Raw genomic sequence first — 288,358 nt, 5'->3', positions numbered from 1 at the left:
CAACTATCTCCGCTTCGGTTTGACGTAATGAAATCGTACAGTTGTAATTTTGATTCATTGATACAAAACTGTGGACTCAGGGTGTAGAAAATAGAGATATCATGCATACACAGCATGAAACTTGGATCCGGTCCATCTTCACAGTCTCCGTTTTGAGATCAATGACATACGCATTGTGTGGGCGACTGATTTCTCTGCATCTTGCGTTTGTGACCCCATAACAGTTTGTACCTCTGCATCTCTCATGAAGAGTCAATTGGAATTTTCCGAGGATCGGCAGCTGCAGCATAAACAAAGTTAATCTCTTAGAACTGATGCAAACACTAGTATGTAAGGATGCAGTGGTGTAAGCCTATGTATGGAATGTGAGCATGACTGACTAGCATATATTGCAGTTTCTGTAGTAAATTAATGGGCATCTCTGTAGCTTCCGACATGTAAATCAAAGCTGATTGTGACGACGGCCTCGATAGCGATAATAATGACGATTACTATAATGACGACGTAATTATTGATAATGATGATGATGATGATGATTACTGTGACCAAGACTACGACGACGACGTCGATGACGACAACGATGATGATGAAGAGGACGGTAATAATGAGGAAGGCGATGGTATTGATTACGTAGATGATGATGATCATGATGATGAGAATGATACCTGCTGTTGCTACATCCTATATTTTCCACAGTATTTGGTTTCGAAATGTACTGTATTTCAGTGATTTTTATTGTCTTGAATAGTTTCAACTGACACAACAATAAGCCTAGAGATATACCCAGGGGTGATGTTTATAGATATTTTACAATGTGAAGGGAAATTTGAGTGCTTGTAGTACGAACTTCCGCTTAACTAGACACCGACACAATACACTATTATGATATTCTATTTATTATGTTGTAAACGTATTCGTTTACGTACGTCCTTGGGTAGAATAGTTGCAAACGGCAATACATTTCGTCAATAACTGGCCTGATTATCGGAATAGCGGCTATGCAAGGGAGTTTAAAAAGTGTTTGTACCTGTATCATAGGGACTATTTCTCCGTCCATGTTAATGGCGATGTTTATGGGATTGAAGGATCGTTCAGCATCGCAAACTCTCACATAGTCGTCTTGTGACCCTTGACCTTCTCTCTTGTAACGTGCAGGCACTGATGGCATTTCATCAACGTTGGTGAACATGTCGCCATGTCGTGCGTTGATTCTTCGCTCTTGTTGACGTGTTAGTGTTACAATCGGCGACATTCTTGCTAAGTCACTCGGCGAACGGTTTTCAAGTTGACTGATGTATGTCAGATTACACTTTATTGAGTATATTTGGTCGTTGGTCAGTTTTATTGGACCTCGCTTACACTTACGGTGTCTTGCCGCCTCTGCCGTGCTGATCATAGTTAGGTACAACACCAACACAAAAGGAAGAACAAGTAATCTCGTAGTATGCCCCATCTCTGACTTCTGTGAGAATAAATCAGAAAAAAATATCGATTTCATGATCGCTGTGTTGATAGTTTCCGGTAGTTCTTCATCGTGGGACATCTCAAATTGAACCAAACAACAAACAACTAAGGAGATGTCACACAAGCATTCAAAAAAGAAGTGGGCGAAATATGTCATCGGAAAAAATCAGGGAGATGATCGTAATAAACTTTATTAAAAAATCGTTACAATGTTGTAAGTGCAAACAAGTGACCCTAGCGGCCGATAGAGCTTCCCTGTGTTATGTAGAGACTCGCTGTGTTATGTAGAGACGAAGCGTATAAATTTGTGAGACATATGCTTAATGAAAAAGGTGGAAATCTTTGATAGCTCATTTTAGCATTACCTGACATCGGTGTTCAAAATTTGTCCAGATTATGTACCAGACAGCAAGTCTGGTAACTTTCAAAAGTTACCTGCCCTGCCCTTCCAGAAAATTGCCAGCCCGGATTTTTCACATTTTCTATTATTTTGCAAATTACACGGTGAAGTTATACATTGCAAATCAATCACTGGAATTACTTCAGAAACTACATGTGATCTAGTCATATTTTATTTTCTGAATAAATGACATGTTGAAATGTACACCGGACACAAAGAACTTCAAAAGTCACTGCTATCAGCAGCATTCAAATCAGAAAAATTGGAATCGTAGTCCAAGTCAGCGCCTATAGCAGCTGCATGGATAGTAGCAGAACTGTTTGTTTGTGGGGAAGGAAAATCTACAGACTTCCCTTCCACTACATCTAGCAGCTCTGCAACAGTCCATTCCTCCATCGCCTGCGTCATGTCTCAGGCCTAAGTCTTTCTCCGGTACCTCTCCATGAAACTGGGCTTTCTAAATAATGATGGTAGGCGTAATTCCAGTGACAGATATTCGATTGCAGGAGCTGGGTCAAACACAGAAATTGAGCGAGAATGCATCTAAATCATCATTAACATAGACATAGTTGAGCTGTTGAGTCTAGACTGGTACTGGGTCTTGGTAATTTTCATCTGTTAAAATCCCCTCTCACACGCCAAACGAGCAATCGACCACATGTACATTTGTGTATCACGTAGTGGCTAGGGTCAGATTAGCTGTGGGTCCATGCACAGTCCCTCGTGAGCTATTCAGCTCTGGGACTATTCGCCCCATAGACGTGTGTACATAAGCGAGAAAAACCGCTTATGTACACACGTCTATGGGGCGAATAGTCCCAGAGCTGAATAGCTCACGAGGGACTGTGGTCCATGGCTGTGGTGTTTTCAGACAGGATTCCTGCCTTTTACGGGCTGGTTTTGACTTTTTACTATGTGGCGGGGTTAAAAATCGCAAAAGCCAAAACCAGCCCGTAAAAGGCAGGAATCCCGTCTGAAAACACCACAGCTATGGACCCACAGCTAGGGTCAGATCGACCGGAATTCTCATTCAGTGAGTAATTTGGATGGACGAGAGTTCAAGCTTTAAAAAGATAAGCATACGGTGAAAAATCAAACCAAAGCAATATATTCTGACAAAAATGTTGAATGTTGTATTTTTAATATCAATTTATTCCATTGATTGATTTTTCTGACAAGACCCTGAAGTGCTCAGTTGCGAGTGGAGTGATACGTACCGGCCGCCGCGTACTATGCATATAATAATTGCATATAACAATATTATTATATGCATAGTACGCGGCGGCCGGTACGTATCACTCCACTCGCAACTGTGCCCTGAAGTGCTTAGGTTGGCTCGCGGGGTCGCCGCGATGGTAGTCCATGTAACGTATAGGTAGCCTTGTCCTATTTTCAACCTCATGACACCCTCAAACGTAGACCATGGTACATGTTACTTTACCCGTGTACCGCTTGTGGTCTCCGATGCTCGTCGCAGATTTCAAGTCGTAACGTACGAAAAACTTGTCTAACCACCGGGCTGGTAAGATAAAATTTTTACCAGCCCGACGTCATTTTTACATGCCGCGGGCAGGCAGTATTTTCGAACACTGATTTAATACATTCCTTGGAACCTGTCTAGCAAACATGAAAGCTATCAGGCGAGTAATTTTTGACAAACAAATTTTTTGACTAAAAATGGCAAAAATTGCCGTCAAATACAATTGCAGATTTCATCATAACTTCAATATATCACATTAAGAGAATCCGTAGGAACCTCTACACCAAATTTCAAAGCTACCAGACAAGTTATTTCTGAGAAAAAATTGACCAAAAATGGCAAAATTTGCCCCACAAATACAAAATCGTAGATTTCATCATAATTCGAATATATCACATTTCAATCATCCCTATGAACCTGTATACCAAATATCAAAGCTATTTTTATCAAAGCTAATTGTTGTGAAAAAAATTGATAAAAATGACAAAAATTGCCTTAAATTAGCAAATATGCGAATACACATTTGCATATTTCTGCACAATTTGAATAAATCTGAAATGGGTTATCCCTAGCGACTTAAATCTTAAATATCAAAGCTGTCTGACCAGAAGTTTTGAAGAAGAACACTTTTTAAAGGTTTTGTGACTGAAAATGACAAACCTTTTCTTAAAAATAAAAATTTGCACATTTCATCACATTTTGATCAAATCTGAATAAGGTCATCCCTAGGGACCTGTATACCAAACATTAAAGCTGTCGGACCAGCCGTTGATCAGAAGAAAATGTTTGCCCAAAAATAGCAAAATTAGCCTCAAAAATACAAATTTGCATAATTCATCATAATTTGAGATAATGTGATCAATGTAGCTAAAAAAGAAAGAGGAGAAATCACTGAACAAAGCATTTAGATGAAACAGCAGCAATTCAACTGATCGGTGGCATCGCAGTCCTACCACTGTCAGTCATTATGAGTGGGTAGAAGGAAGTCATCCATCATGTAAAATGCGACTCTCCGAACTACGAAAGCCGCAGAGGGCCTTCCTACCAAAATTTCAACTCGACTGCTCACTTCAAAATTTTGCAAGTCGAGTTGAAATTGTAGGAAGTACGATTGCCCTCTGCGGCTTTCGTACCCACCCATTACCATTTAGCTTTGGAATTCCTGTGACTCTGCCCCTTTTCCTCTCGTACAATATTACCCTCGTCAAACTCCAAATTTTTAAGTTTCAATACTTATATGAAGCTTTGTGGCCGGTAGACTCTGTGAATGTGTCTGTCTGTATGTGTGTGTGTGTTTTCTATTAAATGATGACGTCAAGGTAAAACATGGTGCATGCGTAGAAGGTGTTTTAGCGAACATCCTTTGAGCAACGAACTCATTATGCATTAACTCATGTAAATATGGAAATCCGGTCACGACATGCGACATGCGACCTGCGACTTCAAAACTGCGACCTACGTCCTGCGAGTTTGAAACATGCGACCTGCGACTTCGGCATTTAGGGACTGGTCAGTTTCTTCGGCCTGGGGGGGGGCGGTGGATTATTTTTTGCTGACGTCAAAAAGTGACTGACCCCCCATATTCCAAATTTCGAAAACAGGGTGACCCCCCTCTGCGCGACAACGGTAAAACAAAAGGTGGATATATATTGTATATATATATAATATATATATATATATATATATATATATATATATATTATATTTTATATATATTTATTTTCAACAGTCATTATGTGTTTTAATGAAATTGTTGACATGTCAGTTGTAAGATAGGAATTTCGAAGAGTCAATTTTAAAGTTTGAATACAGTACATTTTGAATGAGCTGTGAATGTATTTCACACTTTCTATGCTTAACCAGATGTCCTGAACTGTTGTACAGACATGGATGTCAATCATTGATATCATAGAGGAAAAAGCAGTAAATCCAAAACTTTGATGGGTGACCCCCCCCCCATCACCAAAATCAAAAACAGGGTGACCCCCCATGAATCCAGCCATCCTATTAAATCTCCTGAGAAGCCATTACCGTACACACTAATCCAAACTTCCCTACAAATATCCGAGGCGAAACAAACATTTTCATTAACACAAAAAATCGGATAGAAATGTAGGAACACATTTTTGAAACGAATCAAACACAAACTCGACACAAAAACATTTTGGATAGTTAGGTGGGGAGCCTCTTTCACACTTTTTACAATTGCCATAAGCTTTCCCCACACAAACAAAACATTACCGTACACACTAATCCAAACTTCCCTACAAATATCCGAGGTGAAACAAACATTTTCATTAACACAAAAAATCGGATAACAATATAGGAACACATTTTTGAAACGAATTGAACACAAACTCGACACAAAAACATTTTGGATAGTTAGGTGGGGAGCCTCTCACACTTTTTACATTTTTTCTTGAACGTGATCGCATTTCTCACATGTTACGGAAAACACGCTTGCACAAGCAGTCGCTATTGTTGTTTAATAACGTCATGAAATCACGCGTGATTTAAAACTTTTCCCAGCCAATCTCGCGGGATTTTTTTTCAAGGTCTGTACTGCGGCATTTTGTGATACTGACGCATTTTGTAATAACTTACGCAAAATGTAATAAGGGGTATCAGCATTTTGTAATAACTGACGCATTTTGTAATAACGTTTGCAGTATTTTGTAATGAACCAGTCTACGCGTTTTGTAACTAGGGTATCAGCATTTTGTAATAAAAAATTGTCTACGCAAAATGTAACAAGGGTATCAGCATTTTGTAATAATTCGCACTTTTTATTAACAGTTAACGCATTTTGTAATAATTTAAAAAAACTTTTCCCAGTTTTAAAGCATTAACAGCTTTTTTTTGACTTTGGAATGGTATTACAAAGTGTGTGTTTACTCGTTAAGTAAGTACAAAAATTGATCACTCCCTGACTTCCATTTCAAATTAGAATGACTTAATTTTAGATAGCTGTCATCAGTATTTTTACCAACTGATCATCTGAGGCAGGTAACTACTAGATTTTGACTAGTTTATTATCACATATTTGAGAGAATCATTGGTATACATTGTCAGTTGATTTATTAAATAGAGGATAACAACATTCTTTCTGATGTACATGTATTGCAGACAACCAGCAATCAACAGGTAGATACTCAGATAAAATAAAATATAATAACATAAAATAAATTACTATACATCTGCCTTCGCAAACAATAGAATCGAGCTTCCGTAAAAACGGGCACGTAACGGGCATGCAGTAACCCCTTTACTTTCATATTTGATGATAAACATTGCATCATTGAATGGCTCCATACTGAAACTCCATACTGTACTTTGAAAATAACTTCTGATAAAAGAAACAGAAGTAAATGTATTACGACTGTTTACAGGTGAAAAATATTATGAGGTAATAACGACAGTTCACCAAGACGGCACTGTACAAATCTGACAGGACATCGCTGCTCGGCTCGTACATCCGGTGTTGGATGAGCGCGCGATGTAAATAAAGATGGCGCTTACCCTTAACCCGCTCGCAGAATATGCCTTTAAAGTGTATGGAATAATGCATCGGAAACGATGGGTACATATATTTTTGATAAAAAAGGAGATGTATGATATAGAAATACCGTGCGACGCGCTGACCATTAACGTTTGTTTGTGGGCATGTATTTTTGGTCAGTCACGTGGTTTAGCTCGACCAATCAAAATGCGACGGGCAGGGCATGGTAATATAATAATAACTTACGAAAATACCGCAAAGTAAGCATTCATACATTAGTGCAACGCATCGCCGGACGCGCTAAACGCGCGCTAGTGACTAAATCTATGTGTCGTTATACATTCTTTGCGTTATTTTCATAATAACCTTAACTATATTGAAGTAATCTAAAGTAAACAAAATTAAAACTAAACTAAACTAAACTAAACTAAGCTAAACTAAATAGTCAGAATAATCTGATGTGTTAGTGATTTGACTTGTTAGTCCCCGCGGACGAAGTCCTGCGGGGACTTACAGATTGGGTCCCGTCCGTCTGTGCGTCCGTCCGTCCGTCCGTCCGTCCGTTCGTCCGCAGCCGTTTCTCAGACACTGCAGAACCAATTTTGTTCAAACTTGGCACAAAGGCATAGCACTATGACCTACAGATGCACATCGATTTATTTTTCGATACGATTCAATATGGCCGCAAGGTGGCCATATTTTTGCGATTTTTCATGTCTTTGAGCCATAACTCAAACATCCTTGAACCGATTCTATTCAAACTTGGCACAAAGGCATAACACTATGGCCTACATATGCATGTAGAATTATATTGCGATACGATCCAATATGGGCGTGAGACGGCCATTTTGTTTGCGACTTTTCGTGTCTTTGAACAATTAACACAAACATCCTTGAACCGATTCTGTTCAAACTTGGCACAAAGGCATAACACTATAGCCTACATATGCATGTAGAATTATATTGCGATACGATCCAATATGGGCGTGAGGCGGCTATTTTGTTGCGATTTTTTCATGTCTTTGAACCATAACTCAAACATCCTTGAACCGAATTTGTTCAAATATTGCACAAAGGCAAAGCACTATGGCATACATATGCATGTATCAATTAACCTTGCGATAGGAGCCAATATGGCTGCAGAACTGCCATTTTGTTGGAATTTTGCATGTCTTTGAAGCTTAATTCAAAGGTCATTACACCGATTTTGTCCAAACTTGGCACAAAGATCATGCACTATGGCATACATGTACATGTCAATGTACTTCGTGACATGTTCCAATATGGTTGCCAGATTGTCATTTTTCCCCAATATCGCTGCTAGATGGTCATTTTTGGATTTCTTCTTGTCTTTGAGGCTTAATCATATGCAATTATTCCTTATCCAATGTTGTTGAGACTTGGTACAAAGATAAAGTACTATGGCATACATATGCATGTCTACTAATTTTGTGCTATGATCCATATGGTCAATAGACAGCCATTTGATTTCAATTTTGGTGTGATTTTTTATGTCTTTAAAACATAAACATAGGTCACTGTCCTTCGATGGACTGATTTTGTTTAAGCGTGATATGGCTGCATTCTTGTGCACATTAATTTGTTTCATTATATGATCCGAAATGGCTAATTACAACAGCATACCCGATCCCATACCATTTCTAAAATTCCACCAAAACATGTGTATAGTATGTGCCATCATGACACTAGAGGCAGTGAGGGCATCGTTATGTGTGATATAATCAAAAGTTCCTTCAATGGTCATTACCGGCAGAGATGGGTCAATTTTATTGAACGTTCCTCAGATTACTTTATTATGCAAGTCACAGGCCTGATGCACCCCGCATCAATATCATTCCACAGCTACGTAGACCACAGCTACCTAGACACCAAAGATTATAACAAAATGGACAAGCGGGGACTGTGTCATCAACGATGACTTGTTTAGCTACTAAAGCGGAAGTATATCTGACCTGTTGAGTATGTATGTATGTATGTATGTATGTATGTATGTATGTATGTATGTATGTATGTATGTATGTATGTATGTATGTATGTATGTATGTATGTATGTATGTATGTATCTATGTATCTATGTATCTATGTATCTATCTATGTATGTATCTATGTATGTATGTATGTATGTATGTATGTATGTATGTATGTATGTATGTATGCATGCATCTACGTGGGTAGGGAGGGAGGAAGGGAGGGAGAGAGGAAAGAGTGCCTGAGTATGCCTGTCTATCTATGTATCTATGTATCTATGTATCTATCTATCTATCTATCTATCTATCTATCTATCTATCTATCTATCTATCTATCTATCTATCTATCTGTCTGTCTGTCTGTCTATCTATCTTTCTATGGCTGTTATCATTTAATGATAATGGCAGATGGCAGGTATAACCAGTAGGATAGCGAATCAAATTTACCTTAATCTTAGTATCACAGGGCAGCTTATCCTGGCTCGTTGGCTAGACAAATTTTACCATTGGGCGATAGCGTAGATTCAAAGGAGGAAGACAACGTGAAAGAAATAGATCTATGAAAACAACCAATGGCTCAGTAGATATGAATTGTCACCTTTTAGGCCTACATACAAGGAAAAGTGGCTGGTCTGTCGATAGAGCTTTATTTTGTACTTGTCTATGGGATGATTAAAATAAATGATCATTCAGTATTTTAATTGACTGCTTCACGTCAGTGTTTATTTCAGTATATTTTGAAAAATATCAGCTGTCAGCATTGACATATTAACGTGCCCCTCCCATCTTATTACCGTAAATTATCGACAATCAACTTTAGAGAATCACATATCATACGTATAGAAGTTGCTTAGAATACTGCAATCTTTCGTACGTTATTTTCCACTTTAACCCTTTGCACACCAAGGCCCTGTGGTGGAGTTGACATTTGGAAGTACCATCTAGCATGACGTCTGACTTCTTAAATTAACAAAGACTGTCCACCATACCATTATAATTTTTGAATCACCATAAAATACTTGTCCCAAAAATATCCAAATTATGGTCACATGACATCATTAAGTATTCAATGGCCGCCAATATATAAAATATTGTATTTTTTTAAATATATTTCTTTATTTTCATAGGAATTCCTCATTAATTCATCATTTTTCATCACGAAACCTGTTTTCTATCACGTCAGCATGGACTGAAATGAAATTGTGACAAAAATTTTGAAAAAACACTGATATTTTGTATCATTTTGACCTGCTAAGTGTAATGTAAACAAAGGCTCTGTATATTGAGTGTTAGGTCGGTCAAAGCATAACGTAACATAACATCCAGCAACTAATATTATGAAATATTTCCCACAGTAAGTATGTATATTTTGAATGACAATGACACACCTGTTCCAAAATATGCTAATATTGGTCATGTGACCTGATTATGTATTCAAAATGGCCGCCAACAATATAAATTTATCATTATTTTTACACGTTTTCCAATTTTCCAGTAAAAGATAATCGATATTGTATCATATCCCAATGCTAAATCACTATTTATAGTGCCATGACCATGGACTTTGATGTAAACTTTATATATTATGAAAAACTTTACACAGATTTGATAAAACTTACACAATTTTTTTGTCTTCACTCATAAGTGAAGAATTACACACAGCGCCCTTGAATATGGGAACAGACAGGTCAAGGTATCCTATTTTATAACATCTGACAATTGAATTTATCAAACTTTGTCCACAATTACAAGATATTTTTGGAATTATGCAAATCTAGTCACATGACCTCATTAAATATTCAAAATATCCACCAGTATTCTAAATTTACAATGATTTTCACATATTGCTTCTCTTTCTGACGACATTCTAAAGAATTTATCCCTTCCTATTTCTCAATTATGTCTAAATGTATATTAGATTCCGTTGTCTACAACTGATGGTTCCAGGAAAATGTTTGTACACCGTCCCTCCATCCTACAGCGATTTTGCTGAATAAACTTGTCGATATTGTAACACAAACGTTTCGATATTGAGGTGGGAGCCTCAAGGTTCTTTCACTTTTTTATACATAAAAATTCATTTCTTTTCAAAGCTTTTGCGTACTTTTTTGGCTTCTAAAACAGATTAAGCTTGCACGGAATCGCCGCTAGACAACTGTACGCGACTGTACCTCTAAGTCTTAAAACGGATAAACAAAGACACAAACAAAATCACTATCCAAAAAATCATCGTTTCGGACGAAAAAACATCAAAATAAGTGTCTCACCATTCGTAAAATATCGTGTATTTAATGTTCAAAGACTGAAATATGCAGAGTTGGATTAGATTCAAACATGGAAGGGAGGAAAAAACTTCGTGACCGATGAACCAACGTGCGCGATCAAAGTTTCAAAATGGCGTCGCGACAAACTCAACAGCATTCCGAAACATCGAAAGCATAAATTTCGAGTAATGTTAGAATGAAAATCGATTCTAGAAAATAAACTTTTAGGAAGGTATACACCTCGCAAGTTAAAATCCACGGGGAATTTAACGGGTTGATTGGCAATTTTCGTTGTTCAAAAAACGCGTGGCCGACGTATGGTGGCCGCCATCTTGATTTTTAACAACAAATGCATCGTCGAAAACTCGGGCGTTTTCTGCAAGAGAACAGAGTAAACGACAAAAAAACGCATACTACCAATTTTAAAATCCCCATCGCTGGTTGACCAAATTCGTTTCGATTTATTCTTATTTCTACAAGTGAAAGGGGGAAAACTTCCGTACTATAAGGTGCCTCTTCCTACCTAGCGAGGTCAAATTTGGTGGGCGAAAATTCGACGGGAAAACACGGAAAATCATAGACGAAAATCTAAAAAGAAATTACTCTCAATAAACACAGTTTCTCAGTTGTAGCAGAAATCCTGGCTATGGTAACAAAGTTACCTGAGGAGCAAAGACATGACAATAAATAAAAATTCTCCGCACCGCAAGATGTTGCTAAACGCTACTGATGGCGTCCCCAAGCAACCATTTACATGCGTAACGCGCTTCGTACCAACGGTAGAGCAATTATCACCTTTAAACAATAGCGCACGTGTCGCGTTTCCAGACCGGTGGGTGGAGGGACGGTGGTTTGTAACATCATTTTTATGAACCCAATAAAAGCTTCGTTCAAATCACTGTGTACACTAATATTACAATCATTTGCAAACTCAGAATTTGATTATTCGAGTTTTGCAAACTTCATTCCAATATACATGCAAAACATAAGATACACAATTTTATTGTAACCAAAAACAATATTTATTGTTTTTCTTTTGTAAAAAAAATAAAAATAATGTAGCAACGCCCTAAACATCAGACCGAAACCCTCAAAATGTCACAAGGGAACCATTTCTGGATAAGGTTGGTTTTGTTGCATGTACATCATTAGTATAATAAAATTAGGTCGTAGTATACAACACTGTCAATGTTGATGATGTCGCTGTCTTTTATCATATTCTGAGCTCTGCATGTCATCTCCAAGCCTTCCTCTTTCCATCCACCAACAGTAATATTGAATAAAAAATGCAGAAAGGTCTGCAGTATGTTGTCTTTTCAAAGTACAGTACTGTATGTAAAACCTATTAAAACTTTCTCAGTTTGTTTTCTCAATTGTAAATCGCATAATCTCATTCTGTCTTCAATTGCATTTTGAATGTCAACTCAGACCCCCTTATATGGCGTTAATATGATAACCTAGCACCGGTAGTGAGATATAATCTCGATATCATTATATGCTATCACATTTTTACGTATTCAGAAACCACAAAGCATTTTAAAATACATACAATATCAGCGGATGTTTATAATTATTACAAAATGCGTTAACTAATGTTACAAAACGCGTTTTATTACAAAACGCTGATACCCTTATTACAAATCGCGTAAACAATATTTTATTACAAAACGCTGATACCCTTATTACAAAATGCGTAGACCATTTTATTACAAAATGCTGATACCCTTATTACATTTTGCGTAAGTTGTTACAAAATGCGTCGTATTACAAAATGCCGCAGTACAAGGTTTAAAAAAAAGTTTAGGGTCGGGGGGTTTGAACTAGGGTAGGTCGGGTTACCGGAAACACACAATTTTTTTTTTAGGCCTAATAATGACAAAACTGCCTTTTTTTAACTATTATTTCAGTCATTAAAAAGCATCTTTTTTAGAGAAAACCTGAGACAAAAAGGAAAATATTTGCATCAATGAGAACGAAAGATATCTTGTCATTTTTAGCTCACATTTGGTTTTACCAATGTGAGTTTATCGTATAGGCTGAAGTCGATGGCGTCTGTATGTATGTGTGTATGTATGTATGTATGTATGTATGTACAGTATGTCCGTCAACATCAAAAACACGCAAACCGCTGCACGTTTCAGCTTGGTATTTGGTGTATAGATGCATCCTGGGCTATAGATTGGATTTTGTTCAAATGAAGTCTGCACTGCCAAAATTATGCAAATGAGCTTACAAAATGTGAAAATGGTTAAGAATTAATAACTCAAGAACCGCTTTTTTTGATTGCTTTGAAAATTTGTGTGCAAGCACCTTAGTCAACCTTATACAGTTTTATGAATATTGTGAAGATATCCTTAATTTTGTAATTTTGCCGAATTTTTTTGTGATTTTTCTCATTTTCAGTAAAAATTCTTCTTCTCTGAAACCGCCGGCCCAATCGCTCTCAAATTTGGGTTGTCTCTTTGCAAGGGTGTTACTCTTCTAATTTGTTGAAATTATGACAAAATTGGGAAAATTACTATTTTTGTGCAATTTTGTCATTTTTGGTCAAAAAATCTTAGACAATGTTTCCTTTTAAAACCCCTGGACAGACAGCTTTCATATTTCGTACACAGACGTACAGAGATGACAATAGTTAGATATGTGGAAATTGTCCTGAAATATAAAAAATTGTATTTTTAAGACAATATTGTCATTTTTGGTCAAGAAAACTTTATCTCAACATTACTTGTTGATAGCTTTGTAATTTGGTATAAAGTCCCTTGTTTGATAGCTTTGAAATTTGGTATAAAGTCCCGAAAGATGTTATTAGATAAATTTTCTGCTCAAAGTGTTGGGAAATCCCAAAATTTGTATATTTTAGGTACTTTTCTCAGTTTGTGACCTTAAATGACCTATACTAACCCAGGATATGTTGTGAGACAATTTTGAAGGCTGTGAACATAATTTTGTCATATTTGATACCACTATGTTGGAAAATTTGATCCAGAAAACAAAGCTGAGGTGATTTTTTTCATTTTGGACCAATTTTTGCAACTTTTCTATGTAAGACATACAAAAACCGATGAGAAATTTGGATCCAGGATAATTCCAGATGTTGTGATCACCACCCACAGTGGAAGGCATTTCACTATCTGTAGCTAACTAAAGTGCTGTTTACATTAGAATGATATCACTCATGGCATTAATTAAAAATCTCCAAGGTTGTAAATGTACTTCCTGTCATTTGGTCTTATGTAATACCAAGGGGTGGAACATTTGATATGCAGGAGGGGGTAGGAATTAGAAGATCAATGATGTAGCATTACTTTTTTACCAGATCCCTTGTGCATTTTTTGCCCACTCCCACCTTTTCTTTTTATCAAGCTTAGCCTTCTCTGTTTTTTGTTGTTGACATTTGCTTATGTATTTAGGATCTGCTTCTCCCATTGCTATAGAAGTTGATATGCATGTTCCTAAAGATGACCTCCAGTACCTAAGTTGGAGACCTTATTTGCTTTTGTCATTCTTGTTTTTCCTGGTTTAAATATTTCTCGAATGGACCAATTCAAACCGAATGTGAGCACATAGTGTCCTTGACGGTATTTTTCTATCTCTAAAATAAGTCGCTGTATCAAATATATATATTGTGAAATATTTGTGCATGTTGCTTTCTCATACTGAATTCTCATAGAGACTACAGAAAAGTATCAGGAATTTGTCATGCTTTCCATATGAACTGTAGATTTCATAATGGTACACTTTCACTTAGCAAACATCAAGATATCTCTGACATATATCTCTGGTTTATTAAAGTATGGCACCCGAAGGGCGCACCGAAAAATATGAAACATCCTGATATCTCTGATATATATGTCTTGCATATGAGTAATGCACCGGAAGGACGTGCTGAAAAATGTCTGATATATTAAAGTAATGCGCTTGAAGAGCAAACTGAAAAATATTGAACATACAGATATCTCTGATATATGTGTGTCTGATATGTCAAAGACGGGCGTGCTGAAAAATATCTCTGATTCTTAAAGTTACGCGCCCGGAGGGCGCGCCGAAAAATGCAACTGAATGATGACATTTGTGGCTGACGCGATGCATTTTAGGCAATGATGAGCCTGTGTCAAAATTCAAAAACACACTGACCCCCCCTATTGGGCATTTCAAAAACATGGTGACCCCCCATCACCAAAGTCAAAAACAGGGTGACCCCCAATGAATCCACCAACCCCAGGCCGAAGAAACTGACCAGTCCCTTAGACCTATAGGTGTAACCTGCGACTTCACAACAGCGACCTGCGACTTCACAACTGCGACATGCGTATATAAGAAAATGAGAGCAACTTTACACATCGTTTTCTACCTTTGATAGTGATGCCGTATATTGAATCGATCAATGTGGTTTAATGATATGGAGAAACATAGCGAGACACCGTACGGTGAATCGATAGTGCTTTGACCCTGTTCATGTGATCTGGGTCCCCGGGAAAAGAACCGGTTATGTGTTAGAGTGATTCGTCTTAACGGTGTTTCGGAACCAGACTGCGGTTCCTTCATCAGTCGCTCGAATTGTTTTGTTTTCCCACATGTTAATTTGATAGTAGCGATTGTTCATCAAATAGAGATGCTAGTATGGTTATAACGAATCTGGCTTCTCGTCTTCGAGGACGAAGATGACTTCATCACACAACCAAGCGGAGGGGATACAAAACAAGAGAGCGACTGATGAAGGAACCCCATTTTTGGTTCCGAAACACCGTTATAATTAAGACGAATCACTCAATCAACAAAGCGGTTTACCGGGGACCCAGATCACATGACTATGGAAACTAGGGATGTATTCCGCACAAATAAATGCAATGATCCTTTTATTCACCATATCGTAATATTAAACAAACTTGATAGAGCCGATGTGTGGAGTTGCCCTCATTTTCCTTTATATTGAGTCGCAGGTACGTCATAGTCACAGTCACATCTCGCAGACAGGCCCACAGTCGATCTGCGACTTACAAACTGCGAGATAAATAATGTCTAGGGCTGGGTGGGGTGCATGGTCACCGAATCGAAGTACAACAACCAAAGAATACTTCTTTAGGCCTAAACTAGGTCATTTCGATCTGTGAAATAGCCACCACTTTAGGAAACAACATAATATATATTATATAACAACATGCTTGTTGAAGTAGGCCTATCAAAACAAATTTTATTCTTGAAAATCGGTGATCAGTTGAGCATTGTCCCTTTTTAAACCGGACTTTGAAAGCAACCTTATTGAATATTAAATTTGTATAGGCCAGAAGGAATAAAAGCCATGTACCCAATGATATAGTTGGCACGATGATAGCCCAGAACAGCTGAAAGATGACACATCACCTGGACGTGATTGGTCCCACTAAAACGACATTTTGACTTATTTGATTTAAAGTCTGGTGCCTATGGAAGACCGGTCACGACATGCGACATGCGAGTTTTTTTAAACTGCGACCTGGGAGTTCTTAAACTGCGACATGCGAGTTCTTAAACTGCGACATGCGAGTTGCAAAACTAATATGGCGTTTGCATACATGTCATTTCGTTCTCCTCCTAACGATGGATTACAGAGGTAGAGACTAGCTTATTTCTGCATACTTCTACAATGGATACACCGTGGGAGAAATAGCGGCCACGTTAGGACTCAGACATGTATGGAAGACCGGTCGTGCCTCACGAGGCACACAGTCCATGTAGCCGACAATGAGATGCAAATGATATGCGGTCAAGGTCTCCTCAACTAACTTTCAGCTGGTTCTTCACTTTCAACTATTCTTATAGTATTTTTTACAAAGGCACAGACTTATTCTACCTGCAACTTAAAACTGATAGTGATTTTGTAGCTCATTCTTTACTATTTTTCATAGTTTTTGGTAGCCGGTAACAGACACTTCGTGTTTCGTGTCGGCTACATGGACGATTTGCCGGTCACGACCTGCGACATACGACCTGCGTCTTTAAACTGTGATCTGCGACCTAACCCTAACCCTAACCCCTAACGCTAACTAACCCTTAATAAGTTATGCCGTTACAATTTTTCCCTCCCTTGGCCTAATCTCCAGGGTTGAGAGCGAAGTAAGGCTTTTTACAAGAGAAAACCTAACCCCTAACCCTAACCCTAACCCTAACCCTAACCCTAACCCTAACCCTAACCCTACCCCTAACCCTAACCCTAACCCTAACCCTAGCCGCAGATCGCAGTTTTAAAAACTCGCATGTCGCATGTCGTGACCGGTCTTCCATAGGAACAAGGCAAACAAAATAGTTTTTTTTTCTCTAGTCATCGCCCGCATCACTTTAAGACATGTAATCATGTCCTGTTTTTTATTCCCCGCGGACGAACTCCGGCGGGAACTTATAGATTGGGTCCCGTCTGTGCGTGCGTGCGTGCGTGCGTCCGTCATCAACAGTTTCTCAGAAACTGCTGAACCAATTTTGTTCAAACTTGGCACAAAGGCATAGCACTATGACCTACAGATGCACATCGATTTATTTTGCGATACGATTCAATATGGCCGCAAGGTGGCCATTTTGTTGCGATTTTTCTTGTCTTTGCACCATAACTCAGACATCCTTGAGCAGATTCTATTCAAACTTGGCACAAAGGCATAACACTATGGCCTACATATCCATGTCAAATTATTTTGCGATACGATCCAATATGGGCGCGAGGCGGCCATTTTGTTGCGATATTTCATGTCTTTGAACCATAACTCAAACATCCTTAAACCGATTCTGTTCAAACTTGGCACAGAGGCATAACACTATGGCCTACATATGCATGTCGAATTATATTGTGATATGATCCAATATAGGCGTGAGGGGGCCATTTTGTTGCGATTTTTTCATGTCTTTGAACCATAACTCAAACATCCTTGAACAGATTCTGTTCAAATTTGTTACAGAAGCAAAACATTATGCCGTCATATGAACACCAATTTATTTCGTGATATCATCCAATATGGCCGACAGGCGGCCATTTTTTTGCGATTATTTCATGTCTTTGAACCATAACTCAAACATCCTTGAACAGATTCTGTTCAAATTTGTTACAGAAGCAAAACATTATGCCGTTCATATGAACACCAATGTATTTCGTGATATCATCCAATATGGCCGACAGGCGGCCATTTTTTTGCGATTTTTTCATGTCTTTGAACCATAACTCAAACATCCTTGAACAAATTTTGTTCAAACTTGGCACAAAGGCAAAGCATTATGGCATACATACGCATGTATCAATTAACCTTGCGATAGGATCCAATATGGCTGCAGAACTGCCATTTGTTGGAATTTTGCATGTCTTTGAAGCTTAATTCAAAGGTCATTACACCCATTTTGTCCAAACTTTGCACAAAGATCAAGCACTATGGCATACATGTACATGTCAATTTACTCCGTGACATGTACCAATATGGCTGCCAGATTGTCATTTTTTTCCAATATTGCTGCCAGATGGTCATTTTTGGATTTTTTCATGTCTTTGAGGCTTAATCATATGCAAATATTCCTTAACCAATGTTGTTGAGACTTGGTGCAAAGATTAAGTACTATGGCATACTGTACATATGCATGTCTACTAATTTTGTGCTATGATCCATATGGTCAATAGACAGCCATTTTATTTCAATTTTGGTGTTATTTTTTTATGTCTTTGAAACATAAACATAGGTCAATGTCCCTCGATGGACTGATTTTGTTCAAACGTGATACGAAGATAGAATACTACATATGCACTCTAACGTTAGTGGTTGTATTGAACACTTTTGAATGCAGTTTAAGTGTTCAGTTAGAAAAACTAGAATGCATGTGTTCAGTTTAGAACATATAGTGTCTTTATTTTTGAACGCATTTTATGTGTTCAAAATTACATGAAATAGAACACTGTTTACGCATCAGCATAACACTTTTTGAACACAAATTAAGTGTGCAGAGTAAGTAAATAGAATGCTGTGTTCTGGAAAGCAGACCACCATGTACACACAGAAATGTTGTGACTGACAAATATTGTAATGTGGCAAATGGCATGTTAACTGGCCAGACTATAACGTTTGAGTTACAGTTATATTAGAAAATTGTTGCATGTTTAATGCTGAGCATTAGGAGTTACCGAACACTAGTATTTAGCATTCAGAACACTAGCATTCTAATTGTGATTTATAAAATTTGTGTTTGGACTCACGAAAATGGCCCGAAAATTTGTAACTGTCTAGTGTAAACACAAAAAGAGATAATTATTAAAATTAGACATTAAGTGACTCACAATATTGCGAGAGAGGGTACTCTACGGCAAAAATACACTTCTGAGGAGTGTCATGTGCTTATCGCCGGGCCACAGTTCACACTTGGTGCCTATTCAATGCCATTTTGCCACGATATACAATACTTACCGTAGCAGTCAAACTTTCTGTGTAAACAGCTATCACAAAATACTGGCAGAACTCAATCGCTAAAATCATAGAATGTGAAAATACCGCCAGCAACAAAATGCGTCGTCTGCAGCAGCGGCGCGGCTTGCATCTAATGTGCGCATGTTCAGAGGGGCTCTCGTGTGACCCGAGGAAGCCCGATTATCCGGACGTCATACTCGGGACACCCAGGAACACAAGTGTTCATTTAGTTGGTAACACTAGTGTTCTCTGTTGGCGTTCTATTAGAATACGAATATTCACAAATTGAACACCAGTGTTCTGGAAGATTTTTGTCTTCACGATTTTATCGAAATAAATAGTTTTTAAGACATTTACGTCCTTTTATTATAAGCAATATACTTGAAAACATTTTCAGAACTACCACATGTGCCTTTGATTTCAAAAAGTGTTCACTGACTCGAATTCACATATATACGAGTCAAACAAAATATTTGTTCGTTTTTTGTTTTTTCAGAGGAGTTACTGGAGCAGAAAACAGACTAAAGACATCGTGATGTGTGTTTCTGACTAAAATAATGTTGTCTGGATAAAAACACGCGACAAAAACTGTTATCAGTTGGTGTTAGAACGGCAGCGATCTATGGCTGACCACATCCATTCTATTTCTGAACACAAAAGTTCAATACTTGAACACACATGACACTTCCCATGTGATCAAACTGAACGCATCCGACGCGTCATAAGCGTCCAAACGTTTAGAGTGTGGCTGCATTCTTGTGCACATTAATTTGTTTCATTATATGATCCGAAATGGCTGATTACAACAACATAACCGATCCCATACCATTTCGAAAATTCCACCAAACCATGTGTATGTGCCGTCATGACACTAGAGGCAGTGAGGGCATCGTTATGTGTGATGTAATCAAAAGTTCCTTCAGTGGTCATTACCGGCAGAGATGAGTCATTTATTGAACGTTCCTCAGATTTCTTTATTATGCAAGTCACAGGCCTGATGCACCCGTTGCATCAATGTCATTCCACAGCTACCTAGACCACAGCTACCTAGACACCAAAGGTTATAACAAAATGGACAAGCGGGGACTGTGTCATCAACGATGACTTGTTCTTAGTGTGTTTCCACCAAAATACTTACTATAATTTTAGCAAACGAATGACCAATGGTGACACACAGATTTAGTGAAAACGAGTCAAGATGTAACTGAATTTGTGGCAATCTGATGATGAAATGGTTGATACTAAAAAACTTCGAGCAATCACATCATGTTTTGAACCACAAGTCAGAATTTTAAGGCGATATTGCGTGCAACTTACGGAAAATTTTCCCAATCAGCATGATAATACACTGTGAAGCGTCGTGAAAAGACGGACACAACTATGAATAAAACTGAAGAGAGTGCGTTTCTTGACCGCTTTGCATAGAGCCCTTAGTTGAACGAATTTCGTTCGAGTTGTATAGAGTAGCCATGGAAATTGAATAGTACAGGCAAGCGAATGTTGATCCGGGTGATCACGGATATCCTACTGAGAGTTGAACGTCTCGTTGAGTTTGTTTCGCAGTGGCAGATTAAACAGACATTACTTCATCATCCAATTATCCCAAATTATTTCCAATCGTGTTTTACATTTAAAACTTGAATTGCAAGATTTAAAAAGGGGGAGGATGAGAGGAGAATAATAAGCCAAGTCATCTTTCTCAGCCAACAACCTTGCTATCTGCTTTTTAACAGAAATTGCCTACTTGTGCGTGATCCAGTGTAACATTAGAGTTCTATTCATCAGCTTATGCGTATATATCTTCTATTTGTCGCCGCTGGCTCCTTGCTGGACCGAGTTATTCAGTGTGATATATGACAGAGATTTAAGACACAGACACAGCACCTAATTTAAAAAGTACTAGAAAACCGCAAGACAAACTTTGCTGACAGCTTGCTTGGAACTGCGTCTTCATGATTTTGTCATCCCACAGGGTCAAGCGAGCACCAAACTGATTAATTGAATATTACATTTTGGTCAACTCAGGTCTGCGCTGTGTCTATCTAGGTGTCTATCAGTGTATAGGATTTCAATGCAAGGGGTCCATATAGTTGTTTGCACAAACTGAAACAATTCAAGCTTGTGTTCTAAAATTATTCAATACATAATAGTATTCAATCAATGAATCAGTGAGGTGTTCGCTTGCCATTCGTAAACTTACAACTGCGGCTGTATATGAAAATAAATCCCGTCTTCAAACAGTGTTCAAAGCACAGTACTGACATACCAACATGCTTCAAGCGTCAAAAACGGGAAATCTCACCTTAAATCAGTCTTTTGATTTCAGAATGTTGATTCCTCTTGACAAAGATGATTTCTACCGATATTGGCTTACCTTTGTCGGTAAAGACAAACTCACATTGGAAAGATAGTCCACTTTGACGACTTAAATCTGTTACAGCGAACTATAGAACTTTTTATTTATGTGGGTGCTTGGGACTTTACCATTTTATCCAGAGGGGAAGTTTTAGAAGTTTGCAGAAAGAAATAAGTTCTTCCACAAAACTGTGATTAATCTCTCAAGTGGTTCAACCTACACAAATCTCGAGAATATTTTGGCATCATCTACTTTTATGATTTCTAAATATCTCTATTTCCCCTTTTCTATGAAATCCACAAGTGATACGAAAGCAATTTTGATGACATCCTGTCACATTATTTTTTTGTGTTTCTCTTCAGTTTGTACAACATGCAGTATTTCGTTCTTCGTCACAAATTATAGAATTACCAGTACCAGGGATTAACTTGTGTCAACAGAGTTTATATGTGTATAGTGTCCCGTGTTTTGTTGACAGGCGGATTTTAGTCCGGACGAGAATGTCCTTGTGAATAATAACATCATTTATTGTACACTTAGTCTACTCGTTTCATACTTGTATTCCAGCATATCGGTACTATAGGGAGTAGAATGTGAAAATACACTTGTTTTCTTTGTTTTCTGAAACAAATATATAAATGTCATCAAAATTTAGATCGCTTGTTTATTTATGTCTGGTGGGTACCTTGCATGCACTACGTCCTTGGTTTGGCTAAAATGGGGAGGCAAAAGAGATGAGTTATTCCGCTTATTTAATTTTGTGCATTGTTGAACCTGGTCCTAAACCATAACGAGAATTTTATATATTGAAAAAGTGCCAAAAAGCAATTGCCAAGTATGACCTTTTCCTGTACAGAAAGCAATCTGTGATAATGTGTAGGACATGTAACGGAAATCATATATTGGTTGAAGTGGGTCTTTAAGGTTAATTTTATATAGGGCTCAGCCCTTGGTGTCGCGCCTGGGGTTAATATTGGCAATGTTATTGTATTGATTCATGATAAAATAAATTAATTGTTACTCCATATACGTTTGTATGACAACTATATATCCAGTTTCCTTCTGATGAAAGCAGTTCACGTACTACACGACGTCAAACCCTGCAGCATCATGCAGGTATAGATATTCTGTAATTTGTAAAAATGTTGGACAAAAATTGGCAATTTTTGCCATGATAACAGCCTATCGTGTCAAACAAGGGACGTATTATGCCATCATTATCATAGCAATGGTAACAGCACTGCCCACCTTCCACTTGCAAGCTGAAAACTATAGCGTTCCGTCTAAAAACTGGCAATTTTTGAATCTAGTTATTGACACAGGGGGCGCTTTTCTAAAATTCAATCCCAGCATTCTTTGTGTATGCTCTGTTCATATGCACGAGTTTTCTCCCTTTTTCCACAGGCGCTTGGCACATTGCTGGGATAATAATCGTATTTATATGTAGAATGTCGATATACGACTTGGTTATTCAATAAAAGAATCACCGTACGCGATATTAGTGTAGGCCTACAGGCCTACATGTTGACTGGGGCGAATGGCTAGGGCTCCTGGCTCTGGCCCGGCAACGCACTGCATAATCATCAATGTATGTCTACTGCCTTGATTACTTTAAAGCGCAGTGGTCGTCGCGCTACGGCATCCTCCTGAGGGGGTCCCCTCTGTTGTAAACAAATCCAAGAACGCCGCACATGTTACGGGTTGATTGTAATGTTTGCGATATTGCCGCTTGTTAAAATGGCGGCTGATCTGTCACAAGCATACCAACTAACCAAATGTAACACGCAATAAAAGGTCAATTAATCTAAGTAAATATCTGCTGAATATTGAACAATAATTGCACGCTGGATTGAGATCACATTTGCTCATGATTTTCTTGAATCAGTTGAATGGGGCTCGGCTACTGTTATCGCTCGAGCTATAGAGCTAGACGTACGCATGTACGCATGTATACGCCAACAGACTATCAACGACCGGGCTCTAGTTTTCGACATCGCCAGCAAGGACGAGAGCTTTCATTTCAAGAGGCCCGACAGGAGTACAAAGACAACAACCCAAACTACAGAAATCTACAGCTCGCAGGGCAATGCCCGCTGCAGCAAGAAGCATCTCTGCATCTGTTCCGTTCCGTGGTCTGTATGAACATCCGTGTCAAACCGGGTATATGACGCGCTACACTCGGCTGTGGAGAATCCAACTCAACTACAAAGTTTACCCCGTTTGGGGTGCAAACGAGAATTCCGAGTACAGGTATCAAGTCAAGCGAAGTACCTTTCATAGGTCTTCTTGTTATGTTGGGGTTATCTCACTTGAAAGAGGATTCAGACCTACCCGGCAATCAGGAGGTACAACAACGAAGTTTGCCCAGCACCGGTAGGCCTACACCAGCTAGCGGTTGGATCACTGCCATGACCGTGCACAGGACCGGGGCACAGGATCTCTCGATACGTCTATGCACGGTGTAGCCGTGCAATTTTCCTGCCAAATGCCGCGAAAACCCGCTCGTTTTGTCTATTGTTTCCTGTCATTTTACTATTTCTTACCACGTAATAGTAGGAGAAGTAAGACATGGTGATCAACAGTTGGTTGTGGGCCAAGTCGTAGCGGGCCGGTACGTTGTGGGACCGGATTCTCTATATCCGTGTACGTCAACGCGGTGACGGTCTCCCAACAACATCTCCCGTGTCCTGCTCTGGCTTGCCGATCATGGTCTTGAGTGTAATTTTTGTGTTAGGCTATGGCGCGTAATGCATGCCAAAATTAACATCCGTTTTCTTACACCACTGACCGAATTTTTCCACTAGTCATCCACATTCGGCTTGCCGATTTCTGAACCCACTCAATGAATTATTCAAGTGGTTAGCGATTTCTGAACCCACTTACTGCATCCTTCACGTGGTCAGCGATTTCTGAACCCACTCACTTACATTCATGTGGTTAGCGATTTCTGAACCCACTCACTGAATTCTTCATGTGGTCAGCGATTTCTGAACCCACTCACTGAATTCTTCATGTGGTCAGCGTTTTCTGAACCCACTCACTTACATTCAAGTGGTTAGCGATTTCTGAACCCACTCGCTGAATTCTTCATGTGGTCAGCGATTTCTGAACCCACTCACTGAATTCTTCATGTGGTCAGCGTTTTTCTGAACCCACTCACTGAATTCTTCATGTGGTCAGCGTTTTCTGAACCCACTCACTGAATCCTTCAACTGGTTAGCGATTTCTGAACCCACTCACTGACATTCAAGTGGTTAGCGATTTCTGAACCCACTCGCTGAATCCTTTAACAAGTTAGCGATTTCTGAACCCACTGACCGAATCCTTCAAGTGGTCAGCGATTGCTGAACCAACTCACCGAATCCTTTGACTACTTGCCTACATTCCGCTAGGCACCTCAGCAGACTTGATATTTTTTTCTATCATAATCCGGTCACTCAAAAAGAGACCCGTCAAATTCACTCACGGATTCTTAAGGTGGCTGACCATTACGCTAGGGGGTCTTTATCAAAGCTTGTAAGATGTGACCCGGAAATGAATCTAATAGATACTGAATCGCATGGTTCGCATGCCCAGTCCGCCTCACAAAACGTGTACAATGAACAGTAAAAGGAGTGAAAAATGACTTCTTGTCCGGACCAGAAGTCAGGCTTTCTTGACACACAAGACGAAACGTAATGACACCACCGTCAATCTACCCAAGCACAGTCCCTCTATAGATAGAGGGACTGTGACGCAAGTTTTGTTTTACTGTGGCGTCCATAGAAACCTATGCTCTTCGAAAAGGTCTGGTCAATCGAAACTGGAGACTCAGCCAAAGACGCGCAAAAGTTCGGCGAAATACTGGAAAGATATAAATATGTAGGTGTTTACAGATTTTCCGACTATAATGAGCCGTGCAAACAAACGTCTTGAACAGCTAAAGTAACGATGGATGGAGGCAGTCGATTGTAAGCTTCATGCAAGGCATTGCACGTTGTGACCGACGGTACGGAGATCAAGTTTGCTGAATGAATTGAGAGAGAAAAACATATATAAATAAAAATTCAATATTTCACCATCGTAATCATTGAACTAGTCGTTTCTTCCATTATGCAGTATTATGAAAATGTCGTTGAAAATAAATGACGGGACTGCTTCTGCTCTGTCTACTCAAACGAAGTTTGGTGTACGGCCGGCGGGCTACGCTGTATGTACAGGATAGGCAATACATGTACAGCCCATCAACTTCGCATATCGTTGCCGTAATTGAAAATGCATAGAAAGGAACAAATTATATCTTGAATACAGTATAAAAGTCTTACTTAGTAAATTTAAAAGTATTTCCAAATAATATCAAACGTAACGGGTATCTAATCCTCATAAGGACTACCGTAGTACAATAACCGGCTAGATGCGAGCACAACATTAATGGCGCCCCAGGCATGTTAGAAGTTCGAACACAAGAGAGATCCCGGCCGGCCTCACTGCAAAGTCGTCCCCGTGCACACCCGGCCCAACAGCAAACTAACCTCTTGGTTTGATTCTGTTGTTTACTTATTTTTTAAAGAATTCATGACACATATATCTGCACAATTTGCTTAGGCTGTAGTCTAGAGACGTTCGGAGTGAGCTATGGCGTACCGCTAAGCATGGACGTAGCCTAATATTCGGTCCATGCGTAAGGCAGGCCCCAAATAACGTTCTGGCTATCGACACGATGATCGTGTTGGTAAGCAAGAAAAAGCACCTTATCGACACAATCATGATAACTTGCCATTAAATGCAAATTGTACACTTATGTCACCATTTTGCTGTATCAGATGGTCTCAAATGTATGGCTTTCGTGTTGAAAGAGTTTCCTCGTGTGACAAAAAGTATGTTCTCAATAATTAGCCTTAGACCCACGTGTTCAATTGACAATTGAATTGCTGACATCGCTTGCTAAATCCTATCGCTGTTTCATAATAAACACCGATAAAATCGTGTTGGCGATCTCAATTTTCACGTTTTCGAGACTCAAACTGCCCCCCCCTAAAATGAATTCGAGAACATATACAAACAAAATTGCAGCTTCAAACATACAACAACATGAGGTGTGTGGATTAATGCTTCCCCCCCCCCCCCCCAGCAAGTGTGTTCGAATCCCACTCAGGATGAACAATTTTTTCTTTTTTCTCTTTCATTCTTTCCGTTATTTTGTAATTTTTCTCTTCTCTCACCCTCTTTTTTCCGATTTGTTCTCTTTTCTCGTTACAATCATTGCATATTGACAATGTCCGCTGATCTTTGATGGAGATTCAGAACTTTAAATTTACAAAGTATCATGCCTTTAGCTATAAGGAAGACAAGTGCGCGGATACACATTAAAGTAAATTTACTTGCCCAAAGTTCTGTATCCTCTGAAACACAGTAACAGTACGTTTTTAAACAGAGGAGAACAAAATAAAATCATTCGCAGGTCATTCAGCCAGCGACCGTGGACATTTGCCCGGGCAGGGCGCGGCATGGCCCCAGGAATTTTTGGGACTGTTGGCTGATGAGAGCCTCTTATTATACGACACTTAACTATTCTAAGATCTTAAAATACGTTAAGAACATTTCCTTTTATCGTTTCCTAGGAATGTTCCTTGTTTTAACTTAGTTATACCACTCTCCGCCTCGTGCCCATTGTTCTAACCATGCTCTCTTATTTCCATAACCGAATATTTTACTGTATACCACCTGGCTTTCTTTTGTTTAAAAAGTGTCCGATTTACAAGTTCTTTTGTTTTAAAGTGTCCGATTTACTAGTAAATCGGACAGTTCTTTTGTTAAAAACTGTCCGGTTTACTAGTAAATCGGACACTTTTAAACAAAAAACTTGTGAAATGGACACTTTTTCAACAAAAGAAAGTCACGTGGCGACGAGTTAAAAAAAACAAATGCGAGACATTATACCAGAAGAAATTTATTTCACCATCAAGTACAGAGTAAAGACACTTTAAAAGAATCACCGGACTGAATTAATTTTGCACGACTGTACGTCTCAAAATCAATTACAGGTCACCGTGAAATAACGCTATTGATTGCAAATATCACTTCTGTGTTAAGGTTATTGTCATCACGATCATTCGAAGCTGAAATTTAAGATTTCAAAGTCAGTTATCAACACTGAATGTAGAGGTTTCAATCGCCTTTGGTAAAGTTAAATCTAGCTACAGGCAGTTAAATTACGATATTCAATTACCATATTGTCGTTTTCTGAAACCGTACGATGACGAGAGCTGTACTTCCATGCGAGCGATCACTTGTGCAAGGCATGCTGCAAGACGTATACATGTGCGTTGTCAACAAACCCGCGCGGCAATCTAACTCGATCGGGCAGTATTTAGCGTTTGTATGTCACTATATACAGAAGCACAAATTTGGCTTATTTCTTCACTGAACAACATTTCAAGATGGATGAAAGGGAATAACATGTAATTTCGAACAAAAAAGGTTAAAAGTTAAAAAATAATGGGGCTTTAAGGCCTGGAAGAAAAAATAAAATAAAAATAATCCACTGACAGAGTGTGTTAGTTGACGTAAACGCACTTGTTGTCGACGTAAAACTCAGAGGTCAAAGTAAATTTCGACCCCTTAGCATTCTAATAAAAATTGACACCACAATTTTTGTGACGACATTTGACGTAGGCATGACGCTGTGTGACGTAGGGGTCTTGTTTCGTGTCATAAGTAGAAACTAATGAAGTTGAGCTTAGGGAGTTCAGTACTTGAAGAATTCAGTGACTTGGTTCAGAAATCGCTAACCAGTTGAAGGATTCAGTGAGTGGGTTCAGAAAACGCTGACCACATGAAGAATTCAGTGAGTGGGTTCAGAAAACGCTGACCACACGAAGAATTCAGTGAGTGGGTTCAGAAATCGCTGACCACATGAAGAATTCAGCGAGTGGGTTCAGAAATCGCTAACCACTTGAATGTAAGTGAGTGGGTTCAGAAAACGCTGACCACATGAAGAATTCAGTGAGTGGGTTCAGAAATCGCTGACCACATGAAGAATTCAGCGAGTGGGTTCAGAAAACGCTGACCACATGAAGAATTCAGTGAGTGGGTTCAGAAATCGCTGACCACATGAAGAATTCAGCGAGTGGGTTCAGAAATCGCTAACCACTTGAATGTAAGTGAGTGGGTTCAGAAATCGCTGACCACGTGAAGGATGCAGTAAGTGGGTTCAGAAATCGCTAACCACTTGAATAATTCAGTGAGTGGGTTCAGAAATCGGCAAGCCGAATGTGGATGACTAGTGGAAAAATTCGGTCAGTGGTGTAAGAAAACGGATGTTAATTTTGGCATGCATTACGCGCCATAGTTAGGCATTGTGCTTGTTGCTGGTCTACATATATCGGCAATGTTGATCATTTTAGTTATGTATTTTCACTGTACTGTACATAGCATTGTGTACAACCAGCGTGATCGCGCGCGATCAAACCTTTTGTCCACTGTGTCTGCGTGCAGTAAACTCAGCGACATAATGTGCTGAGTGTAGTGTCCCAATGTTCGTAGCTCTACATGAGTTAATAGATAGAAATACACCACTGAAGTTCGTTTCCGATCTTATTATTTTACTATTGCATGATGTTGAGTCTTACAAAGGCCTTAACAAAGTGGGGACTGCTCCCATCTCACTCCTATTGAAGTTGAGAAGACTTATGTTTACAAAAATGTATGTTTTTCAACAAAAAAATCACGCACGCGCAGCGCGACGACCACTACGCTTTAATAAAGAATAACGGTACGTGATATTACTGTACATGTGGGCTAGCTTAACCGAGCGATTGTAGAGCTCTGCAGGGCTTGGGCCTAGCTGTGGGTCCATAGCTGTGGTGTTTTCGGACGGGATTCTTGCCTTTTACGGGCTGGTTTGACTTTTTACGATTTTAACCCCGCCACCACAGCTATGGGAAAATGCGTAGAAAAGCGTCCATGTTACGCCCGACAGCACCCTTGTCGCAACTTTGTTCGGCGATATTTCGAAAAGTTTCCATCCAAATTACAAATTGCCAACACTCATCGACAACTTGGTTATTAGGGACTCACCACGACCAGAAATCCGCTTAAAATTCACTGAAATATCGCCGTTTTTCTAGCTTCAACCGACATGACTACCCGGAGATCGCCATTTTGCTGGCGTAAAACTGTTGTTCGAGGCTCTCTGCAGAATGTCACTACAGTGACGTAGCGGTGACCTCTCAACTTATAAAAACAAACGGAGTAATTCATCGTGTGATATCGATGACCATCGTTCGTTCTATGGACATTGCCAGTCTCACATAACTGAAATCAAACTTAAACTCGGGGAAAAATAGTTCAGTCCTGGGATCTGTGATTGTTTATGCGGCGCGGATGCCGGCTGTAATCTCTCAGTTTGTTTTTATAAGTTGAGAGGTCACCGCTACGTCACTGTAGTGACATTCTGCAGAGAGCCTCGAACAACAGTTTTACGCCAGCAAAATGGCGATCTCCGGGTAGTCATGTCGGTTGAAGCTAGAAAAACGGCGATATTTCAGTGAATTTTAAGCGGATTTCTGGTCGTGGTGAGTCCCTAATAACCAAGTTGTCGATGAGTGTTGGCAATTTGTAATTTGGATGGAAACTTTTCGAAATATCGCCGAACAAAGTTGCGACAAGGGTGCTGTCGGGCGTAACATGGACGCTTTTCTACGCATTTTCCCATAGCTGTGGTGGCGGGGTTAAAATCGTAAAAAGTCAAAACCAGCCCGTAAAAGGCAGGAATCCCGTCCGAAAAACACCACAGCTATGGACCCACAGCTAGGCTTGGGCCCGGCTTGGGCCCGTTGTCCACCGCTGTCCACTGTGCAGCAGTGGACAACGGGCCCATTCCCAAGCCGGGCCCAAGCCCTGCAGAGCTGTACAGCCGCTCGGTTAAAGCTAGCCGACATGTACAGTAATATCACGTACCTTTATTCTTTATTAAATAATCAAGTCATGTAGACATTCTACATTCATTCATCTGTTTGATGATGTAAGAAAAAATGGAAATGGTAACAAATTACGTACATATAGAATTTTCAAAACTCAGTTTGTCTTCGAAAATTACTTAGAATCACAGTCCCTCCGTGTTAGAATGCTTGTCTGACTTTACACTTCGTAAACATTTGTCCAAATTCAGATTGAGTGACCATAACTTGGGTATTGAAATGGGAAGAAAAAGTAAACCTAGATTACCTTTGAGTGAAAGAATCTGTCAGAGATGTGATTATAATGAAATTGATGATGAGTTTCATTTAGGCCCTATTATTTTCAATGGATGTAAAAATCATACTTCAGAAAGAATTTTATTGGGACAAAGTAGTGGTACAGATTTTTGTAAAATGTTATAGTCTCTTAGAAAAAGAAGAAGTTGTTAAAAAGTTAAAGGAACAAAATGTTCTTGATCTAGCTGTATTTCTAAAGAATACAAATGTATGCTGAACCCTCCAGCAGCTCCGGGCTGAAAAATGTCCTGGTAACTTTTGTTCATTTGTTGTTCAGACTTTTACTGTTTTCTTAAAGAGCACATGTTTATGCTGAGCCCAAGCAGCTCCAATGAATGTAATTATTGCATGTTTTCGTATTACAGAGTTGAATGGTTGTTTTTCTTTCTCTGTATTGTTCACTTTCATTTGTAACACATCTTGATGTACCATACCATACTCTCTGTTAGTATGTGTCGAGTAGGCCTAAATAAAGATTGATTGATTGATTCTACACATTGATGATAATGCAGTGCGTTCGCCGGGCCCGAGCCAGGCAGCCATAGCCATTCGCCCCAGTCAACATGTAGGCCTGTAGGCCTACACTAATATCACGTATGGGGATTCTTTTATTGAATAATCAAGTCGTATATAGACATTCTGAATATTAAATACGATTATTATCCTAGCGATGTGCCAAGCGCCTGTGCCTTTTTCTACTTTTTATGCGTGATAGTAACGATATTTTGTATCAGCGACAAGGTGGATAATAATACTTACTGGCTAATAAGAGAGATATATTTCATAAATGGCATGTTATAAAATAATAATTTGCACGTTTCGTACTTATTGTTTATTTACAAGATGCTTCGCAAAACCCTACTGAATGAATGTTTGTGAAAGAGATAACTGGAAATGCATGATATGATGCTTGTACTGTCGGGAATAGTCAGATCTGACCGTCGTCAGTCTAGTGAAGAAATGACACCGCAGCATCTCACACTCAAAATCCATACCTGCCCTGTGAAGCTGAAGTGAGTATGAGGATGACGCCAATTTTACACTCGCAAGTGTTTATCTCGCCTGAAATACACACAGCAAGTTGATTACAAAGTTGCACATTCCCAAAAAGGCAATTAGGGTAAACTATTTTACAGAATCGGTTTGGAGACCATGACGTGATTAAGCCTCTCCTTGTTTTTTTCAGTTATTAGTTATTTTGTAATATACAGAAAGAGTTGGGGATTGATATCTCTCAATCCCTTCCATGTTATACTATCATTTGTCCGAAAATGAAAATAAGGAAGGTCGGGAAGAAATAAACAAAATTATGATTCTCCAGCATCTTGTGTTCATTGTGTCTCTTCGGTCATTGGTGGAGCTCAGACAACTTGTGTTTAGAAGGGTACCGTTAGATTTAGGTGGGCGAGATTCTTGAATCTCCAGGTGAATACATGATATTGTAGCTGAGGGACAGTTTCAAATAGGGTCAATAATAGATCTACGGCTTGCTGATTTTCACCTTGGTTATCTTATTTCAAACTGTAGCCTACAACATGGTATTCACAGCTACACGTAATCATACTAAAATGTCACCTTGACTTTCGTTCATTCATTCTGCATCAGTTTTGTGAAAAGCATACCAAGCAATAAATAATGTTTATTTAATATTTATTTCTGGGCACCCCTAAAAATTCAAGTAGATGCCAAATTTATTTCACACTATATTTGTACACTTGGTATTTCTGGATACACTTGTATATTTCCTATATCAATGATATACATGTATAGCAATGAACAAAATTTCATTTACTGATGTTTGCCTGCATATTCAACCCTATGTGCTACACTGTTTTCATGAATCGATATTGAAGATGTCATAATTTCTTTCGAGAGAGAGTGGAGATACCATAGCCAAAGAAAAGTGACTTGTGTGTTGAAGAATAAATTATGCAGATGTTAAAGTATGAGTCATAATTGCTAAAGGAACGAGTAAAGTGTTGTATTTATGACCTGAAAAGATACAGACGTGTTGAAAATTATAACTATCAACAAACAACAGTACAAATAGTTATCCTGGATTTCATGGAAATGTGTCAGGACTTTCCCTCATTCAATCTTTGTCTCATCATCATGTTATTTTTTGTGAGTTAAAGTTGTCATTTATAGGACTTTTAATGTTGAAAAATGATCAATTCATTAAATGTTCGTTATCTGCTCGCAAAGTGATTCTTTTTCACCCTGGAGTGCGGAGACAAAACGTTGTGGGACGCCACACTGTTTGATTGACAATTTTGTGAGATGAAAGTTGCAATTTGTGAACCACTCACAGACCTTGTTGTTGATGAACTTCCCCCCCACGTGGTATAAAATTGAGACAATATTCGGAAAGGACCAATCATTGCGCAAGTTTTAGAGAAGACAATCAACCCGAGGGATATGGGAGGGCTTTATTTTTTTTTTTTTTTTTTTTTTTTTTTTTTTTTTTTTTTTGCCTTACCACACTTCTTAAGTGTGTTGTTGCGCAATAAACATTATTATTATTATTTAAAATATCATCCAATGATAGTTTGGATTTATTTTATAGACATCCTAAAGGAAAGTCATTCATCGACGCCAAGTCGCAACTGAGAGCCCGGGGATGTTTGAGTACGATCACCCGGCCTCGACAATATTTAGGCCTACCCAGGGACCGGCGTTGGCGTTGATAGATCATACCATGTAAAGTTTTCTTACTACTATACTCGCATTACTTTTTGCCGATATTTTGTAAATCACACATTTCCAATCGCGTAAATAATAAGCTTAGGCTCCATGCACTGAGAATAAACCAAGGGACGGACTACGTCGCATCAGAACATTTCCACGTCCTTTCGTGTGATGATCGACCTCCGCCACTCCATCCCGGTGTCAGCCCCGGCCGGACTGGATGTGTTTAATCACGGCAATTTGACAGCAATACTTGAAAAGAAATACACTACATCCCTACTCATTGTAAAACTTTATCTTTCTGACATTATTATCCAAACATCCTTTCACAAACTCCTCACTTTGCGCGATATGCACATATATACGTTTTCCCAGGCCAGGAGATACGGCGCGCCTTTCATCGGCTTGTAACATACACAGGAGTTCGTTGACCTCATCGTACGTCTGGGCGACCGACTGGGCGACGACGCGCGCGAAATCGAAATATCTTTTAAAATTCTGAAAATTGGAAGTTTTGAATAGTATGAAGACCGGTCACGACATGCGGCATGCGACCTGCGACTTCAAAACTGCGACCTGCGTCCCGCGAGTTTGAAACATGCGACCTGCGACTTCGGCATTTAGACCTACGTGTAACCTGCGACTTCACAACAGCGACCTGCGTGTTTGTCAAACTGCGACCTGCGACTTCACAACTGCGACATGTGACAAACAACACGTAACGTTTCATGGTGTTTTCCTCAGTATTAGATTGGAGGCGTCTTGCGTGAACTTTAATCCTTCGAGCGCCAAAGTCTATTTTTGTCCCCTTTATATAATAAACCCCTGTCAATTTTTCTCCAATTTTTGCAAAAAAAATTGGGAAAAACCTGTAGCCAATGAAATGTGATGTCGATTTGGTCCAAAATTATCAAAAAATTACAGAAAAATCATACAATTGGTAAAATTTTGCACTAAAATTTTGGTGGGAGAAAATTACAGCGCTCAAAGGGTAAAACGTGGAAAGGAGATTTAACGTTCAACATCGATCAATTAATAAGCCATTGCTTTCGCTTTGGTGAATCGTTCACCAAGTCTGGCAAAACTCAATTCATGTACACACCAGTTCACTCATTTTCATCTGGAGAGATAATTTTATGACGGAAATGTTGACAGTCCGTGTTAATGCATGGAAAATAATATGCTACGTGATAGGCATTTATATGTTTATATTATAATTTCAAATTATTTTAGATATTCTTCGTCTGCCTTACCTCGCTTCTTTCCTTATGTTATCGACAAACTTTTTGATTTTTAGAAATCTCTGGTATTTATCCTCATTTCACTGTGGTATAACCATCTAGCTGTCTGTTTAATTCATCAGTTGTCCCCCCTGTATCATAACTGCGTCAGTGTCATTGCAAACATTCGAATTTTCAGTTATTGTCGTTCATTTTCTAACATTTCCAATTTTGTTCCAATTCTCTAGTGATTGATCATCGGATGTTGCCATCTTTTCGTCTAATTTCATTTTTACTTTTCGTCAAAAATTCGAATTGATCCAACTTTTGTTCAGTAAATTGTTGGAAAAATAAAGATATTCTTACTGGTTAACTTCGGACTACATTTGTGTACACAAATAACATATGCAAAGTAAAGCAGTTAAAATAATACTGATATTGACAGAAGTGCAAACATATTTGCTAACCATGAATAGCCAGAGACCGACTCAAGTTCTTTATAGATAACGCGAGTTAAAACTGTAAAACAGGACATAATTAAACCCTCCTACAATCCTATTTTCAGTCTTTAAGCCTAATATGTACATACTATAATATGTACATATTATTTTTTGTGTGTATATAATATTTTAGATCATGTAGGCAGAAAAGTTCCAGAAACTATTAAACACTGATGTAGACGTTTAAAACCCTATTGCTATTGCATTATTTCAGATCGGTTTGCCTTTCGTAAGAAGGACAATTAATTTGTGCTCTTCGTTTGTGGAATTCTCTACCGTCACAGCTTCATGCACTTCTATCGCTGGTTGAATTCTTTCGCTGGCCGATTTTTGCGTAGGCCAGCGGTGCGAAAATAATGCTCTGGTCGCGAGAATGCGGTAAACCGGCTGTTTTAATATAGTGCAATGGTGTCCCTCGTGTTTTTCAGGCTCGTGTTCAGAGCAATGGTGCGAACAAATCAAGACTGATATCGCAGTTTGACAAACACGCAGGACGCAGGTCGCTGTTGTGAAGTCGCAGGTTAGGCCTACACCTTGGTCTAAATGCTGAAGTCGCAGGTCGTATGTTTCAAACTCGCAGGACGCAGGTCGCAGTTTTGAACACTGTTTTGAAGTCGCAGGTCGCATGTCGCATGTCGTGACCGGTCTTCCATAGAATAGTTCATGTTGTTTGAATGTTATAATTTTTAAAAGCTCATGGCTCCTATCATATTCCTATCTATTGGTCTAAATCTACGCCTCTTTTACGAGCGTATACCGTTTCGGTCACAGGTTCATGTTTGTTTGCACAGGCAAAACATGGTCGGGGGGTGCGACTCCGCGGCTTGTCCGGAGTGTTCGTTTGATGTCGCTAATTCACATTAAATCAAACCCATTCACAATTTTAAAGACGGGACGAGTAAATAAAGGTATGGCTGGAGTAAATTAACATGTTTCGGGACATTATACGCGTAGAGATACTTGAAATTAGCGGTTTTCGTTTGTGCTGAATTTGTTCCGTTAGAACATAGGGTAAGCGACGGGGCGAGCCCCCCCCCCCCCGAACGGAGACGGGATATTATAATTATTAATAGCAAACACGGAGATAATTTAAGCAAACAAATTAAATCAGGTGAATGTCAGAATAATCCGCAAGAAACTTACCAAAATGTACCTCATTAAATGCGATTGTGTTTGTTTATATTTGCCTTTATTATAATTTCTCGCGCGGGGGCACCGTCGATTGTTAGGGTAAGCAAGAATACACGGGATTTTGCGAGAGATTTTGAAAAATCGCATTTTTTATCAAAATTATGAATTTTTATCAACATATTACTGTACACCGTGTTCCTAAATGAGAAGAGAACGTGTGGCCACAAAACAGGGTCTCTTTACGATCTGTGCTTGGAGAACGGGGTGAAAAAATGATCCGGGCGTAAATCATAATTTTATTTATTTTATTACATGCTGCGGTGTCATTTCTTCACTAGACTGACGACGGTACAAGCATCATATCATGCATTTCAAGTTATCTCTTTGATAAACATTCACAAACATTCATTCAGTAGATTCATCTGCATAATTTCTTCTTCAACACACAAGTCACTTTTCTTTGGCTATGGTATCTCCACTCTCTCTCGAAAGAAATTATGACACCTTCAATATCCAGAAAACAGTGTAGCACATAGGATTGTTTATTTCAAATACTACATGAATATGCAGGCAAACATCAGTAGATGAAATTTTGTTCAATGCTATACATGTATATCATTGATATAGGAAATATACCAGTGTATCCAGAAATACCAAGTGTACAAATATAGTGTGAAATAAATTTGGCATCTACTTGAATTTTTAGGGGTGCCCAGAAAAAAATATTAAATAAACATTATTTATTGCTTGTATGCTTTTCACACACAGAATCTCACCGGGCCCAACTAAATCTAACGGTACCCTTCTAACCACAAGTTGTCTGAGCTCCACCAATGACCGAAGAGACACAATGAACACAAGATGCCGGAGAATCATAATTTTATTTATTTGATCATTTCTTCCCGACCTTCCTTATTTTCATTTTCGGACAAATGATAGTATAATATGGAAGGGATTGAGAGATATCAATTCCCAACTCTTTCTGTATATTACAAAATAACTAATAACTGAAAAAACATGGAGAGGCTTAATCACATCATGGTCTCCAAACCGATTCTGTAAAATAGTTTACCCTAATTGCCTTTTCGGAACTGTGCAACTTTGTAATCAACTTGCTGTGTGTATTTCAGGCGAGATAAACACTTGCGAGTGTAAAATTGGCGTCATCCTCATACTCACTTCAGCTTCACAGGGCAGGTATGGATTTTGAGTGTGAGATGCTGCGGTGTCATTTCTTCACTAGACTGACGACGGTCAGATCTGACTATTCCCGACAGTACAAGCATCATATCATGCATTTCCAGTTATCTCTTTCACAAACATTCATTCAGTAGGGTTTTGCGAAGCATCTTGATTTAAATGTGGAAAATGGAAGTCCGGTAGAGTCGATGTATGGGTGCACAACGCAATGCGATTTTGATCACAGGGAACCCAGAAATCTGGTTGTTGTTGTTTGTATTGTTGTGTATATTTATGTAAGTTGTATTGTTGTTGTTGTTGTTGTTGACCAACAAAATTAAAAAAACATAACTATTGTGTTGTTGATTTTTTCAAATGTAAGTTTTATTTTATATGTCACAGGAAATACTAAAAGGACACTATCATTATTTGACCCTCTGCAACTCTCTCCCAACGAAAACTCTTCCTGTCATTATTTTTTCCCCAAAATTTCAGATGAAAGTTGTGAATGTTTCATCATGTTTTACAAAAAAAATATATTTTAGTTAAATAAGTTCAATAACCATTTTGACATTTATCCATACTGTATTAATAATCAGGCTTTTCATTAGAAGATGGCAGCTGGAGAAATTGCACAACTGGCGAGATCATTTCCCTGGCTGTTAAAGCTCAAAGTTGCAAACAAACAATGAATGGATTAAGAAAAATACTGACTCTGACTGTTGGTCCATTAAGGTTGCATTCACAAACACCTCTGCAGGGGAGGGGGGACTCAAATGGAGACTTGAAAATATCAAGGGTGTGTTTTTTGGGGTGCACTTGAAAGGATTTCGGTACTTAAAGGGGGACTCAAAACAAAACTGTCTCTGATTGATATGAAATATATGTTTGATTGTCAATTTAGGCTATAGCTGTAATGTTTGGCTAATATTTGGTAGTGTTGTTTTGTGTAACCACTGGAGTTTTTGTTCTACTCCCTGAAGCATGATGACAAATCCAGCACAGCCATACATGTACAGTCAGCATTGTTATTGTTTAAAAAGATTTAAATTCAAGTCTTGACTAGAATTCCTTTGTCGTCAGAGTTTTCAAAATGAATTAATAACGTGTCTGGAGGCGGACTCAATTAGCTGCTTGACAACTATTTTTCCGCCTCCTTTCCCTTTTCATGTACTCAAATTAATGTACGATTTCTCATTTCTCTAAAAAATGTTTGGGATAATCAATAACAACAATTACAGTCTTTACACTTGCATATACAGAGTATTTGTTATTAACCCCCACCCTTGGGGCATAGTGGGGGATTTGGAAATTAGGCCGCGTTCAAAAAAAGTGGTGAGGGGGGGGGCTGGAGGAATTCAGGGGGGGATTTGAAACTTTTTGGGGTAGTTGAGGGGGGGACTTGAAAGTTTTGCTCTGCCTATAGGGGGGGACCTGAAAATATTTTGACTCCCAACATTTTGATGTCGTCCAATGGTTCTAATGTTAGTAATAATTAAACAAAATCTAGAACCGTTTTGTCAAATTTTATGTCTTTAATCTCGAAAAAGTCTACAAATGTATTAATGCCATTAAATTTTCGTTAGAACAAGTTGGCCTTGTAATGGGGCAGGAGCTACAACTGTTGATAATTTTTCAATATTTCTATGCAATGTATCAAACACAGTTTCTTGGTGTCTCTCTACAGCATGCTGCGAAAAAACACAATATTCAGTTTGTCAACAAAGCCCGTTTGTTTAAATATTGGTGATAATTAAATGATGCAAATGCACGGTACACGTAGGCTGTGTTGGCAAGCTGAGTACTGGATAGCTCAACATTCTGTAGGGAGTAGAACAAGAACACAATTGTATAAACTGAACAAAATTATTGTCAAAATAAAAAGTTAATACAACTACTGCCCTGCTACTACATACTGGCAGTGACAGTGATACATGTAGCTCTGACTCTGATGTAGTTTAAGAAGAGTTTTGGTCATAGGACACTCAATTGACAGTGACACACACATCTACTTGTACACATAGAAGACTAGGGGACTAACAGTTACCATGGATTTTTGAATTCTGGCATATGAGAACAATCAAATATAGAGAAAAAGATGGGGTCACCATATTTGATCTTATACAAATGTACAATGAAAAGTCAGTTTTTCTAAAATCACTTCAAAATCAATATATAATACCATTCATTTCAAGTTCATGCAGTGAATGATATTTTCACATCTCATTGTACCAATAACACAAAAGTAAAACTTTAAACAGTAAAGACTCTAATTTAAATGGAAAAATGTGTGACTAAATGGAATCTTTTATTTTTTATCAAATTTGCCATTATTACACCCAAAATTTCTGAGATTAAAACATTAATTTCATGGAATATTTTAACCTTCCAGTATTGTCAATTTTGTAAAACTTTTTATAAGTGGCATCTAAGTTGTATATGTCTTGTACTTTTGAAAAAAAAAATTTGGTAGGCCACTGTGCTCATTTTTTCACAATTTGGTTAAACGTAGCTAGGAATACACAATTTTCATACTCTCTCATGATTGTCATTTTGTGTGCTTTTCAGCTGGTGCCATTGAACTGGCCAGAGTTGGATAAACTCAAGTCGGCTTAGACTGAGAAATCCAAAAAGTTCACTGATGCATTTAAAAATAAATCAATTTAAGAACTTGCCCTAGGTATATGGCTCTACAACCTGCTGATAAGAGGTAGTGTTGAACATTTGCGTGCAGAACGACACATTACATGTTTTTTTTACTCTGTGTGCATTCCAAATAAAGATGTGGCTATATGGTAATTTTTTTGGGGGGGGACTTGAAAATTTTTGAGGGTATCGAGGGGGGACTTGAAAATTTTTGAGGGTATCGAGGGGGGGGACTTGAAAATTTTTGAGGGTATTGAGGGGGGGATCTGAAAAAAAATAAGATTTCAATCGCGATTCCTCCAGCCCCCCCTAACCATTTTTTTTGAACGCGGCCTTAGTCTTATGAAATTTGTCAAATACCCCACCCCCTGGGGCAAGACAATCTGAAAACTCCCCACCTAAAACAAGTAAATCCCCACATGGGTGTGTCTTTTACCTTATTAGCTGCTAACGAGTTATTCGGTCAGGGCGATAAGACCCCTCTTCCCGGCCCCGCATTGTTGATCGACAGAACAAATTAATGAAGGGGATTACGGATGGTTATTAAGAGACGTAAACTGTTTTCTTTGAAATGCTATGCAGAGATAGAGAGGGTAAAATAATACTCAAACACTCGACACAGGTAAGGCTTGTATAATGAAAAAAAAGTTCAATACATGACATTTATTGATCATACTCATAACTTTTAGACGAATAACGCCAGCAGTACCCTGTGGTCTAATCCCCCCATGGGATCCCTCGGGGATTACATTGAACACTGCATTATTTCCTTAGATGTGGAGGCTTTTCATCTAAAAAGTAGCCTACTAGTCGTCCATCTGATGAAAAAGTCAATTATATGCTTAGGCCAAAAAAAAAGAAAATTTAATGTTTCTGGTCAGTGCGCGCGTCACTTGAACAACAGCGCGTCACCCTTTTTTTTCTGTTTGTGGCCGGCGGCCGCGGCTGACACCAAACAAAAATGGCTGAAGAGAAAGAGAAAATTCTTTTGGGGGCATGATCAGTGACTGCATGAACAGTATATATGTGACTATATTGATAAAACTATAAAACTGACCCTCCTCCCTCCCTTGAGGGAAAAAAAATATACAATTCGCGTCGCCGCACCATTTTTTAAAGAAAGACCTGACCAGAAACATTTCCTTTTTTTTTTTGGCCATATGCATTCTTTTGGCTGCTGTTGTCATTTCAATGAAGAAAGGGCTTGCTGTGACGCGAAATGTATTCATGACTCACGTTTACATCATCAGGTGCCACCAACTGGTAGATTTCATCAGTTTCGCAAAATCATCACAAAACATGTTTTGAAGGCTGATATACCGATTTTACTTTTTTTTGACCTTGACCTAAAACTTTGAGGGGAAATTAGAGCTGTTCGTAACTGCCCTCCCACTTGCATACACGTGAAAAATGCCCTCCCACTGAATTTTGACACCCACTGCCCTCCAGTATCTATTGTCTGCCCGCTCCCCACTTCCCCAACAATTCAAGCTCCCCACTGCCCTCTCCCCACTACTGACATTCCCCATTGCCCACTTAAATGTCCTGTAGGCAATCAAAGACAGCGCAAAACCTTGAAAGCAGCTAGTACTATACCTTAGAACATTGCGCCCCTCTAAGTTAGACGCTTATATCTCCCCACAAGTTCTATCAAGCACGACTTTCCCCTCCCTCTCCGTATTTTCCGTTACCCACTGTCAAAAATTTTCTCCCCGCCCACTGAAAAAGTGAAATTTCTTCCCCGCCAACACTAAATACTGACTTTTTCTCCCCGCCCGCTGATTAGTTTTGAAATTTGCCGGCCCGCTGAAAAATTGCGCACGAACACCTTTTTGCATGAACAGCTTAGTTGGCGGCACCTGCATCATATTCAATAAAAGTTTACTGAAGTTAATGATTTGTAAAATGAGGTTTGGACGGCCGCAAGAAAGGTTCTTTACTAAAAGTAAATATTATTTTCATAAATATTGTTCGTATTTTAATATAGATACACCACGGGAAAGGATATGAAACTGTGATATCAGATGCGTACGAAATATCTTATTGAAAAGGGATTTCTTTTGTACGTCAGTGCTCAGGATTTCAAGCAACGAGAGGTTTGCATAAGAGGCGAAAAGCTACCCCCACGTAAACCATTCGTGAATCTCCCTTAAAAGTGACCTGCTAACACTTTCTCTCCAAAACCCCTTTCAATGGTCAAATCGATGTCAATTTTGACCGTTACAGCAAAAGTGGGTTACAGCTTTTCTTCTTCCTCCGCCGGATTTTAAGAGAGGCAGAAACGCTACTGATGCCTTTTGTTCTGTTTAATGTACAACCCTGGTGACTTTTGAACGGACTCTGGTAAGATCCAAAGGAGAAAATGCTGAAAATTGGTGATAATTTTCAAATATTTGAGGTGTAATTCTTGACATTGAGGGCGCCCTTTTTGCCGCCCCGAGATGAGGCACTGACTGCCAAATCAATACGGGAGGGTAGTGAAAGTAAACTGAAAACTGTGTGATAAGTGAAGGATTCTTGATGTGAATTTCATTCTAAGGTTGTATTTCTGATACATTAACCCACATAAAACGCTGGCAAGGTTGATAAACAGGGACAAGTCCGGCAAATTTCATTCTGATACATTAACCCACATAAAACGCTGGCAAGGTTGATAAACAGGGACAAGTCCGGCAAATTTCATAACTATATGTTGTGAGTTGTATATGCCGCTTCAAAGGTTCCAATGTCGGCACTTTCGCTATCTAATCATGCTGCCAAAGGATACATAGCACGCTACACAAACATTCACGATTGATAAATTATAAAGATCAGAGCGTCATTACTTTTTCTACTTTACTTCAAATCGGCTATTACGTCTCTAAAACCATTGGCAGGAATAAAGCATAACTTGAGAAAGTATGTCGAAAGATGTTTTCCAACTGACAATCCACTCGACTTTTCCCCTTTTAAAACACAGCAAACTCAGCCTCTGTGCATTACAAATGCTCCAAACTGCCCTGTGATCACTACATTGGGTTATCTCAAAAAGAGGGAGCAAATCTACTCTATGGCTGTCGGCCGGACTTCTTGCAAATTGTCTCTCGGGAATATGGTGAAAATTTGGCCATATGATTTTTTCCCTACTAACTGCTGCTGTATTTGATTGCCTACAGGACATTAAGTGGGCAATGGGGAATGTCAGTAGTGGGGATAGGGCAGTGGGGGGCATGAATTGTTGTGGGAAGTGGGGAGCGGGCAGACAATAGATACTGGAGGGCAGTGGGCGTCTAAATTCAGTGGGAGGACATTTTTCCCGTGTATGCAAGTGGGAGGGCAGTTACGAACAGCTATAATTTCCCCTCAAAAATTTAAGTCAAGGTCAAAAAAAAGTAAAATCGGTATATCAGTCTTCAAAACATGTTTTGTGATGATTTTGCGAAACTGATGAAATCTACCAGTTGGCGGCACCTGTTTAAGGTAGTATTCGCCTCAATGAAAGACTTCAAGTTCAACTTTTGCTGAAGCTTTCCTCGAAGAATATTTCAATCATACTCTGTCAAAATCAAAAATTTAAAATTCGGGGTTACCGACCAAATATTTGTACTAAAGAAATTACAAATTACCCAAGATTTACCGATATTTAGAATTCAAACTGCAGCTCTAGAGGCAGGTCAACTTAGTAGTACGTGCCTCAGTGAAAGACTTCACCTTTTGCTAGCTTTCCTCAAGGAATATTTAAATCATACTATGTCAAAATCAAAACTAAAAATCAGCAAATTTTGATAAAATCAGAAGCCTGCATAAATTATAGCCAGGGTCATCTACACTTTCTTTGGCATATCGTCTGTAGTATGCTTATAACTATCTTCTCGGGTAAACAAAGCACTCCGCGTGACGGTGGACTAATCTCCATTAAGGATTCAGGGATAGTGGGAAAAATTTAGACAGGCTACGAAAACAAGACAACGAAAGAAAAATATGTCTGCAATTTTGATTGACCTCGGGTCATCCAGGGTAATCAACCTCTCAAGTTCAACGTAGTGAAACAGTTAAATGCATGCCAAAAATTTGTTATTGGATTAAAGTTTGCTTTGGTGTGGACGCTTTTCATCTAAAAAGTGACCTACTCGTCATCTGTGTGATGAAAAAGGTCAATTATACACTTGAATATAACCTTAAACTGCAATGCAAGTTTATATGCATTTTAATTTCAAGGGTAAAGCCGGCAAAATGCGGCCAACTTAGGAAATTTATGCGCTCCCTATAAGGGGTACCAAAGCACGCCCTCACACGACCAAGTACTCGACTCTGCTTCTTTGAGAGAGACCATATTTACTGGCGCTAGTTTCTCAACGATACATTGAGGAAAACTATGAGGCGAGGCTGTCTCTCTCCTTACACTCAATAAAGATAGAAGCAGGGCATGACTTTTCCAACTCGAACATGTTTGACCTTTGAGTTTGATGACCGTAACCCCGGGTCATCAAGGCTTACGACTACGCCAAACGTATACTATGTGAAAGAAGCCTTTTTTAGCTAGCATCCTTTAGTAGCAAGTAGAGGGGGAGACTCTACTGTCTATGAGCTAATTAAGCAAAGTATTTACATTCGCTCATTTAAGATGCTGCTGATTTAAACTTTTCCCAATATTGACTATGGTCAAAGATGTCTTTTCAGCTAAATTAAAAACCCAGTGATTGCAATGAAAATTCAAAATTGCTAAAAAAACTTGCAGCTAAGTGTTTTCCAGTATATTGTCCCGCATAGCAAAAGGCCAACCCGACATAATTCCAATTATTTCAAAGGTTTGGAGACAGGTTAATTATCTTTTTATTTACGAAAAATCCGATACAGACCAGAAGCCTGCAAAAATTATGGCAAGGGTGATCTACACTTTTTTGGCATATCGTCTATAGTATGCTTATAGAGTTTTTTCTTGTGTAAACGGTGGACTTATATAGTATAGTGGAAAATGTATAGATAGGCTTCGAAAAACAAAAGAACGACAGAAACAATTGTCTGCAAATTCGAATTGACCTCAGGTCACTCAGGGTTATCAACCTCTTATGCTCACCGAATGAAAAGAGTTTTATTCATGCCACACTTTGCTGCTTTTTGGTTGCGATTAATGTTGGGACAAAATTTGGCCGGTGCCCGATTGTTGCATAGCTAAAAGTAAAGTTGGCCTGGGTGTGGAGGTTTTCATCCAAAAAATAACTACCAGACGATTGTCTGATGGAAAAGCCGAATAATAATCCTAAATCTGCAATGTATGTTTATTAATTTGAATTTTCAAGGGAAAAATGGGGGAAATTCGGCCAATTTAGGAACTTTGTGCGCTCCGGCGGACCTTTTTTGTTTTTTGAAAAAGATAACTTTATTCCAACAAAGTGGCGAATGCGTCAAAATTACAATGCAACTTGTCTGAAAGACAAAAAAAATCAGTCATTGAACTGAAAGATCATCATGTAAATGCATTCAGGATGCATTCTTCTCCATCAAGTCTTACAAGGCTTGAAAACCTTGTGATAAAATCCTCAGCTTTGTTCATCATCTTATAAAGTGAAATATAATGTATTCATCCATGAGGAAAGATGACATTTTAATTGCATAACATAGGATTGAAGGGAAACTTTAATCCCATCAAGAGTAACCGAATTTCGAATATTTCAAACTGTGCATTTTACTTCCTTCCATTTTGCAATCTAATTGTTTTATTTTATCGAAAAGAAAAAAGCAATTATGCAGTACATACCAATCAAAATGCTAATGGAAATTACGAATCTCTTGACTATTTTTTCTGCCTTCATTCCCATCGACAAACACGCTGTATTTAAACTTCCATGGTTGCTGTGTTACTCATCAGCATATTACACGTCGTCCTCTCATTCCAGCAACGAAGGTCGACAAGTTTCTTCCTTCAGTCGTTTTTAGCGAATTGTTCGAATGAAAAACTTTTCAAATTATTAATCTATTTAGTAGATAAAACAAAACGATGGCCATGCACTGATGGTATCATTTTGCGCTACAATGCAAATGGAGAGGTGACTGTACGTGGTCTTGTTATAGAAGATTTAGTTACACATTTGAAAGTGTCTATTCAAGGTGTTAATTATTCGGCGTTAATTATGCAGTGTGTAAGTGTCTTAGCTAAATTTGGGACTAATTAGACATGCAAATTTATGCAAAGGTCCAATGTTAATGTTGAACGCTGCAAAAGAAAATGTAGACCAAAACTTCCTGATTCTACATGACCACGAATATTTTCTAAGCGTTCTGCGTTCTTTCTGTCTACTATCAATGCGTAGACAGAAGATACATATCGCGAGAGACAATTTCTTCAGCGTACTATCGTCGGTTTAGGCCCTGATGCTAAAGAAACTGAAGATAGAGTTTAGCTGTTCACATGGTGATTTTAATACAGATGAGTTACTTATTAGAAGTTGTGCGATAGTCAGGCGTATCCCAGGCGCGTCCTGACAGGTCTCGTGCTGGGGCTACCAGGTTTTGACCTGGAGATGGGGTTTGGCATTAGACTAGGAGCAGCCTTTCCCCTCCCTGCCGGCGGTAACACCCTCATGGGGTGCGAGATCTTCGGAGAACATCAATTCCGTTACCGCCATTTTCTTTTTCTTTAGATATGTATATTTTTAAACGTCTATAACGAAGTTAATCAATATATTTTTCTGGGCGTAGCCTAAAGGATCTAAAATAATTTACATATTTTTTTTCTTTTAAAAGTCTATAACGTAATTTGTAGACTTCTTGTAGGGCCTGATGAAAAACGTGGTCCCGTCCTAGACGATTTTGTTAATTGGTGTGACAATTCATACCTTAATCTGAACGTAGTCAAAACCAAGGAAATCGTTTTTGACTTCAGGAGACAAAAACACAAACCTGTGGAGAGCATTATTCATGATCAGGAAGTTGAAATTGTTCATATTTACACATATCTTGGCTCGATTTTTGACGATAAATTGAGGTGGGATAAGAATTCTGAAGCGATTTTAAAGAAGGAGAAACAACGAATGTATTTTTTACGGAAATTGGAATCCTTTTAAGTGAACAAGACAATTTTATCTCTCTTTTATAAGTCTTTTATCGGAAGTATCATAACTTTCTCATTTATCTGCTGGTTCCAGAATTTAAGTTTAAAACACAAGAATTCCATAGAAAATATTGTCACTTTAAGTTCAAAGATTATTGGCGCACCAGAAAGGAGCATTTTGTCATTTTAGAAGCAACAGTGTCTGAGGAAAGCACGTTCCATTTTAAATTCATCAGAGCATATTTTAAATTCAGAATTCCAACTGCTTCCTTCGGGAAGACGTTTTAAGTGTCCAGTTTGCAAGACAAACCGGCTCAAGAATTCCTTTATTCCTACCGCTGTGCGGTTTTTAAATTATGTATCTTAACGGTCGTTGTGTGTTGTCACTATTTTTTAGTTTAAGTCTTGTTTTGTTGTTTTATTGTGATATTTTGTGTGTTGTCCGCCAATCTGAATTGCCCTTAAGGGATGAATAAAGTTGAATTGATTGATTGATTGATTGATTCTATGGCCACAAAAGATCTAAAATAATTACTTATATACACACGGAAGAGTATATACATATCTAAAATAACTCAGTTTGTAATAAAGGTTATAGATGCCTATCACTTTACATATTGTTACGTGCAGAGAAAACGAACAAAAGGGTGAACTCAGCAGTTAACGTTTAAACAAAATTTATTACGAAAATAAAACTAATTGCTAAGTTAGGGATAGAATACAAGCTTTAAAGTGTACAGACTACTTATCTCAGCTGGGACGGCAAAGCTCCAGTCTCAGAGTAGTAACAGTCAGTCAGATGAATGATCAGTCCTTCGGCTTGCAGGCTTGTAGTTGCACAAAGTCCACAGAGTAAATCCAGCGTTGGCAGTGAAGGTCTTGAAAAGTCTTGAGAATGACTACTGCTGGAGTTTAGTAACACACAAGAGACACGATCCCAAAAGTCTGACTGCAAGCCTGCTGTCCCAGTATTTATACTCATGTGCTTACATAAGCATATAAGAACAATCTAGAACTTTTTATTGACATGCTAATTACTGTTCTAAAATTATCTCTCTTACACAACTAACTAAATTTCTAGAACATTCCAAACATGACTAATTGAATTCAAGGTTGTGAGGTCATTAAGGGCAGTGACCTTGAGAATGTTCTAGACTAATTGAACTCAGGTCATGATGAGTGTGGGGGGAAATGACCTACATAACACACCCCCTCTTCAAAAAAAGAAAATTTTTCAAAGAAAAATCTTTCTTTCAATTGTAGAGTAGTTTCTCTGGGATTTGTTAAATTTGCGTGAAAAATAGCAAACAGGATGATCTACACCATGACTATCCTCTTGCAATAAAACAGCACCAGCAGCCGTATCACTAGCATCCACAGCTAATTTGAATGGCAAAGTGAAATCTGGTGCAGACAACACTGGAGCACATTGCAGTATGGCTTTAAGTGTATCAAATGCCTGTTGGCATTGCTCTGACCAAACAAACTTTACTTTCTTTTTAAGTAAGTTAGTCAAAGGCTCAGTAATTGTGGAGAAATTTGGACAGAATTTTCTGTAGTAACCAGCCATACCGAGAAAGCGCATCAGTTGTCGTTTGCAGTTTGGTATGGGAAAACTTGAAATGGCACTGATTTTGGCATCAACAGGTTTTACCTCACCCTGTCCTACAGTATGTCGGAGGTAAGTCACCCTCGCCCAACCAAACTCAGATTTGGCAAGGTTGACAGTCAACATTGCTTTACTCAGTCTCTCAAAGAACTTCAGCATGAGCTTAATGTGTTCCTCCCAGGTGTCACTATACAGGACGACGTCGTCAACATAAGCTGCACATCCGTCTAGCCCGGATATGACGTCGTTGATCATCCGTTGGAACATTGCCGGAGAGTTCTTCATTCCGAATGGCATCACCTTGTACTGGAACAATCCGTCTGGTGTAACAAAGGCGGATATTTCACGAGCACGATCCGTCAGAGGGACTTGCCAAAATCCCTTCAGTAGGTCAAATTTCGTCACATACTTGGCTTTTCCCACTCGGTCGATGCAGTCATCAATCCTCGGGATTGGGAAAGTGTCTGTCTTTGTTAAAGTGTTGACCTTCCTAAAGTCCGTGCACATACGATAACTGTGATCTGATTTGGGAACAAGTATGCACGGCGAACTCCAGTTACTTTTACAGGGTTCAATAAAGTCATTGTCTAGCAGGTATTTGACTTCTTCCTGGAGATATTTCGCTTTTGTTGGATTCAGTCTGTATGGATGTTGTTTTACAGGCTTACTGTCCCCAACATCAACGTCGTGATAGATGATGTTCGTTCTCGTTGGAACATCTTGAAACAGGTGTTTATATTCATGGGGCAGTTCTTTCACCTGTTGTTGTTGTTCTGGCTGGAAGTGTGCCAACTTTGTAGACTCCAGCTTCTCCAGGATTTCTGAGTTCTGAAGCTTGACCGAGCCCAGCTTTGAGTTTAGAGTATTTTCACTCAAGTCAGTTTCAGTATCACTATCTTCATAATGGCCAGAACTGACGGTACTGACAGGCTGAGTTATAGTAGGATTATCCCTATCCAAATATGGCTTAAGCATATTTATGTGACATAGCTGTTTTTGTTTTCGCCTGTCAGGTGTTATTATGATGTAATTTAAATCACTTAATTTCTTATCAATTAGGTATGGCCTAAAGTAACGAGCATGGAGTGGTTTGCCAGGAACCGGAAGTAGAACAAGAACTTTTTGACCTGGTTCAAACTTCCGTTTTGAGGTGTTTTTATCGTATTTGGTTTTCATTGACTGCTGGGATGACCCAAGATTTTCTCTGGCTAATTCACATGCTTTAGAGAGTTTTGTACGAAAATCTGACACATATTGCAAAATATTCAGACAATCATCATTGTCTGATATGAATTTCTCTTTAACGAGCTTAAGTGGGCCACGGACTGTATGTCCGAATACAAGCTCAAATGGGCTAAAACCAAGAGACTCTTGAATTGACTCTCTAACAGCAAAGAGCAGAAAATGAATTCCTTCATCCACTGCTTCTCTGTGTCAAAACAGTAGGTCCTAATCATGTTTTTCAAAGTTTGATGAAATCGCTCAAGAGCACCCTGACTTTCTGGATGATAGGCGGATGACCTATACTGTTTAATGCCTAGCTGATCCATTACTTGTTGAAAAATACCAGACATAAAGTTGGAGCCTTGATCGGACTGGAACATTTGGGGAGGCCAAATAAAGTGAAAAATTTGACTAAAGCTCTCACTATAGTCTTTGTCTTTATGTTCTCAGTGGTATGGTTCTGGGAACCGAGTTGATGTACACATTATTGTCAGCATGTACTCATTTCCTGATCTTGTTTTGGTAGGGGCCCAACACAGTCTATTAGTATCCTACTAAATGGTTCTTGAAATGCAGGAATTGGCTGTAAAGGGGCCTTTGGAATGGTCTGATTTGGCTTTCCTACCATTTGACATGTGTGACAAGTTTTACAGAAATGTGCTACATCCTGCCTGAGATTAAGCCAATAAAGTGACTGAGAATTTTATGATAAGTTTTCCTGACTCCTAAGTGACCAGCCCAGGGGGTTTCATGGGCCAGGCACAATATTTCAGCACGGTAGGGCTTTGGAACCACAATTTGATGTTTTATAGCCCAATCGTCATCAACCAAAACGTCTGGAGGTCTCCATTTACGCATGAGAATACCAGATTTGTATAATAGGAAACAGAGCTATCTGAAGTTTTACCTTCATCATCTACCCTGTCAAACAAAGACAAAATATCTGGGTCTTTGTTTTGTTCTGCAATGAGATTTGATCTAGAAAATGTCTGACTTTGGTCAGCAGAAGTTTTACTGGAAGTTTCAAATCCACGAGGGATAACGGAATGATCCGTGTCAAACACCTGACTGAGAAAGGTGTCATTTAAGTCAACATCTGTGACATTATTTTTGAGAGTATTTTGATTCTCAGAAGTTTTCTTTGACATGGCTCGAGTAATAGCACATGATGGAAATAAATCAGGTATCTCTTGTTCAATTGGCTCTGGATCCTGATCTAAACTAGGATTATCAGTCACAAGTGGATTAGTAATGACCTTGTCCCCAGCAAGGTCGTTTCCAAGAAGAAGGTGAATCCCTTCAAAAGGCAAAAAAAGGCCTAATACCTAAAGTCACAGGTCCAGAAACAAAGTCCGAAGACAAATAGACATTATGGAGAGGAACAGGAATGTAGTCATTGCAATCTACCCCCTTAATAAGAACTTTAGAACCTGAAAATGACTTTTCAGAAAACGGCAGGGTATCTGCCAACAAAAGAGACTGGGACGCCCCGGTATCTCTTAAAATTTTGACAGGGGTAGCGGAAGAGAAATCACTAGAAAGTGATATAAAACCATCATGAATAAATGGTTCGAAAATACCCATAATGCTATCTTGAGAAGAATTGACCTTGACCTCATTAATTGGGGATAAGAGGGGTTTAACCTCAGAAAATGTGTTGCACACATTATTAGACTCTGAGTTGATGAAGAAATAAAGCCGGTGGGCTTAGATCCACTTTGACGTTCACGTTTTCTTTTCAATTTGAAACAATCTGACATTAAATGGCCGTCTTTCTTACAATAATTACAAGAAAGTGTACCGAACCGTTTGTCAGAAGGAGATTGAGACTTGGGATCTGATGATGTGGGAGTGTTACTAGAACTCTGTGAACTGTTGTCATTTGATTTCCTGCTGTCCTTTGAAAAATTCTTGGATGAAAAGGAGGAGCTAAATTTACCTGCATTGTTTCTGTATGAAAAGGACTGGGATGGTTTGCTGAGAAATGAAGATTTGTGGGTCAATGAATAATCATCGGCCAAACGTGCAGCAACCTCCAATGTATCTGCCTTTTGTTCATTGATAAACGTCTTGATGTCACTCCGGATGCATCTTTTAAATTCCTCAATCAAAACAAGCTGTCGTAATTTTTCATAATTCTGACTGACCTTTTCAGAAGAACACCAACGATCAAACAGTTGTTCTTTTGTTCGAGCAAATTCAACATAAGTTTGATCTTTCGCCTTCTCAGGGACTGGACACAAATTACAGGGGGGGGTGGGCCGGTGTTTTTGGGGGTGGGTCGCCATTTTTCGCGCAAGCATTTTGAAGGGTCATAAAATTTTGTGCAAGCCTATGGGGGAGGGTCACCTTTTTTCATGCATCAAAGCTGAAATTACATGTGCACGTTATGGAATACTGAAAAAAAAAATACCTCCTGGCACTTTCATTTTCTGCCATTACCATTTTCGGCGCGCCCTTCGGGCGCAAATTTCAGGTATAATAAACAATGTATTGATGATCCAAGCAGCCACATTGATTTAAGTTGTCATGATTTCTACTTATTCAACACTATTGTGCATAACTGTCCCCTATAATAACTCTTTCAATAACAATTTGGGAGATTACTTATTTGACATCATTCTCCCATTGACAATACATTGGGTATAGGTCGGTGTCAAACGTTCATGTCGCTGTATGTACATTTTTTATTTTTTGAGGACATTGACAGAATACAAACTGTTCAGAATAGTGCATAGTGTCATCAATAACAACTGGAAGCTTCAGGTCGAACAACTTTTGAATAACAATTTAGGATCAGATAACCTATGAGTTATTTGTAGTTTCCTCATAGCCTACAATGTATAGTGAATCAACATTTTGGTGAAATTCCAAAATCAAATTTCTTGCACAACCATTGACTTGAAAACCACTCTAGTCTAATCATGAATATTAATACTAATAATTAGGTGTACATAAATGCACAGGTTACCCAAGTTTTGTATTGGAAAAAAATTATTCATAGTTTCATCATAGACTGCCATGTATAGTGAATGGACATTTCGGTGAAATTCCAAATCAAATTTCTTGCACACCCATTGACTTGAAACTACTCTAGTCTAATCATGAACATTAATACCAATAATCAAGTGTACATAAATGCACAGATTTTCCTATTTTTTATTGGAAAAAAATTATTCATAGTTTCATCATAGACTGCCATGTATAGTGAATGGACATTTCGGTGAAATTCCAAAATCAAATTTCTTGCACACCCATTGACTTGAAACTACTCTAGTCTAATCATGAACATTAATACCAATAATCAAGTGTACATAAATGCACAGATTTTTCTATTTTTTTTATTGGAAAAAAATTATTCATAGTTTCATCATAGACTGCCATGTATAGTGAATGGACATTTCAGTGAAATTCCAAAATCAAATTTCTTGCACACCCATTGACTTGAAACTACTCTAGTCTAATCATGAACATTAATACCAATAATCAAGTGTACATAAATGCACAGATTTTCCTATTTTTTTATTGGAAAAAAATTATTCATAGTTTCATCATAGACTGCCATGTATAGTGAATCGACATTTAAGTGATATGCCAAAATCAAATTTCTTGCACAACCATTGACTTGAAACCACTCTAGTCTATCATGAACATTAGTACCAATAATTCAGTGTACATAAATGCACAGATTTACCTATTTTTGTATTGGAAAAAATTATTCATAGGGTTTCACCATAGACTGCCATGTATAGTGAATCAACATTTCGGTGAAATTCCAAAATCAAATTTCTTACACACATATGGATTTGTAACCACTCTAGTCTAATCAAGAACATAAATATCAATAATCAAGCATACATAAATACACAGATTTGCCAAGTTTTGTATTTAAAAAAAATTATTTATAGTTTCTTCATAAACTACAATGTATAATGAATCCACATTTCATGCGAAATTCCAAAAACAAAGTTATTGTACACAGATGCACGTGTTACCACCCTCTTCTAATCAAGCACAATTATGTCAATTATTCAGGGTCATATATACACAAATAGTGCATATTTTTAATTCTGAAAATTTTTTTGTACAGTTTTGTCATAGACTCCCATGTATAGTGGATCAACAGTTCATGCGAAATTCCAAAAACAAAGTTATTGTACACAGATGCACATTTTACCACCCTCTTCTAATCAAGCACAATTATGTCAATTATTGAGGGTCCATATATGCACAAATAGTGCAAATTTTTAATTCTGAAAATTTTTGACAGTGTTGTCATAGACTCCCATGTATAGTTTTGTCATAGACTCCCATGTATAGTGGATCAACATTTTGAGAGAAATTCCAAAATCAAATATCTTGTTCACATGTGCACTTGTAAACAACCCATGCTAATCAAGATATCTATATCAGTTATTAAACATCTGTATATGAACAGATATAGCTAGTTTTATACTGGAAAATACACGTTCGTAGTTTTCTTATAGTCGACTACATGTATAGTGAATCAACATTATCGATAAAATCTAAAAATTACATTTTTGTACAGGCATGCACTTTTTACCTGCCACTTCAAGCAAAGTACATTTACATGAATTATCACACACATATGATTTGATATTTCTTGGACAACGCGTTATATCGGCCACATTTTGCCTTCCTTTCGGGAGGGCGACTTAAAAAGTATAGCAAGTCAGAAGGGGGTCTTTAACACATTGCGGGTTTTTTGGGGGGGTATTGAGTAACAGGGGAAGATCACTTATTTTCATGCACGGATAAGGGGGAGGGTCACTAATTTTTGTGCATGAACTTTTGAAGGGTCACTATTTTTTACGCAGCGGTTTTTCGAAAAACACCGGCCCACCCCCCCTGTAATTTATGTCAGTCCTCACAATCCCTAAATTTCTGACGGTAAGCTTCAGGCACCAACTCATAGCCCTTGAGAAATAATTCCTTCACAGAATCATAATCTGAAGCCTGCTCTACTGACAACTGAATGTAAATTTCTCTGGCTTTACCCACCAAAGCACTCTGCAAAAGCATAGACCAGGACTCCCTAGGCCAATTCAGACTCTGAGCAATTTTCTCAAAATGAAGGAAATATTTATCAACATCCTTTTCTTTGAAAGGGGGAACTAACCTGAAATGCTTAGTGATGTCAAACTTGTCTGAAGGGAAGAATTTTCCTGACTGTCCAAGCTCTAAACGTTTTATTTCTACCTGTAATCGCTGTTCTTCTAATCGCAATTCTTTTTCTCTCTGTCTTTCTTCCATTTGCAATCTTCCCTTTTCTAATGCCTGTCTCTCTTTTTCCATTTGTAATTTTTCCTTTTCTAATTCCAATTTCTTAAGCTCCAAATCTGCCTGTATTTCTAATTCTAACTTTTTGAGTTCGAAGGAAGACTCAGGCTCATAATCTTTTAAGGCAGACTCCTCAAAATGGCCAGAATTAACTAAATGTTTTGCAATCTTGAACTGTATTTCTCGCTTGCGCATAGATCTTTTAACTTCTACTTTAATTAAATTTGCCAGTGCTATGAGGTTGTCTTTTCTGAGGGAATTAAATGTGTCCTGATCAAGGTCATCCATAAATTCGTCTGGCTTGAATTCCGCCATGATTAAATTTCGCTGAGTTCACAGTATACAGTAGTTTTGAAAAGGCTGTCAAAATGTTGTCAAACGGCTCAAATATTCGTATCCCGGACAAGTCCCCAATTTGTTACGTGCAGAGAAAATGAACAAAAGGGTGAACTCAGCAGTTAACGTTTAAACAAAATTTATTACGAAAATAAAACTAATTGCTAAGTTAGGGATAGAATACAAGCTTTAAAGTGTACAGACTACTTATCTCAGCTGGGACGGCAAAGCTCCAGTCTCAGAGTTGTAACAGTCAGTCAGATGAATGAACAGTCCTTCGGCTTGCAGGCTTGTAGTTGCACAAAGTCCACAGAGTAAATCCAGCGTTGGCAGTGAAGGTCTTGAAAAGTCTTGAGAATGACTACTGCTGGAGTTTAGTAACACACAAGAGACACGATCCCAAAAGTCTGACTGCAAGCCTGCTGTCCCAGTATTTATACTCATGTGCTTACATAAGCATATAAGAACAATCTAGAACTTTTATTAACATGCTAATTACTGTTCTAAAATTATCTCTCTTACACAACTAACTAAATTTCTAGAACATTCCAAACATGACTAATTGAATTCAAGGTTGTGAGGTCATTAAGGGCAGTGACCTTGAGAATGTTCTAGACTAATTGAACACAGGTCATGATGAGTGTGGGGGAAATGACCTACATAACAATATTATTGCTGATGCGTTGTCACTAATGTCCAAACTTCCGGCATTACATTATCTGTTGAGATGACAATGAATGAAGTAAACTGATGAATTGACATTGCTAGACTTTTAGTAGTTATACCACTCTCCGCCTCGTGCCCATTGTTCTAACCATGCTTTCTAATTTCCATAACCGAATATTTTATTATTACCACCTGGCTTTCTTTTGTTTAAAAAGTGTCCGATTTACAAGTTCTTTTGTTTAAAAGTATCCGATTTACTAGTAAATCGGACAGTTCTTTTGTTAAAAACTGTCCGGTTTACTAGTAAATCGGACACTTTTAAACAAAAGAAATTGTAAAATGGACACTTTTTAAACAAAAGAAAATCACGTGGCGACGAGTAAATAAAACAAATGCCAGACATTAACCAGAAGAAATTTATTTCACCATCAAGTACAGAGTAAAGACACTTTAAAAGAATCACCGGACTAAATTAATTTTGCATGACTGTACATCTCAAAATCAATTACAGGTCACCGTGAAATAACGGATTTGATTGCAAATATCACTTCTGTGTTAGGGTTATTGTTATCATGATCATTCGAAGCTGAAATTTAAGACTTCAAAGTCAGTTGTCAAACACTGAATGTGGAGATCTCAGTCGCCTTTGGTAAATTTAAATCTAGCTATAGGAAACACACGCAGTACCACAGTCATTGTGGATCTAGACATATTGTTTTTATGTACTTGCAGTTTCTGTTGCGCCTTTCTCTGACGTGGCTGTGTAGCTTGGTTTTCCGATTGTGGCCGTTAGCACTGGCGTGACAGGGGGACTTTTCTCTTCCATCTTTGGCTTTGGTAGTTGAGTTCACCGGATACAGCTTTCATTTGTACTTCATCCGCCATATCGAACTACGTAGAGCGACTCGGCAATTGCATGTATGCTGCTCAAAGTTTTCGACCCAAATGAGCAGAGCGTGACTATAACGTCGATCTGCAAACACCTTTTCACTTCATTCAACCAACCAATCAAGCAAACATAATTCATACAATTCAAATAAAACCAGGTGCTCAACACGTCATCGCACTACAATAGCAACACATGTTAACTTTGTTTTGTCCAATCATGGGTTATTTTTTATACTTTCATTCAACAAGTAGTCAAAACACTGAATGTGGAGATCTCAGTCTGACTTAATAATGTTCATAAAATAATAAAATAAAATAAAACGCGTCAATGTTTTCCTGCCAAAGTTTCAACGTGCACTGCACTAAAATTACAAATAAAAACTTTCGGCGTGCAAACAAGGCTCTAAAACTCGGCAAATTCGTGGTATAACACGGTAAGCGAACTCGTAGTCGGCGGTTTATGGAATTTAACGGTACAGTTTGCCATAAAACTCCTCGGCCCTGCGGGCCTCGGAGTTTTACTGGCAAACTGTACCGTTAAATTCCGTAAACCGCCTCCTACTCGTCCGCTTACCTATAGTTATCTTAGCGTAAGCCATGGCATATTGATTAATCGATGTAATAACCCTACAGGGTAATGCCATCAGTTTATCTATTGAAAATAAAGAGGAGAAGAGAAGGTATATGTTATTTTACTTCCGCTATTTATTATATATCTTTAGTTTCTTCTTCTTTTACTGTTTTAAATCAAATTGTCTTTCCTTTGAAGAAAAAAGCGTTTGACCACGGGCGATAACGGAGTTGATGTGACGTCGAAGATGTCGCACTCTATGAGGATGATACAACCGTCAGAGAAGGGTCAAATCCTATCTTTAGGGCAAAGTCTTGTAGCCCCGGTACAAGACTGTCAGGGCGCGCCTGTAATACGCCTGACCATCGCAAAGTTCATGCAAAAGCTCCTCTGTATTTAACCTCAGCAAAAACAGCAAAACTCTACCTGCAATGTCGTTCAAGTTAAATCACCTACGACAAAGCTCCAAAACAGAAGGCATCTCGCGATGTAAGGGACTGGTCAGTTTCTTCGGCCTGGGGGGGCGGTGGATTATTTTTTGCCGAGGTCATAAAGTGGCTGACCCCCCCTATTCCAAATTTTGAAAACAGGGTGACCCCCCTATTCCAAATTTCGAAAACAGGGTGACCCCCCGGGGCGCGACATAGGTAAAACAAAAGGTGGACATAAATTTTATATATATATATAAACCGTACTCTCTGTGCCCAAGTTCAGAGGTTGCCATAAAGCCATTATGGTGATAACCGGGAGGGCACATTGTATACATTTTGTATATATATATATATATAATATATATATATATATATATATATATATATATATATATATATATATATATATATATATATATATATATATTATATATATACGTATATATATTATATATTTTACATTTTACATATATTTATATTTTAAATAGTCATTCTATATTTTAATGACATTGTTGACATGTCAGTTGTAAGATAGGAATTTCAAAGTGTCAATCTTAAAGTTTGAATACAGTACATTTTGAACGAGCTGTATTTTGAATGAGCTGCGAATGTATTTCACACTTTCTATGCTTAACCAGATGTCCTGAACTGTTGTACAGGAATGGATGTCAATCATTAATATCAAAGAGGAAAAAAGCAGTGAATCAAAAACTTTGATGGGTGTTAAGACTTGCCAACCATCCAATTAAATCTCCTGTGGAGCCATAGAGAGCTTTTTTAGCCAAGTCTGATGTGTACAGTGTCTGAGAGGACCTTTTCTTGTAACATTGAAACCATAAAAGCACAGCTAATAATGACAAAAACTGCCCTTTTAACTGTTATTTTGTTCATAAAAAAAGCATCTTTCTCCAGAAAACCTGTGAAACAAAGGAAAATAATTGCATCAATGAGAAGGAAAGACATCTTGTCATTTTTCTATCTCTAAAATAAGTCACTGTATCAAATGTATATCATATTTGTACATGTTGCTTTCTCATACTGAATTCTCATAGAGAGAACAGAAAAGTATCAGGAATTTGTCATCCTTTTTATATGAAATGCAGATTTCATAATGGTACACTTTTACTTAGCAAACAAGATATCTCTGATTTATTAAAGTATGGCGCCCGAAGGGCACGCTGAAAAATATGAAACATCCTGATATCTCTGATATATATGCCTTGTATACTTAAGTCATGCACCTGAAGGGCATGCTGAAAAATGTCTGATATATTAAAGTAATGAGCTTGAAGAGCATGCTGAAAAATATTGAACATACAGATATCTCTGATGTATGTATGCTTGATATGTTAAAGTTGGGGGTGCTGAAAAATATGACTGATTATTACAGTTACGCGCCCGAAGGGCGCGCCGAAAAATACAACTGAATGATGAAATTTGTGGCTGACACTAGCATTTTAGGCAATGATAAGCCTGTGTCAAAATTCAAAAACACACTGACCCCCCTATCGGGCATTTCAAAAACATGGTGACCCCCCTATCACCAAAGTCAAAAACAGGGTGACCCCCCCCCCCATGAATCCACCGCCCCCCCCCCAGGCTGAAGAAACTGACCAGTCCCTAAATGGGTCAGCTCCGGTCATTAAACTAAGAACGCACCAAACGTATATATTGTTTCGTACGGGGAAGGGCGGGCCTGACGTAATTCCAATTATTTCAAAGGTACGGAGATAAGTCAATTATTATTTGATAAACGAAAGTTTTGATACAAATCAGAACCGTGCATAACCTGTAGCAAAGGTCATCTACACTTTTTTGCATTCTATTGTATGGTTATAGAGATTTTTTCGGTACATTGCTCCGCCTTCTGCGATCCTAGCGTGAGCTATTTAATAGCAAACTAAAAGTGAGTGATTCGGCCAATAGACCCCTGAGAAAACATTTTATCGAGGGTCTATCAGGTCTATGTTCCGCCCAAGATTTGGTTAATAGAATGTTAATCGGAGCGATTAGGATGGCCAATATACGTTGAGAAAATCAGATTAAAAGTGCGCCCTCAAGTTGTAGAAATCCAGTTGACCTAGTTTCTTTACTGTCTATGCTTGAACATAAGGGTGGTTCTTGTATATTAGACGACTATCATTTGCAGAAATTTTTGAGGTGAGGCGGTTTCTCTCCTCAGACTCACTGTCGATGGAAGCTAGTCATGATTTTTCTTACTTTAACATGTTGTTTTTTGACATTAAACTAGGCAAACAGGGCAGCTATTGTGGTAGCACCACTTTTATTTCGCGCTATCTTCGTCGATGCCAAGTCTTTTGAAGGTTAGAAAGGTTACTATTTGTGATATAAATGTGGATAAAGCCTCTACCTTAAATTGCGAATATCAAGGTCATATTTCCTGGCGGCGTTGGCAGTTTGTTGTTTTTTTGTTCTGAATAATATACAGAAAATTTAGCTGATGTCCTATTATGTCATAGCTTAATGTCTTCTGGAAGGAATAATCAAATTTTTATTGAATTAAAATTTGCTTAGGTGATGAGGCTTTTCATCTAACACGTGAATCACTGGTCGTCTGAAAAGGTAAACTATATGCTTGAATATAACCTTAAACTGCAATGCAAGTTTATTCATTTTAATTTCAAGGGAAAAATCGGCAAAATGTGACCAACTTATGGAAATATATACGCTCCGGCCCGGGATTTTTTTATAAGGATTTCAAAGAACGCCCTCACACGACCGAGTACTCGACTTAGCTTCTTTGAGAGGGACCATATTATCTGGCGCTAGCTCCTCAACGATACATGGAAGAAAACTGAAGCGAGGCGGTCTCTCTCCTTAGATTCAATATCGATGGAAGCAGGCCATGATTTTTCCAACTTGGACATGTTTGACCTTTCAGTTTCATGACTAAAGTCATCCGGCCCGGATCATCACTGTTTACGACTGCGCCAAACGTATGCTGTGAAAAACAAGTCTTTTTAGCTAGCGTTCTTTTAGCCAATTTGGCAGTCTTTAAATTCGCTAATTTAATATGCCAACAATTTGAACTTTTTCCCATATTTGCTATAGTCAAAGATGTCTTCTCAGCGAAATTAAAAACCCGACATGCAGCTAATTCGTAGTGTTTTCCAGTATATTGTTTCGCATAGCAAAAGGCCAAGCTGAAGAAAAATACAGGTTTGTTATCCTGTGGAATGGGGGGGGGGGGAGGGAGGTGCACGTAGACGCTCCCTCTAGCTTTCTAGCTTACGGCCTAATGGATTGATAGTGATGCTTGCTTTATCAGTAAGACAAAGTGGAATAGAAAATTTTCCCAAATATGTCTTATCAAAATTATTTTACAGAAAAATATTTAAAAAGTAAATTTATAGAAATAGACAGTCATCAACAGTCTATTTACTTTAAGGAGAAAATGGCAATATGACTATGTGGGCGCGTTTTAAAGTCTTCTTTTTAAGGCTGTGCATTAGTTCATTGCATACAATTAAAATGCTCATTCACGATATACCAGAATAGCAAAACTTGCAAGTTTAGTGACTAGAGACAATACTGCATGGTAAATACCCAGTCTTGACATTTATTTTCTTCTTCAGCACATTGCCATTGGTAAATAACATCCATAAATGTGTTTGATTTGCGTCATTGGAAGGAAACCACAGTTATAATATTTTCTTCCGGTTAAAAATACTGAATTACCAGAAAAAATCGATTTAAAGTTATCCAAAACTATTACGTCATACTTGTTTAACTAAAACCTTATGCATTTTAGAAAGACCAGTATATCTAAGCTTTCTAAAACTTTAAGGTATATGGCATTTCAAGCCAGTTTACTTCATCAAGGAAAGATTGTTGTATCCCCACCCCTATAGCTTTTGCACACCCCATACAGATACACGCAATTCAAAAATTGACTCAAGAGAAGTACTGTATTATTAAATATCTAATGTTAACATTTTTTTCTTGTTTAATATGTTGGAATAAATAATTTAAACACAAAAAGCTGTCAAAATTTTGCTTATTAAAAAGTAAATCACAATTGTTACATGGTATTTTGGTAAAAAATTTCAAAATTGTCAAAAAATTCATTTTAAAGTCGTCCCATTCTATGTACACAAATTTATTTTGCTAAAGTTGGTGTTCCTCAGAAAGAGCAGTATCTGAGCTTTCCAAAAATGTAAGGTATGTGCTATTTCATACTAGTTTACTTAATGTAGGGGAGGATATAGTACCCCATACCCCTACCCATTTTTCGCCATTTTTCGCGGTACATGCAAATCAAAAACCACCCCAGAGAAGAAGTGCATCCCAAAATATCCAATGTTAACATCTTTTTTCAGCTGATCCTAAAGAGCAAAAAAAAATACCCATGTAGTAGGTTTATGGGGTGTGCACGTTGGGCCCCTCCAGCCCACAGACTAATATTTTGCTGTTGTTTGGTTGCGATAAATTTTGGGACAAAGTTTAGCCAAGGCCCTATTGTTTCATAGCTAAATGTCTTCTAGAAAGAATGTAATACTCAATTGGAGTAAGTTTTCCTAGGCGTGGAGGCTTTCCATCCAAAAAATGAACTACTAGACTGCCTGTCTGATGAAAAAGCTACATTAAAAGCTTAAATATAGATTAAATGTGGAATACAAATTTCTTCATTTGAATTTCAAGGGTAAAATGGGGGATATTAGGCCAATTTAGGAACTTTGTGCTCTCCTTCGGACTTTTTTTTTGAAAAAGATAAATTTATTTCCACATAGTCACAAATAAAACAAATCTACATAACTGTGAATGCATTAAAATTACAATGCGTCTTGTCTGAAGACAAAAAAAACCCCAAATAATTAGCTGTTTAATTGCAAAGATCATCATATGAATGCATTCAGGATGCATTCTTCTCCTTCAAGTCTTACAAGGCTTGAAAACTTTGTGATAAAATCCTCAGTTTTGTTCATCATCTTATAAGTGAATTACAATGTATTCATCCTTGAGGAGAGATTGCATTTCAATTGCATGACATAGGATTGAAGGGAAACTTTAATCCCATCAAGAGTAACCGAATTTCGAATATTCCTCACACGGTCGAGTACTCGACTCAGTTTCATTGAGAGGGACGACATTTTCTGGCGGTAACTTCTCAACTATCCATTGCGGAAAACTGTGAGGCGAGGCGGTCTCTCTCCTCAGACTCAATATCGACGAAAGCAAGCCACGAATTTAACAACTTAAAAATGTTTGACCTCAGAGATTAAACTCCGCAAACAGGGTGGCCGTCGGCAGTTAGCTTAGGTCTTTGGCAGCACTACTTTAAGGGATCCGTCATTATTACGGCCTGGGGGGGGGGGCGTCGGAGGAATTTCAACGGAAACTCCGAAATTTCGAGTGACCCCCCTTGCCAACCATGATGACTTTGAGTAACCCGCCTCTCTAATTCTGAAATTTTGACTGACCCCCAACTTAGAAAGGTTAAATACCAATACATGTAATTTTAAAATTTACACAATACGGCAACAGTAAAGACCTTTCAAATCCTGATGTACCGTGCTAGATTATCATCAGTTATCTCATGATGGTTGAAAAAGGTGAAACCATCAAAATAAATTCAAAGTCACAACAAAATAAAGATATAAAAGCTCACGCTATAACTAGCATCTAACCATATAATATATTGTTTAATTCGGATGGGTATCATGACAGGGTTTTCACTAGGACATCTAACTGGGCAGAATTTGAAAGTACAGGGGGACACGCGAGAGGCTGAGGGGGGAAGTGTTAGAGAGGGCTTTCCCCTATCTTGCATAAAAATTAAGACATTGATGTGTGCAATGGTGCTGTCAGGTGCAATCTGAGAGGTATTTTTATTTTGTTTATTTTTACTAAGTGAAACTGTTAACATACCCCAAGGGGGAGAACACGAGCGGGAGTTCCCCCTCTCGTATTGAAAATTTTGAGAAATTGATATGTGTAATAATGCAATCTTAGAGGTGTTTCAATTTATTTTGCACTCGGTAAAACTGTTTGAAAATGACTTTGAACACTGATATTTTTTTACTTTTTTGCATGATCAGTGTTTGAGTCACAATATTCAACAACCAAACAATGACAATACGTTTTGTGAAAAACAGTTCTCAGTTTGTCAGAGATTGAAGACAAATGGATATGCAGGAATGGAAAATCTGTGACCTTCTTGTGTCATTTCTCCAGCTGCCAGCTTCTAATGAAAAGCCATGAATATGGTAATGTTTAACTGTCAAAATGGTCATTGAACTGAGGTCAATTAAAACATATGTTTCTGTGATAATAAAGGATGAATTCACGTCAATTCAGTTTTTTCGTTAGATCCTTTGAAAATTTTGAGAAATTGATGTGTGCAATGGTGCTTTCTAGTGCAATCTGAGAGGTATTTTCAATTTGTCTTTTACAAGTAAAACTGATAGAAGACCCAAGGGGGAGCACGAGAACGGGGTGTCCCCTCTCGGATAGAGAATTTTGAGAAATTGATGTGTGCAATGGTGCAATCTGAGAGGTGTTTCAATTTATTTCGCGCAAACAATTGAGTAACCCCCTTCTTACTCTGCACACTTTGATTGACCCCCTTGAAGTTTTCAATTTTTTGAGTGAACCCCTCACATTCCTCCGACCCCCAGGCCGTAAATAATGACGGCTCCCTAAATTTCCTTTCGCACTATTGAGAAAAGTTGCTAGTTGTGACAAAATAGTGAATAAAGCCTCTACCTTAAATTGCGAAAATCGAGGTCATATTGCTTTCGTCGATGGGAGGGAGGTTTGAGGAGCATGGTGGGGAATCTCGAAGGTTTTGGCAGGGTTGGGTAATACACGAAAGACATTTACCATTTATATTACCAATTATTATGGATTTCTGATCAAAATATCAATAGTAGTCTTACGAAACCAAATGAGCCCAAAAAGGTTGATGACCTTGAGTCACCCCTGGTCATGAAACTTACGACTGTTTCAAACCTGTTTTATTTATTTTTTATTTATTTATTTAAATCAGGCTCATGGCTCATAGACGTTACATAAAAAAGAAGAAAAAATGACAGTAGGAAGTACAATTGTTCACACTCAAAAACCGACAAGAATACTAGCTAGTATAAATATATGCCTGCACTGATATGAATCTATATATGTACAATTATAAATATTCTTGGCGTAAAAATTTGTGCATTGTTGTATTCTACTGATAAAATTATGAACACACTTACGCATTAACTCGCCAAATGATAACACAGAGAACGTAACAAACATAGTACAACACTACATCGCCTAGAGAGATTAAAAAGCCGTCTAAAACAGTTGTTATATGCAACACGAATTTTGCTGTATGAACTTAATTTAAAATTTGACCAAAGATGACAACAATATAAATTTGTACAGAAAGACTTGAATAACTTAACTTTAATTTGACTAGAGCAATATGCAAATTTTCTGAAAAGAAAGTTGCCACGGATATAAAGTAAACGAACTTGTCTGCTTATGCCATCGTCATCCATAAAACTACTTAGAATAAAAACACCAAGATACTTGTATGAATTTACAAAAGTGAGATTCAACCCATTTAGATGAACAACGGGCACATTCAGAAGTTTAAACCCACTCGGAATAATCATCATACAGACAGTTTTTTTTTTCTGATTATACAAGATATCGTGCTCACTAGCATATATCCCACAGACATAGATTAGTTTCTGCAAGCCTTTGCTTGAAGGACTAAAAATGATTAAATCATCAGCATAGCAAATGTGATTTAAAATTCTACCACCAAATAAACAACCAACTATACAAGTTTAAGAACGAGAGCTCAGCTCATCAATATATACATTAAACAAAAGTGGAGAGAGAATGCCTCCTTGCCGAACACCGTTTAAAACATTAAAAACAGGGGATACAACGGATCCTCATTTAATGCAAATTTGCTGATATCTGTACCAAAAGGCAATTAATCCACAGCTTAAAAGCTCTTCTTGCTTCATCATGGGTTGCTTTTACAAAATCATTCCAACCTGGAACATTAAAATTCCTCTTCTTATTTATGGTATCTTATGTATGGTATCGCATAGCAAAAGGTCGACCTAACATCGTTCCAATTATTTCAAAGGTTGGGAAACACTTCAATTATCTTTTCATTTACAAGAATTTGATACAGATCAGAAGCCTGAATAAATTATAGCAAGGGGCATCTACAGTTTGTTTTACATATCGTCTATAGTATGCTTATAGAGACTTTTCAGTACAATTCTCCGACTTCCGTGATCGTAGCGTTCAGCTTTTTACTAGAAAATTAAAGTGAGTAATTAAGCCTAAAATTTCATTAATGAAATGTAAATCAGAGCGATAAGCATGGCCAAAACGTCAACTGAGAAAATAAGATTAAATGTGCGCCCTCAAGTTGTAGAAATTCAGTTGACTTGGTTTCTTTAATGTCTATGCTTTAACATGAGGCTGGTTCTTGTATATTAGACCACTGTTATTTTCAGAAATCTCTTCGGCGAAGCGGCCTCTCTCCTTAGACTCACTGTCGAGGAAAGCGAGCCATAAAATTTCCAACTTGAACATGTTTGATCTTTGACATTAAACTAGACAAACAGGTTACCTGTCGGTCTTTAGCGGCACCACTATTTTCACTCTCTTATCGTTGCCAATGGCAAGTAATTTTCAGCTCAGAAAAGGTCCTGTTTGTGTTAAAAATGACAATCACGCTGCCACCTGAAATTGCGAATATTGTTATTATTTTATTATTTTATTACCCTTATTTAACGTGGATAGCCTGGTAAGCTTCAGTAAAGATGTTTATCTTCTCCAGGGCCCTCAGATGAACATACAAACTGATACAAAGCAGAACAACATGAAACATGATAAACAGAGCTAGCACAATACAATGCACAGAAAAAAGTGGCCAGGAGTGAACCAACACACAAGAGAAAAATGGATGCATAGTCACACTAAATGACGAAAACAATTTGACAAGAAAACTATAACTCAAAGGTCGAAAAGCGTCTTCCTTCAATTGCTTTCAGCGAATTTTACGAAAGAAATAAAACTCTTTTATGGAGAGGTGACTGCACGTTGTCTTGTTTTAGAATATTACTTTCGTGATCTGTGAAAAGAAAAACGTACAGAATTAGTTCACTGTGCACTACACTGACACATTTGAAAGTGTCCGTTCAAGGTGTTAATTAATTCGGTGTCAGCTATGCAGTGTGGAAGTGTCTTCACTTAGCTAAATTTGGAACTAATTGGCTATGTAAATTTATGCAAAGGTCCAATGTTAATGTTGAATGCTGCAAAAGAAAATTTAGACCAAAACTTCTTGATTCTACATAACCACGAATATTTTCTATGCGTTCTGCGTTCTTCCTGTCTACTTTCAATTCGTAGACACAAGTTACATATCGCGAGAGACAATTTCTTCAGCGTACTATCGTCGGTTTAGGCCCTGATGCTAAAGAAACTGAAGATAGAGTTTAGCTATTCAAATGATGATTTCTATACAGATGAGTTACTTAATTGAAGCCGTACGATAGTCAGGCGTATCCCAGGCGCGTCCTGACAGGTCACGTGCAGGGGCCACTAGGTTTCGACCTGGAGAAAGAGTATAGCATTAGACTTTTCAGTACATTTCTCCGACTTCCGTGTTCGGTGCATTTAGCTTTTTACTCGTAAACTAAAGTGAGTAATTAAGCCTAAGATTTCATTAATGAAATGTAAATCAGAGCGATAAGCAGGTAACCTGTTTGTCAAGTTTAATGTCCCCTCCCTGCCGGCGGTAACACCCTCATGGGGTGCGAGATCATTGGTATCACATCAATTCCATTATCGCCATTTTCTTTTTCTTTATAGGAAAAGGCAAACTATAGTCTATACTCAGAAGATATATTGATTTTTAAACGTCTATAACGCATTGATTTATAGATTTTTCTGGACATATAGGATCTAAAATAATTTATACATCTTTTCTTTTAAGGTTCCAAACATTTTGGTAACCACAGTGTCACCATTGTTTACATAACTATCACGTGACAGGTAATTTGCATAACCTTTCAAAAATCGGTTTTCGCTATGTTTTGTCACAGTACTTCAAAATATCTGACTCAATCTTGCTGGAATGCAAGCTGTCACAACGCTCTTTCAAAGTGTGTCTCAGATTTTTTATATCTTGCTCAGTTTTCTATTAGCACAATTTTAAAGAAATTAACTAGGGTTAAATTCACCGCTCTGGAAGTTTTTCTGGCATAAACATTGTCTAAGAGGATTAAAAGAAATTCTGAGACACTCTTTGGAAGATCCTTAGGACAGCTTGCACTCACACAAATTTCAGCCACATATCTCAAAGCATTGAAACAAAACATAGGGAAAACCGATTTTTGAAAGGTTATGCAAATTTCCTGTCACGTGATAGTTATGCAAACAATGGTAACCCTATGGTAACAAAAATGTTACCCTATATCTAGGCTTTCCAAAAATATATAATTTCGGGGGTTCTGAGCTTATTAACCACTAGAGAATTGTTAGCGTTAAAGGCTAGTTTTGCACCAATTCTTCTCTCAGAGTTAATGTCAAGTTTCAAGTGTTAGAATCAAGATATTTCGTTCAAATTTTCAGGATAACTCCCTTAGTTAATACTTTCTCCAAAAAATATAAAAATTGTATATTTGTAGCCATGATTTTGAAATATGACACCAGTCAATATTAAAATTTAATTTTTCATATTTTTTTACATATTTGAATTTAATAATAATTGGATAGTATTAATTTTACCAATATGACATCAAATCGATTCCAGCAATCATTATCATTCAAGGCAAATAAATTACCAGGTCCAATAAACAGTAAAAACAAACACACAAAGAAACATAAGATCACTGACAAAATCGGTAGTACAATCTTGAACCACTATATAAGTGGTGGTACCAGGTGTCCGGAATGGGTAAGCGTACCCTGCTAGCATGCTACACCCGTCAAGATTGAACTAGTGTGACAAAGTTATTGTACGGTAATTCAGCTATCTGCTAAATTACTGTTCTGAGTCAAAGTCGGGAATACTGTCTTTCATCATCTGAGTGACAGATTTGCCATATTTAGATATAAGATCTCCATATCTACCATAGAACTTCTTAAAAGATCTAACCAACCTACTTTGTGAAAATCCTTGTCTCCCCAGCTTTAAGACTAATAAGCTGTGTCTCTCTTGAAAATCTCCATATGAATCACAAGCTCTACAGTATCTCAGTAGTTGTGAAATGTACACACCATAAGCTGGACTCGACGGAATATTACTGGTCAAGTAGGGAAAGTTAATGATGCCATCAGTTTATCTATTGAAAATAAAGAAGAGAAGACTGAGAAGATTTGATATATTATTATTATTATTATTATTATTTTATTTCTTAAAAGCGCACTACACTGCGTCTCAGTGCTCTTTACAAGACTAAAAATGTATTTCTGAAAAAATAAGCATAAAAAATAAAATTTCTGTCTGGCAATAAAAAACAAAGTTACACTTTGTAATATTCCTTAAAAAGGTATGTCTTAACACTACGCTTAAAAGAATCAATAGTACAATTTATGTCAGCATTAAAAGGGAGACCATTCCATAAAATAGGTGCTGCGACTGAAAAGGCACGGTAGCCGTAGTTTTTAGTTGTCTTGTTTGTGTCGCGCCTCAGTAAAACTACTTTGTCCGATGAACGAAGGGTGCGATTGGAAACACGGGCGTCTATTAGTGGACGGAGATAGTCTGGGCATTTTCCGGAAATAATTTTGAAAGTCATGAGAATGAGCTTAAACTTAATTCTTTGCTCTATTGGTAACCAATGAAGCTTGTATAGGACAGGTGTTATATGATCGGATTTCCTAGTACCGGTAATAAGCCTAGCTGCAGCATTCTGAACGGATTGTAATTTTTGTAGTTGGTAGTGACTGATTCCATATAGCAAGCTGTTGCAGTAGTCTAAACGCGATGTTACAAACGCGTGAACTAATTTCTCAGTTGTCGGAGTATCTATCAGGGAGCGAATTTTCCCTATTCTATGTAAGGCAAAATACGCCGATTTACATATGTTGTTTATTTGACTTGTCATGAAACCGTCCGAGTCAAACGCGACACCAAGATTTTGTATCGTACAAGATGGAAGTATTAATTTTCTAACTCTCCAATTTTGAAACTATCGAGGCAATCTGTATCTTTCTTGAAACGTGATGAAAAGTGAATTACTTCTGTTTTATCATCATTCCATACCAGCGTGTTTGATTTCATCCATCCACGTAAATCCTCAACACATTGTTCTATATCTACTATAGCATCATCAGGCGTGATACAGACTGCGTATATTCCGGAATCATCCGCATATAAGGTGTAATCTAAATCATGAGATGAAATGATATCGTCGAGCGGTGCTGTATATAGCGTAAATAGTATTGGTCCTAATACAGAACCCTGTGGAACACCGAAACGCAGAATTGCCTCGCATGATGTAGTGCTTTCAATGGCAACGCGTTGCAAACGATTTGACAAATATGAATGGAACCATTTCAGAGCCGTACCTGTGACATCAAATCGCCGTTCTAGTCTGAGAAGCAAAATACGATGATCTAGAGTGTCAAATGCTGCTGACAGGTCGAGCATTACCAGAATTACATCTTTGCGTGAATCTAAAGCTAACATGATATCGTTGTGTACACGAAGCAAAGCAGTCTCCGTGCTATGCCAAGTACGATAGGCTGATTGACATCTTGCATATAAGTGATGCTCGGATAAGTAGGATTTCAGTTGCTCAGCTATTATTCTTTCTAGACACTTGGATAAAAACGGTAGATTTGATACAGGTCTGTAGTTCTTGAGTACATTGTGATCAAGAGTTGGTTTTTTGAGTAAAGGTCTAATTACAGCAGACTTAAAACTCTGTGGAAATACGCCTGTTGACAGTGAAATGTTAAACATGTGAGTGATAAAAGGTACAATATCGTGGATGCACTCTTTAAAAAGATTGGTAGGTAAAATGTCTAATCTGCAAGATTTAGTGGGAGCTCTCTTAATCACTTTCAACACTTCATCATCTGTGACAGGAGTGAAAGACGAAAATGAACAGTGTGGTGATGTTGTGACTGAATCATCGAAGACTGGCGTAAGACCCGCTTTCAGCTTTTCAACTTTACTTTGAAAAAAGTTCAAAAACGTATTACTCAATTCTCTTGGAGAGACATCCGTCGGTATGATGTTAGCAGTCGCCTTCTTTGATCCGGTGAGCTCATCGACTATGGTGAAAAGTCCTTTCATGTCTGCCGCATCGATACGGGTACGATGATACTCGGCTTTCACTTCGTCGGCACGACGACTGTATTCCAACCGCTTTGCCAAGAACATTTCGCGATGAACAGTCAAATTACTACTTTGCCATTTCCGTTCGTATTGTCTGACCGTTCTTCTCATCGACAGCAACTCTTCGTTGTACCAGGGAGCTCTGGGTTTATCGATGAACGACTTTGAACTTATCGGTGCTATGCTATCAAGAATCTTCGTCAAAGTCTGATTATATAAGTCGCTGATTTCGTTGACATCGTCATGTTGTGCGAAGCTTGAAAATGATGTACGTATCATTGACTTCAGTGCCTTTTGATCAATGGTTTTGAAATTGCGGCTTGAACGAATTACCTTGACATTGGCCGACCTGATTACCTTTACATTAAAGCGAACGCAGCTGTGATCAGACGAGAGCATTTCGGTGGTGTCAACTTGACCAATTATTGGATCAGACGATCGTGTGATGAGAAGATCAAGCATGTGTCCGAGGTTGTGGGTGGGTGAAGTTACATGTTGCTGAAGGTCATTTGCACTGAGTAAATCGGTAAATTTAGCAGCATCGTGAGAATTCGGGTAATTCAAATGGAAATTAAAATCACCCGCAATCAACAGATGTCCAGGTGACGTAATGACAGTCTCCAGTAAGGTGGCAAATTCCTCCAGGAAATCGTATGTTGTTGACAAATTTTTCTTCGATTTTGGCGGACGGTAAATTACGATGACTCTCAAATTTTCAGTGGAACATCGGAAACAAATGTCCAATGATTCAAATGACTTGAAGGAGTGTGTAACCTTGGCAGCAACAGTCATATTAGATCTCGCTAAGACTGCTACACCACCGCCTCTGCGGTTTCTCCGTGGTTGTTGATAAACAGAATAACCAGAGACAGCTGATAAAAACTCCGAAATGACAGGATCGTTGTTGTCCTTCATCCATGTTTCAGTTACAATAAAAAAGTCAAGTTTGTTCTCTACCAGCATCATAACAATACTGCCAACCTTACCATTCAATGATCGCGCGTTCCATAGTGCTCCATTTAATTGCAGTTTGTGACTATTCGTTGAGATTCTGGAAATTTTCATCAAGTTATGTCTTGGTCTTCGAATCAGTGTGTACGTAGGTCGATGGTTCGAAACGAGTGGCTGAATATGATGATTTTTCTGATGACGTGGTCCGGCTTTCCTTCCACGAGGACGAATAGCGAATCTGATTTTCTGTGCCGCTGCAATTGCATTCTCAGTTGCGTACTTGTTGGAATTCCATCTCAAAGACAGCAGGGCACTACGTGACATCGTCATGAAACGTGACGTAGGAACAGCCATATTGAAACAAAGAGAAATCACTGCTACCTGCTACACGATGAACTGAAATGTCCTTGGTGAAGTCGAAAAGCGCGGATTCGATCAGTATCGCCCAATTCCAAATATGCTGACTATAACGAAAGGCTATCCACTTCAAACTATATGGTAAAACCTTGTAAAAATAGGTCAAAACAGATAAAATCAAGGAGCAAGACGCTCGTGTAGGCAGCCGGGATCAGCGCCCTCGATAGTGTTATATTAATGCCGCTATAAGCAGAAAAATTCTTCAAACTGCTATGTAGATGTTTAAAAATATTATGTATCTTTAGTTTCTTCTTCTTTTACTCTTTGAAATTAGTTTGCCTTTCCTTTCAAGGAAAATGTGTTCGACCATGGGGGATAACGGCATTGACGTAACATCGAAGATATCGCACCGTATGAGGGTGTTACCACCGGAAGAAAAGTGTATGACGGCTCCTAGTCTGTGATGTCATACCCTATATCTTCAGGGGAAAGCTGGGAAAGTCTGGTTACCCTGGTACAAGACATTCAGGACGCGCCTGTGATACGCCTGACTATCGCCAAGAACATTCGAGAGCTCCTCTGTATTTAATTATAGCGAACACAGCAAATCTCTACCTGTAGTTTCGTTCAACTTAAATCACCTGCGACAAAACAACGAAACAGACTTATTCTCGCGATGTAAATTGGTCATCCTGATTATCAAATTTACGACTGCGCCAAACGTATACACATTGCTTTGCATAGGTGGGCCTGACGTACTTCCAATTATGTCAAAGGCTGGGAGACAAATCAATTACTAGTATCTTTTCATTGACGAAAATTTTGAAACAAATCGCAACCTTGCATAAGATAAAGTAAGGGTCACCTACGGTTTTTTGCATATCGTCTATTGTATGCTTATAGAGACTTTTCTTAGCTATTAACTCGGTGTCTAAAAGTGAGTAATTGGGACTAAGATTTGATTAATAAAATGTCAATCACAGCGGATAGGATCGCCAATATATGTCAAAGAAAATCAGATTAAAAAGTGCGCCCTCAAGTTGTAGAAATCCAGTTGACTTAGTTTCTCCACTGTCTATGCTTTAACATGAAGGTACTTCTTGTATATTAGACGACTATTATTTGCAGAAATCTCTGAGGCGAGGCGGTCTTTCCTCAGACTCAATATCGATGGAAGCAAGTCATGATTTTTCCAACTTGAACATGTTTGACCTTCAAGCTTAAACTAGGTAAACAGGTTGGTTGTCGGTCTCTGGCGGCACTACTTTTTTCGCACTCTGACATGTAATTTTCAACTCAGAAAAGGTCATATTTGTGATAAAAATGACAATGAAGCTGCCATATACCGTAAATTTCAAATATCGAGGTCATATTACCTTTCGTCGGCGGAAGGCGGGGGGTTCGGGGAGGGTCGGAAACCCCGAAGGTTTTTTACAGGGTTGAGTACCACTTTTACAAATTTCTATTACCAAACATTAAGATTTATGATCAAAATAGTACTGGTACTCTTACGAAACCAAATGAGTCCAAAAAGGTTTAAGTTTCAAAATTGTGTTTTGCCTTGAATTTCAAATGACCTGAATCGCAGATTTAGCTCTGACATATTCATGCACGTATTTGACCTTTTTCCATGAGAAAGTCGTTTTGTAGGTCATTTTTTGGATCAAAAACCTTCACATCTGGGAAAACTTTAAGCCAACAAAATCAGCAAAGTACATCATGCATAAAACTGTTTTACTCCGGCGAACTTGAGAGGCTGATGACCCTGAGTGCGCCAGGTGTATTCAAAGTATATACGTAGACAATTGTTTTTTGTCCATACAGTGGGGTTGTGCACTGTGACAGAGTGCAATGAAACAGATGTTGCTAATACTTTAGATCTTTTCATTGGTGGTGAGTTTTCAAAAGTAAAAAATAAACAAAACCAAAACAAATTGCTCCGTTTGTTTTTGTCAATTTGGATTTTTTTGTATTAATTGCACAATTACCGTAATTATCGATCAGTAAAATATGTTCTTATTGTTTGATTACATACAGCAGTGAATGAATTTATTGCAAACAATATTTGATATTGTTCCATTAAATATTTTTCAAGTACACCTGCAGTGACTGCATGGGCATTCAATATTGCATAATCTAGGTGTTTTGTAAAAATGATTTGAAAATTACAAAAACCAAGGTTGTCATCATCTTATATCCATCAACGCTCGATTACAGCGCTTAGTTTTGAAGTCTGACACGCTTTGGATACACTTTCCATCGATTTTGTTTGAAAAGCTTGACTGTAAAACAGTCGCATTGAAAATGGCTGTCATTTAAAGGGGTGGGTTTTTATCAGGTTTATCTCTGAGAAAATTGACAAACTGTGCACAACTTTCAAAGAAGAATACAATACTCAAATCACATAAACTGCCAATGTCAATAACCACTAATCCTACAACCAGGGATCGAGGATTGCCCCTTTAAATCGCCCTGCAAACCACAGCGTGAATCTCCAGGTATGTATGTAATCCTATTCCGTGTTGCTTCTGTGAAAAAATGCAAACAATGCGGGGCTTCTTTCCGAATCAACATAGAGAAGAGACCAGTAAAACAATAGATGCGGTCCATATATCTTTTTGATGATATCTGTGATATTTCAAATAAAGAAGCGCATTTCATAATCAATATCCTCCTCTTTCCTCTATGGTAATCCCTGATTAGTTAACCATGCATTGTTCTTTAGTTTGTTGACCTTATCAATTCGTCAACATCTTGCCATGTACCATATGGGTAGTTTACATGTCCGGTCCCAGGGGTGGGGGCAGGTTAGGGGTGTCTTGGTCTCAGCACAGGTTTCTTATTGGTTATTTATTTTACTAAGTTTGACTACGATATATATTGCTATAATAAAGATTATACTACCAACCTTTTGATGTCTTGGTCTCATGTTAGCACTGATTTTGCAAAGATTTCTTTTTCTCCTTCACTGTGTCATGTGTTTGTCCTCTGACAATTTTACGCGAAGATTTATCACTGTGTTGAGTCTACTATCTGATTCGTTTGATTAAAGTGAACGTCAAAAGCAAGTAAGAGTAGTTACTAGGGAGACGGTGTTACCAGATTATCACCGGGTTAACTTTGACAAAGTCAACAAACGAACGCACCAGCAAGGGTATAATAGTTACGTGGGGTCTTAATTACTTGTAAAAGTGTAGAAACATACCGGTCTTTGGAATATGAAAGGTAAACGAATTCCGCTGTTTGATACTGTTAACACTATTACATTAACTCGGCTTATGACAACAAAAATACCGCAGAGAAAATGTGTAGTATTTCGTCCTCAGAATTCGTTTGTGTTGTATGATCAAAATGTTTGATGTTATACAACTCCGATGTCCGACTTTCTGCTCAAGAAACCTATCGCTATCGATTGTCTGGAACGACGCGCCTTTTTTCTGATAGTAGTTTTCATAATCCTTGCACGGCCTTTAGGGGTCGGAGACAGACCTGAGACCTATTTAGTCAGTTTTATATAACTTTTGGAGTCAAGACGAATGGTCATAATTCTTGTTTTAATAACGCTGTTTAGGGATCGAATCATGACACATGACAAAAATTTTTATTCCGCCGAAATTTTGTAAACTATGCATGTATCCGGGCCATGTTTACAGACTTACCCCAAGTCTGTGGGCACATAAATATCAAAACAGAGTAATTGAACGAAACTGCAGATTGTCGCGTTAGTGGTAGGCTGTTGCGTAGATCGTAGGATTGACACGATAGCCCGGCCTGTAAAATGTACTCGATTCGATATTAAACTCTGACACAGTATTTTGTAAAAGTATTTATTGCTCTAATAACGTGAATTATAGAAAACGAGAGTTGAAGTTGATCATGTTCCTTAATATCAAAAGTGCAAAAAAGACGCAACTATCTCCGCTTCGGCTTGATGTTCAACAACGAAGCTCTGTAATGTAATTGCACAGTTGTAATTTTGATTCATTGATACAAACCTGTGGACACAGGGTGTAGAAAATTCTATTAATATGAAAATTTCAATTTTGTGATGACACAAAGGATGCTTATATGCTTATTTATCTATCTATTCATTTATTATTATTTGTTTACTTGTTTACTTGTTTGCTACCATACATTTGGTTTCAGTATATACGTCACGTTTTTTTCAATACTTTCCCCGAGCACGTCCATCTGAAGCAAAACTAGCTGTGAAATTAATGACTTGAGGTCATGGTATTAAGTCGTTTGTGAGAGATACCATGCATACACAGCATGAAACTTGGATCCGGTCCATCTTTATAGTCTGCGTTCTGAAATCAATGACGAATGCATTGTGTGCGCGACTGATTTCTCTGCATCTTGCGTTTGTGACCCCATAACAGTTTGTACCTCTGCATCTCTCTTGAAGAGTCATTTGGTATTTTCCAAGGATCGGCAGCTGCAGTATAAACAAAGTTAATCTCTTAGAACTGATGCAAACACTAGTCTGCATGATTCAATGGTGTATGTATGGAATGTGAGCATGACTGACCGGCATATATTGCAGTTTCTGTAGCTCTCTGTAGCTTCCGATCTGTAAAACGTTTTAAAATCAAAGCTGATTGATACGACAGCCTCGATGACCATAATGATGACGATTACTATAATGATGATATAATGATGATTACGATGACCATGACTACGACCACCACCACCATGATGATGATATAATGATGACGATGATGATGAGGACGGTGATAATGATTACGACGATGATATTGATTACATAGACGATGATGATGCTGAGAGTGATGCCTGCTGCTACATCCTATATTTCCCACATTATTTTGTTTGGAAATGTACTGTATTTCAATGATTTTTATTGCCTTCAATAGTTTCCGCTGACACAATAAATGCCTGTAGATGTAAGCTTACTCAGGGGCGATATTTTACGATTAGAAAAGAAATGTGAGTGTTTGTTTGTAGTACGAATTTCTGCTCCATGCTATAACCATACTCGCTTACGTCCTTGGATACGATATTTGCAAACGGCAATACATTTTGTCAATAACTGGCCTGATCACAGTCACCTGTGATCTATTCTGCTCTGGGCCTATGCGCCCCATAGACGTGTGTACATATGCCTGAGAGGAAGAGGGCATAGTACACACGTTTATGGGGCGCATAGGCCCAGAGCTGAATAGATCACAGGTGACTGTGGGCCTGATTAGCGGGCATGCCAGGGAGGTGTTTGTACCTGTATCATTTGCACTATTTCTCCGTCCATGTTAATGGCGAGGTTTATAGGATCGTAAGATCGTTCAGCATCGCAAACTCTGATGTAGTCCTCTTGTGACCCTTGACCTTGTCTCTTGTAACGCGTAGGCTTCGATGGCATTTCATCAACGTTGGTAAACATGTTGCCATGTTGTGCGTCGATGCTTAGCTCTTGTTGACGTGTCAGTGTTACAATCGGCGACATTCTTGATAAGTCACTCGGCGGACGGTTTTCAAGTTGACTTATGGATGTCAAGCTACACTTTATTGAGTATATTTGGTCCTTGGTCAGTTGTGTTGGACCTCGCTTGCACTTAGGATGTCTTGCCGCCTCTGCCGTGCTGACTGTAGTTAGGTACAATATCAACACAAAAGGAAGAGCAAGTAATCTCGTAGTATGCCCCATCTCTGACTTCTGTGAGAATAAATCAGAAAAGAATTCGATTTCATGATCGCTGTGTAGATAGTTTCAGGTAGTTCTTCATCGAGGGACGTCTAAAATTGAACCAAACAACTAAGGAGATATCATGTCACAAATAACGATGACAAGCATTCCAAGCGCATGAAAAGTGGGCAAAATATGTCATCGGAAAAAATACCATAAGTTTTTTTCAAGGGAGATAAAGTCTTTTAAAGGGAGATGATCGTTGCATATTTAAAATCGTTACAATGCTGTAAGTGCAATAATGTAACGAAAACAAGTGACCCTAGCGGCCGATAGAGCTTCCCTGTGTGATGTAGAGACTCGCTGTGTTATGTCATGCGGAGACTATTTGTGAGACGTACGCTGAATGAATGAATAAATGAATGAATGAAGGTAGGTGGAAATCTTTGATAAGGTAATTAGTAGGCAACTGTACACAAAATTTCAAAGCTATCAGACAAGTTATTTCTGTGAAAAAAATCGATCAAAAAAGACAAATTTGTCCCAAAAATACAAAATCGCAGATTTCATCATAATTCGAAATCACGTTTTAATCATCCCTATGAACCTGTGCCAAATATCAAAGCCATCAGACAAACGCTTGGGTGAAAAAAATTGATAAAAAAAGACAAAAATTGCCTTACATTACCAAATGTGCGTATACAAATTTGCACGTTTCTGAATATTTTTGAATAAATTTAAATATATCTGAAATGGGTCATTCCTAGGGGCTTAAATCTCATACATCAAAGCTGTCTGACCAGCAGTTTTAAAGAAGAACACTTTTAAAGGTTTTGTGACTGAAAATGACAAAACCTTTTCTAAAAAATACAAATTTGTACATTTCATCACAATTTGAACAATCTGAATATGGTCATCCCTTGGGACCTGTAAACCAAACATTAAAACTGTAGGACCAGCCGATGATCAGAAGAAATTTTGCACGAAAAATAGCAAATCTAGCCTCAAAAATACAAATCGGCATATTTCATCAGAGTTTGAGGAAATCTGATTAATGTAGCTCCGTGTCGGTGACAGCAGAGCTAAAAAAGGCAAGAGAAATCACTGAACAAATCATTTAGATTAAACAGCAGAAATTCAACTGATCGGTGGCATCGCAGTCCTACCACGTTCAGTCATTATGAGTGGGTGGGAGGAAGTAATCCATCATGTAAAATGTGACCCATTACCATTTAGCTTTGGAATTCCTGTGACTCTGCCCCTTTTCCAACTGTACAATATTACCCTCGTCAGGGGGCGCTGTACCCAACACAGCGTGTTTTGCTCAAAAATCACTTTTTCGCAAATATTCATTCTGTTAATTCATACAACTTTATGTATGCAACTCGTCCGATTTCCTGGCTTCTTTTTCCTCCCAATTTCAAAATTTGCAAAAAATTTAACTCCACTCTTGCTGGGTCAAATTTTCTGAATTTTTCACATTGTTTTTTAAATGCTGTATAACAAAACGACTATTTTGTTTGGCAATAAAAATCTTACATTTTAAAGAAGAGGCATTTTAATTTTCCTAATCATAATTTTAATTACTTTTTTGAGTGTCAGTCTTTCAACCCTTGCCATTTTAGAATGAGGATAGATAATGCAAAATAAAATAGTCGTTTTTGCTACATATACTCTTCTTTCAAGTGAAATATTACATTTCAGAAAATAGCGTCAAGTTTTTTACTTAAATTATCATTAATACCAAAATTGAGGTTTTTTACCCTAAATATACACCCACTTCATCCTTCGAGTAAACTTCTGCTACCATACTGAACTTTAAAGTCTCTGCTTTTTGAAAATATATAGTGTTAAGGGGTTTCCTTGCCATCTTTGATGAGAAATATTGCTTTGAAAAAACTATGTTGGCAACATGCAGCGCCACCTTAAATTTCAATACTTATACAAATACTTATGTTATATGAAGCTTTGTGGCCGGTAGACTCTGTGAATGTGTCTGTCTGTATGTGTGTGTGTGTGGGGGGAGGGAATTCTGTTATATGATGACGTCAAGGTACAAACTAACTTTGAGTTTCCATGGTAAATGCGTAGAAGGTGTTTTAGCAAACATCCTTTGAGCAACGAACTTATTATGCATTACGTCATGTAAATACGGGAACAAGGCAAACAAAATAATTTTTTTCTCTAGTCATCGCCCGCATCACTTGAAGACATACGGTCATGTCCTGTTATTTCTGAATGTGTTTTCATCAAAATATTACATCATTTTAACAAACAAATGACCGATATTGACACAAAGATTTGCGGTAGTAAAGTATCTAGATGTAACTGTAGACATTTATGGCAATCTGATGATGAAATGGTTGCGACAAAAACAACTTGAGCAAATCACAGCATGTGTTTACACTAGTAACCACATCTAAGAATGTGTTTGTGATATTGCGTTTAACTTACGTCGTGCGGAAAATACCGGATATTATCCCCATAGCAGGATAATATACCGCTGAGATATCATGAAAAGACAGACACGACTTTGCTGCACTTTCGTAGCCCCGCAACTCCTCTTGAAGATTGTTTTGTTTTGGGGAGGTCCTAAAACAAAAAATATCTTCAAGGGGATTTGCGGGGCCACGAAACTGCATCAAGAAACGACTATGAATAAGCTAAAGAGGGTGCGTTTCTTGACTGATTGCATAGAGACCTTAGTTGAATGAAATTCGTTCGAGTAGTAGGGTAGCCATGGAAATTGAAAAGTACAGGCAAGCGAATGTTGATCCGGGTGATCACGGATGTCCTACTGGGACTTGAACGTCTCAATGAGTTTGTTTTCTTCGCAGTAGCCATCATAACCATTAAAGCCCCCAATAGCTGCGAATTTTATGCATTATTTTCATGATTTTATTTTCAAACCAAAGTTGGTTCGTGTAAATGTGCTAAATGAAGGACATGTATTGAAGTATTACTGCTCGCTTATTTGGACCATGCCTACACATTTTAATAAGGCTGCGTTCACAAATAACAATTAGGGGGGGCTGGAGGAATCTCGATTAAAATCTTTTTTTTTTTCAGATCGCCCCCCTAAGTACACTAAAAAATTTTCAAATGACCCCCTCCGTATGGTCAAAATTTTTCAAGTCCTCCCCCCCCCCAAGTATCGCAGGCCCGCATATTTGTAAAGGATGTGAGTGCAGAAAAAATAAACATGTATTGCGCCGTTCCGCTCACAGGTGCTCAACATTACCTGTATTAGCACTTTGTATAGTCATATTCCAAAGGCAAGTTCTTTAAATGCTTCAGTGAATTGTTTGAGATTTATTGGTCTAAAAGCCAACTTGAGTTAATCCATCTCTGGCCAGGTCAATTGCTGCTGCTGAAGAGCACACAATGACAATCATGAGAGAGTATGCAAATTGTGAATTCTGTCTGGACTGGAATGAGGTGAGAGAAAAGTGAGTCCCACAATCATCTATTTTGAAATGGTTTGGTTTGATGACGGCCATTCCAGCTAAATGGAAAGACATAGAGTATATTAGAAATTTCTCTGTTCCAGAACTGCAAACAAAAATTAGTTTCGACAATCTCTCCATAGAAGTTAACTGCTGTACAACAAAAATTGTTACAAAGCATATTGTAAATCAGTACTTTATTAGCCCAAAATCAGAATTTTATTTCAATTTTATATTTAACAAACACATTAATTGTTGGTCTACACTCTATGCTCTTCCTTTTAGGGTAACAATTGACACAAAACTTAGAGAATTTCAATTTAAGATTCTGCACAACATTCTGCCTACAAATTATTCACTATGTAAAATGAAACCACCCCGAGTTGTATCTAGCAAATGTACATTCTGTAAAGAAGAAGATGAAACACTGTTACACCTTTTCTACAACTGTAGATATGTAGCTGAGTTTTGGGATGGTTTTCTAAGACTCTGGGTAGTAAAGCAGGACTAACATGTTACCAGAAGCTAGTCAAATTATAATTGGTGATGTGAAATACTCTATATTGATCAACTTTTTGATATTGGTTGCCAAAAGACACATCTATCTGGCCAAATTTGACAATAAAAAACCTGACCTTTTGGTTTTCAAAAAATATTTACAAACTATTCAGAAGGTAGAATACTATTTGGCAATAAAAAAGAACAAATTAAGCTCTCACAACAAAAAATGGGGAGGTGTTCTGAAAACACTTATTCCTACTTCACATCGTAATGAATAATCCATTCTAGAATTTAATGATATTGTATCTCTGAGACTCTCATATAAAAGGACTTATTGGTATGTTTGATTTTACTGTATAAGATTTGATCATGGAGGTGATTTTCTCCTACCTTCATGATTTGATAGAACTGTACTCACATTTCTACAAGTGTTGTAAGCATTATTGAAGACCTCAATAAAAAAATTCATAAAATACAAAAAAAAATTGTGAATTCTGGCTAATTGCCATATTGCACAGTGACCTATCAAAAATTTGTTTCAAAACTACAAGATATATATGGATTAGATGCTACTCAAAATTGACAATACTGGAAGGTTAAAATATTCCATCAAATAAATGTTTTAATATCTGAAATGTTGAGTGTAATAATTGCAAATTTGGTTAAAAAATAAATAATGGCCATTTGGTCACATATTTTTTCTTTTAGTCTTTACTGTTCAAAGTTTTACTTCTGTACTTCTGTATCATTTTATAACAAGAATGTGAAAATTTAGAAAATCAAGCATGGTGACCGCATCTTTTTTCTTTAATATTTGATTTCTCATATGCCAGAATTCAAAAATTTCTATGTGTTCTTCCATGTGTTGCTATCTGGCCTGATCTTGTGTACAAGTATGTTTCACTGTCATGAGCTTCATTTGACCCAAACTCTTCTTCAACTACCATGTACATCAGAGTCAGAGCTGTCTCTGTCACTGTTCAGGTATGCAGTGACAGTGACACTGCAGTAGCAGAGCATTAATGATAGTGACACTACCCATAGGCAGTAGCTGTATTAACTTTGATAATTTTGGCAAAATTTTTGTTCAGTTTTATAACTGCGTTCTTGTTCTACTCCCTACAGCATGTTGAATTGTCCAGTATTCAGCTTGCTATCACAGCCTATGTATGTGTACCATGCATTTGTATCACGGACAACTGACTGTCAGTCTGGACTCCAATTAAATTATCACCAAAAACATATTTATATTTATATATACAGGCTTTGTCGACAAACTAAATATTGTGTGTTTGAGCATGCTGTAGGGAGATAGCAAGAAACTGTAGTAATTGTTATATTGCATAGAAATATTGCAGAAATCATTAACACTTGCAGCTTCTGCCCTTTTCCTAGGCTCAAGTTTGTTTTTTACGACAAATCACACGTTTAGATTTTTTCGAGATGAAAGTCATGAAATGTGACAAAATGGTTCTAGATTTTGTTAAATTATTACTAACATTACAACATTTTGATGACATAAAAATGGTATTCATTTTTCATTGAATTACCTACAAAAACTTGGAATTGGAAAATGTAAAACACAAAAGGGAACCAAAAATTTTCAAGTCCCCCCTCTACTACCCCCAACATTTTCGAATCCCCCCTGAATTCCTCCAGCCCCCCCCCCAACCGTTTTTTGTGAACGCAGCTTAAGTTAAATAATAAATGGGTGTCGCGCTCATTAAATTGCGCCCCACTGAAAAGTACAAAAATGCAGTATTCCTGCACGTACACATTGATATCATAAATGAAAAAAGCTGGTGCCATTTACTTGAATGCACAACATACGATGGCCACATTTTGTTGTTGTAATCTTTATTTTCTGTCACATGATTAGCTTTTGAAAATGGCGGAATATCTAAAATGATGTTAAAATGTTTGAATTCACATGTCACTTTCGACACTTATGACAGTGTTATACAGCTCTTCAGTCTTTAATGGGTCTTATTCAAAGACAACTCTTTGAAAACGGGGGATATTTTGAGATCAGTTTATTACACATTCGCAGCTATCGGGGCTTGATTAACCAATAAAATAAGTCAAGCTAAGGTGATGAAATTATCTTCAATATTTCAATAATAGAGATGAGCAGCGGTAGCGAGTTGTTGTTCTTAGCGAGTATATCCGATAATTCACGCAACAGCTTACGATAATAATACTCGAATCCATACTAATGAATTTTATGCATGGCTGTTACAGTGTACCAATCATTATTAATAAATTAAACCTTGAATGGCAAGATTTAAAAACGAGGGAGGATGAGAGAAGGATTGATAAACCATCAGTCAGCTTACTTATCCAACAACTGGCTATCTGGTTCCAACATAAGTTGCCTATACTTATGCGTGATTCCATATACTATCACTGTAGAGGTTTCTTGATCAGCTTACGCGTATATTCTATTTGTCGCCGCTGGCTCCTTGCTGGACTGAGTTATTCAGTGTGATATATGACAGAGATTTAAGACACAGACACAGCACCTAATTTAAAAAGTACTAGGAAACCGCAAGACAAACTTTGCTGACAGCTTGGATGGAACGGCGTCTTCATGATTTTGTCATCCCACAGGGTCAAGTGAGACTGATTATATATTTTGGTCAACTCAGGTCTGAGCTGTGTCTATCTAGTTGTCTATCAGTGTATATGATTTCAATGCAAAGGGTCCACATAGTTGTAGGTACAAACTGAAACAATTCAAGCTTGTGTTATAAAATTATTCAATAGGCCTACATTATTGTTTTCTATCATTTTCAATGAATCAGTGAGGTGTTCGTTTGCTATTCGTAAACTTACAATCGGGAATATATTAACTCTGGCTGAATAGAGTAAATAACAATATAAAAATAAATCCTGTCCCCAAAATACAGTACTGATATACCAAGATGCTTAAAGTGTCAAAAACGGGAAATCTCACCTTAAATCAGTCTTTTGATTTCAGAATGTTGACTCCTCTTGCCCAAGATGATTTCTGCCGATATTGGTTTACCTTTGTTGGTAACGACAAACTCACATGGAAAGATAGTTTGATCTGTTACAGCGAACTATAGAACTTTTTATTCGGGTGTTTGAGACTTTACCATTTTATCAATAGGGGATTTTTAGAAGTCTAGTTTGTAGGAAGAAAAAAGTTCTTCCACAAAACTGTAATCAGTCTCTCAAGTGGTTTAACCCACACAAATCGTAAGAACATTTACACATTTACCCTTATGATTTCTAAATATCTTATTTCCCCTTTTCTATGAAATCCACATTCGTGATACGGAAGCAATTTTGACGACATCCTGTCACATTTATTTTTTGTGTGTGCATTTCTCTTCAGATTGTACAGCATGCGGGTATTTTGTTTTTCGTCACAAATTATAGAATTACCAGTACCAGGGATTAACAGAGTTTATATGTGTATAGTGTCCCGTGTTTTGTTGACAGGCGGAATTTAGTCCGGACGAGAATGTATAACATCGTTTATTGTACATTTAGTCTACTCGTTTCATTGGCGAAGTTAATACTTGTATTCCAACATATCGGTACTGTTGGGAGTAGAATGTGAATATACATTTTTTTCTGAAACAAATAAATAAAGATCATCAAAATTTAGATCGATTGTTTATTTAACGTCTGGTGGGTATCTTGCATGCACTACTAAAATGTGGCGGCCACAGAGATGCGTTATTCCGCGTATTCTATTTTGTATACTAGTGTACCTCGTCCTAAACCATAACGCCAGTTTTATATATTGAAAAAGCAAGTGCCAAGTATGACCTTTCCCCGTACAGAAGGCGATCTGTTACAATGTGTAAGACATGTAACATTAACAATATATATATATTAGTTGAAGTGGGCATGTGACGTTAATATTAAATCGACATTGCGCACTTTGACCTCGAAGTCATTTACAAAAATGTTTCAAATTGGCCAAAACTTCAACGGAATATACGCTTTGCTTTTACCGGCCCGAGGAAGTTGGCTGCTTTGATGTCGAGGTACAACAATATGTCCGGAGAAAACATAAATTTTGAATGACTGGATTATTTCCAGCAACATCTGTGTAATTAATTTCAATGGAATAAATCATGTCGAATGCATGTGAAACATCGAACCTGAAAATCAACGGGCCTGCTGAAAGTCACACAAACGAAGTCTAATTGTCCGCCGAGTTACCTACATCTTCAAGTTCAAGTCAACGGATTCTTCAAAGGGTTGAAAATGCAGGGAAAGGAAAAGTTTGATCCGATCGTCTGTATCTCATGAGGACTTCAAAATAAACGTCTGTCAAAGAGAGATAATTCTAAACCATCTACACACGTTTCACTGGTTTATTTCACCTGAAGGTGAACAAAGAGTGGGGAAAGGACGGAGAACGATTCACGTTCCATGAACAACACATGCTGAACTGAATAAAATGTGCGTGATTTGTTTATGCCTGCAATAATCAATGAATTAGATTTCCTTTTGCATGAATTCATTGGGTTTTCTGAATACATCTGACAATGGCCAGAATGTCTATTTTTCATACAATAGAATATGCATAACATATTAAATACTGCAGTGGATTCTGATATGCCCTAGATGCTAACACAACGATGAATAGTACACTTTGATATTTCCAGTGTGTGTGTATCCCGGGTGTGAACGGCCCGTGGCCACATTAGCAGTGACCATCGCAAGAACTATTCCATTTTATCGATTCATATATCTATATCCCGTAAATTTTATTCTCAGGATAAGTTGTTATATTTGTAAATATAATTTACAACGATAGGTATTGTCGGGAACTCATCCTTAAGTATTTACACCCACCCAAAGTCCCCGATCTTGCTGGCTGCGCCAATTGATAGCACAACAGCGCCCTCTATCATTTGCTAGACATGATACAGGAGCGATTTGTGGACAGGTTCGCCATCAAAATGTATTAAGAAATTAAGAAGAAAAGAACAAGACAAGTAATATTCAACTGTGAAAAAAATAGGTCCTAAACACTTCAAATGACAAAGTCACTCCTTTTTTTTACCTTTTTTACCTTTTTGTGATATCAAGAAAACATGGAATACTTACATAAAGTCAGTGTGGGTTACGATGCATAACTGTGAAAGTCTACAAAAATGTATACCCCTTTGCTGAATATACACAGATGATTTAATTTGTATCTTCTAGACAAAATGGATTGTTTCTATTCCACCTAGCCTTCATGTGACAAATAAATAAATGAATGGACATAAATTTACATATGCAAGTTTTACGGTAATTTTTAATTTATTAAATAAGGACATCTCTAAGAAAGATGTACATCGAATTTAAGAGTGGTATCAGTGAAGATGGTCGACGAAAAACGAAAAAATAAGCCAGAAATTTACATATGCAAATTTCCTTAAAATTTTGTACTCATCCAATTTCGGTAATCCTGAGTGATTTATATACCACACATGAAGACATGAAGTATTTCTGAGCACCGATTTAACAACAAATGAAAATTCACAGAAAACGGACGACAACAGACAACCAACCTAACTGCATAGCTCATCGAGGCTGATAGCGAAGCTAAACTTAAAAGTAAACACACAGAAACTGTTAATGTAAGATCAGGTGAAGAGATCATTGTCTTCAGATGGTTGAATGAAGGAAGTTACGAAACGTGTCAGGTCGGCTGCAAGTAGACACACATAAGGATAGCGATTTCTACTCCTGCACTTTATATTCAAATATAATACAAATGTTTAGGTGCTCATAATTGTGTTGAATGTCTGAGTAATAAAAATTATAAGAACATTTATATTGCATTGTATTAGCCATGGACGTGCAAATTTCATTTACCTCTGCTGGACAAGATTTTCTACGCATACAGATCATTCTCGACTGATTAACTTTTGAACACTGGAGTGTGTAAACTTTTTTTATATGCGCATCAAGGCAAATGCTAGTTAACTCGTTTTATGGCTGATGGTTCAAGCACCAGGGCCTCGCATCTTTCGAGAATTGCTAGCCCAATATCTTCGAGCCTCACACGGAAGGGCACGAATGTTTAATGACGAAAATCGAAATCACTGGGTCGTGAAAATTTCCATTTAGGCATAGCTAAGCTTACAATCAACTGTGATGTAAGATAACTAGGATCTGAATCTTAAATGTTTGCATAAAACAAGAAACCAGTGAACGATTAGCGTTCATTTGCCAAGTTTAGTTCCATCACAGTCCCTCCACCACCTGGTGATGGAGTTCGAGGGATTCAATGTGGTTCCATGCCCAAAATTAGCAATGTCCATGGAAGACTATCGTTTATCAAACGATTGGGACATATTTTTGTACTAAAGTTAAGAAAATGCGAGGCAGAAGCAACTGTTACATTTTTTGCAGCCTAACCTTTAAAATTTTCGAAAATTTCGCGCATTTGACTTGGTCTATATATCAAATCGCGATAGGGAAATGTTTACACCAGGTTAGGTCTTGCTTAGGATTCTGTTGTACCATGGAACTTTGATAAATGAGGTAAAAAAATACAATTTTCTTTAATTTTACAAAAATAACATTCTATTGAAATGGGTGTTACGAATAAATCCTATCCGGTATTCATAACCAATGGGCGTCAAAAGGTAATACCAAGGACACTGTAGATGACTAATTACATACATGTAGCATTTATAGCTGCCGTTAATATGTCAGGAGTGAATGCCACTCTGATGAACCAGTTCCCTGCGGCGTCTTTATCTCTTTTCACATGACTGGGTGTTACCATGGAGATATACGTAAACGACTATCAGGATGGGTCTTGAGATCGATTTCGTGTGTTGTTAACATTTTCTGTGCAAAGATAACAATCATAACTCTGTAATGGTGATTTCAGTTGTGTAACACACATACGTCACAATGTCCTGTTCCGATGTAAAAAAAAATGTAATATCCAAGGATTACAAGGAAGTGATTTTTTAAATATTTTCCTCTTTCTGAGTGTCACCGTTGCTTTGATGTCTGATGCACGTATAATATTACACAATATTCTTGGGGTTCGGGCCTTACATAAACGCAGTCATGAAATTCAACACTCTTTAATTCCCCGTTTCTTGCACTTTTAAGGTCAACAACTGAAAGTCGAAATGGAGCTTGTCCTTCATAGATTTATTTTGGAGTTGCAGTCATGAATTCGTATTTCAATAGCTTGGCTTTTGCACTGTAAAGTAGTCTATGATTGAATGAAGGCACCAATTGGGAGGCCACTCTTGACAAATCGATGCCATACGACAAATTAATGCCACAGGAATAGCAGTTGATATCAATCGATTTATGGTGACATGGGGTCACCCAAGCACGATTTTGGGGACTGCAAGCACACGGCAACGCGTGTCATACAATAGACCCAGCTGCTTGCTTGATCATATCTCCTGGCGCTGGAGTCAGTTTTCTCACCCAAATGACGGATGTACGGGTGCAACAGCTGTCTGAATTTGCTGAGCTAATCTGCTTATCAAAACGAAAGATCAATCAGTTTCATAGAGATCATGCAAAGGTCACAGTTTTCTCATGAGAAGTGATTAATTTGCAGGGCAAGCGAACACACAACACGTCGAATCGAATCCCTGATGTATGGGCGGCTGATCTGTACGGGTGATATCGTCACGCAAGTCGTTGCCATGTTGAAGCACCATAAATACGATGTCAGAGTAACATTTTTATGCAGGCAGTTTTCAATAATTCGATATTTTTCACAAAAATTTTGACTAAGAGTTTACTTCTTTTTTACAGGGGATGTATTTGTTTGTGTCCATCACATTAATTCTCCGTTCGTTATACGCTATCTTACACGAAAGAACAAAAGTTTACGATAAAGGCCCCGGATATAGGCCACAGAAATCGGTATGTGACATAATTAGTGCAAATATAAAGCGCGTTTTATAAGCATCTTGTGTTTACATGCGAAATATTTGATATCGACATGACGTCTATAATTTTTAAATCCGTTTTGTCCATGGATGCTGTGATTATGACGTCCCTGTAACAAATGAAAATGTGCATGTACCCAGACACTCCTGAACAAATACTGCCCTCAGTGTCAAAAGTTAAAGTTATCGACAGAGAGACAGACATGTTTGAACTCTGCGGTGACGTTGAACCTGACGTCCTAAATGAGTGGTATTACATTCTGCCAGAAGTGCCACAGAGCAAATCATCGTAATAAGCGAGCAATTTTCACCTGGGCGGGAAAAATGGCCCGTTTCCTCGTTAACCATACATTATACCCTCACTGTCAAGAGTAATTTTTTCATGGAGTTTCCGTCGCATCCCTATGTAATTTTAATGATTTTTCCTGTTCTAGTGAAATTGTATTATGACTTCAACGCAGATGGATGACGTGTATTACTCATTTGAAGGCAGCTGTCATCACTGAACCATCATTGGTACCTTGTAAACACTACAGAGCAGATGAACTGTTTCACTATCAAAGAAGACCTACAAGCTAAGTATATGCATCCAACATTGTATTATTCCTTTGAAAGGATAGTTTTTGAAGGCAGGATACATTTTAAAGAATTCACAGGGGTTGTTGCTAAAAATAATCCTGACTCAAAAGTAATGAGAAATAGTCGCTAAACTGGAAGGACTTGTGTGAACAGTGCTACACCTAAATGCACAACTGAAATATCAAAGTTCTTCTCATGGTTTTTTTTTATTTTTCATGTTTGTTTCTATGGTGGGCAACACCTTGTGAATGACCTACAGGATCTGGTCTGATTGAAATCACATATAAGAATCATGTACACCACTAGGGGTTTGCAATAGCTCCTGTTATATCAACATTACCTGAGAATCATGCAGAGATTGTAAATCTGATGGCAGCCACTGTGCATTTTGGAATCACTGTTAATTTTTATCAGGGTGTTTACCCCCTGATCACTTCCAACCACAACAAGGGCAAGGGTTTTGGATATGGCTTGGAGGAGTGTCTGACCAGAATTGATTTCAGTTGTAACAAGATCAAAGTCAGTTTTTTGACGTTATTGTAATATCATTTCATGCTGCAAAAGCTATGTTCCTCAGCTGACCTAACAGACAAGATATCTCTTGATCATAGCAAATGATTTACCTATTTCACCATCACAGTAGTACGGCCTGATTGTTTAAAATTGTGAGTTTGTTTCCATGAACTGGGACATGGGGGTGGAAGACTTATAGGTAAAAGTGGCATTATTTGGGGTGTAAACCAGAAACTGTACAGAATTTTTGTTAAATTGGTCTACGGAGCTCAGAGCAGAGTTGTGAGGTTGAGGTCACTAACAAGTCATGTTCAAGTTCATCGGATGTTATACATCACTTTCTAATGAAACAACAGAATCCTTGTGTCCAAAGGAAAAGACTCTCTATCTGACAAATGTATATAGGGCCTAATATCCAAATTTAAACAATGCTCAGTGGTGCCTCGAGCCATAATTAAAATGCTCTATGTATGTTTTTAAGCATCTTTTTAAATATTTCCATCGGAAGATGTTTTTACGAACATACACCAGAAATTGTTATTTTTGAACATAGAAAAACTTTAATAATAGTTTCTTCTCTCTGATAAAAGATAACCCTATAAAGTTTTACATCATCTGTCTTGTCCTGATTTTAAAGCTTAAATAATAATACAAAGAAACCACTATCCTAAAACATGACAGTCTCTGAACAAATAAAGTCACAATAAATTAGACAATAATATAAGAGAAAAATATTTCCACGCTTAAAGACAGAAAACACGTCTGACCGACTAAAACATCTATGAACTTTTTTGAAAAATTGAAATATCTAAAGCCTTCTAGGAAAAGTTCAATACCACATCATTTTTCTGATTTTTTTCTCTCCTAAATATTTCACATGATTGAGTACAAGTTCTGATTGGCTAGGAAAATCTTATTCATATACAAGCAGGGTTTTTTTTATACTTTTTTTTGTCAAAAAGTGTGATATTGCTCCTAAATAAGCACAGCTCTAAAATTAACCAAAGTCTTCTCATCTCAGGATTCAAAATATTTTTTCAAAAATTTTTTACAATCCAGTAAACTTGCTATCAGAATTTAACATCCAATGAATAGATTCTTAAATATTTGCATTACAACTTTTTATTTTGTCTTTTGTCAAAATGTGAGTGTTTGGAGTGGTCCCAAGTGATTTTGTGACTTACATATACAGTAGCTTGACCGTCTGTACTTTTTACTGCATAATTTACACAAGTCAGCCATTTCAAATACAAACAGGTCCAAGCATTCAGCCAAATTGATTGAGCCGCAGCATTTGCACAGATTAAAGCTTTCTTATCGTGTATCTTTGATGTGTAAAATGACTGCGAATGTTGACAAAACGTGAAAATTTACACCAGGTAAGCCATATTTTATTCATTGTCCATGCCTCTAGATGGTGCACGTCACTATCATTGTCACACACTTTGCCTTTCCCTTGTCTCAGTGTCAATGTGTGCCTGTAGAGGGCGCACTCCATTTCCGATGCTTGTCTCCAGGGGGCAGACTTCATTTACAAGGAGATAACTTCTTTCACATTTCCTCCAAAATACAACGCGTCGATTGCTGTTCCTTGAAAAGTATCTTCAGCAGCTTTGCAGCTATTTCCTTCTAACAAATGACATGCCTCGCATGTCACACAAGTTGCTTGACACATTTTGTTAACGTGTTAAGAGCGTTCTTACATTTCATATGTTCCTCTTCCAACTTGTGCTTGGAATTGTTCAGATCCTGGAGAGAGAGAGAAAACACAAAAAACTTGAGCTTGACACATTAACAACGAAGGATACACACTGTGCAGCATTTGTTTCATTACTCAGCTGAACAGCCCTTCTATCACTATTAACACTTTGGTATAACCCTATTCTCTGCTGTTGTATGGTTGGACCTACATATAAAGAAAGGGGGAGAAAGCATTAACCAACCCTACACAAACACTCTTTTGGTACATCCTGTTGTTTCCTTTGGTCAATTAGACCTATACAAATGAAAATAGGAATAAACGATCCAGTGCTTTCTTTTTCCTTTTAATTTGTCCCCAAGAAACTTCTGACATATGTGAAATTTATCAGCACTTAATTTTTTCAGTTCAATCTTAAGAATCGCCTTTTAAGTCAGTCTTGCTACGGCAGCAAATATGGACAAGGACTTTATTTGTCAAATGATTAAAGATTATGTGGCCAGAAATCATGGTTTTCAAATGCAACACTAAAAATGATCCTGCACACTTAAAAGTTTTGTGGACAAATTTCTGCCATCCATGCTGCAAGGCCCCTTCTTTATTCAGGGCATACACTTCAAAACTAATTCATCATCAAGCTACTTTGCTTACGATCTGATACTTTAGCCGTCTATGATGATGTACACTATATCAACATGCTTGGCTATCACTTAAGTTATGTCTAATTTGCTACGGCATTGAAACATCCTAAAACTAGGACACAAAGTGGCTTCTGTTAAAATGAAATTGAGTTCATTCGATTAGGAAAATACAGAAAACATCCAGATGGAAATGATATACAAAGATGGCCGCTTTGTCCCTTTGAAACCTTCATGCATGCGAATAGATCCAACTCTTCCCCAGAGAGGGTTGTACCAAAGTTCAAAGGTGATAGGGTAAAAGGTCACTGGGCATGGACAGAAGAGTGGAAAAACAGAAGAACAACATCACCAGTGGCAAATCGTATCCAGAAAAGTCATCTATTGGTGGCATTATTGAAGTACAAACATGATAAAATCCACACACATCACGAAAGGAAAACGTCAAAGATTAAGCAGTGTCTAAAAGTTATCATCGGTGTCAACTCCATACAATATGCATGTCACTCTACCAGGCTGGGGATGGGATGACTTGGTGGAAAGCAAGGATGCGGTGGGAAAGGGAGAAAGAGAGCTTTAAAATAAAAATAACATGTTCACAATGTACCAATGACAAAATGAAATGACCATGATACGTAGTGTGTGATGACTCAGAAGCAGAGAAAGCAAGAAAATGACAAAAACACACTTGAAGAAAAACCACAAAATATAAAGAAATTAACTTTTTAACCCCTGTGGTCTTTGAGTGTAGGAACATCAACCCATGTCAGATACCAGGTCAGTCTGTTCCTAACACGCAAAGTGAGCGTCAAAATATAAAAGTAAAATCCTTTTTACTTGTTTTCACCTTCTAGAGATGGAATTTATATAGGTTTCCATGACAAATGAATGAGCAAAAATTCTAGATATATATTCTGAGGATAGTTGGATACTGACTGAGAAACTTCAGCTGCGAATGTTCATACCTTCTCTGCTTGAGAGTCACCTTGCCTAGCTTGTGGTCAGTAGTAGAAATACTGCAAAAGTAAATGGTAGCAAAGAATACACAGAAGATGACATGAGAGTGTGCACACAGCAGATGTTTCAACACTTTCATCCCCCCTGTAATGTCCTGATCATGGAACAGCCGCCATGGCAATATCAATTGAGTTGGATTATTCCGTTCACAGGAATGGGGGAGAAAGGTTTGTAACAACACAAATGTTACTGTGATGGAAAATGCAAAGCCGTGAGAGAATTTAAAAAAAAAGTTTGCAAAAGTAATAATGGTGTAATGCGTTGGCCAGCATGTAAAATGTCGTGGAAGCATTTAGTATTATTTGATAGTGATCAAAGTGGACATCTGTTGTCACATCTGTTACATAGATTGAATATAAATGCAAAAAAATAGTGGTTTCATGATGATGGAGAGTATGAATTGATTTGGAGGACGACTTTACTGCACAATGCCTCTGATATTTGAAAAGTTTCCACCAGGTTTGTCAAAGGTAAATCTCATAAAATGTCCATATGCATAAATTATGTCTTTAGAAAAAAAAAATGTAACTGATGAAGTAAAACCATAGAGGTATATATTTGAACTCACATCTTGAAAATTAGACAGTCAGAGGCAATTTGTTTTTATTCTGTTTTTCAAAAAAATCATGTTTTAAAATATTCAATATTGCCAGTGAACAGTATCTACAGAGATAATTTTAGCATTGGAGCAGAATTCATGGAGCAGAGATTATTTGTTTGTGCTGAATATTATATGTATAACATTTTTATTGTAATTGGTGCTGCGCCATATAAAATACATACAGACAAGGTTCAATAGATACTTTCATAATGGTTCACTGGCACCATCCAAACACATTAGCAATTTCCCTAATTAAATAATCAGTTTAATAACTAAAGACAGACAGGTTGAATTTCTAACGGTGGGCATTTCGACGGAACAGAAATTATCCTTGAACCTGAATGTTAAGCAGAGATGCACAGAAGCAGTGTTCTCCAAGCCCCGTCTGCCATGTGTGGCATATTACTAATCAAAGGTCAAATCCTATCAGAGGAGTTGTGTCAGCATAGACACGGAATCAAATAACAATTCCCTAACAGTTCAACAAAATTAATTTCCATCAAAAGAGAGAAAATGGACATCATGGAAGACAGAACGCATCCCCGAAGCGTGACCAGAGTCTTAATTTCTAATTAGCCATATTGGACACCCATTGGTGGAATATTATATATTGATCAGGACTGGGAGCTCTGGGAGCCTGACCCTCCCGAGAACCATGGCGGATGATTTTCAACACTTCATTGTTCAAAAGCAGTGATGTGTCACCATGCGTGCGCTTGTCTAGTCTGTCTACTTAAACTACATTATACATGATTGGAAGCATTAATAATTCATGGTTTTGCATGCTGCTTGGAAAATCCTCATTACCTCTTTACAGTGATCAATCAATAGAAAGCTGACACTCCGCATCGATGCACCCAACATGGGAATTGTAGTTTTCTATTTTATATTACATTAAATAAATTGGTTTGTTCACAAAGCAGAAACATGGTATCATCGTTCATTGTGTGGCCCCCCAAGTCCCTTGTTCAACGGCCGGTTCTTTTAAAAAATATTTTGGGTTTTTGTCTGTCACCACATTTGATTAAAAATTCACCGCAAAATTTGCTAAACCACAAGCAGGGGATTGCTGACTAGTAAAACCCACTTATCAGCAGGGAAGCTTTTGTTCCTGTCAAATAGAGATGATTTTGACTAAATGTTAACAACGAGGGACACCAAAAAAAATCAGACTTCAACTCTCTCCAGTATCTGATCTCCAAGTATTCATGTATTCATATTCATGTAAAAAATTTAAACAAATTTTCCGGTAAAAATCACTCACAATCCTCATACTACCCACATTATTAACAAATACTGACAGTGCGGTGACGCCAGCTGCCTTGATAAACTTCTTATCTGCTTCAATCATGGTAGATTAGTGTTGAAAAGACCCATGAGAGTGGCCAATTAATTTGCCTGCATCTCAGCGACCATCCAGAATATCAATACAGAACACAGCGGCACCAACAAGAAAACAGGGGTAACCATATGGTGCCAACAACAGATATTTATAACCACCAGTTAAAAAAATACAACAAAAACACTGCATAGTGAACTTTGATGTGAAATATTCATATATTATTATCTGTTCTAGGAAAACAGAGGTATCAAAAGGTTATGATTCTTTTCATGAGGTCAATTGCCATCACTTCTTTTTTAATTTTATGGCAGTCTTATAAAAAACACTGACCTTTCTGAGATACAATTATACAACTGAGACAAGGAGATAGACACCTATGGTTGTAACAAAAGAGAGACATGGCGGCTTGTGTCCCTGAACATTTTCAATTCTATCGTGGGGTGCAATTGTCACGTCTGATTAACACGGAAAGCTGATGCATGCAGCATGTCACAAATAGTCGTTTGAAGGATTGCAGTGTAGGAAGCCTTTGTCAGACCTCTGCTGAAGGGGTTATACGTAGGTGTCAAAATGGCGTGTAGAGCTGAGAGACGTACCATGACCTTGGCCAGAGGACAAATTCACACTCAACATACAAGTCAAGTCAAGCCTTGTACAGCTTTGTTAAAAAAAGACAAATACTTCATTTGTACAACACGCCACAAAATATCTTTTTTACCTGCACATCAGTTTAACATAAGCTCTTTTCACGTGACTAGACATTCAAGTAAAATAACAGACAGTTGTTGTGTGCAAGACTCATTTTCAATTTTTTCTTCAGGCAAGACCATGTTTATAAAACACTAGCCAGCTAAATAATACAATGAAGATTTACCAGCATAAACACTGCAGGGTATGGTTCTTTGCACAGGCAGTCTTAAAATAGTCTGAGACTAAAGAAGAAAGCAATATGTCGACCTATTTCTCAATGATATGGGGCAAAAAAATATGAAAAGACTGAAATAACAATGTGATGTATAGGTAGTAAAAATGAAAAAGTGTGTGAGATGATGTGAGATTGTACTTACAGCCATTCTCATTCTCAGATGCTCTGCAACTCTGTTCAAATCCTGATTCTGTGCACGGAATCTCAGCATTTGATCCCTTAATATCTCCCTCTCCATATTTTGCTCTGAAGGTTTACAACAAAGGTCAAGGGAAAAAGAAAGTCAAATAATTATGAAAAAAACCCAAAATTTTCTCTTCATTTAAAAAGTAGGAGTTGACGAGACAAGATAAGCAGGCAAATTTGAGAGGAAGAGACCGCATCATCGAAGTACTGACACAAAATTACATATCTGTCCTATTTCTGATTGGATTTCTACATGTCATTTGTGTTATTGTGTGTAACAGATCACATTGCTTTCAATAATTAATATGATTCCTTTCCTTTTGTTCCTCTGGTGATTTTTAACGACCCTGAAATCCAAAACCCAATCATCACAGACAGGTGGTACTACCATTAGAATTAAGATAATTAGATCTGGTTGACAGGAAAAGACATTAGTGCAAAAAAAGGAGGCATTAAATTTAATAAAAAATATTTTGCACATGGGAAGTGTATTTTTACACAACAGCTCCATACCATTAAATAGCTGATGTTAAAGTGGTGACAAATGCAACGTCATCTGGTACAAATATATTCTGATATTTCAATCAGATTTCGTTTTTTTCAATTTTGAAAGCTGCATTACCTGTAATTTTTTATGCATTTTCCCGTATTTTGATGTGTTTGTAAAATATTTTCTTATTGTATTCTTACAATAATGTAAAAATACATGGTGCTCAAATTATCAACACAGCCTGTGTATATATAAATTCCAATGTTGTTATTGACAACTTTATCATAGTCCCAACTAAATCTATTTGTTAACACAAATACTGCATGTTTTACAATGCATTGTGTTTGTATACATTGCTATAAGGGAGGTGAATGTGAAATCATAGTTTTTAAAAAAGACAATGAAAATGGCATAAAAAATTACAGTTATTGTTTAGGAGATTGAAGTGGTTGTTTGGCAATTCTCACCTGAGACGTGTCTTTGGTAAGCTTCCATCAGGACATCTAAACCAGGCCATCTGTAGATGTCCCTGTGGTTGTCTCTGATTGGCACAGGGTGTGCGGCGTCCCTCATGGCAAGGTGACTCTGTCGCAGTGCCAGGCCATCCCTGGCAATCAGGCTGTCTCGTTCCAGCTGCTGAAGTCTCTCCATAGATGTGGAATGCATTGTTGATGACATCGATGAGGAGGATGTTGACGATGATGATGATGAGGAAACTGATGATGATGTGGATGAAGGGGGTGGCATCTGCGGCAGTGGCCGATGGCTTTTGGTTCTCTTCTCTCTAGCTTTCTGGTGTGCATTTATGTCGTTTGAAACTGAATTTGTATGTTCACCTAAAATTAACAGAAAGCAAACTTTACTCTGACATTGAAGTTTGTGACCAATAAAAAAAAAAACATTTAGAAAATGAAAAATGATGCCACGTCTTCAGCTATTTGTAACACATTGTAAAATACATATACATAAGGTGATAAAAAATGTTTGTCCTGTTCCTGTTCTTACTATGATATTTGCCCTTTAGAAATTTTGTCAAAATTCAACAGGAGTGAAATAAATGTTATTGCCATGTTTCGTTTTTATTTTAAATCATTTCCATTCTTCATTATTTCTTATAATTTGATAGAGTTTTGATCTTCATTCTGAACTTCATTTGACCCAAGCCATTTTAGGTACTTGTAAAATTTTTAGAATTTTGACCAATACACATCGTAGGAATGTGCCGAACAATTATGATCTTCAAACTCATAACATTACATTCCTGTGCAGATGTGGAGGCACCGGCAATCCATTGAAAATGAATGGATTGCATCAAGATTTGATACACCAAGAGTTACATGAAGACCACTTGCAGGACTATGAACTGACCTGCGGTATCAGTTGTGTGTCCACTGCTCCTCAACTGCTGAGTTGACTGTAACACTGACTCGTGAAATTCCTGAGCGAATGTACTCGTATTGAAAGGCGATTTCCTATTGGACAGCGAGGCTGTAGAGGAGATGACAGAGTCTCTGCTGAAAGTCCTTCTGTCCTGTTCATTTGATTTGTCATTGTGTTTGCTGCCACCAAGTGGCTGCGATCCCTGGATATCTGACTGTGTCGTCGGGTGTGCGTGGTGTACACTGTTCTGTACAGGATGGTGTATCGGGTGGCCGGGGTGATGCGTTGGATGATGTCCACTCGGGTGGTTGAGTTGGTGGTGGTGGTGAACAGCGGCAGGGTGATGGGCGGTGAAGAACGGCCGATCATTGAACACCTGGTTGGTTTTGTCATCTCGTATCGGAGGTGGCACTTCGTACTTTTCTATCTCATGCTGCTTGAGTTGTGCTTCACTTGGTGAAATTCCTGTACACAGTGAAAAGGCAACGGTACCAGTGTTAACAACAGCTTACAGAAACACAGAGTAACGGCTAATTTACGTAAAAAACACAAATTTGTGTATTCCTTTGTTGTGAAATTTATACTTTTATATTGTTGTTAACATATAACTTGATTGCATGAAAAACAGAGAGGTTGTCCACCCCCTTGTGGAGAACTCTGAATACATACAAAGTAAACTGATCATAACCTTTTTACCACTATGGTTTGGCCCAAACCCATCGTTTTCAATGCTGAGTGTGGAACAGTATACAGTAAACCGGGTGAAAATCTTAATCTTTAACCCTTTCACCCCCAATTCCCTGTATACAGGTCCAACTTTACCATAGAAAACAATGGATTTGGGACAAACCATGGTGGTGAAAGGGTTAAATAAACACACTGCATACACACACTACGACAAAGATAACACATACATTTTGGAAGTGAAAATGTTGTTTTCATATTTTTAATTTTTTACAGTTATAATAACAGTCTGAATGAAGAGTGTAGTTGAATAAAGCGGCAATTGTTTACACACCTGCTTGTTCTTTGCTTGGTTTAGCCACTTTTAATCCCAGCCTGCGGTTCCTATCTGCTTCCACTAACTGCCTTTGCCTAGCTAATTCTACGGAGGAGGAATAGAAAACATTATTATTTGGAAAATCTTGAAATATTTTACCATTCTTGTCAGTATCAGTTTATGTATAAAAGCTCATATGGTTCTTCTTCAACACTGAACCTTTTAACCCATGCCTCTACAGAGACACCTTTAAACCTTTAAGGAGGTGCCACATGATAGACGTGTGACCTGCATGTGACCTGTGTGCTGATTTAATGGTTTATCCATTGCAGAAGTAAGTATCACAGACCTAATTCATCATGGATGGTAGAGAAAACTACTGTTGATCCACTCATGAATAAATTTCATTGTACAGCCAACCAACATAAAAGTCAAACCAAATCATTGGCATCTTAAAGTAAGCAAGTCAAGACTAAAACTACAGAAAAATATGGGGTTATAAAAAACTTTGAATGTCAGAAGGGCGTAATGAAAACACTGTTATTTAAGGAGCTTACCTCTTCTTTTGGTTGTGTTGACTGCTTCCAGTTTCAAGCCAGCAAGGAAATGCTTTTTCCTGTCATAGTTTGGCTGTCTTTCAAATTCCTCAGGAGGTATACTTGGTACTGAATTTAACAAAATCTTTGGTGAAGGGGTTTTTCTCTTTGGTGGTGGTGATGTGCTTGGTTCCCTAAATAATTTCCTCTTTTTATGCCTTCTCTCTTTATCACACTCTGAAACACAATACAGTGGGTAAGTGATCACTGAAAAGTCTGCGATAGAGATCTGTGACTTACCAGATATTATATTCTTGGTACTTGGATAAACATTGACTTGTTAAGGTAGTATGCAACTGGCAAGTGAAAGACTCGAACTTTTGCTCAAACTTTCCACAAGGAATCTTTCAATCATTCTCTTTCAAAATCAAGAATATAAATTGGAGGTCACCGTGCAAATTTGGTACTAGAGAATCAAATTACCCCAGAGTTACTGATACTTGAAATTCAAACTGGCTGCCATGCCTGTGTTAACTCTATGGAGAAAATAACATTTTTGAATTTCGGAAAAACTAAGATGTTGAAAAGTTCTGTCACACCAAGAGCTTGGAAATGAAACTCCACAATACAAGTGGTAGATCTGAAAAGAATTGAAAAAGTTTTTGAGTCCGAATATCTGTCCCTGAGGCACATTCTACCAGGGTCACACAAATTTCTTGTTTCAGAAGCTAAGAGCATGAGTACGACCAGTAAGACTATTTCTTCATTGAAACCAGTCCACTGTGCCACAGAGAGCTACTATGTGTTGATCACTCTCAATGACAAAAAAAATGGATCTAGAAATGCCTACCTTCCTTCTCTTCCTGTGTTATAAGTCCTAGACAACCAAACAATCCCATTTTTTTCTCTGAGGTATCCAATGGCATAGGGGGTCTGGATGTAATATTCAACATCCGTCGTCGATGTCGTGCTCTCTTTGTCTCCTCATCATCATCACTGTCGCTTTCCTCGCTCTCACTTGAGAAGTAAGTTCCATTTTCTCGCGCTTCCCTCCGTTTTCTCTCTTCTAAGTCCAACTTACTGATGATATTTTGGTCCTGTTCACCCCTCCGTAGTAAATCGTTGTGTAACTGCTCGCGAAACTGCTGCGATTTGTAGAATTCATTAAGGTGGTAGTTGAACTCAGCATGCGGATGATCATAGTCATACTGATTAAGTCTAACTTCCTTCTCTGACCGTTCAACATGGTTTGCTAGCCTGCTATTCTCACCTCCTTGGTGATTTCGGACACTGATTCTGTTCACAGAGTTTCGTTTATGATCGCCTCGTGGCGGCATGTCCTTTTCGAAGGGAGACCTCTCCTGGATGATTGCTTTGTCGTATTCATGAGGGGGTCTCCTGTCATACATGTACTGAGCAGTGTGGTGTTCAAAGTGATTTACAAGTCTCTGTTCTCCAAATGGCAGTTTATGTTTCCACGGTTCCTCAGCAGACTTGGGTGGAACCAGCGGTGGTGGTATCTGATGGCCGTCCCGTTTCTCAAACTCCCTGGGCAAATCTCTCATATTCCTGGAAATTGTTTTCAAACTTATCTCAATTGGATATCATACTTCATTCCAAAACACAAACCCCTCACAACGTGAAAGCTACATGCACATATTTGACAAAACACCAAAGCAGCAGAGAGGTAACACCTCCAAAGGTATTTCTAAGAATACATCACAGAATCAATGAAAGATAACAGAGATCAGACATATAACTTACAGAGTTACAAAGCGATTTGATTTTCTTTGAAACGAAAAATGAACTGATCACATTACGCACAGAATCATTCTAAGTGCCAGATGTGAGGTGGATTAGCATTCACCTATGCGAATTACATTAATGAGCATTGTTTTGGTATTAAAATTTCATGCTAATTGTCAATGTGGAATATTCATCCACATGGCATCTTACATTGTATACAGAATCAGTATGATTGCCATGTTCACTATGATGTTGGCAATTTTAGCATTGTGTTGATAGCAAATGCAATGGAAATTGCAAAGTCCAAGGCGATTTTGGCAGCTTTAGCATTTCCAGCGTTCCAATACAGTATTCAAATGGTTAACTTGGTGAAAGCAAGCATGGTTTAAGGAATAACCAAACAGACATGGTTCCTGTTTGATTTGAACCATCAAACTACAGAAATATTGTGACTCACCTCTCTGCAAGACTTCTGTCCTGTTGAAGCAGTAACTCTCTCTCCCTCTGAGCGGCAGCTTCACGTTCTCTGTGAAAGTGTTCACTGCTCTTCTTTGAAAGATGTTGATGTTGCAGCATTTGCTGTGTAGGAACACAATATTGTGGTTTAACTTCAGGATTTTCAGTGAATGTTGTACTCACTATCAAAAACATCACACAAATGAATAGCACTGCATCTGAATGTCTAATACAATCAATTTTACTGATATTTTACCAAATATATTTATCTGCTGAGACTTTTTCTCAATCTGTTTACCCTATTTCCAAGTGAAACAGTCAAAACACATGAAAATCGAAGTATCATGCTGACACTTGATGTGCAGTAGGTTATGAAGTATGCTGCAACTGACCTGATGCTGCTGTAATAACTGCTGTCCCCTGTACTGTGACATCTCATGGTGGCGCTCTTCCTTTTGCAGTCTTTTGTGCCTCTGTTTTTGCTGCCACTTACTTTCTTCTTCCAGATTTTTCAAGTGTTGTCTTGGGAACATGTGAGCTGCTGGGTGTGGGTCCTGAGTTGCTAAGCTAGTCTGACCTCCTATATGCTCACCATAGCTATTTCCTGTACAGAACAGTGGAGAAAAAGGCGTTAAAGAACATGGATTTTGGTTTCTCAAAAATCTCACAATATTTTACAAATGTAGATAAAAAAAACCCTGAAAATATGCAATCTTTATAATCTCCAGAGGTACCATGGCGTCTTTCATTTTATTACTTTTCATGTTCAGTATATGGATGTTCAATATCATTTATATCATTGTCCATCACATCATTCTAATATATTCTATACTTTTACATGTCCATTTTGTTTTATTGAGATAAACGGATGATAGATTCATTTCTTTGTAGTTCAATTCCGCATAGGAATAATTCATGGATAATGTTTTGTGAGATCTAAAATGAAGCAGACAGGGATCCTAGGCCATAGTTCAAATTGAGATTTTTATCATTTAATATGATCTTTTAGTCCTCTTATCTACATCAATGCCAGCGATATAACGTTACCCAAATAGTGTTACTGCATTAACATGTATTGTGTCTATGGTCGTCGATACTAGCCATGAGCACAACATCATTTTTTTCAGTTTTAAAGGGCATGCTGAAAACAGAAAACAAATAAACTTACAGAGTATTATTATCATTATGATTATTAATATTTTCATGTGTACAAGCTCAGAGTGTAACCTTTTGATTGTTTCTTTAAAAAATATCCCAGCTTCCAGGCCTGAGGATGAAATGTACTAGACCATGACACAAAAGAACTCAACAATCTTGTCCACTTCTAATACGCTTACACCCTATAAATTTGTCTTAAATTTTCATTTAACTGCAACGGATCAATAATCTCAGGCGATATTTCACAGTGCTGCCCATCTAGGCAAGAACCCTGGAGACTACTATCTATTATCAAAACGCACCAAGATTACATCAATCCATCATTCACAACTGTTTTGTTTGGCACAGGCTTTCAGAAAAAACCTCACCTTTTTCCTTCTCTGAGAAGGAACCTTTTCATAAAATAACATGAACGTTTTAATTATTCATGACCGGCAAAGATTACTGAAATGAATTCTACACGGAACATGTTTATTTCAAAGGGAAATTGACAACAATCAATTATTTGAAAAGGAATGGATTTCCCGCAGAGATGTATCTGAAATGTCAATAGGGTCTAACCTCCACGGAGACTCCTTCCAATCAATTTTCAGTAGATACACACGCACACAGATGAAAAATTTACGCATCAAAAAAATCAGCTTTTTTCCTCCACATTTGACGGAAAAATCTTGTGCATAAATCATAATTGCGTGTTACCTTGCAAACTGATAAGATAGGTTAGGGGCATGAAATTTTACATTTCATGAATATGAAATGGATAAGATTGATTGTTGAACTTACTCTCCGGTGTGTGGAGCTCTTGGTCTTCCCTCTTGATGAGTTTGTCTGTAACGCCAGCCACTTCTCTGTCTGTTTCTCTATCTTTTAAAGCCTGGTTCTGAGCTTCCTCTAGCTGACGCTGCCTCTCCCGATCTGCTCTCTCCCTCTCTCTTTCCCTTTCCCTTTCCCGCTCACGTTCACGTTCCCTCTCCCTCTCTTTTTCCCGTTCCTTCTCTTTTTCTCTTTCCCTTTCCTTTTCCCTTTCTCTTTCCCTTTCCTTTTCCCTTTCTCTCTCCCTCTCCCTCTCTCTTTCCCTCTCCCGTTCCCGCTCCCTCTCTCGTTCTCGCTCCCTTTCCTGTTCTCTTTCCCGGTGTTCTTGCTCCAGTCTTTGTCTGAAAAGTAACCATGATTGATAAAAAAAAAATACTTTATACACAAAACACAAAGGCATATTAAATTTTGAGGCTGCTAAATGCAGACAAAACCTGGCGTACATTATTCCCAATTGTGGTAATTTGGTGTTCGTTTCAAATCTAATATTATAGAAATTAGATCAGAGGTAGTCAAGCGAGCATGTAGAGCTTTTGAAAGACTGGGCCTGAGTCTCAAATGACTATCCATCATACATACTTCATAGCTACTAATATAACAATGATAGACCAAATGCTAATTAACAAGGGATGCTCTGCACCCATGCTGAATACAAAACATTAGCCAAACACAGTTAAATGAATTAACCGTGAAAAAAATGGGGAAAAAAATGGGAAATTGCATTTTACTCTCCCGGGGAGAAAATGGCGGAACTGTCATGCCACTTGTGGTTTCACAATAATTATCAGCGACCTTCAAATGTGTTGTGATAAAGTCTTATGAAAATAACATGGTGACATGGCTGACCCTTGCAATCTGCTATTACATTTTTCTATTACTACGTTAGAGCACAAACAATAGTGCCAGACATGCCGACAAGCTGTGATCTCAATCTTTAGACTTTAGCTAGAAATACACTCTGACTACTATGGGGTCCAAAATTCAAGAATAATTTAGGTTGTTTAGATATGGGGGATCTCATTTTGATCAAAATTGTAATAGAAGAGGTCTAATGATCAGCAATACAGAACATCATAAACAGGGTTTCCAAAGCTCCATTTCAGGGGATTTTCTGGAAATTAAAAAGTCAATGCCAACATTTTGCATCATCTCTAAAAGAGCAAAATTATTATGCATAATGTAAAATGTTGCTAAAATTAGATGTTCTCTGATATGTACACTGACACCAGGTTGTCTGACTCAGAATGACATTAAGCGTGAAAAGACTGAATAAAAAAAATAAATTTTAGTCTTTTTGAAATTCCATGCAGATAGTTTCACTGAATGTCTATTATAGTCGTTTTGGAGTAGCAAATACCTCAATCATTCTTGAAGATGTCTTTGACCAGTGTGAATGGTGATATTTGATTTATGTAGCACTAAATGTATGAGCTGTTTCAGACATTACCTGTCAATTGCCAGTAATGGGGACGTAATAGGCGGCCTGGCACCTGGTGACGTGTGGGCTAGCGGAACCCCAAGCTGATGTGCATAACGATCTCCAGCATAGGGAAAAGCCATCGCTGGGGGGTGAGGCAGGATTGGTCCTGGGGGAGGGGGTGGCAAATGTAGGAATGGTGGTCGTAGTCCTGGCATGCTGTAACGATCGTAGTGCTCTTCCAACCTAGACAAGAGGTAAGTCCGATAAAAAACAGAATTTTAGAAATGCAGATCTTCAACAGAATTTATTTGACATGTCGCAAGTGCCATATGCTACTTCTATAATACAGATGAGCAAAGAAAGTGAATCATGACTAAATATATAAATAAACAGATTTTCTCAGAAACAGGAAAATTGAAAAATCACGAGACTATTAATGAATAATTTACCCACTGCAATAAATAAGTACACATGTTTCCTCACTGTGAATAAAAACCTTCAAATTCATAAATGTATTCACTGAGTAGTTTGAAAAGTCAGGGTATGATGTTCAAGTCCACTTTTGGTAACATAAACGTTTCTGTGTTAAACAGAAGGCTAGAAAGTCCTGACACTGAAACAGAAGCTCATCACACTTATCATATGAAATATGACATGGCAGCCACCACAAAGCTACAACAGCTTGGAAACATTACAACACATGACACTCAGTCTATTGTGACAACGTAATCCAATCATTCATATTATAATGTGCTTGTTGTTTCTTATAGATTAATTATAAATTTCAAGGCCATATCTATATTACAGCTGTCTCAGGCAGGCAACAATGCTTTGCTGTGTTTCAGATCGTATGGATTGGGGCTAAGCAGTGATCAAGGCACTTGATATCATATGGCTGATGAATCCTGCAGTATTAAAACTGTGGAATTTGAGACAGGCAGTGCTTCTAACAAGAAAACAATTGCGCAGCATGTAAGATGAGACAAAGAAGGGAGAACATGATCTGGTATGATAAGAAGATGACCCTGCAGAACCCATTATTCATCAATCTCAAGTCAATGACAAATGATAATGGCTTTGCTATTATCAAGGTATCAAATCAGCTCAGATATAGACATGGATCTTGATAAATCACGGGTAAAAATCCATCCCGTCTCCTCCATCACCGATGAGGGTAATGTAACAAAAACAGACAGTGAATACCAATTTAGCAGTACTTGCCGCACGGATAATATCTATTAATCACTCCATGAACTCTAGGCAGTGACTCATTATCATGCATTAGGCACAATTACTGGGGAAATTTTAGACTGAAATGATGTGGATAGTTGCAGCCTTTGCTCTCAATTATGGCACACTATCCTGCTGCAAATCTCGCATGAAGCTGACACCGCACCAACAGCTCAGAAGGGATGGCTACATGTTTCAGGGTCAAAGGGCAACTGGAAATAATTACTCATTTCAATGCGGTGGCGGCCATTTTGTATTCACTGGGGCATGTTATTGTTGAGTGGTTATGGACTTTTTTATTTCTCCTTTTGGAGTGTAATATTTCATTTAAATATTTGATACAAAATCTATTGCTGTTTTACGTTCTTGATCTTTCAAAGCAAATTTTAATTCACTGGTAGGAGGGAATTGAATCCAGTTGGAATATCTAAATACATGTAAAGGCAAACATTTCACTGTAATTTCCATGCTTATAATATCTGACTCTGAGAATCAGTATGCGTACCATGTGCTATTGACATGCAAACCACATAGCAACTCACATGTTTACACATTTATCTTATCTGTTGTTTTCCCTTTTTTATCAGGGTACATTTATGTAAGGGAGATTGTTATAGGATATACCTGAATATAACGGAGATTGTGATAGGACGTACCTGTATGTAAGCCAGATTGTGATTGGACTTACCTGAATGGTGGATAATGGAATGGTGGCTGATGCAGATATGTTGGAGGATACGGGTAACCAGGCGCACCTGACATTTCAAACGGTAAATGAGGCGGTAGTGTTGGACGCACTTCATCTCCCGGCCTGTACGGCTGGAACCCTCGTGGCGTCACCCCAATTTCTTCCTTGCGACTGGGATGGTGCGGAATGGGTCTGTAGAAAGTGGAGAGGACAGTGAAAGCCGACATTGTGGATGACTCCGGATTTTGCGTAGGGTTTCCGGAGAACAGGTTCAGAAAGACTGACATATGGTTATCTTTTGAAGTGTTGGAGGTGATAGCGTTTGTTATGCATGGAAGATAGCAGCCATGCCCCCCAGTCTCACTAACTGAGGAATGAGGTCAAGCAACCCTGCCAAACACTCTCTGATACTCGTCAATTTTCTCTGGTGAACACTAAATAACTAACCCTTAATCAGTATTCTCAATATCACACGTCAATTACACTTATTTCTCATCTCACCGCAGGGCAAGTCCGATACATCAATGAGTATCAGAAATTGGAATCTAAGATGTACACAGGGTATTTTGGGGAAGAGAATACACATTCTCATTATGTTCCACCCCCTGATTCAAAACTCACATCCTCTACGTATGTCATATTCATCACGGAGAAATTCTATTAAAAATTCATCGGCATCAACAATGAACTCTGTAAATATAAGCTCAGCGCTGCAACAGCGCTTAAAATTTGAAAATTTTATGGGCCACCAGCCCTGGGGCCAGACTTTTTTTTCCAGTACAATTGACAAGGCAAGATAAAAATCACATAAAATATTGATGTGGGATTTGAGGGGGTTGGGTGTGCACAGTAAACGGCTCTTTGATGGCAGCCGAGCAGTAAATTCTCAGATGCTGTCGGCTGATTCTTTTCCTCCTGCCCATACCTGTAAGGAACTCCAACATGTGAAGATACACTATTGCTGCCCGACATAGATGAAGGAAGAGTAGACGCTGTCTCTTGCTTAACATGCATGTCAGGAGATCGCCTTTCCCGGCGGTCGATACTGGATCTATCCTGGTGATCTTCCTCCTGAGAATCCAGAGCAAATGAGGGAGAAGATTCAAGAAACCATCTACGAGAGAGTTCACATTTGAGATATGACACAAAATGTCTTTAATCAGAATATTTATGAGATAAAAGACTCACCCACTTGAATGCTTCTTTCCATCAAAGTCATTAAGAAAATTTCACAAATTTTTTGTTCGACGGAAGACAGAGATTAAAAGCAAATCAATTAAACTTAAGCATTAAGTTATGCCCTAAGACTATAGGGTATTAGAAAATAAAAATAGCCTGGCAGATTCACCAAGACTGACAACATGAGCCATTGCAAATGCACAGTCTGCTGATTAGAATATTGAATTTGCGTGTAAGTAGGCTGTAATCCGTTATGCAGCAGTAATCGGTGTCCTTTGAGATTTGGGCTGTAGCACTTGGCTGGTTCTGATCGGCCTCTACTTATCACCAATATTATACCAAGTGTTATCTTGATATTTACACATGAGTGAAAATCACACCAACTAGCCTAACAACTTGTCAGTTCGCTAGACATCACTCTGGTGTCATTCAAACACCAGAGACCGTAGCTGCTGTGACATGCACACGATCATTTCTCCCTCTCACTCTCCCTCTCTGTCTCTGTCTCAGCCTCTCTCCTCCTAGTCCCTCCTCTGAATGACAGTGCATCTTGGGCAATTCCATTTATTGGAGGGGAGTTGGAAAGCTAAGAATAATTTGTTGCCAATGGGTAAAGGGAATTAAAGGGGTGGGGACTGGGGATTATTCGTTGCTAATGGACAAATGGAATTAAGAGACTTTTTATTTTTATATTTTTTGTCAATGGGCAATGTTTCCATGGAGTTCAATTTATAAATAGACTACAAATGACCAAAACTCTTTTAAAACAACTACCATCAAATAGGACATCCAGAGCAATGACAACATTACAACTGTTCTCACTTTCCTTGTTCGAAAGAAACACTTTTTATTGAGCATGTCAGATTCAGTAATAAGTAAGTGAAACTGTTAACTAAATAACTTACCCAAATCATTTAAATGCTTTTTTTGAACAGCAGACAAAATATAGAGAGTGGCAATGTCCTGAATTCAATCAATAAATTGTGTTTAACTTACTCAGTTACCTGCCTCAAGAAAATTTATATGTTTTTCATAAAAATAAAACCCATAGCCGGTATTTTTTACATAATTGACATGTGTGGCTTCCCTTTTAAATGAAATTAATTTAATGTGAATGAAATGTTGCTGTCTTTTAAGAAAATACGTGGGCTTTCAAATTATTTAACAAGATTAAATTGAGTTCTTGTTTCTTGACTGTGTTTGGTGTAAATTTAAACCTAATAATTTACTCTCCCGTTCAATCCTTGGCATGATAACTCCACATCTCTCAAAGAAACATGCAAATACTAATTATGATCCACATTAATATGACTTGTACATCAAATGTAATACACCGTCCACATAAGTATGTCCTGTTTCAATAATAATTAAAATAATTATTGTAATAATAATAGATACACATGGCATAATAGCCAAAAGTATTATCATATTACACTCATGGTGTGGTACCTTGATGAGGTTGGGGGAGGGGACTTTGTAAATCTATGTTTGATACTGATAAATTGAAATTATTTTGTGCGTTAAAATTAGTTATCAATTATTAAGTGGACAGATGGGAAAATTTGCACATCTCATAAAACATGCTTTGGCGATCAAACAAAATCTGTGGTTTGGGAAGATTTAGATTATCAAGGATAATCCAAGATTACTGCTGCAGCAGGATTAGTTGTCTGGTGCAAGTTGGACAATATGCTATCCAGCATAGAAGATAAAATATTATCCCATTATAGACATTGACTGGTTATGATGGACTTGGTCATGTGACATGGTGCATTATTCTGTAGTTGGTAATATTGTGAATGGAACAGTATTTGCAATGGTGTGGATGGAACTATGTACACTATAATAGGGGGGAAAGGGTAGAGCTAACATGAGTTTGATGTTGCATGAGTAATGTTGGTATGCACTCCACAATCACTCCACGGGACATTTAATTTTACTATCTATCTCTACACAGTGTTAAAGAAACTATGGCTGTGACTTTGATAATATTTGATTATTGTTGTTCTAGAGGACAAGCACATTTTCTTTCCCTTTCCCTATTAAATACATTACAGCTTTACAAATACACGCCATTATGTAAAATATGTAGTCATACTGCAAACAGATGAATTCCCATTCCAGACAAAATGCAGACGTAAACTGTAAGATTGGAAATACACAATCACACTGATTATGTTGGCAAATTGAGCCCAAGGCACGTCAACAAAATTTTGGGAGTACAACGAGAACCATTTCACAAACAAAACAAAAATTACAGAAAATACATCAAGGTTTACATATCATGTCCCTCTAATCCATTCAAACAAAAGCACCGACATGGGAAACACAAACTATCACGGCTATCAGCCCACTGGGTCATTTTCTTTAGGAAGACAGCTACTACAAGTTGCATGAACAAAAAACATGTTTGATGCTGGCTATGCTATGGTATGGGCTGATTTAATTTTCAATAGCGACAACCTTTCATTGTCTGTGGTCTTTGGCTTTGTTCAGGGTCTGATGGCCCTATTTGTAGACATTCCTCTGGGTCGTCTTGGCTGAACTGAAAAGAAAGTCACCCGTAGAAAGAAAATGCTGATCACTAATGCCACAGGGGGAGGTTATGATCCGAGAAAAGGGAAGCGATTGTCCTGCTGACTGATTCATGGGGGCAATTTACAGTGCTGGAACAGCGTGAAGAGAAAACTGTCTGGTACTGGTTCATTAACAGCAAGTTGTGTGAGTGTGTTGAGATGATACTTACCCGTCTCTCTTGATGGTGATGATGATGGTGTGGCACAGAGTTGATAGTCTGGGTCGGGGCTATTGTGACAACAGGCGGGGTGCTTGTTGGCAGCACCAGGGGAGGTGGCTGTACACTCTTGTTTGCGGCGGCTAGAGCTGCAGGAGTTGAAGATGTGCTGTGACTACTACTGGCGGGTGATACAGCAGGCGATGGCTCCTCTTTCCCTATAAATCAAAATGGTTAGAACCATAATATTAGCAGATATCACTGAGACTCTCCCATTCAGAGGCAGACAAAGGGGAGAAATGAGCTCCGTGAGTGTGAGACTCCGCATCATGTTCAGTACCTTTCCGACTGGTGCTTTCAGAAAATTTGTACAAGCTATTTACATTGCTCACTCAGGGGTTATAACCTTTGCCAAGGCAGGTAAAGCGGGCATTGTGGGGGATGTCATAGGTGTACTGTTCTTTGTGCTTTCATTACACTGCACACTACGGCTTGTTTAATATTCTATAGGCGTTACACAGGGCTTATGTGTTTCTTTATCGCCTATCTCCCATGAGGAGCACCAGTTAACACTTTCCTTTCATCACATCGTCTCTGTGTCATTCGCTGTTTCCATTGTTAATCTGCACATGCTATCCAGAATTACAAGTGTTCCCCCTCTTCCTCTTCCCCTCCTCAATTTCTCCTCTATAAAAATTACTGAACATAGCTACATGGTATACTAACCAATGGGATCAATGGCTTGTTTTGCCAGTTTTCTCAGTGCAGCTGCAAAACTGGACGTCCGCGTGGCGGACATCGCATTGGCAGTGTTCCCGCTGGTAACCGTCACTGTGCTTGCCGAATTGCTGAATGGTGTTACTGTGGCCGTTGTCCTTGTAGTTTTATTGGTTGCCTGGGATACCATCGTGAGGGGCGGTGGTTTGACTCCATGGGGTACACCTGATGGATGGACAATAAAAAAGAACAGACAGGTAAAAACATGGGAACAATTGGGATAAACAATCTGACAGATCTTCACAGGTCAGACATACATCATGTTTTGAACACAACATTGGGTCTTAGGGAATCTTTGTAGATGCATCAACCTGTTTTTTTTTTAAGTTTACATCCGTTGAGTTCCATTTATGTAGTTGTGTCCAGCATAGTGGGTCAAGTGAAATCTGGACAATACACATATTGTAGGGATGAAAGATTTGGTGTGCATGGTCAATGCCCATAGGTGATTATACTTGCCCTAAACACAACCTAAATTGGGCCAATCCTTTTGTTTTCTTTTGAGAAAGTGGACCATTATACAGACAAACGGAGGTGACAGAGTTACAGTCCGTTACATGGCTATAGATCACAGTTTCAAACATGCTAATCCCAAGGAAAAGCAAAGTTTACAATGGCTGAGATATTAAAGAAGACTTGAAATTCTGAGGATTTTAGTATCTAGGTGAGTGAAGTCTAGCTGAGGTATGTGCTACCCGACATGTTTCACAACATAGCCTGTGACATTTCACCTTGTTCATGTACACAAAGCAGAATGCATACAGCCAACAAAAGCACCTTGAGGCCTGCCATGAGAAATTCTTAAACAGTGGGTCATCATCGCATCAACATCTGCCTGAAAATAGCACGCCATTTTGTAATCGTGATTTGTATTTACCGGTAATCTTAATGGTGTAATGACACTCTGTGTATTGATCAAATGAATACCTGCTTGGCATTGAGTGCTTTATGTCTGCTAGCTGGCATGACCTTTCCGCTCAATTGTATTAAAGTTTAGCAGTCGGACCATTGAGAATTAGCGTGACTGTACATACAAATTGCTACTATTCATCAAGCACGACATGAAATCTACACACATACATACATAGGAGGCTACGAGCTGAAGCAATGGCTGATTTCTACTGATAGGTAGATGTGCCATGATTGCTTGTTTCCGTGGGTAAATTAAATCAAATATGACCCTGGATATGTGAGAGAATTTGATCTACATTTCCGACAAGCGGAGAGTTGTAAGGTTTAACAGCAGTTTTCAGATTCTAACTATGGGTCTAAAATGCATCACATTACTGTTTACGTTTTGAGGCTGGCTGTGGTAAATTCCACTGGCTGAGGTGAGCATGGCGTTGGTACTGTTACATACAGGTAACACTATCTACCATTATAATAGCCATGTACAGATGGTGTTTCACAGCAATGTTTACCAGTTCCTTTTTAACACCTCTGCCCCTTTTTCTGATTTAATTCGATAATAAAGAGCATTCTTTTCTTCAGATTAATTGTCTGGAAGGGTTTGACAGCCAGTTCAATAAAAACCATCCCTTTCTCGGACATTCTCAAAGAGTTTGTTTCAAGCCTAAACATGCAAACACAACAAATGTGTGAGTTAGGCTACATCAATCATGCTATTCATTGGAGAAAACTGCTACGACAATAAAATTCTGTTTGGAAAGACAAGTGAGAATAAACTCCCTGCGGACAGCAAGAGACTGAAAATGTAGTCGGGGTATTTGCATGAGTGAGCAAACATTAAATTTGAACCTGTTAAAGGGTGTAGTTCCACTATCAAACACAATTTTTTTTCACCATCAAGTGACATTCAAACAGTGAAGGACTTAGCTGACGTACTGCATTGCGGATACTAATAGCTGGTTGGCTGGGCACTGTATAGCTTGACCTATGAATCTGACTTGTTTTGTTAGCGCATCTGTGGGTCAATGCTGGTGATAAATAGCACACACCACAAACAGCGCGGGCAAACTGCACACTACATTGGCCGCAATTATTGTCAATGGAAATGTATAGTTGGAATGGTATTGTCAGTTTTTCTGTGTTTATGTGGGCGCATGTATGCTGGGCTGACACTGGCTGACCTTCTTGGTCTTTTAATCGGTGTTGGCTATCCACATGACTGCACAGTTACTACCTATACTTTACACATCTACGACAAAGTATGTCACCTCTGTTCATTACACATGACCCATTGATCACACACCCACACCTAACGATGAAATACAACCATATTTTTGTCTCTCTCTGACACTGAGCCCGGCAGATTATATTCCTAATGTCAGCCCAAAATTTTGTACGTCACGCGAGGTGGTATTTCACAACGGCTATAGCAACAATAACACTTCCTCTCTTGGAGAGATGCCATGTCTAAAGTATGCCAAGTGTCTGGATAAGAACAACTTGGAGACTTGTGCTATAGCTAGTGATCCACTTGGTGACTATCTATCCCCTGTGTACACACTGTGATGGTGCAATTTATGTTCCTAATGTTTGCACAACGTGCAATATCACAAACTTCAAAACAGACAGTCGGGTTGTCATTTCATGACAACAAGAAGCAATTAGGCTAAAGGCGGGAGTCAAGAGTGGCCATTCACTTTATGATCACACCACCTCCAGTTGAAAAGTCAAACTATTGATTTTTTTTGGTCATTCTACTGGCATGTGATAATACGTTTAATCTGGTCCAGTTACCCTGAATGCTGGAACTTGATCACATATGCAAAGCTGACTAACATTTTTGTGGCAGCTAGTGAATCATGCTGGTAGGCTAGCATTGTGTTCATGGCTGTATATGGACTGGCAAGCTCCAGTTGACGTTGACTCTTACAGTGTTTCAGTCTAAGTAGAGAGCCAACAGAAAACATGAGGTTTTGCAAGAGCCATATGGTATTCAGAGCTATAGGGCAAATCTGATCTCTTTCCTTTGTCTACAACCTAAGGGCTAGTTTTCCTTCCCTTTTCCTAACAGCACGGCAAAATATCTGCATTTAAATATTCATGTTACTTGCTTACCATGGAAACTTCTGAGAATTCAGAAAAAAATTGCATTGATACAGTAACAACTCCTTTCATAATCATAGCTGGAGGAAATCATTACAAGTGTACTTGTATGGCTTCCTTAGTCTCTAGAATGCCTTGGAGAAACCACACATAACATACACACATTTTGTACAACCCCTCCAGGACGTCATAACCATTTTTATTGTATTTTCCATTATGAAAATTACTTGACCTGCCTCCTGTCATACTCTATTTTGATTTGGATCGATTATTTATCATGCAAAACTTGCTCTGGACTGAAGGGAGTTACGAGGTAGAGCAAGAGTACTGTGTACCAACAGCTGAGGGTTAATAAATTGTTGACTGGGATGGACACTTAATCCCACTCACACCTTGTGTAATTTGCATCTCTCTATTCATGGAGGTCATTGTCTCTATTTTCTTACTGGTCAAAACACACACACACACACTGGTGAAATGTCTTTGTCTTTGAGGCAACAAAGCTACGTTCCTGCCACAAGGCATGCTGCCCTATAAAACCTTGGAGAATGTCACAGCAATTACCATGGAATTGTCAGCTCGTTTTCCAAAGCAGAAAATCTAATTTTGCCAATTTGATGGCCCCTCCTCATTCAACTCTATGCACAATAACTGAAGCATCTGGTCCGAGCCTGGGATATTTTTAATAATCTGAGAACTGAAACCGAGCATAGAAGGAACTTCCCAATTTTCTAATACACTGTGCAATTTCACAACAACAAAGCCACGATAAAAAGGTGGTAGATTGACTGTTTTTAATCCCCACTGCTGTCACGCCGATCATAAAGCGATACCATCACACACACACCACACACACAAAGGTGACAATATTTGAAACATGTAACGTGCTTTACCCACCAACATTGTCCAATCGGATCTCCTACTTTGCATAATGAAATTTACACTGGTATGTTTTTCATGTGATTTCACTGAGCTATTTCGACAGCCTGACCTGTTCACCCCAACACAGAGTCGAAAATTAGCTTCAATACAGGAGTGAAATTTTTTACCTTTGCTGTGTTGTGTGGTCACATCTGTGGTACTGTTCATGCTCAAGAACACACAGACTCGGAATGTGAATTCCTTTGTCTGTACACAATAACGCTAACAGGTTACTAAGCTTGTCCTCATAGATCACCGATTGCCATGGAAAAACCCTGACGTTTCACAGCCGTGGCTTTACCATTCTCCTGGCCTGTCCGGATCAGAAAACTGATAAGGTTGTACAGAGTGGTGTGACAAAGCTGAACTGATGATAAGTCGTCTGCTGAAATGGGCCTCACTTCCTTAAACACAACTAAACACAATATACAATATAAAAGACAGGTCAAACCCGCACCTATTAGTCAGCCTGGGGCAGAGATTCCATTATACCCACAGGGGTGAACGCTGTCCATAATGAGGGACTGATAGGCTCATGTAAATAAAAGATAAACACATCAAGTATGTGGGTTATTGATTGTTAGCGTTCCCTCCAAACACACAGAGACCTGAATACCCTACAGCGTAAGGAACATACTGGAACAGTCCCAAAGATTCTTTTATTCCTAAAGAACATTTTCCATGTGTTGTACAAACACCGACACAGTCTACCTAAGGGTGCAGAAAGCTTTGCACCTGCCTGTATTCAGGATCAGACAATGGAGGGGTGAATAGAGCAGTGGCTCAGTGTGTGTGCAACACTTTGTCACAGTCAAAGACCCAGAGTAAGTCATGTGGTGACCTCAGCTATTGATCCACACAAAAGACCCAGCCAGATGGCGGCTCACAGCGTGCTAAGTGCCAACACACAGCTTTACTGGGAGCATTTCAAATTTTATGGGTTACTTAGCACAGCCACAAAAATGGGCAAATGAATGCAATCCACAACACACGCATCATGTGCATATCCCACCAGCGGAATCACATCTAAAATCATCATTTTCATCTCAAAAGCTTTGTATAACTGAAAAAAAAATGCAACACGTGTAATACAATTATCACGTTTAGCACCAATCGGAGACATCATTACCTCCCAGTGAATGGAACATTCTCAAGCCTCGTTATATTTTAATACAGTCACATGGTACATTGATGCTCACTTGTTTTTCAGCACCAGAATATCCATGTAGTCAATCACTACAGGATTACGTTCACCAATAATCACTCATTGTCAATTGGTTATATCTTTTTTCTTGATAAATCTGGAACAAGCCACATATCAGCCGTACAGGTTTGACTCTCTCCGGTCACCCAAATGGTAGGTTCTAGTACACTGCACACTGCACATTGGCTAATTTCTCTTCATATTAAGCTGAGGCCGGTACATTTATGTGATTATTATATACCACTGATTAAAATGCTGTGAATAATACAAGAGACCATTAATTGTCAGATCACAGGAAAATTGGCATATTCTGAGGCACGACATGTCGGTGGATAGAGGTTAAACACGGCAATTACAGAAACCGGTGCTTCTGTATTGAGTATATTTCATTCAATTTTAAACCAATCTAACCATCAGGGTGTAATGTTTCCTTAATGTGAATTTATTGAAAAACAGAAATTCCGTAAAAATCCAATTCTCTCAGGAGAAATGATTGTTCAAATACCTTGTGATTCTATTTTGATAGTGATTATTTCATACATCAGTACAATACTGTGCAAGCTCTTTTATCACTAAGTCAATATTTGCTGATGGAACAATTATAAGACACCTCTTTTTGTAATTGGAGATGGGTGCTGAAAGGTGTGAAAGTGTCTAAGATACATAAAATAAATTTGCAGATGGAAATGGCACAGAGAAAATTTGATGAAAAATGAAAATGCCAAAGTGAAATCTTCAGATGTGTTGACTGTTTTCTCTTCAGGAAACCTGTCTCTGTGTTAAACAAGAGTTATCACATTTTCAACATACCAAGATTACATTATAATATTTCAGATTCGGAATGATATTATTACAAAGCGTAACTTTTACATGATTGCCGGGGCAAAGGGCATTAACACATCTTACACATTATACTCTTCAGCTGATCAAGTAACTAAGAAAACTACTATGTGTTTAACCACCTCTAATACTTTTAATAAACTCAATTTCACTTGCAAAGCTTTGTTTTCCTTCGTTTGTTTGTTTGTTTGTTCTGAAACCATGGCAACAGAAGCCCACATCAAGGATTCTCAGATCCAATATCCAAAACTGTGATACAATCAGTGACTTGACATGCATTGTGATGGGACAGAGCGTGATGCAGATTGAGTTTGGGGAGGGGGCGTGTTGATTGAGTGGGAGAGATTATTGCATTTTAGCCAGAATAAACAATTGTATAATTTGTTATGTTGAGATCATTTTCATTTTTTACTTGCACTGCTGACTTGGTTGTGGTGTATATCCTTAAACTGACTGACTGTGTGGTATGAGTAACAATTGAGAAATTAAACTGGCCATTGAGCAGTGTCTATAATATGAATTTATCCTGTATTGCCAAATATTAGAACAATTGTCCAAAGGAAAATACCAGCTATTTCTCAGCCAATAATCCTGAAAAGTTGAGTGAAAAATTTATCCAGGCCGAATTAACATTCTAGATTAGAGTTTGGAAAGTGAACATTAATTAGTGTGATTTCTTTTTCTTTGTGAGCACAACATTTGCATATTTTGAGTGAGGAGAGAGATCAGACGCAGATGTGTAAAGTGACTGGGGAGATGGCCTGTTGCTAGGCGATGTCAGGGACATGCCAAGCTACTGTGCAGTGTTGGCTGTTTCCTTATCGCTGTGTCAACATCTCTGGCAGGTGTATGTGGAGGAACATTAAACTTTGATATCATAACTGACTGAAGTAGATTATTTGGACAAAGGGCAAATAGGCCTCCCAGTTGACACATTTCACCATAGCACTATGTTAATATTGACACAGGGTCCGATAAGAAAGCACGGCCCTGTTAAAACACATCTCACTAGAGATATCAAATTCTTACATAAAAATTTGAAATATTTATGGCTGATCTCTCTGTGCACTTGTGTTTACTTTATCAATCAATTTGCGTCCAAGGAATAAAAGTGACGCTTCTTTGAGAATTGGAAGAGGCCTCTCCGGTGAGGCGGTTTCTTCCTAATATGGAGTAAAATTAATGTATGACGGTGACATAAGTGACCTGTAACATTGAAATATTGGGTTGCCAAGGAAAATCTATTAAGTAGTCATTACATTTGTGGTACTTACACCGTAAAGGTCGGCCAGATAACTGGATGGGTCAGTTTATGTGTTGCGCGTGTACTGTTTGACAGCCAGGCAATTTATAAGACTGTCTAACCTGGCCCTCTTTGTGTTAGCCCAGGTGATCACAGCCTATCGCAAACCAATCCTGACACCGACATTTCTGATGGCTCCAGCTTGCAGAATAAGACTCGTTCACAGCACTCCGCTGCTGACAGTGTGAAAAGTTGCCATGGATACTGGCAAATTAATCTAATCTTGCATACTCATTCTCAACGGTTGAGTGGTTTGAAAGTAAATTTTCTCCTCCTTCGCTGGCTAGCGTTCTTGTGATTTCTACTGTTCTTAAGGACTGATTGCCTGTCATTTAAGGCAAAATGCAATTAAGTGGTAGAGATGACAATTCAATTTGGAGACACAGCTTTAGCAATTACTGGGGTATGAAGACATGTCCCCGGCAATAATTGACCTCTGTAACTGTTACAATCCAGTTACAGTATCAGTCCAATGCCTGCTGAGCAAGGCCAACAGATAAAGCCTACGGGGGACTGCTGACAAGCCCCTAACAAAATCTCCATGTCACTATGCCAACAGCTAGCTTTGTTGTTCAGTAGGACAAACCTCTTCGCTGTTTTGACTTATTTAACCTTTGACCCGGACTGGCAACCTGTTTCCCCGGTAGTGTTCATAAATTCCCCAAATACCCCATAATCTGTATTCTACAATATTTATATTATCTGCAGTACATAAATCTACAGTCGGTCTGAAACAAGTACACATCTTTATCACCCTCATGCCATTCTGTTCATTTGAATTTATTGCCGCATTAGAATGAGCCGGGGAATTCTATCAGAGGTTGGTCTGGAAAGTCAATTAAAATCTAATGCATAGCTGATGACAGGAGCTAAAATGCAGTGATAAACAAACTTCTAATAACATACATGTTTTAATTTAGTTCAAATTAAATGTGACCTATTTACGATTTTATCTTTTTCTCTTATTTCTTGGTCCATTACGTTTTGAGGAAAGTATGCACAAACACACATCCATCAACAGGATGTTACTTCCAGAGTTTTATAAGTGCATTCATCTCATACAACATGTGACCTCAAATTTGAAATTTAACTACAGTAATAAAACCTTACGTAAATAAAGTGATGGGAGAGAAATCATATAATAACATTTTGATCTGATTAGATTGAGGCTTTTAGTGATTTTTCCATTCATCAAAACCTTATTTGCAAGAGGATCAGCTTAAGTGCCATCTTTTTTCAGCGACTCTGATTGGAGAAAAAATATCAACACAATTTTGACAACATATAAGATAAAGACAATTTAAAAAAAAGGAGAATTTATAAAAATTAGATGAGGAAAACAGGGGATGTCAGATTTTTTGTAAAACTATAAAATCATGAACTTATTTAGGTCTGCAATGAATAATTATTAAAGGAACAGGTGAAATTTTTCCAAATTTCCTGTCTTCGGAAGTGATGTATTTGGTGTGTTTTATAATCCAGACATGAATGTGTTGTAGACTATTGTTGCACTATGTTTTTACACTATCACTGATCAAAGTCTGTGTCATTGCTTCCTGTTCAAGACATGGAAATGACGCTAAAACAGGTATGAATATTTCATTATCAGACAATTCACATTTTTTGTCCAGAGTGTGTACTATGTACGTGAGTCTGTATCTATGAATGTCGGACGTTGAGAAGACGCCTTCAATGCCTGTTCTTTTCATTCATTGCTCTTTCATCATTTCTAGTGTATCAATGGTTACAAAAGTCTTCCATCTGATCAAATCACAACACACGCACAGTCAAATCCCTATTTTTTTGTCTGTCACATTTTATTAGTGAAACTGGTCTGCAGGCTTTCATCCCAATTTCAACCTATGAACACATAAAGGAGTGAGCTTCTGACATCAATGACTGCGCTTGCTGATTTCAAGATTTACAGAGCAAATCACCGCAATGAACAGACAATACATTGTCACCAGACTTCACATTAGTTGCCATGCATTTCATAGTAGTCAGTCTCCTCTCCAGGCAATGCAGACACTGGTATCTGCTGCTGAGATGCAGCTATACATATTTTAACACTTGCAGCTCTTGTTACGTACAGTTCCGATTGTCAGGTTTCTTTTGGGCTTTCATAGTCTTGTACGCATCTCATCTTGAGCTTTTCTAAATGAAAAGCATACCATTTTAACAGAAAGGTCAATTAGTAAAAGCTCGTAAGGGTTTGAAAAATAACCCTGTTTCTAGCAAATTGGTTAACAACGTTGATTATACTGTTTAATTGCAATCTAACTGACCTTTGATTCTACTTATGTACACGCAGGAAAAGAGGTCTTATCACCAAGCAATATTGTAATCACTCATACTTTCTACGTTTTATTTCCTTTTCTGCTGTGGCTTATACTTTTATATGGCTCATAATTCAAACTATCCGTGGAATATCTCTGTGTCACAGCCCTTGTGTGTTGAGCTTATCGACAGCTGTGGACTGTTTACAGAATACTAATATGTGTCTGCTATCTTGGCTACAGAATGCCTATCCATGCACTAATATAGTAACACATGGCACTTTGTTTTTGTGGGGGTGGGAGGGGGGTTGAGGGGGTTTTGGGAGCCTAAAGCAACAGGATGGCATGCTGGGATACATACAAGGACAAAAGTCAGAGGGATTAAAAGATTAAATCATCACTGAATATTGCTCGTTCCCCGGATGAAATAGAATGTACATTTGTGATAACGATTATATGTGTCCTTCACACTGGCTTTTGATTTTTCACATTGATAATAATATCGCTACAAGACAAACCTTGTTACAGCCAATATTAAAAGTATATAAGGCCTCTTGGCAAGGTGATTGTAAGCAACCTCTTATCAGTTATGATATTGCAATATTTTATATGGATTCATTTTTCTATTTCAAACACAGCCAAACACTGATAGTGACTTGTAACATTCATAAGCATGATTATCATCATATCTTATCATGATCAGATTATTATCATGACAATCATCATCTTCATTGTTATCACCATCACCATCATCATCATCATTATCCTCATTATCATAATGATCATGGTCATCATCTTAATGATCATCATCACCAATATCATCATCATCATCATCGTCTCGTTTTAGCCGTCATCTGTGACTATTAATGCCATAATCATCACCATACTCATGATTGTGAACCAATACTTTTGCCATACATTTTCAGATTAGTAAATTTCATCCGTTTACATGAGCCGATAAAATTTGTCAACCCAACCATGTTGAACCTGCCCACTTTCCCACAACTTTCATTTTCAATGAAAATAAAATAAGATTAGTCAATTACCTCTATTGTCAATTTTAAGCATGACTGCAATGACTGAATGAATAGCCGAATGGATTCATTGGCCCAAATTGCATACACTGACCCCCCTTTCCAGACAATATTGTAATGTCACCGGGAACTAATTCACTAATGGTTGGGAAAAATGTAGCTTCAATTTTATACTATGACATAGATACTTTCAATGTATGTATGTATATGTATGTATGTATAATATATATATATATAATATATATATATATATATATATATATATATATATATTATATATATATATATATATATATATATATATATATATATATATATATATATATATATGTGTGTGTGTGTGTCTGTATGTGTGTCTGTGTGTGTGTATCTGTCTGAGTATGTCTATGTCTGTCTGTATGTAAATATGTGTCTGAGTGTATATGTGTCTATGTATGTATGTATGTATGTTATGTATGTTATGTATGTATGTATGTATGTATGTATGTATGTATGTATGTATGTATGTATGTATGTATCTATGTATACACATGCCTACACTAACTGTATATAATTACTTCTCATATCTGTAATACAATCATTATTCAATCCTCTTTAACACCTACACCATTACCAAGCAAATAAACAACTTTGCCCACATCTACCTTGGTTACACACTAGACAGTCCCCTTCAATACAGTAAATAAACAAAATGAGATAACATCAGCTGATCTGGATGAATGTTTATTCCTCCCTAATAGCACTTTGTTTATTTTCAGATTAACACTTTGAAACAGGAAATATCAATGGACAATTTTGTACACGTCACAAAAATTATCATTAGAAGATGTAAATTCCTCTTTGTGGGATAAAGTCAGTTATGAAGGAAAGAAATTAAAAAAGGCAGAGGATTGTAGTAGGCAGAGTTGGAAGGTCTACAGACCCAATTTGTGAGAGTTAAAAGCAGGCAGAGCAAACTAATTGATAGTCAAAAATGACACATGTCTATCAATGAATCAGTCTTGCTGACATTTAGTTAATCTACAGCTTCACAACTTATAAAAACATTTGTCCCACTTTTTCTGCCTTTCAACCCGATCTCTTGACCCCAAGCCAATGTTTTCCTGCCAGTTCTGTGAAGACTGCAGCATTGCCCAATTGACTCCGTCTGACCCTAGTCAAAGAATTCATCATTTTATTTTGCTGGATGGAGGCTGTTAATAGATGATTGGCCTTGAGGTGAAGCCATATAATAAGACATATTTGACATTTGTGCTCTGTGCCACCTTTGCTTGCAACTCTGGCTAATAGCCTCACTCTAGAAAATAACCACTAGCCGTAAAGATCAGATAATGAGTTCTATGTACAAGAATTGTGACTCACGTCTAAAACTGGTTTTAATTCTGGATCAATGTGTTTATATACAACTCACTTTTTTTTTAATTTCCAATAATTTGCTTTCGTCACAGTGTATGTATTCAGAATGCATTTTTATTTGCTTCCACACAAAGAGAAGCAAAAAAGTGCAATCAATAGCACAATTCTCTCAACATTTGGTAGTTACTACTCCATGCGCACATAATAGGATGTCACTGCGGCTAAACGCAGCTAATCTGGAGAAATTAAAAGTCAAATGTGTCATTCAATTGATTTGGAAATCAAAAACAATGGATTAGTAATTGCTCCGAGCACCCTCCTATCACACTCAATCAAGACAACGCGGGAGACACCCAGGAGCCACGGATCCAGCCTCCCCTGTGCGGAAAATTAACTGCGCCATTGGAGAATTTTTTTTTTCATTAAACGAATAAAATCATTACAGAATATACAAGAAAGTCTAGTCAATAGTTACAATAATACCAAGTGAATGCAGAGAAACCCGTGGGGTCATACTGTCAGCTTCTCCAGTCAAAAGACCCGATGAGTCTAACACGTACGTCATTGTCATGTAAATTGAATGAAAAACCGAGTACAGCCCAGCGGTGAGGAGTTACCTTACATATGCTGTGAAAGGCTCGTCCCTAATATAGGTAATAAATACCATGTATTTTTCAAGAATCCAATTGTTGATGTTTTTTAAACATCAATGGATTCATCCACTGCATTAAAAAGAAAGGCTGCTCCCCTCTGATCCTGCTATTTTTACTGCAATAAAAATTTTGCGAAGCGATTTTCACTTTGATAAAAAATATCCTGGGGGATAAAATTAACTGCCACCCAATGTATTGATGTGATATACTGTTATTACTTTGCAAAATGCACGGAAAATGATCAAAAGGTTAGAGTTCATGGAATCCAGGTAAGACGCAGTGACTCAAGAAAAAATTTCACAGCGGAAACTTCAAAGCTCGTGGGCAATTGCAATTAGAGGATCCATCGATTTATGAGCATCTCAAATATGAAAATATACGACCGGCTGGTCCCCACAATATGGATGGGAAAAAGATGACAAACCCAACAATAGAAAAGAGAGGGTAGAGGAATCCCTCCATTTACAGCTCAAAGAGACGCATAGCAGCTACCGTCACCATTCTCAGAAAATTTTATTAATATAAAAAATTACTGAAACCCTGTGATGCTATTTATAAACGGTGAATCAATTTTGCCTGGTTGGTAGGGGTAGATATTAAGGTAATAAGTCCTCAACATGTCCATTTTTTTTTCTCTCATCTGGATTTACTGCAGAGGGAAACTGCCACAACAACATGAATACCACACCGCACCCTTATCATGTCAAGCGTGTCCGACACACGATTCCTAATAAATGGCTTTGTATAAATAATCACTCAATGTTGACACACAAATGACATGATTTCATTAGCTACTGCATATATTACATTAAAAGGCTGCCTCGATCGGGTCGTTAACAGCGTCACAGTATTGACAATTTTTTCCTTTTTTTTACAGTAATCAGTAAAGACTCATTATCCTATTGGTGTTAATAACAAGGGAGGCCACATAACACTAAGCCAAGCTAATGAGAGATTAAACAAACGAAGGTGATAAGATGAGATCACCACACATACATACGTGTACTCTGAGTAATTATTTACCAATTGGTTGTGACAGTGACGAAAATCAAAAAATATTAGGAATTTCAACAGCCTTATCTGCCCAGGTATTATCCAATCACATGATAATAAAAAGATCAATAAAATAGATGAGTTTTACTGTGTACAGTGTGCGCACAGGAAGTCGCTAAATGCGATCACACGGCCACACACACATATACTGCCAAATGTACAAATGTTGATGACACTGCCCTGTGGGGCAGTCAATTTTCTCTATCCACTATAACTGAAATATGTTCTCCCATTACTTTTCCAAATATACAAGCTGTTAAAATATCGTTTCTACACACATGAAGGAGACGTTATACAGGAGGATCAGTGGCCAGTTTCACGACAAAAAGTCTACAGAGTCTGATAAATGGCCTCTGAAAACTCTAGAAAAAAATCTATAAATTCATATTTTTTTATATCACACTTTTTGATCTGCTGTAGGAATAATCATATTTCACATTACCTGGAGCCAAGAACGGTGGTAGGAACATATACGGCAGTCCGCTGGGTGGATTGTATATTCCCCCATTATTTAAAGCCATTCTATTATACATCCAGCTTGTCACCACGTTATTACATATGTACGTATGCGATTGCTGTTCATATAATATACACACTGGTCTCCTTACGTGCACCTCAGCGCACTACAGATTATCAATAGTTGTTTCAATTGAATCTCTCTTTCACTGTCTATTTAAATGCCCAGGCTAGGGCAGCTTAATGAAGGTTACGCATGCGGGTGGGACTGGGTACACTTCTCCTATCATGAGAGCTGACCTGTCTTACTGACGTGTGACGATACAGTCTCTTCATCTTGATCTCTGTCCTTTCCCTAGGACAACATGACGTATCTGCTTTCTCCAAATCAAATGTCTTGAATTCTTACAAGGATATTGAATTGCCCGCATGCATGACCTGGCTATTATAGCCTGCGACGTCTCCACAGGGGCTCTCACCCCGGTGTCAGTATGCTGCCACCCCTACCAAGAATGGGATCAGCTGTCCGTCACAATCAAGCCTAAACCAACAGGCAGATGTTTTGCTTCCCAAGAGACAATAAGCCAGGATTGGCATGCTCTTCTAATCACATATTGTATAATATACCACACTACACGAATTGATCTTCACTTAGCATCCACACACATTATTCCCAATTGTTGAAAGCACTGAACATTGCAAATAAAATATAAATAAGTAAACAGCCGTTTCTACCATTACGAAAACGTTGCCCGGCACTTCCTGCTCGTGATTTGAAAACATCCTACTTCGTGGCTGTTTCACCGTTCTCGATTCACCAAGCTGATATCTATACCCCCAGTAACATGAAATATCACCTTTATTGTGTTAAATGGCATTTGATGGGCAGATGGATGCCAGCCATTAGCCAGGAATTCCCAGTATTTGTCACTGAGACCAAACAGGGCCTCTCTATCCCCCTTCTGTCCTCACGTGTTTACTCAATTTGGTATTTACTTAGACTTGCAGCTATTTCAAAGGACAAATCAAGATCAATTATTTGCGGAAGGCATTGTGGATGAAGTGCCCCATGTTGCGGTGCCACATGACCTCAGACATAAATATTCAGATAAAGACCAAACCACTCTCTGACACAGGGGTGCACAGCTTTCAAGCTTTGAGGTGCTGAAGCATTGTCCTTTATCCCATACATGAAGTGTGGTTTCTTTGTTTGGAGACAAGTGAGGCAGCACTTCATCTGCAATTTCCACTATAATGATTTTTAAATCACCACATTTTAAATATTAAAATTTCAATTGCATTATCTTTGTAGGTAACACATTAGGCATTGACAATGATATCATATTCCCCCTTCAACAATTCAGTTCGTCTCTTCATCTTCCTTTGTGATGTTTTTCATGCGCATGATATAATCATATGTCCTCATTTACGTCGCATCTCAGTGGCAGTAATAAACCCATTGGAACACTGGATTTCAGCGCTAATTAGTTCTGCCATGTATCAACAAAGACGACTGCCACTTACCATTATGAAAACTATCTGATAAAGTGTAGTTGGCCAAATGCCAGATATCTACAACTCATGCCATCAGAAGTGAAACCTGCACATTCTAAACTAGTTAACACCATTATCAATTTTATGTTTTTTCATTTTATGATTGATGGGTTACTTTAGGCAGTGTGATTACAGATCCACTCTTTTCAGTGTACGCTCAGTTTTCCTTTTACTTGAATTCTTTTGAATGGCAAAACTGACCACAGACTCTGGGATTAAGGTTGTGGTTGTTCCCTATATTCCCTGTCTGCTTAACTTTTGCCCCACTGGGAGATGTAGGAGAACGTCTCATCTGACAAATAATCTCTTGAGCTCTAAATTTGTGTCTGTTGCTTCCTCCTGAAAACCACTGATATCAATATACCATTTTTCAATAAAATATTATATGGGCGCTGGTTTCAATCTTCAGAAGATCAAAATAACAGAGCAGAATGAAAAGTTGCCATATGATTGGTCAACAGGTGTTGCTACATTTAGAAATTTGCATATTTGAATCATACCCCTCTTTCCAGAACTGTTGCTGGATTATTTTATATACATGCATTGCAATCGGAAGTGATGTCAGGCAACATTTTTGGCATAATTTCATTTCTGTGGCATCCAGGAAAATGCAAATATTCCATCAACAGATGTTTGTGCAAGTGTAAAGATGTCTAAAATATTATGAAAATGTATTTTTTTTCCAGAAATGACATAGTTGTATGTCTAGTTTTTCTTTATTCACAAAATTTACTTGAATCTCCATTTTCTACCACTGGTATTTGAATGATCATAACTGGTTACAAATGTATGTTTGGTTTACGATAATGTCTCACTATTAACATGAGGATTTCTGTCCTATTTCAGATAAGACATGAATAATCAACCAATTATGTGCTCTTATTACATTTGATAGTAAAGAAGGAGGCTGGTTTATGCATCCATCTTAAAGGTAGCATGTGCCTTGGGGTACATTGTATTTGGACTCTCAAATTTGTACAATTATTTCCTGATTTATCACTTGTAGGGCCTCATTTTAAAGCTTACAATGTAAGAAATATTTTCTATGTTTAAGTTTTACGAAAATCAAAAATTTTATTTTACCCATAAAGCTAAGACAGGGATGGCAACCATTTTGAATTTCGAATATTGCTAAATGTTAGATAATGTTTCTCTGGTACCAAACTTTGCACAGTGACCCATGATTTTTATTCTCGATTTGGTTGAAAGTTCCACTGAGCAATGTTTGAGCCAGAGTTTAAGTCTTTCACTTTCAAGACGCGTACTTCCTTTAAGACTGAAACCCTTGTTTGACTGTACAGTGATTATGAATGAAAACGTCAGTAAAAATCCACATCACTTAGAGATGAGACATTGTAAAGTTTGTGACCAGTTAAGAAAACAGAGATGACAGTTAAAACATGCAATTACACAGAACAAACAAGACCCATTAAGTGATATGGTGCAAGTCAAACAATAGTAACAATAACAGGCAGTAAAACCAAACATATTCAAGCCAATGTTTGTGTTAATCAGCCAAATTAATGCCTCACTTTAGAACAGCCATATTGACATATCATCTACACCTCTGTGTTTGTGTTTCGTCTGGGACTTTCCTTCACCCAGAGAAATCAAACTGCCTTGTTTTTGCTCTTTATCTGGAAAGTTTAATTTAGTGTGGAAACAGAAGCTGTTGATTTTATTGACATGACTGACTAGTGTTATACAATTAATCCACCTTAGTTTTTGTTTTCACAAAATAATGAACGACATTGATGAATTTCCTTTTTGAGCAGTGTGAAAAAAAGTATTGACCCTACTGCAAATATGGACATTCTATCTGAGACAAAGTCTCAGCTACAATAAAATAAACATTTCTCAGAAGTTCAATATTGCAACAGGTCATTTTGACCTTTCACCCTTGACCCTGATGGTGACAAATGACCTGAGTCGTCTGCCATCTGCTGCTGGAATATTAGGATATCAAATACCAATTACGCATCACTGTGGCTTCCTTTACCTACCCAAAAACATGCAATGCAAATTACTTTTTTGCTCTGTGGCAATTCACCTGTTTATTGGGTCATAATCTTTGAACTCTGTTGCCCTGCTTTTGGTTGGGGTCACAATAGCAATTCTGTGCCCTGTGTGTACAGCAAAGTCATTTTGATGTAAGGTGTTGGATTTGGATGGGAGGTGAAATTATCATTTTTTTTGGGGGGGAGGGGGAAGAAATCCACATTTATCATCCATGGGGAGGGCTGCTGCACAACCATGATGATTAAGAGAAATTGAAAGTCAGCCAATTGAAACACGACAGGCCTCTGGTAATCCCACTGCATCTGTAGTCATTTATCTTGGATGGGGCAGCAGGTGCAGACGTTTCAATGACAGACTTGTTGCACCGCACCATGTTCATGCGCAGGGTGCAAATAATGTGTTTATCAATCTTTAAACACGTACACACAAATCTAAATCGGAAAAACGTCAATCACTGTGGGGCATCATCGTTTGATTTGTAACTGATGTATACAGCCTGTATGCTGTGGAAATGAATAACAAATAGACACCGTACCCTACTACTATAATAAATATTGATTTTTGTTGATAAACCATTGATAAGGTGATTCAGATCCTCTGAGGGCCCCTCACGAAAGGAGGCTGACACCCCTATGTATCAATATTTCAGGCCTCTGCGCAAGTGACGTGGATAATTTCTATCTAACATTTCATTTAATGCCCCGTATGGATACATTAAAACACAATTTAATGCTGCACAAAGACATAAATTTTATCTTCAACTTTCATGTGACTACTAATTTGTCTTCTGACTATAAAACTCAATTTCTACCGTCATCAAAGGATTCATCTTCACATGTGCCTACTGTTCCTGTGGCTTTACCACCTCATATTTCTGATAAATTTGTTTTTCATTGCAGGTTAAACAGCAGTGTCATGGACAAATTCTCATTTCTTGGCAAACTGAGGTTGTCAGGGCGTTGTTTCTCGCCTCCCTATTGCAATGATGATGATGTTTCATAATTGTGATTTAACCCTTTCACCACCATGGTTTGTCCCAAATCCATTGTTTTCTATGGTAAAGTTGGACCTGTATACAGGGAACTGGGGGTGAAAGGGTTAAAAGTAACGCAAACAGACAATTATGTTTTCCAAATCAGAAAGGAAATACTGGCGATAAATTAATAAGTAACCTAGAGCACATGAAATTTGACCCCAACCCCATTTTTTTTCTCTCTTCGGCAATGGTAACTGACAACACAGCACAAGAGAGCTCCTGTTTGTGTCTAAAAAACAGGTTCCACATCACTTCATCATTGTCACAAGACTCTCCTCCCTCAGGCATTATCGGAACCTTCAGATCATGTGTACACCTCTTACACTAATATAGCCGCAAAATTATCAGTTCTTGAATTCTATATTTTTTATCATGTGGTGTTTAAGTAGTTTTTTTTGTATTGACAGCTGTTGGACAAAGGCCGGTCTGGAAACAGTTCCCTGGTAATTATGGTAATGGCATATCATTTCAAACAAAGCTCTCTGAGACTAATGTAATTATCATAACAGAGACAGTGGTTGTAATGATGGGCTCTCTGCTAACACATCACACAAAATTAACCAACAACTTGAGGCCCGAGGGAACAAACTATAGCCTTCAGATTAGCCATTGATTTCTTGATTAACTCAATAAATCAACCTGTAAAAACACAATCAAAAATTTTCTTGGACTTACTCACTCAGATAAAATTATAAAATTTAACCGTCTTGTCCTCAATGCTGGTAAATTAAGGAAGTCACATAAGTACATTAAAAACAAACTTTAAACCTGTTCTGGTCAGTTTCATAAAAGTCAGACCCAATTTGTTTTGAAATCTTCACACAAATTATTTAACCATGACAAATTTAATTGTACTTTTATGGGCTCTACCATTACATTTTATACCATGAAATAGGTGGCATGATTATATCCATGTGCCTTAAAAGGTTCTCTCAAGAAGGTGCGATCTGTGATCGTTTTCAGGCAACTGCATTGACCCGAGCACTGATGCCAATAAAATAGTCATTTGCAAACAGCTCACGGAAGCCAACACATTGGCTGCAGCAAAGTACAAGCATTTAACAGCTTTTATGAAAACACCCCAGTAACAAACCATTGACGTGACAGCTCTTTAACATAGTGTGCAACGACAATTAAAGTGAACCTCACTTTGAGATGTGGCCTTGAAATTATCCATATCACTGTCTCGCTGTCTGATTGGATCACTCACAGGGATATGCTAATGAGTAATGGGTCTCCATCACCTTGTCTTAGTGGAGAAAAGAAGCAACAGTCAATGCTGAGATGTGTGACTTTCACACGGAAATGACAATATCATAAAGTTTGCATAAACTGATTGGATCACTCACGGGGATATGCTAATGAGTAGTCTGTCTCCATCACCTTGTCTTGGTGGAGAAAAGAAGCAACAGTCAATGTTGAGATGTGTGACTTCCACACGGAAATGACATTGATATCATAAAGTTTGCATGGTTGATAACACGTTTTTTCCCCATGTCAAAACTAAATTTTGTTTTCATGTGGAAATTTCCTTTCTCTTTTTTTGTAGAAAACATATAACATAAATCATAATACTTGAAAGAACTTTCATGGAATATTGATGTTAAAAATATCAACAGTCATTACTACTCTTGATATTAAAAATATCAACAGTTATTGCTACTTTCTTACACCATAGCTTATGATAATGAGAAAACACTAATGGCTACTTTTTGTCATAAATTTGCAACAAATATTTGTGCCTCTCTGTTGGCTCTGAGTGTTTCCAAATTGATCTTTGAGATCTTCCCATGTAGTTTCTATGGTACACATACCCATGGTAACCAATTTCCCTTTAATAGGACATCTTTTATCAAGATCCATCAGTGCACGCACGCACACCTACACATGAAAGATGCTTACTTTCCATTTCATAGGTGAATCCGGTGACTTAAATTGTGAAAACACAAAGACATGTCATGCTACACCATATTTCAGTAGAGTCACACCAAAATATAAATATACAGGTACAGCCAATTGAAGAGTCCGAGTCGTGTTATGATCAAACATTATGTTAGTTTAATTCATGAACACTGTACTGGCATACCGCTCAATTATGTGTCGCCTGCTTGGCCTGTACTTTCACCTATTTATCCATAATTTCTTATTTATTAGTCGTTATTCGCCCCCCATTTCTGTTAGTTGCATATTGCATATTAACAGATGTCCGCTACACTTGGTGAAAATTTCCCCATGGGGTTCCATCAGGCATGTCCAGAGTCTAAGTACACCACTTCAGAGACACTACAAAGACACATGTCTAGACCTTCAATTAGACAAGATCATTCTCACTTTAAGAAGTTCACCAAACCATCTAGCATCATGATAAAAATTACAGAGAACCATCAGGTATTTTGGGTGATGGATAACTCATTGATTACAAGAGTCAGATATTAGTTATTCAAGTAGTGTTCAAAAAAAAAAAGAATTTGAAAAAATGGGGGTGGATGAATGCCAGGATAAAGCATGAAATGATATTGAAAGTATTAAAAAACATAAATACATGATAATCAGAATGTGCATACGAGTATTATCAATTCAGCCAGCCTCCATTCTTTGATTCACAGCGGTAAACTTGTTGATGGCCATTTATAAACAAGGACACGCTGCAATAAATGACAATGTACAGTGTCTTTGCATCCGGCCAGATATATGACAATATTCTATTTCAGGTGAATAAAAATTGATGGACAATTGATAGCTGTTCAGTCACTAACACTTCAATTTGTTGCACACTCTCCCCGCCGCCATATGCTGCTGTCAGAGGCTAAAGGTCACACATCTGTGTCTAATGTCACTGTTGTCACTTAAAGGGTAATGTATGACATGTCCAGCTCTGTATTTATGTGTTGCATTTGCCACACAGACAAGAGGATTGTCCACACAATAAGGTACTGTAAATATGCGTATTCATTTGAGGGATTCATAAATTTCATGACCGTATGAGCTTTAAATAGTTGGTTTTAACAACTCTGGGGCCAGATGTTGTTTGATGTATGAGGTTCCACGGGCAATTCACAGACTCTGGACACTAGAGTGTGCTCTTCACACCCTCAGGACAACGGGTTTCAAACATTGTCCTGTTTGGGTGATGTCAACTAAAACCATGTGTTCACAAGTTACAAGGGAAAGTGCACATTTTGTTTGCTATATTCCCTTCATTTTCAAAAAATATGGACTGGGAAACATTAAAACTACTATAATCTCTCTCACTCTGTAAATATATTTGCTTAAAGAAATATGGGAGGCCGAATGAAAAGGTTTGTTTCTGCAATTCATTTTTTAAATTTGACACTATAAATACAGCTTTGCAAAAGATGGATGCAGTTAATGTTTTCAAAACAATACACTAAAACTACAACATATTGGAGTGAACACTGGTTGGCTCTCACTTTTCAAAAAGGTCAGACTGCTAAACCCCATTTTCTGACTTGTCAGCTGTAGATTCAAAGACCCATTCTTTGCTTTTTATCAATAAAAAGTCTGTAGTGACTCTTAAACAGCATGTGGATTTCAATGGACCAGACCAGTGCAAACGATTACCTTGTCTATAGTAAACAGTCCTAGCCCCAACAACTTTTTTCCTGCCAAAACTGTACAGGCTTACCCAGCAAGTCTCACCAAGACATCAACACGCGTGAGAGTGTGCCAGACATCTGATTGTTTTTGGCAAGGGTGCCGTTTGAAAAGGAACGGGCTAGGGTAAAAACAACAGGCTGGTGTTAAGAATGCATTTGGCGTGTTGGCAGAGTCTCACTCACCCAGCGTTTTTGAAGGCAATCAATGAGGCATAAGCATGAGCGTGTGCCTCGTTCCAAAATTATTTCAGTACACAAAAGAATATTTAGCAAATACCAGTAACACAAATGTGGTACTACTCACGCTGCTTGGCAAGATAACAGAGTTTATCAACAAAGAAAAGCCGAGGTTTACACTTCACATGCAACAAATATCCAACACTTGATTTGCTACATGGATAAGAACAAGGAATAGGAGACTCTCTTGGATTTGCTATTTGATCCACACTTTAACCTTAATCTGTTTATACCTTGAAAAACTTTAATATGTATTTATAACTTTAATTGAATAATTTAGTGGTTCCCCTCAGTCAGAACCAAATCCCTCTCTCCCCTTTCGAGAGAAACCCTCAGAAAACACTGTATTTGTAAAGACAGGAAGCCTATGAGGCCAAAAAATAAGATCGTTTCTGGTCACTGCACGCATCATTTCAGAACCTGCGCATTTTGTCTTTTTTTGGGTTAAATACTCATCAGTAAAGCTTTCCTTGATATCCTTGTTTGCATGTCCAAAAATGTTAAAAAAACAGAAGTATTATTCAGCTGGTGATAAAGGACAAAAGTGTTGTATCAATAGTGCCAAACCATTATTGTTATGAATAAAAAAAAGAAAGGAAAATAAATAAAAAAAAGAAAATCGTGTCGCCGCATCACTTTTACTGAATGTAAAGGACCAGAAACAGTTTTGTTTTGTTTTTTTTTGGCTAAACCTTAGTACTTACATTAAATACTTTGAAATCTACTGGCCAGGAAATAGCCAGTTCTTCATACTTGTGAAAGTACTTTAGGGAAACAAAGACTTAGACAAAAACAAAACAAAGGAAAACAAGATGACTTGAAAAGTGAGACAATGATGATATCTGCTTTTGGTCAATTCTGTTTCTTTTTGCTTAATAGTAATCCCCTTGTAGACAGTATGTAATAAGGTGTGTAATCACTAGAAAATAGGAGGCAGTTTGACAAGAGTTTTGTTACACTATAAGAGCTAACAGCTTGTAAACTAATGTATTGGACGGCTTCGGCAGATCAATCCACATGGAAATCCAGTCGAAAGGATCATGATTCATGAAAAATGATGAGAACCTGACAATATGTACCGCCTTCCTTCATTTATGAGATCTGCAGGGGAAGAAGGGATAGGAGCGGTGGGACGGATAAGTGTGTCTTATAGGATAATTTTGTTCCAAATAGTGGGTGAAAGAAAGATGAGTATGTGCCACTAGCTGATCTGATTTGCTGAGTTTGAAATTATCTAAGGACTTCCAAGATGCAGGGAAGGATTATCAGAGTGCCTGCAGTGGTGAACTGACATTTTCTTGGGTTTCAAAAGAGTGTGAGGGAGATGGGGAGAGGACATCAACCTGGAGCACCGACTGACTTCTACATCTAAAGGAAGTATGGGACAGTGTAAGATACTACAGACAGATGGCCAGTTCAAAATCACAAAGATGACCCATTTAGTCAACGATAGAGTAGAATTTCTACTTTCTTTACAACTAAAGGTAGAATTTGCTTTGATGATAGATATTCAGACTCTCTGCTTGTGCGGAGTCATTTTGAAGTTAACGAAGCAAATTAAAGTTTTCACTCTGTTTTCATAAAAATTGACAATTTTCAAGATAAAAGGATCCTTGAATTTCAAATATTGGTTTGGTGATTTGTTTCTCTCATACCAAAATTTGCAGAATGATACCTGACTCTACTTGACAATGAAAGAAACTGGCTTGAAGTTTCTTTGAGGAAGGCTTAACACCAGTGTAATGGCAGGTATTACATTTAGAAAATTGCAAGGTTGGGTGTTGTAACTATCTTAGGGAGGATGGCTGAGGAAACACATGGGCAATAAACAATAACTAATGAGGGATAAAGGATAATGGAAGCTGGACGCGGTATGTTATGATGAGATAGCCAGAGAGACAGCCAGACTACATGGTCAAATTTTAAAATTGTCTCCGGAAATATAAACATCTATTGCTCTTATGCATCTTGAATTTTGTCATAAAAGAAATACTGCATAATAATATTGCTTTTTTCTAAACCTGCCATATTTTACATCCTTTTTTACTCAGATCATGCCAAGCTGATCAAACCCAGCTTGACATCTCTTTGCAATCTTGGCTCATTCACATCTAACTACATTGCTTTCTCCAGTATATAGCAGTATGTAGTATGCAGTATATAGCAAAACAAGCCATACTCATACAGTATAGCAGATCTCCGTTACCACATGCTGAACATACAGATACATACATACACACATACTCATTTACACACACACTGTTCAATTGACCTATACACATTTTTTAGTGATTAGCACTCCCCTATTTTTAATGCTTTCAAGGAACTAGGTACTCCCGCTTATTTGTCCCTTGCAATCTGAATTGGTCTGATTTGAAAGGGACTACATTTCAGTACGTGCTCGTCTCCGTTTCCAACAAAACACAGCGCCTTGAGTTCATCACGATCTAGTACCGTATCAATAATGGACTGACACTGTAGTTAGGCTTTAAAGTTCCTGTAGACATGCATTCAATTCAACAAACAGATGCAATTTCAGCTGCTTGTTAAAAATGATGCATACAGTTACAAAAGCCTGTATAATATGCATCACAGCTTTTTCCTCCCCCATACTGATAAGGATCTCACATCAGGTAACAAACCGAATCTAATTTCTTAATATCTGAGATCCTTTTCTTTCAGAACCATACATGTTTTGACTCAATGACATTTGAGTAACAAAATACTTGTATTCTTTTTGAGCAGTGTACAGTTGGATCTGTGCACAAATGAGTTCCTTTCAGATATTCAGACATCAAAAGAACTTTTGGACACCCTTTTCATAGGCCTGTCAAATAAAAACGTAGATAATCCTGTGAAAAATGGTTCATCCATTTTGGATTTGAAACTCAAGTTACTTGACTTGCAATATTATACACAATTGGAGAATTATTTTGGCTACTGTGACTACATGAGCACTGAGAATGATGGACCTCATAGGAAGCATCAGTAAAATATAACTCAGCTGAGGGGTCTAATTCCAGACTACTGTACAGTAAAACTGAGAATGTAATGGTAATCCTAAAATGGACCTCTTAGCTTATGACAAAAAATGATTTTATCAGACCAGAGCTATCCTGCATGTGTGCCCTCCTCCCTATTTCTATCTGGGATCATACTTGTAAGTTTTCTTAATTTCAGAAATAAAATAGCAATTTATTTAATGCCATATCTACAGTAGAAAAGTGATATTTCCCTCAGTAAAATATCAGGTTCTGGTCTTACGAATACATTAAATTTTGAAACTTTTGATACTATCAAAATCTTGCCGAGTCTCAACAATTTGATATCTAAAATCTGTGACAACTTTCTTACCACATGACCACACAGCTGCAACAGAGACAATCATGTATATTGAACATGTCATCTGGCATATGACTATTTTCCCTTGCTATCTCCTCTTACAACAACATGTACCAACTCTTGCATCTCATAATGAAGTACATGTAATTCCCTGTGACAAAACTGAACAACAAGAAACATCACTGCCTCTCATTCATGGAAGGAATCTCTACTGCTATGTCTATGGCTGTTTCAAGCAAATTCCTGGCTCCACGGAAACCAGGTAACCATGGAGACAAACCTTGTCAACACTTATGTTGTCATGTATAGATTCAATCACATTACAAGACATACTGAATTTGTCAACTGTAATTTCTTTGTCTAAAGTTAGCTCTAATCATGGCGGTAGTAGTGTTTCAGTACTAAATTCCATGTACTTCTTCTCAACACCAATGGAGTACAGGCATGTTTCTACCTTCATCAAGAACAAAAACATCAGTACTTTCTTCCGCAAGTCAGTTTAATTGTATGAGTTCAGTAGCGAATGAGTGTACAACGTCCTTGTTTTACTCAAAATCCTTTTTACTGAAAACACTTGAGGTAGCTGGCATTCAAAGCAGAGACAAGACAATGCAACAGATGTTTAATCTGCCTGGTGTCATCATTGTAAACCTATACTGAAGTTCATAGTATCTCCAAATGCACTATAAGTTGTCACTCTTTGCAAAACTGTCAAACGGAAAGCCATATATCGTACCTCTGAGTTGACAAGAGGCAAGAAAAGTGATCTATTAGTCTCTTCCCCTGAGGGGGAATTTCAGCAAAAAAACGCTAAAATTTCAGTTAAGTCATAAATCTTGCACGGCAGGGATTCTGGTTGTTTTAAAAACTAGATGGTCATAGTCACCACATATTGTGAAAATGTACAGGTACAGCGACAGAATAGAGAAACTGATTCAATATAATTGTGTGATATCTGATCTACCTTTAAAAAAAAAGAGGACAGTTGTATGCCCCTATTTTTGAACAATATTAATTAAAACATTAATCATCTAAGTACCAGTATAGGTACGGAACTGGTCACTCTCAATTTCACCAATGGCAGTGACTGTACCTTCTACCGTAATTGAGTTGAAAGACAATACTCAACATTTTCTGGGGTATTATTTTTCTTTAATGTGATAATTAGTTTTTACAACTCTCAAATTTCGAGGGAGAGTCCAGAACTAATACCCCTTGAGCTGTTTTGTATAAATAACTTATACTGTCATATTATTTTCCTTTTCATCTTCTGACCAAAAATATTATAATAAACTTGGGTTTGAAATGAACAATGTAGTTAGTAAGATTTTGCAGACCAAATTAAAAATATTCTGATATGATGTCAAAATTGAGCATAATAACAGTCCAAAACATTCATAAAATTCTTATTCTAATTTGAATTATGACATTACTTGTGCGGGGAATACTGGTACAAAACTTTCAAAAATGTTACAAAATTATTTTTCTCAGACGCAATTTTGAAATACACAAAAAGAATAGTGAAATTTTGAAAATCTTTACAATCAATGTAATTGTTTTGTTTTATAAACATTTAAAGGTATCGGTAAAACACAGTTTCGTCATCTACTGTAACAAACAAGATTTGAAGTTGATCAGACCATATAAAATTTTAGATCATGTGAAGTGACATTTTAAAGTAGTGATCAATGTAACTTTTAATAACATTAATCTCTATTATGTCAAAATAAAAACTATATGTTCTTCCAACAAAACACATTGTCATTGAATACACAATATGGATATGTTATTGTTGAAAGCTGAATTGTAGTCTGGATTAAAATTCATTTGTGAACACACAGTCCCCTCACAATCAGTGGTGGAGTATAGTCTGGGACCTCTCCTTGGTAATGGTGCAAGCTGCTTTCGATGGAAGGGTAGTGCATACCTAGGAGATATCCTAGACTGGCAGTAGAGGGACTGGGGTAAGCAATATTATTGGAAATTATTACACACATATTTGAAATTCAACATGATCTTGTATTTTACAAACACCCACCAGTTTACTGGAAAATTTACCAAAACTGAAAACTAATGGAGTTTCCACTCTTATCTTTTGCATTAGGAGCTGCAGTTTTTATGACATCATAATTGATGCATGGAGCGGTTTTTAAACTACCTTCCATCATTGTATGAAAAAGACCCGTTGAGACATGTTCCTTCAAGCGCTGTAGTTTTCCTTTTTATTATCCTTCAGGGCACTTTCTGATTGACCACAAAAGTGACAACACCATAAAAGAGTTTGGCACACAATAAAAAAAACACACAAAGCAAACAACAAAACAATTCTTCAGTATTTTTCAATTTTTTTTATCTGTCTATTTCACTGCCTTTCTCTTTATATTTCCTATTTTTGGTTCAAGCTGTCGTCTCACATTGTGCGTATGGAGCTATGTATAGGTGCATGGGTCTGGACAAGTTCTGATAAAAGAGATCCAGCAACCACCAATTACAAAATCTATTGACTTTGGCAACACTTCCTACCACCTGAATCCATTCATGTCAGGCAGAGGACAAAGTGGAGGGGGGTGGAGAGGGGAGGGGAGGCAACACTTCCTGCCACCTGAATATCCATTCATGTCAGGCAGAGGACAAAGTGGAGGGGGAGGGTGGAGAGGGGAGGGTGGCAACACTTCCTGCCATCTGAATATCCATTCATGGCAGGCAGAGGACAAGGGGGGGGGGGGCAACACTTTCTGTCAGCTGAATCCATTCATGGTAGACAGAGGACAAGGTTGGGTGGGGGGGGGGGAAGAGACAGACTTTCTTCCTCCTCTGCATAACACTGGTAGTTGAGCTACCTTTGATTAAGGCCTGGAATCCCACCCATATGGTGAATCTTCAATTTGCCCCTATCCTGACTGATTTTTACCTCAACATGTACAAATACAACACTGTACAATGCATCACAAGGGCAACTTTCAACTTCCTGCTGTATTATTTTATGCTGTTGGCAGCAACTCCTCCCTCTGTCCCAAACCTTAAACCTCTTTACCACCATGGTTTGGCCCACACTCATTGTTATCAATTGTGATTGTGGACTTGTATACAGGAAACTGAGGATGAATGGATTAAAAGTAATTATCTATAAGACTTCCTTGGAGGAGGGAACCCTTAGGGGGGACAATTATTCAGACTTTCAAATATTTCCAACATTTTTCAGGCCTACCACTTGTTTTTATTATGATCTAATTTTATAAAATAAAGTTAACGTGGGGAAGGTGGCCATTTTAAATTTCAAGTGCTGGTAAATGTTTGGTTATTTGTTTCTCTTTGTACTAAAATTTGCACAGTTTTATTCTTGATTTACAAAGAGAGTGGCTAGAGCAAAAATTTTAAGTATTGAGGCATGTGCTACAGTGACTTTAACAGAAATTGTACACTACCTTAACGGAAACTGTGAAGGTATAATCATCGTATAACATCGAAGTTCATGATCGTTTTGCGTAAACAGAACTGTTGAAGGTACGTGATAAAGTATTGTTCAATCTTTCTCAATATCATTGAAAATTCATCATCCATGATTCATGATTCTCTCATCCAGATCATCCAAGGTTCATGTATTTTGATGATAGAGCAGGTGGGAGTTCTTTGTTTAAATAACTGGTGTAGTAACAGATTATACTACGGTGTGTATCGCCCCGGAGGAATGACACGCATAGGTTGAGAAATTCAGAGACTAGGCTGTGCAGCCATTTTTGATGTCCAACAAGGTTATTTGTTGTATGACAGTCTGAAGCGTCATCAGACATTCATACCATTTGGGAGATTCTCTGAAGTAACTTTTGCCAAAGGCTATGCCAACAAGCTTCAGGGACGGATTGCTCCTTTCCAATCAAATGTCACAAAACTAAAGCTAAAACATCTGTTCATCATTTCACATCATTTTTACATCTAAAAAACTGTTATGCTAACCATGTTGATAATTAAATAAGGTATAAATTATCACATTTCTAAAGAAATAACTACTTTTTCCAAGGAATCAATTGAATTTTAACAAATGTTAAATTTTTTTGGAAAGTTGGTTGTCAAATACTATGATATACAGGAAATATCTATTCTGTCCTTTTTAGATTTTTTGTCAGAATTTTATCATCTCAGGCTGACTGTAGTTTTCTTTCAACACGGTGAAACATTTTCATGTCATTAGATTTCAGTGTTCAGGATGGCCTCTAGCTCATAAACTTTTATGTGAAAAGCTTAATCTATCATCAGTGCTAGTGTACAGATATCTAAATTGCAAAGTCTTTAATGCTGTTCTATTTCAGTCATAAAAACATGGTTTACTTTCGGATGTTGTGTAGGGTTTAAATGAATCTTCCTTTACTTTTACTGTGTGAGTCAGTGTGACAGTCAACCAAATAGGTAGTGAGTACTCTTTATCTGAATATTTTATGACTAAAATTTATGGAACAAATATTTTACATTGCTCTATTGAAAAATGTGTGCGGGTCAGGATAAAAATAACTTACGTGGTAAACAATGTTGTATCTGATTGTACTGAAGAGAAAAGAATGGCGGGGCTTTGTAAACAGATCAAACTTTACCCTCTTACAGTAATATTTGGTTCAGTTGATGTTGTTTTATAACAATACGACTGGAGCTAGATATAATATAGAGAGGCAAAGTGAAAAAGGTAAAACAAAATTCAAAGTGATCGATCGCAATCAACAGGTGGCATTTGTTCAGAATGCCATTTTGGGATTTTTTGTGTTGTGAGGTGACCTATTACTCTTTATTTTTGTCCATGGAAGGGGATATTTGACAGGTAAAGTTTCCATGAGCAACATACAGGCAAAAGTAACAATCACATTTTTTATCATCTTCTTATTTCCATAAAACAAAACCATTTGGTCTCTAACATTTGCACTTTCGATACACTACACAAATTTATAGTGTTAAATGCTTTGAATCCACTCTTACATGGGCCAGGTGTAAATTACATTGTGAAAAATTTATGATTTTTTTCCAATCTTCTATTGTGCTTCCACTTTGTTTTAGAGGGATGTAAAACAGAAAACTATCAATGGGATATCAAGCGGCTTGTAATATGAATACACTTACACTGCATTACAGAGGATAATCAGCGAGAGAGAGAGAGAGAGAGAGAGAGAGAGAGAGAGAGAGAGAGAGAGAGAGAGAGAGAGAGAGAGAGAGAGAGAGAGAGAGAGAGAGAGAGAGAGAGAGACAAAGGACATAGGTTTGATCTACACTTGGATATGGCATTGGTACCATGTTGCACTGTGTCTTCCAATTGGCAAAATATGATGGATGGTTTTCTCTATGAGTGTACAAACAAATTTCCTTATCCTACATGTTTTACACATAAGATTTTATCTCTCTTGCTTCAGAGAGGGAAGGAAAGGAAGGAAAAACACAGAGTTGAGAGAGGGGGGTTGTGAAGGTCACATCTGATACCATGGGAAACAATAGATTAGGCAAGCAGACATGAAGGACACAGTAATAGGCAACCACAAAGAGAACATGTTGTTTTCATATTAAGCATTAATTTATTATTTTCCTCAGAAAACCTTTGTTCAAGGATATTGACCTCTAAGAAATGAAGAAAGCATTTAGTTATTTTTACGACTATACACAGCTGTGTCACCTGTCCTTGAAGAAGACATGGCTGCCCCCCCAGTTATGAATGGAACAAATGTGATTGTAATTTTTGTGTGTGAAAGTAGGATCCTAAGCAAGAATATGTAAGAATAAGTCGGTCATCAGATTATGACATTGAGATGACTCATGAAACAAGGATGACGATGTGAATAAACTGCGGGGGAAAACTTTCTCTAAAAGGGTTTTCACAAATTAAGCTATGTGTGGGTATGTATTTCACGTATCTGTGTGTTTCCATGTGTTTAATAATTATTTTCCAACAAGATCCTACACAGGTAAGAAAACTACACTATGCACATATGGCAACCCCTTTGTCCTGACACCAATAATAGCACAATATTTGCTATCTTTTACTGAAATGATATATTATCTGAGCATGAGAACCCACTCTATTTCCTATGCCCTCCACTTCCCCCCTCCCCCCCCCCCCAACAATTCAAGTTGGAAAGGGCAGTGTCAAGATGAGATCTGGTTGCAACTAATCAATGATGAAGACATGCTAATCTATTGATACATCTTTTCCTAATTGTTCCACAGATCAAAACAGTTTATCAATAACTACCAGCAATTCTCTCCGGTTTTTCTACCCGTAACACAATTCATCTGAGTCAACAAGTTTCTAAACTTGGGGTGCCGACCAGGTCTTTGAATCGAAATAACCGACAATGCTGTGCAGTACATGCATTATTCCTAAAAACGGCTCTGATATCTAAAAACAGGGACATTTTTGCAGGGCTGCGATACAAAGGCTGTAGATAGGTCTGATAATTGACTGTGCTGCACATGTCATACGGCATAGGAGTACACATCACTATTAATACTGTGCAGTTAGGGAAATGTAAGGGTAGTTTTGAGACTCAAAATAGCATGGAGATATTCTCCTGAGAAAAACATAGGTACCAGAATGTGTACCCAGAATGCATTGCTTTTGATATTCAAACCAAACCTGCCTTGTTGGAAGAGTTAAAGACCTGTAAGCTGTGGTTTTTTGTCCTTTCTTAGTGGTTTACTCTCTATCACTTGCAAATATGTGATGGCATAGCAAATCATTTTTATTAATACCACAAAGGTATTTGTTGTGAAATAAACCTCAACAGCCTCCATGTGAGAACTAAAAGTCTTCCATGCAATAGTTTTTGTTGTCGAAATACTATTGAATCAGATATGCAAAACTGGTTACATTTGTTTGATATTTTCAGGAAGGCTTAGACTACTAACTTGATGTTGTACTCAGAATTTATGACTTTGGGAAACAGAACTTGAGAGCTACGAAAATGTTGGAACAAAAAAAATTGAAGAGAGAGCCAGTTTTGTTGACGTCAGGTTTTACAGTAGGGCTGATTCTCCATTATGTAAAAGGTCAATCATTGGCGTTCAAAAATTACTAGTTTCCTGCAATTCTGCTACAAGACTCGGAAATTTCAAAAACGGAACTGATAAAGACATCAATGTTATGATGGAATCCATAGAAATAACATGTCAGGGGATCCAATCGCAAACTGCAATGGCAAATGATGACACAAAACCAGTAAAATTTGTCATAATCTGTATCAATAGCAGATACAAAATTCATACTACACTATGAGACATCCCGTTCCGTGATTATTTTGATATAATGGTGGTGTGTTGAATAGTATGGAACATTGCAAAGCAACTGTGCATGGCATCATACTGGTATTAGCTGGAAACCGCACGGAAATCACGCCCCTTTTCTTTAACACATCTTTTGACGATGGTGATATTTATTATCCACAAATGACTGCTTGGGCTTATCTTGGTTCTTGGTAGATTTTCACCTTACAGTAGCTACAAGAAGTATCAACATCCCCTCTCAGCCAATTTGATGGACCACTGACCGAAGGTGTTTTCTGTGACTCAAAAAAAATATCGTACACAGTGCCATTTTGGTTTGAGGCTGATTCTCAACAATGTCATGAAGTTTCCTCTTTGTCTATGATTGACTCAAAGTGTTCAAAATTCTCAAAATAATAGAAGGCGCACCAGAAAGCATGGTAGTTTTGCAAATGACCTGCTCTATCTCATTAATATTCAAATATAACTCGTAATAATAATTTATGAATAAAAACACAGATTAATGACTGTATGACTTATCCATTTAAGTTCACATTTTCAGTGCAATTCTGAGTATTAAAGGTGACAAATATTGTCCAGTAAGACTTTAATATCACAACGACTTTGGGTCAATCTATGATTATATGTGAAACAACAGAACATCCTGTTCCAGGTGATTTCAAATCCATATGTTTTCGATCATCTTGTAATGTGTCTTTTTGCATTCTCCTAAGGGCCTCCATAGTGCCTGGGGCAAAGCAAAGACATTGTAGTATTACATCTGGCTTCCTGGGCTGTGACACTTCTGGTGTGGCTGCTTCGACTTTTGAACCATGTGTTGTCACGATGAACTTGAACCTTTGAACCCGGAACCCATGGTGACCTATGATATTATATAGAGCTTTATGCCCAAAGGGTGCACAAAGGAATAAGGTTTTTTTTTCATCCCACAGACCATTTACCTTGATCTCTACGCTATTAAATTAAATTCATATTATTCAACAGATTATCAAAATATAAATTCAATATATGCTGTCAGGTCACACTGTGCCTTTATTTGTTCTGTCAGATTTGCACTTACTGATAGCAATTTTTACATAAACGAAGGCCAAAATATCCCAACAGAAAATGAGCGCTTTGACAAAACATAAATGCTTATGGAACTACAGAAAGAAAAAAACATTGAGAGGAAATTTTAAGTTTGTTCCCATGGATGTATACCAAACTACTACGAACTCCGCATACTGTTAACTATGGAAAACAAATTTACAAGAACAATGTACTGGTGAAATATGACAATACAATTTGTAGATCCCTTTCATACCATGTGTATGCCTACAACTCCTCAAAGTTTTCTTTCCATATTAAAAACCCTGATCTTTGCAGAAGTGATGGTATTGTAACTGTAGCCAGGTGGTGGCAGCAGCGTGATGGTGTATATTATATTCCAGTGCTGGATGCCCTCTAATATGCATAGTTCTATTTAAGTGTAGCGATACACAGATCTCCTGCTTGCCATGCTAAATTGAGGATTGAAAAACATGCATGCATGTGAATGCATGCACAGCTACCAGTACAAAATAATAGGCCATCTCTTCTGAGTTTCCAACAAAACACACTGGGAGAGTTCAGTCTCACAATATGGTTGAGGTAAGCACGCACTTCATGACATAAATACACATGAGCAGTCCAATATAACGGTGGGGGAAAAACATACTGTTGCACTGTTGACCTGCGCCACAACGAACATAGACACTCCTACGACATTAATTGACAGTTCTGTATCAGAAAGTGACCGGTATAGACATCTTTAATAAATGTACAAAGAATTCATAACTCCCACCAGGGGCAACTCTGCAAACACCACCACCACCACTGTGGACCAAAGCAAGCATATCATGTCCTATCAATATATTATGACAAAACAGATAACCTGCAGTAACAAATGAGAGTCTACCAGAAAAAACTGGTTTCATTGATACAGAGAGATTTATAGGTTACCCAAGTGAGGCATATTTCTCCATATATTATCAAGATTTTCTTGAGTGTGCATATATGTCGGCTTCAGTTTGTAATATTATTATCTCATGTTTATTTACAATGTGGTTCATTGACAGTCATTCACTTATCTTCATAATCTATTGCATTATGGGAGAGAACAGCATAATAATCTCTAACTTATCTACACTAACCCATGATGCAATTTGCCTGTGGTGTGACCCTGTGTGCGAAAGAGAAGTTCCCTTCCACAATATCAGAAATAAATATGGCTTTCTAAGCTACAACCCCTTCCACATCCCTGGAAATAAAGGCCTCTTTCCTGAGCTAGACAGAATTCTGAGACTTTGGAATTTTTACATCATCACAGACTAAAAATGAGTATAAGAAGTATAAAGAAAGAGCATAAGAAACTGGAACTTGAAAATAAAATTGCTGGCACCTGAATATTCGTGTTGTTATAGTTTATACTCTTATATATTTCCAAATTTATTAAGTGTTTATCAATGTAATTAAATTTGATTTGAGAGTGTTCACCTTGGCCTAGAAAAACAGATAGTTATTAACTTCAGTTTTTAGAATGCAAAAATTTATTGGCTCTCATTAACCAATTGTTCAGTTTGATGACGGTAAGGTATGTACCACGTCCTCTAGAGGCCATTCTAATGAATTCTAAAACAGAAGGTTTTTAATATTTCAACTGTGGGGGCGCTTTCAAAGACCTATTTCAAAGACCTATTTGGATGATCGTTCAACAAGCAGTTTCCACTTTGATGGTGAGGTTGATTTTGACTGATGACAGTTATTTGTGCGTTTTTTGTTTATTAAGAAGAGTATCACAGCAAGTTGCACTGTGACAAAACTCTTTGCAATTTGTACACACTCTAGTATTAGTATATCAAGAAAAGCAGGATTTTTCCATCACCACATGCAAAAGAGAAAGCAGATCAAGGAACTTACATAGTAGGAAAACCATCATACCTTGTAAACTCAAGATGCAAAAAGTGGATTTTGGCACAGTCAGACTTATAATAATTGAATAATACAGTTGTAAATCTTTTGACTTTCACTTATTTAAAGTGATCAGCATCATCGTGTGAAATAGCTGTTGGCAAAACAGGACTTCAATCCCACATCTACATGAATTGATAAATTAAGTGATGACAATTTCCAGAATCTGCTAGAATTAACATATGCTGATCTGATGTGGCAGACCAATCACCTTTCACTACAGATTAGTAAGTAAAACTTGACCCTCACCATACCAACATTATTCAAGTGCATAGTTGGTTTTTAGACAAACTTTTTCAGTCTTTGGTGTTCCACACGGAATTAAAACAGCAAATTTGTCCCTACGGTATGATATTGGTCATGAGAAATGTCTGGTGATACACGCAGAAAAACACCATGTATCTCTTGAAAATGACCTAGCGCCTCAAGTCTATTAAACGGACACGGGCGATAGGTGTGGGAGGCCAATTACAATTCCCAGTTGAATTTTTATTATTATATGGGCCAAAGTCAAGCCTTGGGGATAATCTGGCACTTGGTGTTTTGACAGTGTCTTCCTAGATGGGGCTAATTTGAAAAGGCTTGGGAGGCAGTAAATATTTCAATCAAAGGTACCGGTACAACGGAGTCACAGAGTATTGTGATGAAATGAGCTGATGGCTGTTCATAGCAAACTGATTTATTCCCATTTGAACCTTTTATTTTATCATGAATCCCAATGTTTGTAGTTATCCAGGACTTGGTGACTGTGGTGTCTTTTCACCTTGGGGGTTAATTAAGACCTGGGAGACAGGGAATATGACCTTGTGGCTCTGTTACATGACATGGTATGACACTGGCATAACAAAATGAAAAGCACTGTACTTAAAAATCACATGCTGATGATTTTCTGAATGAGGAATGACCACTACGGTTTCTAGAGTGTGGATAGCTTTGTTTATGTTGTCATAACTATGGGTTAAGTCTTGGAATTACTACTTGCTTTGTGCAATCTCCATGGTTCATACAGTATGTGTTACTGTGTGTGATTATTCAATCTTCACCTGAATTTCAGCAGGGGTTCAGGTCAGGCTTTGTAACCGTGTGTGGTTTTCACCACCACAGTGACTTGATAAACATAACGTATACCAAAGATAGTCACTGTCCTATGAGATTAATACTGAGAGGGATCTTCTGGGAATGGTCCGATTTTTATAGATATTGTTGTGGAAAAGAACACAGACAGCACACAAGGCATTACGTACACAGGTGGAAATCAACAAAATGTTTACTTTCACATTGATGCATTTTGATATTGCAGATTAACACTGCTATTCTTTGAATCCAGTGTCATCACTGGACCAAAATATGTATATGAAACAAGGTTATTTGAAACAAGAGTTATAAACTGATAAAAGTCGTGAGACTTTCTTAAAACTGGGACAAAATGTTACAAAGTGAAAAAAAAAGAAAAAACAAAATTGACTAGTCACCATGTTGTTCACAAAAACTTTCACCACACAATCGATATCAAAAACACTTATGAACAGCCGAATTAAGACCTTAACTACACATACATTGACAGGTAGACACACAGAAACTACAAAAATAAGCAGGCAGGCACAAGGAAACAATGTGTCTATAGGTAGAAACTACAATCATCGGAGGCAGGCAAGGGAAAACAAACTGTATTTACAAGTAGGCCATACAAAAAGTGGAATGACAAGGAGGTAGGCTTTGGGAAACTGATGTATTTACTGATGGTTTATACGGAAACTGCAATAAGACTGAGGTACTGGAAAACAAATGTTGTGTATTGTCAGATTGGTGTAATGAGCAGAATCTAGAATATTCTCTTCAACTCACAATTTTTATACATACTAGATCTTTCCAGGGCAACTACTGGAAATTTTAAAAAAGTCCTAGATTCAAGCAATTCACATATTTCAATGCAGCTTTTCATCTGTGTTGTGTGTTTTGGATGAAATGTTAAAAATTCTTGTTTTGTTGTTCATCATACGGTAGCTTCATAATGACATATATAACAGTTTCTGTCCATCTACCCATTGCTTATGAGATAATTACACAATGCTGATTGGCAACTGGTAAAGTGCCTGGTCTATCGGATGTCTTGTGGTGTTGCCATGGTAACCAAGACTGGAACTCCAAAAGACATGCTCACATCATTAGTCACGCTATCCTCAGTTTCCTCTGAGTGGCCTACTTTATTGAGTCACCCAAACAATGCAAACGGATAGGAAAACTCAATCCGGCAGAATGAGGAGACACAACACGCACATGAATTGGCTTGCAGACAAAGGAGAAACACCACAGGAAGCATGAACACTCAAAAGGCATGTGACACAAGACACTAGTAGGAAATTACCACTGCAGAAAAAAAAGTGGACAGAGGCTGTTGAAAGAATAATCTGACCTGATTGTGTGGAAGTGTTGCTGATAGTTGGTGAAGTAGACACAGTTGAACTGTTCTGACTCTGATTACTGTGAACTGAATTCCAATCTCCGTCTCCTCCCTCCACGTCTTCATCACTCTCGATAAGAATCACCGGATTACGGCCGCTACTTGCTTTCTTCTCTGTTTCTTCAGTGGCCTCGCTTTTCTGAAAAAGACAAGAAATACATAGCAATCAGTTATATGCAAATTTCTTCAGAAATAACAACGCAAGACATACGGTAGTTGAATCTGGCAAGGTGCCCGCGCGGTCTGAGCTTTCAAAGAAGTATTTGGGACTGGTTTTAATGTTTGTTTTTGTAATAAAATGTATGAAACAATACACAATCTAGGAAGAACACTTCACCACTCATGATCAAATTACCGCACTGAGTTCTACAAGTTCTGTGAAGGACATCAAATCTCTGTAGCAATATTGTGCAGGAATACGCACATTTGAAATTGGTATACAAGTTTCACATCTGTCAGTGGATTCATTTTTGTGGCTATATATATGACTGGAGTTACTGGCCAGGTCTTCTGATCTTATTCATTTTATTGCAGGAACTGGGATGATAGGGTGTGGGTGATCTTCTGATCCTGAAGTGTCTCAAGCTTGCGGCAAGCGTTAATAAAGTACTAAACCATGAAATATTGACTTCGAAATGTCTAAATCTGAATAGCTCAGCAAGAACACTTCTTCTCTTTTTTCCTTCGTGTAGCTTTTCTTGTCAGCAAACACCGAGTGCTCAACAGTCTCTAAAAAGAAGTCGTCCTCTTGCCTTTATATAAATTCTTTTGCCATTCCTTGATCAAACTGTTTGGCTTAAAGGGACAGTAGCTGTAACTTTTAATGATTTTTTCACTATTTTTGTTTTGTATTTCAATCGCAAGTTCTTCTTCTACTCCCCAAAGCATGTTGAAACATGGACTATTTCACTTGTCAACACAGGTCTATAGGTGTAAAATGCACTGTTATTGTTTATATTTCAATTTCAGTCTGGACCAGAATTTATATGTCAACAACAACAATAATGCTATCTACACATACAACGGATAAGTTGACAAGCTGAATACATGTGTATCTCAGCATGCTTTAGAGAGTAGAATAAGATACTGTAGTGCACATCAGAAACAAAAATAAGTGAGAAAAATCATCAACAGTTGCAGCTACTAGCTGATTCAAATGGGGCTTGAGGGGGAGTTGGTTTGGGAAGACATGGGATACACGACTGTTGCAAGGCACAGCCACTGATGACGATGATGAATCAATGGCCGAACCAGGCTTCTGCGTCTTTTCCTTTATAAAACTTATTATTCAATTTCATTGTCTGTCTACAGTTACGAAAATGATCTAATTTACATGACTTAAAGCATTACAGAATCACAGCAAGTTAACACTCAGAAAAACACAAAATTAAGTATGGTAGAGTGATATACGTACATCCTTTCAAATATTCTTATCTTGATCTATTGTCATGTTTTCTGTTTAGCAATATAATTCTAAGAGCCAGTTGAGCGGGAGTTTGTTGTGAAATTATCTTGAATGTCCATTGTCTGTCGATCATTGACATTTTCTAGAAATTAATTATTTCCTCTCTCTGACTTTAAAAGAACGGTGTATGACAGGTGTTGTATATTGAACAGGATGAGTGTACTCTCTGAGAAACACCCATTTCTTTCACTGATTTTAGCGTTCTGAAGATAAATATATCTGATGTGTGATACTTGTCAAGATCTGAAACATAAAACATCTTTCTCATCACAGTTGTTTTTTTTAGGTTTGCAACAGAACAGAACTGTGATATTAACCCTTTGAGTGCCAAAGTCAATTTTCGTCACCTTTATAAAATATATCTTAATCAGTTTTTTCAGATTTTCACCAATATTTTGATAAAAATCTGTAGCCCATGAAATGTAACGTCCATTCAGTCCAACATTATCAAAACAATTTAGGAAAAATTCACAAAATTTTGGGAAAAATTCACAAAATTTTCGTGGGAAAAATTACAGCACTCGAAAGGTTAAACTATGGTATATCACTGTGAAATCCTAGTAAAAAATGTCTGCTTTCCCCTTGGAAAAAGAGCAACATGGATTATGATATCAGGAAGAGTATCATTAAATATCCAGCGATTTCTGAAGTCTGCAAGCCTCAAGGGGATGGTGGCTCACATCACGATGTGATGTTCACTGGTGAGAAAAGGACAAAAGGTTTCTTGACCCCTTAGCCTGTGAAAGGAAATGTAGACACTCCAATGGAAAATGACTGTTTTTCAAGGACTTTAACACATAAGTTACAATACCTTGAAGTCAATCATTTAGAACATTTTAAACCCTACTTCAGAAGCATATGAACTTCAGATAGTGACCATATCACTGAAATATTCGTACTTGGGGAATAGCGATAGGACAAAAGCAGTTACATTTTTCCCACAAGAACAGTGATATATTTTTTATAATTTGTTGATTTAATTGGACGATTATTTACTTTATAATTATATGGTTGAAAAAGTATTTCTATGATATTCTGTGTAAATGTTGCACTATTTTGCTACATTCATCAGATGTGTGCAAGATCTGATATAATCCTGAAGCAATGTCAAGGAAATACAAAATGCCGTATTGCTTACCACTCAATGAAACACAAAACCACACTTATCAATATAATGTTTCCTCAGATGCAAGTAGAAACAAGATACTCCTGAGATGGATGGCTCTTTGCAAGGAAATCCCTGAAGCATCCAAAGTGATCTTCCATGCAGTGTATGCATACCTAACACTGAGCTGAATATCTGTCCCCATTGAATCAAAACAGTATACAGATACACATCAAGTTCACATACCTTTTTCACTCTTTTTAAAATTTGACTTAAAAATGTTTACATTTTTACATTCCATAGATATTTTGCATATCTCAAGACCGGGATGACGAAATTCGGTATAAATTTAACTGTGGTATGAAAGCAAATATGAGTAATCATAGATGACAAGAACACATGTCTGTTGGTGGTTTAATTACTGTGGGAAATCAGTGTGAAAGAAATATTTAAATGTGGAGGGGAAAGCAGTTGATTAGAGATATGATCTATGTCAATATGACAGAGAGTGCATGACAACAGTGCCCATACACAGTCTTCAAATAGCACATGGTGCCATATAGCAAATACCAAAGGTGAAACCCTAGGCAGTGTAACGGTAATGAAATACACACACAGGCCTGAGGATATCCAACCTTTCCACTCATAGCCATCAATTTGAGTGAAATTTATTTCCTTCTAGTAAATGCCTCTGCAATGTGTATGTTCTGGTGGCAATACCTCTATGATTTTCAGTTACTATGTCATACGACAAAATCGTACCTGAAAGTGACCACATAGGAGATAAATATAAAAAAAAGCTGCTTAAATCATTTATCATCAGGGAAGAGAGCCACAGCTGTCTAAGACACAAAATTGTTCAAATGTCAAAACATAATCACCTTTCCAATTAATTATCTTGTCTATTTATATCATGAAACATCACATATAAGTCATAGAAAGTCAAATGGCATACACTGGTTGAAGATCTCTCACCATCAGTAAATCAAAGAACACTTTCTATTAGTCTGATTTGATTTCCTGTGGTTTCTGTTTGAAGAGTAGCCAGATGTTCCAAGTCCTAAGACAAACCACACCATTATCACATTGTAATACGACACAAACTTGAATACCTTATCAGGACATCAGGACCAAAATACTGAACATAAAATATCTATCCACATCTACCTATACATCATTCTATTGAAATCAGAATCAGATTAATGCTACACTAAACTAAAAACACATAAACGTCCTCCATCCAATTATCCTACTAAAATTGAGATACACCTATCACCAAGGTACTATTTACTGTATGCAGACAACATATGCAAATACGAAGAACCTTATGCAAATGATATGACAAGTTAATTTCAAAATGAATTACCAATAATGCACCATCAAATTTATAAGGTCAACGACTTCAAGTATGTTTTATCAATAATTATGCAAATAATATTCCTTTGCGTGTTTATTCTGCTGGTACCTTTTTCAAATTTTACTGAAAATAACAGTATATGGGTTAAAAATAATTAACTTTCATGTATGGATTTTCCCCCTTTTTTTTCAGCAGCAGCTTTATTTATATTGTGCTGGCTGTGAAATGAGATAGTAGATGAGAACATTTACTGACAGATGTTGAAAAATGTTAACACCTATGTTAATTGTCTGTAAAGCTATCATATCAGAGTGTAGCTTGTGTGAAATCTGATCCCCTATATGATAGAAAAAATGTTTAAAATAATTGCTTTTGACCAAATCTGTCCTGGCAGGAATGCTACAGGTCACATACAATTTCATCCCAGAGCATCACGTAAGTGAGGAACACTGGAATTAGGCTTGGACAATCAGAGGGCGATGCTCCTGAGATAAACGATGATCCACAAAATAAATGATGGGCACTATCAGGAATCAATCCAACAACATGCGGACAACAACCTACGTGTAGGCAGGTAAACTGATAAGGATGTGCACTCAAGTGATTAATGTCTAGATGGGTGTTCTATTTTAAGGTCAAGGTCAGGTGACAACCTTGAGATATGACCTTCTATGCACTTTGCAGTGGGTGGCAATCTCTCCACAAAGCATTTACTGGAGTCAGCTGCTTACGTACATGTTCCTAGAAATACCCTACAGTTCCATGAATGATAAAAAATAGTTTTTCTGTACTTTTTTGTCTCACATTACTGAAAATAAGAGCGTGTAAAGACTAACAGTGGAAACACCATCAAACTAATATTGACATATTAGGAATAATTAAGAATAATATACAACATTTCTTGAGTATATTATTTTTTGTTGTTGATATGAGTATTCCAGAAATGCTGATCTATATGTTTTAGTGATTTTGGGCTATACTTCACGGTATTCTCTCATCGTTTAAAAAAAAATTCTCCCTACTTTTTCTCGATAATACATGCATAATTGATAACCAGTAAAATTTCAGCGGTTGGCTGTTATAAATGTTTGTGTTGCAGTCATTCTCACATGTGCACACCAATATTGATGGACATGGCCAACAAATTTTACTTTTAATGTCAATTTTTACAAAATGTTTTCAAAGTCTAGAATGTTCATTGCTACTAATATTTTTCAGTTGTTGGTGTCAATTAATTTACACTTTGTATTTGATATATATGTTGTGATCATTTTAAACATATTTTATAAACATGTTCATGCATAGGGCAAATGCTATGGCGCATCATGTCACCACTGTCATAACCTGTTCACCCCCAATTCCTTGTAAAAAGGTCCACACTCACCATTTGATAACATTGGCTTTGGGCCAAACCATGGTGGTGAAAGGGTTTACCTTCCAGTTCAGAGAATGAGATGTGTGGTCAATCATCCCCATCTATAGAAAAATTACACCTCATAAAAATGATATGCACTGAACACGTGATTACTCAGGAAGGTCAAACTCAATGACCTGGAATAGAGAGTCACCTGTACCAACTAATGACAATAGTCAGCATGCGTTATAATCTCTGGATTTTACACGGATGTATAATACGCTTTCTACATTTCTCTCAGTGAAGTTCATGACCCATATAAAGTCAATAATGTTACCAGTTCCTCTGTATGAAACTCATTTCTGTCATTGGTAACCTTTCCAAGGACATGTTTGATAAGTCTAAGTGGGACACAAAAGCATAAAATGAAACTATTGAGCAGATATCTTCTAAAAGAGCATATGCACCCTAAGGTAATGTTCACAAATCTCTCATCATTTTAGAGGCAACATGTATCTCATCTGAGGGTTAAGAATCAATTTTACCCCATTTTGATTACTGTTCCAACATATGGGGTCACTGTTCTATCAAACTTTTAGGACGCATTGAGCGACTCCAGAAAGCTGTTGCGAGAGTTCTTTTAGATTGTGATTTTAATACTTCTAGTGAAGTTTTATTCCGTACACTGAATTGGATGCCATTCAGAAAACGGATTTTATATCATGAATCAATTTAATGTATAAAGTACAAAACAATTTAGCTCCAGATTATTTGAATGTTTTTAAAAGGATACACAATATTCACAGTCGGAATACTACCGTAGATCTGCTGCCAGAGAAGATTTATACATTCCAAAACATAGAACACAGTTCTTTAAGAAAAGTTTTACATACAGTGGTGTAAAAATATGGACACGTTTTACCGGTTGACTTAAAGTCATGCTCCTCATTGCAGGCTTTTAAAGACAAATGTAAATTTCATTTTTTATGTGACACAGATGTTCAGTAGTGTAATATTGTTTATTTTCCATTTGTCCATTTGTTTTTTGTACCTATTGTATGTTTTGCCTTTCATGTCTTCATGGATGTGTGCAATTTTTAATGTATATATTGTAAATTTTAATGATTTCTCGACACTGTGTGAGAAGAGCCATTGGCTCAACAGTTTATCGAGATTAAATAAAGTCTAAATAAATAAAATAATCAACAACAATTACTTATAAAACTATACAATCTGTGAGATTAGGTACATAAACACAAAATTTAGTACAACTCTAAAAGTAAGTGATACAACACAGTACCTTCATGTCAATTTTTGTGTTGAGAAAATTTAACTTTTATTACATTTGATTCCAAAGATGATATTTACTAAACAGTTATTTTTACTAAAGCAATATTTCATAGCTATTACTGTATTTCATCTCTCCGGGAACAATTGTCAAAACCAACAACTTAATTTTCAATTCAATTGAATAATTAATAAGTGAGCTCCAACAGGACTCTGTTAGTGTCATCAATCAACTTTTTCAATGGAAAAGTAAATTTATGGTAAGTGCATAGGGGTCAGTGAACCTAAAAAGAAACACACATGGAATTAAACACGAAATGTAATTCTGTAGAGTGGCAGAAGGAGGTTGGGGACCAAATGTTTTTTTCTGGCCACCAAAATCACAATAAAGATTGTATATCCATTGAACAAACCTATGTGAAATTTAAACCACACTATGCGGTACACGACTCCAAGGTAAATGCACAGATGTGTGATAATTTCCACATGCTGGTGATATGTTTGTTGCAAAATTGTTCACAAGTTATTAACAGCAGTATCATCATGATACTACAATTACTCATGTGGTCATAAATGTTCTGTCAAATTAGTTTTCTTCATTCCTGATTAATAGCACAGATGCAGGTATCTTGCAGAACATTTCGAAAAAGGGAAGATTGTTCATTGGTTGGGGGGGAGGGGGGTTAAGCATCAAAAACTAAGGAACTATGTATTGCTTTAATTAGCCCATAAGTTGTCAATGACTGTGACCAATACACTTGAGTTCTATCGACAGTAAACTGACAATAAACCACTGACGAAAGCATGGAGGGGTGTTGGAATTGTTAATGATGAGGAAAGAGTGGCGTGGTAAAGTAGTGCAGTGGCAGTTAGGTAAAAGTACTTTCCATCCTGCATGTGACAATTACAAAGTATAAAACATATCTATCTCCATGCAATTACATGCTTTATCACATGCAATAGCCAAGTTTGTTGTCTCTGAACAGAAAATACTGAGATTTATACTCTGGTTGTTACATGTCACCACAACCCGTGTCTCTGTCATCAACTTTTTAGCACTGATCTTCGATGTGCTCGTCAATGCAAACAAACAACATGGTGGTGAGTATTTCTCCCGCGAATAAAATGTCTCATGTGAAAATTTGTAAAAATCAATCATAATTTTTAGTCTGATAAAATACATCCACTTAGCAAATTTGAGTCCTGTTTTAGTTTTGTCACCAGCATTGTGGCTCTTATCCATATAGACCCCACCACCACCTGAACTTTCGACGCGAAGAGCACTTTCATGCAGCTGTAGAAATGCAGTTTCCACTGCAACAAGGAAAGTCAAGTGTTCATCCAGGCCACATCCTAAGCCCCCAAAAAGTCATGTAATGAAATCAATATTTTCATACACTATGACAATAACAATCCGAACTACCAAAACACAAGAGTGTAACACTTATACATTCCAAGGGAATTACATGAATAATTTTTGGAAACAACAAATTCGAAGCTGGTCACATTACATGGGTTTTGTAAACATTGCAACCAGGATACTGTCTGGCCAGATGGTACACTGTGTTTGCGCCATTGAGATCGAGTCAATTTTTGTTCTTGAAAAATAATGTAACTTTGTCTAAGTAAATTTCTCGGCCTATGCTATCTTCTAAATCATGCATAACTTCGAGGAAAGGTACATGTTGTGTGAGGTTATCTGGTATTTGCTCCATACACAAACATAGGTGCCATGTTCCTCATTCATGCGACGGAAGACTAGAAATGATCGTGGAGGTCATTTTTTACCTCACGAAATGATTGACAATTTGCCCATGGCGTATTGATTTTATTCCAAAAGTACTTCAGAAGTAGTTTCGAATTGTTGAGGAACAAATCATCGCTGATAACACAGTCCCCGCTTACACCATTAATTGACATGCACATGCACACTACAATACAATGTCTGTGTGCCAAGTTTGAACGGAATCTGTTCAGGCATAGTTGAGTTATAGTTCAAAAACATGAAAAAAATCATAAAAAAAATAGCCGCCTTGCGGCCATATTGGATTATATTGTGAAATAAATTGACGGGCGTATATATGCCATAGTATGTTATCTGAGTACCAACATTGAATAAAATTGGTTCAAGGATAGTTGAGTTGTGGTTCAAATTTAAAACATGAAAAAATCGCAACAAATGGCCGCCCGGCAGCCATATTGGATCGTATCCTAAAAGAAACTGACGCGCATATACCAGTATATGCCACAGTACTTTATCTGTGTACCAACATTGATTGAAATCAGTTAAGGGATACTTGAGTTACGGTTCAAAAGCATAAAAAAATGGCAAAAAAATCGCCGTCCAGTACTTTATCCTTGCACAAGTTGGCAAAAAAATCAGCTCAGGGGTGACAGAGAAACGGCTGCTGATGGATGGACAGACAGATTGATGGACGGGACCCAATCTATAAATCCCCGCTGCACTGCGTCAGCGGGTACTTAAAATCCTGTTTTATTCAGAAAATAACAAATTCTTGGCTGGTTCATGTGATAAAATCCCCTAATGTTATTCTTTGTTTGGCGAAGGAAAATACTCGTGATGTAATAACTATGTCATCATGAGGTGAAGACGAGTGGTGACATGGTTATTACGAGTATTTTACTTAGCCAAACGAAGAAAAATATTAGGAAATAATATATGAATAATATCTCGTAATGTTATAAAATTTAATATTTTGCTCTATGATGCACACTTCCCACACATGCACCTCATTTCTTGATAATTCAGGATTTTAGCAGTTATCTGTAACGCCTCTAGCATTGAGAGTTTTTCTCCCCGCACATCAAGTAGTTCGTGAAGGTTGATAAACTTGCATTATAAACCGCTGAGCACAACTACCTCAGAGCTCAGCTTTCTCAGAAAATTGACGCATGCCTGACAGTTTCCTCTGAGAGGTCATTCCACTTTACAGGAGAGGACAAATATAGGGGATAGGTCGCTGGGTAAGAGCACTGTAAGCTTTACAAAATCGGTTCCTGGTTTCAATTACTTCTGCGACATTCAATCAATCAAGTTTTAATGGAACAGTTTGATGCTGCTGCACACTTTGTAGGCTATATTTCACATGCTAACAGTGAAAATGAGATCACTGGGGTTAGGCATTAAAACAGAAGTGTTGGGGTAAATGACTGCAAACAAAAACACGGAATATATCAGCATATCTACTGGAATTGCCATATCAAATTTTATTTCATCTGATTAATGCTTATTTAGTCATGACTAAAGCAATGATTTTTTTTTACTTCAGAAGGCAGGTGGCTAAGGAGCACATTATAAGCTCTAATGTGATCAATGTTTTTGGAATAATAGTATGTGTGAAAATGACACTAATCACTGGTCTCTAAATAATTAGAAAAAGGTCCAGGGTGAAAATTACTCATATTATGGTGGTCTACTGAACAGCTTGTGAGTTGTGATGTGAGGCGTTATAGGCAGAAGTTTATTTGTTAGAACCTACCCGGTTTTAAACAGGGACTTGGTTTGACATAGGCTAGACTCTATTTCTTCACTTTGGCCCCTGTGCCTCCGACCATGGAGGCACAGAGGCCAATGCGAAGAAATAGAGTCTAGGCTAGGTTTGACATGGATTAACCAAATTGCTCATTACTGATTTAGTCTGTGCTGAATTCATGACCAACACCATAAAATTACACTGCTTGACACCTACGTACAGCTTGGCAAACTGCAATTTTACCCAGGTGAAATATGTATGATCAAACTTGAGTGGAATGTGCCTCAGGGACTGTTTTTGAGACACTCAATTTTTATAATACTTCACTTTTCTGCTGCTCATATTGACTCATTTTGAGCTGTAAATGCAGTATAGCAGCCATATTAGTAAATCTCTGGTAAAGGGAAAGTTTTGGTGCACGTAGTGCATAACTGGTATATTCATAATAAAATGAGGTTTGGTGAATCAAGGGGTGGGGTGGTGGTCACTTCTATATATTAAAACCATTAGAGGATTCATGTATTTGGCTGCAAATGTGATTAAAAAGGGACCATTACTACACTACTTTATCTGCAATGTATCAAACTACGTCGTACAAATTTGCTCATATAGTGAAACCTGCCTGATTAAGATATGTGTCCTTAATAGAGAGGTGTTCACAATAAACAGGTTGACTTATTCAACATAACTTTCTGCATGAAAATTCAGTCCTTAAAGGGATAAAGTCGGCCATATTTTTCATGAATTTTGTTTGATGCAAGATACTACTTATATTAATTGACATGTTTAAAGATACTGAATGAATGGGTGACCATGCACATATTCCATCCTGGTTTTAGACAAATTAAATGAAACCATGGCGAAAATGAATAAAAGGTCATGACCATTAATTCATTTTCACACTGGTTTCCTTTTATTGTGTCTAAAACCAGGGTCGAATATATGCATGGTCACCCATTTATTCAGTATCTTTCAACATGTCAAACAATATAGTAGTATCTTGTATCAAATAAAATTCATGAAAAATGGTCGACTTTGTCCCTTTAATACAGAGGTGTCTGTAACAGACAGGTAGAATTGTTTCTATTCAACTTCTATCACTGTAAGCTTTAAAAATTCCGTCTCTAATAGAGGTGATCTTATCACAGAGTTGTTCAGTTAGACAGGTTTCAATATAGTATTTGTGTCACAAACAAATATTATCACTTTTGCCAAATGTATCCTATAGAAATATAATAACAAGCTATATCACCAATTATGCCAAAACTGAGTAGTTCATGATTATGAAATCACCATGCTGCTCTGACCCAGGAATCCACAATGGGCTTATTATGTCGCTCTGGATTAAATCTTTTGCCTGACCTTTCAGATGTAAATTTTTCAACCCTGATTAAATTTTAATAACGAGCTAATTCAATTCTAAGTCACTGGAGAGGGGTCAATTAGGAAATGGTCTATAACTGACCTGTTCAATAATGCAGTATCAGTAATATGGTAATGTGGTACATCAATGTCTGTAAGACTGATGTACATTTACCGGTAGATTTTTAATTATTTCTTACAATGTCATACTGGAAACCAGTATCTTTGGAATGAAAATTATGGCTGTGGTGATCAAACAGTAAACTATAAATGTACATGACTGTACCCATTGTGAGAATTATCACTGATATTTTGAACTCAATACACTAAATTAAATTCAAAAATACTTTGGATGAAATTTACTACACAAAAGTGATTCAAATTTGAACAGGGCAAACTAAAAAGAAGTCATTTTTCTTCTTTAATTGCATACAGCCAGAATTTGTATTCACCTTCACTTTTGGAAACAATAAAATGTTGACAGTTATGAAAGGATACCGTCAGCATTGAGAAAGACATGATTATATATACCTGGGTTCTTGTTGATTACATCATGTGCTGCTCATTTTGACCTCCAAAACACCATGAATGCTACTGGTTTCCATTCAAATGCTGTTTTAAAATAGACTCTATGATTGTTTTTGTCTATAGCATAGTAGTGTCATTGTGTAGCTTATGAGGGTACATGTACATAAAAAGTGCATATAAATATATGTGTATGTCGTGTGGCTATATTTAGATAATCATCATTGATTTTTTTCAAATGGGTTTTGTGAATTTATATCTCATCAAGGTTTCACGAATGACAACTAATGTTATTCAAGAAATAATGCTGGTTTTCTTTAAAAGAGCTTCCTATTGTGCAATAAACAACATTTTAACAGATGGAAGTTTTTCGTATAAAAATATAATTGACTTTCAGGTTTATGACCATATATCACTGTTGTGACTTTGGGACCTACTGCTTCTTTTGCACATCCAGATTGTGCTTCACACTCTGTGGCAGTGGAAACCTTTTATTATGAAACTTTGATCTCTGTGTGCTGACATCAACAAAACAGAAAATAGAGCTATACGTACAAACACATAAAAATTCAAAACTGTGACAAACTAACTGATAACCACAGGTTTCCAAGACATAATTTCACATAAGATTTCCATATACAACTTCAGGCAGAATTTCCAAACATAATTTCTCCCTGGATTTCCGGACATGTTTAATTTTTCAGAAAAGTTATGTGTTTTAGCTCTCTGCTTCAAAATATCCTGCCTTCATTTACATATCTGTACTTTTAATTTCATATGAACACTTTCACCTATTAATAATAGGCTTTGCTCATCAAAAAACAAAGGGACTGATCATTATATACACATGTGCTTCTTTTTTCAAACTATCTACTTTAAAAAAATCATTCAAAAATCCATGAACAATAGTGACAGAACCACTTCTTTCACAATGCAGTATGGATTTCATAGTAGAGTACAGCTGTGTCATACCATTAGGTTGTTTTCCAGTTGGAATCACAGCAATCTACAAGGCCATGTGTCTGACACCTTCCATCACAAATGAAACATCTGACACCTCTCAGTGAGTGAAATGTTTGTCGTGTACATGCAACAGCAATGCTTGGAGTTGTTCCTCTTTATCTATCCCCCTTGAAGTAGAAAAATACCTCTTTTCACAATGAACTTATCAACTTTTATAAACTTATTTTGATGAAGACAATTTGATTTGTTAGATTTTATGGATTCTTCTTCTGTATTTTAGGAAGGAGCAATCAAAAGTAGTATTACTTTTGACAGATGATAACTTCAAATGTAAATATAACTTTTTTGGTTACGAATTAATCAAGGATTTCGGCACTTTACTTTAAAATGATCATTAAAATTGTTTGGGTATAGTTAGGTTCTTTCTTCATTGATTTAAGGAAGGCCAGTCTAATTTACACTTCATTATTCTCTAAAATGAATCCAAAAGTCTTGAAGAATCCCTTGATGGGTTACAATCAATTCATCTGACCATCTTTCCAAATACATGTCAGTTGAACTAGATCATTTCCCTTCAAATTGCAATGGCCTTGTATTTGAGTAGACTTAAAAACAATCAATAGTGTAAAAATTTAATTTATAACATCAAAATGAGAAGAACATGCCATTAATAGTATATGTGAAACAATGATACTGAATAACCAATGTACCTCTCAATTATCCACTGTTGTGCACATTCCTGCATTTTTTCGGGGGGGGGGGGGGGGGGGGGGGGGGGGGGGGGGCTTTTAACATTATAATAGGACATAAAACTACAAAGAGTACTACAATGAGTGAATGGATAGATACAGCAGTACTGCCATAAATCGACAATAGTACTGGATGAGGCTTTGGGGAAGCATTACAACAGTTGAGTACCGTACATCCTGTCAGAGTGCACAAACCAGCTTTCATTTGTGATGACAATATTGCATCAACCTCATTGGTTGGCTTCAATGACAAATACTCGCATAAATTATAATTATACAAGACAAAATATTTTTCAGGAACTGAAAATATTTTAGACCACATGTTTTTCAAAATCATGTCCCCACAGACTGGTATGACGACCACAGATGAATTTCCTGACATCATCACAAACATCCTTGTACCACACAGATCAGCAGAGACTGAACCACAAACAGGAAATGTTCATCACTCCTATTTTTAGAAATGAACTATTTACCAGAAGTCTGCATGACTGACATTGCCATTTTATCAAAGAGGAAATTTCCAGGAAGCCAATAGCTTGTGTGGTTTTCTTTCTTGTCCTTTGTTTCAGATCCTCAAATGGTTGTCAGCATTATAATCCCACCATTGCTCACTTCAGAGGAGCAGACACAGTGGGAAACACATACAATATGGTTTAAGGAACACTCTTAAGCAATACATCCATACTTCATAAAAATATCACTTTCTTCTGTCAAGATTTCAATTATTTCTGAGCTGTTATAATTTTTATTCATAATTCATTTTATTAATTTGTAATCAATTATAATTTCTCGTTCTTGACCTAGCTCCTGTTCATCTCAAGATTAGAAATGATTTCTTCAAACAATTCTTTCAAGCAAAATATCAAAGTTGAAAGCAGTTTGTGTTTTTCCAGCACATCCAAATTCCTAAATGCCTGAAATAACATGCAGGTGAAACGTCAAAATTCCGCTATTACCGGCAAATCAAAAGTCTGTACCAAAACGTCTATGAAGGCTCACACTAAATGACAAATTTGTTGTTGCGGCAAGTTTAACCCTTTCACCACCATGGTTTGTCCCAAAGCCATCGTTTTCTATGGTAAAGTTGGACCTGTACACAGGGAACTGGGGGTGAAAGGGTTAAATCATGTGTCCTTCTCACAGGCACTTCACAATATACAAGCCAACATGCATACACACACCTTCAAGATGTTCACAATATGTCAATGTGTGAAGAGGTATCTTTGTAGGGAACTGAGAAACAATATCCTCTAATGCCCGCAGCTACACCATTCAACCTACTGAAATGTTCAAACACTCAATGTATTTTTGGTCTGGCTTGCCATCCTAGTTTCATGGTTAGTCTTCCTGATTGAAAAGTAGGGCATCAGAAGTTTGTGTTCATAGCCCCCAGTCACACTTTTCAATCGGCTACCCTGTACAAATGTGACTTAAATCTTTGATGTTTTGTGCGAGGAAGGTCACTTGCACTATGTTAAGGGACTGATTAGAAATAAAAAATGTGTAAACGTGATTGCAGTCTAAGGTACGTACCTTCACTTTTTTTCCACAAATTCAGTCCTTTTTAATTTATTGACACATCCTGAACAGCTGTTTTCAGTTTTGGAAAACCATAATATGTGTTTTCCATCATTTTTTCTTTTATTTGTAAAGGTACAGTTTCTTTTTCTACTCCTGTATTTATGTTGAAATGCCTTGTCAATATAACATACGTCCAATGTTATTATTCACGAGTGAATTTTAGTCCAAACTAGAACTCACTTGTAAGCATGAATATTGTATATCATACATACACTGTTTTAGCAATGTGGCAAATCAAATACTCTGTATTTCAATATGCTCTTGGAAGAAAGATGAGGAAAAAGAAACAGATATTTATATTTGAGACAAAAATTATAAAAATATATCAAAAGTTACTGGTTTCGTTCCTTCAAGAGTGAATCACTGTTTTACTTGCTGTGGCGCATTCAGTCTCTTACTGTTTGATCTGAACTATTAGCCCAGCCAAAAGAATATCACATTCAGATATTCTCACAAAAAATGACTAACAATCAAGTACATTGTAAAGTGTAATTATTGTCGAAAATGGAAGTGTTTTCGTTTTGTGTTTTCCTTTTTTTTGGAACATGATCAGAATATTTATGTATTTTTTTCTATTCTGTAATATACATGGATGTGTATTAAGGTCTGAAATAAAGAAATAATAAATATGAATATTACTACCTGAGACCTTAATAATCCCAAGATATTTTTGTAAATGTCAACCAAAACATATCCTTTACCAACCAACAAGTACACTTTTCAAAATCTCAATCCAAGTCATCAACCAACTCTCATCATACCCACTATTGACACACCCTCCACCCACTGTGAATTGATCCGTTGGCTATCAACCCACATAAACCTATTTCCAATTGATCAGTTAGCTGTCAACCTACAAATAAACCCATTTTCAATTGATCAGTTGGCTGTCAAACTACAAATAAACCCACTCTCAATGTTATGTCATCCATCTACTAATCACCCAGCCATCAAACCACTGACCAACAGTTCAACACAAATCTGCCTGTTTCAAGCAATTACAAATCCATACCATATTTCAGTTTTCCAAACCTACTGCTTACACTATCAATCTATTCTTCACCCATCACAATATCAACCCCTGCTTTATGTCATTCTACAGGACAACTTTCATCAGCCTCTTCCTTAGACCAACCTGGCAGACTTCTCCATCCACCCATCCAATTATGAACCCACTCATTCTAAAACACTTCTTGTCAAAGTGATCTATTCACTCAAGCAAACCACTGAACTCTCTCTCACTGAACAGATTCACATTCTCCACAAACTCACCAACCCACATCAATTTATCAATGCAACCATCCACAAGTTCACTGCATGTACCTGCGTATTTTCAGAAGCAATTATCACTTCTAAACACCACTGACACGACACAATTCACTTGATATTTACCTCAGGGTCAAATGAAACATCCAAGTCAATAAGTCATTCAGATGCGAGCATCATACAGGTAATCATCAGTTCATGACTCAATTAATGGTGCCATAACTTCATACAAGGTCACTTATAATTCCCACTCACATCAAGTAAAATTGATGTGGGTAGTTCAATTCTCCAAAGAACTCTAAAACTTCCATTGAACCAAGGATTTCCCATTAAAACTTTATCTGTGCAACAGAAGAGATGACACATGTTTCTCTGATCTCAATTCAAGGTTGTAATGATTACAAAACCTGAATTTTTATGTCAACCTGTTTGAACGTAAAAATGTGCGGTTTTCATGGGTTCAATTCACACTCACTTAACCATATGATAGCATCTTTGCAAATTGCAGTCTGTAACATACACTGAATTGAAATCAAAATAACATGATGAATTGCAAAAACACATTGCTAATGAAACCCCTGACAGTGACAAAATGAAAATTACAATTGTGCTGGTCGTTTGTGGGGGTAGTGGGTTATCTGATTTGACATTTCAAAGTTTGAGTACATGCTCTGAATGGTAATAACACAACACACCGACACACACACGTTTGGCAATAAGATGACTCGTCCACTGACAAGATTCCCCAGTGGGAATAATGGAATTGCCAACCAAGCGGAGTTATGGAAGTCAAACTGAAATGCCTGACCTTCCTGTTTGACCCCCTTGAATGGAAATAACAGAAAGGGTCAACAACAGGTTGAGAACAAAATCTGACAATTTGGTTTCAACAATGATGCCTATCTGATTCTGGAAAATTCAATTTTTTGCAATCACATTATCCTGATTCGTCTTGTTCTTGACCCGCTAGGTGAGAGGGTCACAGAGACACTCCACGTTCACACCCAGAGCAGCTATCTATTGATGAAAAATTTCCTGAAAGAAATCGAATCCTTCCCCTGTGGTAAATAGCAACAACCTTCTCCATCTTGAATGACATCTAGTCCTGTGAAAAACAACAGCCTTGATATTGATCACTGCAGAGGGATTTCTTTTTTGCAGCTACAGCGACAAATGCGATGATCCTAATATTCATCTTCTAACTATAAATGCACTTTCACTGAAAAACAGCTGCTCCCTTCAGATTTCTGATCTGACTGTGAGGTTTAGACATCAAATGGTAATCCAACATTTTTTTGCAAGAAGTGATATTTTTCTTATATACGGCTGTTTGCAGTTGCTTCGTCACTAAATATAGCTTTTCATTGATAAACTCTGACAAGTTGTAATTCAGTATTTATTTTTTCCAAACAGTGTTCGGGAATGTTAATAATAACGTCATTGGCACTTTAACTGTTTTTTATCAAAAGTAGTGTAAACTTCTTATTTACATCAAAGTTTATTTCTACGAAGCCATGAATCTCTGCACTTTTGTGTGTCATGAGGACTATGACTTTGAATGTCTTTTCACGAATGCCAGTTGAAATGTGTCATCAAGCTCTTCAGAGAGCTTCTTGATTAACTGAGTCAAGATATTAGCCGACCATAATGCTGCTAAGAGAGGGGACCCAGATGAGATGAGAGAGGCGCTCCATTCAGCGTCTGTGTTGCTCAGACTTCAAGTACCTCCTTGGAGCTTCTACACCAGCTGTGATCGGCTCTGCTGAAATGCTATCTGGAACCTGGTCTGTAAAATGCTACTTACGATAAGGGAGACAGAGCTTTCAGTTCTTTGTGTTCTCTTTGAAATGAGATTAAGGCGTGCAATCATTATGTGGCATTGTGATTTCTACGATGCAATGCATCTGCTTTACAAAGAATGCCACTTGTCAATGTGAAGCAAGGAAAAAAACCCACGTCTCTCCCCCCCATCTTTCTCTCTTCTATGTCCCCAAGTTACATATACATCACACCCACTCCTTTTGGATTCACTATCTACACAGAGATCTATCAAATCAGATCTCCTCAGCTTTGCCCCTCATTCCCAATGCAATGTAAGACCCTACTGACTAATAATTGCACATTGTATTCCTTTTTCCCTCTCTGCCAAATCAAAGCTATTAACTCTGGATCTGCCTGAATACATGGTCAAGGAATCTGCATGTTTAAGGTGTGCCTTACACCCAAATTAACAATTCCTACTTGCCTAATCTCTGTTCATTGACTGTAACAGATAACTCTGGTAGAGGGTTTTGCTGCAAGGACAAACAAACTCTGCAATGCAAGATTATAACACAGCAAACCCAAAGGACAATGGGCGATAGCAGGGCTGTCAGGTGCGCAATGACTCTGCCCAGTCCAGCCAGTAAAATTAACTCGGGCATCCTTGACAAATAAGATAAACTGTCTTGACACAATCAAATCACCTTGCGTTATTGCATGCCTCCACACTGACTAGCAAATCAATGCACTGCTGGGGGGGGGGGGGGTGCCTTGGGAAATCTGCAGGCTGTTGCATCATTACAGACCTGACTTTCTGTCTCTGGTTCTTGCATCACTGAATTGTGTACATTGCTGCAGGCAGCTGACTCATTAAATGTCCACTTTCTGAAAAAACCTACACCTGGCATGTAGAGGGGATCATTGAGCACTGCTTCAAGACATTCTGTCAAGATGTATTGTACTTCACCAAAATATCTATTTTGTCTGGTATACCAGACTACGGTCAACATAAATCTGATATAATCTGGGCTTATTTAACGTTAGTTTCAACAGATCCATTGGACTCATCATTCCAAGTTGCAGTAAATAATAGCTGCTTTATTTTATAGTAATTACAGGCTTTTTTATGTGGAGAATGCTTTTGTAGGATGTGAGTCATGATTCGTGTCAATGGCTGAAACCAAGGTTCTATGCCTCCAGTAGTAGAATTTAGTACTTATGAAAATTGGGGTAATTTCAATAGTGATTCTATGATTAATGTTCCCCAAGGAAGAACAGGGTAACTGAACAGGACTTGACATTCAACCTGTTCACCCCCGAATTCCTGTAAATAGGTCCGCTATCACTATCGAGAAGGATGGGTTTGGGCCAAACCATAGTGATTAAAGGGTAAATAATCTTTCACACCCATTGCCCAATATGTCCACCCACCATTTTGAAGATGATATTAGATCAATGCCAGTGGTTGAAGACATAGATGTTTTGCAAAACTTCACATTCTGTTTTAGTCATCAGATGACATCATCAATTTACTGGGGCTGAAATGTCAAAAAACATCATTTTTACAAGGGAAAAAATATCTGGAGAGCACCTGTTGCAAGTGAAACATCCTGCCCAAGCCTTAAAATGTGACCTATGACCCTGTAACAAAATCAAAGGTGAGGTATTGGATATATAACAAGCGTTCAGATATTCATAACATCTGTAGAATGTCATTTGATGAAAACATTGAACTATGATGAAGTAAAAACTGTTTTCACATTACTGATCTACAGCTGCAATTTTTTTCATTGGAATATGAAACAAATCATAATAAAAGTGAGAAGACCTGTAAATCTGATGGTTGGCTTGCCTTTGAAAACACCAGGAGTACTTCACATACATTTCACAATGGATTACATGCTTACAGAACACCAAAAACAAAATTGACTTAAGACATAAACCAGCGCCTTCACTGTCACCATTCCACAAAACACAAAGTACAACAATCCAACTTATTTATATAAATAGATATAAGTTAGACTGTTGTATTTGTAGACGTTCCAATCAGGGCGATTGAAAACTGAATCGGTGTAACTAAGGCAGTGCAGTAAAAGTTTCAATCCCGTTAGTCATTCAAAGTAGAGAATTCTATACAAAAATGATAACATAGATGTATTTATATACCGTAGTTCAAAATAATAAAAACAATATCAACATTCAACGATAAAATTCATAATAAGAGAGGGCTTCATTTTACAAAGTCATCCTACTCATGTTTTTGCACAGTAATCGTTCTATAACTGAGGGACCAGCTATGATTCTGAACAACATAATTCTATCATTTAGATTCAAAAATGTATATCTGTCTAAAATTTTGTACTGGACTTTTTCGAAATTTGCTGACAAGACTGATGAAAGTGGTATACTGTTACCACCAATGTCAGGATGAAAACCATATCAATTATCATATCTGATAATCTTAGCATCAAAACAGCAGCAATCAACATCATTGAAAAACAGACATATTAATTTGTCAGTATTTTTGTCAACAGCACTCAAGTGTCTAGCACATGATACCAATTTTTGCAATTAACTCACAATCCTGATGGTTGCAATTTGTGATTATGGACCTCATACCATATCAGAGGTGTTACTTTTTAAACTCCTTGTTCTTTCTTCAAGACAAATTAACTGAAGATCAATCGAATTTGTGGGACATGGTCATGGTGAACTTGCACCCATGGACCATGTCATCTATCCAGGAAATATCCACGGCAAAGTCAGGAATTGCTACAAATACTGCTTCATGGAAACTAAACTGAAATATCTGAGTCAACTAGTTTACAAAAATAGCAAAAAATTCCCTGGGGGTAAGGTATTTCATAAAATTTTAATATCTCGTTTGCAAACAACTCGTATAATACAAGATTAAGAAGTTGACAGTGAATGCTGTTTTGAAGTAGTTCATATGATAAATAATGTCTGACTTTAGAAGTAGGCTTATTGCTCTATGCTGTCTCACAATATGCAAACCAATTGGACTTGCCGGTGAACTCATAAAATAATTCTGGGCTGGAGCAAGAAATCTATTTATATCTTCATGATGTTATTGCTGGTAGCGATATTGACTAACATGACCACTTGTTAGTATAAAAAGTAAGCATGCACCACACTCTGTAAGGTTTTCAAATCACATTACATGTATTAGCTGCACAGGTCTTTTTTCAGGGCACACAAGATGTCCTTTTATCACACAACATTGCTCAACATGGCTTTAAACCACACATGTGGTGATTGGAATCCACTCCCACATTGTAAATATATGCAAGTGCCCTCCTGCACACACAAACACAGACTGGTTTCTTAAAATAGAATGGATTCTCTGTATTGAGGAAATGAGTTTAATACTTTACATGCAATCCAACACCCTTATATTTTTTTTGTTAAGGTCTGCGTGATCACATTCACGTTATTTACATTAGTTCCAACAAAAGAACTAGAGCAAGAAGAAATACTTCATTCAATACAAGAACGGTTTTAGCATAGGAAAGCTGACCACAGCAGTCTAAAGAGTATTAAAAATTGTCAATACAAAAATGAAATATGTAATATCTTGGGATATTTACAAATAAATGTAATAAATTTTCTTATGAATACCACACTCAGTGTTGGTGACATATATCTGAGAACACAGTGAAATATTAAAAACTTCAAAGCAGATCAACAGCATCGAAACAAATTTCTTTGTTCATGGTCATGCAACTGATGAAACATCAAACAAATTCTATGTGGAATTTTTCATTATTCGGTGAGAAAGTTTGCACTTTTGAGGGGATCTTTTTCCCACAAAAGCACCGATCCTGGGAATGGAATCTGGATAGAATAGAATTTTAAAATGACAAAATCAAGTGGATATCATCTGAGAAAAGATCAGAGATACCACTGACATGTCATTGTATCCATGGCAAATGGCATCTTTTCACCAATACCTCACACAAAGGGAGGCCATAATGCCCGGCACACAGCAGCTGCTACAAACTGTTTTCTCAACTCAATTCTTTTTTTAATCTCTTCTGATATTTCAAAACATGAAAAAAACGCAGGCCAATCAACGGATAAAAAATGTTATATTGACATACATTTTTTATTTCCTTAAACTATTGAATAATTTTTTTGCCTTGGTTTTGACAATAACATTTTTATCTTTTTTAATATTGTATGTCGATAGACAGGAAGAAAAGGCTAATCCTTATAACTGTACCACAGTGTTACATAAGCTATGAATAAAATAACACGTTTAACCTTGAAATCAATAGGCTGACATACAATAGGCAAAGGAGAATGAATATGCAGGCAGACACCCACCTAGCACACCATATGCTTTGTAGTGGGAAGGAAGTATCAGAGCTGGCAGCTATGTGGGGTCAAGACAGGGGCACACTAGTCGGCATGGGTCATTTACCACTTCACATGTGTAACTCAGTAGTGAGTGGCATGATGCCAAATCAACACTGAAAACACACGATTCTGATCTACTTTCAGAGCTCTATTTTTGGCTTGGCCAATGCTGTGATTCAAACGGAACTGAAAACCAGGAAGTTTTTTTTCCTGGCCAAGGGGAAAGGTTGAACCGCAGAGCACGGGAAGGTTCAAATCAATGCCCAGGAACACAGACACAAAAGGAACTCGACGTCCGGTTGTCGCATGAGACTATCTAATCACATACCACTCTTACCTTGCTGAACACAGCCTATCAGCACCATATCACTCATTAAATTAACATAAATAACAAGATTAGTGGATTGATTAAGCCTATGTAAAGAAAATGAATGAGCAGTTAAGTTTTATTATCTAAAGCACTAAAGTGACAGCCACTATGCCACACCAAACCTTCCCTGATCTAACAAATCTACAATACTTCACTATGCGGGCAATTTACTTGTAAACACATTCTTGGAAAGTAATACAATAACACCAAGAGTTTATAGTGATTTGAGGTCAAACAGGGCCAGTGCACCAAATGACCTCCCTTCCCTAAACACTGTGCCCAAGGCCTGTAAATTTGTCTTGTCAATAAATAATACCTAATCCTGAACCTGCTGTACTGGGATCACTTTCCGACATGACCTTGTCATCTAATAATCACACATATAGAAGTAAAGTCTTCAGGAGAATTCAACACTGTTCAGTGAACCATCTCGTAGAAAAGTGGGTCTCTCCCTCACACAGCTAGGTCAGGAACGACGACCCAACCTTGAACTTCCTTTTTCTTTAAGTGGAGAAACACAAAGAGGTATCCGTGTGGAAAACAAGCAGGCCACCTGGCTTGCCAGACCACTACCCTCAGCAGAGGAAACAATCCAGACTGGATTCAAGCAATGTAAACACAGTACAGCTGACCTGCTTCCATAGAATCGATCCTGAACTAAAACAGCAAACACATCTAACTGCACTAGAAATGACAGAGAAAGTTAAATACAAGTTAAGAGGAGTTACCGCTGCAATAAAGCCACGGGTTATTGTCCGATTGACAAGTCTGATTATCAATAAGGTTAGTATTGTCTACCGATTTGACACAGTTTGTCCTTTCAGTTGGGTTTATCTCTTCACTTCAACAGACCAGTCTGCCCTCCTCCTCCTCTGTATCGTTTTTCCCTCCCATGAAAGGGATCATCCCGAGATAAAAAGTAGAATATTCACCTTCAGTTGTAAATCCCGATTGTAGTTCTGCTGAATAACATGGTGAATCTGTGCATTGCCCATGCCGCCACTGTGTTACGGTGTCGTCTTAATCTCCATACAGTTACGTTTAGCTCACACACACACACAGTGAGTCACAGCGGATCACTTCACAAACACTGACAAGTGACTGAATGTCTGTGTCAATAGCCGCTTTATTATTCCCTATTATACACAACTCCTGACCTTTTATGTAAATGAGTTTGACCCGGGCAAGACTTGTATGTGTGGCTTCCGAACAATGCCACTGGTGTGTGCAACCTAACACTCTAACGCATGAATGAATAATCATCGTCTTTGACTTACACGAGTTAATCTTGTGAGTTAGAGTTGGTGTTCACCCCAACTCCCTCCTGATTCAATAATTGATGGCTTCGCAGGCATAGTATTGCACCGTTGCTCTCACCACAGCGGGTCTTGTCATTGCACTCAAGACCATAATAATGTACATTCCTGGTCGATGCTCAGACATTGAACCTTATGACTTAGGATCATACCATCCCATTGTGGGTGCGATCATTCATTGGCAACAGAGGGACAAGCATGCTGTTGAGCTTCACTCTCACTTTTTGAAATGTCATATATCAGGGTCATACTGGCCATTAAAAGTCTTACACCATGCTGTATAACGACAGACACAGCAAGATATTTGCCATGCAAAACCACTATCACAGATCAAAATTTCTTCCTTCAATGCTGGACCACAGTAAACAAGCGGCTCCTTGTCACCAAATCCTGACAATGACCAATCCACTGTGACAAAATACAGAGGAGCCACACTAAATTCACCGTACTTTCAATTGCCATTTGCAGCCATGCCACCCCTATATTCTATTGGATAATAGACTAATCCATCTGTATTTTATGCCTGGTCAGTTTTTGTGTGGACAATTTGGATGGATGTACCAAATTCAATACCTCGCTTTTATTAAATGTAAATGACTTGTCCATCTTTGCGATTGAAGTATTGATAAAATTACTATAAATTTTTGCTTCCTTTGAAAATGATAAGCTTTGCTTTGAACTAAATGATGAACATTAGATATGTATTGTGTACAAAAGCATGAAACTAATATCTGTGAACTCTAAAAACACCTAAAGAAATGCACTACATATTGACATCATTCATCCATTTATGGTATCGGTTCTGACTTTTCTCAAGGCTCTGTATATATGTAGGACCTGTTTTACATAATATACTATTCATTCATTGATTACTACGTGTCAACAGGTCAATTGACCGTTTACCTATTTTTATCATAGCAATGCCAAATTCTCCTATATTTGTATGTATCTACCAGCTCGTTGAGTTTATCTCAAATTTTGATATAAAAATATTATTTTGTAGAAATCCTAAATTCAATATACACACACCACATTACATTTGGTTGCGAAGGTTAAGCTGCTCCTAATTACAGGCGACACTCTATTGGATCATCTGGACAATGAAAGCGGGAGTTGCATGGACATATCCACATTAGCATCTGGGTGAGTGAGTTCTCAAAGGCATTCACTAATAAGCCAATCCCTCTTGGCCTGGGGCTACTCTGCTGAAAAATGCAGATGTCACTAATAGTGATGTACATTGTGGAATAGGATGGAAAGTCCAGTTTTTACCCTCCCAACCTTCTCCTCCCACAATACAATTACATATATTAGAGTCAGGTTAATCTGAATCAAAGTTTTTAATCAGCGACAGAGAATGAGACCGACGGAAAAAATTATTCACATAAATCATAGCTCCTGCAGAATACACTACAAATATACAGCGAGTATTACAAAACTTGCCTGTGATGGGCTGCACTCCAGATAATGACAAGAGGGTAGTTACCTTTTGGTATTATTTGCTGCATAATTGAGTTTGTTTGAACTGAGGGGTCACATTGCGTATCCCTGTATAGAGTTACAGGGACTCTTCTAAAGCTGCAATACAAACAGATCAGTGGCGCACAAACACCAGGTCATTTGTTTGCAGAGATGACCTAGGTTTATCCAGACAGCTGACCAAAGACTCACACATTGTATTCCCTGTCATTTCAAAATTACCAAAGCTCTAGTAAAACATGTTAAGAACTAGTCTTAAAATTGAACCAGAAAAGTTTACGAGCAGATGCTATCATATCAAAAGTGAGTGCCACTCATCTAGAAATTCCACTTGTTGTAAATTCATTACCTGACAGACTGATACAAATTCTCATATGGCTCCTCTCCTTCTCTTTTCAACAGACTCATTTCCTTAAAACAAACATGTGCAGAGTGCAGTGGTCAGAAATTTAGGCAGCCCAATTCTTTTCTATTGGACCTGTTTGATTTGCTATTCATCAGCATGAGGAAGCAGGGAACACAAATAGAACAGTACAGATACAAATATATGCAGGACTATGAAGTCAGACTGTGGGACTCCAGGTATTGGTTACCTTGATATTGTTCTGAGGACCACAAAATACAGGATTTGTCAATGACTAATTGAAGCATAACTTCTGATTTCATACATTATTTAGTTTCCATAACGGTAATTTTGTTTGATAAAGCAACTTACAAGAATATGGGTGTTAATTTACAAGGAAACTGCTGTCTCGGAACGATGGAATATTATTCTTTTCGCTGGCAAATGTTTCACTTCATAGATGATTGTGAGTTTTTCTAACACTCGTTTGTAGACTGAGGAACATTGATATTATTTTCATCTGACACACAGACACACACTGAGTAATTCTTTGTTCAGCATGGCAAATTCACTTTTGCAAAAGTTCAAACAAACTCTAGAGGGCAGCAGACAAATTGCTTGGGGGATCAAATTTGAATATGAGCTGAGCAATAACTGTTGACATCATTTAACTTTCAATTTGATAAATTTACGATAGGAAAGCCATAAAACAAAACCTCCACTTCAAATTTCCAAGCACAGTCTCTGTTAGGTTGATATTTTTCACCTGTTTTATCTCACAGTTTATACCGCTTTCATTCTGCCATATTCATTTCCATTCAACTAAATCACAGAAACGCATCCCATTGTTCTTTTCACTCACATTCGTAACACCTTTTACATTCTCTAATTATCTATCAACAAGACAAATATCTCTGTTATAAAGTCTAATGTGCTGAGCAAAGGAAACTTTAGGTTGGCTACTGCTATGTACACATGAGCCTTAGAAGCTCATAAATAATAATACAGGCTATGGCGGCAAAGTCACCAATTTTTGATTTATGTGCATCTTTCATTACTTCACGTCTGTCTGCTTCTCGGTATTGACATTGCAATTCATATAGAAACTTGCTACCAAAAGACTCTGATAATTCACCTTTTCCATGAACTGGCTTTGGCTGTATCCTATTAGTTCAAATGTAGCAGTTGGACCGTAAGACACATAAACAGGGGTGGTAGGGTTAGATGTCAGGATCTTTATACACTTCACTGGAGAAACAAACACTGAACTAAAATGGTATACACCTGGGAGTTCTAATGATTACGCATCGACAACGCGTAAATTCATCATTTCTTGGAATATTAATGGACAGAGAACAATTTTACATCAAACATACTTGTTTTTCTCTCAATATTTTCTTGATTCTACTGAAACCTTGAAAAAATGTATCATTCATAAAGTTTGGAAGAACAACAAGGGAAAAAGTGACATATCAATTCAATTTTCTAATGCAGTTACAGAATAAGTATATGACAGATACTTTCTATGTGTACTGGAAAATAGTTAAGCCGATGAGCATTGCATTATATTGCTGTCTGCAAGACTACAACAAAAGACAGGACAAAACTAAATGGGCGTTTCTTTTCAAAAAAGTACAAAAATAGGAGAGCAACATGTCTATCATTTTCTGATTCTTGCATCAAAAAAGAAGCGATTTTGACAGATACAAAAAGATGAGCTGATTTCTTGAAAAGGACAGAGTCACATTACAGCTCAACAGAAGGACTTTACACATCACCTCAAAACCAAAGTTTGAAGTTCTGAAGTTGAACTTTTTTTTTCAATCTGTTTCTGCTGTGAAGGTGCAATCTTCCTATTACAAATGGGAAGATTCCTTCAAAATTAGGGAGTGTATTAAGTACAAAGCAAGAACCAAGGCCTTCTCTGCACACGTTGTTAATTCATCTTTCATGTCACCAACTGATTCAGTCTGAAATTTCTGGTATGGCTGTATTAGGACTTGCTGCTGGCCTGGATTTTATCACTTCAGCTACGTCATGAATTATGCATCACTGTATATAACAGTTATAGGGTATACGGGTCATGAATACACTAATTGTGAAATTTGCAAAACTGGCTTCATTCCCACCTACTGCCCCGGCAAATGTATCTGATCTCCTTAAATATTCCATTACATTTAATATACAACCGTCGTATATGAACAGGTACCCTTCGATCCAAACAATATGGTCTATTATGACATATCTAATGATTTCTGCATAAAAATGAGAACCTGACAGAACTCCTAAGGAAGTAATTAAATTTTGCAGAAATACTCTGCACTGTTAGATATTTTCTCAGTACTGCTTCCAAATGTTCACACACTCCTTATTGGAACACTAGAGGTCTTGGACTCAATTGTTATTAATTAGTGTTGCTACTAGGACTGAAGGGAAACAACACAAGATTTTTCTGAAAAAGCCTCCAAACACAGCAAACAAAATAAGTTTAAAAGTTAGGACATTTGAAAACAGTGCAATCCAAAATTCAAATGTTATGCTAGCCACACTTTTGCAACTTCCATTTTCTAAAATGCAGAGTGAAATAACTGATATTTGATGTATCGGCAAAAATTGAATATGCAAAAGTTCTTATGAAAACAAGTGATCTCATCTCATTATTGGTTTGAAATTGGACTCTGCTCTTTGCACAATTCCATTTCACAGCTCTGTTTAGTTTTGTGAAAGACACAAAAAGCATTTGATGCAGAAGCCGCTGCTGTACAAGCAATCATGACTTATATGCATTACCTTTTTCGTGAGGTAAATCAAATACAGGAGGAGACACATTGTTTCTAGGATTGTCCTCCATTTCTTCCAATTGTCTCATTTGGTGTGAAAACCTAACAAGAATGTGTATGTCCACTTTATCACTTGGGAAACAACAAAGCCGCCACCAGGAACAAAACACTGGGCAGCCATCAGAATGAGTTTCCAGGAATGCTCTCGGAAAAAACCCTTCCTTTATCTTATTTATCCTTCTCATAAGCGATCTAAGCATGGGCTGCAAAGAGATGGAGATTCCATCAAGCAGCAAAATTATAGCTTTAAAAAGAAGGTAGTGAAGCTCATGCAATGACCGGTTGCCGAGCAGCTCCCTCGCACCTCACAACTGAAACTTGAAAACAAAAAAAAATTGAATATTTTAAGTGAAAAAAGTGTTCATTCATACCTCATCATCAGAATACTGCATGATTGAGTTGAAAGACATCTTAACATGCATGCAATTTAAATGGTTATCTTCAGCTGCATCTGTGCTTAAGATTGAACTTCCATAAATTTTTTCAGGGTTCCTGCGTTGCATACGACTCTAAGGAAGCTAACCATTGTACCTCTATGCAAACCAATGTTCCAGACCCCCTTGTATTGTGGTCTTCTGGAACGTGCGTTTTTTTTCAAACTCTCTTGTCTTTCTGGTACCATTGATATGCAGGGCGGTTAAAAAAAAATAAAAGAGGAGGCCAGGCCCCCTCGGGTGCCTGGCAGCACGCCGCTATCAAATCTTCAGCACATGGCCCAGCCAATGACGCAGTGAGATCATTGGGTGTACCCAGGACCAGTTGAAACAAAACAAAAGCAAAGTTCAGCTGCAGCTGCTCTCATGGGGTTCGACTGTACAATGTTAAAAACTTGCCACAATATTATTCACTCACAATGCTCCGGTATGAACAAAAGGTTTGTCTGGCACTGATGACCTTAAATCTAGCCACATATGAATGCACTCTCTCCTCCTCTTTTCTGATGAAAGCACTCGCTTTTGTTTGATAACGATATCGCCTGCTCTCTTCAAGGTCTTTTCTCTTGGATAGAAAATAGCTGCTATTACTGAGATCAAAAAGAAAAAAAATTGTCAGTCCTTTTTCCCTTCTTTCTGACTCTCCCTTTAACAGCTTATTTCCATTTTCAAGATAAATACTCAAACAGTTATCTGAAAAAACACACAAATAGTTCTCTCAAAATTAAAAATTATCAAAACTTGTCTCATTTCATAGTGGAAAATATCAATCAATTTGAAAATGTGATAGCGGCATAAAATATTCATGGGTACACAATGTAAGATGACACTATTTCCTTACAGAGTAAAGCGTCTAGTATTTCAGCCAAGTCTTTGAGTCTAGACAGACTGTACTCCACACACCTGCCCCTGACTCATTACTATGCACAGTGAGTCACTTTGCTTTTGACCTTTGACCCACCACACTCAGCTACCCGCCTGTAATAAATTGATGCATTCCGCAACACCTGCCAATGGTACACATTGCCATGGAAACTAATTAGTCCCTGACCCAGCTCAACACCTGCCCCCATGGAATGTTTCCCTTATATCAAGACTGGTAATTATGTTGGTTTCAATTTTCATCCAAAGGGCATTTTGCCCATCTAGGAAACGGTTATCAGTGTTGTATGCCTGAATACCCTATGTAATCTAAATCTGTAGTAACATCTGGATCCTCATAAAGTTACATGGATGGTGTTCCAATACAAGACCTGACATTGATAGATAGCCCCCCTCTGGCAACACTGCCTGCCTTTGTATGCCATACTGCCCTCTACAGTCCAAAGACAAAAACATTCTCCGCATTTGCCTGTCCCTCTATACACTGATAGAGCAATTTAACAACTTGATGTTACTAGTAACTGCTGAACTAGAAAAGCTGAACCAAATCATTACGAAGAAATCTAAAAATTTCTTGATCATCAATAATGCTAATTTTTGTGTCTTGGTATATTACCAACAAATTAGGATGACATGCACAACTTTGAAGGAAACTTTCACACTCCTCCAAAAAAACCAACTTGGAATAAGTATGTCTATTTCCTATCCTGGTCCTCAATTTTTATTTCATCAGAACTTGAATCATCCCAGAAGCAGTTACTTTGTTTTTTAAAATTTTCAATGATCAAGTGCACTTAGAAAGTAATTTTATTATTGGTCTTTTACCATAGTTTACAGTCTTTGAGTGTCTATGTGAACTTTCCCCGTTTCCAGTATTACCATGACAACACAACATACATTACTGCTAAGGTCATTGCCTCCGGTTGTTACCATGGATACTAACATTAAATATAACAGGGCATATTTTCAAAAGATTCTGATATTTTGTCACCAGGAGAGCATGCATGGTGATGGGCATTCTATAAATTGTTACCATGGTAACATTAACAATTATGAAGATTTTGAAATCACAGAGAAACGCTGGAGGAAGCCCAGTTAGTCATGGGAGCCTTTGCAATGTCCTACGACATCTTCATCTTGGGGGTATCATGTTGTGGGAGAATGAATTCATGGCTGGCTCTGCAACCCGTGCTTGTTTTATCAATCAACAGTGTCAGAATATATCAGCCCGGAGCGTAAATTTGACCAAACTTGGATGGAGGCTGGAATGTCCTGGTATCAATATACTAATGGCCAGTAGGTTACACACATGCTATTTCATTGCCTAAAGAGGACATATATTCGCACAGGGTAAAAATACCACAGCCATGTTACAGTGTTATATGATATCCCCTAAGTGGAAGACTCGCCATACGTACGTAACGCCAAATGCGACCGAAGCATGACACTGCAGTTACACATAGCTTCCTGAGCAATGAAGCCACATCACAAGACTTGAAATGCCCTTTAACCCTTTCACCACCATGGTTTGTCCCAAATCCATTGTTTTCTATGGTAAAGTTGGACCTGTATACAGGGAACTGGGGGTGAAAGGGCCTTCAAAGAATTTGGGCAAAATCACTGTTTGCAGAAACAGAACGTAGTCATATTGAGTGCAAGTATCATTGGTTTGCTCTTCAGAATTGACGCACACTGCAAATCTTTAAAGAAGCATGTTGCATGGAAAAAGTTTTTGCTCACCCAATTTGTAATTCTAACCCAAAAGTATGGAGACACTGGACTGAACATATGCAATCTAAATCACAGTTGGCAGATAATAAAGAGATCAGTAGCATGGACAGCTTGCAAGCAAACATATAAAGGGTAGTAATCAGAACAGGTTACACAGATGTCAATTTAGCGACAGAAAACTTGACAAACAACGCTAACAACACACACTGCATAGATATAAATCCTCTTGTTCTCCTTCGGCACAAGTGATTCAGAAAAAATGTTTATTGTTTTTGCTGAAAATTACACCTTGCAAACACATTTTACTTTTCTCTGGAAGTGTGAAATACTGACAGGAGGGCGGCTTTGCCCTTTGTTTATTCTGCAGAGAGCGTCTCAAAGCTTTTACACTTGCTACGTATTTTTTTGCAAAGACATCTCTTGTTGATACACTTGCCAGATGACAGCGGTAGCAAACAGGTGTTACACTGGAAAGACTCATCGCCACTGAGTAATTGATGTACGCCACTGTTTACTTTAATGACTCTCAAAGACTTTCAGATACATTCCTAAGGCAGTCAGTTTCCCAAGACCAGGCCAAAAAAGCACCCACTGCAAAATATTTAAGGGCAATTACTATTAACAGCTTTGTTTCCTATTGCAATTTTTTAAAGGCCTGTCACTGCACTCACTTTCTGGCACTTCTAAAAAGACTATCCAATTATCGGCCTGATCTAGGTATGGGTTAGATAAACACAGAGCAGCATTTTGATGGCTATCTGGGATATCCTGGCACATTCCACAGAAAACCCTTGCAGAGAGAGCAGTCGTCTTGGCTGCCTGATAGTTTAACGGGTCTGGACACACTACACTAAGGTCAGGGTACAGCTGATCAAAAAATAGTCCAAACAAAACTGATGAGAAACACTTGCAATGTGGAGTCAAGACGGGAACCCTCGACAACTTGCTTTGACTTCATGCACTGCCATCTATTATTGCTGATCATTTACATTCTTCATATTAATAGCTGTTGTTGAATCAATTTGGCACTGCATCAGTCAGGGGCCGCCAAAAAAACACACATTGCAAAAGCTATTAGAGACAAAATGAGTTACCAAAGATCACATGTAAACTGTATGAATTATGTGTTTACACTGCAAAATGTTCAAGTGAGTATGCGTTATGTTGTAAAGATATACAATGCAGCAGATGAAATACAAGATAGACCTGCATCAAAATTATCAGCAAGATGTAAACATATGTATATAGAATTATATACAACTGTAAATATATATACATATGGATATATGAAAACAGATAAATCGCCGGTGAGGTAAATTGATTATTCATCACGTAGATGAACCTATTTTCTTATTAACTGATGAAGTTATGTTGATTCGTACATACGTATATACCAGTACATAGTACATATATACGTACATACAAACATGCATGCATACACGCATGCATGCACGCACGCATGCACACACACACACACACACACACACACACACACACACACACACACACACACACACACACACACCTATTACCTACATAACTATACACACAAGAAAATGCTGTATACGGTATAAGTATACACAACAATACCAATGCAACTACATATTGGAATCTGAGGTCAGACCACATTTTTGATAATTTGTAGAATAACAGAAGAACACAGATTTATATCAACAGTCAACTGATTTGATTTATCGGTAGTTGTCATTTCCATATCTCAACACTTTCCAGCAAAGTCCAATGCATTTTGAGCACTGTCTATTTGTACTTTCAAAGGCATCACCACTCTACAGGCAAATTATCTCCTCACACTTACAACAACAGTTGCACAAACCCTTTCACAGAAGGACTTAGGTAAATCCGAATTGTTTTCAATTGTGTAGCCAGATCTGTATACACAGATATAGAAATGAACAGTACTGGACCAGGATTGATCATCAGCAATGTGTGGTTGGACCTTTGCATGGTGAAATGCCTCACCTAAAGAATTAATTCCATTGGTTGCTCCTCTTGGAACGTCTGAATCAAATCACTCATTAAATGTATGCTAATCACATATTTACAGATCTCATAGAGACAGGTGTATCGGCATATATGGATCTTTGGTACACTATAAATGGTTGCTTTACAACAAATCTGACAGGTATATTACAGAGGTTTCCAAGAAAACAGCCACTGGTAAACAAAGTCCTGTGATTACACCTCCATTTCCGCAGAATGCACCTCGTGGATAGATATTTCAACTCTTACATTTTTACAATACCTTTCTGATACCACTTGTTTGGATTCATTTTGAAGCTCTTGGAGTAAACAAGTTTTCACCATCTTATTTTTGTGAAAATCGAAAATTTTAAATCAGAGTTTCCTCATTGAGTTAACACAGGGATGGCAGCCATTTTGAATTTCAAATCTTGGTATAAAATTAAATGTAGTTTGTTTCTAAAGTACCATAATTTGCATGGTGACCCCAAATTTTTATCTAGATTTTGAAATAGAATGATTGACAGTTTTCTTGAGGAAAGTTTCAGCAAAAGCTTACATCTTTTAATTTTGAGGTGCATTCTATCTTAATGGTAACTTTTGTGTATTTTCTAGTGTCTGTATTGTTTCAAAAATATGGACTTTTATTCTTCTCACAAAATCATGCTGAAATGGCCTGTGTTCAATGTGTAAGCACAGCCTGTTTGTGTGTCATGTCCAGAATTGAGTTCATCTGTCAATAATAATATTACATTTTGTACACACTGAGTCGTGTCTACAAAGCACAATACTTTGTACTTCAATATACTGACACCTACTGTCCCTCTTTACTATAGATGCTCTTAAAACACTGTTTTCCTGCCATCCACTGATTAAAATACCATCAGCAGTTTTCAAAAAGCCTTATTGATATCAACTGAAGCAGTTCATAGCATTTGCTTCCTGTGGTATGACAATGGAAGTAAAGGTCAAGTTAGTCTGGGTCACTTAGTACCTCAACACACTGAATAGCTCTATAGTAGCTGCTGTCAGATGCTCTGGTTTAACAAGTGCAGAATTTGAAACTATTGCATTTATCAGATTCAGAAAACACAGTTCTGCCTGCTGTCTTGACAACACAACGGGGTGGTGAATTGTGGGAAGCCAATTGCATTGTGGGTAACCATGGCTTTAGCAGAGGCGTGACACTTGTCACCCTTGCTGTTACAGATAGCTGTCAAAATCCGAGAGGAAACCATGTCAACAGAACCAATGGTATTGAAAGCACACACAAACACTACGAGAAAGGGTGTCAGAATGAATATCTATCATACACAACATAAATCAGTAGTTGAAGGGGGACAGAACATCATTATCTACAGGAAACAGGTCCAGATGAAACCAGGTCTGCACTTTGATTGTGACATGACAGAAACTGATCGCTGCAACCACAGATGGTCTCACATGCAACAATGAGTCTGTAAACTCACAGAGGGGAAAAAAAAAGATTAATCATTGAATAAATTAATGCTATTGGTGCAAGATTTGAAGGACGTCGCCTCAATTCCACAATACTCAGTCCCCTCTCTACGCCATATGTTGAGATCTCAATGGTTTCAATGCATGTCTGATTTATATGTGCAGATTTTTAACTACCATGCAATTAAAGTTATGAATCAGAACACAATCAACGTGTGTATTTTATTTATTGGTGATCTTATTATGCACTGTGGTGTTGAAACGACAGACACCACCACAGTGCTGACATAATTTTATCATGTTTTCATTTCTGGATTTCTCAAATCACAGAGAACATTCATTAATATATATATTTGGGGGGGGGCATCTTTTTTTCAAATACATGAGAATTTGCTTCATTGTGTTCAAGAGAAGTGAATATAATCCTATTTAATGCACTCGTGGGGCAAAACTGAATGCTTTGTTCAATGACTCACAGATTATTTTTATTCAGAGCTAGGAGAGACATTGGATCTACAAGCTCTTTGGTTTGCAGCTAGCAGCTGTTTTAGAGATATGCCATGAGATTATCTTACAGTTTGAATCTGTCACCAAGTGTGGTCTCAACCCAACATTCCTGACCGATAATTGAATACTGGTTATGTGCGGTCAGTAACAAACCAACCACACAGTTGACGCGGCTAGCAATTAACTCAACAACATACCACATTTCCAACACAAAAGTGTTTCAAACTGTTCTGACCATACATCAACGGGGCAGTCAAGACAAACTATATATTTAATGTAACCAGGGGAGCAATTTTCCAGTCAAATTATCCATCAAATATAAACATTTCAATAAACCTATTAACCCACCTTCAGTCTTTCCAATGGAAAAGCAAACTAGATAACAGCTTCATTATTCAATAAATCAATTAGTCTGTCGCCCTAACTAAACACTAAACAAAAATTTAAAGCATAAAAATTGCTGTCCGAATGTGATCTGATTGCTAAATTGTTATTTGTACATCTATGGTTGCCAGCTGTTAGCTGTACATTTACAGATCTACAAGTTGATTCTATCATTATTTACCTGTCTATCTCTACTGTATTCCTCACTTGGGCATTTTCATTCTATTTGTGACAAAAAAAACATCACCTCTCCATGCATGCACTCCTGACTGAACAAAATTCAACCACAGTCCAAAGTTTTGCGTGAAATGTCGACATCCTAATCCACTTCAAATGAGATAAACATAATTTCTCAACTTTGGAACCAGATCTTTCTTCTCAAGTAGGATTTTTTAGCTAAAATTACCGGCCAAATTTTTGAAAATTTCAGAAAATTTATCACTTGCTTTGAAATGAATGATAAAACCATTGAAATGTTTGTAGTTACGTTGATAAACCTCAAACAGTTTTGTCTGAAATGTGATACCAGAAACAATAATTACACACCTGATTGTGTCATTTTATTTTCTATTTCACAAAAATAGTTGCTGGGCTACTTATTAAAAATTGATTAAATTTGCATCAATGACACATCAGAGGAATGGCAGCTGTTGAATCCTAAATGGGTGGAGCAGAATGCATGCAATAACAAATTACTTGACCTCATCCTGCAATCCCATTTATCTCCAACACAGTCAGATCCATTTGAAAATGACGCCAAAGAAGCACACGCACAAAGAAAAACTGGCCACTTGTCATGGACATCTGTCTTCTTTTTTTGAGGATCTGTGAGATGGCTAACTCTCTATAAACAAGATAAGGGCTTGCTTTTTTGTGTGTGAATTTTCAGCGCTAACATACGGATAACAGCCTGGGGCATCTGCACATGATGATACTGTGGTATGCCTAGCAGACACACAACAAAATCACTGCCAATGTTTTAATTTCCACGACTAAATAATAAAAGCAATATGACAAAAATTCCCAAGGCAGAAAAAGTACTTGTGATGTATTTCATTATTCTGAATAACTCTAATGCCATTTTCTATTCTATCAAATACATCATAGCAAGTACTTTATTCATCACCAACAGATTCATCGTAACAAAAGAAGTCTTCTGGATTCCATCTATCCATAGTTATCACTCTTCCGTTATTTTAGCCAATCATGTCTTTGCTGACACCTATCATCATCATATCATCTGACCTGACCCATCAAAACTTCACAAGTACATCAATTAATTTATCTCTTCATCAATTCATTCATCTTTCTATTCCCTGACCATCCATTCATCCATTCTACAAATGTATCTCCAGCTATCAACCAATCAATCAATCAATCAATCAATACATCTACTGAAGTACTCATTAATCATTCCTCTTACAAATTGACTTAACTGAATTCCAATGTCCTTGAAACCCAATATTTTATCAGTACATCAATACAGCCATCCTGCAGACATATCATTGATCAATCCATCTGTCTGCACAGGTATATATATCTATCTGAATTGACTTAAAGTGAACCACACTCTCCTTCCTGACCGTATGTCTGTCTATAATGGCCAATCTATCAAGTTTATTAATCAGCCTAACATCTTCCAATCACACTATTGGCCAGCAGCTTTTGGCTCTTTATCTGATTGTCCCTGCCATCAACATCATTCAGATATCCTGCTGATAAATCAAACCCACATAGTCACTCACTGACTGTCAATCCATCACTTTATGTAAATGTCAGTCAATCAACCACATAAAAAATGTCTTCACTGAAATTGGTCCAATCATACGGTCATTTGTCTAACCTTTACATGTATGTTCTTCAATCAACTGACACACTGATGATATGCTCATATGACATTCCGTTTTGTCGTCACTTTCTAACCCTTTGGGTGCCAAAGTCGATTTTTGTTGCCTTTATACAATATAACGCCAACATTTCTTTCAGATGTAGACAACTTTTTTCTGATTTTTCCCAAAATTGTGGTCAAAAAGTGTAGCCCATGAAAATTTATGTCCATTAAGTCAAAAATCATGGGAAAAATTACAGAAAAATTCATAAAAGTTGGTAAAATGTTGCCCTGATATTTTTTGGAGAAGAATTATAGTGCTCAAAGGGTTAAACACTTCAAGCCATCCATTCATCCCACATACTACCCTCCTATCCATGGCTCTTTCCAGAAGGCATCCATCTTATGAACCACACACCAAGAACCATTGCGCATTTAGTTTGCCTGTCAAGTTATCCGGTAATTTATCAACAGACACATCATGTTAGACCATTCTACTGTCATGATCAGTCTTAAGGTAAACCTTCTCAAAGACCATTATTAAGGTAGAACGCACCTCGGGGACAGACATTCGGACTTTCAAACTTTTACGATTCTCTTCTGATATACCACGTATGGGGGTTCATTTTAAAGCTCTTGGTGAAAGAAAATTTTTTACCGGCTTAGTTTTTCGAAATTCGAAAATTTTTATTTTTCTCCATAGAGTTAACACAGGGATGGCGGCCATTTTGAATTTCTACTATCGGTAAATCTTGGGTAATTTGTTTCTCCATTACCAAAATTTGCACGGTGACCCCCTATTTTTATTTTTGATTTTGAAAGAGAATGATTGAAAGATTCCTTGAGGAAAGTTAGAGCAAAAGTTTAAGTCTTTCACTTTCGAGGTGCATATTACCTTAAGCCAATTTTGAAGTTCAGCCAACACATATACTCACCAATTTCTCGTTTGTCTACCAATCAATAATATGGATCAAACCTTTTCAAAACATTTAAAACATTTTGTTGTTTGTTCACCCCTTGCTCTGCTACGGTTTATGCTAAAGGGGAAAATTGCCTACAGTCATTCTGACCCCCCTCCTAAGAGCTAATGGTACATCCCTAGAAAAATCAAAACCTTCTACAAAGAGTAGTTCAAATAATCACAGAATTTTTGTTCACATATTGAAATTCAGAATGGTGAAAGCCCTATATGTAGCATTCTGTACAGATTTCATAAAACCAGAAAAATTTAAACAATTTTTGGGATTGAGAGATTATATTTTTTCGATCATTCACCTGTGAAGAATATTCATCATGATCACTGTCAAAACCATTTCAGATATTTCTTCTGTCATAAAGAAATTAATTCTACACAGCTGTTGTGCTGACTCGGTGGCCTGCAGCCAGTCTCCGGAGTCATTAATATGTCCTTATACTCCCAACTACAGTTGTGCACAAGGGCCAACACAGACATGTAACTTTAATGTCCGCCCCACAGGAAGCAAGATCAGAGCAGGGAAGATGAAAGAAGAATGGCAAGTCGCAAAACCCGGAGGAAATCTCGGCGACTGCGATGCAATCAAGTGGATCTGTACACTTGCATGCTTGGATGGGTAATAAGACTTGGCATGCTTCACCTATCATTAATGAAATCTGTCCCACTGATCGGCGATCTGATTCTAACACATGATGGGCCGTCACAGGTCAATAAGTTTCAGATTTTTTTTTTCACAAGGTAGGAGACACGCAGCCGAGACTCATCCTTTTCATATCAATCTGTTCATAAAACACAAAGGCCCTTCTCAAATTCTTTATTTCTCTTTCTTTTCATGCATCCAATGTTCACAAAGCAAGAAATGACACAAAAGGGGATCTTTCAAATAACAGATAGAGTGGTCCTTTGAATCATGTAGCGTACATGTTGATGCAGCTCTATGGCAACAGAGAAACAGGTTGTATATATACAAGTTACAACAGCTATGAAATTTAGAAGTGCCAGGCACTACACCGAGACAGTTAGTCATCATTTTCTGTCCTGCAATCTCGGAGTCCCTCTTGCTCTACTAACACAATTCATAATCTAATGATTTATGATTTGGTAGGAAAGGACATCACTCACAATGTCCATTAGGCCAAAGTAATTAAATTCTTTGTTTTGCGTCCCAATCCGCTAAGGTTTTTAAGGTTTTCATGAAAAACACACACAGTGTATTTGAATAGGAAATTTTAGGACACACCTGCTTTAACCTTTGAACCCGGCTCGGACAGAAATGTCCAATGACGTCATAGAGTACCAGGGGGTCAGGGTGCAAAGGGTTAATAGCTTTTCTGAACTAAAAATTTTGTTACATTTTTTTATTTGCTGCAATCAAATTACATTGTGTTAATTTTCTAGTGTTTTTTTTTTCAGCCGCTTACAAGCGTACCTTTTCCCATTTTGAGTGGACGCAAAACAAAGAATTTAATTACTTTGGCCTTATAAGATAAGATAGGGACCTGTGGACCAAGTTGATGGATATGTCAATATTATTAATATACCATGATTATGTATGATAATGCATAAATGAAACCTTAAAATGTGATTTGTTGTCAAGCCCTTGTATGTCTTTCTATCAAGTGCTTCATTAGTGATCATGCAGATACAACATAGTGAGAGAGTTTCAAACAATTATAATGATTAATTGGGATCAAACCATATTTCACTCTGAGGTAAATTTGACACTGAAAAGAGATTAGTGACTTCATTAACAACAATCATGGTGAGTCATTTAATTTGTGACAGCAGAGTAGCTAGGCAGCCACACTTATTGGATTCTGAAAGACAGGTGAAAGACAAAGATGACAATATTTCAAACTAATGTCACGGCTGACTACGCCTTAGCCAAGACAAAAACATGTGCTATATAAAAGGGTTTTGGACATTCCTCCATATATCAGAAATTAAAGCCATAAAATTGTTCAATTTTGATGATTTGTAGCCGACTTTGACTCTCACATTGTGAATTACGACGTCTGTCAAGTTTCTGCGGTGAATTCTCGCATGAAGAATGGATCACCAACAAACGGGAATATTGCACACAAGTCCCTTGGTGACACTGACACATGCTGATCAAAACACAGGTGAATACAGCATGAAGCACTCCAAAAGAAATCCCACAGAGCCAAGTGTACTGTGGAATACAAACCAACCACTCAACCGTACAATAACAGAAACACTGCATGCTGGGAGAAGCACATCTGTTCTGTCAGGATACTGCATTTAGTGGGAAGCTGCCAAGCAATAGAATCGCTTCAATCAGTGATTTTATTTCTCTAGGATTCAATATCTTTTCACATGCAATATTTCATGTGCTTGTGTCATTACACAAATCATGAAATCCAGGGATGACATTTTGAGGTCACAGGTCATGTTGACTTGATTGATTGAAAACAGCACGCCTTCATCTATACTAATTACAGACGGTGATTCTTGTCCATCTGTTGTTAGTCAACCTGAAATTTGGAAAGCTGCATTGTAGTCTGGCATAAAGCGCAGATTTTTTAAACTAAGGATTAAAGTATTGACATTCTAGTGACAAGCATGATGGGAAAATTATATGTAACCCATGTCATAGATAGAGGTCTGAAGCTATCAAATTACAAGAAAAAATAGTCTGCTGGTTCTTCTGTCATGAAGAATGCATATTTGTGAAGACTTCAACTACTTTTATGAATAATGCAGCCACTGCCGTACCGGGCCTCTGATTGGTTGCCTGACCAGATGTTTGATTGATTGGTATGTAAATTTCTTGGTTGATGAACTGAATACAGAATATCATACAGTTGATTCACTTAAAATTTTATTACATCACCCTAATCAAAATCTAAAATTGACTTCATTCTGGACATTGATATCTTTATAAAACGACAGGACACAAAAAATGTTGATGTCGTAAGCAATTGTAACCTGTTAAACACCATGTACTCATTTCCCTATCACCATTTTACATCGTAATCTTTTTAATCCCCCAACTCTTACCATTGGCTCCATCAACTCTCTAGGAAATACTTTCTACAAGCCTACCTTGACACCATGGCAACCAACAATACAACGCCAGCTGCTGTCCACATAACATGTACACCATTCCCTTTGTGGAAAAGTGGAAAAAATGACAGCACCCGATAAATTGATAATAAAATCATGCTGGGACATACACACTATCACAACTGCTGTCTGTTTAGTGTTCACGGCTTCTGTTTAGTAAACGTTCAGAGCCATTTCGCTACGTCTCGCAGATGGTTTCAGTTGGCCCCTGTGTAATATTAGACAGACATTAAAAATAATAAATGGTTACTTAGGCACAAATCTCCAAATATCACACATGCTGTCTACTAACTTGTTTCTGATGTGTTTATTTTGACTTGAAAGCCAATCCTTCAGAGATGAGAGGCCACTTGCACATTTCAACCACACTGTATCTTTTGTGCTCGACTCGCCAAGTCTGTAGGCGGTCTGTTTTTCAGCTGGACTAAGACTAAACATCTTGGAAGAAACTTGGGATAGTGGTTTACAAATCTATGGCATTTCATTGGGATTTCTCAGGGGAGTCATCTGTTCAGAGAAAGCATAGGGTAGTACAGTTCAGCAAAACCAAGTTTTAGATGTTTTGGAAGTTTTAAAGTGCTTGACTATGACTCACACTGGAAAGCAAAATAGGAAGGAAGTTTGCACAGTGATAAAATGTGGAAAGCATTCAATAGTGCTGCAACTTGCAAATTTGCTCATACAAAAGTGTCACATGCCAACTGACTCACAAACACCAGTCTCCTCAACAGCATGTGTGAATAGCGTTTACTGAAATCTGCTGAGCACAGATTGGAAGTGTAGACCACTGTTTGTATATCTAATTCTGCGGCAAATACAAGCTGATTTGACAGACACTGACAAAAAAGTTAAACAGTACATTTACAATGGCAGGTAAGCTAAACAGTGGCATAACCTAACATGTAGGGGAATTCTACTGGCTAAAAAAAAACACAGAAAAAAAATTACAGATTTATTTTCGATGCAGACAGTACAATTATGTGGTAAAATGCCAGACAATAGCAAGCATACAAATATGCCAAGCTCTCAGGGGAGAGAGCAAGACAGCACTGTGACCTTTATGGGGCACATCTCTGTCTGTACAATATTTAAGATATCCCATGGGTCTTTTCACCATTGACCTATGACCCTAACTCTCCGTTTACATGAAAGACATGCATTTTATCTACCTGTCCCCAGGGGCACTCAGCCATGTACCATCTGTGGTGCTACCTTCATTTGTACAACATACCTCAGGCTGAAAGCAGTATTTACACTTTTGTGTCAAGAAAAAATTATTTCAGATTTCTGTTTAGCTGGACCCTTTTCTAATCCTAGCCCGGGAACCATCACACAACCATTTTCCCTCAGCAGGTTTGGATTACTCACCTTTCTCTACAGATTCAATATGTTTTATATCATGTTTAATGCACTGCGCAGGAAACTTTGACAAATTGTCTAGCCATTATAACCAGCTCCAAGGAATGAAGCAATTTAATTCAATCAATCACACTCGGAAAGTGCTCAATTTCACAATTGTAAATTTGAGCATACATGTTGTACAGCAGTCACTGAAAAGAGCCCAACATTCTAATTGGACTGATAAATCAAAAATCGTCCTTTCACTGACAACGGAGTCAACCAGGATTCCAAATATTTTTGTGGTTGCAAAAGGAAAGGGGGGGGATGATAAAATGAATGTATTGGTTCTGTTGAGGGTTAATAATGGTGCCATATGTTCATGGACACACCTCAGAAACTTGGGAACAGATTTTCACACAAACCAGAGCTCTTTCTCATGGTTTCCCTATCAGCTCCATTTGTGAACTTTATCAAGACAAGAAATATATGTCCAACTCCTCATTTTTTACATTAATTTGAACGGAAATCTTGGATTAAAAATGTTTTGCAAATGCATTGACTTGTTTTCTGATTCAAATTGGCATAATTAGTTATCTTTTCTCTTTTCAAAAGGAAGTAGTTTAAGTTTTACAAGGCGCAAATTACACAGGTTTGGAAAAGCGCATATTACACTGATCTGAAAACAATCAGATATTAAATGAAAAACAGGCTGAAAACTGAAGCGACCAGTGGCACTGATACACAAGTCATCTGGCCAAGATGGAGGCTACTATTCAGTTCATATTACTATTCAAGACAGCAGGAAAATGTAGAGCTATTCTGCACTGTAACAAGATATTACCTTTTTAATATACACGGGTACAATATCACACAGGTTCAGTATAGCTTGCCTAGGTGATGATTTTTGTCATGATATAGGTGATGTATTCAGGTGGCCAGTTGCCTGAGGCACTGTGCAGTTAAAGATGTTTAATTCTACGTACTGTCCCCCTCAACACCAAAGTTGCCATGAAAGTATGTCCAACAACATCAATTTCACATTTTTTCATTAAAGGGATACAGTCACCTGTAATCTAAATATGCCCATATATGGTCAAAGGGACGTTCCTTGGTATTCAAAATGCCCATGTGAGGGCGCTGTTTTTAAAAAGCGGCCACCCGCTTAAAATCTGTGATTGGTTAGATTTCTCTTTCCATGGTAACTGTGGCAAAACTGGAACAGGTAACAGTATGCCTTTAAAGTACATAAAAAATTTATTATCGGTGAAGGTCAGTTTTTTTGAGGTGGAGGAAGAATAGGAATTCCCGCCGACTGATTTCAGCATACATACTAGTCTTGTTCATATATGTTGGTACATCTTTTTAATAAAGACTGGCTAGCACGGAATTTTCTGACCTGAGGGAACAATATTGATTAAACCTTGGTTTGTAATCCTTCAAGGGATACAACCCACAGCTGTGTGCATGTCTCCCTACTTTAATCCTATTTCACAATGTTTCAATGGACACTCTGCACGCATACATATACTTTGGCTTTAACTAAACAGATTTGGCTAGCTCTGTCTCTGTGTTTTATCAAGCCACTTCACCAGCTGCATCAGGTTGTCCTGTAGCGAAAAAAAAATCCCCAATTGACATTTTGATAAGAGTGGAGCAATCCGACTTTACCAAGGAAATGTCAACATTACCTTATTCTAAGCTACAATATTTCAACTTTCTCCTAACCTTTACATCACTTCTGACATTTTCTATAGTATATGACAAGTTAAAATTATTAAAATTACCATTACATTGTTCTTGTATGTGAAAATGTGACCATCCCAGCTGTCGACAGATCCATACTGAAAAGTGCACATGCACCCTGTACCAAAACACCATAGAAGAACCAGCTAGTGCACAGCTACTTCAATGGGAAAACCCAATATTCCTAGGACATCAATTATTCAAAAAATACTTGTCTACCTAAACCAGACAAAACGGGAGAAAATTTACAGATGCATGAAACAAGGGTCAATAACAGTAACTGACTCTAACTTTCTAATCACAGCACCGACTCCATCAACATTGATGGTATCGCATTGCTGGATTTCTGCAAAGTACATGGATGCAGTTATGGCATGGCCAGAAAAATAACAATCACCATCATCGTGGCAATACAAGAAAACAAGTTCTGGACACTTGGTGCAGTGATGTTAGTAGTGAAGCACTATGGAACACATATACCTGTATACAGGTGACCTTTTACACCCAACACAAGGAAAAGCTGTCAAAACTATGTAAATGAGTGCAAATACCAAGACAAATAGGAACAGCAAATCATGTTGGCATTAACAACATGCCAAATATGCCTGACATCCTACATAGATATTATGTCGGTAACATATGTAAGTATCACATTTACAATTAATGAGAATTTTTTCGGATGAAACAAAGATTTCACATCTCTTGTATGATGCAGATATAACAAATTATCCAGAAATCTGTGAACTCAAAAATGTCTAGAAATTCATCAGTACTGAGAGTTCATTGGGTGATACTAATGGCATGCTGGTTTGTTATTGGAGTAACTGAATACAACTACGAATTTATAACTGCAACTTTCACAACCCTACATTCAAAATGTATGTATGTATCATCAGTCAACTGTAGCAGAGTAACTGTTAAATACCAAAGCAGTACACCGATATACTGTATGCACCTCAAACTCCTGCATGGGATCTGTGTATGTGTGTTCATTCATTTATTACTTCATTCCTCCAGTTCCTTCATTTATCAATGCACAGTGAAACCTGTTCTTACGGATAACTTCCAAATCAGAACATCTCTCTATTTAAAAAAAACCATATTTTATTTCTCTCTCTCTCTCCTTCTCTCTCGTATATATATATATATATATATATATATATATATATATATATATATATATATATATATATATATATATATATATATATATATATATATATATATATATATATCAAAACTTGTTTGTACAATAAAATCTACCTATCTGACGATCGTGTGTATGCATGAAACTCGAGTAATAGATACCAAACATACTTGATGTGTTCTCATTGTTATTGTGTGTGTATATAATCATATACATATACATCCATACATCACATACATCTTTTACATGAAACTCTGTACTCCCATTATGGTGAGCTATTCAGTTTTCTAGCAAGTCCTTTAAATCTTTCTCCTTTATTTGAAGTGTTTTGGTGAAATATGAAAAATGATCCTCTGAAGACATTTGCAAGGTTAACCCTTTTCCTGCCAAGTCCATATTTCACCATCAGGTCAAGATGGTTAAAATTAATGAAACACAACATATTCCATATGGTGTATTTTAACATAATACTGTACATTTGAAGGCTGTTGAAAACATAAATACTGTAAACTTGATGTTTTTGGACTAAAGATGCTATAACATACCAAGCCAAGCGGGTGAAAATACGTCATGTTTTGGCTCAATACCGCTTTTTACTGACTTGGCTGATGGGGAAGTAATAGTCTAAATACTGTCTGGCAGGAAAAGGGTTAATATTGATTCATAACATTTGAAGTTGGTGCTAAAATACTGAATCAAGAAGTTATCAACCAGAATAAAACTTTTCAATGGAGTTCATTTCTAGCCATCCCACAAGAATACTAGTACACCAACAGTGAAGGAATTGCAACTAACGTTAAGTTTATTTTTCTGAGTTTAATTTGCAGCAATATCTCACCCTCAAGAAGTCTGTATCTCTGAATAAATCAATCCAGATCCCTTGCGTCCTAAGCTAGCTGCTTCAGAAGAGATATTGCCTGTATCCCGACGGTTGAGTATTTCTGAATGAATATGTGTTATTTCTCTTTGGTCTAAAGCTGCCCATTTCAGAATAAATTGGGGCTTATTTCCCTCTGGTCCTCAGCTGTCTATTTCTGATTGGCTTTGAACAGACTCCCATGTGTACGAATTGTGTATTGCTGGATGAATGCATTCAGCTCTATGCAGCCTGCAACCCAAGCCACAGACTGCAGAATAAATTGAATCTGATTTCCCAGTGTCCCTAGCTATATATTTCTGAATGAATTGGAACTGATTTACTTTGCATCCTGAGTGGTGTATTTCTTCCCCAACTAAGAATGAATCAGATGTTCTTGATGATTAAAATTTCTCAAGGGGGTTTGCCGGTAAACCCGAAGTGTCTACGGAATATAGATTATTGTGTGCCATGCTATTAGCGGAGCCTTGCCCAGCTGTAAGCACTTGGTGTATAACATTTCAACAGATTATGCCTTTGCTCCTCTGGGCAGCGCCACAAATGGACTGCAATCCCTACACGTTGCCAGCTAGGCTGCATAACTACCGTTCTTGAGGAGTAGAACAGAATCATCAAAGGGTCAACAGCATTTGATTGAAATTTTTCCCCCTTCAACCTAGCTGGGTCATGAAAAGCTTTTTGTTTTTTAATATTTTATCTAGCGCTTCAGTATTCCAGTGGTCAAGGACACATACTTTAACGGTACTTTTCTCTCAAAATTGTTTATCTGTTCAGAGTACCATACATGCTGGAATGTTGTACAAAATATTTTCATTCATGTATCCGTTTCATCTCACTCTGCAATGGAGAAGGAAAACTGAGAAACGTGTGCTTGCATTGTTTATTTATCCACCTTCTAGTACTTTTCAATTCAATTCTTGACCTGGTGTAATGTTTTGCCAATTACACCACTCAACAGATATCTAAACAATTGATTTTCTTAATCAAATATCAAACAGTTTAGCAATTACCAATTTTATGGACTAAACTTGACCGATGACAATCAACTGGAGTACTTGCTGAAAGAAAATGACTTCTTTGATCCCTCACTTCAATTACGTGTAACTGACAATGCATCATAATTGAATTGAAATACATGTAAAAACTAGCCTGCTTGCTATTGCTTGTAAAACTTTCAAGTAACTTGAATGTCACCTTTTCAATGTAATGAAGTTTCTTATCAGTGAAACACAGAATTCTTACTTTTTTCTGTAGCTTCGATGTCATCCTGTCAATATTGTGAAGATTACAACATGTAGACAGAGAAATCTTACTTTTTTCTATAGCTTGAATGTGATCCTGTCAATATTGTGAAGATTACTATGTGCGGACAGTGACGTTTAACTTTTAGCAGCAGCATTTCAATGAAGTTGAGCATTCTGATTAAAATGTAAGAAATAATTACTGTTCAAATTAGGGTTTAATATGCCATCCTTTATCACTTAAATAGATATCTTTTCTTCTCTGCAAATTTTTCTCCCTAGGTGATAATCAAATTGAAGTTCAGTTAAAAAAAAGGCCAATACTGCCATCCACCTGTCAAAAGCCAATGATCAGCATATCACTGAACCAACAAACCACTGAAAATCTATGACTCCACTGACCCAGGGTTACCATTTCAAAAGACCTACTTTTTCAGAGATAACTACAAGACACACATTGACCTCTGACCTCTGCAAGGCAAATAACAAAACACTTCACCGGACCATGAAAGGTGAATAGGCCAAGAACCAGGAAGTACGCTGCCTTTTTACATGGACATCTTAGGAACCAGTCACCTTGACAGAGTAGAAAACAGCCTTTCCTTGAATTTCCAAGTCTATTTTTTATGAAAGATTATAATCTGCAAGGATGGAATAATCATAAATGTATAAATTACAGAACTTTTATCAATTTCACTTTGCAAACCTTTGCAGGGGTTATCAAGGTATTAATTTCATTGGCTGGTCTTGAACACACTGAATGAGATCTGTGTGGACACCAACAATAGATACAAAGTTAAATTTGAAGCAAGAAAGGAAAAGTTTTGATCGAAAAAAACAAACACACAAAAACACAGAGAAGTTTCCCTCCATAAACACAATTAAAACTTTGTCATTTAGGGGGAAAGTGGTTTGTCTAATATAGATTCTGTCATATTTAATCATGGCATTATTTCTTTACAGGAGAATTAATTTATATTTACTATGGGCTGGAAGGGAACAGTGTACTGTGGGTGAAAATCCCAATATTTCACCGCAGATTACAAAGGAAAGCGTGCTGAAGTTAGCTAAACTTGTAAGCAAAACCATAATGCCACTGGTGAATAAATCATGTTGTGCAGTCTTGAAGCCTTTTACTTCCCGGTTCCTGGTATACTGCTAATTATTGAAAACGATGGCATTAGAACCAAACAATTGCTACAAAAGGGTAAGAAAGATTGCTGCCAGGGCTACATGTATGTCTTCACACCATCATAAGGTGGGGAAATAGTTGTCAATAGGAGACTACACAATCAAAAAATCTCTGACCATCAGTGAGCATATTGATGTGCTTTGTGCATGTTTGCTAGCTGAAGATAATTTGGGGGAGGGAGGTCAGATTAAACCATTTAAGGCACATGTAACCAGCAGGGGCAGGATGGGGGAGGGGGATGTAAAATAGCAATGGTAATGACCCTGTCTGTGGCTACTACAATGTTCAAATCAAAGCAGGCTGTGCCACACTCCCCCCTAAAGATTATCTGTCAACCATTCAAACACATGAAATATTTATGAAAACAGGATCACAATGCATTTGATTTCAGATAGATTTAAACAAGACAGATGTCAGCTAGAAAATGATGGAGAAGAAAATCCATTCATAATCCAGCTGTACAGCTTTGATCACAGATGACACGTCTCATTTTGTACACAATGTAGCCAATTTATGATTGGCAGCCTCATTGTGGTTGCTGTTTTTTTTTTCCACAATTCAGGCCCTTTCAGCAGGATAATGTCCCATGGTGAATGGCACAAGATGTTGTGCACATACCTATTTGGAAACCCACTTCTAAAATGACACATGTCAGAGAACTATTGTGGTCATGGCAATCCCAATTAAGCTAAATCAGAATCCATTATGCAGGACTCCAGTCAATTTTTTTTTCACTATGCAGTTGAAAATTCTAGCAACCAGCCCGACTGTCAAGCATGCATTAGGAACACACAGTGTAGTACAATTGAGGAAAACAGAATCCACCTCGACTCCATTAACCCCAAAGACTTCTTGACACAACTTACTATTGAAAGTCAAACATCATGCAATATGCAGAGAAGGGAACCATCTTAACGCACACACAGCACAAAGAACAGCCTCACAGTGCAATATGCCGTAGCATTAGATTAGTCCCTGATGTCAAGGGATGGAGAACTTCCCGTCTGGCAGCAACACAAGCTGAGTAAAACATAAAAAGGTCATGGTAAAAATACACACTCAAGCAGCCTTCAACTACAAGGCTTAAAGTTCAGGTGACTATTGAAAACATGAGAGTATCGATAATCAAGAGCAACAAGGCAGGCACATTAGACTGAGAACAAATGGCCATGTATTGTTATTAGTTCAAGTGACAGGACTCACAAACACCATTTAAATTGTATTTCAAAATGTACATACAATTTACCATACCGGTAGTTCTGATGTGATACAGTGATGATTGATGGTAGGTAGGGGTGTCAATTCTAATGTACAGGGCAGGCATAGATTTGCAAAGGCTTCAATTCACCAGGTTTGGAAGGTCCACTATAATCTGTATATCAATTACTAGAACAGCAGATGTTGATTCATTTATGTTTGCCGACTGACTATATATTCAACCTAAATTATTTGACATCATCAACTTGTTTTGTTGTAGTTTTACTTGAGTTTTGATGCAATTTATGTGCTTTTTTACATTTTATTCTGTGAATCATCCACAAAAAGATCAAATTTCACGAGAGCTATTCGACATGCACTTTGAATATTTCTCATCAAAAGTATGCACAATGTTTGCAGTCTTTAGTGAAACCTGATTTCTCTGCGGCTATCAAAATTTCTGACTTTGGAATTACTATTTTGCAATTATAAAAGTAACTGACAGCCTAAATGGTTATTACTGAGAATTGTCGTTGCTTTTTTAAAAATCTACTTTGAAATTAAAGAATTGCTTCAATACTCCTCACATATTAATATAATATTGAACTACTTCAGCTCGCAGGATTTCTCAAAATTGCCAGCATACGAAATTTCGTTTTTTCAAAATCAAATGTCAAATAACTGATACACTAATAAAAGATCCCATATGCATTTTTAAAAATATACATTTTCATGAGGTTTCATTATGCCATAAACAATAATTGGGTATACTGTCCTTTAACACACGCAAATACCGTTTCTATATAAATACCTCACTTTTACATACTGCCTGATTTAAAAAGGAAAGATTATTAAGTATTAAAAGTAGCTTCCAGCTGAACATCATCAACAAAGTCTGCTGGCTAGAGTTTCCTACTTGATGGAGGAAGAGACAACTACCACAGCAACACTCTGAAAAGTTAAATGTTTGAAAGAAACCTGCCCTTGAACCATTACATTGAACTGATGAAAAAAAACTTCAACAAGTATCCAAACATTTCAAATCCCTCCTCTTTGAACGCTCCAGGCTGCAATCATCCATTATCACGGCATCCGAATTGCAGTCTTGCATTATCTCATCCCAGATCAATAGACATCTGGAAAGCTTATCTGATGACTCACACTTTCATTCACATCAAAGTCCAAATCTCCATGTGCTCTCTCAATTTTTTTCCCCCTTTCTTTTATTACAACACTGGCCAATGTTTCCTTGATAGGCTACTCCCTGATATTCACTAGACAGACATGGCAAGGACTGTAGACAGCATTAATTTCAGTAAAAGACGGATCAGCGTCACTTGTCCCTGACTCTCTTCTCTGAGTAAAAACACTTTTTTCTCACTACATCGGAAATTGAATGATCTGCTACTAAAGCCACCCTCTTTTATATATCTTACTTCCTAAGTCCACGCAATCATGTTGACAGGCTGCTTTTTCTGTTTCTCACGTTTTCCATAATGCACGTTAAAGCCCTTGCACAACTTGCTGACAGATAACACAGCAGTCGGATGTATAATGATGTGACATTACCACGTAGGGGGAGCAGGTTCCTACGATACCTGTAATAGGTAGAAACTCCATTTGTACTTTCAGAATTTGATTTATTGCAAGTCAGTACAGGATGTCTCACATGCCATGCTTGCAATACAAAACACAATCTGGTTCAAGATTCTTACGTTATCCACCTCTAATAACTCTCTTTCTCAGAAAATTTATTACTTTGAAATGGTTTAAAATGCAGCTTTCCTTGCACTATGTTAAAATCAAAGCACATCATCCCCCTTTAGCTAGTGGTTTCTGCCAGATAGGTACATGAGAAAGCAGCTGTTCATCCGCTCCACTACAGCAATCACAACTTTGTATACAGATGTATTGTCACAAAGAGATTAACATGCCACGCTAGTGCATTATTTCATCAAGATACTCCTCCAGCCTGTTAACTTGCTCTGGGTCAAAGGTTACCAATGTTAGCGCGATGCTGGAGCAAATCAGAGTGCCTTTTAAATTATCTCAGGGGAAAATCTGTTTTTAGATTTCTGACCATGATTATCAATTTCACATTGCCTGAATCTGTAGAGATTATTTGCGATACAGCTTAATTATCAGACAGAATGTGAGAGATCCATGGTATTCCAAATCACCAGCTGTTTCCCCAACTCACAAGATGTCATTTATCAAATTTCATACCCTAAAAATTTATCTATCTGACTAATACTTGAAATATCTGCATTTTTTTCAAGATAACCACTCCAGTTCTCTCTCATCACCATCCTTCTGCAGGACTGTGCTGATGTAACTCGAGATATAAACATGACTGGGGTAGGTTCCCCAAATCACAATATGATTTGACAACCTTAATCTATACATGAGATTTCATCTTCAAGTGTATAACAGATATTTCGCAACAACCTTTCATTGAGTTGTCTCCATCTACTAGTCCAAACGCAAAACACATACTTAGTTGGTGAATTTTCATTTCTTGTTCTCAAGGATGAAGCAATTTTTTTCAAAGAAATATTGTAATTTGCTCCCTGATGCTATCATTAAAGTTCAAGAGGAAAAAAATTGATGCTACATAATGATGAACTGTGTTTGTGACTAATATTTCACTTTGAGTTAACACACTGAATAACACTTTCCAAATCTTAATGGATGGAAAATACTGGCATTAAAGGATGTCAAAATCTGACAAATTACCTGTGCTCGTTGTATTGTTATTAACAATAAACTGCAGGAGTTGACAGGCTCTTGAAATATGACTTTTAATGTCAACAGTATGGAAACTATGAAAATAGCAAGTGAAATAGACTGAGAAACACTTTTGATTTATTCTAGAAAAGGCCTTTGGATTTTTACAGATTTTTACAATGAAAAGATGGAAAACATTTTTGAACACTGTTAACTTAATGAAGGAATACTTTGCACATCAATTCGGAATTAAATATATTTCTGTAGTATTTTAGAAACTAATGTTTTCTGAATACATGGTTTATCAGTTCCATCTGGAATCTTGATATTGGCTGTTGATAAATCCACAGATCATAAGATCAAGAATCAATTCTCATATTCATGGCGTAGCAGAATTTCTTGCATGGGTTCAAATCACTCGAATTTTGAAGGGGGAGAAATTTTAATGTTTACATATTTCTAACACTGTAACAGCATAATTCAAAATCATAGTCTTCGGGGGCCAGGACTACATAGTTGATTTCTTGCAAATGGCCAAATGGTGATCAAATGAGAATTTGAGTGTTTTTTGCTGAAACCTTAAGGTGGTTGGAAAGGCTAGAGCGTCAGTTATAAATTTCAACAAAACTATTAAAATAGAAAAGTAGTCAACATTCTCTGTGAAATAAAAAAAACTAGACATTTGGGCACAAAGGCATTGCAGAGTTATAGCCTGTTAAAACTTCTGAAAAACTGACCAAATAAGAAGAAGTTGGGGAGTCCTTAGTGTATTAACTATGGTAGAGGTCCCCTAGCTTTTAATAAAATGTTTGAAAAGGGAAAGTCATTATTTGCTGTTTTTCAGGAAAGTTTGACAAGGCGGTGCTGGCATTCAGAGTGAGTGACTGCCATTGTAAATGCATTTTTAGATTCTTTGAGTGTCAAAGAGGTGTAAAAAGTGAGATTAACCAAAAAAAACTGCTCTATGACTTCAAAAGAGGGGTGCAAATATGGCTTGTTTTCAACATTTTTGACCGAATAACAGTTTTCCTACATAATTGTATACCAATTTAATCCAACTTTGAAATGAGATATGGACATGGAATTTTTACAGCCTATTAACAAGGTAACAGATAAGATTTGTACGGCACAATTTTCCTGTATTTGATGTACTTTTTGAAATTCACATTTTGAAATTTGAAAGAATTTTTAATAATTTTTTGATATATAAACCCATGTAAAATCATAAAAACAAATTTTATTTACAAATCCTGCCGTACAAATCTTACAATAAATAGTGTCAACATATTTATAACTAATTTGGTAATATTAATACTATCCAATTATTATTAAATTCAAATATGTAAAAAAAATATGAAAAATTAAATTTTAATATTTACTGGTGTTGTATTTCAAAATCATGGCTGCAAATATACAATTTTTATATTCTTTGGAGAAAGTATTAACTGAGGGAGTTATCCTGAAAATTTGAACTAAATATCTTGATTCTAACACTTGAAACTTGACATTAACTCTGAGAAAAGAATTGGTGCAAAAATAGCCTTTCCAACCACCTTAAGCATTTGAGTAGTTTTGAAGTTGGCAAAGTTGGCAGCATAGTTAAATACATGGACGACAGATGTCTGGATAGTGTATCCTTACTCACAGATCACTTTGTAGCTCTTCAACTGACCTGTAAGCATACACACCACTCAGTATCGATCAAAGTCAACTGCCACTATATCTTAACCATACCACAGAACACTGCAAGACTTCCAAAGGGAACCCCATCTCAAGGCTCACAGCTGAGCAATATAGTGAGAGAAAAAAACGTGATTTACAGACCCACAAATAAGGAATTTACTGTTTGGAATTCGCTCCAAAGTGCATCTGCCAACACTCAGATCATTCCCTTGGTGATGTTTGGCCACTTCGGTGATGTAAGCGATACAGAAAAAATTCCAGGCACACATGTATGGCATTTCATGCAAAGGAGCCAGATTCAGAAGATAACTGAGTTGATGAAGTCAAGTGCATTAAATCAGGCTTGTCCTGATGGCATCGATATCACCTTAACCTGCTATTTCCTGAGAGATTTATTTATTTTAGCTTTACTTACTGAACATCAGAAGGAGCCAACTGTTTTTCAATTACAAGATTCTGAGACAGATTTGCACACGGTGAACTGAGCAGCTCATTTTTAATCTTCTAAAGTCATCTTGTGTTCAACTTACTTGCTGCATTAACACCACAATAATCCAAATGTCAGTATTATCATACATCATTCGTTTTTTGAAAGCTGTCATAAAATTGCGTATTCTATGAAAATCTTTTTCTTATGAAACTGCAAGTGGTTTGACATCCTCCTGAAATAGTCCATTCAAGACATTAACAAATAGCACCACCCTATCAGTTATACATCTTAGTGACATACGATAAATAAGCAAAGTAACGCAATATTTAATTATATTTCACCATAACGTGTGCTTGCATCAGGCAAGACATTCTTTAGAGCACAAGAAAATTGAATGGATGCAAATAGCTAAATCTCTCCCAGGGACTTTGAGCAATCTCATCTGTATTGACACAGGAGAGATTTCAGATTACTGATGGGTGGGCCATTCTGTCTCCTTCTTTCTAAGACATCTTTCTGTACACACTGTCTACCTCAAACTGTACCGTATGCAGTGTATTTAACTATGTTTAGATTATATTAAATCCAAGTCACACTGCGACCTTGATTACTTTTTCCAAATATTTTGACGGTGGTCTAAAATTACTGATGAACGTGGAAAATCCTGTCTAAGACAATGCTAAACATGAAATTTAATCTTCTATGATCAGTATTACTCCTGATCCTGGCCATAGATTATGTAGATTAATTAACAAAAAAACAAAGTTGCTAGAAACAACACCAGTACAAACGTACAAGATGTTTACATCTGACATATCTACAATATTTGGTGTCGCCATTGCTAACCAATCGCATCAATGTTTTCTGTATCACTTGTTACCCTACTTCAGAACTTGCCACTTGTAAAGTATTGTATACCGGCTGCAAGAATCTCCAGGCAGCCAGCTGATCATGTCTGGTATTTACAGTCTCTTGGTTTCCCAGACTGTGCAAAGATGATTAGCACCTCCTAAATATTTGTTTTTCCTATTTGGTATAATTGATTTCAAATGGGGGTTAACAACTGCCTGATATTTCTGACAATTAGAAATAATTAATTTTTAATCACATAGGAGGTTGTGTTTTCTTTTACAACCCAATTTAAAGGAATCAAAACATTTCAGAGTTCATTTAGAGTTCCACAAGAACACTAAGTGTGTGATCTCCACCACCCCACACATACCAGCTGTTTCTTTAATTTCACTTGAAGAAATACTTGCATGTACGTTTTTGATTTGTGGTGTATCTGATAACAAATCAGAGTCTGACAACAGTGCCGCCTGGCAAAAAAGTTCTGAGGTATTCCAAGTTAGCTTGAAAGCCAGAACTCTCTCAAGAAAATAAACTTGTCCACGTAAGTTAAGAATTTCAATGAGCATACTTACGTTTTCATTGTCCATGTACGAAGTATCAAAACAACATGTACTGAGAGACATTATAAACGATATGTAACAATGAAATAACATTGCAAAGTGGAGAAGTACATAACTCAAATACCTGTATTGATTCATGAACACAGTTAGCTAGAACAAAATCCAACAATAATCCCGGAATTAGTTTTTGCCTCATGGAATTTGTACACGCATATCCTGAAAAGAGATCCACAATAAGTTCATCCATTGCACATAAAATTTCCCACATGTACACTTAAACACATGATATTCCACATCAAATAAAACGATCTACATACATTTTATAAATGATGTACATTTTCATTGTCTCTAATCATGGAAATCTCTGGTCTATGGTCTAATGACAAGCACAGAACTGACCTGACACCAGGATACACTTCACACCAGGATATATTACATTTTTTTTTATCAGGTAAACGCCTTCTAGAACTTTGATCTTTACACAACTGCAGTTACCATTACCCTACCCATCAGTCATAGATATATGATAGCTGAAATGGCGTGGTTTTGGAAGAGTGAAAACTACCTTATTCCTCAACAAATATGAACAATGCAATGCTCTTCATGATTAAAACAAATTTCCTTGGCTGGCAAATTTACATAATAGTGACTCTTATAAGGATTCTATCTTTGTTAAAGTATGTTCTTTTGTTTTGAAGTTAATTAGCATAAGACTGAACTGTGACAAGATCAGCTGGTTGGTCAACCTCTTTAAATCCCAATGAGAAAAATGCTGCATTGGGCTCAACCTCAGATTCAAATGTGGAAAAAGATTTCATTTGACTTAGCCCAGGGCTCACTGACATCATATTCCTTTATCTTTTGAGGAAGCAAGATCATAGAAGTGGAAACAACTTCTAAAAGTCCCCAGTCAAAATATAAAAATCCAAAAACCTGACTGAGCAAACTGTTTTTGAAGAATTAAAAATCCAACACTAAGCTTTCAATGTTACACAATGATCAGGGTATAGCACATAGCTTTGACAAATCTCCTCAAATCAACCAATAGTTTGTCAATCTGGATGTGGAGGTGCTAGTTCACTCAATAATGACTATGTGTGAGATCTGTCTACATTTTTTCGCTTTTCAATGACTTGTTTGTGTCTGTTAAAAAGACTTCCATACCATCTATGTCCTATGGCTGCACCATGTCCTGAGAAATTATGAGATAATTTAGGTAGTACGAGTATCCCATATGTCACTCTGTTTGCAGAAGTGAGAAGTCTGTTAGCAATCGAAATGTTTAATTGTTCAAATGGACTGATCTTTGCATCTGGAACGCTACCCTTACACACCCATTTCATGGGAAAGAGAAACAGAATACAAATAAAAGTTAACAGATCATGCCCTACACAATTGATCATCCTGACGGCAAGGTTTCAAAGTCTGTCTATGTGTATTTAGTCTTACTTCATCGGAGTGTACATTTTAAAAACAACTTTCTGGGTCCTTTAATCCACATATTGACAGCTGGTTCATACATTATAGGGGACAGAGAACTCGTTTTGAAGTTTTTCTACGTCAGAAAATAGCTTCTCAAATCAACTATGGATCAACAATGATGCTGGTTCTAGTGTGCCGAGCCACTGTTAAGTCATTAGCATATTTCTTGTACATACCAGAAAATTGTTTTGATTTACTACTGAGTCTGAGTGGGGCTAAAGATTTGCTTTCTATACGTCTGTCAGTGAAATATACTGACAGAGGTTTAGAAAACAAATCTCACTGACAATTACTTCTAAAATTATACCAAATTGACAATAAGAAGTCCGCAAGAATGAGAAGTCAGCAACTCCATACCTTGAAATGTACAGACATGCATTTCTGAATGAAGCTATGTTTTGGGAAGTTTTGTGAGAGTTATTTCCTAAACCTTTAGGACAAATTTTACAAATTTTAATTACCCAATTGCTGTGGGTCTGGACTGCTGTCATTGAATACTCAAACAAATGAAGTTGCAATCACTACTTAAATAAATCTTAACTCCTTGACTGGTGACAAGGATGTGTGGAAAAGTGAGCACTCTGGAAAAAAGTTCTCAGGAAAACAGCATGATTGACTGCCTGCAACATAAAGTCTCTTATCTCCAGAATAAATATTTCTATGACAGATTCCATCTCAAATTGACAGGTGGCCTAACCTGCACACTTCCAACACTGCAGTTCGTTTTTGATTGTTGTAAATTTTTTTGAATTAAATCTCTGGGTAAAAATCTCTGGAAAAAACAAGCTTGTCAGACTTTCTTCTGCAAACTTTATCAACACTGAATTTGCTTTGTTGTGAAATTCTTCTTGATCCTCTACAAATTCTAAACAATCAAGAACGTTTTTGTTTTTTTCCAGCAGAATTAGCGTACAATTAACTTGATCTCCTCTTTCATGGTTAAAATGCAATATGTTTTCTGAATTATGACACCAGTACTTTTTAATTAGGAATGATATCTGGCTTTAAGTCATTTTGCCTAGCTTTCCATGCCAAAGCAATCATACTAGGTACTACTGGATAGTAGAATATAATAAGGATTGAAAAACCATACCACTACACCTCAGTGTGCACATTGGGCAAAATATTGGCACATTTAGTTATTTGCATGTTTTTTCTATAATTAGTAAATAACCTAGAGTGTTTATCACATTTACATCACATACTGACAGTACAATAGACTTTTATATTTCTCTCCTTCAAAACTGTTTTAATTTCGTTTTATGCATGGGACAAAAGCAAAACAATCTATATTTTATTTTTCAACCACTATACCACTGCCAAAGATTCCTAGATCCTTCACATTTGTATACTAGCTTCTGTGCTGTTTGCAATTCCTTTTATGAAGTTTTCAAACTTTTCTACTTGTTTATCCTAACTTGTACAGACCATTTGCTGCAGACAAACACCTTGCAGCCAATCTGAAGATATCTTGGTTTTCATTTGCATGGCTGTATGCATGCAAAACCTGAACTCCACACTGTACCTTCATTGAGCTACTCTAATGAAATAAATACAGTTTGAATTCAAGGTAAATTGGGGTTTAGGTAACAGACTGAAAAAGGTACACAAATACTGTATGTACCTGTTCTGTGTTTTATCCTGATTTGTTTTCATACAAACCTGTTATCTTGAATCTTCACACAGGTTGGTACTTCCCGTTGAACCAGTTTCTGAAGCGTATCAGTCAACATCAGTATTGTTATATACTTGGCAAGGAACGCACATGCCAAAAGTAACCATGTTTATACATTGTCGACTGAGGCAAGAGCAGGGCAACGCCCCTTCATGCCACTGACATACAGGACAAGTGGAATTTCCCACAGTATCCAATTTACTTTGAACATCAGTGAACATCTTCAGATACAGCACACCCCCTTCCCTTCAAATCAGCTCCTCTGCCAATAGTTTCAAAATATCATCTGCAATGAAATAAATTTTCCTTTTCTGTAGAATTGTTCACTGTAAAGAAAATCATAACTTACCTCTCTGGATTCAATATTATTGTTTTTTGAGTAGTGGCTATATCTGCGTTTGTCTAAGGGCACTTGGCTATGTTCAAAGGCTGTCCACTGTCTTGTTAATGACCGTTCACATATTTCACAGGCTACGACAAGGTTGTTCACAGTGATAGAGCCTTTTGGGGGTTCAATCTCCAAAATGAACGGGTATTTCTGCACATCCAATGTTTTAATCTTGTCTCTGGTTATCAACTTTCCACAAAGGTAACACACAAAGTTATAGATACAGTATCTCCTCAGCCAACGACTTGACTCCCCTAGACCGTCAGAGTTTTCGTAATCTTCCCACTGACACATTAAGTTCTGGAAGCAGAAAACACAGGATAGCACTTTCCCTTCACTATCCATAGGGATGGCATTTGGCGCTGGATCTCTGCTAGCAAGGAATGGGAAGAACGGCTCGTTCATTGTAGCATCTGATGTTTTATTTGGATATGAACGAAGCTGACACCTGTCCGCTATGGAAGTTTCGGATCCACAGACAAAACAACTAAGTTGCTGATACTTAGCTTGATTAACACTGCTTGGAAGCACTGCTGTGAGAGAGTTTGAAGATTTCGAATCTCTGAGCGACATCTCATGAACACCTGGTATCCCATGAGCACCCGGGCCAACAGGACGCAAGTTGTAATGTCTTTCACTCAATGGAATCCCATCAGCTTGGTAAACTTGCCATTGCCGCTGGAGAGATATGTAACATATTTCACAGGAAAGAACCCTTCCCTCATCATCAATGGCCTTGGCTTTGTGGGGTCGTTTGAGGTTGATGATAAAGGGGAAATACATAACATAGCAACTTCTCTCATCAGGGGCAAGTGTGTGTATGTACCTGGTGCTGGACCTGAGACATAACTGGGCACACAGGTAACATATCTCCTCCTGCATTGACTCACCTGGTTTCATTGGCGGGGCATTTTCTATCATGGATGGTAAGGTTGGTACGGCCCCAAATGCATCGTTACGCACCTGGTACACGCGATTTTCCTCAGGTGCGCTTGCTAGTTCGTAGGCCTTCCACTGTCGGTGTAGGGACTTTCTGCAACTACTGCACACTCTTGTCAGGCCCTGGTTTGAGAGGGGCATAGCGCCTGGCGGTGCTTTGAAACTTCTTAGGAACGGAAAGTAGGGATCCCCATCTGTATGCTTTTCAGAATAGATGAATCTACCAGATGTAGCTGGTTGTGTGATACCACACAGGAAGCAAACCATAGTTGCCAACATTCCAGGATCATCACTGGGAGAGGCCACACTGGTTTCAGCACTCCGCAACTGGTATTTGCGCTCGTGGAGTGGCACGTTGTTCTCTTGGTAGACCTGCCACTGCCTGTAAAGGAATTTCTCGCAGTCCTCACAGGTCAGAACTTTGCCACTAAAGTCAGGAGGTTTCGCCCCGGGGGATGCTGTGTGCTGTTGGAGTGTCGGGTAGAACGGTGTCCCTGCATTCAGTTGCAGCTGATATCTTGTGTCTACGGCCCTCATGCACTGTTTGGGCCTCTTTCTCCCACAACAAAAGCAAATTTCTATCCCCCTACCTTCTTTGCCGTTTACGGTTTGGTTTTTCTCCTTGTTGGCTACCTGTCGAGTTGGGGTGCGAATTTCGTATCTTTTTTCCGGGACACCATTTTGTTGTTTTGGTATGTTGCTCATGTCATCAGTTTCATACTGTCGCTTCAGGGAGTCCACGTCGTGTAGTTTAAGTTTGTATAGTTCCTCCCTGGCTTGTCTGCTCACTTGCATTTGGGGATCGGCCTTCCCAGGTACTCCCCCTCCGATTCTTTTCAACCAGAATAGACGTTTTACGACAGGCGTGTTCGTTCTTTCGAAAGCATTCCACTGTTGCACCAAGAAAGCGTAGCAAACTTGGCATGCTTCGATGATCCCGTCGCTGTTGATGGGTCGAGCACCGGGAGGCGGCTCATGGTATTCCAAGAACGAAAAGAACGGCTCTTTATTCCGTGATCGAGTATTCAGTTGACAAGTCGCTCCCTCACTACCACAGACAAAGCATACTAGATGTCCGAACGGGCTGCCGTTTGCAGCGCTGCCAGAACCGGAATTCTCCAACCGGATCTGCGTTCCCGCCGCCGTCATTTCGAATTTTTCTCGTCTGCCACTTCGAGATGAGATCTGGCCAGTCGCACGTTTCAGTTTCACGCTCGTGAATTTAAATCACTGCAACCGAGAGTACGTTGTGTTTGTCAGTCCCAAAAGTCCTCGAGATTGTGCGAAACGGTCTCTCGACTGATTCTTATCTGTAACATCGTTGGTGAACGGATAGCTCAAGCAAATATGCGATATAGTAGCGCACCATCACCACTGCGCTGAATGCAGAGGACAAACTATATCTTCTTCCTGGTCTACGAGCTATCGACCCACAATGCTTTGTTTATACATAGGCCAGGGAACGTGAATATCAAACAGCGTGACACCTGATTACTTCTCTTTACAGCGGAGGCAAAAGCAATATTTCTTTCGCGAAACCGTGGACTGACTTCAAAATGTTAGTTTTCATCTACAACAAATGAATCCAAAACATACTTTTTATGCCGAAACTGTCTAGCCGCGCGCCTGTATGTTAACGCGTGTGACATCGTCAGATTTTGGGCCTTTTGACCTCTGTTTCACATTCAATAGTGAGTTAAGCCACCTGCTTACCAATGACAACGTAGAGTGTCGTTCTGACGTTACCGTCATAGTATTTAGTCAGGTCGATTTTTAAAAGCCGTTTTACGTGGCATTTGCAATTTTCTAAACGCAATCGTTCGACGAATGAAAAATGTATAGAATGAACACCTATAATTTCCAATTGTTTTCCTGTTTACTAAAAACCAAAGGTTTTTGGGGGGTTTCGGGGGTACGTTTGTTTTTTATGTTTTTCTAAATGACCATTGCAGGTCATGGCTGTCGGGGTTGTTTTTAACATACTGCGATAACTTCTTGAAATACTCGTCATGTTTCTGTATGACATAACGGGAACAAAGTATGTGCGCCTCCAAGGCAGTGATAAATTATCTCCATGAAGCGACTTTTTACCTATTTTTGTTGAACTTTGAAATTACAGTTCCACACAATGGATATACATCAAAATGACTTTCCGTTCATGAATAGTGCAGTAAAAACAAAATTTTGACAATACTACGTACAATTTTACATGTCACTTCCCCCACCAATTTATGATTAACCCGTCACGCAGGTCACGCTTTGACACAACTGGCCGAGAGACTTTCAAACAGAAACAATAGCATACGAGGATAGGGGGCTCTAAGGTACAGTATCAAATGGTTCTTTTTGACAATACTCAACCCTATTATTATAGTCCCGATTGTTCAATTGAAGATTTCTGTTATTCGTTCTTCCCAAATACACAGTGCAGTCGCTTCAAAATTCGCGATACAACACACGTGCCATAAAATGAACACTGTTTTGTTTTTGTCTGCCATCGATAGCACGTGTTTCGCACTGCAGTCATTATTCAAAATAGCAAAGCGCGTATAAATTTCCCGCACTTTTCTGCCGATGGCTATATATTGACACACAGAAAATTAATATATAAAGTCTCTTTCATCTCCAAGCGGGCCTGTACCATGGAGTGAAACTCCCTAAAATGGACACGTCTCCCGAATATCGATATTAACTTATCAAAATCATCGAAAAGGCATATGAGCTGGAATTTAATTTAAAACTGCAAGCTGTTGCCGAGATTTGCAGAATTTTATACTTCATAAAGTGACATCGGAGGTATGTAAAATACCAATGTATATGAGTAAATATATCTTGTGGTGTAGTCAGCTGCGTTTTACGGCTTACTGTTCCAATCAGTAGACAATTTCTCATGCTATAGTAGTCTCCTTGTTGAAAATGAATTTACATAGGGATTCTTCATCATTTATTGCGACTTTTATCGCGGGAAATACCGAGACTTCGTAGTTTTTGATAACAACATATACGTGCGTGTTAGTTATAAGGAGATGATCGATGACTCCCCCCATATCTCTCTCTCTCTCTCTCTCTCTCTCTCTCTCAATTACTATTTCTTTGTATCGCCGCTTACAGAAGAAAAAGTTAAATACTCTGCCAGTTCTTATTGTTCTTCGTTTTACAGGGTTTTATATTTTATGACTACCATTCAACAGCGCGTGTAGGGAACCTTTCACCCAGGTGTACTACGCGCCTTTTGTCAACCAAATTAGACCGAGCGCTCAAGTGGATGTAATGCGCCCCATTTCATCAACGACAGATTTCGGTCCAAATAAAAACACATAAGAACGCCAAAAATCTCTGAAAAGTCAAGCAAAATTATTGAGTTCGTAACAGCATGTGAGCGACATGCAAACTTTTTTTCTTAATTACACGAATCCTTTATGATAAAAATAAGTGCACATAGTTTTTTTTCAGCGAGGTAGAGCACCACTACAAACCAACACATCAAATGGCTAATGTACATTCTGGACGTCACTTTTCATAATAAGACACATATCACATATTCTGACAGATATTAACTCCGCTATGGAAATTGTATTCCATCCACGCGCCTTCTTTGTGCGAGTTGCGGAGAACCTGTAATAACGAGTATTGTGAGAGCCAATTTAGCCTTACCAGCTGTTACCGTGCATTGTGGACGTGCCTAGTTTCTGTAAAAAGCTCTTTTCTGCATTCACTTTACCCATGCACCTGTTTTCATTCTGTCTCTTACGGCTCAGTTATTATTCTCGCAAACCACTCACCGTAGATGATATCGAGAGATGACTTGTTCATCGATTTCTCCCCTTCTCTCCTGCACTCTTGTTTTCCGACTGATCGATTTTTTAAAATCCCAAATTCAGTCTGACCCGGAATCCCTGGTGAATTGTCAGTGTTGACACCAATATGGTATTTCATAGTAGAAATTTTGAAGAACAAAGGAAAACTGGTATTCGGAACAGATTTTACGATTTGACCGAAAGCCTCTTAAGCTTACACCTTACAATCAATCATAAAACCTTACGAATTCTTTCTTTGGTATGAAACTTGATCGCCGAAACGAGCAGGGAGCAATTTCAATGTTGCACTCTGTTGACGTGATTTTATTTTCGATGACGCTATCAAGGCTTAGGATAAGATCTGTAAATTTGCCACCCCACTTTTACCTCTCACTTCTCCGCCTTGCAAAAGCCCGTCCATTGCTGGTGGTCTTGAGCTGCGCTATTCCGCGTCACGCGATCTTTCGTTTTTCCGGGATGACTTCCCTTGCAGGCTGGATCCGCGACGAGAAACACTTAAGTGCGTCACACGTCAGGGGAAAGAATATGTCCTCACAACGTCATCTACTATGGAAGGCGAAGTTAAGCAATTTGCATTCATTCATTCATTCATTCATTCATTCAGACACTAATTTTCAATTTCATCTCTCCATTACATGAAGAAGTATCAGCCGAAACCATAGCCGTTGAACTTGGTTGAGGTCATAGTTTAAAAAAAGATAGACATCGTGTAGCTGTTATCACGATAAAACTGATCTCAAATCACAAATAAGGCCTTTTAACCGTCAGTGTCTACAATGCATGGTACATATCATGATTCATTGTGTCCTGAAAGAACTAAAAATATGGTGACATACACGTATAGGTTATGCAGAAAAATTATTTAAACATTCCATACATATGACGATCAAAGTATAATTTTCACAGATATTAAAATAACATTTTAAAAAAATTCATAATTTTTCGTGTGACATTATTGTGTGCACATTCAACAATAGAATGATTTTCATACCATGCACGCATGTAGGTGTCGAATGGAACTGCTGCACCGAAAAGCGACGCTTCAAATTCAGTAACTTACAATGTACTGCAACTATAGAAGTTACCTTACAATATTAATATCTGTTATCGATAAAAGGAAAATGCCGACAATAACTTGATACTTTGCCACAATTGATAGTTTCTGGCAATTTATCACAGGCGGTCAAAAGCTGTTTCATTTCGCCTGTCTAGTCAAGTTCAAGATCATTACCCAAGCCATTAGAAGCCGTAAAAATGGCATGCATCAGATCAATACAGTCGTAAAAAGATATGTCCCCATCTCTTTTTACCCACTCATTCAGGTCTAAGTTTATCGCTGCTATAAAACTACATAGATTTATTGCATGTTAATACTGGTTGACTCTCCAGACTAATACCGCTTCAGTAAGCAATTCAATTCCGACCTTCAAGCTGTGGAGAGAGAGAGAGAGAGCGAGAGAGAGAGAGAGAGAGAGAGAGATTTCTAGTACCTTTCTTTTGTCAAGAATTGTGTCTTGTCTTTTAGGTCACATTCTTATCTCAGTAGGTTCTCATGGATCTTGACTTTATTGTAGGTGTATTACAGGGCCGTACAGTTTCAGTTACAGCCTGCAGAGTACCGGGCCAGGATATTTCCCAACAACACATTCTGACATTAGGAGTGACAGCCCGGCCAGATTTATGGCACGGCGAGCAATTAAGTCATAGGAATCATGCCCGCTTTCGGCAGAGCAGTCTCCGCCAAATTAACTTCATGCTTCCAGAACAAAACGATACCTTCGATGCTGACAAATGGTATTTACAGACAGTTGTTAGCATCTCCGATGCGCAAATTATGAGATCTACCGCCGTTGCCAGGATATTTTTACTTGTCTCATTATTCTCTGCATAGCTGTGTATCCGTGGAAACAGGAATCTGCTTCATGGTGCATTAAAGTCCTTGTAAAATAAAACAACAGGTGCAGTTTTACTCTAAATGTCGTTTCCACGTAAATTCATAGGTGATGTCTCTTTTTTTTCTCAGCGTGTTTTTTAAATTGATTTCAGTCCCTGATGTTTCCACCTGTTTGCCTAGGGCACCGGAGACATCCTGGAAACAATATCTGCCTGCAACCTCGCTTTTTTATATCTGTTGTTCGGAAGTGAAAAAGATGGATGCGGTAAAGTTTATTTTCTCTTCAATAGCGAAATAGAGCGGCTGAGACGGCCGAATTATCATTGAGAGTAGAAAATGTTGAAACGCGACGTGTATGCAACGGTATATTATAAACCACGGGGAATAAATTAACCTGGGTGTTTAATGTTATTGTTTTTGTTGTTGTTTATGTTGTCATTGGGTGATAAAATTGAAGAACGTAAGTAGTTTCTTTTTGTTTACTCCTTTCTACGGGCATTTTTAGATACTACATTCTTGTACAAAATTGTAAACTCTAATTACAACATATCTTATGTACTTGCACAGATTAATTTTTATACTCCCCCCTATATAGCTCTGCGTCGTACACTTCTTTAGACCTGCTTCTTATCGTACGAATATATTAAAATATTCTTTCTTATCACGGAGGCAAAACTTTTTTAACACTATTTTTAATGAACAAAATTTAGATATTTTTGGTAATTTTATTACTTTTAAACGGAATTTACTTCAGCTATTGACTGATTTATACACCGTGTAACCTGTTTTTCCTTGTTCTTTTCTTATGTTAGTTTACATTTTGTTTTCATTGTCCATTTTTGATGTGTTAGATTTTCTCGTTTTTCTTTGTCATTGTTATAGTTCTCTTTCCTTTATGAAATGAACCCGTAATTGGGGCAACCTGTTTGTTCATAAATAAATAAATAAATAAATAAATAAATAAATAAATAAATAAATAAATAAATACTGTTAACCTAAATAACTGTAAAAGTAAATGATTATAGAGTATCTAATGCTATGAGATGCCAAGGAGTTAGGTACAGGGCCGTTGTCCACTCTTTCCTATATACACACACAGGGATAGCTTTGGGATAACTGTGATTTCGCTTTATCATCAGTGGATTCGTTAACTCAAAATCAATGTGCGTTCGAAAGAGATAGATAAAATTGGTTTCCATAGCGACAGGTTGGTTCATCCTCTGTCAGTTAGGTACATGGGTAAAATGGGTTGGGTTCAAGTGGTTCGTGCCTAGAACTACTCTTTTTGGAGACGTACACTGTAGGTCACGTGATTACAATTATAGTTTTCGGTAACTTACAAAAACAGACAAAAGTTCATAACAGACTCAATTATTTGATCGAATTTAGCGCCAGAAGTATACTTTTCCGAACCAGAATCAGCTTAAGAAAATTCATCGAAAACTGTGATAAGACATTCAGTCGGCCAGTAAAATCCGATCCTTTGATGGCTGAATAGCTCTTTCAATGTTTACCAGGAAATGAACGAAAGTCTTACTCCCGATTTTGTATATGAGAAATAATATGAGAAATAAAAAAAATATGTTTTCGGAAACCCGACCCCAAACTTTTCTTCGTATTCTCTTCAAATAACGAACGATATATTTATGATTTTACCAATTTTTCCTTTTTCTGATGGATCGCACCCAAATGAAAGTAAAAATCTATAAATAAAGTTTCCGACAGACCTACCATATTTTTAAGGCAAGTGAAATGGAAACATACTTTTTGGGCTTACAACGCATGAAATGAGCAAGAAATCAGCTTTATGCTATACGATGATAACGACGTAGATTTTAAATTGGATTAAAGTGGATGTCGTCTCCGCCATCACTTCATTCTACGTAGAACGCCCGGTCGTGGAATATGCATTAGTAATTGTAATACCTACCACGCAAGTAACCATAATTGTGCAAGCTACAACTACAAAAAAATCTGAATACTGGCCTAAACCTCATCCTCAATATTCTAGGTATCGAATTAGATGTAAAAAAATAATGAACTATTTAAAATATACTTCATTTACCGTGAATTCATGAGCATATTTCTAGTGTTCTTATGACGGTCAGAGCGTAATTTCTGCTCACTTTTATGAAATCAAGTGTGGTCATTCTCGAAATAATATATATATGTAAGAAAATAATTATTGAAAAGTATCCTAAATTACGGAAATGACCCTAATTTTATTTTAAAACGTATCCCTGATTCACTCTACGTTTTCATTGTAATCTATTTAGCACGGTTTGTAGGCATCTACACACAGCCATCACCATATCAGAAGCTACCTGGTGTAACAGCACGAGTGACCATCCAAAGATAGTTTCTGGGCTGAAAAATCTACCACGTTACCTATAGTATTTCGAATACAGTGAAATTTCAGAAAATAATTTTGCAAATGATAAATGATCCCATATCATATCTAAAGGCACTGATAAGTTGCTCATTTTATGTGATACATGGGTTAGTTGGATGGGTGATACACAGTTAAACATGGTGCTGTATACAAGCAAGTTAAACATATGCAAGAAACTGCATCGTATTTTTTATCTAGTGTAAGATGTTCTATATGGTATGAAATTTCATTTCTTGACTAATTGTGTAATGAGACTCCTTAAATAAATCTTAAGATTGTTAGCGCTCCTTACAAATGTAAGCTGTTACTGGAGTTCAGTCAATCACCTATCAGTTCATACAGTACCTGTAAGGTGTGAAAATTGGAGCTAAAATATAACAACATGAAGCTGATATTTTTGGTAAAATTTAATGTAATTTGGTTAACTGTTGTTCGGAGACATTATTGGACATTCAACACTGTCCATTTTTGGCAATTGACAAAATAATTATGTTTATCAACGTACCATCACCATGACTCACCTTTGGGAATAAAGCTGTGGTTGAAATATTCATTCAATATGGAAATAAATATGGAGACATGGTGTCCACAAAGCATTAATAAAAGTTTTGTTTCCAATTATACAATGTAACTTCACTGGTATGTCTTAATTGATGCCTGCAATGATTTGTCTGTACATTGGATGCTACATTAGCAGATGGAAAATGTGGCTGATAGCTGATAGTAACAATAACAGTCACATGGCCTTTACTACCACACATAGCCATTCATACAATAACAGATACAAAACTCAATTCTTACACATCTTCAAATCATATTCACTGGTGAATCATAGCAAATATATTTGCTGTCCAAATAATCATGACAGTGATAAAAGTTGACAGCGTCAGATGGAACTGTTTAAGGACACCGACTCTCTTATTTAATTAGATCAAAACGTTACATGACTTAATACCTTATGTTTACATAGTCGAAACATGCCTTGGGAATTTATTGGCAATATGGGATCGTGCCTTGACACCTTTCTGCACCCTTCAGCTCAAAGGTTCAGTGTACAATAATATACATGGGTGAGCACTCGTTAACCATTTTGTGGTCCAGAATCAAGCTGAATGAACTTGTACTGCTCTTTGTTCTTGATCACAATTATCTCATTGTATCATTCAGTACAACCAACTTTTCCTAATTCACTGGGATGTAGAACATCAACGTCAGTGAATAAAGACTGCTACAGACCATCAGTGATTACAATTATGCGAATGAAATATGAGGTATAAATTGTTGGCTTGATGAGACTATGCAATCATGTGTCAGCAAAGTGTGAGGTTGCATACCATGTTGCATCAGGTGGGCATGGTGTGGTGCAATTGAATTCAGTGGTTTGGCCCATTAAAAGCAAGAATGGCTTCCTTTGGTATATGGTACACACCTAAAACTCATGTAAGTCACATTCACTGGAGTGTGTCAATCATACTCTTGTAAAATCTTCATATATATTGTAATGCAACAGGGTTGATATGGGATGTGTTGTTGAATTACTGGAGACACAAGATGCAAGTGTAGCCATGTATTGGACACCTGCACTTGTTTATGCTGTTTCATTTTTGAGTTAGCAGAGCTGCAAATCTGATATATTTTACCGAATCTTTCCATAATTTTCATCCACTTGTGGATGGATGGTATTGCTGCTTTGTATGTATAAACCAGTTTGAACAATTCTCAGGTTTCCACATATGGTATGATTTAAAGAGAGTACTGTCAGCTACGATCTGAGTTTACAATGGTCTGTGTGGATGGGGAGGGAGTGGGGAGGGGAGGGATATAAGTTTATTGATATCAAAAATTATCTATAATCCTTTACATGGGTCAAAGTGGCTCCCATATGGGATAACTACTGATGTTCATTCAACGAGAGACAATACACTTGCTGTGGAAAGTAGACAGGAAGGTCGCAATCTGTTGATTCATTGGTGCTGTCCAACAAGTTGTCATGGTCTACAATTGAAATTTCAAGTTTTTTTTCCCCAACCGAATCAATAAGACAATCACTTCAGCGAGGGTTTGAAGGCTAAGCCTTTGAACAAGCATGAGTGCCACGATGTATTCACAAGCTGGTTAAATGGATGAACCGTACAGTGCATCGGTGACAATGTCTGCGTATTCAAAATATCTGTGAAGATAGATGCATAGATGGTTTCCTCTTTGTAAACATAATGATATTATATTTTCTGTAGGAGCATGTCACCAAGGAGGATGCTGTTTTTAATATTGGACAAACTATCACAAATCAAAGTCTTCTAAATCCTAGACGAATCAGAGTTGTCAACAGTATGACCAAATTTTATCAAGAGGTGAGAGATAGACTTCTTTTTCAGTCTAGATTTTGACAACAATTTACTACATTTCTCCCAGGTGAACACAATAGTCCACACAAACAATAAGATTACTACATGTCAAAATATATAGCTTTTCATGAGTTTCAGAAAAGGCTTCTAATTCTCTTTATGCATACCAAAACTGAAATTTGTGAATACTCTGTTCCTCATATTGTACTAGATGAAACTTTAAACCATTCTTATTTGTAATCAAGAATAAAATTTAGGGGTCACTGGGCAAATTTAGGTACTAAAGAAAAATATTGCCACAGTTTTCCTATGTTTCAATTCAAAATGGCTGCTATCCGTGAGTTAACTTTATGTGGAGAAAGTTAAATTTTCGATTTTCAGAGAAAGACTGATAAATTCACTTATTCCACAAGCTTCAAACTGAGTCCATATAAGCAATAGACAATTAAAGTATTGCAAATCTGTGAGAGTCTGGATATCTGTCCCAAAGATGCATTCTTTTGAGATCATTGTGAATATAGTCATCGTCTTTTAAAGCATCAAAGTTCAAATCAAATATTAACATTTTCTCTCTCAGAATCACCACAGAATTTGGAATCTTAAATTTGAAATTATACTCTTTTAGAATACCAAATGATAATCTTTTTGTGTTCTTAAAGTTATACTGTTATCTGTTCCAATTTTGCCAAAGTTACCATGGCAGGAGAAAATCTAACCAATCACCGATTTTAAGTGGGTGGCCGCTTATTAAAAACAGCGCCCTCACATGGGCATTTTGAATACAAAGGAACGCCCCTTTGACCTTTATATGGGAATATTTAGATTACAGGTGACTGTATACCTTTAACATTAGGTGTTTTTTTCCCTTTATAATCTGTAAGGAAATTCAATAACAACAAACATTCCTTGCAGAAGCATTTCCTCAATGCAGACATGACATTGAAAACTTGGTGTGAATTTAGGACATCACTATGAAAAGTGAAAGTACTCGAACAAACTACAGATTTTCATAAAAGGGGGAAAAAGCACATAATTTATTCATTGAGAAATTAGATGAGTGAGGTTTGGGTTTTCCCTGTCACAAATCACAGATTTTATATACATACACAACATTAGAGTTCCATTGACTTAAGTATAAAAAAGTCTTTGGACATAACCTGACAGCATCTAGCAATGACAGTCACAGTGACAACACTTCAGACAGTACTTCAGACAGCGTACAACACTCTCAGATGAAATCGAACAAAGGTTCTTGCACTGCATTCTGGGTAGAACATTGACTTCCTGTCAATGATGCTGCATTTAAGCACATGTGATGCAAGCTGCTTGACCTTGCATGGTGTGACTTGATATCTGTCTATGCAAGTGGTTTTATGAAACCTTTTACAGTGGTAAACTGAAGTGAATGATTACAAGTGTCTTGTTTGAAAATATGCTACATCATAAAGTTTCAAACTATAGTTTGTTGCTGTATTGATGTACCATGTAACATGAAATAAGCATAGTCTGTCTGTATTGCTGCAATATATACAAATGATGTAATCAACTGGGTTTTTTTTGTAAGAAACCTGTTGGATTTTTTTTTCATATTTGTGGTTGCACACTTTGAAAGTACTTTTGTCATGAAAGTTGAATTATTTCAAAAACAGATACTGAACTTACTCATGTCTTTATTGCCTTTTTCTTTTGATTTTGTCAAAAAAAGACTTGCTTGTTCTTTGAATGCTGATATTAGAAAAAAGTCTGAAATCTGATTGTCAGGTATTACAAACAGCTTGCAAGGAAAAAAGAACTGAAAATCACATTGCTAACTCATGAGTTATCAGTATAAGGTGAGAGATTTGAAATCCAAAAATGTGCATTATAAACAATGATCAATATATTCCAAGTAGGGAGAATTGAACAGCAAAATGCCAACTTACCATTGATCAGTACATTCCAAGTAGGGAGAATTGAACAGCAAAATGCAAACTAACCATTGATCAGTACATTTTAAGTGGGAATAATTGAAAAGCTACACAGTACACTTTCGGTTGCGAGAATTGCAGTTAACTATCAACAATTCAAAGCAATGGTACATCTTTCCACTATGGTGGATCGGAAAGGTACAATGTTAAATAAAAGACCATATGTTAGTCAGTGTACAATATTATACCAGCTTTTTTAAACTTCATTCAAATTCCGATTTTGACCAGAATTACAGGTACTCTTTGGAAAGAAGTATGCATGCTGCTAAAGAAAACATGTTGGCCATTTCAAATAAGAAAACCATATCTGCAAACTATCATAGCACCAATGTCTGCTGTACAATATTTACTGTTACAATTAAGATAGTACACACCTGACTGAAATATTCAAACATTTAATCCATACTTTCCTAAAAGGACACTTTCACCCATTCTCTTAAAAAAATTAAGAATAAAAAGTAAGGGTCACCTTGAAAAATTTGGATAAAAGAATAAGATAGTGAAAAATTTCATTTACTTCACAACAGCAAAAGCAGCATACTAGTGCAGTATTGTAACACGCTTAAAGTCCTAATATCTGTCCCAAAGTTGCATTCTAGACAATTACACTACCGGTATAGCCATCTGTGCTTAGGAGGAGCGACAGATCCCATAACATAAACATGGACAACATACAGAATTGCTGCATACAGACTCACACATGTCAAATGGAAGTTCATTCAAAACTGTTCAATCCTCCCGATCACAAGACAGCTTTGATGTATCCCTATGCTTTGGAATGGTGCAGTTGGACCCAAGTACTGGTTAACAGGGGTGTAAGGATGGAGATAATACCATGACAGCGAGTAAAAGCAAAGTTGTTCTTTTCAAATCATTATCAAGACATATCTACACATTGATTCAATACACCTTACTAAAGCTAAGCAGCAAGGGTGTATGTGATAACTTGTTCACTTTTAACTTTCTTACTATCATTAAATTTCTTGAGAAAATTCCAAAACATCAGAATTTCTCTTTCCCTGATAAAACTCTGTGGAAAGTTACAACCACACAAAACATAGCAGAGCAAGAAAAAACATAATGTCAACTATCATACTTCTGGTTTTGCATTGATAATAAATTGCTTTGAAATTTATAATTTCTTGCCAGTACCATCTCTTCTATTTTCCAACTTTCTTCAAAAGTTCCTCAGCTTCTGTCTTGGCCTGCAACAAAGGAAACCACCAAATTATTTACATGAAATGAATTTTCAAATACAGATTGATCCTTCTTCATCCATAGTTTTACATTTCAAATTACCAAATTGAATTAAGTAGGCAGAATGTCTGATTTTTGATGAACCTAATCAAAATATTTTCACAATCATGGTGTGATTTGATGAGAGATGAGTTCAATGTCGACCGAGTCTGACTGCAGATGTTTTATTTGGAATTATAAAATTACTCTCATAGTTGCCGTCATTTTGAAGGCAAGTTTCTTTCAATTTTTTGAAAAGTCATGAACACGAAAATATTAACCCAGTATTAACTTGGTACATAAAAGGATTACGTTACACTCATGGCAGAAGCAAAAGTCCTCGGCACGACACATTATTATGGCAAAATTGTTTTATGGGACAACCACTTTTGGGGCAGCATTAGTAAAGGAGGCCGGCAAATAAGAATTAAAATGAGGGGCAATTAACAACTTTGTGAATTACGTCGTTGCCAATTATCGACAAAGGAGCCATGATAAATACAGCAACCATAAATCCATTTCTCATCTTGTGTCCAGCCATCTGGTTACTTTCAACTTTTCAAATATTTCACATTGATGGATTTGACACTCAGAAATACTTCAAATGGGCCAATCGTGTCATTGAAAAGAATTCACTGCAGGAATAAATTTTCGTTAATGATGTTTTTCTATTGTTAAGTAGCACTGTTTATAAATGATACATTATCCTGTGGCAGCTAAGGGACCAGAGTGGATGGTTAATGAATCCTTACAAATTAGAGTCATACACAGCCATGCCGAATGTCGCTGCAAGTTGGATTACCGACAGGGTATGAGTGATTGCCTTAAAACTCACCAGCATATGGCTTGGATCAATTAACCTTGTCCATTGTGATTTTTCTGAGAGTGGTGACACTTTAAAATTAACTTTAACCCTGTTTAACGTAGAGTGGTGAAATGTTTTGCGAAGGCAGCCAAGTGAAATTTGTGACACCTTAGCAGCCTCATAATGAAAAATCTGTAGTTTAAAACGGCTGCTTTCTCAGAAAGTAGTCAGCACGACTCTGAAATGTGAACAATTCACTAGAACCCTTTCAAATAAAGAACAGTTACTGTCATAAAAATATTTTGAGTGATTGAAAATTTGGTAAAAATCATGACGGCATGAATGCCTGAAAGAGAATAGCTAATCATATGAAACATATTGGCCAGTCTATCTGACAATATTACATGAACACCTGTTGCTTTGTAGGACATTATCTGTTACTTCACATGCCAAACAAGTTTACTGTAGCTGCCATTTAGGATTATAGTCTGTGCATACCTTTCATTGCCACGTTTCAAAACCTTCATATGGTCGGCAAAAATATTCCATTGTCAATTTTGTGTTTTTGTAACGGAAATGACAGTAATGCTAGACCCAAACACAGTTCAATTTACCATCTGTCCAAAATGAGGACCAAAATTTACAAACACTGATTAAAAAAAATTCCCCTGTATGAGTAAATTCTAGCACAGAATATTACAAGGACACAGATTTCGATTGGATTTTTTTATAACACACCAGCTGTGTGTGGCTGTATCTTGGTTAAGCCACGTACAGTTAATATAACTTGCCTGCTGTTGTCAGTTTGGACATGGGAAATTTATTCTAAAAAGGAGAACAGCATGTGATAAACACAGCTTTATGAAAAGAAAAAACTTGTTTTACAACATTTCAACCATTCAGTGGGCAAAACAACTGGACAAGCCCTTAACTGTTAACATGAACTTCAATATCTTCAATGGGTTTTCATCTGTAAAGAGTAAAATGGGAGTGGACAGGTTACACCCTACAATATACAATTTCATTCTTAAATTCTAACTGATTCTGCGGTAAGTACCGGTATTGCAGTTTTGACAGAGACAAACAGAAAGACAGATATAATACCTACTTCAACCTTTTACCATCACAGCTACAACATGCAAAAACTCTCCTTCATTTTGTGTGACATTTTTGCATCCAGTTGATAAATTATACACACTCATTCTTGTACTTCAGACTATGCAACATATTCCACTTCCTTTCACTGATTTTCAGTCAACAGCGCATCTATCAACCTATTTACCATCATGGTTTGCTCCAAAATCCATTGTTGTCAATGCTGATTGTGGACCTGTTTACAGGGAACACGGGTGGGGCTGGGGGGACGGGGAGGTGAATAGGTTAACCCTAAAGAGATGTGCAGGCTTTAACAAGGCTAACTCGAAGCAGCCATCTTGGTCACATGACGAAATCGGATAAAAATAAATCAATTTTCTGATATCCAACAACAATGAGAAAATGTCATATGTCAAGTTTAATTTTTAAAGGTTTTTGACAATTCTGTGGCAAAGCCTGGCCTCATTATGTCACAATCAGGGCTGTGTACTTGGAGTTGACATCATAGCAGTAAGACTAGTACTTATACTACCAGCTAGTAGCACTTGTACTAGCTGGTAGTACAAGTGACCAAACGGCTGAGCACTTCATTGCTTTATTAAAGAATAACTATTTTTGACACATGTTGATGAAGAAGGTGGAAATCTTTGATACCTTAATGCAGTGGCCATACAAAAATGGCAAAAATAGCTGCAAAAATATACAATTGAAGATTACATCATAATTTGAACATATCACATGTCAATCAAAGCTATCAAATGAGTAGTTTTTTGTTAAACAAATTTTTCGACCAAAATGGCAAAAATTGCCCCCAAAATACAAAATTGCAGATTTCATCATATTTCAACATATCACATTACGGTTACCCCTAGGAACCTGTATACCAAACATCAAAGCTATCAAGTGAGCAGTTTTTGAGAAACAAATTTTTGGACCAAAAATGGCAAAAATTGCCCCCAAAATACAAAATTGCAAATTTCATCATATTTCAATATATCACATTACGGTTACCCCTAGGAACCTGTATACCAAACATCAAAGCTATCAAGTGAGCAGTTTTTGAGAAAGACATTTTTTGACCAAAAATCAAAAATTGCCCCCAAAATACAAAATTGTAGACTTCATCATAATTTGAATATATCATATTTTGATCATCCCTATAAACCTATATGTACCAAATATCAACGCTGTCAGAAAAGCAGTTTTGGTGAAAATAAATTTTTGACCAAAATGACCAAAATTGCCTTAAAAATGCAAATATGCTTATATCTGCACAGTTTGAACAAATCTGAAATAGTTCCTACCTAGGGACCTGTATCTCAAATATAAAAGCTGTCTGACTGCAGTTTTGAAGATTTTTAAAGATTTTTTGACCAAAAATGACAAAATTTGCCTTAAAAATACAAATTTGCATGTTTCATCACAATTTGAACAAATCTAAATAAGGTCATCCCTAGGGACCTGTGTACCAAATATTAAAGCTGTCTGACCAGCCGTTAAGGAGAAGATGATTTTTGCCAAAAAATAGCAAAATTAGCCTCAAAAATACAAATTTGCATATTTCATCCCAATTTGAAGAAATCTGATTAAGGTTATCTCTAGTGACCTGTACGTCAATTATTAAAGGAATCAGAATGGTCATTTTGAAGAAGAAGCTTGGAATGTAAAAAGTTGACAGACACCGAATGACAGACCCTGCCACACATCCACCTATTAGATAAACTTCACGTCGTTGACAGCGAAGCTAAGAACTGCAGTGTGCAATCTTCAACGTTGGAACACTGACTTTTCTGCTTTCATGATTGGCTCTGTCAGACTGCTTCAAATTTTGCTTGAATATGCTAGTTGTTTTACATGGAGTCTGGGTTGAGGAATATAGTAGTTGTCAATAGATTTTACAGTGTGTACTATGGTTTAAAAGTTTTGCAGTAAGAGAGTCTGTATTGTCTCTCTGTCCCTTTCACCGACAAGCTTTCAGTGACTTGCTCCTCTTTGTGTTTATATAGTTGGACATTTATGCCCGGATACGTCAGGTACAATATGGTAGTCTGAGAGAAATGGAACAGAATTGAACTCTCAAAACGATATAGAAGGTCACACAAAGACCAATCAATTTGATAACAAACTACTTCAACTTCTGATTATTTTATTAATTTTCCTATCAAATTCAGCATTTACCATAAGCAATTCCTGGCAAATCCTTGGACCAGGCAAAAAGTGATAATGCCATATAGTGAAAACACATTCTGATCTTGTTCTGCTTTGGATAATGAGAATTGATTCTTTTACTATATAAGTTGAAAAAAGCTCCAACCAAGAGACGGAATGCTGAAAAGTCACAGTTAACAGTATTGAAATAGAATTGCACTCTGACTCAGTAGAAAAATAGAAGATGCATTCCTGGGCTCAGAAAACAAACTGAGTTGTCTGATTGACTGTGCCCGACTTCCCTCCCTGATCTGTCTCTCCTCTCACCTAACCAATTGGAACACTGAACCTAGTTACATGTATTTGACCACACCTCTGCTGTGTAATATACACCCATAAACTGCATCTCCTGAAAGGCATTCTTTTCGGCAAACCTTAGTCACTGAATACTGATGCAAAACCATAAAAGTTATCCCAGCCAAATGCTACAGTTTTTCATTCACACTGAAAAGTTTCACAGCTGTTTAAGTGTGATGTGAATGATACAATCCCTTACAATTCCTTTGTCAATTTTATGCTTTTCTTTGTCGTATGTTCTCTTTTTCTGCTGTATTGCTGCATTTACAGTTCAAACAAATGATCCATTTTTTTATTGACTTTGTCAAAGTGACAAAGCTGCTGTTTTACGTCTTTTTTTTAATGTAAAAAAAAATTACACATCTCCTTAGAATCCCTCATGAGCCAAAGTAATGTTAATGCATCATATGGTGTATGTGGAATATCAGTCAGTATCATTTCGTGGAACCTGAGTCTGTTCTACATATAGGCTATCATCCTGTTTTCTATGTACAAGTTGCATCAGGAAACGTGATGGAACCAAAGGAAAGTCATGGAATGAACGGCCACTGATACTAACGCTCAGTCACATTCCCTTTTTAATTATGTCAGAAGAGTGAAAAATAGTGACAACATCACTGTTCGCTCCATAGTTATAAAAACAAGTTAACAATTGTATGAAACATGGACACATACATGTACAGACAGACTGACATACACAGACTGCCACAGAGTGATGACATTGACCCCAAGTGTGCCTTGGCCCATGGAGAGTGATAAAGATATAACAAACAGCTGAATGTATGATAAAATAGTTAAGTATAGGCCTATATATACAGGCACTGAGAGTGAATATGTTACAGCAATTTGATTAGTTTCTTTTCCTTTTCTACTTCTGTGATAATCTTTAAGACAATCAATCTGCAAGGCAATTTATGTATTGACAAATATGCTATCTTTTACAAGCACACAGTAAACTGTTCTTGATTTTTCATTTACAATATTTGACATGAACTGAAATAAATAACATGCAACCAATGTTTACACTTTGCCCATACACCAGATACATGGAGAAATTTCTACATAAAATCATTACTCAGAAAACCCTATACAGGGAAAAGTAAACATTGTTTTCTTCCAGAACAGCTGGTGCAACTTACAAACTTAACCAAGTACACAAGGATGATGACATAAGAGATAAAGTTAAACTGTGGTGAACTTGACTATTCCTTTCAAATCCTTACCTAACTTGACATCTTAAACTAAAATACACTGCATGGTTAATTGTGCACAAAAATACATTAGGGTGGACCATTTGATAAGGGATGGTGTCTGGAAGATTGATGAGGTACATTATCTTTTTTATCCGATCCATTGTACATTCTTTTTTCCCCACTCTCCCACCTTTTCTTTTTATCAAACCTTCTCTGGCTGAATTTTTTATTGGCATTTGTTTGGAATTTTTTCAAAATCTGCCAGGATTTTTTTACCGCATTTCAACACCAAATAAAGTTAACCATATCAAATGCTTACTAAATCACCACATTATACACTCTTAGTTCCAGTAGGTATAAAATTACCAAAAAAATCTTAAAAATACAAAATGAAAGATATCCCAGTAAACTGACAGTTTCGCAAAGTTGCCCCAAAAATTAAAATTCCGGATTTTAAACTTAATTTCAATATATCTTATTAACAAAAACCCTAAGAACCCGTTTACTAAATATCAAAGCAATCAGACTGGTAAATTTTGAGAAACAAATTTTTTGACCAAAAATGAGAAAAATTGCCCCCCAAAATACAAAATTGCAGATTTCATCCTAATTTTAAATATATCTAATTAACATAAACCCTAGGAACCTGTACACTAGATATCAAAGCTACCAGATCACAAGTTTTAGGAGAAAAATTTTTTGACAAAAAAGGCAAAAATTGCCCCCAAAAAAAAAAAATTGCCAGTTTCAACATACCTTCAATACATTATATTGAGATTAATCTTAGATACCTGTATACCAAATATCAAAGCTATCAAATCAGTAGTTTTTGGATAAAAATTTTTTTTATCAAAAATTGGGAAAATTGCCCCAAATTACAAATATGACAATATCAATACAATTTGTACAAGCATGACTGAGGTCATTCTGAGGAACATGAATATGAAGTTTCATAGCAATCAGACGAGCGATTTCAGAGAACAAGATTTTTTGACTAAAAACTGAAAAAATACCCTAAAAATACAAACATGCAAATTTCATCCCAATTTTTGCACACATGCTTTAGAATACCTAAAGAAATCTGCATACTAAGTTTCAACCAAATCTGACCACTGCTTACTGAGTTTTAGCCATTTGCAGGATTTTTTCTTTTTTCCCCCTTATTTGCATATTTTTGGCACTGACATGTTCATTTGAACAAATTCACATCTCCACCCCTAGGTGCACCTGTACACCAAATACTAAGACAGTAGGTGCTACGGTTTAGGAGTTTTTGATGTGGACGGACATACATACATACATACATACATACATACAGACGACATTTTTCCACCTTATACGAATACCTCCCATTTGCATATATACATATGCATATTATATGGGAGCTAAAAAATTATTTGTCAAAGAGTCAACATTGATTTATAATACCATACCTCAGAATGTCTATTTACATACCTACTGTTTCCTTTGTACAAACTGGTTCTTGCAAGTTTTTTGATTAATTTCAGGTAATAGGGTCTGTTTATGAGATAAGACACTGATTCCAGGCCCCTTTTTGGCCAGTACATGGTACAGAGTCAACAAATAATATGCTGTATACAGGGATAAATCGATCATGAAAAGTTGCTTAGCTGGACTTAGGGGTGAACCATTTGATTTCTGGGGGGGGGGGGATGGAGGAAATGGGTGGGGCAAAAAATTTTTTTTCCCATGACTGTGACAGCAAATTTTTTTCTATTGTCAGTCCTGCATCAAATTATTTTTTCTGTATGCAGTGGCAAAGCAAATTTATTTTTCTCGCTTGCCAATTTTAATACAATATGCTATACATACACGTTATTGGTTCACAACCGTATGTTTTAATAACTTGTTGTGTTCATGGTTCTGCTATTAAAATTTTATGTACAACAAATAACTAGTAAAAAACCAGACTGACAAACTTGACCAGCTGTACTCAAGCTGTGTAGCAGACGTGGAAAAACTCACAAGAAATCTGCATCATACCAAGAAAGTATGGTTTTCTACCACTCTCTACAAGCCAAGGTCAAGGCAGTTGTGCAAATGGTAAATGAGAAAATGGCCACCATATCAGCTGTTCATGAGAAATACAAAGAACTGTACGGAGCTAGCCAGCAGGCAGCAGCCAATAACAGGAGAGCTGCTAACAAAAAAAGAAAGAAGAAGAAAAAAGCTGCGATATCAGCATCACTCAATACCAATCCACATGTCAAGGCAAAGTGCCGAAGAGAGATGGCAAAGGACATCCACTCAACTGACATTGTCACTTTATTCAACAGACAAGAAAGGGGAGACAAAGGTAGTCATATCAGCAGATTATTTTGAGTGATGACTTTGTTTATGTTGGAGTAATATAAAAATGCATATAAAAATCACCAATATTAACACTTTTGTCCCTTTCCAAAGTGAGAAACCTTTAATCAAACACAAAACTACTGCAGACAATTTTTAATAAAAATAACAATTTTCCTTTCTTTCAATTTTCCTTTCTTACAGGTGCTCAGCAGGTACCTGCATGTACCGAACCAAAAAGATATGGGATCTGCCTACTGTCATCCATGAAGCCACTGCCATAGTCTCCAGTAGAGTAATAGTAGCCTGGTTAAACCAGACGGCTGATCTGTTCCATCCACTGAACAGATCCTGCAGATCAGCAGTCTGGTTAAACCAGGCTGATAGTGACTAGTATAGAAGTGTAGTGATCATACAGTTGTGAAAGTCAGTACTATAGCTGTGTTTTATATAAAATCAGTACTGTCAACTTCTCAGGAAAGAAGTCATGTTTTACAAAAGTTGTGTTTGTATTTAATTATTTGTTATTGTATTTTCATTGCAAGGAAAAACATATATTTTGAGAACAATATATTGCTTTTAAAAGTAGTTCATTGAATCGTGTCGTTTGTTTTAAATTTTCAGTAGATACAGATCACAGCAAGTCCAATGGTTCCCCTTTTAATACTGACTGTGTCAATGCTTTATTGCAACATATTTAAAACACTGTCATCACAAAACTTTGAACATTGTGTAGTATTGAAGTTTATTTATATGCCAGATTTTTTACATCAGGATTCACTCTAAAATATTGAAAATATTAGTGCCGCCGTAGGCGGCCGCCCTCCAGCGTTTTTTTTTAAATCAGTCCCAAACTTTGGTGATTTTAGCACATGGCGACAATTTTCTTTTCTCTCCTGTCTGTTTGAACATTTTTTCTTCTCAAGCCATTGTTGGATCAAATTTTTTTTTCTGTCCTTCACCTGCCGACAATTTTTTTTCCCCCCAGATCCTCAATCCCCCCAGAAATCAAATGGTTCTCCCCTTAGAGAGAGCAGAGGCACTGCAAAGTAACTGGAATCATTCTGGGTGCGTCTGACTTGGCAAACTATCTTAAATATCTATTCACATCCTTAGGCTACAACAAAATCACTTTGTCAAAACCAGTGACCAAACACAAATAAATCAGTCAAAAAATGAATTATTAAACTGAATATACACCAGTGTTATTGTTATTATATTGTCTAGGTATGTTCAGCATTAAATACTGAGAATGGAAACTTATTGTCTTCCAAGAGTTTGCCCTAGCTTAGTAACTTGTCTTGCTAAACCTCCAAGTTGGTAGGTATGAGTATCGATTCAACTTTCAATAAAGGGGAAGTTCACCAAGGCTGATTTTTACAAATGTGCTAGCTTTTGGGTCACATATTCCAGAAAAGCCATTTTCGCCACTTATAACTCGCCTGATCTTTTACAAAAACGGATAACAATAGTGGCAGAAGTTGCATTTTAGGGTTTCATCAACTTATTGTATTTGGAATCATGGGAAAAAAGTGCCAACCTTGGCACTTTCATCACCAGATACGGCAGGGACCGTCTTCCGATGGGTATGGCATTATCCACTCACTCATGTTCACGTCAGGCTGTGTGTATTTGTATAACTCAAATAATAGTTATGCAAATACACAGAGCCTGGTGTGAAAGTTAATGACAATGCCATACCCATGGGAAGGTGTTCTTGTTGAATTCCCCTTTAACACTCAGCACTTTGTTTGTCTAAGCTGTTACTCACTGTGTTTCAATATAAAGGCTAGCCCAGAATACACATATTGAACAAAATACCTTTATTGCACTCTGTATTATGTAAAATTGAAATTTTATCGATGGTACGGTGGGAAACATCATTTGACTTGAATGTCTGAAAGGAAAATAGCTTTTAACTTTGATAGCATATATATGGGGGTAATCATTATTTTTGTTCTAGTTTGCGACAACATACACTTCTTTTGTACTAAACACTATACGTAGAAATGCAAATTATGCAAATTGTTAGCATTACAATCACACTACATTGTGTACAGTGAAATGTTATCAGTGACAAATAAAAAAATAATCAAAAACATGTACAGTGCACGTGCACACAGACAGACAGACAGACAGAGTTGAAAAAGAAACTGTGCTAGATGAAAATACTGGAAAAGAAAAACAAATTTAGTCATGGGGATTTTAATGACCATCACAGGTGATGTTGATGTACAGATATTTTGGACTCAGATTGACAGTATTACACACTAACCTTTAGATGAAAATTTCAAACTGAATATTAAAAAGGCATTACTTGTCAATCACAGAGTCCCTAAACACTGAGACAGTTCACTGTCTATACTTCTTGATAGGTGTAAAACAACCCATGGCTTTTGATCTCTTCCTGTACAGCCATGTTTTCACATGTGATTTGCAAAGCCAAATACCAGGTATTCCATGGAACAACATCTGATGGGGGGAGTCCACACATAAAAGTCCTCTTTAGGAATTGCATTACATTTCTTGTTTTACAAAATCATCTTTGCAGCCTGCATTGACTTAACATTTTGTTATTTGATTCCTGATCAAGATTTAATTAAATTAGTGTCCTATTCACTCAGATACTATGTTCATTTTTACGCAAGCTGTAGCTAAACCAGTGTTTCACTTAAATAAAATTGGAAGCGGATGATTTTCAGCACAGTCCAGACTGTGTTTTCAGTTATGATGAGATGGTATTGGCCTGTCTCTTGCCTTGAAAAGATAGTGCACTGAATTGCTCGTCAATATTTACAGATGTTCCACAGCTACAACCCTGCTGGTGGTGAGTTGCATGAATTATGGAAAAACGTACAGCATGACAGACAAATGTATGTAAAGACTTGGTAATTGTGGTAAATCCTGACAATAATAGCATGTGATTTTTGGCCAATAAATATTCTACATTGATAATGACTAATTATAAAATTGATCTGCACACTTTAACGATGCTAATTAATATAAATTGCACAAATGAGCGCATTTACTTTGGAAACAAAATATTAGAAAAAATATGAAGATAGCTTTTGATTCAGTATAGCATTCTGAATTCACCTGTACTTTAAGCAAAATGAGGGTTAGGAAATGTGTTATGGATGTTGGCTACGTTCTCTTTCAGGTTATTTTTACCGCTGATACTCAGATTAACTTTTTGTGAAGCAAGACATGACAGGAACAAAAAGTAGGGGATTATAGCCATCGTGTTTCAGATAAAACCAGAGGTGAGAACATCTGCTGTACGGCATATTGCTCCCAATCAACAAAAAAATTATTGCAGGATTCACAAATGCTTTTTGTATTTCTTACGGTAGATTGACATGTACACATAGCATGCCTGTTTCATGAAAGCTTACAGAAACAAAAAAGTAACAATGTAGTAACGTTGATGATCTTTTTGATTATTTGTAAACAAATGTACAAATTATTACTCTTGTTTGTTGATCTCCTGGTTTCCCGTATCACACCAGCTTTGTCTCTTTTTGATGTATTTTTTTGCGAAATCATACAGTTAATGTAATCCACTGGATAATATTCAAAATTCACCTTTCATAAATCTTTCAGTGTGTAGGTGGTCCATTTTTCGTTTCAGAAGACAACAGAACTTCACTAACATTCAGTTTTAAAAGAGTCTACATAAGACTGAAACTTTTGCTCAAACTTTTCTTAAGAAAAATTTCAACCATTCTCTTTCAAAATCAAGAATAAAAATCAGGGGTCATCATGCAAAATTGTGTAATAGAGAAACAAGAAATGTTTACCAACATTTAAAATTCAAAATGGCCGCCATCCCTGTGTTATCTCTATGGGGGAAAATAAAATTTCAAGACTTTCACAAATATAAGCCAGTAAAAACTGTATTTACTCCATAAGCTTCAAAATGAGCCCAAACAAGTGGTACCCTGGCCAAGAGAATTAATATTGTATAAGTTTGAGAATCCAAATTTCTGTCCCTGAGGTGCGTTCCACCTTAAACGGGAAGTTACAGGACCGTGGGTGCACAATAAGGGGATTACTGATGACGCAGCCATTTGCATACACTTGGCGGGAGTTTTTGATTTGTCAAGGGGGTCTGTGATATAACCGAGGTTACGTTGGTATTGTCGGTTATGTGGTAGCGTGTCGGGGCCGGCAAGGCTAGTATTCCAATGATGAAGGGATGTAAAGACGACTGGAAACAGCGAGTACAATATAATCTAAGATGCTACTTTATTACACTAAGCTCTAAGCTACGTACATAGAGTGATGGTAAGCTGGAGACTGACTTGAGTACACGTGGGCCAAGAGAGATATACATGCCCTCATGAATAGTAATGACAGCTCATGAATAATAATCACATGACACTACGTCACATTCCTCCCTCCTTATTTTGATGGAGACAGGGAGTCTACATCACTAGTACGGCAAAATAATTCAGAAAATCAGCAAAATCAAAGTAAAATAATGCAATGCTAATGCTACTGAATCTAAAGGAAAGTACATGACAAAAAAAAATACTGACTAAGTCGGGTACAGTAACCTGGGCAAACACCATTACTATAATATATACTATTATAATATATAATATATACTATAAGGGTTGAAAATTCAACATGCATTTTCGAAAACAGTGTATATCAGGTCACTACAGCCCTTTCACTACATCATTCATGCACCTTCACACACTACCGTACATCCGAGCTCCACATTCGCGACAATGCATCTGCATTTGTATTTGTATCCCACCGCTGCCACCAATGTGATATAACCGAGGTTACGTTGGTATTGTCGGTTATGTGGTAGCGTGTCGGGGCCGGCAAGGCTAGTATTCCAATGATGAAGGGATGTAAAGACGACTGGAAACAGCGAGTACAATATAATCTAAGATGCTACTTTATTACACTAAGCTCTAAGCTACGTAAAATGGTCAAATGGTCGGATAGGGAACACATACATATGCGTTCTCTGACTAAAAACGGAACATTTTTTCAGTTTATTTTCGACTCAATTTTAGTCGCTATATATTCACAGATATCATATACAAGATTCAATGACAATGAACACCTGAAACATGTCAAATTATGGGATTGTGGGACCAAACACGGTACGTCCTATGAGTAGCGTGGCTTTTTTGCATTTGCATAGCTTACAGATAATCCGGCTTTTATAGGGGAAGTTCCTGTTTAACATCCAGCCCTCTGCTCCATATAAAGAACTTATACATGACATTGGTCACATCCTTGAGTGTGGGCATTACACTGATTTCAACTGTGCCAAACTTATTTAGGAATCATGTACAAATACAATAACAAACTGATATTTTTATATGGTCTTTGAATTCTTCATCAATTTAAGCTTTTCACGTTTATCTCCGTTTTCTGTACTTTCTTTTTCGCTCATTTTATCTACTCATTTAAGATTCTTGAAGAAGGTCCTCGTTGAATGACCAAAATTTCAAACAAATGGTTTTATCTGTTACTTGGAACCAGAGTATTGCATCATTTTTGGAACAAAACGAACTGATATTGAACTAAAAAAACTACTGTTTGATCTTCCATAAGGAGGAACTTTTGAATATAAGACAAATTTGTGTTGTTCATTGTTCTTGTAGTACACCTTGTAAAGTATAGTTTCAGCTTGCTAGTGTTGATCATTTTGGGTGAGGGCAGTGTTGATCAGAAGAAAATTTTTTATGAAAATTCTCTGGCTAAGAATTCCATGATCAGACAGTCGTAACCGACAAATATCCTTTCTCTTCAATGTATGACATCACTTTTTGAACATAAACTTTGGATCATTTGTGCATTTACAACATATTTAATATTTTTATTGCTAAACTTTCAGGGTCTGCCATGTTATTTATCATGGTCTATTGTGTCAGCAGTGACTGTTGGCTTTGTGACCAGATACGGTTTGCTTCATGATTGAGAATAATTACCCTTTCAATTTTGAAATAAAACCTTTATTGTGCTCGGATTTATGAAAATTTTACTAGGTTATGTATGACATGTGTTCACTGTAAGACATCAGACAGTTTTCCAGTGATTTGCCGGTGACATAAAAGACACAGGACATATTTCAATTTTTGCCGACAAAACTAGAGTCTGTCCAGGACGCTTACTTTCACTGAATAAGAAGTTACTGGTTTTCCAGTAAAGTTGGCCGCTGGATGCAAAGTGGATCAGGCTCTGTGACATATCAAACACCTTCAATCAGAAAGAGTCCTTGAAAATGAGGCAAAAATTGGTATTACAAACCAGTGGAACCCTTGAACATCCAATGCTATTATTGTGTACGCATCACCATCACTATGTACGGGATCATTCACAATTGATCAAATCCAGAAAATTACTTTTTGCTTTAAAAACATCCCACACAGTAACATCCACAAGACAAGTATGTCATTTATAGAATACAGAATGTGATAATCACTCTGAATTCATTGAAAGCTGAAGATTAAGTCTTATTAACCTTGATGCCCAAAGCAAAATTAATGGTAAAAATTTCTAGTGTTTGATAGCATTGAAAGGCATCAGAATACTATAACACAGCTAAATTTACACAGTCAACGTTTGCTGTTAAATTTAGAATTCAGTTATTCTAATTGTTCGTTAATTGTTTGGTTCTTAAATCAGAAGAAAGACTCCCACATTTGCGATGTTTTAAAATTTAATGAAAGGTCATGAAATTTCAGAAGATTTTATCGTAAATTAATTTGATGGGGTCCCTAATGCCTTCAGAAACTCAACCACATGCTAGCAACAGCTACCTAACTAATTACCATTGGTTGCATCATTTGGTGTTGGTTTTGACCCAATTTAAATATTACACCAATATGTCTAACCACCTGTTCAACAAGCTATTGTCTACAGAACAGAAATAAAGATCAAATTTCGCTGACCATCGGTGCTCAGCACTTACATAATGCACAACAAGCATTGTCTCTACGCACACATGATATTATGTTTGACATCTGCTTGGCGACGCAGGCATTTGGTTTTCACCTTTGACAATTTCCATAAGCCCGTAAATGAGTTTGAATATTTTAATTTATTCCCGCAATCTGAAGCAGATGTTGGGAGATATATAGCACAAACATTTGATGGCTAAACATTGACAGACTAATCTTAATTTGTTGATTGTCACAGAAAGTAGACAGCTGTCTCATTAGCAGTGATTAGCTTAATGCGTAGTACTTGATTTTCCATGTCATAGCCGCACTCTGAACTTTTTACGGACTTGTTTTTTTTCGGGTTCATTTTCTTTTCCGACTACTATGATTAAACAGTTCATTGATCATGCAAAGCAGCACTTTTCGTAGCTCAGTGATTTTTCATTGTGGAGTCATTCATCAAAATTATCGATTGCCATATGAGAGGATGGAAGCAATGTTGAATTTTTTTTTCTTCGTCCAGATGTTGTTAAAATCCCCTAGAGCCAGCGTACAATCACGGCCTTTCCGACTGCGTACGTCATAGTGAAAATAGACTGTGGTGATTTTTTAACAAGTAAGCGGCCCTGCAATTATCAGTGATGTTTGCACATTACACACATTTATTAATATCAACAGCATCATTTTTCCATCAAATGCACACTCTCTGAAATTCTTTGCCCGGTAAAAGAAAAGGAATTGAAATTTTTCGACACCCTTCTCTTTCAAGGGTTTATGACTGTACACTTCAGATCATACACTTAAGTACATTAAGTAGAATGACTTGTACAGTCTGGCCATAGACCCTGGAAACAACGATCCCTCAATTCAGGGTCTTCAGTTGCCAACATTCTTTGGAAATTGCTACGCCATGGAATGCTGGATATAACACTTGGATTTATAGACATTAATAATACATATGGCCTTAACATTTAATACTTTTGACATAACCTTTGTAGTGAAGAGTATTACAATATTGATCTCATTTTGTAGTCTGACATCCTGTACCAGGGCATTGTGGGACAGGTCATCACCCTGAAATTTGCATGTGAAGGAGGTAAATATATGAAAATTACCTTGTTATCCTCTTCTGTCTTTGCAGGATACTCGACAGCTTTGGTCAGGTAGAGAAGTGCCAATTTGTTGTTGTTGACTTTCAAGTAAGTTTTCCCCAACATCAGCAAATTCATACTGTAGAAGTTCGGATCCACTGTTCCATTGATGAAACAAAGGCAGGAATGTTCAGTGTACACTATAAAACATCAGTATTGCTTTCCACATACCGTGTTCATTCATATTGTATATGAAACATGAGAAGAAAAATTCATCACTAGAACACTGAAACATTGTGTCCTATCAAGACCATCCACATTGACATTATGCAATGGCAAACACATTTTTTGTTTCCTTTCATTATTTATTTATTAACTTGTTTATTTATTTATTTATTTATTTATTTTAATAGTTGTCTGTTCATCATTCATTCACTTTCTTTCATTCATTTATTTTCTGTTCAAATAAGTAAAGTAATATCTGGTTTCTTAAGACCCTAGACACTTCTGGGGTTAAAAAACTTTTCACTACACAAATAAAAATCTGTGAAAGGTAAGTTTGACCCATCGGAAGCATCTGTGCCAGATACACTGCCAGACACTGTGCCAAACACAATGTTTGACACTGTGTTAGACATATGTACAGTGACAGACTGTGTGCCAAACACTATGTCAGACACTGTGCCAAACAGAATTAAACCATGCCAGACACAGTGTTAGACACTGCATTAGAGACTGTGCCAGACAGAGCCAGCACAGTGTCTGACAATGTGCCAAACACAATGCTGGACACTGTGTCAGATACATGGGCCAGACACAGTGGCAGACACAGTGCCATGCACTGTGTCAGACACTGTGCCGAACAGAGTTAGACACAGTGCTTGGCACCGCATCAATCACTGTGCCAGACAGAGCAAGCCAGTGCCAGGCTGTGCTAGACACAGTGCTAGACACAGTGCCAGACACTGTGCCAGACACAGTACTAGACACCATGCTATCATGTTGAAAAGCAAGGAACTGCACTCACCGTTTTCAGCTTTCATAAAATACGTCAATGCCTGAAAGTACAAAAACACAATCTCTGGTAAGAATGGCAATGTAAAATATTTACGACACAGAACAGATGTATAAATCTTTGTTTTTAAGACCTTAAACGCTCCACAGTACAGCTGACGGATAATCAAATCTGTGCGGGTATTTGTCAAGTTTCACGAAAGGGATTAAGCTTCAAAAATACTCCCTTTTACCTGTAAAACTTGAGAATTATTTGAATCATCCCTGGTGAGCAAGCATGTGAAATGATTTCTTTTTTTCCCAAGAAAGCACCACTTTATATTCAATAGTAAATTTGAACATTGCGTTTTAATGGTGAAGCAGATATGAAAACATGGGTGATTTCAGAATAATTTACGCCATTTTATAGTTTTTGTGCAGTAACCAGCTGGCATAATGTTTTATTAGGCTAACGGTGAAAAAAGTAACTAAAATGATATGTTAGTCCTAGTGTGCGTCATTGATATATTGTAACCATGGTTTTCAATGTACAATCCCAACTGATCTTCTTATTATAAATTTTCTCAGCTCTGCAGTGATTTACATGCTAGCTGTACAGATTTCTATCATTTGGCTATTGACCTTCTAGAAATTAGACAATAAAAAGAATGTTTCGAAAATTTGTTGCTTTATCCTTGAATTTGTAGGGAAATCTTCACTATAAAAGTTTGAAATATCAATTCAGAATATTCGAATATGAGGCCCTGTAATCTGTATACTTAAAGTATCAGAACAATTGATATTTCTGAATCAGCTTGCCACTGAATGCAAATGGCCCTGACAAATAACAGAATTTGCCTTTTTTATATTAGTGAGAATCTTTTCCAAAGCTTTGTTTTGTTTAACTTTTCAATTTAACAAAAAAATTTCACACCCTTGCAATTTTTTAGTTTTCATTGTAATTGTTTTCCCAGTATCACATACTCATTCAAGACAAGGAAGGCTTAAGTAGTAATTATTTTAACACCACAAAGTTCACCATATTATTGTATATTGATTTTCTTGATCTTTATATTTACTTACTTGAGATTTTAAAAAACAAAGACAATAATCACTGTTCGCTCCCATATAGTTATCAAAACAAACCAACAATTGTATGAAACATGGACATACACATACAGACAGACTGACATTCACAGACTGGCACAGAGTGATGACAATGACCCCAAGTGTGCCTTGGCCCATGAAGAGTGATAAAGATATAACAAAAAGCTGAATGTAATGATAAAATAGTTAAGTATAGGCCTACAGACACTGAGGGTGAATATGTTACAGCAATTTGATTAGTTTCTTTTCGTTTTCTACATCTGTGATAATTTTTAAGACAATCAAACTGCAAGGCAGTTTTAATATGTATTGACAAACATGTTATCTTTTACAAGCACACAGCAAACTGTTCATGATTTTTCATTTACAATATTTGACATAGACTGAAATACATAACATGCAACCGATATTTACATTTTGCCCATGCACCAGATACATGGAGAGATTTCAACATACAATCATCAACTCAGAAACCCTACAGGGAAAAGTAAACATTGTTGTCTTCCAGAACAGCTGGTACATCCACATCTGGAGCAACTTACAAACTTAACCAATTACACAAGGATGATGACACAAGAGATAAAGTTAAGAAATTTAACTGTGGTGAACTTGACTATTCCTTTCAAATCCTTACCTAACTTGATTGACATCTTAAACTAAAATACACTGCATGGTTAATTGCACACAAAAATACATCTGGGGTGTACTATTTGATAAAAGGGGGTTGTCTGGAAGATTGATGAGGAACATTATCTTTTTTATCCGATACATTGTACATTCTTTTTTTCCCACTATCCCACCTTTTCTTTTTGACAAACCTTCTGTAACTGATTTTTTTATTGACATTTGTTTGGATTTTTTTCAAAATCTGCCAAGACCCCCCCCCCCCTCCATCATTCTTTAACATTGAAAAAAACTTTGAATACATTTGTTGGAAACCAAACCTGCTGAAATCAGCTCAGCTATGTTTTCTCATTATTTTTTACTGCATTTCAACACCAAATACAGTAGTTTATCATTTCAAATGCTTACTGAATCACCGCATTATCTTTAACATAGGGCCAATGTCCCTGAAGCTACTATAGACATGGATACAAAATTAAGTATTTCCTCACTGTATGAAATCATCTCACTAAGGTCATCCTAGGGACCTGTTAGCCAAATATTAAAGCTGTCTGACCAGCGGTTTTGAAAAAAGCAAGCGACCCAATAGTCGACAGAGCTCTGCTGTGTTATGTAGAGAGCAACTTTTCATGACATATGTATTGATGAAGAAGATTGAGATCTTTGATAGCTCATTTCAGGATGGCCTGACCTAAAATGGCAAAATTAGCTGCAAAAATACAAAATTGATGATTTCATCATAATTATGTATAAAAATGTATACCAAATATCAAAGCTATCACATGACTAACTTTTGAGAAAAAAATATTTTGACCAAAACGGCAAAAATTGACCCAAAAATACAAAAATTGAAGATTTCATCAAATTTCACTATATCACACTAAGAGAAACCCTAGGAACCTGTATACCAAATATCAAAGGCATCAGACAAGTAGTTTTTGAGAAACACATTTTTTGACCAAAAATGGCAAAAATTGCACCAAAAATACAAAATTGCAGATTTCATCATATATTCTATATATCATATTAAGTTTATCTGTAGGAACCTGTATACCAAATATCAAAGCTGTCAGACGAGCGGTTCTGATGAAATAAATTTTTGACCAAAAATGACAAAAAAATTCCTTAAAAATACAGATTTGCATATTTCATCACAATTTGAACAAATCCAAGTTGGGTTATCCCTAGGGACCTGTATACCAAATATCAAAGCTGTCTGACCAGCGGTTATGAAGAAGAAGATTTTTTACCAAAAACGCCTTTTTTGGCACTAATTTGCATATTTTCAACAATATCAAAAATCAAAAAAAGCACAATTATTTCAGGTCAGCCCAAAGTACCTACATGCAAATTTTTCATGTAATCTGCTCAGTGGTTATTGAGTTTTTCAATTTTGACTGTTTTTACACTTTTTCATTTAATTTGCATATTTTTGGCAATGACAACTTCATTTGAACAAAATCTCATCTACAGCCCATCATCCATGTACACACCAAATATCAAGATGATATGTGCAGCGGTTTTGGAGTTTTTGATGTTGACGGACAGACATACAGACATACAGACATACAGACACACAGACATACAGACATACATACATACAGACATTTTCCTAGCCTATAAGAATAGCTTCCATTGCCATATATACATATGGCTATGGGAGCTAAAAATTGAAGATTTCATCAAATTTCACTATATCACACTAAGAGAATCCCAGGGAACCTGTATACCAAATATCAAAGGCATCAGACAAGTAGTTTTTGAGAAACACATTTTTTGACCAAAAATGACAAAAATTGCACCAAAAATACAAAATTGCAGATTTCATCATATATTCTGTATATCATATTTAGTTTATCTGTAGGAACCTGTATACCAAATATCAAAGCTGTCAGACGAGCGGTTCTGATGAAATAAATTTTTGACCAAAAATGACAAAAAAATTTCTTAAAAATACAGATTTGCTTATTTCATCACAATTTGAACAAATCCAAGTTGGGCTTTCCCTAGGGACCTGTATACCAAATATCAAAGCTGTCAGACGAGCGGTTTTGATGAAATAAATTTTTGACAAAAATGACAAAAAAATTCCTTAAAAATACAGATTTGCTTATTTCATCACAATTTGAACAAATCCAAGTTGGGTTATCCCTAGGGACCTGTATACCAAATATCAAAGCTGTCAGACAAGCGGTTTTGATGAAATAAATTTTTGACCAAAAATGACAAAAAAATTCCTTAAAAATACAGATTTGCTTATTTCATCACAATTTGAACAAATCCAAGTTGGGTTATCCCTAGGAACCTGTATACCAAATATCAAAGCTGTCAGACAAGCGGTTTTGATGAAATAAATTTTTGACCAAAAATGACAAAAAAATTCCTTAAAAATACAGATTTGCATATTTCATCACAATTTGAAATCCAAGTTGGGTTATCCCTAGGGACCTGTATACCAAATATCAAAGCTGTCTGACCAGCGGTTATGAAGAAGAAGATTTTTTACCAAAAACGCCTTTTTTGGCACTAATTTGCATATTTTTGGCGATGACAACTTCATTTGAACAAAATCTCATCTACAGCCCATCATCCATGTACACACCAAATATCAAGATGAAATGTGCAGCGGTTTTGGAGTTTTTGATGTTGACGGACAGACATACAGACATACAGACATACAGACATACAGACACACAGACATACAGACATACAGACATACATACATACAGACATTTCCCTAGCCTATAAGAATAGCTTCCATTGCCATATATACATATGGCTATGGGAGCTAAAACAAAAAACAGAATAAGATATATTACATCCATGTGTTGAAAATTTATTATGTATTGATGATAATATATCCAAATAGATCACCTAATGTTATTTTTGATTTATTTACCACTAAGGGTAAGCTAACGCTATAGATATCACCTGAGTGTCAAAATGCTGCACTCTCATTAAACAGAAAAGTTTTGGATCAGTCAGTGTCAGGATTCATATTCACACCCTGTCATTTCTGTACACTGCACTGACAAAAAGGCAGAAATTGTCAAAAAAACTGACATAAATAATTTGTTGCTAATGTAGCTCTCAAAATTATGATTCATAAATCATTTAGTTGTTATGATCTACTTTTACAGTTTGCAGCATGTGCCATTAATTTCTTCACGAAAAAATTAACTTATTTTTCCTGATTGAAACACAATGAATCCACAGGTTGCGATGATATTAAAGTTGGTCCACAACTATCTCATAACAATCTATATATTTTGAAGAATCTGCACCAAAAGCAAACTAGGTCTTCATATTATCAGACTTCAAATTTACATTTGCAGGACAGTCAGAAAACACACTCTAGTCAATATATTTACCTGTACAACCAAAATATATTTTAGTTTCAATCATATATGTGATTTTTGGTAGGTTGTCTAACCTGGTTGTTTACTAGAAAGTAAACCAAGTATTACTGTATTTCACACAGGTTACTTTTGAGACACACATGCTGTAAGGAACTGTGGATTATTAAAACGGATGGAAAAACCCATAATGTTTTGACCTAACACCCCCCTCACACACACACACACACACACACACACACACACACACACACACACACACACACTCACAATGTAATCAATTGCTGAAATAGGGTGCTGCAACTTAAAACTATGGACACATTTTTGAAAAAACATTTTCAAAACAAAATCTGAGCAATGATCAAGTATCACGCATAGGGTACATGGTACCAGATATCAGTGGTACAAAAGTGGAAGCAAATAGTGCAGATGTGCATTGGATATAATCTGAATAGTGATGAGACCTCTCATCCTACCATGATGAGTTTTATTTGTTGTGGGTGTGCTTTAATTATATAATCTATCGTATGGATCTATGTCTCAGTATCAACTGTGTTATATAGGAAATATTCTGAAGATTGTAGTCTTGCTATGGGTTACCGACATTGACGTACCCTGTATACAGTTATTATTTGATATGGAAAAGCAGAGTCTGTTAACTGCACCTTCCAGTCAATAAATCTTTTGTGTGACTGACTCAAATTATTGTTTTTATGTTCACTGATTTGACTAAGCGCTGTACTGTGTACTGGTTTATAGACATGGTTTATCAAGGGCTGTATTGTGTCGGTGTATTTTGCAGGAAATGTGTGGTCACAGTGCAAATCTCTGGGATATTTATCTACCTCATTATATGTTGACTCTGGTGGTTTGGCAAACAGTACCGACGCGATCTTCTGTTGATACCATGGCATTTCAGCAAATGTAAAACACCTGTTGTATGGCAGAGACAGAAAATAAGTAACTTTTAAAAAATTTTTGTCCGGTACATTATCAATATTACATTTTTCACATATATCTTTTTATTATATGCAAATGATTGAATATGTGAGCCAAATTTTGAGATCTAACTTGGGTTTTATGCTCATGGTAATGAATGAACTTTTGCCTTCCATATTTGGTTATGGTTTTTCCATATTTGGTGAAATGGGATGACAAGCTATTGGATGATTACCATGACATCAGAGTCACAAGATTTTTCACCCATAAGGATAGTGGAGAATAAACTGTCAATTTTTTCTGTCAAAAGTGATGGAAACACTATAAAGGAAACATGCAGTGGCATTTCAATGGAATATCTTTGAATAAGTTGGCAAATGGGTGTGCAGAAAACTCTTGACAGACACTGTCAATAAATAACATGAAAGCTGTTTCCAAAGGTTTCATGGTTTAGTTTGCATGGGTACACCTAGCAAGAAAAAAATGTTGTAAACTACAACACTGATTTTATATCCTTATTTTCTTTCAGGCTACAAAATATATCAGGATTTCCAAAAAGGATTATATTGCAAAATGTAGGAATTTTCATTTATGGCCTCCACCTCCATCATACACCAAAGCTAAACATGTTACCTCAATACTTTGATACAGACATTTTTGCAGTAGAAGGCATGTATATACTACCAATACTTTGATGCAGGCATTTCATTGCAGTAGTACCAGGCATGTATATACTTTGATACAGACATTTCATTGCAGTAGTACCAGGCATGTATATACTTTGATACAGACATTTTTGCGGTAGTAGGTATGTATATACTACCAATACTTTGATACAGACATTTCATTGCAGTAGTACCAGGTATGTATATACTTTGATACAGACATTTCATTGCAGTAGTACCAGGCATGTATATACTTTGATACAGACATTTCATTGCAGTAGTACCAGGCATGTATATACTTTGATACAGACATTTCATTGCAGTAGTACCAGGTATGTATATACTTTGATACAGACATTTCATTGCAGTAGTACCAGGTATGTATATACTTTGATACGGACATTTCATTGCAGTAGTACCAGGCATGTATATACTTTGATACAGACATTTCATTGCAGTAGTACCAGGCATGTATATACTTTGATACAGACATTTTTGCGGTAGTAGGCAGTATATACTACCATACTTTGATACAGACATTTCATTGCAGTAGTACCAGGTATGTATATACTTTGATACAGACATTTCATTGCAGTAGTACCAGGTATGTATATACTTTGATACAGACATTTCATTGCAGTAGTACCAGGTATGTATATACTTTGATACAGACATTTCATTGCAGTAGTACCAGGCATGTATATACTTTGATACAGACATTTCATTGCAGTAGTACCAGGCATGTATATACTTTGATACAGACATTTCAATGCAGTAGTACCAGGCATGTATATACTTTGATACAGACATTTCATTGCAGTAGTACCAGGCATGTATATACTTTGATACAGACATTTCATTGCAGTAGTATCAGGCATGTATATACTTTGATACACTGACATTTCAATGCAGTAGTACCAGGCATGTATATACTTTGATATAGACATTTCATTGCAGTAGTACCAGGCATGTATATACTTTGATACAGACATTTCAATGCAGTAGTACCAGGCATGTATATACTTTGATACAGACATTTCAATGCAGTAGTACCAGGTATGTATATACTTTGATACAGACATTTCATTGCAGTAGTACCAGGCATGTATATACTTTGATACAGACATTTCATTGCAGTAGTACCAGGCATGTATATACTTTGATACAGACATTTCATTGTACTAGTACCAGGCATGTATATACTTTGATGCAGGCATTTCATTGTACTAGTACCAGGCATGTATATACTTTGATGCAGGCATTTCATTGTACTAGTACCAGGCATGTATATACTTTGATGCAGGCATTTCATTGTACTAGTACCAGGCATGTATATACTTTGATGCAGGCATTTCATTGTACTAGTACCAGGCATGTATATACTTTGATGCAGGCATTTCATTGTACTAGTACCAGGCATGTATATACTTTGATACAATGACATTTCATTGCAGTAGTACCAGGCATGTATATACTTTGATACAGACATTTTTGCGGTAGTAGGCATGTATATACTACCAATACTTTGATACAGACATTTCATCATACTAGTACCAGGTATGTATATACTTTGCTATGAAGAATGTCATAATGATCATCAAAATATCATGTTGGCAACATCATATCATACACTTTTGTTGTCAACAAAATCAGAAAATCTGGCAAAGCTAGCTCTTCACCTCACACTATAAATGTCCGATACACTTTATAGGATGTATGTACCACGTGCTAGGCTTCTTCTTTTACCAAATGGCTATGTCCTTATTTGGTCATTGCCATGACACTATTCCAACTGCACATCAAGTATAGTGACACAGTGCTTAAGTTCTGCCACCAATATTACAGAATGGCCAATCCTTGAAAGCAGAGGGCTTCTGAGCAAAGGGAAAAGGGGTGGGCAGTTTGATCGCAGGAACACATTCGTCTATTGGTCAAAATTTGATTGATCTGAAAGTGAAATAGGCAGTGGTTTGGACACAGCATTACATGGCCCTGAAATTGGTTACTGCACAGTTGCCGTTGCAGATCACAATGTCATAGGTCAAATGTTTGCCACGACATAATTTTAATTATCATGGGGTGCATCACAATAGTCTTCAACTAGTGTGATGCAGACTGTCATCACAGTCACCCATGGAGGAACAGGGAGTGTCAAAACATGAGTACTTAATCACAGAGAATGCTTTGTGAATGTGTAATGTTCAGATCTACTGAAAACTGTGACATTATTTCTTCATATCACTTATTTCTACATGTTTCTGTAGAAACACTGCTAATCTAGTTATGGGTAATGATGTACAACACTTGAGGTATTCTTGTTAGGGGGCAAAAAGCCAGGAAATGTCATTGGGTTCAATTGCAATTTACCTCCATTTTTAAATACAACATTTGAGTGAATACCATGAAAATTTATTCATCATGAAAATATTTATCTCAGAATAGTCTCTTTGTGATTGAAGTGGTATCTGGATGGCCCAGACCATGACAGGGTCCAGAAAAAGATTTTTTTCTATGAGTATAATCTGTGTACAAATGGTTCGCATCTCCACAGCCACGATCATCTTGAATTACATCTGTGCGCTTTGTGAAAATCGTCTGGTGAAATTTCCATTCCATTGAAAGTCACATTTGGCATTAGCATGAAAAGAGAGAAAATGTCGATAGTTTGAAATCAGACTTAGGGGCAGGAGGGTCTTTTGAAAGTTGAGGTCAAAGGTCAACTATTGAAAAACATATGCTGAAGAGACTATAATGAAATCTGGTAATGCACATTTAAGAGTTGAAAGCTGTACCAGTGTTGTGCATGTGCACTGGGATTAGTCATGTCAGCCCTCTACTGCAGTTTTTTTTTTCACTTATCATAACGATATGACTATTGCCAACATCTGTAGCATTTTCTTGTCAATAGTCCATGGTGCAGATTACTGCGTCCTGAATATTTGCCATGCAATAAATCTTCCATTGAAATTCCCAATATTTTGATCCTTTGATCTTGGTCACAATGGTAAAATTGAACGGTGAGTAAGAATGATTAAATGCTACAACAGACATGATAACGGGTCATTCAGATCAAATGACCAAAGTATAATGTGGGATCACCTATGAAAAACAATAGGTTGAGAAGAAAAAAAAATGTAGGAATCGATGTGAGAGCCGGAAACGCTGTCATCAATTATATTGCAGTGTCAATGCATGTGGTCTGTGATATCACTTGCTAGATACAATCACTTCACTACTTGCAGTAAATTCTGGTACTTTTGTTGCTATTATCTCCTAATTTCACATCTTACTTGGTAGCTATCTGGTGTTTGGCTGTTTGTTTCAATCTCTACAGACGTGTAGACCCCATTTTAAGGTGATCAGATAAACAGTTTCGGATACAGTCATCTTTTTATAGGAATATTGCATTCATCTAAAACTCAAAATGTCAGAATTTGAAGAAATCTAAATGAGAACACGCCTAGCAACCTTCAAAAACACTACACAAGCAGTTGATAAGATGTTTGATAAACATTTTTAAAAATTACAAGAATTTACCTAAAAAGGAACATTTCAAATATCAACGTTATATGAACAAATCTAAATCATCTGTTAAATCTGTTTCACCAATGAACCCATTGAAAGAAGTCTGACCAACAATCAAAGACTTTCTAGTCATTGGTTGTTCATTTTTGGGTTATTTGTTTTGGTTTCAATGAGTTATCTGAGCAAATTTTTAATCTTCAATTCAAGATGCAACTGCAATCTACATTCATGTATCTTGCAAAGGATATAAACATTAAGAGAGAGAGAGAGAGAGAGAGAGAGAGAGAGAGAAGCAGGCAGAGACAAATAAAGGCAGGTGAAAGTAAGAGGGCACACACGCAAATATCTCTACGTGAGTGTGTATGTGTGTGTATCTGTCTGTTTTCTCTATTGGGATGATAGTGCGATCTAAAGAGAGTTAGAAATTCAAGTAACAGTCTGCATACTTGTCATGTGTCTGTCTGTGTATGTCTCTCTGTGTGTCTATGTGTATGTGTGTGTAAAAGTAAGTGCATTAATGGGTGCAAATATACATACAGTTGAGCTTAATACTTAAGATCATATAGTTCTTCTAATGCCTATGTTCAATAAAACAACATACCTCTCCAGGTTTCATACTTAATTCTTTCATCTCTTTGAATTATGAGAATGCTAAAAAATTCATTTCCCTGGAATGATTTTGAATAATATTTTGTGATTAAAGTGACATATGGTGTAATTTACTCAGATTTTTGTGTCATCCTTCCATTTGAGGGAGTAGTCTGTCCAGATATGTCAAAGCCTATTTTGCTGTCCTGGCTCCTCACATAAGCATGTCAAACTGTTGAGTTTTATGAGTAGCATACAGATGGCACACTTTACTATTATCAATACGATGGCAATGAAGAGAGATTCACCTCTGAACCTAAAAGTTACTTTTCAATGCTACTGACATAACATATGCATCTGGGCTGTGTTCAATGGCTTACTGCTGAGTACTGTCGTTACATACTGTAAGCTGAATAATAGTGAAAAAGCACAGCATGAAAACACGACTGTTCTCTCTATATTCTGATGTAAAAACTGAACTTTATTACACTGAGTTGGTATTTTTTTTACAGGGAAATCTGTATTCCCATTAAACCGAGTTGTTTCTCTCATTTCTTATCCCCTCACCCTATTTTATCACTGACTCTTTTTTCTAATTTCCAACTTTGCTCCCCTCACCAAATCCAAATGGTACATTCTGACTGATTTCAAGAGTAAATTTGGATCCGATACTTTAGGAATTGCGGGAGTGGAAGGATCAGTTTGGCAAAATGCTGTCCACATTCATAAAAAGTGTGAACCTATTTGGTAAATTAAAAAATTCAGTACAGTTGATAGTAGACTGTATTTCCCGTCTCCATACAGTATCTGGATCATAAATATGTACATGCCTTAAAAGTGTTGACGTGTAAGTGAAACAGGAAATGTAAAAAGTCAAAAATCCTCTTACACACCAACAGGGCAACCGAAGGGATTAAGGCAAACACAGCAGCTGGTACTGAGTCAACCAGACTTATCTTCTCTCATTTTATTAGACTGATTGATACGTTGTTGACAGTTTCAAAAAATGTTTGAAAAGAAAAAAAAAACGAGCTTGAGTAGATAATCCTTAGCTACATCTATTTGGAAAGTGTAAATATGCATAGGATCATATTTCAGCGGCATACCTGTGGATCTGACACCATATCTACAGTGAAAGTTGCGTCATCGAATGAAAAAAACTATGGGATGGTCATTGATAGGTTTGGACAGGTTTCACTTCGCACAGCATGCAATAATGGGTATATCGATCTGATGTTTTTGTCATATCTGAAAGATTATCTGCTTTATTTAAAACTCAGGCTATCAGATGGTGTTTGGCCTGATCGGGATAGCTAATTTAGCAAAATTTTGAATATTTGCGTACTTATCGTATTTTTGTGATTCAGAATTCAACAGTACAAGTTTATTTACAGCATTTAGTTGGATCATTGTAGACTGTGATTTGGTTAGAATCACCTCAATCAGCTATATCAATTGAAAATTTGCCATCATTAATGGTCTCTGATGAAGCACAACTTCAGTGTTTCTGAGACCAACTGTACATAACATTAGCCAGCTGTATGTGTTGTAAAAGCTATCGAACTGCAGTTGGTACCATCTATATATCAATCAAAGATCTCCTTTTATGAGACCCGAGACAATTGTAGTCCTGAAACTTTGCTAGTTTGACTTGACATGTCAACAGTAGATGTCACTTTGATAATATTTTCCTTGACTTATTTGTATTCTAGAATAAATATTCTTGTTCTTCTTCCTAACGTATATTGAAATACCAAGTATTTGCCTTGTGAACTCAAGGCATTGTCTACACACTGCAAGATTACTTTTGACCGATGAATTCTAGCCCGGATTGAAAGTAGCATACATACAGGGTGTTCTTATAAGTTGAATATTTGCCATTTTGACATGGTTTTCATAGTGGAACAAGATCTTGGGGTTTTTTTACACGGAACAAGAATGAAATACATCAAAACTTCCAGCTATTTGACATTATATAAGGTAGATCGCGCCTCAGGAACAGATATTCAGACTCCTTGACTTTCACAATTCTTTTCACACATACTACTTGTGGGGTTCATTTTAAAGCCCTTCATGTAAGAAAACTTTTCATTGACTTAGTTTTGCGAAATTGGAAAACTTTATTTTTCTCCATAGAGTTAACTAAGAGATGGCGGCCATTTTGAATGTAAAATATCGGTAAATCTTGGGTTGTTTCACTTGTACTAAAATTTGCACGGTGACCCCTGATTTTTATTCTTAATTTTGAAAGAGAATGGTTGAAACATTCCTAAAGGAAAGTTTGAGCCAAAGTTTAACCCTTTCACCATCATAGTTTGACCCAAATCCATTGTTTTCTATGGTAAAGTTGGACCTGTACACAGGGAGCTGGGGGCGAAAGGGTTAAGTCTTTCACTTTCGAGGCGCAGTAACTGTCATGTATGAGTGCGGCTACAAGGCAATCTAAGTGTGATCACAAAATGCATGCATCTAGCTTTGTACAATGTTCATTATCTAGCTTATGCTCATTTTAAATATATGTGACATCTGAGATTTACAATTTTTTTTTCCGGATCAAAAAAAGGGTGTGATTTAACTTGAAGTACTCTTTCTAATGAACGGCTATTTTATTCAAATACCTATGTACTCAATGCACAGCTGTTTATGTTGGGTTTTACCTCTATTTTGCATAAGTCTCTGAAGAGGGCTTGACCTCGCAGCTTGGCCAACTTCCAACATAGCTCATGAAAGTCAGGAGTATAGGCTGGCAAAACTGGGCAACCATTTTTCAAGCCATGTTTCTGTTATTTTTGACACATCTAACAAAATCCTTGGACTACACAACACACATCACCACCATTGTAAATTTGCACAAGCCCTTTTGGGTATTAACAATGTGTGCTCAATTCTGGGCACATCGGAAAAAATATTTAATACCATATGAAAAAAATTCAATATAATGAGAGTAATTTGATTCACACCAGATTTCTGCAGCTGTTGCTGCTTGTCCATGCTGGCAATTATGTTGTCATTGTTACTGATGTTTGATCTGTCGAAACATGCAATTAAAGAAAAAATGATACAGTATTTTTTTGACAGATGATATCAAACTGCGGTCAGCTGGGGGGAGTTTAAAAAGGAAGAATGATGGAAATTCAAGAGGCCATTAGGAAGCATCCAGAGGCCATTCGGAAGTATTCCGGCATTATAGCCATGGAAGGGATATTCCTACTGGTGCAAAGTTGAAACCAGAATATTTTCTGCAATGCCAACCACAAAGTCAATATCAAACACATTTAAAACTATATGTGTCTAGAAAATCTGGTGTTGTGTTTTAAAGTTCATCAAATTTTCCACTTTTTTCAGTAACTATTAGATTCACTTTAAAGAAATACAAGGGAAATGATACAGTAACTAATGGAAGTCAAAAGTTCTTGAAACAATTTTAGTCAGGAATATGTCTAATATTCTTGATATGACTGCAGCAGAAATTGTTTCAAAAAATGCAAAAATTTTCTAGAATCCACACTTATTTCTAGATGTGCTTTATCCAACCATTTTTTCATGTCATGTACTTGCGACTTTTTCGAAGAATTTCTGTTGATCATATACCCATACTGCCCCATCCTGATAACGTTCACAGGTAAACAACAGCCATGATATTCTACGGTGATCATTGAGATACTCACATTAAACATCACCAGTTTTGGTGCATTCAAAAACCACACTTGCAACTTTTGAGTAAAAAAAGTAAACAAACAAAATGGCTGCCAGCGCAACTCTCCATCTATGATAGGATGTTGCTGACATAAATTATTAGTAGGGCTTTCAGGAAATACAGTATAGTAATGGTGTGCTGATCTTGTAGTGTTATTGTATGGTATGTCTATAGCTAAAGTTCTTGTCATGTTTTGCATAAGGTCTGTCATACAGCACCATGGCACCTCCACAAAGGCAGTGGAAGTGTGGCATGACGGTGTACATCACACATGCACATTAAGTGAGGCTACCCACAATTCTCCATGATCTGTACACACGGAGATCATTCACTGAACTGAAGCAAATTTCTTCTGTACACAGAACAACTCGGTCCATATTTCAAAATTCTGGCAACATAGTTCTGGTCATCATATTTTCTGATTTCTCACTGTGAATAATGAGATGATCAACCCCTTTTCCGCGGAGGAGATAGCAATTTTGTAATTTTGTCAACATAGATTTTTGACAGCCATACACAATATTTTCAAGGAAACTAAGGGAATAAATTGCATCTGTGTTGGCAACAGAAAGGGTATTGATTTTTTTTAATGTTAGTAACAAAGGAAATTTGCATGTCTGACAGGTGGTATGATGAGACCATCTTAGTTGCTGATAACTTTATCTTGACAAGTGTGCAATTTTTAGCACCTCCAAACATCGACTTCTCATTCAATTTACTCTTGACTTTTAAACATAATCAATAATTTTGGAACATAGTGTTAACAAATAATCCTGAATTTAAATTGTAAGTTAAAAATTTTTAAGAAACTGATAAAATTGAAAAAGCCTTTAGCAAAAAATGTCTGAGTAAACAAATCAAGGGGAATTGTGGGTAGCCTCAACCCCAATGACAGGACAACTCCCAGTGTAAATAAACAAAATGAACGTCACTCTCAGCTCTGTGCCAACGATCCACAGATCCCGCAGCAATCAAAATCAGGATGGTTTTGAAGCAGAGGAGGGTTTTTGATAGATGATGGTTGAAATACCACATTGGATCATACATACGGTAGTTCTTTCCGTGTTTTTTTGAGGGTCCTGTTATCTTTATATATGGTGTTCAATGAAATGTGGTGTTGTCACGCCAGGTATTTACTTTGGTAGGAACTTAGTACAGTTTATAAAATTAAGTCTGCATAAATGACCTCTAAATATCTATTAAGGTAGTATGCGCCTCAAAATTGAAAGACTTAAACTTTTGCTTAAACTTTCCTTAAGGAATCTTTCAACTATTCTCTTTCAAAATCAAGAATAAGAATCAGGGGTTACTGTGCAAATTTTGGTACTAAAGAAACAAATAACTCAAGGTTTACCAATATTTAAAATTTAAAATGGCCACCATTCCTATGTTAACTCTATGGAGAAAAATAAAATTTCAAATTTCAAAAAACTAAGCTGATGAAAAGTTTTCTGACACCAAGAGCTTTAAAATGAACCCCCACAAGTGGTATATCAGAAAAGAATTTGGGTTTTTGAGAGTCTGCATATCTGTGGCCGAGGCACATTCTACCTAAAACTAGAAACAAGTTTTGATCTAGTCATAGGCTGTAGAGTGTTTCTCTAGGGTCTATGATTTAGTCAATATAAGAAATACTTCCACTGGCTAAGTGAGACATTACATCAGATTAGTAAAATCTTTTATTGACCATTTTTAATTATATGGGCTCCTCTTTCTCAGATCATGAAGACTGATAAATTTTGACTTTCATCGTAATTTTTCTTTGCAATATTATTATATTTTAGGGTTTCAGTTTCTTTGGTGGAAAATGCCAGTTCACATTGTTATTAAAATAACAATGGGTTTTTTTGCAAGAAACAGTACACTACAGAGTGAGAAAACATTTCTTTACAAAAATGAAAATTGCTGCCTGGCAGTAGTATTGATGCATATCACAAACTACACATTCTGCAATTGGGATAACTTGTTCACATCACATACATTTTACAGTATTCATGTTTGTGATAGCAATCGCATTTTTCAGGTTTCACTGGTAAGAATGATATATTTGCCTCTTTTCATTACCGGTGAAAATTAATGTAGTCTAGGACTTCTGCTAGGATATGGAGTATGCTGTGCTTCTTCTGAAACCGCTGAAATATCCCTACTGTATGTGCCCCGGTATTGGTGCATGTCTCCCCGTTTTGTGGCTGGCATACTGCCTGGCTGTAAAGGGCGCCCTCTATGGATATCAACTTAGTTCACTGAACCATATTAAAGGTTCTTGTCAAACTCATCTGCATTGGTGGCATGCGGCAGTGACCTCAAGCAAACCATTCAATCAATCATTGGTTCATTCAATCAATCATCAACTCACAAATAAATAAATAAATAAATAAATAAATAAATAAGGAAGCATTGTCATGAGAAGTTCATAGTCTGTATAATTGTATAATGATGATGTTTCTGTACTGATCACGCTTAATTTGAAAATTTGTGAGTTTAATCAGGAATAAAATTGGTGTCTACTAAGTGCACTTACCAGAGTCCCATCAAGTGCATTGAAGTTGCATCTGCCGGATTGAGTTCAATGGCTTTCTGCAAGACACACACACAAAAAAATGTACATCAAACAACAACACGACTGAGGGGAGAGGTCGCCACCTATTGACCAGTTTTGCAACTGCCTTTGTTTTACTCGAAGATTTTTGTCATTTTACTTCAGAACAATCCCAGCAAACATAGTACTCTTTAACACTCTCTATAAGTCTGCCTCTTTGGTGCAGAGTGGTCGCAGGAAAACTAGCCTGGTCAATTAAAAAGATAAACCCAACTCTCAGTAACAATTTTTGACAATTATAAATGTGGGCACATACTCACCAAGAAGTGGTCCCTGATAATGAAGGCATTGGATATTTTCTGTTTGATGCCTTCATAGTCACCAACATCACTGATACATATAGCAAACCACTGAAAAATAATGCGAAATAGATCAAAGTGGAGCAAAGTTTAAATTACATTATTAAATCTCGCAGTCAATTTATTGAGTCCACATTACAGTTGAGGTATAATATTCAGTAGTGTTGCAATGTGGAGTGAGATTAAAACAATAGAAGTATGCTAACTCATTCAGTTCATTGGACTACCTTCAGCCTATAATTCTTGCTGTTAAAATCAACATTGAACTAGATTAGTTTACAAAAAAGATATTTCTAGCAAATCCTTTGACTCATTCTCTGCAGAACATAAGTTTATTATCTTAGAAAATTCTCGTCAAATCCAGTTGTATTTTTTTGCTACTTTTGTTGATGGAATATTGTAACAATGGTTTTTAAATATTCCGAAGTGCAAGAATTGTTATATTGCAAAACGTCATCTATGGTAGCTGTACAATGCCACCGCGTAACATCATATGTATGTGAACAGTTGACCGGCATGGTTACCTTGTGACAAGCAAAGTTATTTTGGTTTATACTGAGAGCTTTTTTAGCGTATTCAAAAGCTTCATAAACCAGTGTTTTCTTCATGTCAGCTTTAGTTGTTGATAACTGCGCGAGGTCTCTGGCCGCTCTGGCTAACCTCCATAGAATTTCATCATTCTTTACATCTTTATGCTGCAACAGCAACTCATAGAGTTCTTTGGTCTTGAAGGAATCATAGAGTTGGTCAGCTTGAGTGATTAGGATCTTCTCTGGGTCTTGTATTGGCTCCGGTGTCTTCTCGGGCTCTAGAAATCAACAAGAAACAGATAAGAGAAAATAAAGTAAAAAATCGATATATTAACCCTTTGAGTGCTGTAATTATTTAAGTGCAACATTTTACCAATTTTTATGAATTTTTCTATGAGTCTTTCAATGATATTGGACAAAATGGACATCATGGTTCATTGGCTAGTTTTCTATAAAAAATCTGAGAAAAAACTGACTGGGGTATATTTAATAAAGGCGACAAAAATTTACTTTGGCGCTCAAAAGGTCAACTGAAATGCAACAAAAGCGTTCAATTTTAGAAAAGTTGAATTACTCCAAGTCAGAGTCTGACTTGGAGTAATTCAACTTTTCTAAAATTGAACGCTTTTGTTGCATTTCAGTTGACCTTTTGAGCGCCAAAGTAAATTTTTCTCAGAGTCATACAAAATTATTCATTTGACCAGATTTGTGCTTTAATGTTGAACCTGACCCTGAAAATGCTATGCAAAAGCACTGCATTGAAATTGAACCTACACGGTGACAATGAAATGGCAAGTCAATGCACCATTCACCATACAGACTGCACCGTGTCAAGGTCATATAGACAATGAAAAGGCTATGCTTACATTTGAAAGAAAACACGAGTACCATTAACAATATTTGCATACTTATGTTCCCATCCTGTCGTCAAAGACTATGATTTATGAGGAAAAAAACTACATTTCATAGGAAACAAGTGCTTTGTCCTTCCCTTCCTGTATAAAACAGATGAACCGCTCACGACAGTATGACCTACGATGATGTAAATAAAACCTGTGAGCAGGAAAGAGGACTGTGTATAGAGTGTGGGGTAAAAGGGTTAATCCCAAAATAAAACTAATTAGTGAAACTATTTAATTAATTAGTTGGTAATTAAAATGACATAAAAAAGTTGAAGGTATCAAATGACGACATACGACTATTCTCGCACTCTTATACATCTAAGGTCACATGCAGTGGCCACACCCTGACACCAGACAGATAGATCGTCATTGGAACGCTGGAAATAATTCCTATTAAAACCTTGCGCTACGCTGTTTATTTCTCGATAGTTTATGGTCAAACTAATCTTCAGAGATTATAATCATGAACACATTACCAAAGAAGGATTTAATTGCAAGCGCACTTTTAACGAAAATTCGACAAAACCGTGCGATTGAAGAAAGGTTCGACCGCACGATGATGCTTGCACACGATACGACACGATTTTAGTAAAACCATGGATGTAAAACGCTGTCTCTCCATAGCCTGAGCAGTGTGACAGTGATGTTGGTCACTATACTCACTAGTGTGTAACTTCGTTTTTCGTACTTTGAGAGAAAAACAAAACAAAACTGTGATTGGTTCAAGTATTACGACACTCGACCTGTATTGAAAATAATTTATCTCCGGACAGTTTCCGAAAATCCGTGCCATCAAAAAAGTGGTCGAGTCCACCGTGTACGGGCAGTATGGATTAACTGCGACGTTGGTACATATCGGGCCGGCCGGTCATTGCGAAAAATATTACATCGCAAACAAGTAGCTTGAGTACGGCAAATTTCCATAAACATTGAAAATTCAGAGAGAAAAGTTAACTTGGTTCATAATAAATGTCCATAATAACTCCACTTTGATTTGCTCACCTGCGCTGCTATCGGAATGTTTATCTGCAGACGCCATCTTGTTTGCGGTATCCATGCCCTCAATGACCCCATGACTTTCAGGGAGCGACCTTAGAAACAAGGGGGGGGGGATATGCATGACCTATCAGCATATGTCATTTCCCTGTTTCAATGTATCTGATGGGGTACAAAGGGGGTCATTGAGTGGGAAATTTACATGATATTTTTATTCAATATTTGACACTATAAAGCATGTAAAGCCATTAACTTTATAAGAATGTGTCTAGGGCTCTTTGCAGTAATTTTAGTTTGCACCACCCATACTACACAATTTTAGTGATGTTATTGTACCCCATCAGATACATTGAAACAGGAAGATGAAGGAGGCATCATGGGCCAGTGGCTAGAGCACTGGACGCATGATCACAGGATGGTGAGTTCTAGCTCCAGCATGGCCATGGTGTTGTGTCCTTGAGCAAGGCACTTTATTCCCCATTGCTTCTCCCCACCCAGAAGTGATGGGTACCTGGTAGGACAGTGGTTGTAATGTGTGCGTTTAGCTCTGCTGCGCTTATTGGCTGCACATGTGAGCTGTTGTTTGCTCCCCAGGGAGTTGAGTGGTATCATATTAGGTCCAGTGACCAGGGGTAATAATAAGCGCCTTGAGCACATGTACTTGTGGATATGTGCGCTATATAAGAACCCATTATTATTAATATGTACATGTTATGATAATGATACAATTAAAAATTTAAAAGTAGAGAAACAATGCTTACAAACAATGATTACTTAGAGAAGAGGACTTGAAAATAAAAACTGACTCAGACCAGCCACCTCCCTACCCCAATGTGACTAGAACTATTGTTGACGTTAGCTAGGGTCTTTAAAATTGGGAAAAACTAATAGAGACAGAACGAAAAACTAACTGATCCCAGTCAACCTTATTTTGTGACTAGAAGTACTGCGAAGGGTCGGTCAAGTGCAGCATGACAAAAATAAACAAAATCTTTCTGTCTTTGAGTAATTGTTTTGACTTTTCATGGAATAAACAAGAGTTATAAAAATACCAAGACAGGGTGAAGAGGGAGATAAAGACTCCTTGGTATCTATCACAACTGATGACGATAATAGTGTTCATGGCTTAGGAGATAATTAATTAAGCTAATGATATCATTAACAGAGTCCTTTTTAAAGGATTTATCAGATCTTTTTCATGGATATAATTATCAAAGCAAAGATCATCACTATAATTTGCAATAAAATATACATGAGTAGATAATCTGCAATTGATGAACTTTAATCAATAATAACAACTGCAAGTCACATATCATTGGATTGGCATCCTGTAAACTGTTCTCATTGAACCACAGAGAGTGCAACACAAAAAATAAACACATTCTTACTTAATGGGTAAATATATCAATTTATGACAGTGCATATAAATTTCAGTGTATTTCATAATCAACAATAGGTAAGCTATTTCAAAATTATTTTTTAACTTACTTTAGGATTAAAACAGTCACACATATAATTCTTAAAAGCCATTTATTTCTTTGATTTTACAATGTATTGCATGTTGTTTAAATATCTCATCTCTTTCCATACTGATATTTTTATTCAGATATTTACATTGAGGAATATGCTAACTTTCACAATACAATACTTGTATGCATGTCTAATTCATTACAGTATCTCCATGGCATAAAGTTATCTGGGTAAAATCTTCTAGATAGACAGATATAAATACACAGAGATAGGGTTCAAGGGGTTTATTTCAATTCTGTACATTCATTGGCATGTTCATCGCTATTTTCTTCATTATTACCACCACTGTCACTGCTGCTACCAAGACAAGGAACAATCACCGTAAACCACTCTTCTGTGTAGCAAGGTGAGAATTTTGCAAAGCATCATGGAGTGGAAATGAAGCTAAGACGAGATTAGTTGACTAATCACTTCTCTCTTCTTTGGCGTACACAGTAGTTACCAGCTGGCGTTTCACTTTCGCCCCAACATCTACGCTACAGTCTGCCAAAGCATATTGCTTCAATTTCCTGAACACCTCGCCATCAACGTGACACTCTGCTGAAGTTTATTTGTTCACTTTACTCTGTTTTCAAGCACACAGACTTGGGACAAGTCTAAGCTCTGTCTTGCAAGAATGAACACATCTGGCATTATACTGTCATCTCCCTTCCTTGCTTCAAAATATGCTCATGTATAGTAAGTGTGCAAATATGTAAGTTCTGATGGTACATTTACAAATTTACAGTCAAATGATGACTAGCAAGCCTTGTAACATATGCGATTGTCTTGGATACAGGAGAGGCGTTCATACCATCCATGATATGAAATCAATGACTTGAATGAGTTGTTAGGAGGAGGAAAACAGTGACAGGAACATAAACAGCAACAGAAGCATATCATTTTAGAGTACCGTACATATGTATTTGAAAATCATATTATTTGATTAGAGTCACACTCACTGTTTGGTGATTTACACATTAATGATGAAGTCTACAAAATGAGATTCACTGAGGCACATGACAAATATTAAAGTTAATGATAAAAAAATGTACATAGCATTAACAAGATCTACGTCACAGATGATATCATCATCACATACACATACAAGCATGTCTACACCTGTCATTAGTCACTCTGCTTGTGTTAGTATGATACAAATAATATCTCACAGGTCAGTATATATATTGTCTCATGCATTCACCTCCTTTGGAACAGCATACATACCATTGAATTTGTGCTTACCTTTTCTGGCGTACTACTGTTTCCCCATAAACCAAGACTAAATGAGTAATATGCTAATGGTGTTGCTGGAAACAGAAATTGCACAATTCTCGTTTTCAAAAGTCTCCGTCCCATCCTAGTACCCTGAAATTTATTGAAAGATAAAAAGGTTTATCATTAATGTATGTGCGCCCTCTAGTGATAATCGAAAACGTCTGCATATGTCAGAATCATATGTTGAAAACTGATGGATATTAAATATATTAACGTAAACATTGACAATTTCCATGTTGCTTTTTTAACTCATATATCTATTAGTAGAGAATGTTATCAATTATTTCATCCCAGAAAATTAAGTGATTAAGTTGGACAAAAATGTGATTCGCTTTAAATCTGAGAAATATATGTAAAATTTTGTACCAAAAAGGCATGCCAAAAACTAAAACTGAACGATGTAATCTGTAGCTGGTACAATTTATTTGATGCAATTGTGGTCTAGTAAGTCACACTGACCTCCCCTATTCAGCATTTCAAAACCACAATAACCCCACATTGAAGTTTTCCAACATAGAGTGACCAATAACAAATCACCCACTCAAGGCTAAAGAGACTGACTGTGCCCTGTTTGAATTGAAACTGGTACTGCTTATTATCTTCATTGAGATATCAACGACCTGACCAAAGCTAGCTGAACAGAAACTCAGATTAAGTTTAAAAGAATACACACACCAAACTGACCACTTGATCTCGCTTTCTGCTCAGTCTGTTGACCAAAATATTGTCTTGTCACAATTATTCTTTTCTCTATAAATACACACACAGACACAAACAAAGAAATACATATATATATTCTCGACCGCGGAGTGACGTCAGTAGGTGAAACGCATACGAGCTAGGTGAATGAGAGATCAGATGATACAGAAGAGAGAACGATACAGAAATTGTGTGGAAAAAAGCAGAACTAAAAGTTATGTCATTTATGTACATTGAAACTTTGAATATTGCTTTGGTGGTTGAAAACTCCGAACTTCCCATGGCGCTGACGCAAAAATGACGTCAGAATCCGCAAGTACCCGGATGGCCCGCGGTCGAGTATATATATATATATATATATATATATATATATATATATATATATATATATATATATATATATATATATATATATATATATATATATATATATATATATATATATATATATATATATATATATATATATATATATATATATACACACACACACACACATATATATTTATATGTGTGTGTGTGTGTGTGTGTGTGTGTGTGTCTAGAAGTGAAGAATATGAACTTGAAAGATACAATTCCTGACTATGATCAATAATATAACATGAAGTGCATAGATTCACCAAAAAAATAATTAAACTTAAGACTATTTGACTCATATACATCGTAGACTGTCTGGATTCTACACTGTAATATGTCATGGAGCTTAAAACAGACTCCCTCCATTAGTATGTACAGAACACAACATGTCTATTTAGTATTGTTTGGATACAGTTCCTAATTAAAAAATGTTGTCGATCGCGATGGATGCTGACAGGAAATTTTACGTGCATTGCTAGAATTGGTGAAAGTCTTACCATATGTTTTAGTCTTTGCCAACGCCATGCTTGATTTGTTGAAAACGTTCTTCTGAGACACAGCCGTGGTGAAGTTTGGAGGACCGGTCTTATTACGGTTGCGGCCATATTTCTGTTTCTGAGGTCAATCAGTGATCAGGGGGTCAGTTCATCGGAATATGAGGTCAATCGTCTGGGGGCGCCCTTTAAGGGAAGCCCTACGAGGCCTACGAGGCTCGAGGCCCAAGTGTGTTCAAGCGCGATTGGTCGAGAGGACTTACTTGTGAAAAGATCATCATTACATCACTAAAATGTAAATTTCTTAGACTTGAGCCAGAATTTCAAACTGGTATCGTAAATCCAAGCAACCAAACACAAACTGCCCAGAAGTCCACGTACCTCTGGCTCATAAATTCTGTACAATGTCAGAGTAAATAGCTTGAATAAACGGCGCAAAACAAGAATGAGAGATGCCTGCCCGATAGATGACGTCATGTTTTTACATCTTTACTTGCAGCTGTTCGCATAATTTAGAAAGTCTTGTTTTTCACTTTACGTGCATCTATATGATATACGTTGTCGCAGTCTTTTAAATTACATGCTTCTTCGACATAACTTGCGGTAGAATATGTTTCAGAGTAGGCCTACACTAATGAATGCCCAACTGCAGTTAGCTGCAGCTTCTCATGGGTTTTCCGGTGATGTTGTTTTGTCTGTAGAATACAGTTTCTTGTTCTACTCTCCAAAATCAAGCAGAGCTGCCTAGAATTCAACTTGTCACCAAAGCCTGAATACATGTAATGGCCAACCTTAAAGGGCCAGTAATGCTAACTTTTGATAATTTTTTCACCACTTTTATTTTGAATGTGAACCATAAATCCTTGTTCTACTCCCCAAAACATGATGATATACACATTGTTCAGCTTGTCAACTCAGCCGTACGTGCGTAAACTGCACTGTTATAGTTGAACAGTAACTTTCGGTCCGGACTAGAATTCAAATGTAAACAATAACAATGCATTTTAAACATATAGACGTTAAGTTGACAAGCTAAATTGAGGGTGTTTCAACATTCTATGGAAGTAGAATAAGAAATTGCAATAGATATGCAAAATAAAAATAAAGAAAAAATCATCAAAAGTTAGCACTAATTCCCAGCCCTTTAATACTGCTGATAACAGGATTTTAGTACGGGCTGGAATTCATCTTCGTCATGTACATAATACATCGTTTGTAAGGCTAAACTTTTGTATTTCAGAATACTTCATGTCAGGTATAAACGATGATAAAGAGAATTTACACTTTTGTAAAAAAGGGACAAATGAAATATTTCAACAGTAACCGCTGTTGTCCCTTTCACCTTTTGCAGTCCTCGATACACTTAACATCAAGCACATAGTTTCTAGTGAAAGCATCAATTTACATACTGTTGATTAAAAACCTGCCATCTCCATACTCACAAGGACACGAAGTAACACCCATAAAATAGTGATCCATTATCTGAGTTTGATAAAATTGTATTTACCGTAGCTAATGTCAACCAACGAAGTATTCAAAAGGCGCACGTCCTTCGGATACCTCGGAAGAGCCTAACAAAGACACCATATTAAAGCTAAAAGCAAAGACTGACAGTAGAAGCGAGACTACATCTAACCGACTTATTGTATCTGTTGTAATATTTCTTACATTTTTTTTTTCACGAATAAAGTGTGTAAGGTTTATTCGGATCGGTGTACAATGACAGCGAGTATACCAATCCCAGCATTTGCAATTTGCCGGCGGAGACAGTGGGTTTGAGCATACTAGTACATACTTTTGAACATACACAGCGAACCTTTGTCTCCCTTTGCTCAGAAAAGGAAAATGTGAATCTTTTGAAGGATGATTGTCCTGGCTTTCTCAAAAATCACAAAAATGGAAGACAACAGATATTGCATAAATCTATTTATCCAATTACCAGACCAACGGACTGGGGTCAGGCTATGCCAGTGTATTCATGTGTATTTTTGGGTACTGTTATAGTCGTATCTCGCCGGTCTGGGGAGTATATTCACTGCTGAGAGGTACTTCGAGATCATGAGCAAGTTTTCCTTTCTCCACTTGACGAGGCGGCCTTTACTTACGATTGGGAAGACATTTTTTCAACATCTTATTCTTTGTGGTTAATAATACCGATTGTAAGTGCGTTTGTATTGATAGGTTTGGCACAACTGTATCTGTTTTTGAAGTATAGAAATTTACAATGCATTATTTTACTATTGCAAATTTCTAAGGGTGTTAAGGCGGTAGAAAATTTAAACAATCTCTATTGGGATCCTTTGCCAACAATAGCTGTTAACTGGACCAAGACTTTCGAATCAAGCTCTTTTGACTTTGAGACTTCATCATTTTTGAACGTGATCATCGCTGGGGTATCCCTACATTGGTTTTGTATAAATTGATAAAACGATTAAGACTATGTTGCTTGGGTCTTGTTAATAAAATTACCCCTCATAAGACGAACCTTTTATCATCTACGCCAAAAACTAATATCTTCCTCGAGCTGTCATCTGACCTCCAAGTGGTGATGCTCTTCGTTCACAGTATTATCTATACCCCTTGCTCATTACGAACCACTGGTTTAACCTCGTTAGACGTACACATGATAACAAAATATTACTTTAAAAGGTATTTGCACATAAATTGGGACCCCTTGCTCATCTATAGGTGTGACGGTGACAAGCTGCTCATTAAAAGGCATTTCTACTTACCGGCAGACATCCCGTTACCGTACTTTTCCTATAGGCGACTAACAAAGGTGCCCATTTCAAAATTACGTTTCCGATTGTTGGCAGGCAATTCTAATAGTTTGATATACACGGAAGTGAAAATTGTCTCTCCAGAAGATAACTCACCTAAATTGCAGGATATCTCTTCTAATTTGTTGGATTTGAAACAAGAAGTGTCTGAGGTGAAGGCAATGATACAAAAGACCACCCCATCTCTTTTGAGTCCGCCCGACCAAGATATTAATGTAACCGAATCTTGCAGTGCAGTAGATAGTGGCAAAAGCAGTGTCGAAAAGAAACGATTGAAAACGAAAAAAAGGTACATGGAAGCTGCTGGGGGTCAGGACAGACCCATATACCGTAATATATTGGCCCCTCCAACAGCACGGTTTTCGAGCTCCAAATATTCCCCTCTTTCTAGTATCGAAGAGGCCCCAATGGATGAAAAAATCGAACCGAACGTATCAATTGAACTACTCCCTCGACGAAATCCATTAGGAAAGAGTAAGAAAAAATCAGTAAAGATAAAAGAAGAAGGTAAACCTTTAGCGTCAATTATGAGAAGGGAAGAGTCCCCGGGCCCTTCTGAGGATTTCACGCGTGTGGCTATTGATTAGTATGGCACTCCCCCATAAAAATAATGAATTTCTACGGAAATTTGGGTTAAAATCAAAACCCGTATGATAATTATTAGTGGGGAATAATGTGTGAAGATTAATTAATGAATTTATTATTTCTTAAGGCGCCATATATATATACACATATATCCGTATACTCGATTTTTGAATATTTAGTTTATTACTTATCGATATATATCTTTCTTTTAATTGCATTTATATCTGTATGTATTTTTATATCTATTTTATATCTTTTTTTATAATTGTATCTTATTCGTCGACGGTATTTATGTATTTTTAGTCGTTTTATAATATATATCTTGTTTTACTTTATATATATGTATGCCATTTATACTTTAGTCTTAGCATGTATTTTATAGATTTTATTAATTTTTTTTGAGTTATGTTGTACGGATATAAATGCAATTAAAAGAAAGATATATATCGATAAGTAATAAACTAAATATTCAAAAATCGAGTATACGGATATATGTGTATATATATGGCGCCTTAAGAAATAATAAATTCATTAATTAATCTTCACACATTATTCCCCACTAATAATTATCATACGGGTTTTGATTTTAACCCAAATTTCCGTAGAAATTCATTATTTTTATGGGGGAGTGCCATACTAATCAATAGCCACACGCGTGAAATCCTCAGAAGGGCCTGGGGACTCTTCCCTTCTCATAATTGACGCTAAAGGTTTACCTTCTTCTTTTATCTTTACTGATTTTTTCTTACTCTTTCCTAATGGATTTCGTCGAGGGAGTAGTTCAATTGATACGTTCGGTTCGACTTTTTCATCCATTGGGGCATCTTCGATACTAGAAAGAGGGGAATATTTGGAGCTCGAAAACCGTGCTGTTGGAGGGGCCAATATATTACGGTATATGGGTCTGTCCTGACCCCCAGCAGCTTCCATGTACCTTTTTTTCGTTTTCAATCGTTTCTTTTCGACACTGCTTTCGCCACTATCTACTGCACTGCAAGATTCGGTTACATTAATATCTTGGTCGGGCGGACTCAAAAGAGATGGGGTGGTCTTTTGTATCATTGCCTTCACCTCAGACACTTCTTGTTTCAAATCCAACAAATTAGAAGAGATATCCTGCAATTTAGGTGAGTTATCTTCTGGAGAGACAATTTTCACTTCCGTGTATATCAAACTATTAGAATTGCCTGCCAACAATCGGAAACGTAATTTTGAAATGGGCATCTTTGTTAGTCGCCTATAGGAAAAGTACGGTAACGGGATGTCTGCCGGTAAGTAGAAATGCCTTTTAATGAGCAGCTTGTCACCGTCACACCTATAGATGAGCAAGGGGGTCCCAATTTATGTGCAAATACCTTGTAAAGTAATATTTTGTTATCATGTGTACGTCTAACGAGGTTAAACCAGTGGTTTGTAATGAGCAAGGGGTATAAATAATACTGTGAACGAAGAGCATCACTACTTGGAGGTCAGATGACAGCTCGAGGAAGATATTAGTTTTTGGCGTAGATGATAGAAGGTTCGTCTTATGAGGGGTAATTTTATTAACAAGACCCAAGCAACATAGTCTTAATCGTTTTATCAATTTATACAAAACCAATAGGGATACCCCAGCGATGATCACGTTCAAAAATGATGAAGTCTCAAAGTCAAAAGAGCTTGATTCGAAAGTCTTGGTCCAGTTAACAGCTATTGTTGGCAAAGGATCCCAATAGAGATTGTTTAAATTTCCTACCTCCTTAAAACCCTTAGAAATTTGCAATAGTAAAATAATGCGTTGTAAATTTCTATACTTCAAAAACAGGTACAGTTGTGCTAAACCTATCAATACAAACGCACTTACAATCGGTATTATTAACCACAAAGAATAAGATGTTGAAAAAATGTCTTCCCAATCGTAAGTAAAGGCCGCCTCGTCAAGTGGAGAAAGAAAAACTTGCTCATGCTCACGTAAAACATCAGCTGCTCTTTTTATATCTAATTTAATCGTTTTATCTACCGCCAAGGAGCGATTCCAGCTTTTCTGCATAACCAAAGTATCTGGGGTCTGAGCTAACCATGGCTTATTAAAAGTTGTTATCCCAGTGAAATTCGCAACTTGGTCGAAGGAATAAAAAGCCTTAAGATATATTGCATTGGCCGCCTGATATGTGGATAAAGTTGCATTTGGTTTACAATTAGTTATTACGGCCGGGAGAAAGAAATCAGTAGAATGAAGTTCGCAATCGCAAGGTATTTCAATAATACAAAAGTTACAGGGGACAAGAGGAATTGATGTGTCATTAGAACATCGTAACTCCCAATCTTTACTAGACCCTTGAATTAAAGCCCGTGACTGTGGAAGTTGGATTACTTCATCATTAATTTGAGGGGCCAGTTTCAAAGTGGTGGGACAATTACGTTGGATATTATTAATATCGTTGATGTATAAGTACCAAATACACCGTTTAAAATTAGCTTTATAAATCTTAAAGGGCGTATTACACCTTTTTACTCGATCTCCCTTGCATCGTGAAAATTGATCGGTATTTAACTCAAAATAAGTTGAACTATCAGTAGCCTACCCGAAATAGGATGATAATTCTGTAATTTCGGTGTACCCTGTTGATAAAATGGTCGCATTCTTGCGTTTCTCAAAAGAGTCTGGTATTTGTACTGGAAAAGAGAGAACCCGATACAATTGGTGAAGGGCATCCATGTTAGTCAAAGGAATGGCCATCTTAACATAAAGATATGTAGCTGTATGATAATGGAGGACTTGAGTTTGTTCATAATAGTATTTGGGATTTTCGTGGGCTAACCGAAAATGGGGGTACTTCCGGTCGAGAATTCTTTGAACAGACCCCAAAGCATGTTTGATATCTGTGGTACTCACTAATTCAGGGGGCAATCGACCTTGGACTAATGTTTTTAAAGCTGCTAAACGAGATTCAGAGAGGAATAAGATCCGCATTAAGTAGGTGGTTCGTCGATCCAATTCGATATAGGTATGCAAGAGATTATGAATATATAAGATTAATTTCACTAGCCAACATTGCTCTATCGGCAATACCAACATTAATGGCATCTCTAATAGATTCAACTGTATAAGTGAGAACCATAATATCACTATGAGTTTTGTTAAAGGAATTCCACAAGTGATTAATTCTACGATTAGTAAGTTGAATAATGGAACTCAAGTCTCTTTCGAAATTTAAAATAAACCGACTATTCTTTTGTTGAGACCGTTCCATCTTTTGTACATGCTCAGCCAAAATCCGTACATCCTTTGCAGTTGCTGTCCCCAAAAAAATTTTCGACAATTTACCTATAAAGGAAAATGGGGCGTCCCGTTTTGTCCGAGAACGTACATCATCTTCAAAATCTTTAGTTCCCATCACATCATTTATTTCGCGACGCACACGTTGGGCGTCTTTTAACAACTGGACCGCCTCTTTATGATAAGATTGTATTGATTTGTCATGGAGTGTACATAACTTTGGCATGGGCACGTCACTACAAGGATATTCGGAAGGCATAACGGTAATAATAGTATCCAGGCCAAGAAAATTTAAACGAGGAATAGAGAAAGTTACATGCCAATAAGAATGAGCCACTTCAATCAAGGCCACTGGCTCAAAAACAATTCCAAAATTCTGGCGAACGATAATGTCTGGGTTTACATTGCTGCTTACCCTAGTCGACAAAAGGAGAACGGCTAGCATAACCAACCAGAGCATGCAGAGGGAACCCTATAAAAGAGAAAAACAAAAAACTCTGCGATATAAATTTCTGGGGTTGAGCCAAATTTAAATCACAATAGGCAAGCCTACTTCTGACCTCAGCCGACAGTTTACACTTAGAAGTTAATTACCCTCAATAAAAACAGTTAAGGGGCTTCTAATTTTAGAGTTGAATTCCTGTACAGTAGCAATTACCGTTACGAAACTCGCAGGGTCAAGGAATTGGGTCACTCCATTCATACACTCAAACATACTGGAGCGCTCCATTTACACAAACAAACATACAGTGATTCACACGAAGTCTGACTTCTTTTCATTCATTCACATGACCACAACTCTAAAAGCGACCCTGTTTAGAGCTACCTCATCTAAAATACGTGGAAATGAGCTATCACAGGTTTACCAGTTATTTTTACAGGATTCTTTCGAAGATATTCCAACAAAGTATCATTCAAGTTCTCAGCATATTCCCATGTATTTTCTTTATGAGAATAATTCTTCCATTTTACCAGATATTGTAATTTACCATTTCGATATCGACCTTTCAAAACTTTATCAACTTCAAAATAAGGGGAGGGGGACTGTGATAAATCATCAACTCTTGCCTGAGATACCTCACTATCAGTATTAACACTTATACGATCCGAATCTACTTCCCTGTGTGTAGGTTCCTCAGAGCAACTCTGGGAAACCCTGTCCTCGGGTATGGGAGGCTCGGCATGCTCACTAAAGGACCTCATAGAAACTTCAGGTTCCTCATTCAGGTCTTCAGATGAAGACAAATTAAATTCAGAAGGTCTTAAATTAGCTTTCTTCAAACGATTCATATGAATGACCTTCCGATAATTTTGGCTGCTATTTAAATGACGTAACTTAAAATTAACAGGAGATACCTGCTCTGCAATTATATAGGGGCCCGTCCATCTGTGGATAAATTTCTTATTTACCCCAGGTTTGACTGCTGGTTTAAAAAGGTAAACTGCATCCCCTATCTTTAAATTCTGAGTTTTCTTTATGGCCCGATCGTGACGGTCTTTCATATCCTTTTGATAATTGGCAATATTCGTTTTCGCCAATTTATGAGCTATTTCATGTTTCTCTGCCAAATATTTCAAATGTGTGGTAATATTTCTTGTTCGTCCCTCAACTGGTTGGAATTCTACATCCATAGGGAGAGTAGCCTCCCTTCCGTATAACATGAAGAAGGGAGATAGCCCTGTCGCTTCTTGTGGACTTACTCGATAAGCAAATAACACGGAAGTTATATATCGATCCCAATCTTTCTGTTTGCTATCTACGAACATTGATAACATGTCAACTAACACACCATTAAAATGTTCCGTTAATCCGTTCGTATGAGGTCTATATGGGGAGGACATTTTGCGCTCGATATTAAAATATTTACAAGTTTCCCCCACAACTTGTGAAAGGAAATTTGTACCTTGATCGCTTAGTAGGACCCTCGGGCTACCATATGTTGCTATGACTTCGTCAAAAAGTATTCTAGCTACTGTTTCAGCTCTTGCATTTCGCAATGGATATGCTGATGGGAATTTAGAAAAATAATCAGTGAGAACTAAGATGTATTTATGACCATTATAAGTCCAAGGCAAGGGGCCTACAATATCCATCCCTAACTGATCCCAGGGTCCAGTTACGGGAATGGGCATTAATTTAGCATATACAGGAGGGATTGCCCTCTTCCTTGTATGACAGTGTGCACATGTCTTGATATATAAATTTATGTCCCGTGGCATCCTTCCCAAAAATACCTCTGTCGTAAAACACCCAATGTTTTGGAATAACCCAAGTGTCCACCTAGAACACAGTCATGGGCCCTCTTGATTACATAATTCTTTAAAGAAGCTGGGATTACTACCTGTCTTACACAATCAGTTTTACGAGCTGCTTTTCCTGTAGGTTTCCAATAGTGGTACAACACTCCATCTACTATGTCATAGTTAGGGGCCATATTAACTATTTTCCTGGCTAATTTATCATTCAGGGGCAATTCACTCTGTTCTAGATATTTAATTACCTGATTCAGGTAAGAGTCATTCCGCTGCTCATCTTTCATTCTAGTTATTACCTCTTGATTTAAGTCATTACCATTATCCTCACTTTCACTTCCTGTAGGGGATTTACTGTGTATTGACGATTCTGTAAGAGATTCCGTTTCCGACTCTGTTTGTGTACCCCCCTCTACATTATCTGATGTGTAACGAAAGCAGTTTTAGGCCTACTCTCCTCATCTAATTCTAACTGAAAAAATCATGATTGTAAATCTAGAGTTGAAAAATACTGGGGGTTGTTTCTCCCTAACATTTCCAATGATCCATCGGTTCTGGGCAAGGGAAATGAGTCAGGAACCGTAAGATTATTCAATAAACGAAAGTCCGTGCAGAATCTAAAGGAAGAGTCTGGTTTTTTGACCAAAACCACTGGACTTGCAAAGGGGGAGGTGGAGGGTCCAATAATACCTTGTCTCAATAAGGTTTCGACTTGATTCTCAATTTCATGTCGCTTCTCTGGGGTAACTTGATAGGGTTGGCGGCGGAACGGTATGGCACCCTCTTTCAACTTAATGTTGTGTTTAATAACATCACAATGACCTAATTGACCCGTAGAATCAACAAAAGCCTCAGAATTTCGTAACAATACATTTTTAAGTTGTTCCCTCTGTTTTGGAGTGATATCTAATTCATCTAATTTCATTTGATTTAACATATCAGACTTCTCACTGGCACAATCTTCAGTTTGAGCAAAGAGCGTATTAATCATGGGATCTGTTAAACGGAGAATTTGACTTCCCTTGGGCAAAACAGAAAATGTACCAACAACAGTATTTTTCTTAATTCTTACTTCAGTATCAAATGAATTTACAATTCTTATTGGGACTGATCGTTTACTTGAATAGGCCAAACCACGGGCTACTAAAATACCAGGCGTCAATCGGGTCTTTTTGTCAGAAATACATCCCAAAATTCCATCAGAGTACTTATGTGGCACCCTTGCAGAAATCACCATTTCACATTTAGGAGGAATTATTACCTCACTACTAACTCGAAGGGGTACATTAGAACGCAAACGTAAATTATTAGTATTAAAATCAATAACAGCTCGATAACGTTTCATAAAATCTAAACCTAAAATCAAATCATGATACAATGAATTAACAAAATGAATATACAGCATCACTCGCTTATTACCGATAAAAGCGGGAACTTCCATAAATCCTATTATATTCATATTACCATTATTTGCAGTTTGTACCTGTGAATATCGTGATTTCAGAATAGGATAATTTCGCAAAGCAGGGACTTTATCCAATAATCGAATAGGTGCTACCGTAATATGAGCCCCTGTATCAATCAAAGACTTTACATTTTGATTAAACATTAACACAGAAATTAAATTCTCATGAAAAACACCAAACACTTTGTCATCAGAAAAATCACTACCTGTTTGATTTATAACTGGCAGAGTCTTATCATCACTATAACATGGCCTATAATCGGTCGACTCTCTAGTACTTATTCTCGGACGGGGCCTTACATGTTTAAATGACTCCGTGGACACCATCGGGCAATGTGCCCTTGTTCCCCACAATTATAACATTTACGAAAATCTAACTGAAAATTATGCTGGTTTTGAGGGCAATTTGGAGCACTATGTCCTATTTGATAACAGTGGTTGCATCGTACCTGTGCATGTTGGAGGGTCCGTCCCCCGTAGACTTGCTTCGGTCGCTGTGGTTCCCTTAGAGGTCGGCGATCGTCTATCTTTGTCTTTATGTCTTTCACTTCTTGTTGGAGCCCGCCAAGTTTTCCGATGATTTGTTGTAATTCGTCATCGTCCCTTGACGGTTCCTGGGGTAGTGCTGTTACAACTTCGGCTGTTTTGGCTTGTAGATAAGCAGAGGCAAAGTCCGCAGGAGCCTTTCCCGCGACGAAAGCTTGGATGGGTGGTCGCAGTCCGTTGATGAAAAAGGATAAAATCTCCCGGTCGGTTTTCTGAGCCTTCTCCCCCTTTTCCTCCTTCAACATGGTTGCATATTGTTCGACAGTTTGGGTCGGTTGTTGCTTTAACTTGAACAACATCTGATCGTATAGCCAAATTGGGCCGCACTTACCGAATCAATCCAGAAATGCAGTCCTCAGGGCCTCCATATCGTTTTTCGCATCGTCAGGCTGGCTATGGTACCATCTTTCGGCTTCACCAGTCAGGTAGAGACTGATTCCCCTCAGTTGTTTCTCCGTTGGCCAGTTTTTGAAGGTTACGTAGTCTTTATACCTCTCCCACCATCTCCGTGCGTTTTCATCCTCTCGACCATGAAATACGCCGGGACCAATACCATTATCATCGCCGTTGTTAAGGCGGATTTCAGTCAGTTGAGTGACGATATTACGCTGCCACTCAGTAGTTTCTTCACCGGCTTCTAGCTGGGGCTGCTGCTGTTCCTCGTCGGCCATTCTAGAGTAGTGCCTTCCACTACGACTGCTACGAGTTGTCATACACTTAACATTGTGAGCTTGCTTGTTACCCGTCGGATGTCTCCACCAAGTGTTATAGTCGTATCTCGCCGGTCTGGGGAGTATACTCACTGCTTAGAGGTACTTCGAGATCTTTGACAGAGTAGAGACTCACAGAGTTGTTGGATATCAATCGATGGTGGTTAATTACCTGAAGTGTAAAGTTTACACTTCAGATGCCCAGCTATCTCCGACTGAAAATAGTGGGTGATCATCCCTTTTTAAAAAGAAATCCTAACATCCTAATTAGATTAAAAGTGTCAATCCTCCAATCACTAATCACCTAATATTTCCTGATTGGCCATTGATCATATAAAATCATACATAATCTGCATAAGTGACATCATCGTTATACAACATTTCCCTTACGTAATCGTCCCAGGGTCCTGTCTGGAATTTTAAATATTGACTATAAGAATTTACTTTACTGCCTTGACACTAGATGTCACTAATAAAAGTGTCTATTTTTGTCGTTGATAATTAGGTGTCACTAGATGTCACTAATAAAAGTGTCTATCTTTATCCTTGATAATTAGGTGTCAATGACGTAAATACATTAAATGTTCATAACAACGAAGTTTGTATTAAGATGTGTGAAAATTCATAATTCATACACAGACTTGAAAACTTCAGCCCTTTCGTTCACTGACCTTTGTACAGATTCCGAAATTACAAAAACAATATCAGTAAGTCAAAGAAAATTTAGTCTGTAACAGTACTTTATTTGCTGACGTAACTACAGTAGCTAAAATGTTAGTGAACTCATAATATACATTCGTCAGGACGGGATGCAATGGCGTCATCCGACGGCATGAATTATTTAAGTTGTCATCACAGTCGCTTGTGAAACTATACAAGATTGGCCGCTGTGTGGTATGCACACAAACAAGTTTTCTCCTTGTTTGTGGTATGCATTAGAAAAATCACAGCGGCCGTCCTGTATCGGTTAATAAGCGACCGTGTACACAGTCTATCCGTATAAACCTTTTTTTCTGACAAAGATATGCATGGATATGGATAAACCCACAGCCGCTCGTGGTTCGATACACAGCTAAGGACGTTGTATGTATACAACGGCCGTCGTCGTGTAACGAACCACAAGCGACTGTGGATGATCCCTTTCCTTCTCGGAAAATATTACAGAGGAACAGGTCGCGTGTCAATTAGCCAGTTAGCAAACGAATGTTGATGTGAGAACCTGGAGCAGAGGCGACTGGGAAGGGGAAGGGGTCGGGGAGCACTGCCACATGAGTGGTAAACCATGGAGGTAGCCATGGGTAAACACATACACGTACACAGGTGCCTGGAATTGCCATTGTGTCAAAGAGAGAAGTGTGTATACCACACGGGCAATTCAAGGCACCTGTGCGCGCACGCGCGCGCGCGCACACACACACACACACACACACACACACACACACATATATATATATATATATATATATATATATATATATATATATATATATATATATATATATATATATATATATATATCGCGGTCTTCACCCCTGACTGTTTGTCTACTTATGACCAAGGAAATGATGATAAGATGTAGACTTTTGACCTACCGCGACTTTAGACCCCAAATATGCACTATTTACTTTATCATTCTGTGGAAAATAAAGAGTTTGCCGTAAGTATTTAGCCCAAAGTGTAGACTTTTAACGCTAATCTCCAAATAACGGAAAATTAATGTTTGTTTTTTGTAGTTTGAACTGTCCAAGATACACCTGTACTCAAGGATACTTTTTATTTCTTAATTTTCTTATTTCAATATTATTGTCGTTGTGGGCACATGTACAAAAGTCAAAACCCCGTCAGTGGTCTTGCTTTTTATACGCTACCGTGGAGCAACCCTAACATTCCCTGAGCTCGTACTCATTCACTTATTGTACATGCGTGTATAGGGATAGCTTTGCTCAAGGTCTGTCGGTTTATTGATTGATTGAATGATAAATGTAAGCGAAATCTGTAATGCTTTCTTGCGTCGTTGATTTGAACTTGCAGTTGTCCTATGATCGCCAAAGTCACTGACCCGCAATGCAAGAAGGAACAAGTTACAGAAAATACAAATTTATTTCAATGTAAAAGAAAATGTTTCACTATAAAGTGGACGAGAGCAAAGTAACTAGTGGCATAATCTGATGTTATGAGATTATGTATGTGTTTCCACTAATACGAAGAACACAACAACTATTTGTCATGATATGATTTATTTATATATTCAAGCGGAACTTGAGCTTTGTTCCTGTTTAGAATTGATATCCCAGATATCACAACTTTGACCCTGTCAAGTTCGAGAAAATAAACACGGTGGCCTCTAGCCAGTGCCGTGCGACATCACATATATAGTTTGGCCGGACAGAATAAACAAAATTTTATATGCACAGGGTTTGCCGTTGGCAAATATTGTTATAATTTATGTACCTGTACGTGAAGTTGGCAACATAAAATTACCATATGAGCCATAGGCGTCCAAAGTGTTGATTGAGCCGAACAAAAAAAAAATTGTGCTGTTCGTTCCGATAACCCGACCTACCCTATTTTTACCTGCAGTGCCGAACCGAAACTTTTTAGAGCTACGTAAACACGGAAGTGAAAAAAAGAAAGAAAAAAACCCGTAAAATCACGCGTTCGTTACTTTGCATTTGATTTTTGCTTGAACGAGGAAGTCTTTTGTTTTTTCCCCTTTTCTACATTTTTTCTGGAAATGTTGTGGCCAGTGTTTGACGTCCCTGAACCCCTGAAAATTGATAATTAAAAAAAAATATTTTGGAAAAAAATTCCTGCCGACCTATACCCTACTTTTGTAAATCATGTTATCGGCACGGCACAGGTTTTTGTTTTTGGCCTTGTATGATAGTAGAGACGACTGCATGCAAACAGACCATAGACTGAATGAGTTGAACGCGCATGTGCGTACATCTATGTGACAGTGGACAATCACAACATTTTCGGTGCATCAAACACTTGCATATATATTTTTCGAAAGGCTATATAAGCTTAATATCAGTACTCCGAAGAAACTAAAATTAAGAAAGACTTTTAGAAAGTCGTCCTTGTTACATGCTAAAGAATAGGATCTGTTAATGACATTTATCAGCACATATTGCGCGACAAGTCCTCTATTTGCCGTTTCGTGTTTCGTGACTTAATATAGCAAGATCCACCATTAATATTATTTTACTTTTTTCTACTGACATGAAAATGTAACATCAAAATCCAGACGACCATTAGCACTACAGGAAAACGACCTTTACGTGACCTCTGTGGGTAATGGCCGTGACCGCCGAACAACATGACCGAAGGTCACAATCGCGCGTAAAGGTGCTGAGGGCATACTTCTTGTGCATATATAACACCGCAATGCATATTTCCTCTTCAAAAATAATTTAGATAAAGGTTGCTTGTACTATATTAGCGTTTAGACGTCTCCGTAAGACCATGGTCGTTATTGACACCCATACTCATCTACACTATATACAACTGCTGCGATTTTGTAGATCGAAAATATAAATTTTATGGAAGAGTAGTCTTGAAAAATATAGTCAAATATTATTTTAATTTACAATATTCCGTTTCATAAAAACTTAAGCTTACGTTGTTGCTGGTGTTTCTCAGTGTTTGGATAAGAATATGGCGAATTTAGTCTGTGTAATATAGCATAATTTGAATATAGAAAGCTGCGAGGCGATGTAAAGTCTCTTATATGGGGTGTGAAATTAAACACCCCATGCAGTTTCTTCAATGAAAGATGTACCTCTGTCAATATAAGATTTATACATACTTTTCATTTAGTAATTTACCTGAAATTTGCCATTGTTTTCCAACATACGATTAAAACGCTGTCCTTGAGTCGATACTTTGTTGCTAATTACGACAACGTGTGATGCTAGAGATGAGATACCACTTCACTTATCTATGATTCACCTTGGTCAGGTCACATTGGCGACCTCGAAGTTGCAGTGCCAGTTAGAGAAATGTTGTTTCTCCCTGTAATAGTTTGGTCTATACTGTCTACAATATCACCATCTGCGTTTATAATCATGATGTGCCATGTGGCATCTTTTCGCTTGAAGATCTAGGTCTGCAACAGAAAGTCAAAGTTGCTGACACTTGAAGTTTTACGATATTTCTGCACCAAGAAAAATATCAGAAGTGAGGGAGGACAAACAGTAAAATGCACAGCTTCAAGGCAGGGGATCCCCAAGCTGTGTAGTTTGCTGACCGCACACGTTCCACGGTCGGACAAAGAGTGGGACGTTGTGGGCCATTGGCAAACGGACTTTGCAAGACATACGAGTATTTGCTACTACAAGGAAAGATGCAGGAGAAAACTGGAACGTACCCCAGCTCAGAAAGAGAGGCGGTTATATCGTGCCTTAAATTTGACTTTAAACAAAGGAACACGCAGGACGCTGATGATCGTTGGCTCCAGTCCTTACTGGGCAGCCTTGGAACACAGCCTCTACTGCCAGACGAATATTCCTATTCTAAATGTAGTAACATCGACAGTTTTATTCAAACCAACCGATGCGTTCTTACAGACAATAATCCGACCTTCCATAAATCGCCAAGCGCAGAATTCCACTGGCAATCCCCGATTCGAACGCGCAAGCCGTCCAATGGTTGTTTGAAAAGCCCTACAGCTCAGGACGCCCCCGTGTCTCCAAAGAAACAGGTGAAATTTGCGGATGATTTGGGCCTAAGTTTAGAGCTTTCGATGGAGCACGTCGACATTGATGAAAAAGGGAATCATTTGAACTTTCCGACCCCGCTCAAATATGCGCTGCATCCGCGTTTCGAACAGCCAGGATCAGCAGTCGACTTTCTGGACAAGGTTCGTGAAAACAAAGTATGCTTGGAAAACGCCATGGTATGCGAAGAACTTTCTGTACATGGTACCATACGGGTTGCTGACACAGGGTGTTCAAAAAACGTCAAAGTGCGTTTCACGACGAATAACTGGCAAAGATATTACGATCTTCCGACTCGGGAGCAGCAAGAACTAAATGATGGTCACGGCGCGCGATTTACTTTCCGAATGAGCGCTCCAGAATGTTTCTGCGTTGGTGACAAATTGGAGTTTGCTGTCACGTATGAAACGGGAAATCAAATTTACTGGGATAACAACAACAGACTAAACTACGTGTTTGAATGCAAAGTAGACAATAACTCGGATTGTTTTCAGGTTTCTGGCGTGAGTCACACATCAAATAACAATACTATCTGGAGCGATGTTCGCATTTAGCAGTGGAGCATGTCGACAGAAGCGTTGGCAAGATTCCGAGTGAATTGACGAGAGTTCATAGAGAGTCCATCGGTAAATATCATAGCTCAGACAATAAAAAACAACTATTTTAAGACATATCATATATCTTGAAAAGAACTAACAACTAGTGTCTGTAGAACAGCTCATACGCACAGCAAGGGAAAGAAAAACGAAAGATTCACGACTGAGTTATCAATATTGAGTGGACAACATTAGGCTACATGTACCTGATGAAAGCTAACTGAACGAAAGGATTAATGAAACTCCAACCTATGTATGCAAAACAAATGTATTGAGTCAAGAAGACAGGCCCATGGCTTGTTTTATGTGATCTCGTACAATGTAGAATTAAATCTACGATGCAATCACCAAAGTCTCGGTTAACGTCGCCTCTGAAAGATGGTATGATGAGTTGAAGAATATGTGCGCACATGTTGTGCCCAGGGCAAAGGACAAGAAGGCGTTTATATATTACATCCACTAATATCGGACTCGCCGTAAACGGCAGTGTCAAGTGTGATCCATAGGCATTCAGCGACTCTTGCATGAGCAGAGAGGAAACTTAACCCCGTTGAACTCGTTAGTGATTTTCAAGTGTTGTAGAACAGAAAGAAAGATCAACTCTGATCAAAAATACCAATATAATATCATTAAAAATTATCGTCAGCAAGTCATGCATAATGTTTTTATTTCACTATTTGTCATCACAATTGAATTGTTGACGTTATTTGTACTTCAGTCACAAAATGGTTTCTGAAAAACCATCCACACACCCCTGGTGACCTGTGGCAGTGAGGGTCATTGAGGTTACGTACGATGCACAAGTTGAACAGTCATGTCCCGACCGTCGCGACTTCTAAAAGTGGAGAAATGAATGCCCATAGTATATATGTCCCGTATGTACTGTAGGCATATTGTGCTCCTCCATAGGGGTCGCAAGGATCGCGGAGCACCTGCTTAAAAATGTTTTCACTGGACGATTCGTATCAAAATGTGAAGCAGGTCTGATAGGAGGTTGGTCATGTGTGTGAAATTCAAAAACATCATAATTTTTCGTAGCATATGGATAATTGGACTCTGTTATGTTCACCTCGGAGAGACACTTGAAGCATTCATCTGGGAGGGGCACTGCCACAGTAAGGGGTGTTCACATATGTATCACGATTTTGAACCCCCTTTCATTTTTCAAGCCGCCTCATGTAAACTTAGACTTTTCACCGAGGGAAATGTTGATAAATGAAAAGTTCGACTCCTGGTTTTCTACTCTGGCGCAACTTCTGACCAAAAATAAGCAATTTTGACATATTACTTTATAGAAAATGTAGTTTTGACACTCCCCGCCCCTAAAATTGTAGAGTTTGTTCCCTATAGTGTAGTTTGAACAGTCCATGGTACACTTGTACAAGATTCAGGGGATGGGGCGCTCGTGCCCACCCCTGGGGAATTAATGTCTTCACTGTTTTCAAAGATTGGTTGATTCTAACCAACTAAAATTTGATACAACGATGGCATGTAGGAATTTGATTTATTGGTACACATGGACTGAACATAACTGTATGTGTTCTCATGGCAAATTTTACTATGCCGGTATTTGAAATTCACTTGAACAGTGACGTGGGTAGAAGGGATGGAACAGTAACTACTGTACCTACAAGTGTCATTTAACGGCAGGTCACACTTACCTATTTTCAAAACATAAAGTTGCAAAAACTAGTGTGAACACATCATGAAGATGAGTGCATGGATCACAACGGCATACCAAAGTTTGTTGTTGTTGACAGCGCCCTCATACGAGATGTATTCGAAACTTTTGCGGATGCTTTGCTTTTGTTTTAGTTCTCCTGAGGATGTAAAATCTAGCTGTTTAAATTGTGGTTTTTACATGGCACGAAATGACAAATACTTTAGAAGGGAGTCTGAGAAAAAAATGCGCTTATTCGAAGTATAAAGTAAAATATACGGGACGACACACATTGTAGACTTTCTTCTGTGGGCCTAACACCCGATGTTGTATTAGCGACTGTTAATTTGTCTGTGTCATTTTGAAGAATTCTAAATTTGTCAGAACATTGGCTGAAATTACAGCCGTTATGTGTATGAGCGCCTATATGAGTCAGACAGTGTATAGGTAGTCCTGCTTACTATATGTTACAGTAACGTGTATATTTTCCACCATTGCCCGAACTCCCCCACAACCATAACTAGACATCGCTAGCAATTTCCGCTGACTTTCAAAATTGAGAGGCCTTTAGGACCAACGAAAGCGATACTACAAGACTGAATGGCATATTGCATATACTGATTACAAACTCACATTAAAACACGTCAATATGTGTACACAGACAAAAAAAACCAGAACGTTAGTTCGCTAGAAGCGCTTTAGACCAGTGAACTCGCATACCGTGCCTTGAAATACGTGTCTGGCGTCGCCGTCTGAATTTATTGAGCAAGGTGTGTGTGTTTAATACATGTATATGCCGTGTTCCCTTTGGCTACTTGTCGCCTTGTGACTTCTCAGCAAAAAGGGTGGGGGATGCCGCTGTCCACAGTTCATCAACCGTTACCATGTAATTGGGTCATCACGACCCCTTTCTTTGCCACTTGTACGGGGGCTACTGATTGTTTTA

General features: G+C 37.4%; 4 protein-coding genes and 1 long non-coding RNA gene across 11 annotated transcripts in view; 1 reads left to right on the top strand and 4 right to left on the bottom strand.

The window, feature by feature from the left end:
• The window catches only part of LOC139148772 (uncharacterized), a 22,193-nt gene extending 251 nt beyond the window's left edge, over positions 1-21,942 (bottom strand). The window contains exons 1-3 of the long non-coding RNA XR_011556005.1: positions 21,809-21,942; positions 1,028-1,462; positions 1-280 (exon numbers count right to left, since the gene is read on the bottom strand). The exon at positions 1-280 is cut by the window's left edge and continues 251 nt beyond it. This is a non-coding gene — a long non-coding RNA (uncharacterized lncRNA). The remainder of the gene's footprint in view (positions 281-1,027; positions 1,463-21,808) is intronic.
• A 70,338-nt stretch (positions 21,943-92,280) lies between these two features.
• Positions 92,281-215,540, bottom strand: LOC139148303 (genetic suppressor element 1-like). Of its 6 annotated transcripts, XM_070719666.1 has the most exons (18): positions 213,141-215,540; positions 152,330-152,516; positions 113,711-113,926; positions 112,997-113,202; positions 109,997-110,142; positions 109,072-109,263; positions 107,181-107,396; positions 105,704-106,074; positions 104,155-104,366; positions 103,764-103,885; positions 102,411-103,129; positions 101,582-101,797; positions 101,043-101,129; positions 100,013-100,489; positions 99,112-99,480; positions 98,111-98,214; positions 95,049-95,099; positions 92,281-93,495 (listed from the first exon to the last, which is right to left on the bottom strand). In XM_070719666.1, the coding sequence occupies exons 1-17, from the start codon at positions 215,265-215,267 to the stop codon at positions 95,085-95,087; spliced, it is 5,982 nt and encodes a 1,993-aa protein (XP_070575767.1). In that variant the 5' UTR covers positions 215,268-215,540; the 3' UTR covers positions 92,281-93,495; positions 95,049-95,084. The 6 variants fall into 6 exon arrangements, with proteins under 6 accessions (XP_070575767.1, XP_070575766.1, XP_070575770.1 ...); XM_070719665.1 differs by lacking the exon at positions 95,049-95,099; XM_070719669.1 differs by lacking the exons at positions 95,049-95,099; positions 213,141-215,540 and adding an exon at positions 181,749-181,954.
• A 10,031-nt stretch (positions 215,541-225,571) lies between these two features.
• LOC139148299 (regulator of microtubule dynamics protein 1-like) lies at positions 225,572-269,157 on the bottom strand. Of its 2 annotated transcripts, XM_070719662.1 has the most exons (9): positions 268,841-269,157; positions 267,256-267,377; positions 262,597-262,882; positions 262,034-262,123; positions 261,696-261,751; positions 250,606-250,693; positions 244,708-244,738; positions 243,705-243,838; positions 225,572-227,739 (listed from the first exon to the last, which is right to left on the bottom strand). In XM_070719662.1, exons 1-9 carry the CDS (start codon positions 268,946-268,948, stop codon positions 227,695-227,697), a joined length of 960 nt encoding a protein of 319 aa, XP_070575763.1. In that variant the 5' UTR covers positions 268,949-269,157; the 3' UTR covers positions 225,572-227,694. The 2 variants fall into 2 exon arrangements, with proteins under 2 accessions (XP_070575763.1, XP_070575764.1); XM_070719663.1 differs by lacking the exons at positions 267,256-267,377; positions 268,841-269,157 and adding an exon at positions 264,507-264,604 and having other exon boundaries at positions 262,597-262,880.
• LOC139148771 (uncharacterized) lies at positions 235,378-236,017 on the top strand. Its single transcript, XM_070720225.1, has 2 exons — positions 235,378-235,685; positions 235,883-236,017. Exons 1-2 carry the CDS (start codon positions 235,382-235,384, stop codon positions 235,960-235,962), a joined length of 384 nt encoding a protein of 127 aa, XP_070576326.1. The 5' UTR covers positions 235,378-235,381; the 3' UTR covers positions 235,963-236,017.
• A 4,443-nt stretch (positions 269,158-273,600) lies between the features above and the next one.
• Positions 273,601-281,060, bottom strand: LOC139148302 (uncharacterized). The gene is made up of 3 exons (XM_070719664.1): positions 279,629-281,060; positions 275,877-275,933; positions 273,601-274,857 (listed from the first exon to the last, which is right to left on the bottom strand). The coding sequence occupies exons 1-3, from the start codon at positions 280,022-280,024 to the stop codon at positions 274,732-274,734; spliced, it is 579 nt and encodes a 192-aa protein (XP_070575765.1). The 5' UTR covers positions 280,025-281,060; the 3' UTR covers positions 273,601-274,731.
• Between the last annotated feature and the right edge of the window lie 7,298 nt (positions 281,061-288,358).

Source organism: Ptychodera flava, chromosome 13 (assembly GCF_041260155.1).
Source record: "Ptychodera flava strain L36383 chromosome 13, AS_Pfla_20210202, whole genome shotgun sequence".
Lineage (NCBI taxonomy): Eukaryota > Metazoa > Hemichordata > Enteropneusta > Ptychoderidae > Ptychodera > Ptychodera flava.
This window is presented reverse-complemented; position numbering and strand designations above follow the sequence as displayed.

Excerpts from the sequence above, each read along its gene's own strand:
- LOC139148303 (XM_070719665.1), bottom strand. The coding sequence starts at position 215,267 with ATGACGGCGGCGGGAACGCAGATCCGGTTGGAGAATTCCGGTTCTGGC. Across the intron at positions 107,397-109,071 it reads TTCCATTATCCACCATTCAG|GTTGGAAGAGCACTACGATC; the intron begins GTAAGTCCAATC and ends CCTCTTGTCTAG. Across the intron at positions 104,367-105,703 it reads AGAGCTCCACACACCGGAGA|GAAATAGCTATGGTGAGCAT; the intron begins GTAAGTTCAACA and ends TGTTCTGTACAG.
- LOC139148771 (XM_070720225.1), top strand. The coding sequence starts at position 235,382 with ATGGTTTTCTACCACTCTCTACAAGCCAAGGTCAAGGCAGTTGTGCAA. Across the intron at positions 235,686-235,882 it reads ACAAGAAAGGGGAGACAAAG|GTGCTCAGCAGGTACCTGCA; the intron begins GTAGTCATATCA and ends CCTTTCTTACAG.
- LOC139148299 (XM_070719662.1), bottom strand. The coding sequence starts at position 268,948 with ATGGCCGCAACCGTAATAAGACCGGTCCTCCAAACTTCACCACGGCTG. Across the intron at positions 262,124-262,596 it reads ATAACTTTGCTTGTCACAAG|TGGTTTGCTATATGTATCAG; the intron begins GTAACCATGCCG and ends ATTATTTTTCAG. Across the intron at positions 227,740-243,704 it reads AGACAGAAGAGGATAACAAG|GCCAAGACAGAAGCTGAGGA; the intron begins GTAATTTTCATA and ends CCTTTGTTGCAG.
- LOC139148302 (XM_070719664.1), bottom strand. The coding sequence starts at position 280,024 with ATGTTGTTCAAGTTAAAGCAACAACCGACCCAAACTGTCGAACAATAT. Across the intron at positions 275,934-279,628 it reads GGACCCTCCAACATGCACAG|GGTTCCCTCTGCATGCTCTG; the intron begins GTACGATGCAAC and ends TCTCTTTTATAG. Across the intron at positions 274,858-275,876 it reads TTCTCCTTTTGTCGACTAGG|TACAAATACCAGACTCTTTT; the intron begins GTAAGCAGCAAT and ends TCTCTTTTCCAG.